Below are 282303 nucleotides of genomic sequence, written 5' to 3' on the forward strand. Positions count from 1 at the left end.
GACTTAACCCTGTTAAGCCGTGTGTATCATATTTGATACATGAATTTTTGAGACCGCTACATCATCAGTGGGACTTTTTTTTCCCCTGAAACACCTGATGTATGTAGTCAGACACATGCAGTACACAGATAATCCATCAGGGATCAGTAATTCATGCATCAGTGGGTCGTCAACAGAGAATTCCAAAATGGCCGCCATCGCTCAGTGATCACTTGTGATTTTTCAAGAATATTTTTGCCAATTTTGAAATTGTTAAGGTGAGAAATACTTTCAAATTGTTACTGAAACTTCAATAGGAACAATTAATGAACTGATGTAATGTAAAACTACTTATTATTTCATAACTTAATTTACAGTAAAACCTTGGTGAAAATGTGTGTATCAAATTTGATACATCAGGTATAACAGGTAATTTATCTGTCAATTGTCATTTTATTACATTTTATGAATTATGCATTCAACAAAGCCACATACAGTTTTCTTATTTATATAAACTAATTTACATAAATACACATTTTCCCACTATTCTGAATACATCAATCGGGCCATATGTACTATAACAGGTTCATGCCAGCCGCTCACGAGAAAAATGCGTGCAACAGCACGCACTTACTCACACTTTCCCATTTATTCTTTATATTTATACCACAAATGTCAACCTGATGGTGTCAGTAGAAGGAAATCCTGAAAAATCAGAGCTGCATTTTCTACAATGCCTGCTCTCTCTTGCACAATGGCCTCTGGTACCAAAATCTAATCTCTTTCTGACATATTCTGCACATTATATCTCTTTACATGTGCAAAATGATACCAGAATCAATACTTTGTAAACTTAAACATAATCCAAGCAACCAATATAGAGACAGTCCAAAAAAAAAGCAGCATCTTGGTGACATTAAAGAAAAAGTCAGACCAACCAACCAGCAAGTCTGATAAATCCAGTATGAAAATATTGTCGTATAAACAAAGTTGTTGGACTTAGCCAAAATAATAGTTTTTAAGTTAACAACAGCTGATAATAGCTGACACACAAACACAGTGTTGCACGTTGAGTGTTACTTCCTCTGAACTTCAAACAGAACAACAGTCACACGAGGTAGAAAAAAAGAATAATGACAAAGCACGGGAACTTCTAGTCAAAGGAACAACTCGCCTGCTGAATAATTCTTGGCAGGGCAAACAATGACAGAAAATGTGAATAACAGTTCACCCTCGAATCTGGAGCCCATTATTAACATCAAAATCTGCACCATTAGCATGGTCAGTGGTCATCAAATACGACCATTACTGTCTGGTGGCAAGCCCTGTAATTTAAGCGACCATGTGCAAATGCTGTTGGCCCTCTTTTTTGAGTTAAAAAAACATGTCAGAGTTTTACACTTCTGTTTTTAAAACAATGTGTCTCTGCAGGGCAAGTTGCATTAAAACAAAGTCCATCAATGCGGAAGGGAAGCGCAATAATCTTGAAATTCATCGTACAAAACTAAACTTTTCGCGGAATGAGGTTCCTACTAGCGTATTTAACAAAATGGAAGCATGTCCTTTAATGTTCAACTACATGGTTTTAGGCTGTGGGGGTTTGGGGTTGTCGTCATTTGCGTAAAAAATGTGGCCACCCTTAATTTTTTGTCTTTCTTGTTGTTGTCGTTGTCCGTTTGCTCCTTCTGAGAACTCTTCGTTGTCGCTGTTTAAGAAATAGAAGTGAAACGAAGAATTCTAAGACGTGCCAACGCCGTGAACAACAAACTTTACAACAACTCATGAAATGCCATCGCAACTTTACGCATCAAAACAACGATTATAGGGATTCTAATGCGCCTTTTGGTGTTGAATTTCCAGTCGTTGCCTGCAAGTTACCAACATAAGGCAATAAAAAAACGCGGTGCAGCTACCTGGTAAAGCCTTGTTCTTGAGGGCTGTTTCACTGGGATTTTGAAGTTGCCGCTGAATGGTGAAGGATATGATAGGCTGGGAGGCTGAGGCTAGCGAAGAAAGGAGTTGCTCTCAGTCAGCAGAGCAGTACCGCTGGAGAGCTCTCGCGTCGACCGCAGGCTCCAGCTAGAAAGAACGTGTAACACCTATCGTTTGATTTTTTAATTTTATTTATTGCTTTCTTATCGTATCTTCACCTCAAACAAGATGTGACTTGATGTCATAACCTCAGCTGTATTCATGTGTTTGAAAGGAGCCGGGAGTGAGTGCGCAGAGACGAGAAGCCGAGCTGTTCGGGCGAATGGAACTTATTGTTGTGCATTTGTTTTGACTATGTTATCCCCAAGTGAGTTTGGGTCCAGTCCGTCTCTGTTCGTCGTCGACCCTTGATTTGTGGGATTTATATCCGACTACTTTAAGGGGAAACACTGAAGGAGGATTCTGCAAAGCCAGCAGGCTTTTCCTACAGAGCCAGGGATTTAAATCGTCATTTGGTGGAGCTCCGGGAGAGGCTAGAGTCAAAGAAAGAAATTCATGTGGCCATTCTCTCTACAGCCAAACATTTTTGGAATTGCATAATGAGCAAGGAAAGACCTAAGAGGAATATCATTCAAAAGAAATATGTAAGTAAACCCGCGTTTGCCTGGAAATGCTCACAATTGCAGCCGCTTTATTCAAGTTTGCCTGGCTCGCCTCGATGAAAATGCATAAACTTTCGTCGTAGACTGTGAAGGTTACCATCAGACAGCTCGTACACAATTTGGCTCGATTATTCTTTACAAATGTAATGGCTTTAAGTTGCCTCGGCGTGTTAACAGCGATGTTGTGTGTGTTTTTTATTATTTAAAGGGACAGCTATATTTATTCAGTGTCTGTGTTGCAACCTTTCTTCGATATCAGACATGTTTTAGGCTATATGAACATCTGAGGCTTTGGGGGATCATTTGACTCGTTTAAACGCGTGTTGTGGGGGGGACACGGTGTGTCTTGACTGTGATGCAAGGCCATAAAAGGTTTGAAATTAAAAGATTCGGCAAAGGCTTCTCAGAAAGGGCTTTTGTTCGCTCTCCTTGCTATTCAGAGCCGTGAAGACAAGCCTGTCGGCCATAGCTCGGCTTTTCGGCTTCCATTTCGTCCCATGCTGAGCATTTCATCTCAGCTTTAAACTGAGCTGTCGGGAGAACAGATAAAATAAAAACCAGTCGCACGCTGAAAAGCATGCAAAGAGTTCGCGTTTAAGGCGGTTTGTGTCCGCTGGCGATAGGTAATTTCGCTGTAGGTCTGGCAAACCGACATGTTTCGCGGACTGTTGTGGCTCTTTAATTTTCTCCATAAAGAGTGAAGCAGAGCAGGAGGAAAGGGGGTCATGCGATTCCGCATATTCGTTTAATTCCCCCCACTTTGAACGGTGTGGGGACACTATGGGGTTCGTTGATACCCGCTTGCCTTTGCTGTTAACCCCCCTGGACCTGCTCAGTCCGTTAGGCTTGAAGTAATTTCGCAGGTCTCGGTGTGACCTCTGTGAAGGAGCAGATATTGCAGCAGCTCACTGAGGGACAACTCCATTTTTGCAGTACCGGGGGAGCTTAGCTCTGCGACGTTTGGGTATCGTCCTCGGCAACCGAATTCCCATTAAACGGCACATTGCTTGGTCCGGGTGTCTGAGCACCGTGTTCCCACACGACCCTGTCTTTTAAGGAGGCTGTGTTCAGTCGCATTGCAGGGGCTTATGTATGAAGCGACCATTTTCTTTCTGCAAGTAACACTGGCGAATTTATGAGGAAGGGGCTGTGAAACTGCACAGTTCAGCCTAGTCTTGGATTTACCTGCTATCTCGGTTCAGGGCGATCAAATAACAGTCTTCCCGACCGAGACAAAGACTTTTAAGCTCGCAAAGTGTAATTGGCTCAACATATCGCTTGATTTTTGGCGACGTATCGCTTTTCTCGGCTGCACGCCGGCCGGGCCTCCGTGGTCGGAGATTTAAAGTTTGGTGCGTTTCCCTGATGTGCAACATCGCTGCTATAAATTATCGTCACGCGCTGCATGGGTACATTGTTACGGTGAAATGCACGAGGTGTCTCGTGTGCATATGCTCCGAAACTGAAGTCCGCAGAGCTTAGCCCCCCCACCCCCCTCATATCACCAAAACACCATGTGGAGTGACTCTTAAAAAAACAACAACTGTGTTTCCTCCTCTCGGACAGTTTGGTTCCAGAATACATCAAAACCAAAACGGTTCGTCACATTAAATTTCCATAAGGCAAAAAAAAAAAAAAATGTTGAGTGACACAGCAACAGGTTTGTGAACAATAAGGCGAAATGTTCACGGGTTTGTTGTTCACAAGCGTCTCAAGAGTTCAGCAGAAGGCTTTTCTGTTTCTCTCAACAAGCATGAAACGTTTTAGGGGCCGAATAGCCCCGTGGACGCTACATAAAGTCCTGAAATGCGTTTATCTCAGGAATGTTTCCAGCCGGTCTTCACGGTTTCTGCCTCATAACTGTGCTAGTAAAAGAGTGAACAAATAAACCAGATATGGCTCCAGTAACTTCGAATTTTACCACTTTTGGAGTGGCCTCAACGGTTTAGTTCAATATGTGGACTTTGGATTTTAAAGGGTGGGGGCCAAAAAAAAAAAAAAAAATTCCATCTCTTCTAAAGGATCTCACTTCAACACAACTGCATGACCTCTTATGGCCAACAGATGTTTTTGTTACTTTTCCACACATGCTGATGTATCTGCCTTTTATTTATTGGAAGGCAGCGCGAATGTGAGTCATCTCTAAGGACGCAGATGTTTCAAAGGGTCGAGAAAGTAGCAGCTGAGTCTGCTTCTTTTTGTCATAGCAGTACTTTATGTTGCTCAGAGTGACCATTCTGTGATCACGATCAAGTGGTTTCAGTAACTGGTGTTATTAACCCACGCTTTGGGCATTGTGTTGTTTGTTCGTCTGTTGTTTGAAAGATGAGTTTTTAAAGATATTGCGTAGTTTTGACACCCCCCACGCCCCTTTTGAGGAAAGGCATCATGTGCCGTTAATAGAAAGAATGACGTGCTCGTTAAGAATCGAGCTGGAATATGTTGAACTACATTTGTCATCCGTTCTAAAACTGGCTGCGCTCGTTTTATTTCGTCTCTTCGTGGATCTCTTGTAGAACTGGAACAGGAGACTGGGCATAAAGGCAGAAGGAAATGGTGTAGTTGTGTGCCCGACTGCAGGAAGCATGTTACAGTCTCGTGCATGTGTGCCACATCTGTCGAGTTTTTTTTTTTCTTCTTCTTCTTTTTTTGGCAGCTGCAACTGATGCATGATATCCAGACTAGACCGAAAGAGGCTCCAAATGTGCATTTCAACAAGGAACTGGAAGTGTCCAGATCCTTGTCCCTCTCCAGGCTTGGAGACAGGCTGACCCCCTCCTCCTCTCCTCCCCTCCCCTCCCCCACCCCCCTCTACCTCCCCTAATTAGCGTAAGACAATTATACATGCTTGGCTTAACCATTTCCCCTGAAACATAAGTGTGAGTTGTTATCCCCCCCACCCCACCCTCACCTTTTGCAACCAACAAACACTCACTGTCAGCAAATGATATTTAAAATTTAACGGTCATAAAATACTTTGAAACCATACTATGGGTCTCTGATTAAAACAAACAGGGCTCGGTAATTATCATTTACCACCCAGATAACCAGCATCAATATGTACTGAACCAGAAAGCCAAATTGCCTCGTCAGTCTTCTTCTCCAGAGGTGCGTAGCTGCTGATGTCTGGTTCAGTGTCACAAGAGCAAGAAAATAAGCTCCAAGACGAGAGTGCGGTGTCTGCTGGTTTGTTTTTCCTGCTTTTTTTTATTTTTTAAGTTGTTGCCCTTTAAAGGCAGTGGTCGGGGGGTAAAGACTTGTAATGATGGAGGTATCAAGCACTAATGTGTGGCAGTGTTGTCCTGTCTAACTAAACATGACACACACTCTGTGTGTGTGTGTGTGTGAGACTGGATGTAAGCGAGAGTAGCAGTAGAGCACAGCAGAGTGCAGTCAGGGCCATTTTGTGCAGAGTCGGCTCTTCCTGTAGGCCCCAGCTGGGGCTAGGCCTCTGATTCAAAGGTTGTGTGTGTGTGTGTGTGTGTGAGAGAGCATGCTTGTGTGCGCTCATGGTGTCTGTGTGTGTGGGACAAGCACAGCTGCTGCAGGGGCCTTTACAAATGTAAAGAGGCTGTCAGTGTTTGTTTCATCAGGCACACAACTGATGAGGGCCAAGTTGAAAATCCATTGCGCTGTGAGTGTGTGCGTTGAGCGTGCACAAAAAGAGGAAACAAAAATAGAGAGCAGGGGCAGAACGGGGAGTGCAAAGGCGCAGACTCCCCCTCCTCTCCTCCTTTTCCTCTCTTTATCCCCCTCTCTCCGTGTCTTTCTGTCTCGCTCTGTCGTTTTGGGGCTGTCCAAATGAAATGTGGGCCTCATGTTGGACCATGAAGAGAGGGTCACAGGGTTGTTTTTTCACCGTGCTCGAGCCTCAGTGCGCTTCATTTAACCTTATGTTTCAATGCAAATTCTCCTTTCATAAGCTCCCCTCTCCTCACGTGTGCAACATGGCAGGGTTCACTTTGCAACCCCATTGTCGCCATGGCTACCAGGGCAAACCTAAGCACGGTGGCAAAAGCGGCGTTTTACTGCCTGTTTATTTTACTACGCTCACTATGGTTACGTTCCACGTGGCACTATCGCAGGAGTCCTGTCCGTACTTGCTTGTTCGGTTTCCCAATGAAAGTCCGCGCATAGTGCAAACAATGAATATGAAAGCCAACATGTAGATTTACAGCTATTTAAACAATAAAAATAAGTGAGGCAATCCAGGAGTTTGTGTGTCGCTCGCAGTTTAAGCTTGAAGCAGAGAGGAAGAAGCCTTCCCACGCTGCAGGCCCTGCCTCGCGTCCCTTTGGCCCCATCTTCCCTCTCGCAGGACGTGCTGACTCGGCCGGCACTGCCAGAAAAATGTGAAGGAGTGAAGCTGGCAAGCCTGTGCTCTTTTAATCCCGTCTTGCTTATGCATTTATTAAGTTTGTACTGAAATGGGGAGAAGGCCGTTTTCTGTGTTTTTATTTTATTTATTTTTTTAAAATAAAGTCTGTTTTGCCAAGAGAGAGTTTACTGCATCGTTACAGGCGCTCTGTGAGCTGCCGGCTTCAATTTGGACTACCGAAGGATGTTCAAGGGCCAAATGCATCACAGCTCATTTCTTCGCTCCGACATAAATAAGCTCCCTTTACCCTTTTACTCGCTGTCTTCTTCTTCTTCTTCTTCTTCTTCTTCTTCTCTCCATCGGTTTTCAACAACATTATGTCACCCGCACTGTACAAACTCCTGTTATGCAACACGACCTTTTCGCTTATCAGCTGTTGGCACCGAGCACAATCTCTGGCTCTTTCCTGGCAACAGCGCACGCACACACCCATACACACACACACACACACACACACAGGCAAAGGTCTTTAGGTGTGCACCTGCAGTCAGCAGGTGAGATGAACTGATTTTTAAGGCTTATCTTGAGCTATATCGTGCATATATTGGCAGCGTAGGCCATTTGCGGGAGTAATGACATAAAACTGGGTGTGACTTTCTTTGTTACACCGTGTTTGTCTATCCTGAGCACTGTGTGTGTGTGTGTAAGCCTGTGTAGGTGTGTTTGATTGTACATGCTTCGTTAGTTAATGTAAGGTGTGTTTGGATTCAGTGCGGATGGGGGTATATGTGTGTGTGTGTATCATGAACACCACTTGTGTTCCCTCTCTGCCGGTCTTCATTCGAGTGATTTATATCTCTCTGCCCCCGCAGGTTTGGATGGAGATGGGGGAGTGAGACAGCTGGTCAGGGCCTGAGAGGCTGCTTGCATGCATGCGTGTGTCTGTGAACACACATGCTCACTCATGCGTGTGTGTGTGTGTGTGTGTGTGTGTGTGTGTGTGAATGAATGAGTGAGTGGTTGCCACAGCTTATCCGTTCAGGATCCCCATGAAGCTGAATCAACATTTTAGCTTTGTCTTTGCTTTGGCCTTGTGGGCTTTAAAGAGGCACGTAAAGGACATTCGGCAGTAGTGGAACAAAAATAGGACGGTTTTAATCATCTGTCTTTCTCCAGTTATTGTCCTATTTAATTTATTTTCTTGTTTAAGTTGACACACCGTGCAATCTTCAGGTGCTTTTTGTTTGTAGTTCAACATTCAGATTAGCCCTGGGGTTTGATTTAAGCGCTGTAAAGCTTAAAGAGGAGGTATTAGGTTGTTTTCCAGCCTTTTTTTTTTTGAATCACCAAGCAATTGTAGCTTAGGCTGGCATTACCTTTTAATAACCATTATGTGCATCTCTCAGACAACCTCTTGACCCGTGTCTGCTCACCTTCTTCCTGCGTTTTTTATCTCGGCTACATCAGTTTAATAAACACTCCTCACATTTTCATCCTGTGGTCAATCCCATCTGATCCCCTATTGTGACTCGGTCGTCTTTAAACATCCAGTGAATTAAGCCTCGAGGGATGAAGCAACAGAGCAGAGGCTCAGTCAGTATTGATCCTCTGTTACTCCCTCTCTTTTCTGCCTAAACTGTCACAGTTTCCCTGTCAAACACATACCAGCACAAGGGTGTATACAACATCATAAAGTGTCGCGGCTGTGGTGCTAAGATTAGGACATCCTGAGACGGGCTTTTTGCTAAGCGCTGACATATAGTATTTACTGGGAAAATAGCTGGTTATACAGAATCAAGAGATTTCAGTCCGGGAATCCTATTCATCTTTACCATTCAGTGTACATTCATAACAGTTCTTGTTTTGCGTTACGGTTTCGCAGGCTTTCTACCAAGCGCAGTAATCTATGAATCATTCTGATTGTGATGGAGCAGTTCGTCTCTTTCTGCCAACAAGTCACTGGCCACTCTATTCAGGGCCTTTGCCTTGGCTGGTGATTTGCTCTCATTTAATCTCTCATGAGGACATTTTCCAGTGATTTATTTATTTTTTATTCTAATTAACTTTTTTACTTTTGTATATATTTATTTATTTTCAAATATATATTTATGCATTTAGCAGACGGTTTTATCCAAAGCGACTCACAAATGAGGCTATAACATTACAGCAAACATCAAAGCTAACAATAAGCTCCGTGGAAGGAAAACTAGTCAGACTCTGTCGGAGGTGACAGTGTGGAGATGGAGTGCAGGCAGAGAGGGAGGAACAGAAAGATAAAGTGCAGTAGAGGGGGTAGGGAAGTACAGGGCAAGTGCAAGGATAGGGCGCCCATGTTCTGGTAGCGCTCGGTAGGTCATTCCTCCATCGTGGAAAGAGTCTGGATTGTCTTAAGCGCGGTGAAGGCTCTGCGAGACGACAATCCTGTGATGACCGGAGTGACCGAGTTGTGTCATAAGCCTTTGCAAGAGTTTTCGAGTAGATGGGAGCCGTTCCATTAAGGACTTTGTAGGCTAACATCAGTGAGCTGAGTTTGATGCGGGCAGCTGTGGAGTTGGATGAACTGAGGGGTGACGCGTGCGCTTTTTGGCTGATCGAAAACCAAACGCGCCGTCGCGCAACTGCGATTGGACGATTATTACACTTTAGGCTAACCATTCGTGACTAGTTATGGGATGGTGAACTTGTCCCTGTTACAGTGCTCTCGTGTACATCTTTCTTCACCAAGCATTTGACCCCTCACCAGGGAGACCTGCATTAAGAACCCCCCCTAAACAGCGGGAGGGATGAAACACTATGGCTGAGTTACCGCTGATGCTACCTCGTGCAGGGCTTGCAGAATGATTAAGAAAAGTAGGTATGAGAAGGGGTAAAGATGTTTTATGCAAAGCTTTTAATCTTTACTGATAGGAGTATAATGAGTGGCTACAGAAACGTGTGAACCTGGTCCCCAACAATTATACCTTCCAAACCTTATTTAGAGAAGTGGACAATGACATGTTTTCATGCTGAAACATCTTTGTGGGGGAGGGGTTCTGACGCAGCAGAGCTGTGAGAAAAAGAGAGGAAGTAGTGGAAATAGTAGGTGGTTTGGAACTGTAAGAGGCAGAATAAACTACTTATTTGATCTGCAGTTGCAAGTCCAACGGAGACGTTTCCTTTTCATCCATTTAACACCCCCAGCTTCTCGGTTTTCTTCAGAAATCCCACTCGGTCTACATCTTCCATTCATTTTCTTTTTCATTTGGTCCCCCAAAGGAAACGGTTTGACAAATCGCCTCTAAGATTTTGATTAGATTCTTTTTTTTTTATTCTTCATTAAATATCTACTTTTTACTATAAGCGCTTCTTTTTCTCATGGTTATGAATAGATTATCTTTTGCTGTGATGGGTTTCTTGAAACAGGTTTAATGCCTGTAAATAGAAAGTATTGTGAAAAATATATCAATTGATAGTAAGTAAAACAATATAGATTTTTCCTTCCTTTTTAAGTATTGATCCCCCTTTTTTTTTTAAAGCAGTAGCTCCTTCTTTAGCTTTTCCACTGGGAGAAGCAGAGTGGGAGTCAAAGGTATTGTTCCCCCTATTTTAACCTCTGCTCAATAGATGAGTGCTTTTACAATTCTCTTGGCTATGTGATTTCCTCCAGGCCTCACAGCAGGGAGCTATAGTGCAAGCTACACTGAGGGAAGGGCGCCAGTGCCTGGGCTGAATGTCTGGCTGGCCTCCCCCTGGCCCTGGATCAAACATCAGAAGGCCTTTGGGGGAGAGGGGGACGACAGCCAGGCCTGGAATTCACAACCTGTGATCGCTGAGGAGAACAAACCCAGGAGGATGGCAATAATCAAATTAAGCACCATCTCAAATGGAATCTAGAGTGATGGCCGTAAACGCACGGCCTACTTATCTGTTCCAGTGGCTGTCTATGCAAAATGTAGCTCCTGGAAAAAACGTGCATGGATACCTCCAAGACTGACACAAGGCTTTGCTGTTTTTGGCTTTAATTGTTTTAGAATGTGGATGAGAAATGTGCAAACCACAGGTTGTCTTGAAGCTTGGCTGTCATAGACGCGTGCTCACTTTCACAGGTTGAGATGAGGAATTTAGAAACAGACTCTGGATAAACTACCGTAGATAAAACTAGCAGAAAGTTACCATGGTGATAAAAGGAACCCCCCCCCCCCAACAGCTTAACATTCTTCTATATATTTCTTTGTACACATGTGCATGTGGGAAGTGCATGCATTATCAGGGGGACTTAACCCTCCCCCCCACCCCCCACTCAGGTTTCTATAGAAACAGATGTGCTGACAAGGTTTCTGAGCAAGTCAGACATCTCTTCTTTTTCGTTGCACAGCTTGCGCACGAGGGTGTGGAACAAGATGAATGGCTAAGCTAGATTGTTTTTAGAGCATCTGGTTCCTGGCTGCATTCTGGGGAAGTTACTAGAGCTTTCTTACAATCATGCGAGTCAGAGAAATCACGTGTGCAACCATGAAACTGAGAAAATATAGCCAAGAAGGGACATTTAAAGACACAAAAAAATTGGTATGCAGCATGTGAAAGTTTTTTTTTCTTTGTTGTTTTTCTTCCTTTTTTTTCCCAAGCATGTATAAAAGAAAAGTAAATGGAAATTCCTTCAGGGGCTGTACATGTGACATAAGAGGTTAAACACATGCTAACATCCTGGTAACTATTTAGGAAACAGTTTCAGAGAACAGAATATTCTTCCTTAGTTTGTCATCTTGCCATCCCAGGTGTTTTGATGAATTCTGATAACTTCGCACGACTCGTTATAAGAAACTAGGGTAACTTTCAAAGTTCACGGCGATCTGTTTCCTGACAGTAAATAGCTTATTTTATCATTGTTGACAATGTTTTTCATTATGACCAAGCAGCCCCATCACTCGGTTGCTGAAATCAAGAGTGGAATTTCATATTACTCATAACACTAAGCCACATATGACAGTTCCTGTGATGGTCCATGACTGGAAAAATGATATTTATTTTGCTTTATTGAGTCATGTCATCTGAATACGCCAAATGTATTACGATGTATATGAGTCTGTGAATCATAATTGCACAGTGTAGCTGTACAAATCTGAGTGATGTCTTTCCTGTTGGTACATCTGCAGTCATGTAGATGCATTTGAAAGGCCGTGCTGTAAATTCTGAGTTTTACTTTTTTTTTTTTTTTTTTTTTTTCTCCTGAGCTTTCTGTGGGACCAGCACCTTAAGACTTAAGACTTCTTTCTGATGTTTTGAGTAGAGGAAGATCGATGTGTCTACACTGCATTCCAGCATAAATCTGAGGAAATAAGTTTTAAAATCTAGCCCCATAAATCCTAAACCGTTTGTCTTTCAACTTGATTTCATGCTTCTTTGATATATCAAACCTACAGTGCAGCCTTTGTAAGTGACCTATTTTTGTTGTGAGCATTTACACCTTTGGGGAACGTGTGTCACAATTCTGTACAGTTAAACCACCAAAGTGCTTATTGGCGGCACCATTTACGATGCTGCAGGGTTGATTTGCTTCATGTACTTGTGTACATTAGTGTCTAAAAACAAAATGAACCATGATTCTGTGGGTGTTATTTTTAGAGCTGATTAATGTTTTTGTGCAACACACAAAAGAGCCAAGATTGTGTCTTTATATTCACTGGCAGCTATTTGAAACTGCACATAGCTACACAAGGCTGAATATTGACACATACAACAAGTCTTGCACAAAATTCTATAAGTTTTGTTTCACATTTTTTTTAGCAAAGCACCATGTTGGCCCAGTCGTGGCTGTTGTAATGTAAAGCTATGGGGGAAGTTGCATTCCCTGGAGTCGCCTACGTTAATCCAACTCCAAAATGGAAGATTGTCCTCATGAATGAAATGGAAAAAAGGAAAAAGTTGAACGTGCAGCAGTTGGAGCTGTGTCTAAAAGTGAATCTCTTGCACGAACACACTGTGTGAGTGAGGGACTCGGTATCTCCTTCGCTAAACTGACCTTTTTCGTATTTGTTTCTTAGGTTGAGTCAGATGAATATATCTAGTAATGAAGTTACGCAATTCATTTGACTGTCTGCTTGCCAAGTGACTCAAAATTTCACTGACAACTGTGAAGTATTAGGTGCACCGTCACCTTTAATGGCATAACTTCTGAGTTGAGTGTTGTAGCTTGACTTTGGCTTTTCTCTGCCTGGCCTAAATGAATTAATTTGACCTCGATTCTCTTTTAAGATCAACTACCAGTGACGGTGGCTGCTATAATGGTGTGGGCGCCTTTCTCTTCTGGAACTTATTGGCTTCTCTGACGCCATCTAATTGCCCCTGATGCATCACCTTTTGATTCTTTGTCCTCCACTGTACGAACACCATTATTCACCTTTTCCAACCGTCTTTTGCTTTCCAAAGTAGCTCTCCCTGCACCGCTTTTTCCTCCACAGACATACATACATCTTTTCTCTATTTATGTACGCCCCCTCTTTCTTTGGACACAGAATTTGCCTCTGTGTGCAGTGTTAGTGGAGCGAGTGGCGAGAGTTTTGTCCCAAGCTGCGAGGTGAAAATCATTTCTCAATAATCTCGTTCTTTTTTTCTTTTTTTTTTTTCCCCTTCGTGCTAATGATTGTCCCGAGCCTACATTGCAAGTTCCAAAGCAGAGGTACTCCCTTACCTAAGCCCTGGCTTTGTTTCATAACGTTCTCTGACTACAGTGTAATCTGCAGTCATACAGCAACACACACATGCACACAAACAGAGGCTTTAAAAGGGCTTAAGACGTTGGACACAGTGGAATGCAAAGAAAATGGGCTTTGGTTGTAGTGCTTTGTGGTACTATGATGTCTAGGTGAGTTGAAAATGAGCAGAGGCATTTTTGTACAGAGTGCTCTTCTATGTGAATGTTAAACTTTTGTTCCATATTAGATACCTTTGTCAAATTTCTCTGTGACCTTTCTTTTTGGAAACTTGAAGCTGCTGCTTTTGTTTTGTGCCTTCTTATCATGCCGGTTTTGTATGTAATACTTTTCCCTGGAGAGTAAATGGGGAATGTATGTACTGTCTGTCAACATTTGTGTTTGGTGCAGAGAAAGTCTTGTTTCAGCTGCTTGTGGTCATGCAGTCACTGCTTTCTATGTCAGTGGAGGACTTTGGTGGCTTTCATTACCCGTCAACCCAACTGATTATCTTCCGTCCTCGGCGATCTGCGTTCGGCTCAACCTGCTTCCAGTTTACTTTCCAGCTGTCTTCCATTCAGATTAGTGCTGTACATGCTGTTGAGATGATTTGTTGTTTTTTTGGGGGTCTAAACTAAACTGGTGCGGAAAAGGCCCACACAGTCTGATTGACAGGCCATGTTCTGCACTGGTTCAGCTCGTCGTAGCTGTTTGGACATGCAGGGAAGTTATCTTTGTCTTGCTTCCTCCATCTGTCAACTCGTAGAGCCAACGTATATATTTCAGGACCTGGTGCTTGCTCATTGCCTCACTCAGCAGCACAGTTGGAGACAAACAGCCAAACATGCTTGCGGCCTCTGATGATCTCCATGAAATCACCCTCCCACTCACCCTCCCTCTGTCTGTCTCGCTCCCACTCCCCTTTAATTTTACTCGGCCGCAATATCCTACCTAGACCTTGATTGTTGTTTTCTGAGAGCTGGAATGGTGTTGTTGTAACATAATCATTTAGTCTCCCTCCCGTGGTTCTGGCAGGCTGCACGCTGAAATCTATCCACTGCTCATTTTTATGGGGAGCGAATTTGCTGGAGCTACTGTGACTGCTGCTGGCTCGCCTTAACACTGCATTTACCGGAGTAGATGGATATCTCCCCTGCAAACGTCTGAGAGATGACACATGTTGTACACACATTTAATATACCCCAGAGGTCATGCTGGTGGATTTGATTAGCATGATTGAAATATGATGGTTGTGATATCCAGTGACTTGGCCTATATTGAATTTTTAATCTCTGTGTCGACACCAGCTCGCACGACGTATCCTCATCCCGATCAGTGTGGTCGGGGGACTGCAGCTTCTCTGGAGCTCCTGGCATTGAACTGGTGACTATCTGGATTTTTAAGCCCAACACGGAATCATCACAGTAGAAGACGCAATGATAACTGACTTCTTTTTGTCACTGTGATCAGACTCATTGACCCTTGAATGGCTGTGTGGAGGATTCAGCTAAGCCATTTAACCTCTTGACATGCTGTCTTGTTTGGAGCTAGTTGCCAGGATAGTATCACGAGAGCCTCCACCCTCCTGTTGGCTTTCCCAAACTCTTTTTGCTTTGTTCTGCCTTTTGTTACCTTCTGTATGCCACCCTAATTCACCAGATCTTCCCCACAAGCTGTACAACTATGTTGTCGACTTGTCTCCTTACTTCCTTTTCACGTGTCAGAGACGGGGGGGCATGCAGGGCAGGTGGGGTGAGGCAGAGATACACATAGGTTCAGCTCACTTTTTCAGATCCAAAGTAAGCTGTCGACATGAGGTCTATAGTTCCTAGTTGCACATGTGCTTGCAAGCGGATTTGCTTTCCCTGCAGCCTTGTTGTTACAAAGTTGTTCTTATCTATCTTTTTTTGTTTTGGAAGTAATCCTATTCGCAGCCACATTTATGTCTATACACTCTTTCTCCGCTTTACCAATAAATGTGTGCATGTGTGCCACGCAGTTCATCACTCGCTCCTCTAGTTAGTGAAAGGCTTGCCATAAAAATGATCTCTGCTCCTGCACAGTAAACACAAATAATAATCTCAAGGGAGAATTGAATAAGTCCAACTCCTGTAAATGCGTCCGGGGCTTGACAGCGAGTTTGCATATAATTTCCATAAACTAGGTTGGTGATGTATGAATAACTTGTAAGATGGATTGACGTATGAAGGTGGCTGTCATTCATTGGCTGACTTTATTGTGATCGTGCTTAAAACCAACCCATCATGACATTACTAAATGGCTAAATGAATGATTGAGTGACTGACTGATAACCAGCCTGAGGTTCTTTCTTTTTCCTCATATATCCTCGTAGTTGAGCCTCTTTTTCTGTTGTGAAAAGAAAAGGGAATAACAGTTTTCTGCCCGGACTTCCCTCTTCCCTTGTGGCAGAAATGCTTTTCACTCCAATGATGTGAATGTATATCCATTCACAGACCGCATGTCATTTTCCTTCCATTTCTCTTTGTGACTCTTCTGTCCCTTCTCCCTTTCCTTAGGTATCCCTCTTACTGGTAGGTGTTATCAATGCAGCTATTGTCAGGGCTCAAAGAGCAGGGGGTCTCAAGAGACCCTCAGACAATGGGCACATGCTTCCCCCTCTGTGAGCTGCCTGTGTCGTGTGTGTGTGTGTGTGTCTAGTGGTTGGAAGTCTGTGATTAAGCCTTTGTGTGTCTGGGAAGCACCTCTCCTGCCTCTCTTGTATTCACCTGTTCCAGCTGCAGGTGTTCTGGCACAGTTACAGTCAACTAGCTATGACGGCACGACTGTGACCGTCCAAAAAAAGTACACCACAGCTGCCCGGTAATGTTACAGCTCAGTGATTTGGCTAAAAAGTGCTTCTCAAATTCTGCCTGGAAACTACCTTAAACGATCTTCTTATTTAGCCTCTAATTGAGAAGGCCAACCCAAATATGTCAGTTTCGGTGCAAGGAACCCTGCGCATTACGATGGTGCAATTTGAAACTCTCCAATTTGAGAGCTGCACGCGATTTGCCAAACGATATGCCAGTGCAACTTTTACTGGTTGTTTTTCCGAGAAGAACTTTGAACAATAACTTTCTGTCAAAGTTGGCCAGAGTCTGGACTTAGTCTGGATTTATTTGCAGTAATCCAAGAGGTGACTTTCTGGGCTGATTAGCTGTTTCCATTCTGCCCTTAAAAAACGGTGAAATGACTTGGCAGTTTGTTTGAGTAAAAATCATGTTGTATTTCCTCAGTCTCACACAGATTTAATGGGGCCTTGGTTTTGTTGGATTGTTTAAAGGTAACGTTAAGAGTTGCTGTTGGCATGTTTTACCCTTTTTTTTAGATGGTTACATTTAAACAGGCAGTAGGTGGTGCTGAATTGATTTGTTCAACCGATTGATGTACACTTAATCATTGATGGCTTCTCTCGCACCAGGGACCGTAAGCAGGGAGGAGATAACAATGAAGCTGCAGTGTGAACAAAAAGGGCTGTATAAGAAGGCTATGAACAATGTACCGTAGTCTTGCTTTGTGCTCCGATATCATTCAAACATTGCGGTGCTTTAAGAATTGCAGCTTTTTCGGTGGAGAAACATTTGATTATTTAAAAGAATTTCTTAAAGTAAGGCAGATGACGCAGCTTTCCAAGGTCTTTTCGGTGAAGAATGTATGAATGAAGGTGCTGTGGTAGGTCCACGGCTGTGGAAAAGGATCCTCTGCTATAAGAGGGTCATAGGGCACAATTAGAAATATGTTTATACAAAAATGCTGAAAATGATCAGTCATTCTGAAGTTGAAATGTGTTAATAAGGCTTGATATTTCAAGCCATCTTTCTATCTCTGACTCATACTCTCATTCTGTTCTTATCATACGCACAAACAGACAAGATGGCTGCTTGAGTATGTAGCCGGTGTTAACACCTCCAGTCCTCACAAGGGGAACTATTCTTCTCCGTTTTTGCTGTTTCCTCACTACAAGAAAAAGTCTGTGTGGTGTGGTGTGGGGGGCTTGGAAGCTTGGTCCTGAACATCTTCATCGTGCGAGCAGCAGTCTTCATTGCTGGCTCTCTGGCAGAGTTTATGTTGAGCGAGTGTTTGCCTCTGAGTCAGAAAAAAAAAGAAGTAGGTCATCGAAGAGACCCTGTTCAACTGGAGCTGAGCTGCTAATGCGTGTGTGTGCAAGTGCATACGTGTGTGTACATGTACGTCTTGTGTGTGGGCATGTGTGGCACAGTGTGTAATTTGTTTCCTTCCGGCAGGAGCCAGCCTGACCTCCCCCTGCTTCACCGGCGTCGGGGCAACTGTGTATTTTTTTTTTTTTGTGTGTGTAGATGACGGCCGAAGCTCCGGCAGAGCTCTGTCCAGTGTTGCTGCAAGCAGCAGAGTCAGCAGTCATATGCAGACTGACAGCTGAGACAGGGGAAGGGAAGGGGAAGGGAGGGGGAGACCGGGCAGGGAAAGCACTTTTTGAGATGGCGCAAGTGTGCAGGAAGAACCGCAGAGCCGAAACAGAAGGCCTCTGGCACGGGAGACCAGAGAGAAACCGAGGAAGAGGAAAAACTGAATACTACAGAAAGCGAAACAGGACGAGTGAATTCTCCCCGTCTCTGGTACTCACTCATTTCACAGCTCGCTGCTGTTGTTGGGGGATGGCAGAGCTGCTCCACCCCTTCCCCCCCCACGAGCCAATCTACTATCATATTCCTCCCCATCCTGCTTTCTGATTGGTCAGTTTTTTGAGCCAGAGGAATGAAATGGAATTGATGGGTAATCTGGGACTGGAGCAGAAGGAAGAGTGGCAGGGGTAAGGTTAGATCAGCCCAGTCACTGGGTTACTGTTACCAGGCAAGACTGAGCAATGTGATACGGCTGCATTAATTACATGAATTACATTACTTTTTTTTTTTATTTTTTAATTAATCATTAAAGAATCAAGTCTTCCTTTTGAATGCTTAAAAGATATACTAATGGCTATGTTCACACTTGATGCAACATGTCAATATGCCACACTTAGTAGTTATTTCATATACATTATTGTTGCTTCTTTTTCCAGCCATGATGCTCAGGTTAGAGGTTGACTGGACCTTTGCACACTCTTACCTTTTTTTGATATGGAAGCTTTAAGTGGGCGGGATAGTTAGGGTAATAGATTTAATGAAGAAAGTTTATCATACTGCAAAACACAGGAGTTCACTGGCTGCTGAGAGAGAAAGAGTTGAGTAACACGAGGGTCTTAGCAGAGAGTTGAAGCCGTGGCTGTGCAATTTCCCCCACTCCTGGGTATTATTGTTCTGAATGGCCAGTGGGAAACTAGAGCTGGAGATTCCTCTGTAATGACCTCTGAGCTATGTCCTTGGGTATGTTGTACACGCTGCAAGAGCCGCATTTTAAATAAATATGTTATAAAAGCAGAGGAAAAAGAAGAAAAGAATATGTATAAGCAAATTCTTATGCAAATGTTTGAAAACTGATATTCTTCTTGCTTTCCATAAGACTTGGATCTTTTCTATGTCAAAGTGTTGAATCGCATAACACTTTGCATTTGGGGTATTTAAGTGATGAGACTGCTCTTTAGTTTTCTTCTTTTAGTATGTACCTGTGATCACAACCTTTCTTTCGTTGGGCCTCCTAAGATGCCCTAAGCTCCACACGAATATAGACGAGGGGAGAGATTAGCACATGTTCAAATCAATGGCCTGCCAAATACAATAAAAACTGTTGCTTGCCACCAGTCCCATCAATAAATCATTGATCATCCTTTAGAGGAACTGTGGGTCAGGAAAACTATGGAAATAAGCCAGCAAAATATTTTTGCTTCCTCTCGCATACTAAAATGTTTGTTTTTATCGACCAAACTATCAAAAAGTGACAGAGCAATGTGTTTCCCTTTCTTAAAAACTTCAGCGTGGGAGTATTTGGGGAAAAATCTGATCAACACTTGTTCAGAAGAAGAGAAACGCATGTATTCCATTCATTGTGACTGTTTTCTTCACCGTGGTGTTTCACATTGTACACATTTCTCATCATATCTGTATTCTATCTATGCCTGCCCCGTCAGTCAGCCTCAAAAATACGTACATATTTTGTAGAAATCCCCATGTTTTGGGTAACTTGGAACAGATCAGAGGAAGCATGCCTCAGTCTTTCTTGTTTTCTTTCTGAAATGACACAGCCGCCACAAACCACAGACTTTCGCTCCCCGAAGAGGAGAAAGTGTGTGGCATGATTTAGCACAGCCCCGTAAGACCCATCACCGTCTCGCCATTTTTAGCCAAAATCTGAAGGAATTAAAGGGTGAGTCAACGGTCCAGCAACTCTGAATAAGCCCAGAGGATAAACAGGCCCCTAGTTAATTATTCAAACCAGCGTGAGAGATGCCTGGCACGCAAAGATGCACAGGGTTTCCCCAGAGAGAATGTAGGGGCCTCCGTCTCGGCCTCCTGCAGTTCGAACATGCAAACTAGTTGGGCACTGTGGTTAAAAACACATTCTTTAAGTGTAAGTTACACATTTTGAATGTATGTTTGTGATTTTCTGGCTTTAAGTGTGCGTTTGTTCTGACAATTTCAAGGATAAACCCCCGTGGCAAATGTTTAAATGAAAACCTGCAGTCGGATGCACTGGCATGAAGCATGACTTTCAGATGATACTTTAATCTTTGTCATCTTTACACTTTCCCCTGCATCACCACTTCAACCTCCCACCCCCCACCCCCCGCAGCTGTATTGACAGGAAGACTACCTGATTTCAAATGAGTTTCATTATGACACAGCTGGCAAGTAAAAGCCTCCATCACCAATAAACTTACAAAAACTCAGAGGGGAAAACTCATTACATCACTTCTGGTTTTCCAAAGAGCAGTCACATCCACAATCTCTTTTACGTGTCTGGAAACAGATCCCACGTGGGTAATATATGTATTTCTTCCTCCCCGAAACAAAACTAAGTGCGTGTGATTCTTGGCCCCGTGGATTGCTTTAATGCAAATGGTACATGGCCATTTTCAAGTAATAGTTGGAAACCGAACCTGACATTTCTCTTGCTATGGTGTACGGTCTTTGATCCCACTGATGCATGGCTAACAAAAGAGAAATGCCACCACGCTGAATCTATATTGCAAGCCACATCATTACTTCATGTAGATGGTAATTTCAGAGAGCTTGTGTTTGTGTATGCGTGACAGAGTGAGTGACTGCATGCGTAGGTGTATGCGAGCAGGGGAGCAACATTTGTTTGAAGCGACAGGCCATATTTGCTCTCACTGTACAGGCTTATAGGAGCTATTCACTTTGCCGGGAAAGTGGCAGGTGTGACCTGGGAGGCAAGTGGAGGTGTGGAAACTAGACGGGGTGTAGTTTTTACGGACGTAAATGCCCTGACACGCACTCCTCCATTGTGATGAGCAAAGCTGAGATGATGCAAAGCCACACGCTCACTCATACTCCTCCGTTGTGACGTGGTGCACTGTGAAAACACCAGGCTTAAGAGGCGTTTAGAAAAGCAGGCAAGCGTGTACGTAGGCACCAACGTGTATGTTAAATGCAGCTAAAGCATCCCTCACGGTTATAGCATCTTAGTTTTAGTCATTTCTGAAAAATGAGCGATGAGATTTCTCAATTTTAACAAGACTGATCCTGATCTGTACCAAACGTAAGGGGCTTTTCGTTCGCCTGCACCACAGATAAAGAAATGGCAACAATCGCTCGGTCTCGGTGGAGGAATGACGAATTCTCATTGACTATTCATACAAAGATGGTCTGGTTGTCAGATTTAGATTGATTTTTTTTGTTAGCTTACTTTGGATGAGCGCATTCAAAGACACTCGGGGCCGCACAAACTTGAAAAGAGGAGAAGTTTGAATTGTCGGGGAGGGAAATAATTTCTCTTAAATGTCTCTTTAATCGGTTGCTTCATTTCAAACTCGGAGCTTGAGTGAGACCGCTCTGGTTGACAAAGCTGTGCACAAAAAAAAAAAGTGTATGCTTCATTTTGTTAGCCTATACAGCAGTATGGTTCAAATGCAGGCCTAGTAGCTCATGTGGGTGGCTGGCTGTCTCACAAAGGCTTCAGTGTCTGGGCTTCTCTTCCCACTGAATCCTGCACACACACAGTATTCCTGGATCTTTCTGAGAGGATACCATTCTCCCTCAAACTGTTGACACATTAGTGGGAAAGAGGACCCCAGATAGTGAGTGATTACAAACTAGGGGGAGACCTTTACAATCGTCAAAATTCTTGAGTCTGCCGTTTAGTGGTTTTATGGTCGAAAAGAAAAAAGACAGGCCTCCCGAGATTCACATCATGCTGCAGAAATGCAAGCGGACTGACTGTGTGGGAAAACAATCTTGGGAAATGGAAGAAAGAGGAGGGGGGGAAAAAAGATCCTTTTCATGTTGTTCCTTTTCAAGTTGTTTGCATGGCTATCAGTAACACGCCATCAAGGCTAACTTGAGTCAATCAGTTTCCTCGCCACACAAAGCCTCCTCCATCCCCGCTCATATGGAGATGGAGAAGGCAAGCAAAAAGCAGGACTTTGGTGGTCAAGCTGCCGACTGATCAAAAAAGAGAGGGGAGAGGCAGGCACTGGGACACGGAAGGAAGGAGGGAGGGCAGAATAGGTTTGGGGGGGGAAGGAGCAGACCGAGGCAGAGAGGGAGCAGGTGTAGAGAGAGAGCGAATAGGAGACGAGGGGAGGGAAGATGAGGGAGATCAATGGCTGTCCTCTAAATAGCGGATGTTTGGGGCGGCAGCTCTTTGGCCGGCCTTCCGCTGCATGCAGACACTGGCAGTTAACCTGTCTCCAGTGCACGGCAGCATTTGTCTGTGCAGGCTCTGACACACACGGAGACATTCCCCCGTGGCCTTTCCTGTACTCATTCTGCTTCATCTCCCAGTGGGTCTGGTTAGAGACTGCGTTTGCTCCAGACTCCCAGACTGCCCCCGTGGTCAATAAATCCCAAGGGCTTCCTGGGAGTTGTGGTTTTAGAGGAGCGGAGTCACGGTAGGGTAGGGTTCACACTCAGCCTGGCAACATTACACCAATGCTCAGTTTTTACAAGACTGTTTCCAAAGTGTGAAAGGGCGTCTGTTAATGTGCTTTTTAATTATTTTCCTTTTCGTCTTCTCCGTCCTGACTGTCAGATTGCTCAGGTCAACCCGAAAGCTTAGCCTCAGGAATCCCAGGAATGTCGGTAAAGACTCACTGCGTAGTGCCGTGTCATCGTCTCCACAACACATTTCTCTTCTATTGATTGAGATTTCCTCCCACTACCCCATGTGGATGTGAAATGAAAGGGATGCGATAGATTAAGATTGATTCTTAGGTGACCGTGAACATTGTTCTTTGGTGTCACCCTCGGATCAATTTCTTTCAGGGACTCTTTGTGCTTGTGTGTGCGCATGGGTGGCTCGGCTTTTAGGACGGGACAAATCATTTTGAGCTTGTTCTTTTTGCTCAGCAGAGATAAGGACGCTCACAAGAATGATTCGGATTGTTTTTTATGTGGCTGTTGCCCTTTTGAGGGGGAAATTTATGGTCGGCGATATAAAGTGGGGGCCATGTAAAACAACAATGGAGTTGTAGATCTTTTAAAGTCATCGTTTGAATCCCTGAATGTGCTCTACCTTTGTGAAATATGAATGTCAGCCCTCAACTTTTTTTTTTTTGCCCAAGTGGGTAATAAGCAATGTTCATGAGGAAAAGGGGTTGTTGCCAGGTTAAAGTGAGATTTATTTATTTATTCTTATTATTTTTTATGTAAGGGTAGAGCAGGAGGTATTTGGCATGGAAACAATAAGATTTCTCAAGATGCTGTCATACAGCTCAGTTGAGGGGGAAGATTTATGAGCAAATATGGTTTTTGCCCTATTCCAAAATTGCAGCAGCGAGGAGAGCTTTGAGTAGCTGGCAGAAGCACACATGACCAATGGAAACCTGTCAACTCTTTTTTTTATTTTATTATTATTATTATTATTATTATTATTTTTCTTTTTTCAGCGCTTGATGACAACATACCCACACAGTCAGCATGAGCACAACCTTTTTTCCCTCAGCCCACTTGAAGCCGGCTCTTTTCTGTTTTTGCTGATTCCTACATACTGTTCTCTCACTGCTGTGCACAAACGTTTCCTCACGAGAAACCTCTGGGTTTCATTAAATAATGACGCTGACATGAAAGAGTGATTCAAGGGATTCTGACTCAGACCTGGATTCACCTCCACCAACCCCCCCCTCTCCCTCTTTTTCCTTTACCCTGGCCTTGCATCGCCATAACTCATTCATTGTGTGTGATTTCTCTCTTTGTAACCGTAATGGGTCACCACACCATGTCGCTGACATAGAATCGAGTCAGCTAAACGATGAAGTTGTTAGGCTTTGTTGTGGTTGTTGTTGCCGGGTTATTTTCCTGAGGCAAACACACGTAAAGACTTGAAGGTATTTCCCAGACAGTGGCCACGGGTTGGTGACGTAATGGTAACTGCCATGACTTGGCCTCTCATCGGGTTCTTTAGAGATAAACACGAAACCCAGGCTTTGGTTGAAATGTGTTTTCTGTTTTCATTATTATTAGCTCTGCGGTTTGACATAGTGGTTTAACCTACCCTCTCAAGTATACAATTTTCCAGCTAAAGACACTTACTGTGGCCAGAGAGGCAAAAAGCCTATCACTGGGCAGATTAGAACAGGCAAATCGGGATAGAGATTAACTGAAAGGGGGAAAGGCAGCCCAAGATTTCAGTTGATATTAAGCAGCTTGACGCAGCTCGGTCTGTGGTGAATATCAAATTCTCATTTGTGGTTCCAAGCACTTGTGTCTGTTGTAGCTTGTTTGAGTCACTGCAACATTTTTTTTTACCACCAACTATTAATCACTTGACAAAAACTGATTTTAAGACGGTGATACAAGAAGATAGTGAGGAGGGGATTGATCCAAGTTGACTTTTTAAACCTTTTAACCAGTCACCTCGGTTACCTATTGACACAAAGCTGAACCCTCTCCCCACTTCTTTTCCCCTCCCGTCAATTTTTCTCTCAGCCTTGTGAAAGCACAGACTGGTCTTACTCACCAGTGACGCTGCACACATCACATAGGTCTCTCTGACTGGGTTTCCGAGTTTCATTAAGAGCCCTTTTGGCTGGAGTCATTTAGGAGACCCAGTAAAGTGGCCTATAAATCGAGGGGCTTTAATGTGGTTGGGACACCATATTGTTCACCCGACCGTGCTCTTCTAGTTGTTTAGGTTTTGTGTTTGAGCTTGCTTTGATCTTGCTGAGGAAACCCTTCCCCCACCCTCTGCACGTGGTCCATTATTAAGCAAAGGACTTCAGAGTTGAGGAAGCAGACTGGGTGTGCATGTACAACACACTCGGCCTGTCTAAGGAGTGCAATGTTGGATGATGTCTTCTAAAACGGCAAAGCTGTTTCCCTAAGCGATTTATAGGTGAATACACATGCTTTTGCAATAGACCGTCGTGGAAAGTAAAAAGATTTAGGCCCCGATTCCGTTGTAGGGGAGTGGATGGAGACGGATGGCCTGAGCTGGAGCCAGAGTGTCTTGTCTGTGTTTTTAAAGTGGGGACACTGCATGGGGGAGTGCTGGAATGCAGCGTACACTATGATGCGGAAATTCTGATGCTCTTATATGGATTTATAGTATGCAGCAGAGCTTTGAGTGCAGTTAGGGAGGATTATATCAAAGCTCCCTGTTGGTTATGTTAGAATGTAAAACGATTGTAGTTGCAGCGGGATGTTTCTCTGAAAAGGTGGTAAATCGGGTAGTTATTTAAACAGGTGAGATTGGTGGTGGAAAGGATCTGATAACAATGACTCTAGTGCCATACTTTCAGGTGCTTATCCTTCTAAAAATCTAGGAACTGAAGACAGATGTGTTATTCTGAACTCTTTCTTCTTTCCTCACATTAATCATCTCACCTCACCTTCAAACTGAGCAGGAAAGGCCATTTTGAGGGCCAGATGATAACGGCCTTTTGCTCCTCAAAAGAAAAGACATTCCACCCCACATGTGCGTACACAAAATGGAGGGATAGGGCCAAGATATGCTATTGGATTAGGGCCGTGATCCGCTGTCCCGTGTGTCGAAACATTTAATGATACAAGTGCAAATTGCAAGAAGAAGATCAGAAGATACATTGGTCTCGTAGCTTTCTGCTTGACCTTCTGCCGCCGTGCTCTGTGTTTGGGTGCATGTCTCCGTATCTGTCTAACAAGTTGTGTACTTGTTGTGATGAAGCTACATTTGCTTGGCTGCACATCAAGATCACTTTCCCTCACTCGGGCTCGGTTTCTCTCTCTGTGTGACTGCTCGTCATCTCATCAGCCTGAATCACACAGGTCTCCAGCACAGATGCCTTGGCCGCCGTTGCTTGTGTGGAAGCGCGTTTGCGTAAATAAGCGAGCGAGTGTGTATGTGTGCGTGCCGGCTGCTAGCCCTCAGCCGGACTGTCAGTCACTTTGTGACTTCACTCCCACGCAGCTCCATCTCTTCTTCTTTCTCACCATTCCTCTCCTTTTTCCACCTGTCCTTTTCCCCATCTTTCAAATCAACTAGGTGTAATGATGACCTCAATCTCGCCTTCGAGAGGAAGACTGAACTTATCTGCTTAATCCATGACGGTTGTTGTTTACTCCGAAGGAAGGGAATTGGGTATTTGGAGGAGTGCCGCATGTGAGAATCTTTCCCACATCGTTCTCAGGCCCAGCCTCATGATGTAATGTCTGCCAGAGTGACAGAAATCTGACTAAAGCTGTGAGATCGAGTATCAGTATCTTACTTTTTTTTTTTTTCCTCATTGCAGCTGGAGGGAGTATTTTGGGGAAGTTGCTGTAGGTATTTATATCTCTCTGAAGACACTTAAAGAATGCTGCTTAGCCTGCCGACTCATTTACCATCCTCTTGTCAAACTTGTGCATACACTGTGCAATGGCGGATGTTGAGCCCCAGAGGAGATAGCGCCTCAGCCACTGCCACACAGTACAAATAGACAGGCAGGACCTTGTACGCAGACAGCAGCAGTCCCCCCCCCCCTTCCTCTCTCCATCTGTAATGCACTATCGACCTCCTCTACTTTGCAGACCTTGGGCTCTCTAGTGGCCTCAACGTGCTAAGTACACACACATATACACACGAGCACCGTGACCACACTGACCTTTTAGCTCACAGAACGAGACTTGATTTCCAATACGGCTTTGTCTTACAGCACTCTGCTTCATCCTTCCTTCCTCCCTCCATCCTTCCTCCAGTCAGTGTTAATGTGATTAAGCTTGTGTGCCTGCTTCCAGCATGCTGTTTTCTTTGTCCTTCTTTTTCTCTTACACTTTTTCTCCCTCGTCCGCCCGCCTCCCTCTATTTGCTGTTGCAGCTGAGGTAATGCCACACAGGGGCTCCTTCCTGTGGACCCTCTGCTGTGTGATAACTCACTTACTCGTGTGATCAGTCTCCCTCTGCGTGGTTTCATGGTAGCCCGTTCAGACTATTCTCAATCTAATATTGCTCACTTCTTTTCACCCCTTCTTTCCCCTCAACACTCCTCCCTTCACTGCTAACGCAATGTCATTTCCTGTCTAAATTGGGTAAACGTAGCAGGGCCAAAAGAATCACAACATGTTAAATGAAGCATAGAGGCCACTTTACCTGCAAGAAGGTTTGAGTTCTTTATCTCAGTGTTACGTTTAGGTGAGCATGAGGCTGGGCTGTGGCATTACAAGCTTTTATTCCCTTTTGCTTACTTGCCACCAGAACGAGTCCGAGGTAAAAATTGCTGTCAAATCCGCACAAGATTATGAGAGTGCCTTTGAAACTCTGCGCACACTATTTGGCCACGTAGTTGACATAATCTTTTAAAATCCATGAGCAGGAGACTGCTTCTGAGAAGGTTAATTTTCCGAATCTGCTGAATATTTATTTTTTCTCCCACCTCACAGGAAAGGCCACCAGCAGTGCTCGAGACTCAATTTATCAAGAATCCAAGGCTGAAATTTTCAAAAGCCAGAGAAGTTCATTGAAATCGCAACAGCTTGCTGCTTTGGCTTCAGCGTTCATTCACCCCCTCCACCGTTCTCAAATCTCATTAAGCAGCAGAGGCCCCCCAGAGATGGTGGCACTAGTGCTTCTAGTTCCCCAAGATTTGTATTTTGTCCTGATGTGCCGAGTAGTAAAAGAGGGCAGTAAAGGGAAGGTGGGGCTGATTGAGATATGGATAAAAATGGCAACCGAGGGGAAAGAGATGAGCTCATTCAGGAGTCGTTTGTAGCGGTGCCTCCTGGATGTTTCTTTCTCTTCTCCTTTTCCTTTCCTGCCTCACTCTGGCAGCAGTCTCCTGGCCGGCAGACTTGGAGTGTGTTCATCTGTGTATGTGCGAAACTGTACATATATTTGGATTCGTTAATTCTAAATACAGAACATGGTGGGCAGCTGTGATGGCAGGAGGGTGGCAAATTTCCTGATTTATTTGAATATTTCGACGTCTTCTGCAGGAAGTATGCAGTATGCGCCTTTTGTTTTCTGCTATGAGCTGGACAGAGGCTAAGCGAAGTGGACTCGGTCAGGAGAGGGCATGTTTCGGGGTTGGAGAGGGCGTAGAGAAACAAGCAGACTCTATAAGGGCCAACAAACTGTTTGGCCCTAGAGCTTGGGGCTATTCCCCAGCCAGCCCTGCCTGCCTACAGCAATATTTACAGCATTTTTTTTGGCAGGTGAGAGTAATTGAACAAGCATTTGTTGTTTGGCAAACGGCTCTCTAGCTGCCTTGTCTGGGCTTAGAGAGAGCGCCTCGTGTTGTAATGTTTAACACGTTGCTAATTGGGCCACATTCTGACAGCAATTGTAGTCTTATTCTAAGTCGTATATCATTTCCAAACTTCTTACTCCTCATGGCAATGGGACATTTATATCACCATTAAATCCATTTTATATTCGGACTCTTTATTTTTGATTGTTGGTGGCACCCAAAATGAACCTCCGTGTTTCGCAAAGTTTTCCTGAAGTGATGCTGCTTCGACTGGGCTTTGTCAGATGGAAAAGTTTCCAGAGGCAGAAACGAGCACTTTTCACATTTTCCTGAAATGATGCGCAGATAGACATATGATGACAAAATGCAGCTGAGCACATTTCTTAGCTGTAATGATTTGTTCATCATATGTTTGTGATGGCTTTATACCAGGTTCAGTAAAGCTAGGCGAGACAAGGTGTGAATGACGGGCTGCCATTATTTTCAATGTCATTTTAGTTATTTTATTCTCACATAAGAGCCCAAGCTACCGTCATACTGAAACATTTCAATAAACATTAAATTTTTTCCCTTTAATTTCCATCAATCTGCTTCTTCCTGTCTTTCATCTTGCCTTAATGTGAGTTGACGATTCCTTCAACAAAAGTAGAAAAACATTTTGTTTTTTTTTTTAAATGACAGCATCTCGAACCCCGCCTCTCGCCCAGTGACTGCTGGGATAGGCTCCAGCCCCCCCGCGACCCGACCGACGGATTAAGCGGGTATAGAAAATGGATGGATGGGCAGACAGCATATTGATTTGATTCCCTATTTCTGATGTCTTTAACATACCTTTTTCTGCTTTTTTTTTTTTCAATCTGCACAAAAGCAGAATTCAAGTTGATTACAAGTGGCGTGTGATTCCGCCCTCGTATTCCCTTCGCCTCCGTCCTGCTCTCCTTTCTTTCTCACTCCTTTCCTCCCCTTCTCCACTCCAGTGTTGTAAACGCCACAGAAGAAATAAAACCACTGAAGGTTTCTTGCTGAGCTCCAACAGGAAAATGATTGTGAGCGCTTGCTAGCAGAACATCAGCTTAAATTAAATGGCACATTTTACGAGAGTCCTGTAAATCACGCAACTCAGTTCAAGACATTTAAAAACACAAGCTTTGCTTTAAATGGTACGTTGGGTACAATTAAAGGTACTTAAAGCAATGGCACCTTATTTCTTGGAAAGGTGCTGGATGGCAAATAGAAAAGCACGATTAGTGCCAGGAGTGAAGTATTTTTTTGGTTCAGAATGTTATTTAAAGGGGCCCGGCCTCACCTAATGTAAGTGTGTTTCATGGTGAGCGGGCTGTTATATCAAGTGCTGCATTTGTTAGAGAAAGAGAAATGACGACAGGGTGTCGCTGTGCTGTTAGGCCAAGAAGCCGTACGAGTAGACCGAGCCAAGAGCAACAGCTGACCCACACTGCTCACAAAGAGCGCCACACACTCACTTTTGCCACAGAGAGCACAGTTTTCTACTGACATATACTTTCAAGCTGCGCATTTACATCAGCTGCAACTGTCTGTTCTTCTACAAACACACTTTGTGCTGTTCTGTTCTTCGCATGAGCGTGTCTCGGGAAGCTTTGGCATGGTAGCTAAAAAGCCTCATGTTGTTCGCACATCTCATCTGCTGATTTCATGTGACAGGTGCATTCCTCTGGGCAGGCGAGAGCTTTTTATTAAAACGCATGAATCAGTTGCTGGGGAGCCATGGTGAAGGGGAAACGGATGCATGTTCACTCTCTTTTTTTCCCCAACCAGGAAAAGAGCCTGTGTCAATAATGAGCAGAACAGCAATGGCTTGCATCAGGACAGGGTGTGCCATGCGTGACTGGGTGTCAGTTACCAGCCTGTCCTCTGATAAGGGAGGCAGTTATGTTGATAGTGTGGGTCTGTGTCAGTCTGACGAGATGAACAGGTGAAACTGGAATGACCCATTTCTACAGGAGGCTGTTATCTTTTCTGAAGTCTGGGTGGGTTGCTAACATCTGATCAGCTTTCTTTATCAGAGGCATAAAGCATCTCAGCTGTGTCGGCATTAAGGTGTTGAAAGGACGCATGCCTTTAAAAAATTTTCCCACAAATTGACACGTTCTCCTGAGGTCTTGATGAAAGGACGGTGACATGCTGTGGTCAAAATGCTACAGGAATACAGTACCACAGCTCTCCTCTCAGCCTTGTCTCTAAACCGCTGTTCATAGCAGCCTGTTTTATGGGGTGTAGGGGGCCAACCGAAGGCTTCACTAGATGGGTTTCCATTTACCAACAAAACAAGTCTGAAGTGGCCTTTTGAAAAGAAACAAAATATAAATGTGAATTAGATTCTAATGTCTGTTCTGAAGCAAATGACAGTCGCAGTATAGGCTTCAATGCTAGTTGCTGTAACTTAGTAGAAGAAGAAGTTGTCCTTAAAGGAGACAAACTGTCCCTATTGTGCATTAAGTCTTCAGAACAGGTAAAAACTACCTCAAGAGAGCATAAACTTTTGCTTTTTCTTCTTTACAACTAAATGTGAATACATTTGGCAACAAAAACTTTAACATATTTTTTTTTCATCTAATGTCATGAATGCTGTTATCCTGCCGTTTGGCTTATACAAAACAAAATGGGATCTCGCTATTTCTAACTTCTGACTGGGGAAAACGACAACAAAAAGATTGATTTTCCTACTTGAGCTTGAGAATGTTTGACCAAGTACTGTTGGGAATTTTTTTTGTTCTGGAGTTTAGTGAACTACATAACCGCTGCTGGGAATTTGCTGTTATTATCATATCATAAAGCAAGAACATATCAGTTTCAACTTCCCATTTCAGAGGCACAGCAAGAAAAAAAACAACTTATTAGACTGGCTGATTTTTTTTTTTTTTTTTTTTTTCTCTGAGTTGGGCCTGTGTCATTACATTAGATTTTTCAGACCCTAACTTTTTAGTTAGTTGTCACTCAAGCATGTGCTCTCCAGCACAGAAAATGTGTTGTTTTTTTCCCTCCTCGTACCCTTTAAAGAACAGCTGCATATTAAGAGCTATAATTGCCATATGACAAAATGGAAGAGAAATATGTTGGCAATGAAAGATCCCAGTTGGGTGCCGTTTATCGTTTTCACCTGTTCTATCGCTTTTCTGACGGAGCGGTCATGTCTGGCCTCGGTTGTAACCAACCGCCTTTCTGCTGTGTCCGTATCTGGACACAGTAGGTCACAGTCGGACACAAACCAAAATGTCAGTCTTCAGTACCTCCTCACAGGGAAACGCATGCACTCGATGAAGTGTCACAGGCTCTGGACTGAAGAGGGGGAAAAAAGCATTTACAAAGCACGAAACGCAGATCATCACACAGCCCTGCACCATTCTGAGAAATGGAGGTCACAGCATGCGCGCACATACATTTAGCCTTTTCTACGACCCCCACCCCACCCCCCTCCCTCCGCCATTCCTGCCGAGTCTGTTCCAGGTTAATAAAATAAACATACATCCGCCAGTGGTGGTGGCAGGCATGTCAGGCTCCCTTAGCTGTCATCGGTGGTGTGTTATTTGATGCATGTGTGTGAGTCTATTTCCAACATGGACTGTCACTTTCAGCTGAGGCTTGTCTGTCACAGCCCTGCTGTGTTAGCACCCCTCCTCAGGCACATCGGAGCACATATGGGGCTGGACATTAGCCTAGCACACTGTGTACCAGTGCAGTTAAGGGCTGTTCATCTTAGCAGCAATATAGTGTAATTCTACCCCAGCCGGTAAGTGGGACAACTTCCACTGGGGAAAACGATGTGTCCCTGTCATTCGATAGCTGTAATTGGTTGTAATCTTCTCTATGATTTTTAATTAGTCACGTATGGGCTTGATTGATAAAGTTGCTTGCATTTATTGTGTGTGTGTGTGTGTGTGTGTGTGTGTTAATTTTATTAGATTTTTTTTTTCAGATAGACCTTTGGGTTAAGTTGTGAACTTGTGATGGGCATTCTTTTGGATGTTGGATGCACCATTTTACTCTGTTATGCCCAATTTATGATGAATCCGTCATGTTTTTCTGTGCCTAGTTCCTCAATTTCTTTAGAGATTAACTACTGCTTGAGAGTAGCTTTGTGTGTGTGTGTGTGTGTGTGGGCCCTTGTCCTCTAAAGGCTTTGTGGCGTAGGCCAAGCACAACACAGCTGCCCACCCATCCAATCTGTCTCTCTCTCTCTCTCCCCCACATTTGCTCACACACACACACACACAAATTCTCCCACCGACACACACTATAGCGCTCGCCGTCTCCCTCTTTGAAGTTTGTCCCAGTCCAGTAGAGTGGTAGAGGGTCAGGATGGAGAGGAGGATTAACGAGGCCCCTGGTATAGACGGATGAAAGGATGGTGGGATGAATGGTCTTTATGAAGTGTTAGATGAGAGGAGGGAAGGCCAGGTGATGACGGCCAGCAGACTTTGGGTCTAAATCAGACACGGTCTTACAGAGCCCAGATCTGAGGTTTAGATTAAAGACGGGATCAGCCGGGGCAGCACTGATATCAGCACAGGGCTTGATACGCCTCTCTGTTGTAGTATTTACAGTAGTGTTAAATGTTGTTTCATCTCGGGCTACTTTATGAATGCAACACATTTCTTTGTGAGGCAGAATGTACATTTGAACATATTTCCAACAGAAGGAGTGGACTATGTTTTAAACCTAGTTTGTTGGGACAAGAGAATGTTGCCTTTTTTTTTTTTTTTTTAATTTTCCCCTGACTTCCACAAAGACTCTCGTCATCTGTTTTGTTTTATTCAGCTTCCTCTGGTTGCGTTTTTTTCCCCCCCCCACCACAGTCTAACCTGCTGCTGTGACTATACGTGAGCACACATGCCACCATGTTAAACCTCTGCACCTCGCCGTGGCTGCACTGTGCGGCATTAAACAGACAGTGATTGATCTACAGTATGATTGTTAACTTTGCCTTGCTGTCAGTGATGGATGAAGATTTGTGCGCATTTGAAAAGCCGTCGTGAAATATGGTGACGAGCGGGGGGGGGGGAGGGGTTGTTTTAAAAGGAGAAAATGCAGCAGGCCTGTGGGACAGCCTTTCATCATTCCTTCACCTCGTGTGAAATTAAATGTCCCCTGTAGTGCAGCAGTGACTCGCCAATCACCATTTTATCACCGCTCTGTCGGACTGTAAACAATTAAATTCTTTGTGGTGCAAATACTTTTTTTGTGTGTGTGGAAGCAGATAAGAGAGAAGAATGTGGGGCACTTAGAATGTCGTGTGTTCAGTTGCTTTTATATGCATTTGTCATTCAGTGATCCTCAAAGATGCTCCCCCTTAATTCCATTAGACGTCATGCACACAATAGGCTGTAGGCTTGTCAACCTTTTTACGTAACACAGTTTTATTGCGAGTATTGCTGCAGCATTCGAGGCGTCGCTATACATTCGGCTGCAAATGTGTGACGCATCTCTTTGAAGTCCCGGAGCTTTCGCTATCCAGGGGGCTCTTTGTCCTACACGGATGCCAGCTGACTGAATTCCCTCATCGTTACGAAGTACTGCATAGGAAACTTCCGAACACATTTCTAACACCCTCCTCAGTTACCGTCAAACCCAAGAGACCAAAAAGGACCCAGGGTGAATCAATGAAAAGGGAAACTGGAGACACAATGCTTACCTGTTCTCCCTTCCTCTCTTTCTCCTATCAGCTCCCATGAGACATCCCTTCGTTTCCCCCCCTTTTTTTTTCTCTCTCTTTTTGCTGGCAGAAACTTTCCAGCTCTTAGATTTGCTTTCACACGGGCAGATGGCTCAAAACGAGAGTCATTCCGGCTCAGACTTAGAACAAAACCAGACCCTAAATCCCCCATCTTCTCTATGCTAATAGATTTCTCTCTTCTTTTTTTTCTTTGCCTTCAAATTTTACTCACTGCGACAGACGCCTTGTTTGTCTGCCAGTTTTTGTAAACTGTAGATACCAGGCTTCCCCTTTTTCACATCTTGTTTCTGCATTTCAGAAATGTTTGTTTTCACTTGCCAAAAGGGAAGAAAAAAAACCCCATCTCTCTGAATCCAAGCTTATTTCGAGACAAAAGGAGGTGTTTCTCTCGGTCCTCTTTTTGATTTTATGCTGCACATTGCACATCTATAATGATTGAGAAGTTTGCTGTGCCCTTGAAGCTGCGAGCTAAAGTTGTAACACGCGCTGTGCACCAGCTCAGATTTCAAACCTAAAGCAATTAATAGTCAAAGAGGGTGTATCTAAAGCTTTAAAGATTAGAGACACTGATATGACTTTAGTTATTTCAGGTTTACAGCCATTTGAGATCAAGCAGATGAAAGATGCTTCATACGAGCGCATATCAAGGAATCCAGAGCTGCTATTTCACCTTTCAGTTTTAAATTAGAACCATGTGACCACAACCTCTTCGTGAGGAGGATTCTCTCCCCATCAGCAAATGAAAGGAACCCCTTTCTTTTCTCTATCCTGCTCGTCCACAGCACTTTGTCATGTAAAGAGGCCCTTATCTGGCTCTGCTTGGGGGTAAAGGAGCTGGGGAGAAATAGCTGGCTGGATCCCTGGGGGCCAACAGAAATTGACGCATGGTAAGTAAGTGACTGTGACTGGCAGGTCCTTTGAGAAGAGTGGCTCAAGCCCGCCCACCGATGTGTCCGTCAGGAGGTCAACTTTGACCCCTTCCGGCCACCTGCTCGCCCCCAACCCTTGACCTTTTCAGCTGGACTTCTTTGGCAAAATGCCCAAGACGTGAAGTCAATGTGGAGCTTAAACCACAAGATCTTACATAGATTAGAGAATATTGTTGAGAGTAAACTTGTGTGAGGGTTATTTTTCTCTTCATCTTTTCTTTTCATACATATTGCATTTTGGCCAATAGCTTGTAAATTTCAAAGAAATCACCTTTCTCTAAGTACTTACGTCATCCAATGATTTATTTTGCTGATTTATTTATTTTTTTTCTTTTAGATGTTATTGTTAAATTGAAATATTTTTTATTTTCACCAAAAACTTGTTTTTGATTTCCAAATTGCTGCCACCCGCTTTCCGCTCTGCTCCCTGAGCATTGCACTCGCTTGTCCTTGTCTCATAAAAGGCTGGCCAACAATGACAATTTAATGGAGAAAACGAGGACTGAGAAGTGAGGCGATTTCACAAGGCCTGATTTAATTTCCCTCATTCAAGCTAAATTGGGCCACGGTGTTACGGGTAAATAAACCGAACGTATCTGGACAGCAATAAAGTGAGTCAAACAACGAGACGGTGTGCGAATAAGAGGTTGCACTGATTTTTTTCCACTCATGTGAAGGATTATAGATTTATCCCAGAAGGCATGCCATGCATTTAGCTTTTGGGCTAACTAAGCCTTTAAAATGGAGCGATAAATAACGATTTTAAGTGTTTGTGTACTTGTGTGTGTGTGTTCGTGTGATGGATTTTGTTCAACCTTGTACATGAATATCTTTTGGACTTTGTATTGAAGAGTCTTCGCAGTGTCTCAATTTAGGTGCTCCGACACACCGACTGAACATCACCGCTTTTTGGAGATTTTGCACACTGCTCACACAGCTGCCTTCTCTATTCAGCTTATAACTGGGAACACAGAAGTCGCTCTTTGTTGCCAAATCCTAAGAAGGAAAAAAAAAAAAAACCCTCACTGGTATGTAGCTGGGATTGCAGAGGCCACAAAGCAGCCATTTTGTTGAGGAAAGCACTTGGTCATGTGTCTGTTTGCATGGTGAAGTGTTTGCATGCGTGTTTCCAGTAGGAACCCTCTGCAGTCTGTCATGTTTAACACATGTTTACTGTGACTCCAGTTGTTCTCAATTACTGCCAGCATCTGTGGGTTTGGGACTGTAGTGGAGGACTGTTTAGTGTTTGTGTGTGTGTACACTTTCTGAAGATGAATGACAAGCGCACGGTGGGAAGTTTAAGACAAGTTTTGAACTAATGAGTGAACGTCGCAGCCCTTCACATTTCCTGCTGCTCAACTTTTGGCTCTTCAGTACTGAAACACCACAGTGATACACAGAGGCAGCGGAGCAAGAAGTGTTAACTTTCGACCTTTCTGCACGACCCATTTCTGTGCAACACTGCTGATGTTCGTTCCCCTTCGTGCAGCGCAGACCTGGAGCCAGAGTTCTACGTTTTGTGTTTCAGAGTAACTTGTCACCCAAAGGATGTTTGTAACTTGCTCACATTCCGCTCGTTCCTTTATTTTATAGAATGATGAAACGGGAGACTACAGCGCGTTTGTTTCTGAAGTATTTCCGACCTTGTCGAACCGTTCATGTGTTCGTGTGCCCTCGTTTGCGTGGGAACTTGGATTCAGATTGCATTTGAGGGTAAAGGCTTATGTTTCCAACCAACATGTTTCTCTCAGCTTTTTGTTTTGTTTGTTTTTTTTGAGGTGGTTTAGATCAAATTTAAGTTTGTTCTGGCTAAAAAGAATAAGCAGCGGGGTAGGTAGCCATGCCAGGCCTTTCAACAGATTCTGACACACGTGCAGACATCCGTGTTGGAAGAAGCTGCTAGAAGATGGAGCAGATATGCACCTCGGTCATTTCTGGATGTGTGTATATGTACACGGCAGTTCACAGGACGATCCAGACAAGTGCTTGTGTACTATGAGCTTTTAAGTCCTTCAGAGGCAGTCTTGTGTGTACAGTGCTGTGTTGAGATGTGCTTGTTAGGGAGATTGTCAGCCAGAGAGAGACTTGACCTTACATGGTTGTATAAGCTACTCTGTTGTTGCTGTCCAACAGGCCCAGTTACACCAGTAGAAAATTGGGTCTGTTTGCATTGAACAGCAGTCCTAATGCATGTTGATTTTTATTTCTTATAGTGTTGCAGGCATATGATGTGAGGAAGTTGGATCAAGTGAAAAGTAGCTGCTTACAAAAACTTTGAGGGGGGGATGCAGCCTGAGCGCCTGACCTGCTGTGAGCTTTTAGGTTATCCTGAAAATGTTGCAGCATTGGGATCCTCTGCCCTGTCTGGCTTGTTGATGGGGGGGGCATCCACCACGGCAAGCTGCCACATGAGGTTTGCAGATGAAACTTTGCACACGTGCCCTGGGCGTGAGTGTATACAAAGTCAGACTAGCCCTTAAGTGACTTAAGCACAAGCGTGGACATGTATCAGGGCCAACCGAGTGCAACTCAGGACATGCACACTCAGAGCACTGCTTCAGTGCCAGCCTGGCGAGTTGCATCCCACCTGCCCCCCACCAGCAGTCTGCCAACAGTTGGGTTAATATTGCTACCAGCTGCAGAGGGGGTGATGCCAAACATTGCCAAGCGGCACCAGGCCCAGAGTGGCCACACAGACTTGACTTGTTGTCTGCTCTCTTTTCTCTCCTGTCCTCTATTCTCTTTAATATTTAGTAATAAAATTTCACTTTGTGTGAGCGCGTCTGCCGTGAATGCACAGCCCATTGTAGGGCTGCCATCTATTTCAGTGAACAGCAGTGGCCAGAAGAAAGGCAGTGTGCGGTGCTGAAATGTAGGCTTGTCCTTACACTCCTCTCCTGGCAGATTCTTTTGTTTTTCCTTTTTGCCCTGTAATCTTTCTTGTGTGTTGTGTAAAACCACACAATGCATCTTTATGATAGAGATGTGACGCTACTCTGTTGTCCAAGCCGCTAAGTCAGTAAACGAAGTGCTAATTGATGCCTCTGTGAAAGTGGAGGTTAATGTCTTTGCATCAGGATGCTGGAAAAAAAGGTTTCAAGGTGAACATCACTCCGAGACTTGTTAAGGAATCGGTGCGCACGCACGCTTTGATCAACACCTGCCATCTGCTCTCCTGTGAGACTTGGCAAATAAGGTGATTAAATCACAAGATATTAAATTATTATCCAAAATACAAAGCGTAAAATAAGCTTGCCTCACTGTGGAAACACAGAATAGGCCTCACCTAAGTGAACAGCAGGTGAATTGCTACAATGCAAGCTACAAAAAACGTGTATGTGTAAGATTATAAGATGTATAACTTAAATTTGAGTATGGCCCGCCTGGCCAAAGCTGCTACTACTAGAGTGCTGGACTTAATCAACTCACACCAACACATACCTCCTTCTGAGTGTTTCTAACGGTGAGATTAGACTTCTGCGTTTGTCGAATTTAAGAACGGATGCAAGTAGAATTGAAATATTCCTCGCAACATGTTGGGAGTCTCTATAGGAAGCAAGAAATGCTTGTGAAGTGGCTTCTTTTTTCTCTCACTTGCACTCATTTGGGACCATCCAGCTCGTTACTTTTTTCGTTAGCTCTGTACTTGTGTGGGCAAGTGGTAGCCTTTTTTTTTCACATGCTCAACATCTTTTCAGTGTCTTGGTTGTGTAAAGGGGGATTAATGACTTTCTAGCAAAGCAGCTTGTCTGAGCTTGTGCAGATTTAAAAAAACATTTTTTTTTATTTATTTCATTAAATGAGGCTAAAGCCTCGGGCTACGAGTTGTAGTAGTTGTTGTTATTGGTGTGTAAGTGTACCCTTGTGTGACGGTGCTTGTGTGCCTCTTCCTCGCTGATTGTTTACAGCCTAACCGTACCGGGATCCAGATGTAACTGCGCGGTCCTGACTGTGTCTGGTCCAAGGCTAGCATGGAGACTTTGTTGAAGTCTACCTCAGGTGTTTTCCCCACACAAGCCTGCTTCCATACCCATGATTTCTTCCCTAAGTATCAGACAGATGATTCACAAACTGACCAGAGGTCTGTGGTTTTCTGTATATATTCATACAAGTCTGCAGGCTGTTCCTGACAGACCAGGCACGAGGCTAATGAGGTTACTCCATTTCCTCTTCTGGCCTTCCTGTCCCCTCCTGTTTGTGTGTGGGGGAAGGCTTTAGCTCTTTGGCATGATACACATTGTGTCTTCCATATGCGTCGGAACACATTTTCTCACTACGCCACAGCATGCATTTCACTTGTTTTGTGTCTGATGATGAGATGGATTCGACTGGAATGAAAGCATGAGCCTTTTTAATTGAACCTAATGCTAAAATGTGTCAGGGCCCACAATTAAAGGCCAAACCTGGCAAGCTGTCAACCTGAGAAGTTGAAGCCTGTATGATGGTAATAAGATAATACTTGTCATGTTTTTCACGCTTTAATCAACAGGTTTTATCATCCACAACACCCCCATAAGGATTCCATTTTCTTCCCGATCTGTCACACAAGATTCAATTTTACTTATTGAGATTTGTTTTTTAGGCCCTACAGCAAATGTGTGACTGTGTTTGGAAGGAGAGAAAATGGTTAGAAAGATCTGGATGAGATGTATGTGTTATTTGACATTACCTCTATGACACAAACTCATCTTCTATTACATAGCCTTTACTCTTTTATATACCATCGCACCTTATTAATACCCTTAAGCATGAATGATTGAAATTTGACAGTAATCTTAGTAAATAAATGTCCTGTCAGGAATACCTTTAGAAGGTGAAGGAGTTTCCTAATCTCCAAAGACACACGGCACCTGCTGTCAGCTACCCTGCAGAGCACGTTTCTTCAGCTGTAGGAATTCAGATAAACTCTAAATTTCTTGGACCTCTACAAAACTGAACCGAGTCAGTTTGTTGCGTGGATGCGAGAGGGTTGGAAATGCAGTCTGTTCAGTGGGTTCAGCAGCTGCTTCTTCTAAGATCCCCTGAGAGAAGCAGGGAGATGATGAATGACACCATGTTTGAGAGTGGCGTCCATCAAATCTTACAGCCCCTGTGACCACAGCAAGTGCGTTTTTGATTGTGTGTGCAGTGTATGAAACCGAGTCAAACCTCTGGGTAGCGGCTTGTAGCCAGAGTGAAAACAGGACTGTGACAGGGCTGTAGGGTAGGTGTGTTGAATGTGGTTGTTTATGACTGAGCAGGAGACTTTTGTTATGCAACTTGTCAGATAAGAAAAGACACGCATACACGCATTTTATTGCAGCTTTATTGCAGCTTTATTGCGTATTTCAACATACAGCTCCACCGTGAGGCCTTTATTTCACTCTCCTGTAAGACCAGACGTGGCTCGGCTCTCTCAACCTGCCAAATGTACCTTCGTAGTTTGAGGAATTTTCCTCCGCTGTGCCCTAAAAACCATGGCAACAACACTGTGAAACTCAGACACCACTGAAAACCCGATGCCACACGATTACTTTAACATTTCACTTTATGAGACACTTAAAATTCCCGGGGCAACAATTCTACAATGCTTTCTTGGCTGTGTGGCACCAAATGAACAGGAAACAGTTGCTTTGAGCCCAGCATTTTGTGATAATGCTCCTCTGGTGATGTGTGGCATGTACTGAGACTTGAAGAAACAATAAACGCCCGCTATATTCTGTTAGATCATTTGTATACGCGCTCTCTGTGTTCTATCCTGAGCCGAGGTCCAGAACTAAACCAAGTAAAGGGGACAATTTTCCGTCGGGAACACCAGCTACACTGTCGGACCTTGTCATGTTTTTCTTTTTCTCTTTGCCGACACAGCATTTTAAATCTGCGTTCGGTCTGTCGGTGAAAGAGATCATTCTGATTGGCTGTCTGGCGCTTCTGGAGAATCCATGAGTTCAGTAGCCTAGTGAGGTTTCTCCTTATTTTCCTTTTCTTCCACAAAATGCCACTCCTGCAACAAAATTCTCACTAACAAAGACCTTTCACGTGAGCAAATGACAAAGGTGTGACGATAAACATACAGTTTTGTAACGGGTTGTTGAATACTATAAATGGAATACTTTCCCTTCTGTGCTGGATAGGTGCAGCCTCTCGCGTTGTCATGTAACTGTACGTCCTCGGTTGCAGTTGGACATGGCCTTTGTGGTGTGTTTGAGTGCAGTTTATTTGCCTGGGCACTTACAACGCCAGGAGGCTCAGCAGGAGGCCATTTCATCAAGGCTTGTTCACGACTACTGCTTGGTGTATTGAAGCCTTTTAAAAGCAGTTTGACCTCTGGTCGCCTTGTGACAAAGCCACAGTTTTTCCGGATGAAGCTGTTGTAACTAGCGCAGGCCTGTTTGAGGACAACATAACCTCGTCTGTTATCTGTAGATAGAAATGACAGATATCCCCTAATTCTGCAACTTCGAACAAACTTAGAGGATGTATCCATGAATGCGTGTGCAAACGCAGGCAGCTGAATTGTTGAACTCTGAGAAAGGTGGTTCTGTTGCATATGCTTGAGAAGGTTATGTTAAACTGCATTCAAATGGTGGTTTAAATTTTTACTCTACTGCAGGAAGTACCTTTTTGTCTTTGAAGCTCTCCTCTCCTGCAGGCGGAAAAGCTCTGAAGCTGTTGGGGCTATCCAAGTGCAACTGGTTTTAAAGGGAAGGCCCCGTAGCTGCATGCATTCCAATGCAGTGAGCTTGTGGTGTAATGAGGCGATTATATAGGGCCTCTTGTCCCCAGCAACCCCAAAAAACCTTGTTCTATTCGTCTTTTCTCTGAGCTCCGAGCTGAGCTGAGCATCCGGTCTACTTGAAGCCATATGAGACAAGGGGACCAGGATGTAGTTAGGACTGGAATGTAAATTTTGGGAGTCAACGTGCGTGTTGTAGAGGAAGTTGGCCTAGTTTTAGAAACTATCTCAGATGTTTGCACGTCTTGCTGATGTAAGGTCAGGGCTAGGGTGCTTAATGGAAACTGCTGCCATTATTTACACACATGCTGTGCGTTTCCAAATATCTATCACTTCCTAATTAATAATTTTCTCTACAAAAAGGAAAAGTCTGCATAGATGGTCTCATTTGCATGTTTATTTTTCACTTGCAGGACCCTCTAATATTGCGGCAGGAATAATTTGGGCCTTTTGCAGCGCTGTGAAGATTCCCATTAACACTTTGCACATGTTTTTGTGTCTCCACAAGGCCATAATTTGGATGTTATAGATATTTTTAATCTGCAATTTTGGTCATGACCTTAAAATGGATACAGTAATGTACTTGAAAATTAAGCAGTTATTATCTTGGTCATCTGCTCCTCTTGTGAACTCTGAGCAGTCATGTCTTTACAGCCAGTCATATGGGACCCATGTGTCTGTGAAACGGTACAAAAGATCAAGATGTGAGGAAGACGGCTACTAGTAGTGGGAACGGGAGTGTAATGGCTACTGGATGTAATAACCCTGGCTTTGTTAAAATAACATTTCTGCTCCATCGATCCATCCATCCCTCTATCTCTCGGTCCTTCTTCCAAGAGGAAATGTGTGTTAGAATAACAGATTTTGGTGCAGTTTTGTAGAGCAGATCGCAGCTGGCGCATGGCCCACATTCCTCTTCTGTGACGTCTGCACAGTCGGCAGCAACGCAGCACTATTTTTGGAACAGCTAGTGTGTGCACATTTATACACACACACACATACATTCTGTATGCAGCATGCACACTGGATTGATATGCAGATGTGCACATGTTTAAATCTTCTCACTGATTGAAGCTACGATGACCTGTTTTAACAGTTAAATGACGAGTAATGACTGCAAACTTATGTGAAAATAGGAATCTGCACTGCTGGTAAGTCATAGGTTTCTATCTCTGTTGTAGAATAAACCCCTATGACACCGTGGTCGATGTTGGTGTGACTTTGTCATACTTTCACACAAAGGCCAAGAGCAGAGCACGTATGGGCTTTGTGATGCTCTTAAAGGCACAGTGTGCGTTTGTTGCAGAATGCTGTAATAAGCTTTTTTTGAATAAGTATTTCAAGTAATACTGGACTGTATTGCTTAGAATGTTTGCTAATGGGAATTTTGGGCAGAGGTCTTCCATGGTATTGTTGTCAAATTAATTCACCGTCGAATAATATTCTAGTATTTAATCGTGGTCTCTTAGGATATAGCACCCATTAATCTCCACTGGGATACACGAGTGGTCGGATTTGATTTTGATGCCAGTAATGAGATTTTTATTCTTTCCAAGTTTTCAATAGACATCCTGCAGCTGTCAATCCTTTATCTTATACCACATCCACAGTATCTTTTCAGCATCTATTGTTGCACACAGCAAATGAAATTCCCTTGTTTCTTCAGCAACCAGCAGGATTATTGGGTCTGTATGTCTGTCTTCCAGAGAGGCTCATTCAAGCCAGGCTCGGGTTATGAAGCGGAACTGCCACCACTTTTCATCCAGAATGATGAGCATATGCATATGCATCTGGAGATTTAATCCTGCTCAGGCTCTGAGGTCTTATCAGGGGCGCACTCCAGACAGCTTTTTAACATTCTCCTAATTCTGCTCGTCGTGTTCGCCGCCATCGCTCTATTGCGGGCAAGAAGTGTTCAGGGTGTATAATTACAGGATCTTTTTAAGCACAATCTTCGTGTAGTCTTGAACGGGGAAAAAATTAGTGACATTGCAGGAGAGGAAGAGATGTAATGATCATAAATTGCACAGTAACTCAATAGATGCTTCGGTGGTGTCTGTGTGCGTTTGTTTCATTGTTGCAGGATGGATTACCTGTCAACTCTGCAGAGTTGGGGGTAAAGTGTTGCTGGGTGACAGTAGGTGTACTACGTTCCCGAGGCATCTCTTGATTGTTCGCACACACACACACACACAGTCGCGCACACACAGGTGCACTCAAAAGATCCCTGTGCTCATTAGTGGAATTCCACTCGCCTGGTGGGAGCTGGTTTTGGTGTAAATGTGTGTGTCGGTGCCAGGTAGCTTTGTGTGTGAAATTTGTCTGTGTATAACAATATCTGGCAATACCTCAGATGAGCAGAAACACACACACACACACACACACACACACACACACACTTACACATGCACAACAACATTTGATTTAGATGCCGAGATGTTACTCACGTTAGTATATTGCTCATTTGAATTGATGTTTTGCTTCCTCTGCCACACCCAACTCGCCCTCTGGCAGGCAGAAATTTTTCAAATGATTACTTCTGACCCTTACTTCAAGATTTGACACTCTTTTTTTTTTGTTTAAAACTCAAGAGAATAAAGAATTGGTTAGTGTGCTGTTGAGCTGTGCTGGTGGGATCCCATTTAATTGATCATCTGAGGTTATGTAGAAGTGTTTTGGGGAACAACAGCTGCTACGGTTGCCGTGACTTTTTTTTTTTCCCTGATGAGAAATCTGTGAGCGACCACAACCACCCCCCCCCCCCCCACCCCCCCTTTTTTTTTTTTTTCTCCGTCCTCTCCTTGTTACTCTGTGTACACAGTGCAGGAAATACCCCCCTCCCACCCTCTCCCTCTGCTCCAACGACTGAGGGGAAACCACAGAGAACGTGAGAGAAAAAGAAATGCAGACATAAAATTTAAAGCCAGTTTTTTGGAGAGGAGACGGTTTCTCCCCTCGGTTGAGCTGTGTGTTGTGTTTGTGTGTGTTAGCTGTCAGCTCCCTGAGAATGTTTGCAACCATGAGATCTACTGTCATTGCTGTGTGTGTCGGTGTACGTTTGGCCTTGTGCCACAATGTGAGGAAAAGAGTGCTAGTGAGCTGTCTAGGTAATTGGTGCTTACCTGGCAGGCTTTTGCACACACACACACACAAAGAATGGATTAGATGACATTAACTACAGGAGGAAATAGCATAATTGAATACTTGCGCTACCTCTCTCGCTGGTGAGTGTGTGTACATGCGTGCTCACGTGTGACAGTGTAATGAGGGACTGCACGTTCCACACAAAACATACCCTATTCACCTTTGTCAGAGGCTGCAAAGCATCAGTGCACTGAGTGCTTTGGCTGCTTCTGTGTGTGTGTGTGCATGGGTACTGTATGCAGCAGAGATGGCTGCCACCCATCAGCTCCATCATGCGCAGACACGCATATTTGAACCCCCCCACCCAACCTCTGCTGAGGTCCTATCCTCTAAGGACCTCGATCAGACACGGAAAATCTTATTTTTTATCTGATGGAGTCAAAAAAACAAAAAAAACAATATAAAAAATAATAAATAAATCTTCAGTCTTGTCAGTATTGTCAAAAAATGTCATGAGCTCGTGAATGTTTAATCTGTTCTCAGGTACTTCAAATGAAAAGCCAAATACAGGAAGATATAAGTAATTATTTGCTTGTAAGCCTTCACTAGCTTTTAATGGACCCAGTAAGAAGACAGTTTTTTTTTTACTTACTATCATACGCTACAGAGTGGGTAATGAGGCAGTGAATCTGACCTTTAACCTAAATCACGGCGAATAGTCTATCAGCTTTTTTTTTTTCTCTCGAGTAAAGTTTTGACACCAAAATCATTCAGAAATGTCACGGAGGTGTCAGACATAGACATATTTGTGCACATCCTGTTGTGATGCTGCTATTATTAGCAGCAGGTTGTCTGCACTGATCAGAGCACGGATTTATTTATTTTTTTCTTTCTTCTTAAATCCATCATAACATCTCAAGCTTACACGTTTGCGTGTGCATTTCAGCGGCACTGAAAGAAAGATGTTTGAGCAACAGTCATTTCAGTGGCATTGTAGTCTTTGGCTGCGGGAGAATGCATAATATTATGATAAGATTAGGTTTCAATGTTTCACACACACACACACACACACACACACTCAGAGATGCACAACCTCCCAATGTCACAGTTTCAGCATCGCCTCAACCTTTTTGTTTTCCATTACTGTGGCCAATATCTTTATTACAACAGCGACAACACATCTTCCAGTTCCATTTTCTTTTCAGATGGAAATCTTTAGTATACCTAACCACAGCTAACGTCTTTTTGATTCCCACCAGCTTCCTAGCTGAGCCAACTCAAGTGATTTAAGTCAAACTGAATGATGTTTTATTTTATTTTTTGATATACATCTGCCTCCTGCGTAAAGTTTGATTTAGACAAAAGTTAATGTGCTTGAAGAGTATATATTCTATCGCTTTATTTACTGTTCTTTTGTTGAGATAAAGTTTAGAGATTTTTTTTTCTCAGATTTACTGTAACAGCTCAAATCCAAACAGTGCTGTTAGAATAGTTTGCTGATAAGCTGTTAAATCTTAATATGAGCAATAGAGGGTTTTAATAAGATCCAAGCCATTTGTAATTAATTTGATATAAAAATGGCTGAGATGCTTTTAAATGTTCTGCCATAACGTTTTAATGGAAACTGATTGCAATGACAGTGACGGCCATGCCTTGGAAAAGGATGTGCTGTGTGTGTGACTCTGTGACCTCTCTGACAATAACCTCTTTTGTCTCAGTTTCGCTTGGAGAGATTAGCAGCACATGAACTCACAGCATCCCATGATGCTTTCTGCATTTGCTTCCTACATATTCAACACTATAACGCGCCACCATGGCATTGTGGGGATATGCAAGCTCTTAATGCGTTGTCATGCAAATTATTTGCCCTGCATCAAACGGCAAGCTAATGCTATGTTATGCTAATGTTGCTTCATGATATAGTGAGAGGAGGAGAACAGTATGTAAAGGGGGTTTCCCCATTCATTTAAAAAAGAAAAAAAAACTGCATGGATTTATAGAACAGATCTCTTAATGACAGCTTTCTGTTTTCCCATATTCGATTGCTGTTTTTGGAAGACAAATTCACGATGTAAATTCCACATTCAGCCGCAGCCTGGCTGTAGCTATTGTCGGCTGCTTATCTTGTTGTAAACAAATATTTTTCCAGGCTCATTATAGATTCCAAAGTAGATAAAAGGTAGAGAGAAAGTGTGCCTTTCTTGGCAGAAAACTGAACGTTTACAGGCAGTATTGTTTTGCTTTGGATGTCCCAACTGGCCAGCGAGCGTTTCCTGACCTTGACCTGAGGTCACGGTTTCACTGCAGCGCATTTGTCTGGCAACAGAAACGAAGAAAAAGTCTCAGAAATAAACAACTGTACAACTTGTGGAGAGACCCCCCCACTCCCTATACTAAATGTTTCTTTTTTTCCTGCTATAATGGTGTGACAATTCTCTCCCCACGGGGCACAAAAGCAATGACAATGTGTGTTTCTAAAAATGAAAAAGAAGATATTTACTGTGTTTGATCCCTTTTAACCATTTATACTGACTCAGTTTCTTCTTTGTCTGTTTTTCACAGGATGACAGTGATGGGATCCCGTGGTCGGAGGAGCGGGTGATGCGAAAGGTGCTTTACCTCTCTCTGAAGGAGTTTAGGACAGCACAGAAACGGCAGCTTGATGGTGACGGAACCACAAACTCCAGTGGTGAGCTTAAAAGCATGTCTCTCTCTTTTGCTGTATTGTAGTTTTATGTATTCTTTTTTAAAGCATTTTGTTCATGGTGGACACGATGAATATCTCGGGATTGCCAGACAAACGTTCAAAGAGGTTGAGAGGCATTCGGCTCATTAACAGTTTCCAGGGAGGGTTACGAACAGGCGCAAACCAAAACCTCTTGGATAGAGCTGCAGCCAGTCAAACCTGCAGGGGAAGCAGCAGGCTTGACCCATGCTTATTTGTAGGTAGTGTTTTAGGGCTTCCTCTGTTGGTTATGACTCACACGATGATTTTAGCCAGAATCTTAAGCCTCTTGTAACATTTCTCATCTGGCAGCACTGAGCTTAACCGTGTTGTTTCCAGACTAATTGGTAGGAACATCAGATAAATAAGTTTGAAGGTTTTTATTCATACAAGATTGATACGATACAAGATCCTCTTGTTTTGGTGACTTAAATTAAAGCTAATTGACCTTGTATCGGATTAGATTAAATAAATAATATGTGTTAATTAACTTTTGATACGAATTGTGAGCTTTCATTGTCTGCCATATGCAATGATATCAAAGTAAAGCCAAAGGTTGTTTTTTTTTTTTGCTTTTGGAGCTAGTTAAGTATTTTTGATTGGACATCGGATGTTGGCTCCACACAACAGGGCAGAGGAAGGTGTCGGCTGTCTTGAAAACAGGTTAAAAAAAAGCTCAATCAATCATTCTTGTTTCTTTTTGTCCACCACTTTTTGCCGACACTTGCAGGGCCTCCAAGAGAGATGTCACCGCAACGGCAGCGGCGACAATTGGTGTATTCACCAGGGTGTTGCATTCCCATCAATACTGTGCCAAGCTTGAGCTGATGAGCTTGAAATCCATGACTACTGCAGTCAATTAAAACGGGACTGAAGCCCGATCAAAACACTTTCCCTTCGAAAAAGCAGAATAAAATAGTACATATTAATCCAGCGGAATTCCCAATGAAGCTGCTTCCAGTCACATGTTTTTCTGTTTCTGTTGTCAGACAACCAAATGTGATTGAATATCATCCTGTTAAGATTAGATTTAAAGCTTTTCCAGGATTTAACTCTGGTTGGTGGTCCAGTCAATTGGCCCAGTTGAGCTGTAACTATTGCTCAGTTAAATTGTGAATGTAAATGTGTTTTTCTCCTGTTTTTTGAGGAAAAAAAAAAAAAAAGATTGTTTAAGCAGACTCCGATGAGGTTTTCCACAGCTCCTAAAACAGAACGTGTGTCTAAGTACTGTTAATCCATTTACACTCGCCCAGGGGTCAATACCCGTTGCAGCATGTGCTCATAGGAACTTCAACGAGAATTAATATTGGAAATCGCTTCCTCTGACAGAAATCCAATCCCAGTTAGAAGCTTTCTACTGTAAAAGTTGAGGCATTTTGTGGGTTTTGGTGTTTAAACTTAAAACAATACAAAAAGAGTGAGGGCACAGGCAGCTGAACAGCTTGTTTTGAGCCAAGCAGCCACCATGTCTAAGTTTGACACTGGTGCTCCCGCACAAATAAAAGCCCTCAGTCAGCCAGCAGCGGAGATTTGAACTTCACACGTGCCTCAGAAGCTATTCTCAGTTGACGATAACACAAGCCAGACACAGAAAGAAATGAACCAGGAGGAGCCATCCAGTTCAGCAGACGTGGGGGACAGGAGGGAAGTCTCTTTTGAAATCCAGCTTTTATATCCAGCGTTCTTTTCCTTCCCCATTTCTGTCAGGTTTTCTTTATTATGCTTTTTATTTTTTTTTCCACACCTTAATTTATTCACTGTATGCCAGTGCGGAGTGCCCCCTCCTCTCCTTTTGGCTGGTGCATCTCTGTGTGTCTGTCTGGCTTCTCATAGCTGCCACTCCAGCGCTCCTCGGGGCCTTTTAAGCCGCTGCGGGTAGCTGACCTTATCGCCTGAATAAAAATGACTCATTAGAAAGCGTCGGCGGCCCGTCGCACCAGGGGTAACGACAGCAGCCCACGATGACACAAAAGGGAGCCGGGCTGAATAGACGGGCCCTGCTGTTTTAGAGCACCATGGGTTACCGAGGCTTTGGACGCTGCATGAGCGGCACAGTTTCCTATCTAGCATAGACATTGTGGTGAAACTGTCAGCCATTTTGGAGGATCATGCTCAGCGTGCACTACATCCTGAATGGGCAGCCCCTGCTGTTTTAGAGGACTGTGGGTTAGAGACTCTGGGCTTATGTTGGGGCCAGACATGTGCCACACTTTTTTGTTTGGAACAGCCATTTTGGAGATTCAGGCTGTGCTTGGAATATATATGATTGTAAGTCTTATTGTAGAGGTGGAAAAGACGATGAATTAGAGATAGATTTCATATATAAAGACCTTGCTTAAAGGAAACTTGATAGGCAGTAAATTGATGAGAAGTGGTAAGACTGCATCATTGTCTAAACAAAAGCGGTAAACATTTTCTGGTTTCAGTTTCTGAGATGTAAAAATCGATAGTTTTTTTTCTGCTTGAATCTGCAATGAATATATTTGGACTGCTTGGATTTTAATCAATGTTCATATTCTAGAAGGTTTCCCTCTTTGTTGTTGACACCCCCCCCCCTCTCTATTTATTTATTTATATATATATATATATATATATATATATATATATATATATATATAGACTGAACATCTATATAAGCACTTCTCTTTAAAAAAGGGGAAAAAAAGGAAAATCTCTTCAAATAAAAACATAGTCAAGAGCGAGCCAAACCAACTCATTCTTCTACTTTGTGTTTTATGGCAGCCCAACCGCTAAATAAAACATTGGCTTTTTACATCTCTGATGATTGTTGATATGTATAACTTACAGTACAGTCTCACTCTAATCTGATCCCATAAGAAAGCATTGTCAGAACCCCTTGCCTCACACTGCAACTCTCTGGGCTCCGTTTTGCATATCTTTTACACGTGCAGGGCCGCGAACGACTGCATTTCAAGCCAAACCATGATCGTTTTCTAACTCTAACCAACTATTTTTGGAGTCCAAGCCAAACAGCAAGTGAAAAGGAAACAGTTCTCTTTACAGGGGACTCATGACAGACTCTAAGGCTAAACTATGTGGAAAAAACAAGTTTAACTTTAACTTGTCTTTATGACAAAAGTGGAAACTTGTTTCCTGATAAGGTGCCAACGCATTTGCTCCTTGTGTCAAGTATTGTTTGCGGCCAGTTCTTTCCCCGCAGAGCTTTAGAAACATTGGGATTATCATATCTGGTGTTTTGCAGACCCTTTACTGCTGTGATGCACCAGCTCTTACGTGCATACTACTACCTACTAAAGACTTGGTTAAAGTCCCAGGTTTAGTCCCTGGTCACACATAGGTTTCTAAGCATCTTTAAGGAGTCTTTAAGTACACTTGTGTCTTTTATGGAGGACTTGCAGTACCAGGCTCAAAAATGGGACAAATCTAACTTGACACACCAACATTTAAGAATCCAGTTACAAAAAACTATTGCTATTCATTTATTTGCTGGGATGAATGTAAAATCTGACGTGAGCCTCCCTGCTTCATTACGTGTCTGCCATTTTGAGAACTAGGGGTTTTGGGTTATATCTAGGTCTAAGCCACTGTAAAGCATCTTCTTCCTCCCTATAAGGCATCTGTCTGTCCATCTCTCTGTCTCCACAGACCTCCGTCCACCCCCTCCTCCTCCTCCTTCTCGGTCACTGTGTGGCAGCAGTGGCTTTGGTTTCTGTTTTAGAGGGGGTGTGGCTGCCTGTCAGTTAGCTGTATGTGTCAGACTGTCTTCCCACCCACCCACCCAGCCTTCTCCCTGTCCATAACCAGCAATCATGCCATCTCCCCAGCCTCTTTACCTTTGGCTGTTGGCAGCCGTGTATCTCCATTGCACTCCCTGCCTCTCGTGCTCCCTCCTGCATTATTTAACAAATGACATTATGCCCTTCTGCAACCCGTCTTCTCCTCATTCACCCAAGCATACTTCGCGCAGCCACATTCCTCCTCTCCTTTTCGCTTCCACATCTCCCTTCAACCGTTTGTCCTTCCGTCAGTCTCTCCCTCGATGCAGGGTTTCATTACACATCAATAGGACTCTGGTTTCTGCCTCCTCCGCAAGCTCCTGTCTCCTCTCCCCCTACTGCCGCTCAGTCTCCTCGATTGGATATCTCCAAACCCTCAATCCCCTTTTCTCCCTCCTGCTTCCTTCATCTGTCTTCATCTTTTTCTCACCATCTCCCTCTTTTCTGTTTTGTCCTTCTCGTCCTCTGCACATCCATCTTAACTATCTTCACTGTCACGCAACCGGTCCCTCCCTCTTTCTCCATTCTTCCTCCATCACCACCCTCCCTTCGTTTCCCTCTGTCCTGTTTCCCACTCTTCCTCTCTTGTTCTCTGACTGGCTGAAGCTTTATCTCTGTAGCTATGTCCCCACCTCACCATCTCCCTCTGCTGTATTCTTCTACTGACTGTCTCTCCTCCAATATTTTCCTTTTCGCCCTCTCCATTTTCCTGAGTGCTATTGATGGAGGAGTTGGCTGTTGGCCAAATACCAGTGGGGGCTGAAGAGAGGGCTCCTTGTTTGCCATTTTCTCTGTCTGTCCCCTTTCTTTTTTTTCTTGTTGGTCTGCACATCTCAGGACTTGCTATTCTTGGTGTTTTTAGACACATCATGCCCTTTCCTTCATCACTCAGTCTGCTGTCACTCTGCTGTCTGTCTGTATTTCCCATGCTGCCAGCAGCTTGCATGACCAGAGTGGCAGCTAAAACACTGTGAGGGACCTCTGTTCTCTGTCTGGTGATGGTATCACTGGACAGAGCTGGACAGAAGAAGGTATACCAGCCCAGAGAGAAAGTTTTTAAAAGGCTAGATAGTAATGGATGACTTAAAAGAATCAAAGTAGACTAAAGAGGGAGAGTTTAACTATCAAATCATGTCAGGGTAAGAGATTGCATCTGTTCTGTCCTTACATGCTCTTTCTCCATAACAACTCAGGCCCTTGCAGGATCCCATCTATGCCTTTGATCCTTTAGATTTATAGCCCTGAACTTGCACAAAGCAGATGCCATGTTTCAGAACGGCACATTGTTGAATGCTTTTGTTCCAGCTCGTGGTAAAGTGTCACGCTGTGCTGTGAGGTCCCATTTTGGGAGGAAGAGCAATATATTCTGGGCCATTTCAGATAATCTCGCCAGGCAGTAAATTTAAGTATGTTCCTCTACTTTGAAAAATGTCTGGGAATGTATACTACGAGGGGTTTTCCTAGAATGAAATTACCCATTGTGTGTTTTTATTTTGTCATGCTGTTTTAATTGCATACGAGCAGGGAGGAATACTTGGGCAAAGGGCAGGATATAGAATTTTAGAGGTTTAGTTTTCGAGAGAGAGAGAGAGAGAAAAGGGAGATTCCAGTATATTTGAATATTAACTGTACAGAATACACATAATGAGAAAAAATTACTCGCGTGTCTTTGATCCTTACAGGACACCTGATGCATAAAATCATGACTTCTTCAGCATCTAAAAGTTACTGTATTTAGTCATTCAAATTTCAGAGTTCTTTTTTGCGTTAATGTGCCTCATGACTTGCCAAGCCTGCTTAACAGGCGGTCTCCAGTAATTCTGACTTTTTACTCACATGGGAACTCGGTGATGAGCGTAGTTGTCAGCGGCTCGAGAGAAATGCTATCTTTCACTTCTTCAGAGGATTCTGTTTTCCACAATATCTCTTTGCCATCTGTGGTCTGTGTGTGAGGGGGACGGAAAGTTGTTGCAGATGCACGCATTAAGATATTATAGTGAACATTCGCTGTTCTTTTTAAGTCACTGGGCTCGAGTGCTGCGACAACATGCTTAGGTGTGGGACTGTTTAGTGGGGGAGGAAATCCGTAGAGTTCGACAATTAGTCTTTAATCGTTAGGACTGTCTTTCAGGTTGTTCTGAAAAGCAAATCAGATGCAACATCTGCTCAACATGTAAGGAACTGTTTTGTGTTGGCTGCATTCAAAGCCTGTGTTTAATTCTCTGCCGATGAAGAATGCTGCAATACTGCAATAAAGAACCTATAAGGCCCCTGATTATTATCTTTTCAATAGCATGAGTGCCCCGCTTTAGTTCTACTTATCACTGTAGCTCACACTAATAGGCTCCTCTGTGCCCTGTGACATGCCACGCTATGCCTTGTACCTCTGTTCACTACCTCCTGCTCTCTTGAGACATTGAGGTGAACGTAGCACAGCGATGGGCTTAGTTAAGCATGCCTAAATCTGATTAGATCCCACCCCCATAGGAGCAGCTATAAGGATGGCACACTGGCGTGGTGTATTCGCAGCTCCAGGAGTTTGAGCGGAGGATCCAAGGCTCTCTGCAGCACCTGCCCATTCCCAGCCTCTGCTCTCTCAAGTTTCCCAGTTCTGCCCCTCAGGTGGGCACTCATGTGCAACCAGCATATGTCAAACAACTCTTTGGAGGAATGGAGGAGATGGATAGATGGAGGGCGGGTGGGGGAAAGAAGAAGGGAGGCTGGTGAAATGGGCCTCTGCTTGTTTGTTAGCGTTCTCTGGGGACGCCATGCGTCAGTCATTTTCTGAGCACAATTAAAGTTAATGAGCTGTTCTGTTCACTCTGTGGCGCGAGTCTCGCTGGCAAAATGTTGTCCAGAAGTTGAGATGGGACCATGTGCCTGATCACTTAGATTTCTGAACCAGATTTCTTTTGGTGGTTACATATTTAAGAGCCCATGTTATGCTTTTTGGGTTTTCCCTTTCAGTCAGTTTGTGTTTGTGTAGCTTTTCATCCTTGTTAAATCTCATCAATGTTTCAGAAAAATTAAGTCTATGAGAAAGAGAGGTATTCTTCCACAGAGAGGAGTGTTCATGAACTGCATGCAAACCCTCACTGGATTTCAGGCTTTCTTTTAATCTGGGATTTAATGGCATCGTCATGAAGTTGATTTACAGCACACTATATCAGCCCAGTTGCTTATACAGCACATTTTCTCACACAAAGAATGAGGATCTGCTTTATACCACCACCACTGCTCTGCTAATTTAGGCTAATCAAGAAAAACTTGGTGTTTTGGGAGGCTTGGCTTAAAAATGTTTTTTTTCTTTGGCCAAATCGTGTGGTTTGTGAACAGTCAATAATAAAAGCAAAGTTTTGTACTTATAACTAAGAAGAGTATGGGCACTTTGAGACCTAAAATGTATTTAGCATTTGAAATGGAAATGTTTATCATTTGCGAAAGTGAAGGATTTTTTTTTTTTGATTTTCTTTTCTTTAGATAAATGTAGCTCAAATTAATTCCGCGTTGCCTTTCTCATGCCTTTGCTCGCAAGGAGGAACTTCAAAAGCCTTTTAGTGAAACTGGTTCATTGAATGTAAGCCTTTCGTGCAAACGAAGACGTTGTAAGGCAGTGATTCACCTGTGGCCTATAGACTTGGCGGCTCTTCAGTACCAACATAAAGCATTGCCAGAAATGCAATAGCCTTACTCATCACACCGGTTCCTGTTAACTCACCGACCGCAAGGATGTTTCTGATGACTGTACCTGCATTCAGGTACTGACTTGCCCTGCGTGTGTTAAGCAAACCCACCAGTGTTTATATAATGATAACGTGTGCCCCCGTGTGTGTGTGAGAAAGTGTGTGCGCTCTCATTTAGCCTAAAGTGCAGATATAAATCTATTAAATCACGTGTTTCTGGAGTGGGTAAAAATAGATTTTAATCAATATATCATCCCGCGTCCTGCATTGTCATTTGATCTTACTTCTCCCCGGACTTGTTCAACAGTAGCAACACTAACGGAATATCACTCAAATTGCCACTCATCCTAACTTGTGCCTCACTGTTGTAATTCTCTCAATTCATCATCTTTTGATACCTGTTATTAGGGGTGTGCAAAACAGGGCGAGTGACACATTTGTCATCACTCAGATGGAATTTGTTGGGTGCACTGGGAAGAACTTGTGACCGAGAGTGTGACATCCTTGAGGGAAAAGTGTTGGTGAATGAAAGTTTATGATTGCAAAGCTCTTGGTTAAACGAACCCTCGGAGCCTGTGAATCATCACCAGTCTCTGCTAACTGAATCTGACTGATTTGATAACCTGCCATGTTAAAGTTCAAGCAGGCACAAATACTTGTCAAAACAGGCAGAAAGAGCTTAAATGTGATGAACTGATATGTCGTATGTCTTATTGCTGCATTCCTCCTCTGCTCATCCAAACCTTAAACTTCCAGCTCTGTGAAACTGCACTTGAGTTTAAGAGAGCGGCGGCTTTTGAATACATGTTACTGCTCCTGTGTCTCCGTTCTGCAGCTCCTTTTATTATTATCTTTTTAATGATCCCAAATGCTTACAACTTCCCCAGTTGTTCCCCCAAAATGTTTGCCCAATGACACACAATATTGTGGAGTCAGACAGGCTTTAATGACTGACACGATCTAAGAATTACAACTACTGCCTGTGAGGAAATACAGCCTTGTGATATCTGATTAATTCAGTTGTCTCCATTAATTACCATTGACTTCCACTTCACTCTTTGACCTAATTTGAATTCTCAGTGCCCGTTGTTGCTTTTGATTTAAGAATCTGTCTGGGGCCTTGTTTTGTTTGTGTGAGTTGGTTGCTAAATATTTAATCGGGGCTCTCTCGATTGGGCTCATTGAGAATGTCAAGTCCAGCAGTAGCTGTCCATTTCTCAGACTGCCTCTGGCTTGTTTTTAAAAAAGGGAAGAAAAAAAAAAGTCTTTGTCTGTGGGCACATATCACATATGTCAGCAGAACAACAACGGCAGCATTTGGCAAGGGAAAATGTGGACGGGGAAACGAATAAGTAGCTTTTCCTTCTCTCAAAAAGTGCGATGGCATTACAATAACTGTATGTACGTTTGTAATTTCAGATTTGCTCGTATTTTCGCATTGACTGCAATCGTGTTTGCCTTCTGTCTGTTTTGACATGTTATGATTAGTATATCCTCTCTCCTTGTTCATCCACTTTACTTTTTCTCTACTCTGCACTGTCAGATAAAGCAGATCTACCATAATCGTTTCGAATAATCTTCATTCCTCTTCATTATATCTAATCAAAGACAAAACGAAGAGTTTTATTAACACTGACTCACAAAAATATTGTTTATTCCCTACAGGCTCAACATTAAGCTCCAGGAATCGTTAGAAGCTTGTCAGATATCTAGAGTTGGAGGGTTTCAGTTAAGTAGTCTGTAAACATATTGTGGCGGCCAGACTGTAACTATTTTTATGTGTTGTGTTTTCAGGTTCCCTAGCCAATGGGCAGCTGAATGGCTCGGGGTCAAAGGGCAGCCACAAAGAAGATGGGTCTTTGCGCTCTCAGGGTATCCATGGGAGCAATGAGTACGGCGAGGACGGTCCTGCAAAAAAGAGGTGTGTGTGTGTGTGTGTGTATACAGTTCCCATAGCTGTTTCTGTCTCATTGGGTCATAAAGAGCTTTACAGAGCCCTGCATCTTGTTTTAGTGCAGAGCTGTCGCCCTGTTGGTGTCTGTAAATATGAATTTGTAACAAACATTGCTGCTGCCGATACTGTGAGGATGATGGGAAATTTTGCGCACATGATATAAATTGCAGTTGTGGCTCGGTAATGATGACTTTTCTAAACTCCGAGGCCTCGTGAGTTGCCACAGGATGCCACTCACTCTCAAGTTCTCACACACAAACACACACACACGGTGTATCTTCCTCTTTCTCACAACTGCTCCGTCTTCCTGTAATTTATTCGCCCCGTCTCCCCGTAACTCCCGTATATCCCCTGTTACAACATCCCCGGCAAAATCAATTCAAATTGTTGCAGAGCAACAACATTTATTGCACTGATTTATAAACCGAACGCATGCACTCACTTTGTCATATTTTGCCTCTTTCTCCTGAGACCTGCTCCTTCCTTCTCTTTCTCCACTGGGGTTTGACAGTAAAATCCTGCTAGTTTTTTTGCCTGATATGCGAGTCAACACAGAGGTGTAAATAGTACAAACATTTATAGATGGCAGCACTCCCAATCTTTTTAATGCAAATGAAATTTCAATCACTGATAATTACCTACTTAAAAGACCGTTGCCGAGCATTTCCAAATGAATCGTTTAAGAGCTGGAGTTGTTGCAGAGTACAAAAAGCTGTCGGTTTCCAGCCGCATTATTTTATTCTCTCTTTTCTAATGGATTTGTGCGATGTCTGAATTACTCAAACTGATTTTGTCTGGGAAAAATGGTCATTTGTTTGAGAGATTGTTACAAAACAATGCTCTCTTTGACAGACAGTGTTGGAAAATGATTCGAACCATCTTTGGAAAACGATAGGCTTTTAATGTATTCGGCTCGTAGACGGTCACAAGCTGGAAATCACGACTGAGAGTAAATCAAGCTCTGCTGAGTGTACAGCAAATTCAAAATGGCCGGTGAGTCTCAAAGTTTGTGTTTCCTCTCCATCACATCCACACTCCGATAACACAGCACACGCAATGAATGATTTCCCTTCATCGTCTTATTTCAGAGCTTTTTCAAAGGGTTTTCCGTATTTTTTTTACTCTCAGGCAGACGGCTGCTGTTGGTGGCAGGTGTGCGTGAGCGTTGACGCACGCCAGCTTGGTTTGGTGTGTGGTTTTGTTCTGCCGCTGGTCCCTCGCACGCATTGACAGGGCATCCAAACATCAGTGTAAAGCTAGAGGCGGAGTCTGACAGGAAGGAGGGGGCGGGGGACTGCAGCAGATGTCCTTCTGTAATGAGCAGCCCATACAGGCTCTATTCACTGTGTGTCAAGCACCTGCCCGAGTCCTCCTAGCTGTCATTTGATACTGTAGTCTCACTCACAATCTCAGCATGGTCATTACAAGCTTCCGTGTACCTGGTTTTGAAACAGGTGTCAAAAGGAACAGGTGATATTAAAGATTTCATGGGGCCGTGACGGAAACTCGAATGAAAAATCTTCTTTTTTTCTTTGGCTTTAGAATTTATAGAAATGATATGGCTTTGACTTTTGAATAAAAGTGTTGAAAGAAAGATAGAACACGTTTTTCTTTGTTTAGTTTTTTTTCCTGCTAGTGGCCGTGAAAATCTACCAAGAGGCTGAATTGCACAATAAGAGAATTGTGGTGTGCGGTGCCTGATTGACAGCAGCAACAGAAAGGGTTGTACTGAAGTGATAGTGCGGTCTAAATGACAGTAGAGGACAAATACTCTTCTATTTACCAGATAAAGAAGTAAAGCACTGAAGGAATGACATGAAACAAAGACGTTCGCATTTTATTTTCTCTTTCCCCGATGGCCTGTAGCGCCCTGTGTGGAGTTCAGTTGCAGGCCGGCCTGCTTGGTGGATTTTATTACTTCACTGCACACAAGCACATTCAATCGGTAAGACTGAGTGGACAAAGGTTCTCCATCTGATGTTGATCAGATGGAAAGGCTAACCAGTGACTGGCAGTGCCTCGTGCTCTTTTAAAATCTGTGTGTATTGACGTGTGTGCGCTTCATGTGTGACGGATGAGTCCAGTTCCTTGGCTTCAGTGGGCTGTACGGCTCCATAACGGGACGATGCCAGGAGATTTCACACCTGGCACTGGCCACAACCGAAAAGGGGGGGAGCTGTGGTGGGACTGCATCCATTTTTGAGTGAAAAAGAAAAAAAGTTAGCGAGGACAGGGTGCAGGAATCGAGTCTAGGCGGAGAGAAAATCTCTGGGTGGGGCAGCACGGAGTCAGAAACAGAAGGGCAGGTGCGGGCGATTTTTGGCAGGAAGCGGCCCCATTTAGAAGTCTTTGAGATCAACTCTGTGTTTGTCTTCCCATGCTCCTGAGATTGGTTTAAAGACTGGCATCTCATCCCCTCAGACATGCCAGCTCATTGTAGCCTTCTCTTACCATCAAGCCCATATTCTCTTAATGGGCTCCCCCTGCCAAGCTTTGGCCCTGGACACCCACTCTCAGATCCACAAGCTAACACATGGTTTACTGACCTAGTTACAGTCCAGCTCTTCTGTTCTTCTCCCATATTTGAATTAGAAATGCCCCTCTGTTTGTTTACCTGTTACTATTTCCAAAAAACGAGCCCGTTTTTATTCAAAAGTTGTTTTTTTGGGTGGTGGGGGCTCTTAAAGAGTTCCTTCTCCAACAAGCTGTCACAGTTCTCAAACTTATTCAGCATCTCTTAAATGAAATGAGTCGTTCAGGGATACACTGTGTTATTTTTATTTTTACCAAACTGTAAAAAAAAAAAGGACTTCTCTAGTATTTCCTTTTAAGCGATAACATTTTTTTGGGTTGTATATTTATTCATAATGTAGTGTAAGGTTTGACCTTGTGAGGTAGCTGCATTCTTAAGTGATTTGCAAAGCCCCATTCAGTCGGTAAGCCAGCTTGCCAAGCAGGTTTTAGGTGAATGCTGACAACCGACAGAGGCGGCCTCCGTACCATTCAGCTTCTCGCTTCATTAATCTGATTAAAGTCTGCTTCTCATGCAATGTGATTCATGATTCATCCAGGTGTTTTTTTTAAATAGCCTGTCAGTTGTGCAGCAGATCACATTGTAAGGTCTTAAACACATCTGATGCCATCAATCGAGTTTTTGAGTCCTGGATGAAACCAGAAATGAAAGAATAAGACCGTCTCACTGCAGCTCAGCTGATTAAAAGATGTTTTCACCGCGTTGCCCCCCAGCAGCGTTGCTCTGTGTGAAAGCGATGCAAACTTTTGAGGCACTGCAAAAGCGTGGGTAGAGTGCGATTGTGTGGATCACAAGTTGAGTGCCCCTCTCAGACTTCTTAACTTTATTTCTCCGTTTTCTCGCTCTTTTTTTTTCCTCCTCTTCTTTTCTTCTTCTTTTTCCCCTCGCTCTTCACTGAACCCCACTTTTGGCTCTCTTTGAATCTGTTCTCTCTGTTGTCTGAGCCAAGACACACACTCAGCTGCTGCTGCTTGTTTTGTTTCGACTTAATGAATGCCAAGTGTGTACACACACACACACACACACACACAGACAGACAAAGGCGCACACACTTGTCTAGCATAACCAATGACTCTTGTCAGTGATGCATAATCACCGTTTCCATTTATGAGGGATGCGCGTGCAGCCGTGCACTCACACACACACACTGCGAGTGCATTTTAGAGCCATTAAGGGCCTTAATGTGTGTATTGATTTGTTTTAGATGGTATTCCGAGGAAAAAGTACATGCAGCACAACACCTTGCTGTATGACCAACAGCTAATGGAACAATGAATACCAAGTGTACAGCTGATGTAAACAAACCCAAAGATGGCTAATATATGTGTTTTACAATTATTCAGTGGCTGCTGTAACCACACCACATACACACAGATAGACATGTGAGGAAAAGTGGACGGCAAACTCGACTATTAGTCAGTTGGAATAGTACCCTTGGTGTTTCTGGCAAATGTTGGCTCCATTTATGTTTTGAAATCCTTGAAAAACCTGAAACACCAGTAAATATTGTCTCTGCTCACCACACTTGAGTTTTATTTAAAACTTTTTGTTTTTCCAGCTCTTTTTTTTTTTTTCTTACCCTGCCTGTGACTCACACCGAGTGTCACAGGCCGCTTTTCAAAATCTCCCAAAAAACTCATTGTCGTTGCCGCGCTTCCTTGCCAGCGAAATGATGGGTTAAAGAAGTTTTAATACAGCCACCACTGTGCACACTGTCACTCAGCACACACACTCGCTCACATAATCCTTGTTGAACACAAATGTGATTATACCGTCGATGAAGCCTATTAAAAGGGGTCTGTGTGGTGTTCCTGGCTGCGTTCCTTTAGTCTAAAATAATTTTCTGAGCTGTGACTACATCTGCTGTAAGCCAAAATTCGTATTATAGTAGCATGTAGAAAAGTTTATGGGTTTAAAAGAAACCAATTTCTTTTGAAACCAATTTCTGACACACCAGTTTTTTCTGATTTTTTTCTGATAGGAAACAGTCATCTTAGCTGGCAACCTTTACAACTCCTCTCTATATTTTTCGTATCCTTTTTCCTGTGTTACTACTCCCGAAACCTCACAAATCCACTCAGGCCCTCAGAAGGTCTACATGTGGGACTCGGTCAAAATTAGAGAGACTGCTAAACACGAACAGCATCTCTGATATTTATTGACCTGACAACCTGGCAGTGGTTAGCCACTCCCACGGGTGATTTAAGATGGACTGTGAGGTCAGAGGTCACAGGGCTTTGGGTTCAGCATGTGTTGTCAAGGGTTTAGGGGGTGGGGGGAGTTGGAAAATAGCCTTGTGCAGTGGACCTTGTAGAAGTTACATTCACATGTTTAATGTTCTTGACCATGAGGAAAAACGACGCAAAGCAAAAAGTACTTGTTTGACTTTTCAATCTTTCTTGGAGACATCGGGTCGAACCTCTGTTGATGCATTTTCAAAGTGGTTGTTTTAGACCCATTTATCACAAGTGCAGCACCGCTGATACATTAGCATGTTTAAAGTGACAACGAGGACAATGGGTGACTTCCAACTGACCTAATATAACATTTATATATTCACAGAGATCGGCTTAGCTTAATCTATTGTCAAGATGTCTTTTCTCTTCACATCTGCCTATCACGCTATCTCCCCTCTCATCCTTTTGCTCCCCCAAAAACGGAGGAGTGGGAGGGGGATCAAGGTTATAGTTAAATATACACACAGGACTAGCTTTATCATTTATCTGAGAAGAACGTCAGTCTTTTTCGACCTGTTTGAAGCATATAGGTTCCAACGCACAGGATGGAACACACACTCTTCTAAGTATCACTCTGATACTTTTATCTTGTTGTTGGTGCAGAACGGTAGAACAGAAAAGACAAAGCGCTGCTGTGTACATCACTGTTATGACAGAGTGTCCTACTACTATTTGTAATTTGTTTGGGGGTAAATATAGAGGATGATTTGTGAAGCATTTGTCCTCATGGTAGCCTTGACTCGCTGACTAATGATTGTTTATTTTTGTTTCGTGTGCGCATGCTCCGTATATATGTGACCGGGGTCTATGCTGTTTGCATATGTGACAGTCAAAGGGTCGACAGGTTATTTCACCGCAGTGTCATCCCTCTTCTAAATGCAGGCCGACAGAAAAAACAAACACATCGAAGAAAGGGTGCACTCACTTAAGAGTGTTTACACTGAAGTCTCATTTATTTTTAGGGTTTGCGGAAGTTGGCTTTTGCACATAAGGGTCTGCAGACTTTCATATGTCCTTGTACACTCTCAGTCCTCACAGTTGCTCCACGCAGGCTAATAAGTTAACATGTCTAAAGAGGTTAGCTGATGAAAAGACACAGGATTTTTCATTTGTTACATGCAAAACTAAAAGCTTGTTGAGAAAGTTTCATATTCGTGCCTAAATGTAGTTTTGGAGCCTCGTTTCGGTCATGCGTGCTTTACTGCCGGTATCCGCACACGCACATGATGTCATGTCTGCATTAGATTTTGATGTCTGAAAATCCTTACAAGCTTAAGAAAGTATTCGTGCACATTTGTAACTCTGCTGTTGGACTTGATCTGAACAGACTTGCAGATAAATTAGCAGTAGGCAAATGAGTTGACAGGCGCTTTTGGTTAAACTCGTACACAGTGTCAAGATTAATAGGTACATATAAACATTCATACACTTTTCACTCTTAAGCATATAAACACGCACGTTTGCAATGCTCTTATGTGGATGAAATGGATCCAGGCGCACCCTCGCACACATGCTCTCTCAGAGCCAGCTGCAGCAAGGTAGTATTTTATAAGGACCATGTGGGCCATCTGGAGCTAATTAATACAGCCCCTGAGGTACAGACTCTGGATCAGTGCTCCTCTTTTCAAACTATAACCTTTACCATGGGAGGGTGTACGGAGTCTGATTGTAGCTCAGCCTCATGCCAGTATTTATCAGACATTTGGCATGCTGTACACAAGCTCAAGAGTCATTCATTTATATGTGCTGCAATTATTAAAAAGAACTAAAATAAATCCCCAGCCGCCAGTGTTTTAATGTTGGACATAACCTGAGGATTATTTATGCTTTAAAATAATTGCTTTTCTCCCTTGTCTTGCTTTTCTGTCTGACTTGTTCTGATTGAGGGGTTTGGCTTGAACGTACCTATAGTAAAATGCAGCTGTTTCTAATTAATAGTTAGTTTTCTGCATCGCTGTGGTGACTGCGTGGATTCACGGAACTTGACAGTATTGAGGGCTTTAAAGGTGCACAAACCGACACAGGGACTTGTGGCTCATGTTCCCCTTGCCAGCCTTATCCAAATATCTGGTTACAGCGGTACAGCAAAGGTCTGAAAACCAAACCGCACAGCAACTGTGCCACATAACAGTCAGTCTTCCACTGCAGAGAGCCCATGTTGCCTCCACAAGGGACAGAGTGTACACTATGTGAGCTCAGGTCCTCGCGCACTCTCGACTTAAAAGGTGCTGTCATGTAGGGCTCCTCATTCATTCAGTGCGTCAGTCTAACTCATCAAAGCCCTGTTATCTGCTATTGGGGGGATAAAATTGAAAGTGTCCACCTGGGCATGTTTCCTTGGACAAAAAGTGATGCATCAGACCATTGTGACTAGAAAAAGACATCGTAGCATTAGTCATGCTATCAAGATTTTTAGAATCTTTTACTTTTTTCTGTCCTCAAAAACGCTGCCTTTGCTATTAGTTGCACGCTTCTGTATTTGCATTTTTTTAGGCAAGCCTCTGTTTCAAGGTGTTGTCTGTGTTCGCAGCCTGTTTTGGTGAGCGATTAGGATGGTTTTTTTTTCTTTTGGTCTGCGTTTTGTGTCCGTTTGCACATGTTCCCTTAAATCGCAGGGCGTCGAGCTCTCTTGGCCGCAGTACATCGGCTTCGAGTTTATTTTTGGAATTGGAAGCTTGCTCGATATCTGCTGTTGGTTATTTGCTTTCAGCTTGAGTTCAGTCATTAATACAAACTCCAAATACCCGTTTTTTTTTTTTTTTTCCAAAACTAAAAACCTGCACAACTTTCAGAAAGTACTTTCATTCTTTTAGCCCCCCTGCCTCCTGTTGCTCAAACTATTTGTCACTTGGAGTTGCACATAAAACACACCATTCATCAGTGTTTGATATAATCTATGTAAAGAACAGAAAGATGCTGATGTGCTGAGCAGAAGCTCAGTCTATAACCCTCGCGTGAATCTTTGTCAACAATCAGTCTTGTTTAATTGACATTTAACCTGTTTTCTTGGGAACCTGCTATTAGTCTGTTGTGCACAAAGGAGTTGATATGCAGTTTAATAAATCAGCAGGTGTCAGCTCTTTAAAAAACACATATGTGCTTAGTCATCGTGTGCTTTGGCAGACGATGAACTGGTTGAACGAGGTTGTAGTTTTATTTTTGAGACACTACTTCCCCACTTTAAAAGAGTACAGCTGTGCAGAATAAAATCCTGTTTGCCCCCCCTCCACCTGCACAGGTCAGAGATGAGGGTTAGTTACTCATTCAGTGCCACCTCAGCGGGGGGGGGGCTGCCTCTGCTTGTTGTTGTATGACCTCATGGATAAGTCCTGCCATCTTAACAGTTCCCATGGAAATTCTCATCAGTAGGGATGTTGATAAGATGGAGGCTGAAGAAGTGAGCTGAAAGCTGCACCGTTTTTGATTGACAGGGTCCACATGCATGTGTGATCTGGGACAGCTGTCCATAGCTGTGCTGCCAGAGCACGCCTTCTCACAACTTTCTCCCTCTTTTTCATCTGACTTTTTGTTAGCCGAACATCACAAATGGGCCTCTTCCTTTCCTTCCTGATTGCCTTCGCTGGGGCTGCTTGCTGAAAAGGTTGTCAAATTTTCTCACTCTGCCTCTCTCCGAGATAATCGATGCTTTGCTCTCGCGCCGACGCTGGCGTGTGTGATATTAGACATTAGAGCAGCTCTTTGAAGGCAAGGTGGGTGGGTGGCAGCAGGAAGGAATGGAAAGAGGAAGGGATGGATGATAGGTGGATTAGAAAGGGATGAATAGGGACATCCTGCTGTAATCTTTCTGCTTTTTCTTCCGCTATTGGATCTTGGTTTCCTCATTTTCCCCCTGCTGTGTCTCTCCGACTCTCCTCTCATTCTCTTTTAATCAGGGCAATCAGTCTAATTTTAGCTTGCGTATGCCTCCCTCTCCTACAGGGGCATCTTACCAATGTGTATTCTATAGCTCGACATGCGTGGGAACATGGTGGACCCTGACTTCTACGCGCTCACACACAAACCCAGCCAACGCTCCCGGGGGCACACGGAGGAGTTAATCTAGAGGCTCGTCTTACCACTCGCTCATAGCGCAGTGGCAGTACTTACAAAACAGCCATGTCGTTGCAAATTGTTCCCATGCTGATTTCTCAATATTCACCTGGACCCTTGGACTCTTCATCACTGCGTGCTGACTTTATGTTTGTCTCCCCAACTGCTGCTGCTAAAGAGATTCCGTTCACCATTGATGTTTTGGCAGAACTTTCCACATTTTTTTGTTCGGAAATGGGTTAAAGTTGTTAAATGTGTGTTCACGGGATTGTTTTCCATGACTTTTGTTTTTTTGTCCTAGTAATACTGATAATATCACTAATCCTGTTTTGACCACTAACCACTGTTTAAAAAGTGCTGTGGGGTGTCATTTATCAACTCCACAGCTTTCCTATTCTCTGCAAACCCCTGTGCTATTACATCATCAGTAAAGCAGGCCCGTTTGATTACCTTTTATGTTAGCCATGGCTTTGCCATTAGCACACCATTGAAAGGGAGAGGAGATGAGAACTGACACTGCACATGAAATGTACAGGAATAGAATTTGATCCGGTCCAAATGCTCAAGTTAAGTTCAAAGACTTACCTTGATGTGTTTTCATTGAAAGGCTGTACACCATATCTCTCCTGTTAGTTAATGGGTAACAGATAACAGTCCAGAAAAACATTAACCTCTTCTAAGCAGGCTGTGGTTGACTGTCTAGACAGGATGTAGCAAGCACTTTGCTTTCTTAGCTCATTGGTGTCTGTCCTTATTCTTTTCCACAACTGCTTGTGCTTTATTTATGTCTCTCGCTATTTCTCTATTTTAGTATGTCACATACCCGACACCTCCTTCCCAATCCCCCTTCTCTTTAAACCATTAAGTCCTGTTCATCTTAGGGTGGAGCCATGATATGACTAACTTGCCAAAGAGTTTTATTTTTTTTCCAATGGGCTCAGTCTACCCCCTGCTTTGGTCACTCAGAACACTCTGAATTTATTGATGTTTTAACATGTTTTTGGGCTTTTAAAATGCACATCTAAACATGCATATACATAAGCAGGGTAAAAGCACTCTAGAACATTAAGACATTAAAATTAGTATTTTGAGCAAAAAGATTTCTCATCAAGAATGCATTAAAGTTCATACACTGTCTTTTCGACACCTCTTACTTTAAGATGGAGTGTTAAATACTTTGAATAAAGGCCGCTAAAAAAAACCCATGCATTAGGGTCTTTACGAACAAAAAAATAATGCTTGCTCATATTTTCTCACTTGCCTGTTTTTCACAATGAAAGGCGAAATGCTTCTTAGTATCCAGTTGTCCGTACAGTGGCTGGTAATGCTGATAATAGTCCACATTGTAATTAATGTTATTAAGGTAGACAACTTTAAGATCAGGATGGATTGTGCATGAAAAAAGAGATTAGAAACCCTTTGATGTAGTTGAACTGAGACAGTCAACCAGAACTGAAAAATGTGCATGTTTGGTTAGACCTCAGCTGAAATGCTGAAGTGTCTGTTCAGACATGTTTGTGGTCGAAGTTGCCAAACTACTGTATGATCACACCGTCTCATGGTATAGTGTGTGTAATTCCCTTTGTCTATTTCCTCTCCTTCCTCCTCATTTACTCTTAAAGTTCTCGTTTTTATGCTCACGCTAAGCCACCCCACCCCCGTCTCTCGGCTGATTTCGGTTACCTTTTCTAATACTTAGAAATGTCTTTTATTGGCTCAATCACTGGAAGTCTTCATTGGGCTTTCAGTCCCTCTCAATCCTTCTGATCTCTTTTATTTAACGCCTTTTACTCCTTTACTGTTGATCATCTCTGTGGTTGTACTTTATCAGAGTCTGGTGTGAAGTGACATCTGTCCCCAATGTGCTGTTTTGTCTTTTAAATAGTTGTGTTCTTTGTTCTGTAATAACACTTGATAACGGTATCTCCTATGCACATAGCTTTTTACTAAATATAAGACAAGGCAGCTATATCATACCTTGCATTCAGTGAAATTAGTGGCTTGTTTATACCACATTTGTGAAGTTATAAAAAGAAAAATCCATACTTTGTGCACTTTCTTTAAATGTCTTAGGCCATGTTTATTGTTGTATTTCAGCTTATAAAATGCTTATCATGTTGCTTACACAGTGTTTGTTGGGAGACCAACAACAAACGTTTGTTCTCGCATTTTGCCTCCAAATGCGGGGCTTTGGCAATGTTTAAGCAATCATCTCTCGATTTCTCCCATATTGAGTCCATGTCGGGGCAGGAAATTGACACGTTTCAACTCTGCACTGCTCTCTGATTGGAGTGTAATCGGAGCTCTGCACCTCTCAGTGGATGCGCCAAATGCATTGTGGGTGATCTCCAGACATGATCCTATCTCCACTTACCTCAGACCGGTCTACAGCAAATTGACAAATAACACCAGGATATCGCATTGCTTCTATCGCTGCTCCTCAACATTTATAGCGTAGCTCGTGCTCTCGAACACACACAGACGCACGCACACAAATATATAGCGGCGCTAATCGATTGAGGCCGCTCGCTGGCTCGTGCGGCCCCTGATGGTTCAGGTCTTTTGTAGTTTGTGTGTGTGTATGTTTGCATGTTAAAGAGTGTGAAAGAGCGCCCAGATGTGTTTGTGCTCTGTTTGAAGGAGGTGGTGTGACAAGTCCACTGCTTTCTCTAAGATACACTCTTCTTTAATATTCTTCTCTTACCCTTGCCTCCACTGACGCATGCTGTGAGATAAAGAAAGAAAAGAGACGAGCAGTGAGATGTCTTGAACGCTTTGTGCGTCACGAAAGAGAGCAAGTGCATTGCAGAGGCAGGCAGGGAGGAGCAAAATGGCGGAAAGTGCGGAAAACGGGTGAAAGGGGAGAAAATGAATTATTGTGATGGCAAAATTATGATACAGATGGGAATATTAGGAAAGTTTCTGAATGTTTGTGCTTGTATTTGTTTGATAGCAGCTGCCGCTGACAGCACAGTAATTAAAGGTGAACTGCTGTGTGTATCTGTGACTATGCACATGTAGTTTTCTGTGTCAGTTAAATGCAAACATTTATAAGCACCCACTCTGTGAATGGCAGCTACCGAGTGTGATGATGGGCTCTAATACATTCGATGAACAGATGTGTGAACACAATCAATTCTTCAATCCAGGGTAATTGTGTCAGGAAACCACTCTACAGTGAAACAATAGCTGTAGGGCCAAAGTAGTAAAAAAGGCGAGTGTGCTTTATGGGGGGGGGCAGCATCCTGACTTTAATTAATTGCAAATTCCTGTCCTGTCGTATTTATTTCCATGTACCGAGAGTTCAAGTCTTTGTTTTTTGTTTTTTTTTTCCCCTTCTCAGGCCTCGACTCCAGGCTCAGAGGAAGTTTGCGCAGTCACAGCCCAACTCACCCAGCACTACGCCCGTCAAAGTGGCCGACACCGGCAGCCTGAGCAATGGCCTGGCCACCGTGCCATCCACATCCCTCTCATCGCTCTCCTCGTCATCCCTGTCCTCCTCCATTCAGGACCTGTCCAGACGCAAGCCCAAGACGGAGGACTTCCTCACCTTCCTCTGTCTCAGAGGTAAGGCACGGAACAGTGGAGCACATAGAGACGCAGTCACACGCACACTTAGAACCGGCAGCAGAGCAGGAAGGATGCTTTTCAACAAGAAAGCTGCAGATACGTTTTGTTCTAACATTTCACTGGAGGCCGGGCAACATTTTGCTGGCTCTTTGCACATGAAGATGGGCAAATAGTTTACCCAAATGCAACAAATTTTGTTAAGTCATGCTTGATCACCCCCCCGCTGTTCAACATGCACACACCTAGACACACAATTCCACACATACTGCAACAAACTGCACTGCGGCCAAGTTGCTGGAGGCTAAGATTTTTCTGCATCTCATCAGCTCGCACATCTCCCTCTCCTACTTTTCAACAACTGCCTTTCTCTTTAACACTCTGCCTAGCACCCCGTACTACAGCAGATGTTGGCGGATCGAGTACTCTGCAAACATTATTCAGCTTCATCGAGACTATGTAGCACATTCGATGTCAAATGAACTGTAAAAGCCATGGCAGAGCAATTAGCAACTGAATTTGTTTGGTGTGCTGCACTTTGTCTTCTCGCACAGATTAATAGTTTGAGAGTGTTTTAACAAGGAAAACTTGTCTGACACCAAGAGAGTATCATGCACCTGTGTCAACCCAGTTTGAAATGGCTCAAAGTAGCCCAGACCCTTCAAGACAATTAGGATAACTCAACGAGGCCTGTTCCTTTAAAGCTAATAGGCACCTCATGTTACTTTTAATCTATGCTGCGCTGGCCAGCAGGCAGAATCAGTGAGTTTCTTTCCTTCCCTTAAAATGCGTGTTTTATGTCACAGCTTCTTATTTAGCTAGATCATACTTATTATGTATAAATTATGTCTCTTTTGGACTAAGATGTTTACAGGCATTGTAAAAGTCTAGTGTCACCTGTCTCGAATATTCCTTGGGAAACTCAAAGCAGAGCAGGTGACACATTTGAGGCCTTAATTATCAAAAGGGAAGCACCATATTCTCTATTCATTTAGTTTTTTTTGACCAGTCTTTACAATCTCAATTTTATCCTTTGTTGAATGTCCCACCCACACAGTCTTTATTCATTTGGAAGACAAAATGCCTTGACTCTAGATTAATTTACTGTTAACATTATTAACCTCTACCCAATCTACAAAGTGGGCTCAAAACTTCAAAGAAAACTTATATTTGTCTCTGCTGAGACGTGATGGCTGTATGTTGTTATTCTGGGGAGAATACTCTCATTATGGAATGTAATTTCAACCTCAGGGGGGCCTCATTTGAAAAATGCATAATTGGAGGTTGCTAAAGCTGACCGAAGTCTTCGATGCAAGGGATTGATTTGCATATATAGGCCACAGTGTTGCATGGGCTAATCATGCAATGTCTCATATACTTTGAAGATGACATTATTGGTAGCCTTGCATACTACAGTTATTGATCAATTTCTGTCTCTCTTGTAAAGTTGGAGCTGGTGCTTTGCCAGCGGATCTCCAGTAAGGTTTTGCAAGGTGTGCTGTTCTTTATTGTGCTAGTAATGCTAATTTTGAAGCGAGGCTTGATTGAATGCTTTTACCACTCTGAAACTTCCTGCTTTTTATTGTATTTAAAGATCCACTTTAGCGTTGTTTTTTTTTTTTTGTGTCTGTGTGTGTGTGTGTGTGTGTGTGTGAGTGCAAGTGAGTTTTGTCTGTGCTGTGCGGATGACATTTTCCTTCTCAAGGCTTCCTCTGCTCTGTTTTTTTCTCTTTGGCCTCTCATGTGACCCATATGCAGGGATGCTTACCAAGAGAGGGGACATGGGAGAATGTCAGCAGAGCCCTTGAGGATGAGTCTGCAAGGATATGTGTGTGGGTGTGGGTGCAAATCCATGTTAACCGCTGATGTCGTCTGTCCCATTTGAGTCTCTGTGTGTGCACCCTCCCAGTTTGTGTGTGTGTGTGTGTGTGTGTCTATCTTCATATATCATTCAGGGTGTAGAAGGACTATGTATGAGAACGTCTGTGTTTGCCAGGTTAATCTTTCCAAAAGGGCTTACGTCTTTGATAGGCTTTAAATCTCTATTTCCTTTAAGGTTCTGACACTCGTATCTCATACATTAGGCCCCTCCCTGTTTGTCACTAAAATGTTTCCAACAGAATCTCATTCCATATTATGAAAATCTGAAAGAAATCGTTTTGCCATTTCGTTTCATTTTAATTCAAACATTTTTTTTTTGTCCAAGTTGGAATGGAGACTAAGTGACATTTCTACCCTGAAACTTCAACATAGGTATTTCTGGGATTTGTCTCAGGTCAAACGTTCAGCGTGTAAACACTCATCCTGCTCCCCCACCCATCCTCTGCAATGTTTGCTTATCTTATCTGGTAAACATTACACATCCACCCTAAGACTTCTACCCATCATTCATTCTGGCAGCTACATAAAAGCAGTTAAAACAAAAAGAATTGGAAAAATGAAAAAAAGGAGGCGAAAGAAGTTGTAAAAACAGGACGTCTCTGGTGCTCAGCATTGTGAAACCATAACTTACGAATCACTCCGTGTTGTATGTGTACCTTTATGTCCAAACTGAGTCTGTACTCTATAATGTCGAACTCTTTTGGCATCTTTATCGCACCAGATCATTCTAATGGTGGTAGTAAATCAGAGGAAAAGTTATTTTTAAATCCTCCCAGGGAGGGGGGGGGCAGGGGTTCCTGATTATTCTGATGCAACGTGGGAGTAATTGGACGGAATAATATCTGCTGTATGAAATGATGCACATCATGTATGTTCACCACCCACATTGTTTTGGGCTTATATTATGCATTTATCTTACGGTTCATCTTTCTCCTGCAAACACACACGACCTTGCACACGAGCTGGAGCGCTCGATCCTCTCAGTGTTCTCATCGTGGTGTTTATGTGTGGTCCGGGCCTGTTGTTGGGCTGTTTATATCCATGGAGAAAGCCATTTGGGCAGCAGCCAGACAGTCTGCCTCTGGCCCCCTTGGCCCTTGGTAAAACATAGAGGGATGGTAGTGCTGCTAACAGCAGGGTGGGGGCAGCACTGAGGAGTGGCTCAGTTCAAACTGTAGCAATGGAGTGATACTGTCTATTGCCTGGATTTCTCACTTTTGATCCCTTGTATGTGTTCCTGCCTGAGTAAAGATTATGTTCTTTATTAAATACCTTTGATATGGACAAATGCTGCATACAGACACAGTACACAGTAACTCAGGTGAGGTAAAAGATTAGAAAATAAATTGATAGCTATTTGTACACATGCCTGGAAATTTGTCTTGCGTAAGGCTGCCTCCTAGTTTGTGCTTCTTGCTCTAATTTTCCACTTGCCGATAAGCTGGTCTGTATGTACGGCAACGTAGTGTTTACTTTTTTTTTTGTCCTCGGGGCTTTCTCCTGTGCCTGCCAACCCCACAGTGGTGCCCCTCAGGTTGAGCAAGGGCAATTCCTCTTCTCTGCTTCCGTAACCTCTTAGCTCTGACCTCGTGAACAAAAGCCCCCAGATTACAAGGACGCGAGTACAGATGTGACACAAATGTAAACCATTTACACTGAAAGAGTAGGCAACACCAAAAATAGTGCTTAGAACTCTTTTTAGGACTGTTTTTGTAGTTCTGTTCGCCAGATTTCTCTGAACATGTTTTTATTAGTACATTTTAGCTCCTGGGAACAGTATATCGCTGCTGTGACAACTGAAATTCCCCCTGGGATAAGGTACTTTTCTCTCCCTCTGATGTATGAATGATGTTAGATTAACAGCGGAAGGCTGAACGTTTGTGTGCAAGTCTGACTATGATTTATTTATTTTTTGCCCACTGATGACTTTTTAGACTTTTTTAGTACAGCACTGTCTAATACTGCATCATCTCTATGAGCATCGTCACAGTTTGTGAGGTTAATATTTTGCTAATATTAAGAAATGTCGATCGTTGATGCAATCCCTAATCCTTGTTTTTTTTTCCCCTCATCTAAGAGAACAATGAATGAGTTTTTTTTGTTTTTTTTTTTAGCTCAGCCATTAGGACTTTTCCTCTCTTCTCCAGAAGAACCTACATTTGTTGTCTTTTCTTACCTTCCCTCAGAAAAGATCGCTCATACTTTCTCCACATGCATGCAGCACTTATTTGTAAGTCATCACGTCTTCATGTCCCCATGGCAGCTAAACCCTCCTGATTGACTATTTAAATTGTCCTCATTGTTTCAGTTCCAGTTAAGGAGACAAAAGAAGAGTAGCTAGAAAGGGAGGGTTTATAATTATGCCCCCTCCACCCAAGAGCCCCGTTAAAAAATGACAATCCTAATAGACTCTTTCAGACCTAATTATGATTTGTCTGGCCGGAATGAGGTGGATGAAAAGCTGGTGTAATTAGGGGATTGGGCTCAAGCCCTGCTTGAGATCTTGGACAAAGAATGAGCTGCGTTTTTCTTTTTCTTTCTTTACTCCACCTGGAACGTGTACGTCTATTTGTGTCTGTGCACTTTCTGATAACCGATACATTTTCAATATCAGTACTGGAGACGAGGGTTGGGAATTTCTGATAACGTTCTTGCTGGCATTCCCATAGATGTGATGCCAACGGTCAGTGTTGGACCACTAGATTTGTTTTGTTGGCTGAGTGTGTGTTTGTCTTTCTTCTCTCCTCCATCTCAGAGTTGGGACCACAGTTATTAGTCAGGGTTAGCCTGATTCTTGTCGCCTTCTCTTCAATTTCCATATAATATGAACCATAATCCATCCAAACTTCTGAGTGCCACTGCATCTCAGAAATCTTAAACTTTTTGTAAAGGCACAGTCATCATGCTTTCTCTGTTGTGCTCATTTTCACTGTAACATCTCTTTGCCCTACAATGTCGAACACCCTCAAACATCCCCCATCTCTGCCCCCAGGCTGCCTTGTGGTCTGTTGCCATTTGCCTATTGACCCCTTCTCAGGGCAGTAAATTAAAACCATTTAGGTAATGAAGCCAGTCATTACAAACTGATTGCATCAGTGTGTCCGTCGTTTGGTCTGTTTGTTTGGTCTGAGAGCGTTTGCTGCTTCGCCAAGATAAACGAATAAATGTGTTTTTTGCAGCGTGTTTAGTGTGTGTGTGTGTGTGTGTGTGCGTGTGTGTGGGTGCGTGTGGTAAGTAACCACGCGCCCTTTAGCCTGCTGGTGATAGGCGGCACAATTTAAAATGGTAAATACTCTATGTAAAGATGGAGTATGTGCCTCATAAAAAGAATAAAGAAAAATATTTCAATATGCTTCCAGTATTAGTTTTAGGTTTTTTAATTATTCACTTTTCCCACAAAGCAAAAATTAGAAAAAAAAAACAAAAAACTGTGAAGAAGATGAGCTGCACCTTTGGTTACTACAGGGGTGTCTAATGGTGGATTCTTACAAATCCACCATGGTTGAGGGAAAAAAAGCTTGGTGGTGGAACTTTTCACAGTTTTCAGTCACTGTCAGGTCTGCAGTTGCTCTGGTTACAACCCAACACACCCTGGACATTCCCTTGCTGAAGGGAGGGGCTTCGGAGGCAAAGCTTAAGCACAGTAGAGAAGGAGTGGAATTTGAATTTTCAAGCAAAACCCATCTTCTTCTCAAAGATACCAAGATCTGCTTTGAAGACTCTGAGTGATCATCTTTTCTTATTCTATTTTGCTGAGTTAAGCCATGCATTGTGTTGCTTTTTTTTTTTTAACTTATAATAACATAAGTAAAGCCAAGGCTTACTCAGTGTCCCTTAAATGTTCAATTTATTTTCGCATAAACACTTGGACACAAATGTCGTTGAGTTCACCCAAGCAGGGCTCTTCAGTGCCATTGTGTTTATGTGTGACACATTGTGAAGATATTGATTACACAGGCCACTTACTGAATGATAATTCAGCTCCCAATGGCTTTGGCGTAGGGCTATTTTAGCCGATTTAAAGCCTATTGTCTAACCATAGACTTTGTGAATTCCTTGTGATTTTGCTTCTAATTTCTGGATTAACACATGTTTACATAAGCTACACCCCTCTTGTTAGTCTGTCATAAAATTGAATTATATTGGTGTCCTCATCACGTTATCTCTTAATTGGCTTAACATTTATTGAATTTATAAAATCTAAGATGAGCATTTACCACTCTCCAAATACAAGTATGCTGGTAATTAAATGAATGGCTTGGCTTAGTCTTAATTTGTTATGTGCTATTTTAAGTACTCTGTATAGTTTATTACAGGCCAGTTGAAATCAGCCTATTTGTCAGAGGGTTAACATTATTTTAATTGGCTTATAATCGCACATTACTTTCCATTAATGCCCTTTAAACACCAATGCCCCTAAAAGGGTTATAAAAACCACAGCAGTTGCTCATGCTATGCAATCGATTTAGTCATAAAGGCCTCACAACTTCATAAAATCCATGGTTTCCTGCTCACAGCCAGATTTAATCAAAGCTTGGGAGAATGTTGTGTAACCAGTTTGTTTACTAGGAATCGGCAATCCCAAACACAAGATAAAATCAAAACACCTATTAGTGTGCAAACGGAAATGATTTTTATGAAATTAGCCGACTTTTCCGACTTTGCGCTCACTTTTTCAAGCGGCTCGGTGTCACACACGTGCGCTTTCTAAACGGTTGTCGGCTACACACTGCTACAGGGACAGTTAGCATTGCGTCACCTATCTCTCTCTGCTGTACACTAATAAACGATATGTTTTGCTGCCCATTTTATTTATTATGGGGCACTTATGATTGCGTCCTTGTCAATTAAGTACTCCTCCTCTCTGCTGTATTTGTGGCATTTAGTTTTGGACCGTGTGACATTTCCAGCTTGGCCCGTGTATGAACATTTGTGTGTCTGTAAAAGTGGATGTTGTACTTTGAAAGCCTGACGGAGCTTCTTTTTTTTTTTTTTTTTTTAATTCTTGCATCTGGATCACTAAGCCAGCTGTTTGCGCACTGATTTACGAGTACAACATTATGAGATTTATTAACATAGCTTTGGGCTCTGTGACCTTTTGTGAGTGTGAGAGTGTGTCTGCACTCAGCTTACTGAGGTAACGCTGTAGACTATCTGCTGCCAAACACCATATACCTCCTTTGAGTTCTCATTGGACTCGATTTCCGAGAGATGACAATGAAAGTGATTGAGTGTGACAAAAAAGGGAAGCGAGAGAACATTGGTTTTCTTCTCCGATAGGGGTAGAGATTGACAGTAATCCTGTTTTGAAGACTGAAAGCGAGAGATTTGGGATTAGCTGTGCAACAAGAGAGTTTCTTAAGTAACTCTTCTACAGAGCTAGAAATTTGAGCACATGTACATAATATATGTCTCAATAAAACTGTCAACATCGAGAGCCTCTGTGGAAAAGACTGCTTGTCATATACTTTCAGAGCTCTGGCTTCAGTTCTAGCTATCAGAAAACGTTAAGTCCTTTTCCTTTTCCCTCTGCTATGTTAACAATTACTACAAATACTGTGCCGGGGCATTTGAAGAGCACTATAGCTCAAAAACATACAGGGCAGTCGCCGGTCACAATGGTGAATGAGGACAATGATGAGGTCAGTTTAGAAATTAGAATTGCGCAAATGCTGCTTATCAATGGGAGATCATAAAATGTTAGTGGCGTAGTGTGATTCAGGCACAATGACAACAGTAGTCAAGTAAAATTCTCCTCATTGTGCCATGCATGTCCTTATGTTTGTGCATTTAACTGTGAGTGAGTGTAACAATGGTGCTGCTATGTGCAGAGCAGTTTTGCGAAGCTTCAACAGGCCACCGACTGGGATAATAATAGATGCAACATGGTCACCATTATTCTCAGACCCCGGAGCAACTTTTATTATTACATTAATATTTCAACACTTACATGCTGATGTTGATCTATTTTAACACATAGCATGTTAAATTAGAACTGTGTCTCTGTGTCTTAGGGATGAAATAAACTTTTGGTAAACATAGTTTTTCCAGTCCCCCTTTTTTTTTTTTTGTATTTTAAATTGCAACTTCTTCTTCTTTCCACTCCCTACCCTTCCTCATTCAACCTTTCTTTTATTCCTCCCCCTCTTAATCCCTCTCTCCACCTTTCCTCCATCTCTCTGTGCTCAGGTTCAGCTGCCTTGCCCAGTAATATGGCCTACTTTGGAAGCTCCCAGGAGGAGGAGGACCTGGAGGAGGAGGAAGAGGAGAAGGAGGACGAGGTGCAGAATGGAGCTGGTGTCCACTCTCATGCTGCAGGAAGCACCAGCCAAGCCTCAGCCTCCTCTTCCTGCCACTTGACACCCCGTAAGGGCAAACTCCCCACCAAGCAGCCACTCAATGGACACGGTAAGGACGGACCCAGAGCTTGGAACACAGCATGCCATGTTTTTATTATTAAAAATCTCCTCAGCTTACACACTGGACTGGATGTTTTCAGTTAGTCTTATACACCACAAGGGTCTCAGGGAGAGAAGTAAATGAATGGGAGAAAAACAAAGAAAGATGTACAAGAGCTCTGGGAGATGGTACAAATGCTGGAAAAGCAATGAAGAAAAGTAAGGGGATGGAATTGAGAAGCATGAAGAACGTGCCACTGGAATAACTGGAGTGGACTTAAGCCCAGAATCAAAGAATGCACCATAGAACGAGGCGAAAAGCAGATCTGATGCTTATGTTTACATTTGCGTGTGCATGTGAGTAATTTCCTGAGTTTGCACTCCTGCTTTCCACTGCAGAGGGGCAAGTCACATGGGATTGCAGAGCAGCCCATCAACTCTTTCCACCCCAATTAACACTTAGCTTACTAAGCCCTAACAAGGTGTTTATGCACACACTGCAACAGCTGGCCAGGACCCTAGACGCTCACATGCAACACAGTGAGAGCATATGTACAGCACCCGGTGCTTGTAGACATGTGGATGAATACATGCAGTTGCATTGACAACATTTTAGGAAATGTACATGCAAACACATTGAAACATAATGCTTCATCTTCTATCATATTACCAAAGATGTAAACCTTTTGTTAACAAATTACAAGTTTGACAGAATCCAAAATTCTGTGTGCAGAATTAATTGCAATCATCATCTTCTTGTTAAACACCCACTGTGGTCTTTTATGTAGAGCATTAGTGAACCAGTTCCAACCAGACTGATTTATTCCCTCCCTGCCAGTCCTGGGAGACATATCGAATATTTTGAATGAAACGAGGGCTAAATTTCCTAGTTCCTCCTCTGCACCCTCCCTGACTCTTACTTCTTTCTTAGTCTGTAGAATTGCCACCTGAATGGTTTTCAATGGCAACGCTTTGTTCAGCAACCCCATCTATAGAGAGTTCTATAGATTTGCTTACATTGGACTCTTCGAGAACTATATTCTGCCTTTTATATGGTTAACTGGCAGTGCCTATCCGCATCACAGCCATAGACATGTACACGTTCCCCCTGATCCTTTTAAGAACATGCGTAGCTGCAGCTTAAAACATAAAACTGTACAAGCGGCACAAACGATACGATAGTGAAACCTGTGTGAACAAATCTCGACTTGTTGTGTGCATGAGGACCGCTTATTCTCCTTTCTTATCTCATGCTCAAACACTGTTTGCAAAGAAGCTTGGCGCCTTCACTGTGATATGCTAAATAAACAGATAACGTGGAAACAAGCCGATATACTTTGTAAGGGACAATAGAGATGAGGGGGTTAAGGACACAGTTTGTGTATACACACACACACACACACACACACACACACACACACAGTCAAGAGAGGGCCATTGCTCTAGTGTTGACAGTGTTTATGCTGTGTTGGATATCAGGCACACACATGGAGAAAAAGCACGCTCGCACTGTAGTGCATATTGTGGTATTAAGATTGGTGTCAAAAGTGACACTTTAATATGCTGCTTGAGCCACTCTCCAACAGGAGGAGGGTTATATGGGCTCGTGGGCAGTTGGAAAAGAAAGGCTAAACAGAATTTGTAAAAAGACCGGGGAGGGACGCATTTTATTCTGGGAGGTAAAGGGAGACGGGAACGGTCTAACATTGTAGGCCATTCATCAGTGCACCATCTCTCCACTTCTATTTCTCTCTCGGCCGTGTGCCATGTTGACATAGCTAAATTAAACAGCTCTTATTGGTCTCAGTTTCTTGCTTAGCTCACTTTCAAAATGTCAGGATTTCTCTCATTTTTCATCGAGCCAGGGGCCCCAGAGACCTGCAGACGCTCACTTGTGGTTATGTGCGGATACACACATGCAGTATAACAAGCACAGACACACACACACACACACACACACACACCGCATCTCTTCATACACCCATGTGTGTTGAGTACTACATATGTACTGTAAATGCTCTATGTTGGCGCTTTTAAGACCTGGTAAAATTTTAAATTGAGCCTCATTAAAGCTGCAAAGAGAGCTATTGAATGTGTATGTTAATTGCCTCACTGGTGTTTGACTCGCTTAGCATCATCTCCGGGGGTCGATGCAGTCTTAGTCCATTTTGAACAGGTTCATTGACCACTAGTATAAAGACGTCTTCATACACACCTTAAATCATGCATATTTTACTGATTAGGGACTACGCATTTGCCAAAAGCATGTCACTTCAGTGTTTGTACAGGCTTTTCCACTTGGTCGCGGTGGTTTGGTCCTCAGTGCTTATAGTCCATTCGGCTTATTGACATTGGTAGATGGTAGCCTGAGAAAGCAGAACGTGGCCTGTGACTATGACATTCCCACTTTTTCCCCACTTAGCCTAATTTTTTAATTCTGTTTATTTGTTTTTGGCTTTTTGTATCCACTAAAAGTTGCTGCCAGGTTGCAGAGCAAGAATTAAAGAAGAGTAATCAAATGAAAACACTGCTTAATCTTAAGGACCGAGGCGTCATGTGTGGCCTCCTGTTTACCCTGCTTGTACCCTGTTAGATTGTTAGCTCCTCATTGAATATCATTAAATTCCTTAACTCTGTAACACACTTGTGTTGTGCTCTAGCGCCTATTCTAGCGCTAGCGCCGCAGTATATCTTAGTTCCATAAACTTAGCATTGCTGCTCGCTGTCTTCATGTCTGCATCTCCTGCTTTCACTTCACCGACGTGTCAAATTACTCAGCATCCTTTGGACCACAGCTCCTCACCAGTTAAAAGTCTGTGGCAGCTGGTTAGACCCTGATAGGCGAGGCAGTCGAAGATCACCAAAAGGAATCTTTCATTTACTGAGAGAATGTGGGCTTCTGCAGTTTTCTCTGGTCCCCTGCCGTATTTGACCAGTGTCGACATGTTCAGCCATTTGTCATTGTTCAACTGCTGGCTGTCTAGTTGGCATCAGCATGGACTACTTGGATGACTGGACAACTTTCTGGGGACACTTGGTCTGAATAGAAGAGACATGATCCATCCCGCTATGAATGGAGCAGCAGCTTTTATAGAGGCTGCCGGGGTACCTCCCATGGTGCACTGAACATTTCTCCTCTTTTTTTCTCTATGTGTGTATAAATCGGACGTCATACGTAAGGAATGGCTGGGTGACCCCCAGCCATCCCTTTACTTATGTTGCTACAGGGCTAGAGTAATGTGGGGCATCCCATAATACTCTGAGCACCTCTCCTAACTGTTCTCTTTACTCTTTATGTATTTTTGACATTATTGCAGAGATTAACTTTGTTTTTTTTCTTTTTTCTTCTCTGTAGCAGATATTGCTGGCCTACTGTTTTTGTGTTCATGTAGCTCTGTCCTGTCCCGTCATCCACAACCGGTCAAGGCACATGGCCACACCGTCCCCGAGTTTGGTTCTGCTGGAGGTTTCTTCCTGTTAAAAAGGAGTTTCATTTTCTCCACAGTTACCTGCTGCCCCGTGCATTCTGGGGACAGAGGATTTAATCGATGCGATCTATTGGTCTACATGTTGGCTAAACTACATTTGCAAACTGACATTATATAGGATACAATTATAATGAATTCAGTTGGATTCAATATTGAATTGGATTTAATTAAATTGGACTGAAATGGATTAAATTGGGTTTAATTAGATTGGATTGGTTTGAATTGGATTGGATTGAATTTGATTGGGCTAAATTTGGTTGGGCTGAATTAGATCAGAATTAAATTGGGTTGGATTCACTTAATTTAACTGAAATAGATTCAATTTAGTTGATTGGATTTAGTTGGACCGAATTGGACATTATTAGAATCAATTTGATTGAATTGGTTTGAATTGGGTTGAACTAAAGTTGACTACATTTGAGTTCATTAAGTTGTATTAGATTGGATTGGTTTGAATTGGGTTGAATTGGATTGGACTAAAATAGATTAAATTGAGTTGAATTAGATTTAATTGACTTGGGTTGATTTGAATTGGGCTGAGTTAGATCAAACTAGGTTGAATCTGATTTAATTAGTTTGAACTGGATTGAACTGAAATTGACTGAATTAGATTAAATTGAGTTGAATTGGATTGGACTAAAGTGGACATAGTTAGAATGAATAGGACTGAATTGGGTTGGATTTGGATTGACTTGTATATATTGGGACTTCAGTTGAACATAAATTGGACTGAAGTGCTGTTAGATTACCTAATTTGTTACTTGGCGCCATACAACTAAACCTGAGATTAATTGAAACTGAATTGAAAAAAAATGGTCACATAGAACTTTACTGCTGCCCTTTTCATAAAAAATGTGAATAGCTGATTTATTTATTTTTTTTATCCTCTGTTTTTATCCTCCCGTGTTAGTGTTCATTTAAAAAAGCAACACACCCTCTTATCTATTTTCACTCTTGATTCCTTCGCAGTTTTTCACGGCCACAGTAAAGCAGGGACCAGGGAGAGTCCGCGACCTAAGGCGGGGATTCACAGCAGGGAAGCTCCTGCCCCGCCGCTGCCACCCCCTCCGCCTCCTCCTCCACCCCTACTGAGAGAGCGCAGTGAGCGGGCAGAGGCAAGGGAGCACGCAAGGGAGCAGCAGGCTCTGGCCAACGGCCGAGGCTCAGCCAACGGGTTGCCATCGAGGAGAGCGGCCGAGGAGCTACGGAAGCAGGTACCGTGGAGCTGGAAGTACCCGGCATTGTGCTCAAAATGTGTTTGGCAAATTGTGGAGAATTGACCTCATATTGCAGAGAAAGAAAAAGGGGAAAAGGTTCTGTAGAATGACCGGAACGTTTCTATGGAAATGGTTTAAGGTCAGCTGTGTTATAACCAAAACAAACTGAAATGGTGTGCAACATCAGGTGTGTTCATACAGTTATGTTTGTGAATTCTTGACTCTTATTTTCATCTACCCATCTGCCTCCTTTTATTTAATCTTCCTCTCTGTGATTTCTCTTGTGCTCTTCTTTTTTTCACTCCTTTGCCTTATTTTTATTGCCGGTTTCTTCCTTTGCCGTGTGTTCTTCACACTCCCCGTTACCTCCCTCTCTTTTTGCAGCTCCTATCTTATTATATCTCCCACTTCCTCTCCTCTCTTTCTCCTCCCCCTTCATCCATTGTGTCTGGGAGAGTAATGATTGTGTTTTGGCCTGCCGTGACTGTTCTATATTTAGTAGTGCTGGCAAGGGGATGTGAAATCTTGCCTCACTCCGTGGCACTTAGCAGGTTTTAAGGAACCCCACAAAGTGAAAGGAAAAAGTCAGGAAGAGAAGGGCTTGCGATGGCTTTGGTCAGAAACCTGGCATTTTCCTCATCATTCTGGCTAACTGAAAGCAATTGTCTGCCCTGGCCCCACATTTTCTTATTATCCCTTTTGCTCACATTTCCATCTCTCCATTTCCCCCCCTACGGCTTCCTGGCTGATAAATGCCAACCTGTGGTGGTTGTTGTTGTGCTATACAGCTGCTAACGCTGACACAGACATGTGCTTCTGGTTTTTAAAGTGGCTTGGGGTGTCTAGTAAAACTCACAATGAATGTCAATGTGAGTGACTGCCTGCCAAGATGAACTTCAGCCTCACTTTCCAGCTCGTCTTTGTTCTGTTCTTCCTCTACTTTCTTTTAAACACTGTTGGCACCTGTGTGATTCTTTTGACTTGTTTTTACTCGACTTGCCCTTTCAGCCTTTCCCTCCGTCTCTTTCACACACTTTTGCTCTCTCCTCTTTCTGCTCCTGTGCCCGACAGACAGATCTTGCCCTTGACAACACAGCTCCAGTCATTTGGAAGGATTAATGCGTCTTTCCTCTTCTTCACTTTCCCTCCAATTAGCACGAACAGTACGTGTGTTAACCGTGTGTGTTTAAAGACACACGTGCGTTTATACGCATGATCAACTGTTTAGGTTCAGACATAAAAAATGTTAAGTGATCATGTAGCTATAAAACGAACTCGGGGGGTTGTGTGTGTAAAACCAAAGGGTAAAGGCATTATCATAATTCAGCTCACTGTAATTCACTTCTCCTTAATCTAATAGCAGCTTGTACCAACAAAATACATGCACTGTAAAATAACCTTTTTAGAAAACAATATGATTGTTTCTAGTTTAATTGAATAACAAAAGTGGGGGATGTCAGCAGAAGCAGCTTTACGCAGCAGCCAGGGCAGGTGGGGTATGTGAGGCTAAACCATTTAGCCGACTCTGCACCCTTTGAAGAAGACCCTCTTGTTTTTCCCCCCTTTCTCCTCAATTAACCTCCCTTATGCTCCTACATGAATGGAATTACAGTAGATGACAAGCTGCCTGGAATTAAGGGCGCATTTCAGATTAAATCATGTTTTTGGGACATGCCTTCCATTAGTGATTGAACACCCCAGCTATATGCAGAGCTCTCTCTGTTTAATTATGGAAGGGGGGGGGGTTTGTGTGTGTGTTGGTACTTAGTTTTAGTTGGTAGTTAGAACAGGCTGCGGTGGCACTTCTCTGGTTGTTTGAAAATCCACGTCCCCAAGGCAGACAGCAGAAGGGAAAAGGGATAGGTTGGATGTATGCCTTGCTGTTTAAGTGTTTGAGCAGCCGTGCCACGAATGACCAGAACAAAATAATTACTTTAAATTCAGCATAGGATTTAACTCATTGTCGATGAATGTGTCATATGCATTATATCACAATTGGGGTGTTTGTAGTAGTATGCTATCACTTGTGCATTATCCTCAAAGGTGAAATTACAATATTTTGGCAGCAGTCAATAAAAAAAATGACAAACAGACAAAATGCACTCACAACATTTGCACACATCCACACCAGAGAGTTTCTTGAGAATGTGCAAAGAGTTCCCTACTTGCTGTTCACACACATACCTCGCAGTGGGGAATTTTTTAACCGGAGGTGCGCTCACCCAGCTGTGAGGTGGGGTTGCGGGAGAGCATTTGTCGAGAGTAAACAGGATGCAGGACATGATGCAAATGTATGCCGTGGAGATCTTTGTTTTGTTTGTAGCACATCGAGAAGGGGCAGACTGCTCGATCGGTGTTTTTTTTTCTTCTCCGTGTTGACATCGATACCTCGTGTTTGAACGTATCTGCAAAATCAATGAGGAAAGCAACACCCAGGTCAGCAAAAAAGAAAATGATGCAGTAACTCTTTCCGGCTCGCACACTCGCAGTAAATCTCCCCACAAGATTATAGAGGTACATTTACACGTGATTTCACTCTGCAATCTTTGGCAGATTTTATTTAGGAGCTGGCCCGATAATCTCTGCAGTTTTTCCGAAGTGAACGTTGCAGGCGCTTGCGTTCTCACGTGGTGACCCTCTGGTCCATCTCTGTCAAATTTCAGGACTGCGGTACATGTGTGAAAACGTTTTCAGTGAGGTACATACAGTAGCCCAGAGATAATTCATTGTGGATGGATATTGCTGTGGGCAGGAATGACCCCTGTAACAGTCCTCATTGTAGCAGAACTGAAGCTGTCTCAGACTGCAGTTTCTTTCTTGTCTAAGCCATTCAGTTGTGCAGAGTCCATTATGTTAAGCAGCATGTGGACCATCTTTGGATGATTTAATGGAGATAGTCTCAGCCAGAAGAGCCAAGGTGCCAACCTTCTTCATTTCCTCTTCTTTGTCATTCAGCATGCATTTTTAAGGGTTAAATTTCCTCCTGCCTCCTTCAATCCTCCGGCTGGCCTTTTCTCCCGGTCTGTATCTGTGTCTCCCCTCCTCTTTTACCTCCTCCTCCTCCTCTCAGGGCCGACTCCTGCAGTTGTTGTGTTTTTGGGAGAAAAAAAAAATCCTTCTGCCAGGCCTCAGCTGGGCTATAGCAACACATGATGTCATCTAGACCCACCTCACTCTCCCTCCCCTTCCTTGCTCACGTGCTGCCGAAATCCTCTCCACTCTTCCTCTCCGGTGTGATGTTTTTTTCTCTCTTTACTTCATTGTCTATCTTCTCTTTATCATCCTTTTCATTTCTCTTTTAATTCTCTCTGCCCGTGGCTGATGGTATCTATCTTTCTTTTTTCTGTCTTTCTTTTTCTTTTTCTTTTTCTTTCCTCCACCCCCTCTACCCCCTCCACCATCTTCCCTCCCTCTTTCCCTTCCCCTCCCTCTTTCCTTCCCTCTTTCCCTTGCTATCCACCTTTTCCACCAGAACAAATGATCAAAGAGAGAAAACAGAGGGATACCTGTCGAGCCCCCCTGATGAGAATAGGTCCACTGAGCCCTCCGGTGGCAGGAAGTGGTTATGACACTTTGTCTCTTTGAGTAGCTTTGTTAGCACACTGTGGCTGAACAAATGCACTAAATATTTGGACCACTGCTATGTTAGTATTTAGTTACCATTTCATCATCCAGATTACTCAGAACATGGTGTTAACTTGTCAGCTTTTACTGCTATAAAAACTGAACCGGGGGGGTTACGTCTCAGATTGATAATGAGCTCCTAAATAAGCAGCAAAAATACAGCTTTTTAAGCGAACATTTTTGAGGGGGACACAAAATACAGTATCTACAATGTAAACACACCGCTCAGCACATTGCGTTGTGTATCTCTTTCACCCCTGTCCTCTCATTTTCTCACCCAATTGTAGCAGCTCCATCTCTCCTCCCTTTTCCTTGACGCGCTTTTTTTTTTTTTCCTTTTTCCATTGTGAGTAAGAGCGTGCATGTGTGCTGGGAGAAGTGATTGACAGAGGCAGGGTTAGGTTTCAGTCCCCCCTTATCTTTTAATGGCCTGGTCTTTGTGTCGGCCCCATGCCACCTGAGACGAACACAATATATGTGCATGTGCGCTCACATAGATACGCACATTAATGTGTGTGTGTGTGACATAAGAGCCCTTCAAAGGCAAACCTGTCAATGGACCGGCTGTCACCTCCCTCCTGTGGCGCCCCAGCTGTGATTGATAACTCCATCTCTCCCTTCCTCCATTCGGTCCTGCATCTGTGACTCAGTTCAAGCTTGTCGAAACAGAATGACTGTCAGGCTCTACAGACAGTTAGCAAAAACATGCAAACATGCAATTCTTTACATGTAGTTTTTTTCAGATTATCAGATTTCAATTAGGACTCTGTAATGATTCATTTATAAGTTTGTCTGTCACTACCTTGTATGCACAATATAGACATTTGGGATTAAAGCTCACATTTGAGGTAGTTTGAAAACATTCTCAAAATGAAATCCAAGAATACAGTTGGACAGAGGAAAGTCTAGAAAGTCTTCAGAGCAACTCGTTCAGATCTTGCCTTGCCAAAACAGATTTGTTAAATACATAAGATCTTTTTGCTCTGGGTCGGGCCTTGCCCCATGTGCCAGTAAAAGGGGAAAGCAACATAGATTGAAGCGGGAAGATGGAGAAATTTCTATTTTTAGAAATGCATATTGGAGGAAACGTATGTGGAAGAAAAGGGTTGAACGAAATGGAGTGATGGAGAGAGAGTGAGCGAAAATGGCCACATCCGAAAAGCCAGACTGTGTAAGACATAACTAGGGAAACTGTCAAAATAATACTCTGTGAACGTTCTCCAAGCCAGCTGTAAGGGGAAAAAAAATCTTTGAACCAAGAAAGGGGACGACTGTGTCTCGTCCAACAGATCTACCCACCAAGTCGACCAAGGAACCAGCGCCACTGCATTAAACCTCAGATCTACAGCTGGTGTCTGAAAGACGTCTTACACCCATGTTACCACACACTCGATTGCTTTCTTTCTCTGCCTTGCTTACATGCAGGCTCATTAAAACATACATTCAAGGAAACCCACAGCAAATAGAAAGTTATTTTTATAAGCCCGAGTGACCCCACTTTCTACCTCATGCCGTCCAGCCATCTGCTTGCAGAAACCATGTAACCTTCTCTGCTTTCCATTTCACGTCTGCCATCACTTTTTCCGAGCTCTTTCTCAACCGTTGTTTACTCTTGGATGTCATGCTTTTGGAGTTCACATATCTCTGTCTAAACCTCAGCCATAGTGTTGACAGCAGTTTGAACTGCAGTTTATGAAAGTGCACTGCATTTGAAAGGATAGTAATCGAGACAGTCTATTGGTTTCCTAATGAATAGCATAGGCGTCCACAAATAGCTTTGGTCTGACCAGCCAAAATTTCACCACCCAGCTAGAAACTGAGCATTTGGCCTCTTCATTTTGGAGTGTTGGCGCGCCCACGCTTCTACATGTGCTCGGTTGTTTTTGATCATTTTATCTGTGTGTGGGCACATTTTGGAAAACTTTTTCGCATTTTACCTATCAGTGCTGCAATGGTATTTTTACTGCTGATGTGATCTAACGTGCAACAAATACAGATTCAGATTCCGTTGGTCTAATTCTGTAGCTCTGTAGCTGTAGCTCAGGAGGAAGAGCAGTCGCACACCAATCGGAAGGTCGGTGGTTCGACTCTGGCTTCCCCAGGATACATGTCGAAGCGTCCTTGGGCAAGACACTGAACCCCACGTTGCTCCCCCAGTGTATCATTGGGGGTATGAATGTGTGTGAATGCTTAGAAAGCACGTAGTTATCCCCTAAGACGTGCTGTATGAATGTGTGTGAGTGGGGTGAATGCAGCATGTAGTGAAGCGCTTTGAGTGGTCAGCTAGACTAGAAAAGCGCTATACAAGTACAAGTCCATTTACCATTTACCATTTAATTCACTCTGCTTTACTCTTTCTGTTCATCTTAGGTCTCAAAAGTGAACGGTCTGACGCGGGCAGGCTCGGCACAAGCTGTCGGTGGTGCCAAAAAGAGCCGTGACTTCCGACTGCCGTCCAAAACTGTGAAGAAGTACACAGCCACCGTGTCCAAGGGCCACGTCACCTACACCAAAGCCAAACAGAAAGAAATGGGCAAGAAAACCAAACTCAGCAGCAACAAACACAGCAACGCCGCCTCGGCATCATCGTCAGCGAACAATCACAATCAGCACAGCCAGCCAGCAGCCAGCAACGGGCTGGCCAACTCAGGAAAAGCAGCGGCACCAGCCCACTACAGCAATGCAAAAACCCGCAAACAGGTGCTAATGTCCAATGGGCTGCACAATGTGGCTGCCAACGCCCGGCCAAACGGCAGGCTAAATGGGCAGCGGCACAACACCCTGGCCAGGGAGGACGGGCAGAAACAGTGTCAGCAAGGCCAGGGGGAGTGCATGGGTCGAGAGGGACTGCGCAACTCCAAACGACGTCTAGAGGTGGTGCTCAATGCAGTAGGGACAAGTGTTGTTGATCAGAAAGCCAAAACAAATGGCTCTGAGGCCAAGAAGGCCAAGCTTCAACCCACGCCTTTGGAGACGCGCAGCAGCAGCAAGAAGGTGGCCAGTGAGGAGAAAGCTACCAAGCAGAACACCACCCCTACCACTCCGATTTCTAATGGACATGAATCAGAAACATCCCCCTCTCCCAAACTATCTAAACCTGTTGCTTCACTTCCACCTTCTACACCCCCTTCTCAACAAACCCCACCTCCTTCTACACCAGCAGCCAATGTGGAGCCCGTGAACCAGCGACCGAAGCGTGCATCGGCCGGCAAGCTGATGTTGATACGACAAGCACAGCAGCAGCAAAGCAGATCACATGGTCGAAGCTCCTCCTCTTCCTCCCCTTTATTAGGCCAGAATCACTCACCAAATCCCAGTCGTGCCAGCACTACCTCAGACCCCCAACAGACCTCTGTGTCCTGTTCCTCTTCCTCCTCCACCTCTTCTCTTCTTGATTCCAACAGCCCTGGACAGCTCAAACCAGCAGCGTTGCGGGCAGCTGACCGCGACAAGGAGTGGGAGCGTGAGAAAGAGCTGACGCGCCAGAAGGAGCGAGAGCAGGGGAAGGACTGGGAGCGCCAGTGGAGCAAGCCGGAGGGCTGGGCGGCACTGGGCGAAGTCCCTCTCTTCCGGCCAGCTCCAAGGGAGTTCCAGGACCCCCTGGCGTACTTGGATGCAGTGAGGGAACAGGCCGAAGTGGCTGGCATGTGCCGTGTGGTGCCACCACCAGACTGGCGGCCGGAGTGCAAGCTGAACGAGGAGATGCGTTTTGTTACACAGGTGCAGAGGGTCCACATGCTGGGCCGACGCTGGGGTCCCAATGTGCAGAGGCTGGCTTGCATCCGTAAGCACCTTAAATCTCAGGGCATTACCATGGATGAGCCACCTGTCATTGGTAAGCAAGCCAGACACATACACTTAAATGTAATTTTGCACAAGGCGATAGTAAACAAAGCTACATCAAGAATAACGTGAATTGACTAAACAATAAGCTACAACCTTCCTCCTGCTCACTGCTACAGAGGACAGGGGCTATTGATTTCACAGGAGTGAATTAATTCCACACAAACTATTCTAAATTGTGGTTCAACTCTACTTACACATGTAAGCTTTTTTTTTTTCAAAGAGTATAGAGAAGATGCAGTGTATCGAAGGAAAGCGGCACATAATTACAAATAACAGCTGGTTACCGCTTGCAATTCCATTTTTTTACGTGGCTGATAAAGCCTGGAAAGAAAGCAGCCAGCATTAAAATATTGCAAATGTGGTTATCTTTAGATTCTTTCAGCAGATTTTAGTTTCCCATTTATAGTTGAGAGTGATATTGTGGAACAGCTCTACAAAGAAGCTAGATGGACACCAAAGATGAAATTTCACAATCATTGCCCTGTTCCCTTGAATTTCTCACAGGAGACGTCAGTATTTTATGAGAATCTGAAGGGCACAAGTTCAAACAGTGACTGTATATTTGAGTTTCTGTGTGTTCAGATGTTCCCATGCATGCAGATTTGCGGCTGTAGAAATGTGATCGTTTTACACTGGTTGGGTTTTGTGGTTGACTGTGCCGTGCCCCGTTTGTAGCATATACACACAGCTGCTTAGAGATCAGCTCGGTGTTGTCAGCACTGTTGCAGCTGTTAGCCTGAGAGAGCTGGCAGCCAGAGAGCTACAGTGGAGTGTCTGCAGCCAGCCAGAATATACCCTGCTTCCAAGTGACCTCCGGTAGTGTCACTAGAAGATCAGTTCTACATTAACAGTAATTTGTGTCTCTGTTTGGCACAATGATGGACCAAATCATTTTTTGAAAAGCCAATTGGCTGCTTCAAATAAAATGATCTGGGCTGAAGGAAATTGGATGGTTGAAGCAGATGGTCCAAGATGTCAGCATTCTGCTTTTGATTAGTCTTTTATAAACCAGAGACTATATACATGAAACAGACTATCTATCTCTCAATCTGTCTCTAATCTATCTCTCTATTCAAAGAGGATTTCAGGTGACACACTTTTGATCGAATGGAACAAAATAAAGAACGTGAAGTTCTATGAAAACTGCTACCATTTTGTATTGTGGCCACCAGCTCACCACTGTTGATTTAACTTCTCTCTGGCTGTTTGCTTCATGCAGGTGGCTGTGAAGTGGACCTGTCACGTTTTTTCCAGCTCATCAATGACATGGGCGGCATGCAGCAGGTGATGGACCTGAAGAAGTGGACCAAGCTTGCTGACCTTCTCCGCATCCCTAAGTCAGCACAGGACCGGCTGGCCAAGCTGCAGGAGGCTTACCTCCAGTACATCCTCTCCTACGACTCACTCAGTGCTGAGGAGCGCCTTCGGCTGCTGACTGAGGTGCTGCAGGAGAAAAAGAACCTGGAGTCGAGGCGAGGTCCTCTGGAGGGTCTCTCGGACTTCTCAGTTCCTAATGGACTCTCGCTGCCACGCTATGAGCCCAAAAACGGGCTAGTAGGCGGGATAGTGGGAGGTGCGACAGGGCACCACCGCACCAACGGAGTCTATCACCGACTGAAGGAGCTGGAGGCTCAGGTCAAAGCGGGCCGGCGCCGGCTCTTCGCTCAGGAAAAACAAGGCAAAGAGGACAGGCAGCATGGAGAGGAGCAGGTGGAGGAGAACAGGGGCGTGCTCAGTGACCAGCACAAATGTATTTACAAGGTGAGGATGAGGAAGGCACTTGCTGTTTATGCCGCACTCTTGAAGCATACAGACAAGAGGCGTGTTAGTCTATCTCTCATTGTTCTTTCCTGTGCTTTCACCCCTGGTGATCTAAAGTCAACAAGTGCTGTTAACGACTCTTATTGTCATTTAAAGGTCAACAGCTGGCCTGCCATCAGCACTAGCATGGCATGGAAGCATCTGTGGATGTTGCTTCTTCACTGCCTCATTTACATAGTTTGCTTTATTTAAATCTTTGCCAGCTGAAAGATAAGTCATAAGGAAGAAATGTAACTTGCCGGTTTGATTTGATCTGTCATTCAGAAGTAATGTGTGCATTGTTTTGTTCCGTCTCATTGGTGTGGGCATCGAAGTCGATGTCTAATGTTGCTTTGTTCCTGTATGAGATTTGGCAATATTGTGCCAGATCTTAAGTGAGAAAATAGGCACGTAAGCTTTTGCTGTAAACGTTTACCACCAAGGTTGTCGAAAGTAGGGAGGCCAAGGGTTCATTGACCCTCCCACTTTATAACCACATTCCTTTTGGTTGCGTACTCTAGCATTGAATGCCCGTTTCAGTCCTTCACATCCAATCTAAGACATTAGGATAGAAAAAAGCAGACGTAAAACTTAACTAAAAGATTATGTTTGCTTGTTGTTTATTTTTTTCCAAATACTTTACCTGACTCTCTTTTTGTCCTCACCATCTTCTTCACGAGAGAGGAGCAGCTGAAGTGCTGCTGCAATTTCAAATCTCTGCATTATTCGTCAGAGGTTTGGTTTCTGTATCATTAAGCAACAAGGAATATGACTAATAAATGAAAGCATGCCACTGTTTAGGAGATGTTACTTGTCATTCCAATGCATATTTATGCAGTCTGTGTTGTGTTTCTTGTTTTCCATCAATAGGACTGACAGTACAACATGAACCTCGACTGTAGCTCAGTCGGTAGTGCACTCGCCTCTCAAACACAATATTATTATTTCCTTTCCAAGTATTTGGCCTCTGATACTGTGAGATAATGTTGTTCTTGATAAGTCTGACTTATGACCTCTGAAATTAAATGCATCCTCGGCAACCACTTACTTTAACTGGGTCTGATTCAGGAAGAGTGCTGGCATGATAAAGATGTTATGGACTGTTGAGAGTCTTACTTTGTGCTATTCGTAACAGCGCTTTGGTATTGAATTAGGCAAACTTGAGTCGGAACTGGTTTTCGGTGTAAGGGCATAGGACAGGAGTGTTTATACCTGGCACGTATTCATATTTCTGTGCAGCTGTGTGCGTGTGGTAAGGGCATCTGTAGTCTTGCTTGTGTGTAGCACCCACACGGGATGTATCCCCATCACCCCTTGCTCTTGGCTGGCTGAAATGTAGGTCAGGGAAAAGACCCCCCAACCCCCCCGGAGGTTCCAGCAGACATCCTTGTTCTTTCCTACTCTTGAAATCTCTGGGCTTCTCATTCCCTCCCTCCCAAAATGCATAATTCCCTTCCCAAACCCTCTGTTGAAACCCTCACCCCAACCCCAGGGCACCGACTTGTATCCACACAGCAATGCAATTCAAGTTTTTTTTATGCTTTCCAAAATGTACAAAATTGTCCACCGTGTTACTGTGTTTTTTTGCCACAGCATTTTGATGTGGCAAAACAGCAGCTATTTCTGTCACTAACATGTCTTTGCTACTGTGTTGTCTCTCTCGCTCTCACATCCAGTCTCACACCACACAAAACTCCACCCATTACAAATCTGGATCTTATTTGATTTTCTTTCTCTGCTCCCAGTTCCATTAACGTAACTAAATCCCTCTATGTATGAGGCATATCCCTCTGAAGAACTGAGATATTGTCAACAGACTTGACCCTGTACAATCAATAGACCTTTGAGGTACAGAAGTACCGTTCCGTGTGGTGACATATGAACTGCTGTCACCACCCTGGCAGGACATGCTTGTCAAATTATGACTGACTTCTCTGCACAGCTTAGATTTTTATGCATTGTGGCCTCCAAGAGGAGGTTGGATTTCACCTTATCTATCAAGAGAACAAAGTGGACGTCAAGGGTATAATTAACGCTGATTACTCTTGAAAAAGCATGGAAAGTGCTTCTTCTGACTGGGGGGAAAAAGGAAGCATTGTCAGTGCTTACAATGCAGCCACTATATTTTATTATTCAACTGGAGGTCAAAGCCTGTTACCATTTTGAGAACCTCTGCACACCTACTTTAAGAAGGAATAAAGAGAAGAAAGACCAATTGTTAAAATTGTTGAGGAATCCACAAGGTCAGCTTTCAGCAGGGCCTGTGCATCTCTAGGCCTGGAGCGGACAGATTTACGGCCACCTTAAAAGATTCTCTGCTGCGGGAGTCTTCATGAGGGATGATCAAGTCCAGAGGAAATGCGTTTAGGACTTATGGCTGAGTTAAAAGATGGAGCCTTTCAGGAACACATACAAATGCATATACAGATGATTTGTGTGTGAACAAGCCCTAGAATACTTTGACTCTGCAAATATGTACATATAAGATCGGAAACTAGGGAATTCATTGATATCCCGCTGTACTAATTTTTTTAATTCACCTTCATCTCTCGGTTCGCATCTCTGGTAGTTTTTTTTCCATGATAGAGTGCAATTTTTCCCTCCCCAACAGGTTGTGCTGTCATTTCCGATGTCTAATTTGCCTTTTTTGCAGGGGAAATCGGTGTCCTTGACCAACTTCTTCAGGATAGCCCGGAACACCATGACCATGTGCTTTAATAAGGAACCGGGGGCTGCCGAGGTTGAGGTTAGCATGCAAACACTTTCATTAAACGCAAATTAAATTTGAACTGCAGTCTCTAAAATGGCTTCTAGTGGTCAGCTGTTAATTAAACGTGCATGTGGTCAGAGTGTGAGAAAAGACGTGTTCTCATAGATATCAGCGGGCAGCATTGACACAATTAACTAACATGACTGAAACCTGTTTCATGCATTCTTCCACTCATCCCTTTTCCTTTTTTTTTTCTCCCCCGCGCAGCAAGAGTACTGGAGGATTGTGGAGCAGAGAGACTGCCACGTGGCAGTGCATTGTGGGAAAGTGGACACCAGTACACACGGCAGTGGATTCCCCACAGGAAAGTCAGAGCCATTTGCAAAGTAAGCACCTCCTATTGAATGTCTAATGAATTTGGACAAAGTAATCCGCCAGTTTTGCTGCTAAAATTCACGTATCTCGCTAAAAATAAAGAGGTGACTCTCTTTCTTCTTTTCCTCAGACATGGATGGAACCTCACTGTCCTTCCAAATAACTCTGGATCCATACTGAGGCATCTGGGTGCTGTGCCTGGTAAGCATAAAAAGCTGTTTTACAGCGCTTAAAGGCTATGGCTTTGAACATTGTTTAAATGCTGCTGCATTTCTTGGAGTCACGAATGCTTAGTTTTTCTGACATCATTCTGTCTCTGCAGGGGTGACCATTCCCTGGCTAAACGTTGGCATGGTCTTTTCTACCTCATGCTGGTCTCGAGACCAAAATCGCCTTCCATATATTGATTACTTACACACTGGTGCTGATTGCATTTGGTAAGTATACACCGTTTGTTTTCCTCTCCATCACTAAAAGCTCTGCCCCTGTCATAGAAATGATCTCTTCAAAAACCGAGAGTAATGTGCACATTGAATATGTGTGTGTGTGTTTTCCTCTGACAGGTATTCTGTCCCTGCTGAGGAAAAGGCTAAGCTGGACAAAGTGGTCCATACACTGCTTCAAGCCAATGGCACCCCAGGACTAGAAATGCTGGAGAAGAATATCATGGTCTGCGTTTTCTCTGTTTTAATGTTAATTGTGATATCAACATTAAAGGCATCTTTGTTGGCCATCTGTCCATTTTGATACTGGAAAAAAAAACAGAACTGTAACAGTTTCTCTCCTCCTAATCTTCCAGATCTCTCCAGAGGTGCTGTGCCGCGAAGGCATCAAGGTTTACCGTACAGTCCAGCGGTGTGGCCAGTTTGTGGTCTGCTTCCCTGGTGCCTTTGTCTCTAAGGTGTGCTGTGGCTACAGCGTGTCAGAGACGGTGCACTTTGCCACGCCACACTGGATGAACCTAGGTTACCAGGCCGCAAAGGTCAGCTAATAAATCACGGTGGACGGAGCTGTAGCTGTCCATGTTAAATCGATAATAACTGAGTTGCTGTTTTTACTCCAGCTTTGTTCTCAAAGCAACTGAAGCTAAGAAATAAAGTTGGAACCCAGAGCCTAATTATTTAATAAGCCTGAATGTTGAGCTTTAAGCTGTAATTTAGCAGCAAGTCCCCTTGTGGGCATATATTTATATTTTTATAGAAATGGATATAATATTTCTGTGATCACATATAAGCCTCTGGACCACTGAACATAGTTATAGCCGTAATAGAAGAGAAGAAAATGTTCCTTATTATCACAATGGACATTATGATCATGGAAGCACATAAATCCTCAGGCATTATGATCATATTACTAGCTGTACCAACACTGCCCTCAAGGGTAATATGACATTCATTCAATGAGTTCTATATTAATGCTCTGTCTGGGCAGAGTCAAAACAAACCTTTTGACTTGTAAGAGTAGAAAGCCAGAAATATTGGTTCAGTACTGCAAGAGAGTAGCAGACCATATCATGTGGAAAAAAAAAAAAATAGAAAAGAAAATGTCTGTATACTGTGGAGGGTGTTTTTAAATCTTTTTTTAATGTATATTCCTCTCCGTTTGTGTTTGCCCAGGACCTGAAATGTCGTTGTATAGCCAAACCCTTCTCCATGGAGAAGCTACTGTATCAGATCGCCACAGCTGAGTCCAAGAGGGACAATGGCCTTCTCCTCACCACTATCTCCACCTTACTTAAAGACCTCAGGTAGGATGCGGCAGCGCACACTCGCACAGTTTAAACGGGGCACGCCAGAGCTACAAATTCAGTTAAAGTAGCGTTCAGGGTTGACAGTTGAAAAGATGCTCTTCTTTTATGGCTGTTTTAGAGTGAGTGAGCTGGTGGTGGTTAAGTTTCACCTCATAAAGAACAACAAAATGCATTAAATTATCGTTTATAAATGTGGAGTTCAGTCCGCAGCTGAAACCGTGTAATGCACTGTAGTCCTTTTATGTTTGGTAAATCTGTCATTTTGCTTCCACTTTAATTGTTGATATTATGCTCATGATAAATTTCATCCTCAGAAAAGTTTAAATGGAATAGTTTTCCCTCATCCTATCCTCCCAGGGCAATAATAAGCAACCACTCTCAGGGTTTCTGCTCCGTCTTCCCTTGAGAGATTTTCTGGCTTTTAATAAATGAGCATCTTTCTTATCTAACAGGAACCTAGAGATGCATCAACGTCAGGAACTTTACAAGGCAGGTCTGCTCTCCTCTGCTCGCTATGGCACGCATGATGGCTGCTTGGGGCCCAGCGAAGGGCGCAAGAAGCCCCGCGGAAAATGGCTGGCACTGGAGTCCTCAGAGAGACGCTGCCAAATCTGTCAACATCTCTGCTACCTGTCCATGGTGAGGGCAAAGGGCGCAACAGCTGAACACTCTGTGGTTGTTACATATAAAGTGGTTTGGTTTCAACTCTGACGGTGAAACACTACTGCATAAACTGACTGTATTAAGCAGGACTTCAATTTTTTTGTGGATTTTATGGCCAAAAAATCTGTAGAAAAAGAAATCTAATCCAAATGTTTTAGGTGTTATTTAAAATAGAGTGTAAGCTGTGGTGACTCATGTACCACTCATTGGTGATGTAATGGAGCACGAGTGAAGTTCATTTAAATGAATCAAAGTTCCTTTTGTCTTAACTAATCAGAACTAATCTGATTGTCGTTTTGTGTCTGTGCAGGTTGTGCAGGAGACTGACAATGTGGTTTTCTGTCTGGAATGTGCCCTGCGCTACGTGGAGAAGCACAAGTCTTGCAGAGGCCTTAAGATGATGTATCGCTACGATGAGGTAAGCTGCCATGCTTCAATTCTCTGTCTGTCCAGTAGAGGGCGACGTCATCTCAGCTCACGCCTCAGAGAGCACTTCTGTCAGGATGACACCGTTTTAGTGTGCCAGTGCTGTAATTCACTGTATATAATTTGAGAAAAAATACATCTTGCTCAAGCTGTTTCTTCCCCTGAAGAAAGTGTCTAATATTCAAGATTGTGGGAAATGAATGATAACATTAGTAATTTACTATTGCTTAACTTATAGAACTACTACTTCTGTTGAGTCTAAGTCTTTAGAAAAGAGTTTTAAGTGTGCTTATGGTAGATTAATAAGCGTTGAGTTTGTGTAATTTAGTTTTTAGTAACCAAAAAGCCCCCCAGTGCATTCTCCCCCTGTAATTGCACCTCCAGTAGAAAAACAAAGAATGATTCATTTAATAATTTAACACCAATTTAAAATGTACATTTTCTTCTGTCCTGTTCCCAAACAGGAGCAAATCAACAGTTTGGTAAACCAGGTGTGTGGAAGGGCCATGTTAAAGAATGGAGCTAGTGGTGGCGGCGGCGGCGGTGGTGGAGGAGTTGGAGTCATCGTAAGCGGAGGAGGGGATTCCTGTCACAGCTTAAGCGCTGCCAAAGCATCGCCAGCCAAGCGAGGTCCACGAAAACGTGCCACTGTAGAGGTGTCCCTGGCACGCCTGTCCTCCAACCACATACCCAAAGCCGCAGCTGTATCCTGAGGGGGGTGGGGGCGCCTTCGTGTCACCACTCTGTGTGCTGTACCTACGTCCTGCCCCACCCTTCAGCCTCCTCCATATTCTTCCCCGGCCCACTGTTTTTATTTTATTCTCATAAGTATGATCACTATCAATCTCTCCACCATCGCTCAATATTGCAAATTGTTCAACCCCCCCCCACTTGACCTTTCCAAATACACTCACCTCACCTTTAGTTCGACAGGCTTGTTTATATAGAGGAAACAAAAAAAAAACAGAAGCAAGATGTCTTTTTTGCACTAGTATGAAATAAGAATTTGTTGGCGTTTTTTTTTTTTTTTTTTTTTAAATTCTGGATGATATTAAAACTTCCACTCCTCCTTAAGTCAACAATTCAAGCATTTAGTGTGACATTCAGAGGAAGACTTCACAGACCCCCTTTACCCCCCCACAACTCATCCTTCCACAACTGAAATGGGTTGCATTTGTTTCATTTTCCTTGCATCACTCTTTCCTGCCCTCCTGTCATCCCTGAGACTGAATCCCACCCCTTCCCTTCACTTGACTGTGAACTTGGGATGAATGAAAAGACGGCCCCCAGTTGTTGTTTTTTTTAAAATGAGAATGACATCAAGTAGTTACCAAAAGTTTCTCTCTGTCCTCGATTTGAGGAAAAAGAGCCTCTTTTTCCAGTGCGTTCCAGTGCTTTTTCCAGTGCGTTCTTGATGCAGTTACTTCATTTTTAACATTAATTTTTCTTTTTAAATCGGGGGGGCTTGGCGACGCAAGGTAAAAACTTGAAAGACAAACTATGTTGGTTGGCTACCATTTGTTTTCAAGTTCTATTTTGAATTTTAGCTTTGTTTTCTGCTAGTTTATTTCTTTTGTGAGAAGTTTTCAGTGTATTTTATTTTTTGTCTTTGTGGATGTTTCTGTGCATTGGTGGATGTGAGGGGAGCAGATTTGCAGCTGCTTGACCCGTGAAAGGTCACCGCTCGCCTCACTTCACTTCGCTTCACTTCCTTGTAGTACGGAAGGATCCCTTCTTGACTAGCAAGTGAAAACGGTGCCTGATACATTGAAAGGAGATCAATTTTATTGGTGCTGTTGGTTATAATTACTGTATAACAACACAAAAGTTAAAATCTGGGGGTTAGCGCCAGCTGTCGGCTAACTCACGCACCCCCACCCCATAGGGCAGAAAGGCTTTCGGGCTTTTCTGGTTCTAGATGTGCAATCGTGTTAACATTCCATTCTTCCAGTCCTCTTGTTTCATCTGTACCAGTAAACATTAATTATTATATTATATTATTATTATTTTGTTGATCTGATGTGTTATCTCAAGTAGAGCCACTAGTTAAAGAGTGTAAAATGTGAAATATCAAATCCAAGTTTTGTTTCTCTTGTTCGTTTTCTTTTGTTTTTTAATCTTTTGCATTTTTTTTGTTTCCCTTTATCCAGATATATTCTGAGCAATTCTTAGAGAGAGAGGAAAAAAAATCCAACACAAACAAACAACTTTTTGTACATATATCCTGTAAATTTCTTTAAATACTTGAGCCTTTTTCTGGGGTTCAGTAAGTAAGAAAGAAAGGAAGGAAGGACTAGAGAAAAGAGAAAGTGTTCCAGAGGAGAGTGCTTGATGAAGAAAAAGCCTTACATTTCCCTTTCTTCATCCGTGTGAGTTTGACGCTTACAGGATTGCTCTGGTAAATGTGTATAAAAAAAAATTTTTTAAGTGCTGCTTATATCACTAAGAAAGAAGATATTGAGTAGCCAACGATTGCCCCCCCCCTCCCTCCCCACCTAGTTTTGTTTGTTTAGCTTTACTTTTTTAAAGAAAAGGGAAAAAAAAAATGTTGACAAAAAAAAAAATGGGTTTTTACATTTTCATTACTGAAAATTCAACAAAAATGTAGTAGCTACTCATGTTGCACTGAGCTTGCCAGTGGTGACTGTCAAGGAAAAATCCTATAATCCAGTTTGTTGGTTGTTGTCCCTTTCTGAAGACTGAACTGTTTTAGGACTATTTAATGAAACACCAAGTCGAGTGTTTTCAACATTTAAAAAAAAGAAAAAAAAAACAAACAAAAAAAAAAGAAGTGGTTGTCAAGTTTTTATGGCCTTACAATATATTTTTTTCTGATGGGATGAATTTCTTTTTTTTTTTTTTTTTTTTGTTTATTGCTTAGTTTCTCTTGTTTTCTTCCATTTTCTACAGTATAAACTACTTGCTCACAGCGGGGTCTCTGGTGACTTAATTTATTAGTGCCGTATCTTGGCATTTCCCTCCATTTGGAAAGAGTTTCATGTTGGTTATATTGACAGTTTTTTACTTTTGGAGTTTGTACTTAAGGTTTAATAAAAACTTACCGACAATTCACTGTCATTTTTTCCAACCTGCTTGTGGGTTTTTTTTGTTTTTTGTTTGCAGAGTTGATTTTATTACAGGGAAAAAAACAAAACAAAATACCATTTGAAATCACAGGGGAATTATTCAACCACACCATAACCCCCTCAACACATACACACGCACAGCCCCTCACCCTTATTGATATACCTGTTTATGTTCGTATGTTCTTTAGCAAGGCAAAGCTATGAATAATATTATGCAAAATGTGTCCTATCGTCATACTGTTCCATACAGCGGTTGCACCTTTCCCTTTTGTTGGAGCATCAGCAGCAGCTAAGCTCGCTTGCCAGAGATGTTGTAGCGGGACCAGGCAGTTGTGGTTTTCATGTTAGGTAAGCAGCGCCATACAATACTGCCACCTTGTGGTTGTAGTAACATATTAGCACCAGCTGCCAGTTAAATCAGAATAGCTCCATATTAATGATGGTCACAAACAATTACATTTCTTATAGTTCACTGTCACTGTAACTAACAGCTGGTTATTTTTCAATTTTCTTTTAAGCAAATCATTCTAAACATGAATAAATACTGTTTTTTAAAAAAAAAAAAAAACTTTGAATATTTAGGGGATTTTTTCACTCGTAGATTTTCATATTTTTGAATTTAAAAAGTCCCAGTTATCACTAATAATAATAATAATTACTAAGCCCTCTATCCCACAACTGTTACTGCATTTCAAACTAACTCAATTTATACGCACAGCAATATTCTTACGTTCACCTGGTGAAGACCTTACTCTAAAGACAACACATAAAAGATCATATTCAAAGTAAGCAATAATCGGGGTAAGCATTATGTAGACATGCATACACCTAAACCCTTTGTAGGATCTTGCTCTAACATGTAACCTCTGATAAAAATGAGATAGCCACATTCATTAATTCTTTTAAACACCATAATTGGAACATTGTCTTCTAAAGATTAAGGCTAATAGAATATTGGCATGTGCATATTGGTGACAGTAGTAGTGACAGAACATTTCCAAGCGGGTCATGACTGCAATGCAACTCAGACATCTTCATGTTATGGCATATTGTTGTTCATTTATGTTTACATTTATAACCTTTTGAGATCATAATCACCAATGATCCGTTAGTATCTTACAGAGATGTATAGGGAAGTGCTCTAACTTTAAAGAAAATAAGTTTTAATGTACACTGTAAGATTCATGAGTCATTTTTCAGACACTTGGACATGGGGGTAAAAAGCATTACGAATGTGGAATTTGTGACACACTCAGTTCACCATTTCAACTTTGAAAATCATTGTTTTAATCATCATTGTTATAAGTTCTGTTTGCTTCACAGCACCCAATGAATGTTCTAATGTTAAACATATGAGTAATGATAAATGCATAAATTAAGAAAGCTTTGTTACTGGGGTGAACTGACAGATTGCAACAGAAATGTAAAGACACTGCATTGAGAGACCATTTTCTTTAGGAAACAGAATGAGCTGTGTGCACATAACATGCCCAATAAATATAAACCGTACTGACACAGTGTGTGCAGGCTGCCCCTGTAGCTCTTCTTAACTTTAATTAAAGTGCACTGGAATGACTGTCATGCATCAACACCAGCTATTTACTAGTGCTTGGAATAAACCCACGTGTCCACTTTCAGCCTCGATAAGCCATTAATTCCTAGTGTAGCTATGGTATTACTTTCCTTAATTTATTTATTTTTTTTAGTTTAAAGAAAATCATTAAAATATAATACTGAACACAAACATGGTTAAAATATAATCTCCCCTGAAAGAGAATTTCCCACCCCTTTCCCCACCTGTAGGATGCTTGTTCCATCCATATATTCCCTAAAGTGCTCAGGCAGGCACACAAGTCAAGAGTAAGCAGTCGGGGTCTGTTAACTTAAACCTTTAATCCTGCTCAAATTTCTTCTTCCCAAATTTCTTAGAAGAAAATTAAACAGTTCAGGGGCAGAAACATTTATTCCCAACAAGTCAGAAGGACAAAGGAAAGATGGAAGGAGTTACACAGCACAAATGACAAAAAAAAAAAAGGTATGAATACACTTAAACCTTCTGGCCGTTGTTCAATACAAAGTGCACTGTCCACAACACAGATTTGGTCCTCATTTGGAAGGAGAAGTTCACCAAAATATTACTGGTCAGAGGACTGGATAAGGGTAGCTCTCCTTTCCTGTCTGTGTGTGTTTGTCAAATAATCAAAATAACTGTACCTGAACTTCTTCTGTAGTAGATATAAAGGACTGTTATACAACACACTGCCAGCTCGTGTTGGCTGCCACCTGGTGTCACTGCCATTTCTAAACTGCAGTTCATATTTCAAATACTGTAAAAATGGGTGAGAGTTGTTCAGTTTATCTGTGATGAAAATTCTGTCTTTCGTGCCTTTTGTAGACAATTTGGAAGTGCCAGTTGTTAAAAATTTGACATATCAACCAGTCAAGTCACCCAGATAAATGAAAGAAAAAAAAATCAAATCTAAATCAGTTTTGCCAGCTCAAGTTTGGATATTATCAGAGGAACTGTTTGTCAGCTGTTAACAATGAAGTCTGTGAATTTCCTGCAGAGATAGGCCAACAATAAGGTGTTCCTTTCTCTTCCATATCAACGGAAAAGCTCTACAGCTGTCTCAAAACTAATTAAGCAAATTAAGCGAAACCATCTGCAGGAAACTTGCCTGAAATTTGCCTAATGATAGAAAAAAGTTCACAAACTCGTAAGGGTGCTCCAATCGATTGAGATCAAATTATCATCATACTTAAATTAACTGAATCGGTGGTCACTGAAAAGGTGGCTGCACCATCTTAAACAAAGCCTGTTAGAGGGCAACACCAGTACTTAAAACTGGAGTTAAGTGTTACTGATCAAGTAAAGTAAATTAATCTGTTTTTTTTTTTGAGGGACACAAAAAAAAATCTTATACTCACCTGACTGTGTCAGCACCACACAGGCAGATTTAAAGCGACTCTACTTCTTAGCGAAAATAACTTAATTGGAGATGACTTTAAGTCCATGTGTTACCATAGGTTCAATAAACATTTTCCAAAGGAATGTTAATCTGTCTAAAATGTGCAATGGGCAGAACTGGAGTCTACATCTACCTCAGTCTAGTGTTTTTTTTTTAATCTTCTTTTAGTTCTTTTTTTAAATGTAAAACCTCAATCTCAGGACAGTTCTTCCAGCTAACATAATTAGCACATGACCAATTAGCATAAAGATACAGGCAGCATTACTTCAGGTGTTTCTCAACTGCTGCAGCTATATTTACATGTCACTAATAACATATGTACTGCTCCTCTTTCTATTGAATAGACAAAACTGAAACTCGCCAATATCCCGGAATCAGTGGGACACAGTACCATCAAGAGATGACAAGAAATAACATCACAGCACCGTGTTCCACTCAAACTGGTGACAGTGCTGCATTCAAAGTCATTACGGAGCAATTATTGTTTTGTATTATATGTGTCTTATCTTATTTGCTGGACCACATATGCTCGGTAATGAAGGCCTCAAGACCCTGTTGTTAGGGACTCCTGGCCTACACAACAACTGAATTAAAACCAAATGAAAAAAATTTGTAGTCCACATTGACATATTATATTTCATTGCTTCAGTATAAATCAATGTTAACTCATTTAGCTTTTTTTTAAATTCCTATTTGATAAATGTTTTAATTTTACAGCTCAAGAAAACAACATTTTTAAGCTTTAAGGTGGTACCAATAATAGGCTGCTGTGGTTTGAAAAAGTGATATGATGCACATGCTACCAAATGATGTAATCAACTGCTGTCAAAAATGTGTATATAAAGACTTCAAATACATCATGTGATCAGTACTGGTGTTGGCTGATCCTCTTCCAAGTGGTCAGCCCCAGAAATCTTTATTGGAGCACCCCTAAAAATTTATTCGATGGGAAAAAAAGTCTTAAAATGTGCTCATCCTGATAGAGCTAGTGATATCCTATTTATTTTACACTAAAACCACTGTCATGTTGTGTAAAACCTATAAGACATAACAGCTGCAGTCTGTAAGCATAGTAAAGGCTTATTAGACTGGAGCATAAAAGAAGACTGTCTCAAAGGGCCATATGATGGGTGACGGGTGTGTCCTGTTCACTTCCTTTGTCAGGAACAGTCTCAACATGCACAAGCATGGAAAAAGAACAGCAGTTATTTTCTGAAAACACTGTCAGTGTGCATGTTGAGCCATTCAATGCCGTTATGCTAAAGCAGATTCAAACTTCTATCATAGGATTCAATTAGATTTGGAAAACTTCCATCATTTGTCTGTTAAGGCAAGGATTTGTGGCAGTTAGTGCAACCTCAAAGTAATTTCTCTCAAGTTTTTCTTGAATAGGAAAAAAATATAGGAAGAAATTCCAATTGTTATATATCTGAGTTTTGATTTGGCAGCTGTGGGTGTTTTGTGTTTAAATGCAGTCCGACTGTCCAACTCAAACCTGCTACTTGCTCCCCTCACAGTCTTTGCTGTTCTGATTCTCTTTATCCACCCTGTCCACCAGTGCTGTGTCAGGGTGCACCTCTTCTTCATCCAGGGTCACCACCAGAGGGGGCCTTCTCCTTCCTCTTCCTCCTACTCCACCTCCTCCTTGCTCAGTCTCTTCTTCCTCTTCGTCCTCATCCTCCTCCCCGCCCTCTGTGTCCTGGCTGGCTGAATCAGTACAGGTGGATGACAGGGATGAAAGCTTGTGTCGGAGCTCAGCCTGGGTTGGAACCTGGAGGCTAATCTCTGAGGTGAAGGATTCAACATCTGGACCTGAGGTACAGTAGACAGACTGGAGTGGAACAGCTGGACAAGGACAGAAAATAAGTAAATACTGCAGAGGTACCGCTTCCAGGTTGTGTTTGTGTGTTGGTGAGTAACCGTACCCCTTTCTTTTAAAAGAATCCTTACATTTCTATTATTCATGATCATTCAATATTTATTTGTTATCTAAAGGAAATGGCAGCGAACTGAATAACCAAGCTCAGTCATCCACAACCTGATAATGCAGATTTACTTGCATCAGATGAAGAAGAAGTTTAGTATGCTGCATTGTTAACTGTGACACTCAACATTTCCCAAGCATACACCCTGTTTCATTAAAGTGCTCGTCCGTTTTCTGACAGGAATATCTGCCTCCGTGAATTGGACAAATGTTATGTTTATTTTGTGTTTGCATGGCACACTACCTGCGACAGGCGAGGCTACACTGTTATCTTCTCCCCCAGAGTGTAGAAACACATCTAAAGCTTCGTGGTCCGACATGTCCATTAGATCCATCTGCTCCAGCATATCCACGTTCACCTCCATGGAAGACATGCTGCCTATTGGCTCTGGAAACAACACGAGATAGTGAGATATCGCCTAACCATTGCAGCATGCAGAATCTGGCAGCAAGGGGTTGAGTCCAGGAAGAGAGACGCTTTTTTTTTTGCTCTCCAAATACAAAGCAGAAGGCAAATGGGCACATTCAAGCTGGATGGCATAATAAATGGGTAAGCGTGTGTATGATTCATACAAAAAAACTTTTTGGTTGCCTCGTAAACAAGTCCAAAGCAGTGGCATCACAATTAATGGATTGGCAGGAATTAGTATTCATGGGAAGCTAAATATGAAGAAAACAAGCAAAGCAGTAACTTTAAGAGAACGATGATTAAAAACAGGGTAAACACCAGAGGCAACAAAATCAGCCTTCAGCACCTGCACATGTGTGGTCTGTAAACCATACAGACATTTCTCAGACCCCCTTCAAGTGATTCACATTTTGGCGCAACTCATCTTATATTGGATTCAGGTTTTTTTTTTTCCTAAAATACTTCTAGAAGTAAACACTCAGACATCACATTTACAGGTGTTCAGCCCCTTCACTCATACTCTGTACCTTTGAAAGTAATGGCCGTCTCAAGACTTCTTGGGCATGGGCTGGGTCTCACTTAGGGTATTTCACTCAGGATTCTTCTATATTTTTCTGCATACATTTTTCACTATCCCAGAATCCCAGCTCCTGTCGCAGAATAGCATCCTCACAGAATGATGTCGACATCACCATAGTTACTGAGGGAATGGTATTACTGAGGTGATAGTCAGTGCATGGTTTGGAATTGGTGCTAACTAGTTCATCCTTTGTTTCATCTATAAAAGGATATCGCCTCTCGTGGTCAGTCACACAAATGGCTTTTGGTAAACGTCCAACATGCAGTCACGTGGCGTTTTCCAGAGAAATGGCTTCAGTATGGCCACAATATCAAACAATATCAAGGTTTGACTGGTGTAGTGCTGCATTTATGATTCAGAAAGCTTCTCCCATCTCTACAAAGGAGCTCTGGATCTTATGGGATATTATAATATAACTGCGTTAGAAGGGAAAATGTCATCATCTGCTAACATACTCCTGGATTCACCGCCTTGCAGGTGTGCAAGTCCCCCCCCAATTGCTATAATGATGTTCTGCATGCGTCACAGACAGCCAGTCAGAGCACTGAGGAGAGGGGAGTTGGGGTTTGCGAGGAGGGGGGGGGGGATGCAGAGTTGTGAATACATGATGAAGAAGCAACATGATTGGTTGTTATAAAGCAGTGATAGAAGATGCCATTTGCAACCGTACCTCAAGGAAATGGGGAGAGCAGAAGAGGGCAGCATAGGGAGGAAGAGCGGAATAAAGAGTCAAGAAAGAGAGACAGAAGGGGAGTGTTATTTCCCACGGAGGCTGCTCTAGTCTCCCTGCCTTTTCAATTGTAACACAAACACAAAGACATCATGCACAAACACAGTAGAGTGTCACAAGGGTATTTTTCAGCCTTGTACAAAATCCACTCGAGCGTATTTTCCTCCTTTACAGTCTGTCTCAGTGGAGACAACTGTGGTTCTTCCTGTGACACCTTTAGAGGAATTCAGTTCTAATTCTCTCGAATGGATCCTCAGTAAGCAGCCTCCTGTCACATGCATTTCCATATCATTCTTGTCATCTACACAATCACCACTACACATCATCAGTGACCACATAAATCATGCCATGGAGGATGCTGATAAAGTTTTCAGCTCAACATGGAACTATTTTTAGTACTTGAACATGAATAAACAAATATACACCAACACTGTGGTTATGTGGTGAAAGTCATTATGCTGAGAACATCATTTCCACATGACTGCCTCTGACATGCTCCTCCTTTAGCCTCACTGTGACCTTGCCTAAAAGGTTCCCCTGCTGGGAGGAGCTGTTTTTGCCTGTAGTGAAATTGTAGAATAAATGTGTGTGAGAGAAAAAAAAAAAACGGTGTAAGACCCTTGAGACTAGCATTTGGTGGCTCAGGCACTTGTGAAATCTGCAGCGCTTTCTTTTTCCGATGCCCTTTAGGTTTATTCTCAGTATCCTCCTCCTGTTTCTCAAGTTCTATCATTCTTCTTCAGTGGCGCCGCCTTGTTGTGAAGATTTACAGCCACTTCACAAACTTATTTTGAAATGTGTTGTAGAAAAGTCTACCATGAATAAAGAGAGTCTGCACATTATTCTAACTAATCATCAGGTGATAAAGAGCTTTGAATGTGTCACTTACTGTGTTTCCGCTCTGGTGCCTGTTTTTGTTTCTTAGCTTTATACATTAAAAACAAAAAAAATGTGGTCACCTCATTAATAAAGAATGTTTTGACTGACTGACAGTAAAAACATAAGCCCCCCACTTTCTCTCCCTCTCCAATCCTTAAGTCACTTTTCTCTTACTCCACCCCTCTCTCCTTCCTTACTGCTTCACAATCTTCTCTCATAAGCCAGTTCCAGAGGATTAGGGGAGGAGGGTATGGGAGTAAAAGAAGAAAAATCCCATTCTGAATCCTGGTATAGTCAGTAACATGTTTTAGTGGGGGGTATTTCAGCTTATTCTTTAGGTATTTTAGCACTTTTAGCTGCAACATATGGGGTAAACCACAGCTAGATTCTATTAAAATCCTACTGGAAGAGTGCATTTATATGGCATGATTGCATTTTTCAAAGCAATGGCTTTGTGTTAAGCAACAGCCGCTTGAAGTGAGGGGCCTCACTAGAGAAAGAAATTGAAGCTCAGTCTTATGATATGCAGCTGAAGTGTGAAGGTTTCAGCTGATAGTATCAAGAAAATAATTCAGTTGAATGCTGGCTGGCTTTGCATTCGCCCCTGAATAAGTTACACTTATTCAGCCACTAGCTTAACCTCAACTTCTCAACAATCTCCTTTTCCCTGTGTCGGCACTTAAATAGCTTAAAGCTGCTTGAACTGTAAAAGCACATAACTATGATATCTGTGAAGAACAGGATCCTCACCTCTCCTCTCAGCAATCTGCAGGTAGCCACTGGACAGGTACTGTTCCATATCCTGCTGAAAGGCCTCCTCAAAGAACTTCTGTCTCTCTTTAAGCTTCACCTGGGGTGGTGGGACCCCTCCTTGTTCAGCCCCAGGGACTCTCTGTGCATGCTCCGCATCCAGCTCCACTAGAAACACAAAAAAAGAAAGTTTTCAAAGTGAGAAAAGGTAACTTCTCAACGTTAACTTTATCCTGGATAAACGCAGTGAAACCACAGCAGGAGACGAGAAAAGGTCTGTCACATAACCATAACCTGGTATTTTATACAGCAAAACTGAATCTGAAGTTAGCCCGCAGCAGAATTTATCTAAAAACATAAACTCTAAACTTGAACAATGGGGAAAATCAAGAACATTTTCTTTAACTCTCTGTGACGATCTACCTTCGATCCACCTTTGAGTGAAGCCAAAGTTTAATGCATCACACTGATTTCTGTCTGGCAGAAGGAAGGAGAAAGTTATACTTTTCCCTGACAAGCTGAGGACAGTCTTTACTGAAGCAGAATAATTGCAAGCTAGGTGCTATGAAGCATATTCCCCAATTTATCCTGCTCTCTGAACTCAATACTCCATCTTCTGGGGGCTGCATGGGAGAGACCACACTCACTGAAGTCTCACACAAGTAACCTTCAGTGCTGCTAAACCAAGACTCCTCTCCTGATGTCTGTATCCTCAGAGGCACTGTGGCATCAAAAGGAAGGTTCAAGATGATAATCTTATCATTATTCAAGAAGAACAACTGACTGCTATGTTAGCTTAATCAAGTCTGACTTATATTAGCCATCAGATGTAAAGGGTCAGTCATTCTGAATTGCTAAGTGGTGAAGGGCAAGACTTTGTTACAGACATTTTGCTTGTACAGCACACTCATCCCTGTCCTGGTCTCTGCTTGCATGCATGTACTTTTTCAGACTAGCATAGGGATAGGGTAAAGGTTAGGCACATTCAGGGGTAGGTAGTAGTATGTCTTCAAGAAATAAATGTAAGTTAAAGTAATGTCCTTTGACATGATGGAAACATGACTATGGGTGTGTGTAAGTGTGTGTTGGTACTACAGTAGCCTGGAGTCTCAGACTCGCTGTCTCTTTGGTTTTCTCGCCTCTCTTCAAATACAAGCATTATATAAGCCCACCCACTAACTACTGTGGCAAAAGCCATGTCAATGTATATAAAATGACTGATCATATCTTTGTTTTTGGCTTAATATGGACAAAAGCACTCAATTTAGAGGAGTGATGGGTTAAAGAGTTGCAGTGCTCTCAAATGAAAGCTGTTTGACATATATCTGACATTTTTATTACATTTAATTTGTGATTTACTGTAAACATTTAAAAGGTTTAACAATGATCCAATCTCTTCTCTCTCCACTGTAGCATTGGGGATTGGACACCCTCACACAGGCAAGACTCCTGATAAAATGTAGGCTGTGGCAGCAGATGGACACACACACACACACACAAAAGAATAATGAGATCCCACCAGAGCTTACACAAGCCAACAACCCTTGGAGACTTAGAAAAGAATAGTACTCTTTCTCTCCGTCATTCCTCACCCAGTGTCCAATTTATCTCATTTATCTGATGTCTCATCTTTGTCTCTCATCTTTTCCTCAGACTCCGTCCTTTTCTTTGCTACTTGCTGGTGTGAAAATGTGTTTCTGTGTGTGTGTATGTCTTGTAGAGACTGCTCTATTAGATTAGATGCCTTGGGGAAGCTTTGTTGAGACTGTCAAGCATTGTGTAGGGTAGTAGTAGCAGGGAGAAGGAGTAATGGAGAAAGAGGGCAATGTGGTTAGTTATAATTAGGGCTTGTGGACAGGCATTATTAACAATATAGCTGGATCCTGTTCTTTATCTCTTTGCGTCTAATCTAATTCCCAATCCATTATTAGCCTGTACTGACTATTTATTTCCATCATCTTTGTACCTGCTGACTGAATGGATCCATCCATTTATCTGTCTGCCAGTCTAACCCAGATATTCCTTTATTCTTTAAAGAAAACCTGGTTGTTTCAGATGCAGACAAATACAAATAAATACTGTTATACCAAAAAATTATTTAGCAAAAACTAAATAAAAATAATTTTCCTTCAATAAAAGTTGAAGGAAAAGTTTTTCCAAAATGTCATGAATAAACACATAAATTAAGTGTTGTCCAAAAATTCATGTGCTTTTTTTCAAAAATTTGCACAACAGAAACCTGAATAGTTCAAAGCTCTTCATGATTTCCTGACATGTTAAAGTTACAAGGTTTTACAGCCATGAGGCAGAAAAAAAGCAAACTACCTTTTTTTCAATAAATCACACGATAAATTAAACATACCAGTTTGTAAAAGTATTCAGAATAACATTTATATGTGATATTTATAACCTCCACACTCATTCCTCTAGTGGGTGGATGTCCTTTTAAGCTTAGGTCGTCTACCAGAGGCCTCGGAGGTTGAGGCTTTTGCATGTACCATCGACGACCAGTTGGGGATTCTACATCTACATCTACATCTATCCCAGCTAGTCCAGGAGCATGCAGGAATCCAATCCCCTTGTTGCTACCGCAAAACTGAGACATTTGAACAGGGGGGGATTTATTGGAAACCACAACTGTTGTTTCTTTCAATTAACAGACAGTATTAGCACTATTATATTTTGTGTCACAAGTTTTCTACATTTTTAGATTTAAATGTACAAATTAAGTATTATCTTGTTCACTGCATAAATAAATAGTAAAATATACACTTAAATGTGTATTCAAGACCCTAATGGTTTAGCCTGTGGTGCTTTACCTTTTACATAGATGGTGATGGCAGTATTCCACTTCAAAACTTGGGCAGAGATCAGTTTATGTTTAAGAAATGGCTTTTTTTTTTATAACTTTCCTCTTAAGCTCAGTTTTTCTTCCCAGTCTCTTTTCTTCCTCCTTCTTTTCATCATTATTATATACCAGACAACCATATCCTCCTACGCATTGTGCTGTAGCTGCAGGGGTTATTTTTAGCTCTCACTCATTTAGCCCAAAGGATTAGTTTGTGCTGATTAATCTAAAAGAGCTCAAATCATTAAGTTCAACAAGTCCTACCCTTACAAGCTGTGCTGCATTGTTTTATGTGGTTTTAAGAACATACCTTCAGATTCACTTTAATGCACATTAAGAGTTGTATCATCTTCAAAATGCTCACAAAGCAACACAACAACAGTCTGTTACACACTCATATGACACGATTCATACATACACAATGGCGACTGTGTGCTCCAAAAGAATACACATCTGGTGATGAGTCATAATAGCTAAACCAACCTCATTATGTTTGTCACAGCAGATCCTGTCAGAAGAAATCATTTTGATTTAAGAGAGAGGATTTTTAAATAGCACTAAAGTAGAAAAGATAATAATGGGTATAATCTAAAACCTTCTTAATCTTCTTTTGAAATGAACACGAGGAGGAATTTCCTTCTTGAGAAAGAAACTAAATCACTACATGAATAAATTAAATAATGATACTTTATGATTGACTGAGAAAATTTGCTGTACTACCTGAGTTTGTGCTCGTATTAAATGGTGCGTCTCTTCCTGCCATCACCATGCTCCCACCCAGAAGAAGTAGACAACAGCAATATAAGGTTAGTCTGCTTTTTTTCTCACCTCTCTAGCGTGCCACCAAAAACTCAAAGATATCACAATGACATCGACGTTCTTCCTCTTCTTCCTCAGAAAGGATATTATTTTGCTGACTGATTACAAAGACGTGAATCTATTTATACATCTGTTTTTCAGCAGTATAGAAACATCTGGTCTGAGCTCTACAAATACAGGAAGCTGATCTCACAGGAAAGGGGGGTGTATATGTACGTGTGACTACATGTATGGGCGTATCTCGATATGGCCGCATAGGCCATCTTGTGCACCTGTTTTTATGTACTTACTTTACTGACAATAAACAGGTTGAAAACCCATTTACAATTGAATGAATTTTGCCTTTCACTCAGTCTTAAACATGTCTCTATTCAATTTGCTTTCAGTTTACAAGGGTGTGATATTTTCATGTTGAACCTATGAGTGTTATTTTATACAACTGGTAAAGGTGTTTTCTATACAGACTACATACCTCTTTAACTTTGCCTTTTATTTGCAGTTGTGGTGTGGAAAGTCACCAAGTTGGAAACACTGCATTAAGGACAATACATGTTGTAAGGAGTCAGCTAAAGCTTTAGATTTGACTAAATTAAGCAGTTTTCTCCATCTTCTTCATCTCTTTTGTCAAGTCATCAGCAGCCAGTTCAAGCTAGTGCTGAGCCACTCATCTACACTTTGTAGTGCACTACACATATCAAGAGATAGTGCTACCATAAGCTGTGCCAGTGGAGTGTGGGTGGACAAATAGATGGATGTATAAATCGATGAAAGTGTCAGTGGACTTGCTGGGCTGTATGCCTTTAATTCTAGCCAAAAGACTTGGGCCTGGAACCACCTGCCTGTGAACCTGTGTGATGCCTCTGAAGCTTGTATATTTAGATATGTGGGAGAGAAAGACGTAACACTGTACTAAGTTAGAGAGAGAAGGGGTTGATAGTGAGATGCAGAATGTATGTAGAGTTTAAGCCTTTAGAAAAAGACATGAGAGGAGAACAAGCCAGAGGGTGTTTGTGACATCAGTGCTGTGGTTGCGACAAATTCTGACACTGTGGCATCAAACTTTGAACATCTCACAAGTGAATTAGCTTTGAGTACAACATATGACACAAAAACAATTTATTTAAACAACTTATTTCTAATTAGTCAAAGAGTTTATGGCATTTTTTTCAAGTATGGATGAAACTATGCTACCCATTCTTATGAGCTCAAAAGATCTCAGACAATTCCTTCACAGCCTCATTAGAGCCATTTCATACACTTTACATCACACTGACTCTTAACAGATCAAACATTCAATATCTGATATAACCCCCCCTCCCCTCGTACCATCTGTCACTTTAAATTAGCTCTCTGGTCTCAGATGGATTTGTTTCCATTTACTTATGGGGGCCCAATATTTCATTCTGAGACAGCAACGCTCAGCCTGAAGACCAAAAGACACGACTGACAGTACAGACAGACAGCCACTGCTACTTCTTAAGCCCTGCTCACTCAGCCGTGGTATTTATAGATTCTGTCCGCCTCGCTGTATCTCTCAAGTGCTCAGGTTTCTGCCAAAGGCAGCCCCCATGCCGTAAATAACACACACAATCAAGTCACTCTCTTTTCTGTGCACTCTCACACCCATTCAAATGACTTGCAAGCTATTGGTCAAATATAGATGATAAAGAAAACTGTATTCCAGAAGGACTGAATGAACTCCTTTGTGTGCAATAGAAAAACACTCAGGCATGCAACGCAGACCAGGCACATTATATGCACGGGGATCACTCTCTGTTGTAGCTGAGGCCTGACCCTACTGTGTTATTATGTACTATCCTAACTGGTCAATGATAGTTGAAGTTATTCTGTTGGATTGGTCACACATGCTGTGTGCAGATATGCTACATGTAACCCTTACTATGACTTATTCAATCTTCAAAACATAGCCCTTTTATTCCTCCTACTATCCAGACAGAAGCTTCAGTTTCTACAGGTGTATGTCTCACTGTCAGTAACACCAGGCAGCTGTTACTCTGTTCTAGCACGGCAGCTTCATGAGGTTTCTGTCCAGTCTTTAACACATCACCAGCTGAGTTCATGCACTCACTCTTCCATTAATCCCTGTGAAGATGGGAGAATGTGTCGTCTTTTGCACTGTTGATTTAAAATCAAAACACTGTGTCATCTCCTTTCCAATAAAAAAAATCTGAATGTAACTGCCAACTACAGCCTCTAGTTTTTACAGCCATAAAAAAAAAATACATTCAAACTGCAACTACAAATATTTCAATTTTTCTGTTACATGAAACTTAAAAAAAAACAAGCTGCCATCAGCTGCTGGCTTTATTTTGTTAGAATGTTCTTGGGTTAGGGTTAGGCTGTCTAAACTTCCTATGAGTTTTAGATGAAACCATAACAAATCTAATAACCATAGCTGTACAACCAATAATTACTCTCAAGCTAGACCAGAACATGATTACATGCATATATGTGCAAATTATTATTTTTGTCAGAAGCAGCAGCACTGAGAATACAGCAGAGGGCTGTGTAGGCTACCACATGCCTACATGTAGTGTGGGAGTTTACCACATAGTTTTCATGCATTTTGTGGTCTCACAACAGCCAAGGGCAAATGGTTTCCTGGTGGTTTGTTGGTCTTATTCTCTCAACTACTCATCACCAGGAAACACCTTCAGATCCAGTATGTTAAAAATGTAAATGCTGCTGACTACATAAATACTTAATTGGATGTGCTTTATACAAATTGAATCAGAGTGAGTGCTGTGTTAATTCTTGTGTCAAATTAAAGTATATCTGCAATTCATAAAAGAAAATGAGTTCAGCAGTTTTCGGATTTGCAGCACATCTGCCTTGTACCAATGTTTGTTAAATTATGAGTAAAGGTTTTGTCTCCAGTTTTTTCTTGCCACACAAACCAAGTCTATCACTTTTTTCCACTTTGTGACACTGTAGTGCTATACAGACACAGTTGCTGCTTTATTTAACAAATATTACAGCAGGCAAGCATGCAGAAACTCATTTTCACTGTTTTGTAATCTAACGAGTGTTTGCTATGATTGCAACTACTGTCAATGATGGACATCTATTGATGGTCTCACTGAGAGGAAATTAATACAATAAAACACTACAGAGACATGTTGTGTTGAAGTGTTTTCTGTTATTTCTGCACGAACTGAATATTAACAGACTAATGAGAAATTTGCCTCTCTGGAATCATTGGTTGTAATAGAAATTGTGAGTGTTGACATTTAACTGCACTTGGCACACTTTTTAAGCTTGAAGCTGCATTTGGAGGATATTATGGTCCTGACTGTTTTTCCTTTCTGCCAACAACTTAAATATTTGCATTTATTTGTCCAAATGAATGATGACGGCATGCCTTAAGGTTCTTTTCTTGGTCTGTCAGTACCGTTATCTTCACTGAATTAGAGTGAAAGCTCATTAAACCAGTTCTAACTACACATGTAACTAGGCAACTGCACACAAATATGTAACACAAAGCTCTGTAGGAGGGCCTCTTGAATCCCGCTTAGTCACTGACTGTAAGAATACCTACAGAAAGTCCCAAATCATGAATTACTAACTGTTGAAGGATACCATACAACTCGAAGGACCCTACACAAAAAGTCTTAGTTCATTACACAACACTGAGTGATTTGATTAATTTCTCTTGACTTATTTGCCATAAGAACACATCCAACTAATGTGGCAAAACACCAAGCTGCCATCATCATTTATGTGGTTTACTGTCTGTCAATTACTCTCACACAGGCACACACAGTAAATGTGTGTGTCAAACCAACCCCCCCCCCACCCTCCAAAAAAATAAATAGTTAAATAAAAAGATGATGGATCGAGAGACATAAATTGCTTAGACAGGCTGAGATGTGTGCAGATACCCACAAAAACATTCACACACTTTAATAGACAGAGTGAGCAGGTCATGACGTGGCCTTGCAGCAAATCATATTTGTCAGCTACTGTTGCAGTCCAAACATTTACAGCACAAGGCTGCACACTGGACTTAGGAATGTACCAATTGCATGCGAACTGGTGAAGGTCAAATCTGTATATATGATCCTAACAGTACACAGCGGTGGGGAAAAGGTTCTTTCATTCTAAATTACACATGCGATTGTATAAAAGTCTCCGGTTAAAGATTTCATAGAACAAACATTCCTCAGATAATCAAAAATTCTAAGAACTGAATCTCAACTAGATAAAAATGAAGAGATACCATTTCAAAACACAACAACCAGTTACATAACATGTGCTGCTTTGTACATATTGCCCTGTCTCCGATCTTCACAAGTATGATCTAACTGACAAACCATCCTTAAATGTTGAAAAAAAAAAAAAAAAAGGGTACATATTTCAATGAGGCTGGGAAGTTAAAGAAATTGTGGTGGGCTTTTGAATTATTTGACACATAAACTTCATGGTAATAGCGTGATTTTAAATTCACCTGTTGCCACACTGTGAGCAGCTGCGAGCAACCTAGTTTTTTCTAAAAATACATCTACCTGTTTGTTATGTTTTATGAATCTGAGATGAATTTGTGGTATATTTGGATTTAAGCAGATTTAAGCATTTGGATATAAGCAAATATACCTCTATAGACTTAATGTGAATATTTTATTTTAGCATTTTTCCTCCCTCCTCCAGCTGACATTTACAAAACATTTCCATTGCTGCAAGGAATCTGGCCTTTTCAAATGTGTATATTCAGTACTAATTATGTATGTTAGTGTACAGTCATGCAGCCGACAGGCAGTATTATTACACCAGCAGGGACCAGATGGTAGGGTCAGCAGGGAGGAAGAGAATATCCACTCAATGCATATGAATACTGGAGAATTGCACAGGGCTTGAATTTAGGTTGGAGAAAAGTTTGGATAAACTGTATCACTGTGTTAAACAAAAAAATAAATAAATCAGATATGAAATTATCAAGAGGCTGATAGTGGAAAGTTTTTATTCTAAAGGTAGAGGTTAACATTTTAATGATCTGAGCTCCCAAACCAAAGTCTGTCTGAAATATCAATAGGGACTGCAAGCAGAGACAGTAAAGGGACGGCTGCAGCATCTGCAAGACATTCCAAAGCGCTTCCTTTGTGTTTGAAGTTGGACATCTCGAACCAAAAGTCTTATAACGGCTACTTTACCCCTGAAAAAGGAGGTCTTGGCATCAACGTACATCCTAAAATGGCCTCAGAGTTCTCAATATATGCTTAAGACCATTTTAAATCAGATCACATACTTTCACACGAATGGGTCCAGCTGCTTATATTTGCCGTATAAAATCATTTAGGTGGTATATGTAATACAAATATTTCTAATCACTGAAAAATAATGGTATGATTGAATATAGATGTGTTGTCAGCTTCAAATATGATGAAAAACATAATTAACTATATCACTCTCTTGTTCTCCCAGGTACAGTAATCCAGTTGTTTTCACTAAGTAGACTCCTGGGGACAGTGGTAGGACATTTGGCATAAAGTCGCACATGCCATCACAGTCCTTTCAAATGTCACAGCATAATGTCCCCAAAGAAGTCCAGTAATAAATTATTGAATAAACTGTATCTGCTAAGATGGCAAATATCTAGGGTATAACCCCCCCCCTCCTTTGGCCCAGTGGCAGCTGGGATAGGCTTCAGGCCTCCCGCGATCCTGAATTGGACTAAGTGGGTATAGAAAATGGATGGACAGATGAATATCTGCGTGAAGGTGAGTGACTAAAGACTAAAGAGGTCTGCATCCTTTCATGAGTCTTCCAGCTCTTTACAAGTGTGTCAAACCTGTTCAATTTAGTTGTTTTCCATCCAATGATGGCAAACAACACTGGTGACTGCATCTGGCTGCACTTGGTGATTACTACAAGGACGCTTCATATGCTACACTTACATACTGAAAACCCAGTGTAACTTATGTGTGAGGCATGCTAAAAAAATAAAATACACCAACATGTGTAAATTGAATTCTTAAGCGAATCAAGATTTTTCAGTTCCAGTCTTGCTTAATTTGCCATTCAAATGCAGCTACACATATCCTTATATGCAGAGATTAAATATGTCTTAATGAGTGATAAAGAATTACATTTCACACATTCTTCTCTGTGTTGAGAGATAAATATGGGAGAAAGGGACTTCTGACTCACCACATAAATCAGTCAATGGAGGATCCGGATACAAATTATTACCATCTTAAAGACTTTACCTATATGCACATACAGCAATGTCATTAAATAATGTTCAAGGCAGCTAACAAGAAATGATCCTGCCTCTCAGGAGGCAATTAAAAAGGCTTACATCACAGAAACCAATGGATTCTTAGCGGAGCTGGTGAAAAGAGAAAGAAAACTGAGGATAAGGAACATATTCAAACAGGTTAATTGCTTGCCTGAAAGGAAGCTTTACTTACACTATTAACATTGATTTCTATCTTTTAATGAAGGGCAGCAATGTAATGACTGAATAGAAACCTGGATGTTCTGTTCCTCACAACAAGGACAGACATTCAAAATAAGACCAAAGGCGTTGAAATGCACAACAAAACATTGTGTGAACAAATACCCTCTGGCACTGAGTACCACTTCGGACAATGTGGGCAGGCAGTAGCTAGAATAGAGCAGTTGCTCTCAAGCTGGGTTAACATTCGATAGCTTCAAGTTTTATAGCTTATTTTTAGATAAACACAATGAGAATAAGAGAATAAGAGAATAAGAATTGAGTATTTTGAGTTGTAGATGGACAACATACATTTAGATTTTGAAGCATTATATAAGACTCTCTGTACTGCTAAATAAAGCTTTATTGTACATCAGCAAAACAGCACCTAGCAGCTCAAGAGAGACCAATTTACCTTTACCATTCCATTTTTTATAGCAAGAAGAGAAAAATGACAAAACAAAAAGGAAACAGAGATACGGGATGACATGCAACTGAGGCTGACAGCCAGACTTCCAGTACAGTATCCTCACTGCTACAATACAAAAAGCAGACTTGACAAGTAATCAGTCAGTACACGAAAAATATTACCAAAGGTCTGCTGCACATATTAAACAGTTCCTAGCACATCACTGTAAGTATTACCCAAGATAAAAACACATTATGTCGTGAATTTGCTGCAACACCAGTGTTACAACAAGCAAAGGAAAAGCACTGGTACTATGCAAAGTAGCATAAGCTTGGCAAAGACAACACCAAAGAGCACAAGACCAGTGAAGGGGATGCACATTGTGGGATGATATGCACATAGAAATGTCAAAAATCTCCTTGGAAAGACATGTGCCAGGTCTCAAGTGGATACCACTGCATGCTGTTTTTTAACCTTGACAAAGTACAATGTTACCTGTCTACAGCTAAAACAACTTGACAGGAAGATCATAGGCATTGCAGACTTTTCAGTCTCCTTGTGCACGTACACGGTATTATCCCAAAACGTGTTTTACACATAACACAGCTTCCACTTTTTGTGCAAGAGGCCTACACACATGTTCCCTGTGATTAATTTTTCATCAGTACACTTGTCAGAGTTAGTGCCAGAATGGGTACACAATGGCGGGTCTCTTCATTCAGAGAAGCTGATAAATGATAAATTAGCTGAGTAAGAAGCTCAAGCAGATGTTCTGACATATGTGCAACATGGTTGTTTTATCATTTGAAATTAATCTAATGAGGAAGGTTGTTTAGCAACTGTAGGAATTGATGCAATTTGTTACTGTGTGGCGTATTTGCTTGTGGTCCGAGTGACATGACAGAAGCAAACAACCTGACATGAGCCTGTAGAAACAACAAATCCAACATTTAAGGTTGGATGTGGATTAAACACGTGTATTCCGCTTTTACTGTAATTATACAGTACATCTAAAGCTTAAATAATTTGTTATTTTGGCTGCGCACTCAAGCTGCTTCTGTTAATTTTCTGAATTCAAAAGCATGCTCACTCAAAACGGAGTCAAACATTTCAAAGACAGTGTTTCACATTTCATTTCAATTGCACCCTAAAGAAAACCGTTGTAATCACTTTGTCAATTAAATTCTACCTTTAAAGAAGTAGTAGTAGTAAATGTATTATTTTAGCTTTCCATCCAGTGGTAGAATATTTATCTGTGTTTTCCCTGCTTGCAGAGAATAAACATTGATTTAGTCCCTTATGAACTCGTGCCATCCCAAACCTTTGCTTTTAGCTAGGTCACATCCAACTTGCACAACTTAACAACAATGGAGAACGGAGTGTTGTGGGGGTTTGTACACATAGGCTTCAAGAGGCAGCCAAGTGGGATAATGTAACTATTGTACGACTTTATACAAATGGGATTCCGTTTCATCACTCAGAGCTGCTCTACTTTTGCTCTGCGATGACAAAATAAACCAGAGACAGTGACTGAGATAATATGTGCATGTGTTGGGGAGTTTGTGTGAACTTGATTCTATTTATATTTACTAAATATAAATAAGGACTTGTGCATTTTCAACACAGTTAGCACAAATTTACTGACTCCTGACAGCTGTGATGGTCAGCCACATGTGGTAATATCCAAACCTCACCAACAGTGCAGTTCCACTTTAATTTACTTTTCAGTCACTATTCCAAACATTTAGTCACACTATTTAACTTGTTATTTTCTCACCTTGTGGTGGTGTTATGGAGTGCACACAGATCCATTTGCTGCATGGTCATAGGGGTGTTTGGGGTTTATTTTGTGTTTCTTCTGTTTGTTTAGAATGTAGCAGCCATTTTGTTTCCCCTTTGTGTTCTATATGGTTTAGCTGAACCAGTATTTAAGTTCCCTTCACGTGTCTGTGTAGGGAGGTCAGTTTGTTGTGTTATGTTCAATCAGTTCTTTGAGTTTCTTTAGTTCGGAGTCTGTTTAAATATAGTTCTATTAGGTTGACCTCTAAACAGGAATATAAAATTCCTGTTTAGTTGGACTTTTTATTTGCCAACACTTTTCATATTTTTGGGGGTAAATAAAAACACAGTTTTGAACAAAAAGCTCCTGTGTCTTTGTTGCCTTACTGCATGGTCCCTGACACAACACAGCTTACTTTGTTAATCTGATGTTACAAATCTTTTCCACGTGGATAGAAAAACTGAGGTTGGAAGTTTTCACACCACTGTCAATATGGATGGACCATCCACAGAGTCACCATTGTCCAAAATTAAACTCAACATGTTGCTGAAGTAAATTCATGAGGATGTAGGTGACAAGAACTGATGACATTTATGTTGTACTAAGATTCAATATTGTGCTTTACCCTACTTGAACTGCAGAAAACATTTACAGGCAAACTGTTCAATATTGAATTCAGTGGTATTTTGCTGTAGCTTCAACATACTACTCTGTTACAAACATTAATAAGTCACAGCAATTATATGAAACTGAAGACACTCGGCAGGGAGCCTGCTTATTTCTCATTCGAACTGAAGTCTGCAACAAAACATTTAGAAGGTATTTTTCCTCATATCACCTACTATCAGCAACATGTTTACCGAATTTCCCACAGAGGCTGCTTTTCACTCAAACACTCGTTCTCGCTTTTCAGCTGCTCCTTTCTTTCTTTCACACCCTCAGTTATCTGCAGCCCCGGTGTTGCCACCTGTTAGCCCCAGCATGAGCAGTACTGTAAAAGCATAATCTTGGCCGGGGGAAACAGGATTTCAATGAAGATTCACACAACATTACACACAAGCTCACACACAAAACACCCTTGAGCATGGTTAAATCCAAACTCTTTTTTGTTTGTTTTACCATTTCCTTTCATTTTGCTCAAGGCCTAATGTAATATTCACTAATGTGTGTCCTGGACTGCTCATGATCATACGGTTCACTTCTATTGCCTGAAAATGTATAATATCTTTGTTTTTGTAGCTTCAAATTTTAAAAAATCTTATGCAAGATATTTTAGACTAAATTTCTGAAGCCAGTATTCAAAGGAAAACTGATGTTATCAAGAATTATAAATGACTCATTTACATTCAGTTAAAAAAAATGGCACTTTAAAAGTTTTCATAATTTATGTAATAGCCATTGTAATGTTTAATACAATGTTTGAGATAATTAACAGTCAGTGTGAGGTAGTGCGTTGAAATTTCTCTGCATGTTCTGATTTCTCGCCTTGGGATGAAACACCTGATCAGTGCCCTAGTTATGCTGTACTATCAATCCATCTGTTGTTTTGTTGCATCTGACCTTCGACTGAACCTTACAGTTACTTGATAAACAGCATGAAAGCCTTTCCTTCCCCACAAAAACCCATCCTTATTTATGTGTTATACTCACACACACACACACGCACGCACACACACCTATACATTCTCATAAAAAATTAATAACTTATAGATAATACCAGGAAATTACAAGGAACAGACTTGCACTCATATCTGCGTCCACTCTGAATTTGCACGGCACGCAGATGTAGAATCATCCAGATGTGCACATGGCCAACCATTTTCAACCATTTACAAATACAAAGTCAAAGAAGATACAAAGTCAAAGAATTCGCACGGAAAATTTAATAGGAGGATCGTCTTCATTATTGTTCTCAGACAGTTCTCAAATTAGTAACAAACTCTTATCAAAAGACTATTTCACTTTTTCCAGACAGGTTGTAGTTCTTGAATAAAGTGGCTTTTGAATGTACTTTGTAGCTGAATTTTTCTCAAGCTTTCTGTAGTTAATATTCACTTTTTCTTCCTAATGCATTTGAAAGTTTATAACTCTTTTTTAGTTTGAGTTAAAGCTCTTATTTGGCCCATTTTATCCAAGATAAAGAGTGTGAATACATACCATCTGGTAATGATTCCAAACAATAAGCACTCAAGTTTATATGGTTTGGAGCTGGAAAATGTACAACCATTATTCCAAAAACATCCGGATGCTTTGTAAGAGGTGAACAAAAACATTTGCAAATCTCATCTCACAAACCAATATTTTATTCAATAGAACATAAAAAAAAAAAAAAAATTGGAGAGACATTTTACCACATAATACAAAATTCTACCTCACCTTGAAATTGAGGGCAGCAGCATGTTTTGACAAAGTTGATACGTTTTCTTTGCTCTGTTGTTAAGAAAATATAGGCTTATGGAATTTGCAAATTGTGTATTCTGTCTGTTTACATTTAACAGTGTCCCACCTGTTTTGGAACTGGAGTTGAACAGAGATATTAAGACTAGAATACTTAAATCACACTGATGCATTTGCGCAAATAGCTTATAAAACATTATCGTTTAACAATAGGAAGGTGATGCACACGAGTAGACAAAGTATGAAGAGATAAAACAAACACAGAAAAGGTGTGTAGTTGTAAAAACGTTCAACCCACTTGAAAAGAACTTCACAACATTCTGCCAGTCTGCACCTTCAAACACTGCCATTCAGCTTTGGGCCTAATTAGAGCATCTGTAGCTGTCTTACCACGCCATCACTTCTCCCCGTTTTCTTTCTTTCCATTTCCTTACGGAGTGGGAGGAAAGGAGAAAAGCATGCGATACCCCACCTGCTGAGGTATATCATACAGTGATGGAAAATTCAATTTCCAAACCATCTGTGACCAGATTTGAGACAAAAACACTGATTACATCAGATTGAATATTGATGATAAAATTGATTTTAGGATTTGATAGCTGCTGTGTGAGTATGCTTGGTGGTCTTTGTTCATTCATCTGTGTGTTTGTATGCACATGTATACAAGAAACTACTAGAATATTTTGCATATCATTGTGTAGAGTGTGATCCAGGGCAGCCTGTCATCTTCCTCCCTTAACATCATCTCAGCGCACATCTGCGAGGGAGTTTGAAATCATCTGACAGCTTCAGAACAGATTCTGTCGTCTCATTCTTACTTCACTACAAAACTAACTCTTAAAAACAAAACTGCCATAACAGTGAGCGTAAAATTATGCATCAGTCAGTGCTTTCCTTTAATTACACTCATTATGCTGCATGTCGATCTGTACAAGATCACTTTCATTACTATGGAGACAATAATAGGTAGAAGACCAAATTAAAGTGTATTCGTCATCTTTGATTAGCATCTAAATAAATTGAGTGTGGAGAGATCCTGGTGAGCTAATTTTTGACAGTCCCATAGATATACTATGATACAACCAAACATGTAAATGGTTCTCAATGGGGTGCCAGATTTCCTGGCTGATAATAGAGATAAATGATTGCAAAGGATGCTTTGGTTCTCTTTGGGAATATTTTGCATCCCTCTTAGCTTCACATCTACATAACTTTTGCATCTCCTTAAAAATGGTGTCAGAATTTAGGTTTTTCCTTTCTTTTTGTGCATTTATCATATTATATCTCTGTGGTCATTTCTATCTCTGTAGTAAGTTTGCACCTTTATATTTAAACATGCTTTGTAGTCACTTTTGCATATTGTAGTGATTGCATTATTTGTGTAACAATTTTGTGTCTCTTTTTAAGATGCACTGACTCAATTCCAGTTTCTCACTTGGCCCGTCTGTTCCATTTTGTGGTTATAAGGTTTCATTTTCCTTTCAGAAATCACTGAGTTGTAGTCATCAGGCCCTTTAACAGGGCTTTGGAGGTCATTTGGATGGCTGGATGACCACTACCCCTTGAGCTCCAAAAGATATTTCCTATCCTACCAACTAACAAGACTGCACATTTGAAGTCATTCATAAAAGAATGCAATACCCTTTCTACCAATAAAAGAGGCTAAAGATTTTAGCCTTTTTCCAGTGTATGATCTCTGAGAAACCTCAGTACCACTATAACAACCAGCACCAATTAGGAGACTTTTGGATGATGTGAAGGCCTGCCTCACTGTTCACCTTTTAATTTTATTTTTTTCATCTTCGCTGGCTCAGCCTTCTAAAATACGTTTTTGACTCTATGCTCTTTCTATTATTCACAAGTTATTGTAATTGTCTTTCTCTCCAATTACTTAACTGTTCTCTACCTGTTCCCCATTTCGCCCGACTGTCTTGCATCATTTTCTTCTTGTTTTGTCATTTATCATATTTCATCTCTCCCTTTTATTGTTTATTGCTTCTTCCACTCAGCTTTATCTTCTCTCTCCCCATACTTCCCCCTTTGAATGTATATCATCAGACATTGGTCTCAAATTGTCTCCTCTTTGGAAGTCTTTCTAACATGCTGAATTATACCAGAGTCGAGTACAGTAAACAGTATAAGTGTGAGAGGAGACACACTGCTCATGGTTTCCAACACCTGTTATTCCAGGTGGACATGGTTTGGAAAGAATAAAGATGGAAACAAGAGAGTGAGTAAGGAAGGAAGGAAACAAGACTGAAAACATATTTAAGTTAGAGAAAACTTTGTTAATATGGTGTCCATCTTAGAACACTGTTTGGCCCTAAACAATTGTCAAACCTGACTCTGAAAAACAAGAGGGTAAGAAATGCAAAAATAGACTACAGTGTGCAATAAAAACCTAATCATTTGCTTACCTTCAATAACATTCAGTGGAATCATGCCATACTAAAGAAGGAAATAGGGTTTCATATTTTCTTCTTTCTATTCACGTCATCAAGCAAACAAAAGCGGAGAAGGCCAAGGCTAAATATGAAAAACAAAAAATGAAGCAATCAAGGAAAAATCTGTTGTTGACAAGCAAAATCCACCCAGTAACCCCATATATTTGATCTTAAAATCTCTTTAGAGGGAGTGTGACCTCCTTGAAATGAACTGACAAAACATGTTTACAGCAATCTTTGTATGTCAGTTAGCAAGCTACCTGCATGAACATGAAGAGAGGGACTATAAAAAAAACAACTGTGTCAACACATGATTCAGATAGCATCTGTGTGTCCTTTAAAGTGTTTAAACCTCTCAGCAAAGGAATATACTAGGCTGAACATGAGAGAGTTCTGCACCTTCCTTTTTTATACGTGCCAGTTCACAAGAATGTATAGTTAATTACCATTTCATTTTTTTTTCTGAGCAGACCTGAATATATACAGACTTTCTAAAAGTAAAAAAAGACTAACAATACATTAAAGTAAGCATAATAAAAAAACTTGTTTTTTCTTTTTTTATTATTATTGTTATTAAAAACATCACAATTTGAAAAGAATCAGTGTTTTTCCTCTCTTCCAACACTAAAAGTTGAATTTGCCCTATGGCTTTAGCTCTTTAAGACGGTGCAAGAACCAGTTATTCCACCACAGTTCAATAGTCCAGACCCCTCTTATTAAAGCAGCACAAAAGACTAATTATATCTGCAGTGCTTTGATTTACATGCAATTAAAGTTTCATGTGAACTTAGATAAAGCAGACAGGGGAGCAGAGTAGGAGGAGGAGGAGGACAGGAGAGAAGTGGGTTGAAGACGAGAACAGATTAAAGAACAGATGAGACACCAGCAGAGAACGAAGCAGATTTATGCAGCAAAAAAAAGAATGAAAGGTGGTGAGAAGAGCAGAGGAGACGGGGAGAAGACCAGAGAGGAGATTTGAGGCAAGCTGTCATTTGGCAGGGGAAATGATGACACAGCACATCCATCTCTGTGGCAGGTGCCTGCTGTTGCTCCTTTACAGAGGATAGGGGAGGAGAGATCTGCACGAGCGCCACAATGTGAAAATACTACACTGAGTCAGGCTGGTCAGAAAGATTCAAAATGTTTAAAATCTTTAAAAAATAGCCACAACTGTCCATCGTTAATAGCATAAAACATAGTGTAATTCATTCTGTGGTGTATTTATATGGAGTTATATCAAATCATTAAATTTATTTGGAATTTTCTGTGCATATTCCTTTGATATTTCTTGTCAATAGTGTTTTATAAAGCTTGGGATTTGATACGCTAATATATGAATTGTTTCCCTACTTGATTAATTCGTGACTAAACCTCATTCAATTCAGAATTGATTTCAAATTCTCCTTTCTTGCTGTTTTTTAGCTGACTGTATTGATTTGTTTTCTCTGATGCAGAATTTTGTTATGTAACACTACGCTCTGTATATCAGTAATTGTAGCTTGGAGCCACTTGATATTTCCATTTGAAGATATCGCTCAGTAAGAAGATAATGTGATGAATGCCTCTTGACAAGTAACAAACGGCATAAGTACAATGCTAGGTAAACAAGAATAGATAAAAAAAAAATGTGAGGGTGAAATAGGAGAAAATAATAAGCTGCAGCAATACTGAGTCAAATAACTCAACACATAGATGTGCAATGATAAGAAATAAAGCCCAGAGTAAAAAACACACAAAATCTATCTACTGAGGGTGGGTGGGATCACTACTTTCTGTGTGATCATTAACACATCACCCGGACATGAAAAAGGTTTCCGGGTGAGTTAAATGCAAGGTTGGGTTGTAAATAACACCCTGAAAATAACAGAGGGGAGAAAGGGAATGAAAGCAAGAAGGGGGGCATGGTGCAATAATAATGAAAGCAATAAAAGTAGACCCATTTCCCAGCTGTGATCTTTGCCTCTGTCACAGCAGTCAGTGTGTCTGTACATGTGCCTGAGAGTGTGCGTGGATGTATTTTAGAGATTTTCTGTGTATATTCACCCACTGAGTCCAAATGAGTCACATTATTTTATCAATCACCCACTTACAGTACAGCAAACCTCTGTTTTTTTGCATTCATGTGTGTAAGTGCTTGTCTTACTATCTTAGTGAAGATTAGTGGCAGTAAAAGACCACTGGAGAGAAGTTTTTTTTTGGGAAGTGAGGACATTTTGGTGACCATGAATTTTCAATCCATTCAAATAGCTTTTAAGGTTAAAGCTAAAATTGGGTTGATTTTTTTTAGTTGGACCTTTAGTTGTGATGCTTACTGTTAGGTTCCATAACATCTCTGCGTTGCTGCTTTGCAAACAAATCCTTTAGCTTTGCCTGCTACAGTCATAGTTATGGTATACTGCTCCTTAGCGGACTGAAACTAAAGCCCTGAATGCATGGGTAGTTTGACAAATGAATGTTAATCAAATAAATCATAAATAAATCAAATAAATCATTTACTTTTAATAGTGAATATTTTTCTTTTTTAATAAGAAAGTTTTTTCAGCTACGTCTGATTATGTGGCAATCTCCCCTCTGTTCAACTAGTAATGGGACACGCCATAAAGGCTGCGGTTACAGGCTTATCTGCAATGTTTAAATGATGTATTATCACCTTAAACATCACCCAAAGTTGTAAAGAAAAGTTCTTTCATGCAGAGGAGGCTGGTTTTATATACTCTTCAACACTCTTCTCTACACCCTTTTCACTCACATGTCACAGTAAGTGAGATGTAGGAACTCGTTTTATGGTCAAATTTTCCAGGCAGTGAGTGCTCATGGGGCGCTAGAACTGTTCTGAGCATGGCACTTATAAACAAGACCCAGTATAACATTGACTTTGCATTGAGACTGAAGCTAAAAGCTCAAAGTCTGGGCTGTTCCAACACTAAAAGGGCATAAGTCTGAAGTGCAAGTGGTGAGAGAAAACTCAAATGCTGCTGTTGTGCTGCCACAGTAAAGGAATAAATTCATTTTAATACAAACACAAGTTAAGATAAAACTTTATTAATCCCATGATGGGGACATTCTGGTTACACCGAGTGAAATGGTGCTTTGCGTTAACAAATTCATATGCAAGAAAATTGAGAGCATCAATTTGTTGCTTCTGCAACTGCTCAGAAACACGGAGCAAAGTGCACAATTGAACGTACTGAGCACATTTACCAAAAAGAGATGTCCTGCTGTAATCTTCGTTCTGATGAGCAGTTCACTTTTACGTTCTGGATCTGATTCTGGCTTAAACACCTACACCATTGCATCTCGTGTGTTGTAATGCTTGAAAACATATTGTGTCTCTTTATGTGTTTTATACCCTCCTAGTCGGCAACTGAAACAGTGCATTTATGAGTCACCACCCTTCCCTTTCTTCACCTCTACGCAAACCTCCATGAATCCGACCAATCAGAAGACACTAGCCAGGGCCTCTCATTCTCTCAAGAGGAAGCCTCCCCCATGACAGAGCTCTCCCTCAATCTAAAATAATTACAAATTATTTGGAGTTTTTAAATGTGTAAAGTTAATCTAGAGGTACCAAAGATTAAGAATTAAATGAGCAGCAATGACCATGTCATGTCCACTTTAAAAGATTTTAGACAATGTATGAGATCCCTGCCACATGATCAAACACTAGCTGCAAAAATCTCCGGTTTTCAACGAGACCCGATTGTGGTTGTTACAAAATAATTGTCTTTGAGTCAGCTGTTTGGCTGGCACATTGAGGTGAAGACAATTGTAGTAAAATCACCTGCCAGTGCTGTCCAAAAAGGTGCACACCAAACTATTTAGCAGACAACATGACATCAAACTCTTTTGGATTTTCAAGATAAGTACTTTAGAAAATAATGAGCGTATTTTCCACTTATACACATTGTTCAATTTGTTAAAATACTTATGTTCATGTAAGGCAAGTGTTAAAAATAACCAATTGCTCCTTCCTTTTCATCCACACTTCTCATCTTTCACTCTTTGTCCTCTTTGTAATCAAAGCAGTTGTCATTGTTCCCATTCTGACTCAACCTAACTTTCAACCAATCAGCATTTGACCGGTACGTAACATCATCCAAAGGCTATGTGTGATGAGCTTCTTGAGGATGACGAATTACCCCAAATTCTTCCCTTGGCATTGGGCAAGAGTGACGCAGATGAAACATACATGCCGCTAGGAATTGTTATTTGTAGCAATGGGGATGCAACATGCCCTCAAAAGATAGATATACAAATGTGCGTGTGTCATAATGTTGCTTGAGACTCCAAAAAAAGTATTTTTTGTAATATAATCCATATATAGATATATAGATATATATATATATAAAACTAAAACTAAATATATACTAAAACGATCTAAAAAGCAATCTAATAAAACCAAACATAAACTGTGCGGTCTCCAGGATAAAGGTTAAATACTCCTCAGTTTGACAGCAGTGAATGTCACCAGTATACCATCTTCTTCTTTCTTCTGTCTGAAAGGATACAGCTGGCTTGGTTGTCAATTGATGCAAAGCACCTTCCCAATAGATGTACAGCTGGAGGCACTCCAGGGAATGTGTAAACACACATATGCGTGCACCCACATACACACAGGCCCTCATTACACATCAGTCTGAACACTATCATGTGAACATATTTCACACATTTACACCACTTTAGTTTTTCTACTATACATATAATCTACCTAAATCAATACACTAAAATTGTTGTCTGTCTGCAGTTACACACTCTCAAACCCACAACCGAGTCCATGGTCCTGTTCAAAAAGAAGCACATTTTTTATTTTATTAGTATATATTTATTACACTAGCTTAAACTACATGTCCTGCTTTTGTCTTGGCCAGGTCTCCCTTGAAAATAAGATCCTCTATTTGAACAGATAAAAAAGATGGTCAAATTAAAGCAAAACCTAAGCCATACACACGTTCAATTTAAAGTGATCACCATATAAATTTACAAAAGATAAGAAAAAGTCACTTACAAGAGTTCCTTTGGCTATCGTCTCTTGTACTAGGTGAGGTGGACATCCCAGCAGGATGTTTTTTCTGTCCTCACAAGATAACCGAAATGAGGGACGGAAGGGCAGACAGCAAAAGGGCAGAACACCAAAAAGTCCACCGATCACGACAGCACTTGTCCACCATGCATCCTCACACTGCCTCTCAGTCTGCGCACATGCTCCTCAGTACAAAAGGTGCTTCACGAATCTTCACAAGCACATCCTCGTGCGGATCAACTCGCACACTTATATACTCTCCAATACTGAGCCTTCTCAAGAAGCTTGCAGCCACAAAACACACGTGCACGTATGGATCGGCACTGCAGCAGTGTCTGTTCCAGTGTGGAGACTGCTGAGGCTGAAAGGGGAGAGAGAGGAGCAAAGACGATTGGAGCATACCACTGGCTGCTGCTGAGAGAGGGAGGAGGGAGGCTGGAGCAGAGAGGAGAAGGTGGGAGGAGGTGGGAGAGGGTGTGTACACGAGGAGGAAAAGAAATAAGGAGTTTGGCTGCACATATTTCTGTAAGTCCTGAACACATTTGGATCTGACCTTTAAAACATACTGATGTCTCTTTACCACGCCTGCATACTTTACATACCATCTTTGTTGTTATGACTCAGTGGCTGGAGAAGCAAGCAAATTTCAAAAATAGGGATGAGTGGCTAATAAAGTGGATACAATGTAGAGATATTACAAAACACTTTAGAATCTCTTTCACAAGGTTAGGTTTCACTTTTTTTTGCTTTTGTCTCATACACACATGCACGCACGCACTCATACATAAAAACAACCTTGCACATCAATAACCACATCATAAGAAAAACACACTTGTGCACACACCCACTGCCTAAGGGGGGCATGATAATCCTCCTCATTAGCATGACGCTGTGAAGAGCACCACAAATCCACCTAGCTGTGTCTCCTCTCATGTGCTCCTCCCCCTCTGTCAAGTGCAATTGATGGGAACCACTAAGGAGATATATTTTGCAAGTATGTCTGCTCTAATGTGCCAGTACCACTAATCATATCATAATAGACTGACAAACTTCTTTTTTCTTTTAATCAAAATCGAATAAGAGCGCTTCTTTGTCGTATCATAATGGCAAAAATAATAAGTTAGTGCAGTGTAAAATTGTTATCTCAAAATGGGCTAAAATAATGCACTTCTAAGGATGAATGGGGTTTAAAGGTCAAAAAGGTGCAGCGAGTCATTTTGAAAAATTGAAGCCTGTGATCAAACATACACACACACATCCTAAATCCATCCTTGCCATCATCTTCAGGACCTGTCATAGCCCTTAATACAAAGGAGGCAGTCGTACAGAAAAAATAAGATACAAACACCAGCAGCCTCCACCGGTAGCTGTGGAAGCTCCTGCAGCTGCAGGAAACTTAACAGAAATGTCATAATTAGCTAAGGGTGATTACAACTGTGCCACAGAATGAGCTGAAGGAAGGGTGAAAAGTGCACCGGCTGGACTTGATGATAGGCCCCTGCAGTGTAATACCATACAATGGTGAGAGCTATTATTAAAGAGATACTTGGAGATCTCATTTAGAACTTGACAGTTAATTTAGAAATAACAGCACTAATCAGCAATACTACACAACTATGGGTTGCTTAGCAACTACTTTGTTTTAGCTACTGTTTAAGAAGTCCTTCTACAGTGAGTTGGTGTTACTTTGACTTACCAGCAAAACCTTTAGAATAGCAAAACTCCATGATTTTACTGTGTTTTTACATTGTCACAAACTCCGGTTGGGAAGTCATGGTTAACACTGCAGTGCTTTAACTACAAGAGATAGAAATAAGTTGAAATAGGCTTAACTTAACATCTCAAGGTTTTACCAGTCTCTAGAACCAGTTAGCTCTCACCAGAACATGGTCCACTTTCATTGTCTGAATTCAGCTACTCATGCGATAGAGGCTCCAGCACCCTTTTACCATTTTATTTTACAAATCCTGAGAGTAGCCCACATCCAAGTGATTTCACTTAAGCAATCTCAAGCACTGATCAGCCGTAATACCTTGGTATGACTATGAAAATGTTCCTTAGTGCCTTACTATGATATTTCAGCAAGGGAGTGGGTGGAAAATGCGCCAGTCATCAACAATGGGATGGGACCTCAGAGCACTATTCCTGCTCAAGACTCATTGAAGGCAATCTCATTAGAATAAGTGCAAGGTGAAAAATCAAACAGCAATAACAGAGGAATTTACGAATTAATATACTTTGTAGTCTAGTGATCATTTTAAATATGTCTCACAATTATGAAGGGGAACAGATGCTAATTTAGGAGCAGAAACCATAAACTTTGACGTTTGGTTTTGGGATTATCTGAAATTTGCCAGCATCATTTTGTAGCATCTTCTGAAATATTAAACTGGTACACTGAGGAAGTTACTTGTGAACTTTGAGTAGTTGTGCCGATGCTTTACAAAAATACACAAGATCTAAAAATGACCACGCAAATCAAATAGGTCAAAGGTACAAAAATTCTTCAAATAAAACTTCTCACCTGAACGTGTAAAAAGTCTGCAGTTACAGTGTTTGATGTATTGTGAAAATGAGAGGGAGAATATGATCTTTACTGCATCCTAAACTTCCATATTTTACTTAACCGTGCATGCGTTAAAAAGTCTAATTAAATTAATTGCAGTGGAACTTATGTATCATAGTGTTAATGCACCAGACAAACATGTTAATATTCATGTCTTTTTTTCCAACTGCCTACACATCTAAAGCATCTGAAATGCCTCTTTCCGCCTGCACACTATTGCTGCGATTTAATTTTGCAGTAGACATAAGCCGCCTAAATTACTTAAATATACATTAATTTAAAAGCCTAATTTTACCATTTAGTGAGACACATTTAGAGGATAGTGAGCAGCACTGTTTGGCAGATGATGACATTTTGCATCTTTCTAGTTACAGTTATTTGGCCTCAATACAAAATAAAAACAAAATGAGGATGATGTCTTCAACATGCACTGAAAAGCATGTATGCAAGAAGATGAAAACACTGTCTGTGTATCAGCACTTTATATCAGGACATAAACAGAAGTCTTCAGCATTTCACAACCCCCCCCCCCCTCATGTCTTTTTGCACAGTCAGTCTTTTTAAACATATATTCCATTTGAATCGTAGCCAACCATGACTAAAGCTTACAATAACAGAGGCTTCAGTGACAAAAACCAAGCATACCAAAATGACAGATGAGAATGAGAGCAAAGGCACAAAAAAATACAGTTGCCTAGGAAACAGACTTTCTGCATCCAGTTTTATGTAATCTATGCAGAGACATGCCAAATTCTCCAGGCTACCCATAAACTTTTCAACTCTTTTGTGGGAGCCTGATAAAACTTGGGAGAGGAGCACTGCTGAACTATTTTGCCTTGTTGCTGAATAGTTTCTTTAGGAGCTGACCTAACCTACTGTTGTTACAAGAAAAAAATAGAGGAAATTTTAAATTACTAATGTTTTGTAGGCAGCGACTGGGAGGTGATTTCAAGCAGTCTTCAAGTATCAAACAATTGCTAATTTTGATGCTAATATCATATTCACAAAGGATCTTACATTATTTTGACCAGTTCTCCCGAATGGTGTTGAATTTTAAGTTCCTAAGCAAACGCAATGTACTGAAGAACAAAGAAGTTGTAAAAAAAGATTTGAGTTTGACCTTGATGCAAGGCTGTGATGTTAGTTGGTGAATGGACTTGTTATTTCAATGACCCTGAAAAACATTTTTCCATCAACATAACAGACCATCAGAAGAGTAAGTAGCAATAGGCGGCTGAAATATTTCAAGTCAACCAGTTCCATATGAGAGTAAATATGCTATCCACAGTGTAGTACATGCTAAGCAGTTACATAGAAGAACTTGAAATCAAAGCATATTATACTACCATCATTTTTGTTGGTACCATGAAGTTAATTGATGCTGCATTCACAAAATGTAATTTAATAAGGAAATTATCTAAATTGTGACTATTTCCTTGTTGTGTCATTTATTTTTATTATTTTTAGCTTTGAAATTATTGCTGCTCACAGGTCATAGAGAAAGAGAAAGCTAAGCTTCAGAGCAGCTTACCTGACATTTTAGAGATCAAGTGACTCCATTTATGAATCCCCAAATGTAAGTGGCCTTTATTTTAGTTTATGGATACAAGGGGGACTTTAAGTGTCTCCACTGGGAGGAGATATGTGTCAAGACACGTCTTTTCTACACAGAGGAACAGCTCATAGTGGTTCACCTACTCACCCCTCCAGGTGCTTCCTTTTTGAAGCTTTTGTGGTATTACTGAACAGGAAGAAACCCCGGGGCATAGCTGGCAGGATTACACCTCCCATCTGGCCTGTGAACAACAGGGGGACATCCCTGTGGGAAAGGACAACTGGGCTCAGTTTTATTGCAACTATGACCCCAACATGATATAATGACTGGAAATGGGATGCAAAACCATATTTCTTGTTGATGGTACCCACTAATTATTCGATGACAGGGACTAATATACTGACAGATGTAATAATGTAGAAAATCACAATGAACAAACGAATAAACAAGACTTACTCTGTGGTGGGGACAGCTTTTGAGCAATTGGAGCAGATTGTGCAAAGAAGAGTGCTGCACAAGTTGCTAAGCATAGCGGACAACACTACACAACGAAATGATTGATCACAAAATGATCAAACAACAGAAAAAAAATTATAGAAAACAGAGTGTGTTCAGTCAGATGTTTTTTCAGCTCTGATGCAACCAAGAAATAGTACAGAAGGTTGTCCATGCCCACAGCTATAACTGTTTAAAATGATGAATGACTAATGACTATTATTTGCTTATTTTGTACGACAACAATAGAATTTCCCTTTCAGGGTAAATACAGTATTTTTATATTTAAATGTCAGTATTTCTATGAGACTTATCAGGCAGGCTGGAGTAATCTAGCAGATCCATTTTCTTCTTCATGCTGTTGCTACATATTTGCATAAAAGCTGTCATGTAAAAATGTATATTCAGGGAGGAAGAAATCAATTGACTAATCATTTTCACAGGCCAGTTACAGATTATTTGCCTTTCCTAATTTGCGGTTAAGGATTGCTAAAATAACCTCCAGGTGTCTATCACAACAATCATTTTCACTCTACTCCTATGAACTCTACCCTCCTTTATTTTCAGGCAGATCATTCATAAGTGCTTTCTGAAGCTCTTTGTTTGGGTCAGCTGGAACCAACCAACCACCCCTCATTATTTAAAGAACCATAATTTGAAGGGAAATGCATCAGACAGTTTATGCCAGCAGCTGTAGGTCCCTTTATACCATCCAATTGTGCTGAAAAGTACATTTTCTGAATATTAACGTCAACTATTACCAGCAGAATGACAGAAAGGTGCATTATGTCTTTGTAGTTTAAGGATATATAGCTGACACAGATAAGATGGTATGGAGACACATTCTGATTGAATATAAATAAGATAAAACCCACTGGTATATTATATAGGCAACATCTTCTCTTTTTTTTCTTTTTTTAATTAATTTCCTGTGATAAATTATTTTACTATTACACTCTGGCTTAATATCCTACCTACAGTTACACGTATAGTCATATGAATAAATAAGTACACCACATGGTAATTGATTACTTTTTCCAGTATATTTAAGCAAGAAAATAACTTCCCATTCTCTTTGAAACCATGTCTGAATATTCAAATGGAATGAATAGACTCTAGATATAATAGGAGGTCTGAATAACTCTAAGTCCACCCATAGCTCACTCTGCAAATCTATAATTTCTCAGGGACAAAGTCCAGCCCTTTTTGGGAATAAGATGTTCTGGAAAGGCAAATCAAAGACAAATTTGGTATTTTGTAGAATCTCATACTAGCTGCGACTTAATCAGTTTTAACAGCACTTGACAGAAATCAACATCAACACCAATGCAGCAGTTGAAACTCTCCCATGGAAAGGCCAAAGGAAAGTCCAGGCTCATAGTCTTCCCACTATGAGCCTGGACAGAGCAGTAATATAAAGATGCTGACAAGATGTTATAGAGGTTGCTAGCTTTATGCAGCATGCCCTGAAAAAAACATCACAGTTGGTCACCATCTCATATGCAACTCTTCTACATATCCTTTTTTTCCTTTTCTTCTTCTCATTTCTCTCACCAGTGTGTCTGAAACAAGTTTTATGCTGGAGTATTTCTTAAATGTTTTCACTGCAATGTGACGAAGGCCAACTCGTATAAAAGTGGAATGTGGTTGCCAGGCAACTTGACACCTCAGGCAGTTTTATTTAATTCCCCTGTTGGATCACACTTTCTTTACCATCATCACAAAACAAGACCAGTTATAAGGCAGTTCATAGTACCAGAGTATTGTTTGTGAAGTCAAACAAAAAGCCATTGATAGGACAGATGTCTGTTGGAAGACTGGTAAGCACTTTAGGGAACTGATCCTGGGAAATATAAGTGGGGAACAGATAATGGAAGAAAGTTTAAGGTGAGAGAGAGAAAAGTTAAAGAAAAGAACATCCTCTGGTTTTAAAGGGGATAGATGAGAATTTACATTCACATGACCAGGGGTTAAATTGGGCCAGGGTGGTGCCATGATCAGCCATGACACATCCACTCCAGTGTTATCAGGAGTCAGTCTTCTGAAATACATCATGAAACCTTCAGGCTGTACAGCTGTTTTCACAGCCAATAACATCCCTTCTAAGACTAGAAACCATACAAATATCAGAGATGTTCTGCATTAAAAGTGTCACAAATTCACTGTCTGAATATAAAAATTACTGTGAGTAAAATCACATCAGGAAATTTCCTATAAGCATAAAGGAACGACACACACACAAAAAACATTTGCATTATCATTAATATTTTCTGGTTAATCTTAACTAAGGTAAAGTGATATAAGTCCTGTACATAGTGAATGTAAAATGTGTGATTTATTCATGTACAGTAGAAGGCAATGGGTTATATTTTCAGATGCAAACATTTTAGGTTGTGTCAAGTTTTCTAGCATTTCTCAGGATGCCGAGTTTCCCCTTTCTTATGTGGTGTGGCATGAGTGTAAAATGACACGTTGCACATCATGCCTAACAGTTTATTCAGTCAGCCACAGCTCAGTCAAACAGAGGTGAGCAGCTGGTAGACTGAGCACACAAGCAGAAAGTCATAGAGCACACTTCTTGTTCAGTCCAAGGCTTGCGTTAAACTCCACAGTCATGCTTTTAATATGCCATGATATGCTGGTAAACTATGTAGGTCCTTGCAAATTGTAAACACACTACTTTTTCATATTATGCGACCCCAGTGTCTCACTAAAAGTACATTCTTATTTTGAGAAATGGCCTGCAGGATGAAAATGTTGGAAAAGAAATGCAGCACACGCTGTGAGCACGTCCACACACAAATGTTCAGTCTTCAGCTGACTCATATCCACACTTTTCAAAGTTGTCACAGCCACAGTGAGTCTGCTTGAATTCTACCCATGAGGCCATCTGTTCTTGCATTTGCCAATTTGAGGAGACAAACTCAGGACTCACTAAGGATGGAATACGGCTCCCATGTTAATCAGCAGCCTTTCTCATTTCCATTAAAAATGATCCACTGGGAAACAGGGAGGTGGTTTGTTGTTCACAATCTTGTTCAAGAAAGCAACACTTTATGCTCATCATAACAGTGGGAAAGACTGATGATTTTGATGTGAGTGGGTGCTAATAGTGTTTTGGACAGTAAAGCAAAAAAAGGAACAATGTCATATCTAAAGATTCTCCAAGCATGCACAGCCCTCTATCATTAGCAGTGCAGCTCTTTGGTATGTCTCTTTAACAACTTGTACTTTGATAATGAGCCCAAATTGTTCTGCAGACTGTAGAATTGAGGGAAGATGTAAAGTTGTTTGCTAGCTGGATGTCTGACACATAGCTAGATTGTTTGGTAAGGTAGTTAGATGTGAATACCTCTTGTACAGCATAGACTGCTCAGAAACAGGAGGGTAGTTTCCTGGAATTGTGTCATGAGGCTTTCCTCGAAGGTTGGGGGCTACATACATTTCTGGTTCATCATCATTTCTAGTTAGCTCAACAAAAAAATAGAATAAAAAAAGGGAAAAGAAATAAATTCTTGAACAGAAAATCGTTTAAAATCGTTTAAGAATCTATCTCCACAGTTCAATACAACGTTGTACTTTCTATATTTTCTATCATCTTCCAAGATACTGAAAGTTTTTAATCAAATCGCTGAATTTGCTTTACACAACCTTTGAAATGGACTTGCATATTTGTCTTTTCCTTTGATAAATGGATCTTAAGCTCTCTCTGCTACATTTATAATAATATCCCTCCAAAAGAAAACATAGCAATGACAGAAAATACTTAAGTTCCCTTTATTTCACATTAGCTTTGTTTGTTTTGTATGGAACTCATGCTTTGTAAAGTAGAGTCCTTTAACAAGACACCCCATCCAACTCAATCTGACCCATCTTGTCTCTTCCTCTCATGTTTTCAAAGAGCTATGACCTCCCATCTCTTAGATCCACTAACCAACAACCGCTTGAGGCAGAAGCCTGACCTGTGCTACTACCCGTGGTATCACTTTAAATTTTCTCCAATTCACGCAACGGGAGCCTCTTTGATATAGACCTAAAGCAGCCTTTGTAATCTGACTTGATTTTCCTTCTCTTTAGAAATCAGCCCGGCAGCTGAGGGTGAATGGCATCTTGGTGGGAATAATAATGCTGGATGGCATAATGCTGCCACCAGTGGGATTTATTTTTTTGTTTTTCAAATTTCCTAGGTAATATATACATTTGTTCAGATCAGAATGACACCAGCGCTGTGAATGGGCTCAGATGACCCTGACTGTATGTGCAATATACATGTAACAATACAAGAATTATGTCTTTCCTGACAAGAAATTTCCTTTAAAAGGCTAATCAAGGGCCAACAGTATCTTATATCAGCAAAATGCCCCTAGTAATCTTTAAATGATGACTTTAAAATTCCAATAAGACAATGTTGCAGAATTCATTCGGGTAATGCTGAATCCAACACAAAATGCTTTTACCTGTTTCTGAATTTACTTTAAACATACATTGAATCTATAGTTCCAGAGAATATCATCTTATATGAAATATATTAAATTAATGTGATCCTTTATCCCCGCTGATAAAACCAGAGTAGGCTAACTGAATATCAAAATTCGAATGGTCTTGTATGGCATCAGAATTTGCTCTCTAAAAAGGTTATTTGTTTCAAGAAATAAGATAAATAAAATAACTCTCACTGCTCTCTATGAGAAAAAGTCATCCAAGTCTGCTAATTTGAGGATTCCTTTAAACGTATAAAATGTGAGGATTATTTTATTCATGAAAACTTCACTTGTTCTACCTGATGCTTAAGCTGAGCAAGCCAAAGAAAACCACGTCCTTGAGCGAATATGTGTTTGCTCCTGAGTGCTTTTGCATTCTACTAATCCTAACATATGGATTTTAACTGAGTCACAGAGCATTTTTAACATTTAACTTCAGCAATATCTGTGATGGACTGGCAATCCATCCAAGGTGTACACCGCCTCTCGTCCAATGACAGCCCCCACCCCCGACCCTAAATTAGATCAAGTGGGTATAAATAACTGATGGATGGAGAGAAAAATGCACACATAGCATACACAACATTATGTATAACAATAGAGTAGATGATGTAATCTGCACAATAATCCATTGCAGAGTATTCATGATGACAATAAATTAACTATTCAAAAACATAGTTGGACAGAAATGTTCTTGATTAAGAGGAAATTACCACAAAGAATTAAGTTCTTATGAAAGTGATTATCAAGCCAAAATGAACAGAAACCATTTGCAGCTTACATAGTGAATCATGGTGAAAAACATGATAAGTTTGTCATGCTAACTAACTAAAGTCTTTTCTACACCTGAACTGCATGAATGCTTGAGAGGCTTTATGGAGATTACTTAAACTGGATGATCTCTGCGTTTAAAACGGGAGAGATTATGATAAAGTATGTATGTATTTGTGCATGTATGCGTTTGTAAATGCTTTCATATTTGGAGAGGAGAAGATGTGCAACAGATTTCAGCAGACAGACTGAGTGGAATAAAAGGGAGGGAAAACCTCTCCCTAGGGGCTCTCCCAGATTTTCTTCCTTCAGTGAACTTCTGTTGCAGCATACTCCACAGAGACTGCCCTGCCACAGTCAAAAACAGGAGTACAAGAACACAACTACAAGCAGCTATTAGGCTATGTTAATTTGATCTAAATTGGATTTTTGTCTTAACTATAAATTATGATATGGAAGGTCCAATAGGAGATAAAAGATAGAAACTTCATTTTATACATTTAAATTCCTACAAGCATAGACTATGAAACAAGGCAGAATTTTCTTGATTATTTGCAAGCTCATTTTTCTACGTGCCTTTGGCAACGGTTTTCAGATTCACTCTTATCTTAGTCAGGTCTTTAATCCAACAGATTCTGCTGACACTGTTGTCAGATTAGGTGCAGCTGAGGGAAGAGTTGGTAATTAATGAATCTAGATAAAAAATTTAAAAGAACAGTGTCTCCATCTAGTGGTGTGTATGTAGAAAGAGACGACAGACAGAAAGACTAAGCAGAAAAAGTTCAATAATCAAATCCATCCATTTTCTATACCGACAGTCCGTTAATCGGGTAGTGGGTGGGCTGGAGCCTATCCCTAATAATCAAATCAGTTTTGGTAAAGTTTTTTCAAGCTTACACAGAAATGCTTCGATCTACATTCTGGGACAGAAAAACAAACTAAATGTATGACAGTGTGAGCTGTCTTTATGTCTATGCTAGAGTCACAATTCATTTGTAAGAAAAAAGGAAAAATGAGATCAAATCCTGGATGGTATGTCAGAGGCGACATATAAATACATAAAAACACTGACGATAGCATAAATTATAACAGCATTTCTACCTTCTACAGCAAGCAATGTCTACTTAAAGGTTTCCTGTAAAAAAATACTGAAACAAGTGCGGTAACTTTTTGAATGCTCTTCAAATAAATCAAATCAACTATTTTGAACTGGTTCCCTCCACCTATTTTGAGAGTTCACACTTCTCTCCAGTAGAGGGCAGAATAGCCCAAAAAAGTACTCATCAAAGGCACCATCAGCCCAGCTCATCTTAGTCATTTGTAGTGCTATTGCACTGTTTTGTTTCACCCAGTTGATATTTAGAAGCTGATTAAAGTGGGGGAAAAAAGCAATCCACATGCTTCAGTGTTGTAAAACTAGTGTTTTTACCATTTGCATATAACACAGGCATCTATGGGAATATATAGTGTGGTGATGCAGCAATAACAAAATAAAAAAAAGCCTTTGAAATAATTAGTTTGGATATTAAATTCATAATTCTGTACTCATAAAAGTTTTACAGTACACTTGTGCCAACTTAACACCCACACATAAACTTCATAAAAGGGAAGAGCAGTAAGAGGTTTTTCTATTTAGAATTACGAGGTGGCATCAACTCTAACGTGTATTGATCTGAAGCATTTTATGCTAACAAAAATACTCCCATCATAGCAGGGCATCTGTCTTTAAGCCTAAGCTTCTCATTTTTCTTTCAGAGTAAAAATGAACAAAATAAGTTCCTCGTTTATAGAATTAAACATTTACAAATTACATGTTGCCTTAATCATTAATAATAGAATAAACTGAAACAAGGACAATATTGCTTTAGTGAGCTGACTTCTAAAACCGCTAAATAAAGCACAGAGAGAAGTGGAATCTCAAAGTGCATCTCACACACATACAGCTACGTGTCGGTTCCTCTGACCCAGAAACATCCTCCTGACTCAATGAACTCAGATCTAAAGTGAAGTTTACTTCATATGTGTCACAAGGGACTTGTGTTTAGCATTCATTCTGAGGAATGTGGGGCAGGTTTGCCTGCTCTAATAGATAACCAAGGATTGGAAATGCTCACACCCACACAGATAATGAGGATGTTAATGCAGAAGTCCAGTACATGGGACAGCTGTCTTATAGTGTATACTTTGTAAGAAGTGCCTGAAGAGGTTTTGAACCCCTGTTGCTGCTTTAACAAAGGTTGAAAGTGCTGTCTTAGATTTGCTCCCTCTTGCTTTTCTTTGCTCAGTGTGCGAGAGTTTTTTTAAACCTTTGCACCTAATATATTATCACCACATTGCGAATTAATTATTAATTATGAAGTGAGAAACTTTAATTCCAGTTGAAATCCTGGTTACTCAGTTCTTCCATGTTGCTAATTACATCTGCTTCACCTTAATACATTTTTCAAGGAAACTTTGCTTATTGATAAACAATTCAAAAACATCAGCTGGCTCAAAGAGAGATTTATGTAACTGTAAGACAAATTTAGAAAACCAACATTGCACCAAATAAATTTTTAATGAGAATGTAAATGTCAGCACAGATGGTTGAATTGGTTGCTCTGTTACTGCTGATTATGCATTTTTTTCAACAAGTTAGAGGACATTTGCCAAATATGTACAAACTTATGAAATAAAAACAATGCCTAAGATTACTATTGCTATAATAGATATGATTTATTACAGATATTACTGGCAAGAATATAATTGATGTATTCTTTTGCATTAAGGTTGAGAAACTAGTAAGTTTTTGTAAATCTGAGATGATCACATGTATCACTGTCCAATGGAAAGGCTGCATATTGAACAACAGGTTATTTAAATGGGCAAAATGATGCAGATAGTTCTATTTCAACAAATAAAAACTTTGTTCTTAATAAGACTAACATTTTCTTTGCCATGGGAAAGGGTTTCGTTAGCATTCATTCCTGCATCCAGTGACTCTGCATTTCTCCGAATTTCTGTTAACCTGCTCCAGCCTCAACTGGCATTGATGGGAAGAAAAGGTTTTTCATTACCAACTTGTCACATTCAGACACTGGGTGAAGAGCCTTTTGCATTTGTTTTCAGTGCACGGGGTATGTCTTTACTGTCAATTTCTGGTGCATAATGAGCAACTTTACAGCTTGATATTCCCAATAATCCTCCTGTGTCAGTGAAACCAAGAGTAAACTCCCTTAATAGTAAATGCCAGCAGAAAAACATCATTCTAGTGTCTGCAAACACGGGTCACATTAGAGGGTCAGGGGGATAGATGAGGATGTTAACCAAATTTCCAAGCATAGGACATGCATCAGTATGTGATGAGTTTGGAGTGAGAAACGGTTGCTTGGATGCACACACTTACTTAAAATGAAGCTGTTGTGCTCATAGAACTGAAAGACTGAGCTTTGGGCCCTTTTTCTTTAAAGAAATTTAGATTTTCTGACTAAGGTCTCACATGAAAGTTCCGAAACTGACAGAAAAAAAAAAGGTGAGGACATAAACAAATAAAACTGATTGATTTTACCCGTCAGCTAGACATCTGGGAGCTCACTCTCAGTCCTTCTAGCTTCCACAGTCCAACCAAAAATAATAAACTGATATTATTATATGAGAAAAACATATAAAAAACATATGACTGTACCAGTTTTGTGTTGTAGCTCTCAGACCACTCAGGGTAAACACTACTATTGGCCTGTGTTAGAGGATGTTCCCAAGTTTTAAAAAAATGCTTTCAAATACGTTACTTTTATTGTAAAATCGGTATTTCTGGTATGAATCTTTCTGTTCCACCGCCTCCATGGACTGAATTATCAACTATGTGCCAGTTAAGTCCAAACACTTTCAGATTCTAGCATCTGTCAGAAAATTTGACAGTGTTCATCACTGACTGTATTATATTCATCCAATTCATTTTTTCAATTGCCAGCAAAGTAGCACACCTCCCCTAGTTCAATTTGTAGACGTGCATTGGCAAACGATAGTGGCCCATTAGGGAGATGTGCTTTGGCACTTTAACACAATGAGAAAAGATTGATATGAGGCCTTGTGCTTTGTTCAAGTCCACATTGTATATCACATATTCCTTTGGGCAGCAATGCTGGCAGCTGTCACAGTCACCAGGCAGTGTTCCAGGTTGGACCTGATCCAGCGCAATACTTCAGACAGACACAATATAGTACTGTCCCATTTTCCAAACACAAGCTAACCATCTTGTTACATCAATACGTCTGCTGGGAAATGTGGAATATAAAAGGATCTGTAATTCATCATCAAATAATTTCACTATACAGAAACTAACCTAATAATAATCCTAACCAGGAATATCAGATATTTTACTCTTTTGGGAGAGAGCTGAGACAAGACACAAGGAACAAAAAGATAACCGAGGTTGTTATTTGGTCACACATATTCAATCTGCCGTCAACACTTCGTGTGGAAAGACTGGTGGCAGAAGTCGGTAGACTTGGAGCATCTGTCCAGTATTTCTGGAATTCATGTTCATACATGTCAGTCCTTTAATAACTGCTCAAAGTTAGGCTCAACAAATGTAACACTATGTAGCAGCCTCATTTCCGCCAACAGCTGTCACAGAATATTTCTTTCCACTGATTATTAAAACTAGCACGTGTTACATTGAGTCTCTTCAGGAAACAAAGTCGGAGACACAGCTGGGAAAATTCCATGTGTCTTGTGATTTTTGTGTGCCATAACTGCCAAGTCTGACAAGACACACTGTAGCAAACTAGGTCAAAGAGAGCTGTAGAACCTGCATCATGGTAAAGGGAGACTAAATCAATCGAATCTCTGTTTAAGGCTAAACCATCCTGTAATAATCATAACCAGCATTTACAACAGCAACAGTTGGATTAATCAGTTATTTTAACTGATTTGCTTGTTGTGGTGAGTCAGTTCAACTTTGGTGACTTTTGATTCACAAATTTACACAGTTAATCAATTTCAAACCATCTCAGCAATACTGACCTTGAATTGAAAAATCTATTGTTCATAATGGACACAGCAAACAGATTAAGCTGTTTTTAACCATCTAACACTAAAGCAAATGGAGAGAGATGCTGCATGGTCTACAAACAGTCGAGGACAGGGGTGATAATTCCCAACAGTGTATTTCCTTGAATTAACACAGTGCTAAATTACGCTCCACATACAAGCCTTCCAGCTCAAACTGTGTTGACAATTTCCTGGTTTAAATACGTAAAAATTAAGATGTGTAACGAAATCGAATTAATGTTCATCCCTTCAAGTAAAAAAAAAAGAAGAAAAAAAAAGGCAATTTTACAGGAGTGTCTTGGCTATGAACCACCCCATCACACATTTCTATTCCTGCTCCACTCGCCCCTGATGCTCATCCACTCATGAATATTACTCTCTCTCTGTTGCTCTCACTCTCTTTCCAAAGGCATAGATGTAGAAAGCACTGAATAAGCTTTAATGTGTATTCAGACTCAATTTGCCTGCTTTGAGCTATACTAGTCTGACCATATTTTTTATGCCTATCAGCCGAGAGCTCTCTTATCCTAAATTGATTCTGTGCACCAAAGATCTATGAACAAGGTCATATACAACAAAAGAAGGGACTGACAGAAGACTTGAGTACTTGGGGCATGGAAAAAGAGACTAGAGAGGAATGACAGATGACATGAGTGAGATACGACAGGGATGTCTTGTTTAGCTGCAGGGCAGAGCTTCACATTATACTTCTTGTGTATCACAGCACCTTCTTCCTTCCCAAAAGGCAGAACCGATACCGATGTGTGCCTCCTAATCTTGTTGCTGGAAAAAGGGATGATTCTGCTTTGGGTTAAGATCTGTGACTGAAAGCTTCAGGGTTTAATCCCAAAATGAATTCATGTGAATTGACTACTCCCTCACACTGATCCAATACCTTAACAAACATTCTTAACTAAATTGGTGAAAATGTAAATGTGACATTTGCCAATATACATTTTTGTTTAGTCTCTGCACGATGTCACATGAACATACAGTGAATATATGCTGCCTGTCCTTGAAATGGCAGTGAAGGGGGCTCGTCCCAAACTTGCACACACAGAGCTTACATTTTTGGCTTCTACCACGCTGCAGTCTCCAGACTTTTAGACATAAGTTATTTTAATTTTCATAATAACCCCCTCTTGGCTTGAGTCATCTGAGCATTAGCTAATGCATTTCTCTGGATTTCTGTTAAATCAATAAATCTCTTTTAAACAGCTACTCGAGATGATACTTGAACAAAAACTCTGAAGACAGAGAATAATGCATCATCTAAACTATTAAAACCAAATGAAACACCAACACTTTTGCTTGACAAAACCATAAACTTGTGAGCTGCATTATTAGACATCACAATGTAATCATGGGAACTTGGGGTAAAATAACAAATTTCCATAATAAATGCACATAATTTTTCACCCTAAGTAAGGTGTCTTACTTAAGCTGCCAGACGTTATATAAGACAATGATGACACGTAAGTTGTCGATGTGTCACTGATAACACTTTATCAATCCAAAGTGCACAAATGTGCACTAATGTGAGATAACCAAGTAACAAGATTCATACAATTCATTTGCAACAGGTCAAGGATCATAACTAAAAAAGAATTTTGCATCAAGTACTATCAAAAGTGAATAAAATATCAGGATAAAAAAAATAGTACATTGGAGCAGGTGCAGCACAGAATGCATCAGATCTTACTTCCTATTCTCTCCTCAGTAAGCTCTGAGGGGTAAAGAAGTAATTAAAAAAGGAAAATGATTAGTCTGACTGAAGCAAGAGGGAGGCAGAGACAGAGATAGGAAAAAGAAAACTTCAGACAATGACTTTGTGACACAGACTTTGCACACTTACACACACACACAAACTGCCAGATTTCCCCCAGAGCCTCGAGGCCTGGACCATGGCTGCCTTTAGAGATAAACCACACTACTTTCGCTTGGAGATTCACTTTCTTTTAAGTTCCATGAAAGCTGCCGCATGGGATTTTTTTTAAAGTCAGCATTCCTAAAGTGTGTCTTCCTTCACTTGCGTCTTTAAATCTATCTTTGTAGTTCACAGAGTTCATTCTAACCTCCTGTAACAGCTAATTTGCTGCTTTTCATAAAAGTTTTAGACACAGCTTTAGCTGACTCTATAGTCACGGTGTGATGCAGCACATCAGCTCTGGTGGCATACAGGTATCTTTCAGATAATAAATGTTCAACACACTTGAGTGAGGGAAAGTATCCTAGAAGCAAAAATGAGCAAGACTGCATTTGTGCTGATATTTGGATTATCTGTAGCAGTAAGTGCTGAACTGAACTTTTCACTCACAGATACAGCTGTAACTGAAACTGGAAATATCCAATGTTACAATCAACAAAAGTGGCAATGTGGTAACATTAGAAGAGTCTCCAAACATAAACCTATATAATGACTTTCATATGGCTTAATTTTTATTCTAGAACATCACAACCAATTATGCAATTGTCCTGTACAATATGTGTTTTTATATGCATATTTTTTCTAAATTTGCTTTTTTCTTTCTTTTGAATTAGACGTGTCCCGATTATATTTTGTTCCCACTTTTTCACCAAGTGTAGGATTAATATTCTTATGTGCATTTTTCCAGACATCAAAGGGAATGTGTTGCATAATTAGCCATGTACATGGTTGTAGCTACATGAACGACAAAAGTATTATAAATCATATATTCCTATGATGCATTTTTGTTAGTAAAATGTATGTAAAGTGTGACCTTGTGAACTGTTCAAAAAAAGCCTAAGAATTCTTGCTACTAATAGGGATACACATTCAAAGCAAGATAAGGCAGTTTGTCCCTGTGACTCCAGTGTTTGATCTGCTCAGTCTTCACAGACTCTGACCTCCATTCTGCCCTTAGAACCAGCTGTCTGTCAGCATGTCTTCAAAGCAGAACAGCCCAGCAACTGGCCGTGAGGAATATCTGACCAACCTAATGGATATCAACTGCTATATGATATGGCACACAGCGAAGCTACTCAATCTTAAAACTTAGAAATGTGTTCAAATTTAAAACAAAGCTAAATAAACAAGGTTGTAATCAACGATATAACCACTAACAACCAAGTTTTTGTCTTGGTTTAAAGTAGCTTTTGTTAAGATATCCATCTGGAAAAAAATATGACCACATTTATGAGAACTTTCTTTACACTTGCTGATGAATAGCACATTGCATGAAATAAACAGAAGGCAACAAACTAAGAAAATGATGCAGATGATTTCACAATAAACCACATACATTATTGATCCTGCTATGGCAAAATGTATGCAGTCGTTCAACAATGATTTACCCTGTAGACTTTGAGATGTGAATGAAGTTGAGTTTAAATCTGCTTTCCTAGTCTTTTCCGGTTTGGTGAAGGACACCTCCGTTTTGCAAAAGACATCCCATGAAATGACACAGATCATATCTGCCAGTTTATCAGGCCCCATCTGGTCTATTTCTTCCTTCTACTAGAGGACATCTACATGTTCTGTCACTGCAGCCCTCCACTGCCATTTGATGCTTGATGTTCTATTGGGAAAGACAAGGCATTATACAACTGTCCAAAAATATCCACCCAGTTTTGAAATAGCAGCTTTCTTCCTCCATTATCAGATGAAACCTACCATTTTGAGCTAATAAACATCTAAATCTTTGCAAATTGGAAATATCTGAATAATACTGAATAGTTAATTAACTCATACTACAAGATTAAATCTGGTTTATGTTGTATTTATGGTAATTATTCAAAGTGTTTACCTGAATTTACACAGTTAAAGTAGCTCTTGAATATACTGAGTTCGTGAGGCAGATGTGAACAACTCCCAGCTGATATAAGAACAATAGAGGAGGAAAAGGCATGTCAAATTATATACATGTAGATAAGATGTGTGATCTGTGCTTTAGAAAGTACAAACTGAATATCTAATTTTAAACAGGCAGATGAGCATCACAATTCAGAACTATATTGACCTTCTGATTCTTAAATTATTCCACTCTTACATAATGTATGATCAGTTGACCTTAAAGCTACAACTCCATAACAAAGATACACAAACACAAATGTGTGCAAGTGAAACTCTGCAGTGACTGTATGTGCACCTCTTATTCCATCTTGTTCACAGCTCAACATACTGCATGTATCACAATAGAAATATAAACTCAATTCACAGTTTAAATATAACTGAGCATGGCTCATGTGAGGGAAACTGAGGGGAACAAATGCAACATATCTGAGATCAAAATCACAAGAAGATTTGCTGTGGCAGCACATTTACATTTGATCAAACATGGCTTTGATAGTGTCACTGCTGTTCTGTGCAAGTCAATTAACTGTCATTTCTTATGTCTCAGTGTGTGGAACATTTCTCCAAAGGTTCAGTAGAAATGTATGTGCAATATCTCGTAGTATCACTGCTTCTCACCAGGGTTACTTGTGAAACTAGAGACTATCTCCAGGATGAAGAACATGAAAACCTTCTGTGATGAGCCCAAAAAACTGAAAAATAAAAATGCTCTTCGCAGAATCAATTATCATGTTTTGACTCATGTCACACCAACCCATTACTTCAGGGATTTTCTGACCCCTACAGTACAAAGCTGACTTTGTTTGCTCATCTCAAACCAAATCAGTTTATCTTCAAAACATTTTCTGAAAGATTAAACGATAAGAATAAAAGAGGTAAAAACTAAAATGTCAAGGGGGGGAAACAGAAAATATCATCTTTGTTTAAACAGGCATGAATGGAAAAGAAAATACACACATAAAAAAAGATTTTCTTATCCAACAATTATTTATACCTACACTTGCCAGGAAGCATGTGAAGCATAGAAGTTTTGCAATAAACTTCTAAAGTCTCCCACCACACCCCATATTTTGTGGCGCTTATTTTCTGTTGACTGCAAACTCAGGCTTGCAAGTACAGCTCTCTCTTAAACAATAAAAATTAACACACACACACACAAACTTTTCCATACTGGAGTTTCATGAAAGCTTTCTCAGATAACCTGAGTTATATCATGCTGCACCTGTATCCATACTTCTATAGTGAAGGTTTGCAACATTTCATGGGTCACTTCTGCTCAAAGTCTGGCCAACGACTTTTTAATTCTCATGGACACAGTAACCGATTACAAACACTGACAGACAACACAAGCAAAAATGAGAACAGTAAAGTTCAGGTTAGAAGACAAAGTTAGTCTTGTTTTATGTTGGTTAAAAGCATTACGTATAACAGCAAAATACATTTTAGCAGGCCATACATCATCAAACTGCACCCAGCTGCTTCAGGCTCATTAGATTTTCCAGGTGCTGTTATTAATGGGAACTACTAGCAGAAATTAAGCTCGTGCCTTTGCTTACGCATGAAAACATGTCCAATATTGCTGTGGATGAAAAAAATACTTATTTAATTTTCTTTCTTTTTTTTTTTTTTTTAAAATCAACAATGTTCTGTCGCAACCTGATCTACTAGCGTGGTGTCCCAGCAAAAAGTATATGCAGGTGACAGCAGGAGGGAATACTTAGCAGTCCCGTGATAGTGATCCATCACACAGTCATCCAGCCCTGTGCCGCAGCATAATCCCACCTTGTTTGTTTTTTTCATGCATTTGCACAAGCACACACATTTACACACCCTTTGAGTCAGCATGCAGCAGACTATAAGCCCACAAGGACAAACACTTCTCATAAGATTCCCAAACAGCCAGGGATGTGACCATCTGCAAAGGGTGTGCGTTTCCATAGCTGACTAATCTTTACCGTCATTACAAATGCTCTGCTCGAATCATCCATCACACTCTCCTTTGTCCTCCACAGACACCGACCGCACATGTAAACACACACACACACTCCACCAAGTTCCAACTCCAATTCATCATCTCGAGTCAAGTGTTCACTCTGCCAAGTGTCCTGCGTGCCCCCCTGTGCCACTGTTGGTATCATTTTACTTCAGCAAGCTCACATCTGAGGCCAAGCTCCAACTGCACCCTGAAACCACACACATGCAAAGTACAGATAAAAGCAAATACAACAATAAGCTTAGTAAGAAGAAATCAAAGGAATTAACCTCACTCTAATTAATCACACAGTTGTAAATTAACATTTATCTGACATGCTGCTAAATGTATGCAATCTGAGCCAACTATACGTAAGCATAAGATACCAGGAGTTTTATGTCAGAGAAAACAATGTGTTCATATTGTGAGACTAACTTTCAACTTTTTTCCCCTTCTCCCTTTTGTGCATCAATTGAAAAGCAGTAGTAGCAATTGTACTTCTTGTTGACAATGGCTGAGCTGTATCCATTTCACGCTGGACGATAAAGAGGAAAAGAGCCTGAGTGAAAAACCTGTCAAAACAGCAATAATTATAAATGCTGTGAGGCGACTGTACTGCCTCTTGATTGACAATCATAGCTCCCAAAGACATGCCTTCACAATATATTTCAATTTTTGAGGGAGTTCAGTAAAAGGGGACTTTTCAACTTTACTTTTTTTTTTTATTAAGTTAGGATTTCAATAGAATCCCAGATTTTTATACGACTGCTCAAAAACTTTAGTTCACACATTGACTTGGTTTACCTTTTGAGATTAAGATGGCCTTGATCATCTGCAGCAGTCTAAAAGCAGTAACTAAGCAGCCGTGGTCCTACATTGGAGTAGAGCTTAATGGCTTTTTTAAAAAGCTTTAAATCTAGTACAGTATTACTAAAAAGCTGGGGAGATAAAGTAATTATAGTCTGGCATTCTCCATAAAGTCACATTTGTCCTTTGGCAACTGCAATGTTTGTCCTCTGCTGGGATTTGCGGTCCATCATTACGTTATGTAACAGTCTTTGGGGCCCATTCTTTCCAGCAGTTTACAAACACACTTGTTCGTGTGACAAAATGAACCAGAGAGAGGAACTCGGTATTCTGCACTTTGCCCCCCCCCCTCTCTCTCTAAAAGACAGATCAGAAACTCTTCATGATCTTGAATGTGTACTGCGATGAGGCCTGGTTGTCTCTTCCTTTACATGTGCTCTACTTCTCCACTGAATCTGATGAAATTCAGCCCCGTTTTTGCATATAAATATATTTTAAAAAACAGCTTCATATCATGTGCATCATACTGGGCATAAGGTTAAATACATTTAGAAAGGCAAAAAATGCACTAAGTGTTATTTTGCCTTTGTCGAAGTTGCCATTTTGCCCTCTTGCTGCTGTTCTGCCTTATGTCTCAGAAACGCACTAAAAGAGTCCTGTTTAATTCAGCATTTAATCAGACTTTACGCAAGAGGGAACAAGTTATCTTTCAGTTCACTTCTAGACTACATCATTATCTGTAGTACATGTATTATTTGCCTAATGAGGCAGTCGCTGGTGATAATTGGTTGCCAGTTATGTGGCTTAAAGGATGAAACTCTCAGCTCACAACAAATGGGATTATTTTGCCCCATTTTTCCATTTCTTTCAAACATTGCCTTAATAGGTACTTTTATTTGAACATTACATGGGTTATATCCAACTTTACACACAAAAGAATGTAGCCTTTCACTGTACATTACTAAAATATTTAAGACATGAGCATCTCTCTATGTTTGGCTTACGGACAGCACAAACCTTTTGGCTTTTTGTGAGGACTAAAGTTGTTTGGCACTTCAAAGGGCTTCAAAAGGCACTAAAGAACACGTAAAACTCAAATTTTAGGTCTTTGAAATTGAACCTTTAACTCCAACTCATTTACCCAGGAGGTCTTTAATAGTTATTACATAATTCCTTAATTATATGAATAATTTCATAGAACAGCTTTTTATCTTGACCAAAGCAGATTAATTAAACCAATTCATAATTTTCAACTTTTTCCTCCCCCTTCTTTAGCTATGGAAAACTATGAGAAATAATAAACCCTGAAAGCCAAAAACAAAAGAGTAAATCTGCAGACTATGGTCTAAAAAAACCCAAAACAATTGTTTGCATTTGCAGGTTAATTTAAAGGTGCTGTATCTTTACAGTTGCCTACAGTAGCACGGTTAAATGCGGTACTACATTATACACAAATTTTTAAAGCATCATTTATCATTTTTCTCAAAGCATAGTCATCTGGTTAATCCATGTTCATGAATGCTTAAAATAGCTACCATCTATAGGTATGTATAGATGTAGCATGTTCTGGTTTGGAGTAACAAGCAGTGACAAATTGTATGTTATTGCTTTAAAATATGATCAGAATGACTAAAGCAATTCCTTCTCTTGTCTCATAATATTGTGATGAAACTCGAATGAGCCCCTCTGTCTCCAGCTCTACAGCTGAGGCATTGTTAAAGCACGGGGTTACTGTGGAACATCTTAAACTAAAGCATGGTCTTAGGTGACTAAGAAATAATACACACAGCTTGATTCCTTTAAGACACAAAGCTGTAGAAATGTATAATTTACTGAAGACTGCTGGCACACACCATGAGAACTGAATTTCAGTTTGGATGTAATCTGTACTGGATTTCTTTAGTATCTTTGTAAAAACATTTTTTTTCATGTTGTGATCTCAACTAAATCCCATTTTCAAAACTTGAGCATGATATGCTAATGTACTGCATTTAAATTACACAGAATATCTGGGTATTTACTACATAATTAGCAAAAAATAAATAAAACCCGCCAGCGCTAAAAAAGGCTTTTATTTAAAAAAAAGAAAAAAAACGCATGACATATTCTATTAGATCTCCTTTGCCTCCCACACATGGAACCAGCCATGTGTAAAACATTCTGTGAGAGATGCAGAAAGGCAGAAAAATAAACAGAAACACTAACTGTGCAGTGCTATGTCTCTGAAAATAGCATTTCTAATTGGTTATCTACAGTAAGTGAATTTGTATCAGTATGTTAACTCAGTGAAATCTAGGCCACTTTCTAGTCAGCAGTCACACTAAGATAAGAAGATTATGACCAACCTACTGACACTTGCAATCTAACTTGAAGGGAACATAGTATAAAGTCTATAGATAAAACTTCAACTTAATGGGTCACTCTATTACTTTATGGCTTTGCGAGAGCCAGACTCCTTCTGCCAATTCTTGAGTTCTTTCTGACAACTTCCATTCTGCCCGGTAGCGTAAATCATCCACCTCTACACCTGAATCTACCAGCTCAATCCTCAGAAACATTTCTTTCTCCAAGATGACTGAAGCCAACATCGAGTCTGGTTGTCTAGTTCTTGGTAATCTGGGGGAGGAACGAGAAATTCCTCGACGAGAAGGTGGACCACTCTTAACCCCTTTGCTGCAGATATCCTTGTCCTTGTCTGACATAGATGTACTTGAAGAGCTCCCATTAGTTGAGTCAGAGCTGACTGACGACTGCGAGTCCTCTGATTGGTCAAGGTCCATTTGGTAAGATAATTTCTTGTTACTTTGTTTACTGATGGAGAGCCATCGGAAGGAAAGGCATCTCGTCATTGTCAGCCATAAATCCTGAGGCCTGAATAATCCCGACCTTTGTGGATTTGTGTCACAAGATGCGTTTTTTTCCTCAATTTGCATACAATCTATCGCTATCTCTGACTCCACAACCTCTGTGACCGATGCTTCAGTGGAATTCTCTGGTAGCAGTTCTTCTCTTCCTTCATTTTTTGGAGGAAGCTGTTGATCCTCTTCAAAACTGAAAGAGCTGCTGAACCCCTGACTCCTCTTCATTGCACAATCTGCCTCCACATCTGAAACTGTCATTGAATCGTCATCCAATGAACATCCACACGGTGACAACTGATCACCCGAATCCTTCGACCATGGTTGTTGATTCTCTTCAGACTCAGATGAACTGCTTGCCCTCTGGCCCCTCTTCATACTTTGACAAAACAAAACAAAACAAAAAAACCCAACTTCTTTTCCTTAAATATGTCAGCTGCCCAGCACTGTTCTTCCCTTGACTTAACCCCAGTAGATTAGTAGAAATTAAAGATTGAAAATGATTAAGGCTATCACAATAACAAAAACAACAGTCGCAGTATCTCTGCTGCCATGGCACTTCCTGACATCGTGTCCGCTTTAAAAAGCACAGCTTTGACTGTGGAGTTGGGCAGTGATGACGCTGTGATGTCATGTGGCCACGTGCAGACATGAATACGCGCACACACACACAGAAATTTCTGCATAGCTGTGTGTTCATGCTCCATTCGAATAAGCAGGGACTTGCCTTAGAGGAGAGTGATGTCACATTGTATGATGTCATACCTTGCTGCAAACTAGGAGTCAGCAAATGGTTTGTGTTTGTGCAGGAACCCAGATGGCAAGAGAGAAAAAGATCTAAGTTGCCCTGTTACTCTTACATAGCTATTTAATTATTTATCCATTAAGTCACTCATTATCTAGCTTCTTATTCATCTATTTTTCATTTTGTACATCAGTAATTCCTTCTCTTTTGATAGCATGATGCATAAAATTAAACTTACCTATGAAATACCCAGATGTACAAACAATGTTTTAAAAGGACATCTGAAATGTATCATTCAATCATTATTTAATTTCCTTAATTAAAGAAAAATATTGTGCAGCAGATGCTTATCTTTTTATCTAATTACCAAATTGTTTGAATGCATGTATGTTTTGTAGGACTGTGGGATAGTTTAAAAACATAAAATAAAATAAAATAGATTAGCTGTGTCCATTTGGTATATTCTATAAAGAAACTCTTAACCCTGGGCTGAGGGAAATGGGGTTTTCTGTTGAAAAAAGGGTAACATATGCTTCATTTGATGGTAACTAGGAATTCAAGTTTTCTGATCTACAACCACAAAATCCATTTATAAAATGTCCACTAAAAGTCAGATGTTTAACTCTGCACCACAGGCGTACATGCCAAATGAAAAATCACTGTCATTATCTAATCAAATACATTGTAGTGAAGTGGCAAAACAAATCCAGAGGCAGCCGTGCTTCTCTTTCCTGTATTTTGTTCATTAAACACACAGGGTTGAAAATGACTTAGTATCAAAGTCTGACAACTCATGTTTTAAGGTACACTGAATGCAGCATTCAACTCTAGGTCAATTACCATGGTAACCGACTGTGAGCCTGACCTGCTCATTAAAGTGCATTTCTGGTTAGAAGTTACAGAGGTTTACTCTTTCACAGTTGCATTTTCTGCATAAATAAAACAAAGCCTTAAACATATGCTCATTAATGAACAATTGTCATATAGTGATTGATACGGTCGCTATCACTCCTCGCACATCATTGAAGACTAAGTGAAAATTTCTGAGTGAGGATGACAGAGGCACAGCTGAAACAAATACAACTGCTCTAAATATGAAAGCTTTGAAATTTACAGTAGACTGTATGAAGTCTTGAGGTGCTCTGACAGTTCATGTTGAAATATTTACTGACTGAGCAAGATTTTAAAATGTAAAATAAAACAGAATTGTTACAACTGGATGATGTTTAAATCATCTTTAGGGCAATCTATTGGCAAAAAAAATGATTATAACAAAAAAAAAGTTGCACTGACACATTATTATGGTTGACTAAAGGGGACAATTTTTACTCTGTCCCCAGAGAGCTGTGAACAAAGTGCAAGGGGAGGTGAAGCTTTAGAAATTAGGCGTCATTGTAGACAAATATATTTTTGAGTGACACAATGTCTTGCATAATCAGCTACAGTATTCTAAGTTTTTTCATCTCAGGGTTTATGAACACAGAGTTTGTTAAACCTGATCTCTGGGACAGATTCCGCAGGAGGTGCTCTGTGTACAGTATAGTAATGAAGTACATGAACGTACGTCTATGCATGCACACTGATGCAAGTGCAAACACATGTGGCCTTATGCATGCTATCTTCTCAGTGAGCATAGTACCATGTCAGCAGTTGATGTAATGTCCCTTGCTATCTTTTCTGACTTTCCATTTATGGCTTTGCTGGAAGCTCCAGACTCCACATCTCCACACAAAGTCATTGTACACTTACATCACCCTGGGTCAAAAGGACAGTAGCCATTACTGACTCCATGCTGGCTGGCCTTATCACACATAGAAAGACACACAAGTGTTGCAGCTGATAAAGTCTGCTTAGTCAATTTTAGTGTAGTAAGCTGCATGTCTTTGAGGTATGGGAACCGCTAAAGTTTCCCATACCAATACCACTTTTAGATGATCACCTTGCAAGGTTTGTTGCTACTGACTGCACTTCTATGTCAATTAAACCTCCAACCTCATCTACCAGGGGCCTAGAAGATTGAGGGTTCTACGCAATATCTTAGCTGTTCATAGAACTGTGCTCCTATGGACAGATATCTCTGACGTTATCATTATCGTTGACATCCAGGCTCTGCTCAGAGTGCTCCGATTACCACTGTTACTACTGCTGCCTTCAATTCCCACATCTTTTAAACTTCTTCAGTCCTTTGTGTTTTTCGAGCTTCTCGTGTTCCTCCTCCTTGATGTTGCTGTCACTTGGAAGTGCTACATCTATCACTACCGCCTCCTTCTGTAGTTTGCCGACCACCACAATGTTCGGTTGGTTAGCCATCACCTGTTTATCAGTCTGGATGTGGAAGTCCAACAGGATCTTAACTTATTTTCCGCTAGCTTTGGAGGGATCTCCTATTTTGACTTTGGGACTTCCAAACCCACACTCAGCACAGCTGTTCCTGTACACTGTTGGTTATGGTGTTCCATGTGTGTCAAACTAAAAGAAAGCAGAACAGACCTTTAAGGTTTCACAAGGTCTGAAATTCTTTAAAAAAAAATTTAAAAAAAATCAACAAAAACTGCAACAGTTACATCAGTTTGCAATGAATGTTCAACTCCTTTTTGAGAAAAAAAGAATTGGCAGTCAAGTGATAAACATGCCACAGTAAGTTTACTTTATTTGTGTGAACTAGGTCATAGTAAAGTTGCTGGTGCACATTGGATTAGTAAGATTGATCATTAACAAAAGACTGGACCAAAATCACAGATGTTGGCGAGTTTATTGTGTCATAACTGAGTGAACATAAATTTCCTGACAAAGGAAATTTGATTTCAAAGGCGAGGTTCTTACAGACAAAAGATAAGCCTTTATCACCATCTTTTTAAAGTTGATCAGCAAAAAACTTTTGCTCACACAGGAACTCTTCACACATGAAGATTATAAAGATCCAAACAATTAAGTGACTAAGTCCTTCTGGATCTCCTGTTGTGAAATCTGAGTCTCTGACGCCACATCAAGAATACAGCGGTGGAAGAGCACACAGACATGGAAAAGGCCCGCTGCTTTGACTTTGAAATGTTCCCTGGTAAATGAGCTTGGCTTAAAACCATGCCTACCTTCTTTAAGTACAAGGGTACAGTTTCCTGCAGCCTTCTGGCCCAAGCTGCCTCAATAACAACACCATGCTGCTGAATAATATATGATAAAACAGTAGATGCTGGAAATGTGACGAGGCAGAATAAGTATTGAAAAATGAATTCTCCATGAAAGGTCACTAAGAAAAAGCTTATGGAACCATATAATATCAGTCTAAGGCAAATAGCATTCATGTTGCATGTGTGCAAATCATTTCATGTGATTGGAGGTCCTGTAAAGGTCTTTGGGTGTCTGCAACTTTCACAATAATTTTCAGTATGATTTGATAACCTTCCACCCCAGCGATCATATAGCAATCATATATTTAACCTAATTATTCTTACAGTTTTTAGTTGTTTAATGGTATATCGTAACAATATAGCTTGTCTTATACAAGCAGTAATACAATGGACAAGTGAAAGACGGATAGAAAAACAAGCTGCTAAAATGAAAAATTCATAAATGCTTTGAGAAACAGAAAGCAAGCGAAGCAGAAAGTTCTTCTGGTACTACAACAGCTATTTTTGGACGGCGTCCCCATACATTATTAACAAAAAGCTACCGTAAAACCGAACACAAGCCATTAAACTCACCCTGCGATCCCCTGGAGTTGGTCGAAATCTCTAATTCATTAGATTCAGGTGTGCAAAAAGCCCCATTAGCTGCATGCAACAGGCACGCCACGTGAGGGCGCAGTCGGCTCCTCACACTTCAAGGCACGGGAGGCAAGCTCAAACTGGAGCGTGTGGATGTAATAAGACTTCCGATTGGCTGTCAGGTTGCAGCGAGAATGTTAAACTGGCTGTCATTGGATAGCACTAAGTAGGCGGTGCTGTACTCGGCGATTCATTAATATACCCTACAGCTGGTGGCTACAGATTCGCCACACGAAGTGAAAGGGGTAAGAAAGTGATGAAGGCTGAACGTAAAGCGGTTTGAAAGAGGCTCGAGAATTGTTTTATTGTTTTGAAGAGTGGCACACCAAAGATTTAGAGAATACGCAGCCAAAATGCTTTGCCACGTTACTCGTCCGGATTCAGTGGTGATGGAAGTGGAAGTTGATGCGAAGGCGAACGGAGAAGACTGTCTCAATAAGGTAAGCTGTAGTTAAAATCCACGTGTTGTATTTCGTTTATTCTGACAGCTTTTAAAACGCTGCGTTGTGGCCAAACAAGTTAGCAGGGCTCTACTTGTGTTGGGGGAAACTTCAAACGTATGAAACTTCATCTTGCTCGAGCTGTCACTTCTTTGCGTTATATTCCACAACTGAACCGGAATATAAGGAAGACCTTGGGGAACCTAGTGTCTGCTAGAGTTAATATTTTATTCACTGCTTCGCGTGAGTGTCTTTTCTTTTTTTTCGAAGCGACAACAACAAATGTACATCCACTCCAGAGACTGGGGGAAACAAAATGTTCCGCGCGCGACGGACACACGAGAGAACGGGGGAAATATGCATTTTCTTTGTGTGAAATAAACCTAACAATGGTGAGTCAAACGTGGAATACGACTATCCATTTAAATGCATTGATGGGGAAACCGCCGACGGTCACCTCTACCTGCATGGCTTATTAGTCAGAAGAAGCGGCTTACTCCAGCACAGGTTACTAGAGTTCATTCCTCGGCCGCGGAAAACAGCACTCTTCACACTGAATCTTCAGCCCGAATTAGGCGCTTCAGATAGTCCCTTCTTTTCCGTTCACAGTGGCCACAAACTTTGTTGCTTACAGGCACTCGTCCACCCGTTCCTGCTGTTTTAGTGCTTACAAAATCTATTGCGTGGCCCATTTCGTATTCATGGCACATTCCCAATTTGCTGCGACCAATAATGTGTTTTATCTCAGTCTCCGGGCTCCCTATAGATGTTCACCAAAGGTTATGTAACACCCCATGTCTGCCTGCCGCTCAGGGGGTGTGAGATGAGCCCCTCTTACCCTGGGAGAGGATCCAAATTCGCTTCCAAGAGGTTACAATTGCTTGGAAGTGAACTTGGTATTGCTTTAGAATGATAATGTTTAGGGTTTTTTTTTGTGTGTGTGTGTGTCTGGTTTGTTAAAGTATCATCAGAGGAACAGAAATGCAAAGCTGCTCAGGATGTCTTTACTCCCTGTTTTGATGATGTCCCTGAAGAGTCTTTGGGCTTCAGAGTCCTCTTGGAATTCCTGGTCTAAATTCCACTTTCATGACCTGCTTCTTTCATCCTTTTTCCCAGGTTTGCAGAAAGTTGGGCATAATTGAAGTGGACTACTTTGGGCTGCAGTTCACAGGCGGCAAAGGAGAGAACCTGTGGCTGAATCTGAGGAATCGCATCTGCCAGCAGATGGATAACGTGACGCCCTGTCGGCTGAGGCTGCGGGTCAAGTTCTTTGTTGAGCCCCATCTCATTCTACAGGAGCAGACGAGGTACGAGAGCTCGTGGGCTGCGCTGACATGGTTAAGAAGTTGCATTTAATCGGCGCTGTTTGAAAGTTCTTTCATAAGGCTGTTTGTTTATGACCTGTAAATCAGCTTTTTTTTTTTTTTCACCTGTGTCTGAAAGACTTCAAGAAAGAGAAAAATATATATCTTCTTGATTTACACTCATGACACCCTGTGATTCCCTATGAAGAGCAGGTACAGGAGGAAAAAAACCTTCTAGAAAGGGCTGCAAGACATTATCTGATCTTTGTTTCCAGTGCAGTGAAAATGCCCTTTAGTAACCCCTTCTCGCAGCTCTTCCGGGGTTACTACAGGTCACTTTGGTGAGCGGCAGGCTGGAAATGTGATCCAGCAGCTCTGGGCCTGTGTGTTGCTCTCAGCCTACCCCCAGGGACTCTCTGAGCTGTGTGGCAGCCGGGACCCCTTGTCACTGCTCCCATTCAGTTGAAAATAACTTTTTGTTTCGATTGTTCGAGGCCATTTTCGTTTCAACAAAAGCCTCCCCTATTTGACATTTTTGCACGTGTGGTTTGGAAACGGCCTTTCTTCGGCAGGTTTTGTTTCCTCAGAATATGTTGTCATAGCGAGTCGTGATGAATATGTCATCAAAGCTGCAATCGTTCAGCAGAGAGCTTTGAGATGGAGTTTGGAAATATGATGGCATCAGACAAGCATGAAATGTGTAAACATATATTGGTCCCTACTGTCTTTCTGCCTTGTCAGTGTAATTTCCACAAAACTCTGCGGTAGAACAATCCAACAGGCCCTGACAAGTCCAGACTGAGTATTCCTCTGCACCATTCTTCCAATTAAAGTTTGAACCAGAAAATGCAGCTTACTTCCTTTAGAACAAGTCCTCAAGCTTGATTTACTCACAGAAAGTACTATGGCGGATCCACCAGTTTGGTGCTCACTCCAGGTGGTGCCGCGGCTGCTTAATTTAGCAGAACTGGAACCACCGACGTGAATCAAGGGCACACATTTTGTGGAACTTGCTTGGTGTCATTTTGATATCCAGCACGCCGCCTCCGCCTGCTCACGTGCAGCGCGTCACCGGAGCGGTTAATTAAGCACATGTGTCTGCCTGGGCCAAGAAGCTCTCATATGCTGGATATTAAATGCTTACTTCTCCGTCTACGTGCCTTTTTTAAAAGAGTAAAATGGGGGAGAAAGGGCAAAGAAGGCACTGGGCTGACTGCGCTCTGACCTCCACTAGATTAGCAGGGGTTATCAGCAGATGGCTGGTGTCGGGAAAGACGGGCGGGGGGGCAGTAGGGTAATCAGGTTGTAGTAAAAGGTGCAATAAAAATGTGAGATGGCAGGTAAGGGTCTATGGGGTTGCTGCTAATAAGCACACTTGGCGCACACCACCACGCCGTCGAGTTCGGTTTAATTTCAGAGCAGACTGGATGCCATCCATCTGCACAGATGTGATCTGATGGAGGTGGCGAGGATGCAAACGCTGGCGTCAGTGTTGCAGCAAAATGTTGATGCAGTAGCGGGGAAATTCCTGACGCTGACTTTAGTGTTGAGTCATCTCTTTAAAGAGCAGGAAGTAGTCTAAAGTTTTAAAAGGTGTCATTTTGGAAAAAAAATTAAGTTGGCATTTGGAACAACTTTGGGGAGATGAGTTTATCATCTTAGTGACTGGAGCTTTGAAGCGCTGGCAGGGTCTCACCTGTGTCAGTTCTTCCGCTGTCACCTTTGACACAGTTAAGCTGCAGCTTCCTCAGAAGCTGTGACTGTTGACTGTCCCAGAGCCATAAAACCCTTCCCTGCTGCACGTTTACATACCTGCAGGCGTTTTCAACAACCCTTTTTGTGATTATTTATCACTTGTCAATAGATTTTCCTTCTATTTGTTCTCCCTTATGTCATTTCCAGCAGTTCGTGGCATCACAACTGTCAGATAGGCCGGGCGATAGGCTCCCCTGCGCCCTTCTTAAAGGCCTTTATTACGTAACCTGCTGAACCCATATAGAGCCGCTTATATAATCAGCTGTGTACTCTGCTGCCACGTAAAGCTTCACAGGTCACTTAAGTGTTCATGCTCCCTGCTGGGTGGCTTTTTGGCTGTGCTCTATTTATTCGCTTTCCTTTTGGGTTGGGCCTTTTCGTGTGCTGGAAACGGATAATTCCGCTCAGAAACAAATGAAATGCATTCTGATAAAACGGTGGTTTAGTTTTTTTTTTCCCATTTTACGATTGTAATACATCCCTTCTAAAACCATTTGGATAGGTTTTGTTGAAAGCTCACAACCAAAAGGCAGGCCATATCCATTTGAGCCGTGGGGCTTATGTTCAGCTTGCATCTGTGGCAGCTGTGTCTCCCTGCTTCTAAAATCCCTTTTTTTCTTCTTTAATCTCATTACTTTGAGATTCTGTGTCCCTCTCTTCCAGCCATGATTTATTTATTTCATTTTCTTTTTTCCCTAGCCAGCTTTGGACACTTTTTGAAAATGTATGAAATTTGCTCACAGGGAGGCTTTGTCTCTAATAGCTTCTGTTTTTTGGGCTGCACGGTGCTTTGAAGCTGCCTTTATTAAGCAACCACTGAGGAAGCTCTTCTCAAACCTTATGGTACTTTGAGATAGTTTTACACTAAGGGGTTCCTCTAATGGTTTTTCTAATCCTACACAAAACGGTTCTGAGAGATCGGCTGATTCAACTTTTGGAAATTACATTTTTATTTTAATTCATCAAAGTGACACTTAACAGGGCGATTCATGACCGAGGTGCCCTTGAGCAAGGCACCATGCTCCCAGGGCGCTGTAAATGGCTGCCCACCACTCCAGTGTCTGAGTGTGTGACCCTGTGCATGTGTTCAACAGGTGCCTACCTGGATGGGTTAAGGAGGAGAAATTTAATGGTGTAATAAATCAGCCTTTATCTGCATCATTAAACACTGCTTCTTCTACATTCTGAGAGGTCCCGACTGTCTTTAACTCTCAAATAATAAACTATTAAGTAGAACCAATACATAGATGGTGGCAAAAACAAAAAGCCAGCCACTCGTGGTAAAAAATAAAACATGTCAGATTTGAAATAAACAGTCTGTTCTGTGATGAAATGCAGTACAGGGGACATGGCAGACAAAAAATATTGAAGGACTCTACTTTATTGATTGTCTTTGGTCTCACAGGGCCGAGTTCTTCGGTCTTATATAATTCCAGGCAGTCTGGGGACTTCCGTGCCAGCAGAGATGTAGACCAACTCTAAAGTAAATGCTTTTCTCTGTGCGTGGTCTTGTGACTATCGATCCGTACGGTGTTTTCTTGCTCTGCCCTCAGCGCAGGGTTGGGTGCATTCCGTCCAACAATCTTAGATTACTTGAAGGGGAAAAATGACGCCTACTTTAGTTTGCATTAATCATCATTGATAACCAGCCGCTTTGTTCTGGTTCAGCCAGAATGGAGCCAGACTTGGCAATGCAGGAAGAAAAGGCTTTACCTGACTGCATTTTATAATCTACTCAGTTCAGCTTTGTTTTGGGGTTTGTTTTTTTGCTCCAAACAATTGCTGTATTACATCCATGGAAACAGATTTATCTCTCTGAAAAGATTGCCTCTTCGTCTGAATGTTCCTGCAAAAAAAAAAAAAAAAAAAAGCAGTTCACGGTAATTTATTCTGGTCACACACAGGATGTAATTTTTACCTCCATGCCTGCAGGTCTTGAAGTGTTCGAAAACATAAGTTCTTATCGGCATGCACCAAAATCATGTAATTGGGTTTTAATTTTTTAATTTTAAATGTTCTTCAGCAAACTATCATTAGTCTATGCTGGAGTACATTACATTAGCCTTTTGTTCACAAATAACTAGATTTATTCCATCCCTGAACTTGGGTTCCACGCTGGACTGTAATTACGGTTTTACCAGCCTATAAAGCGCACCAGCCTGTGACCCAAGGAATTTAGCAAATACAAACGGCCCTTTTGTTTTATCGCTGTGTTGCTTTCGGTCCAGCTTGTCACAGTGCAGAAGCACATATGCTATATTAATTGCCTGAAAATGCATTGCGACTTTGTGCCAAACTGCACAGTTACAAGTGTTCTTTTCAGTCCGCCCACGACTGAGAGAAGATATCAAGCAAAGTTAACTATAGGTCATTGACAGCAAGTAACCTCGCAGCACATAGCTTCTGGCAGTGTGTTATTTGACTAGCTTACAAACCGCATTGAGAATCCAGCTGATGAGTTCTGAAACTCTGCGTCTGATTGGCTGGATGTTGTGCAGTGTTTAACCTGTGGTTTTAGGTTTCAGTTTGTGGTGACGTTTTGTTCCGTTTGAGCTGTGCACGAACCGACATCAGACACTGGTTTAGGGTAGAAAACAAAGTAAAATGAGGCTTTTATAGACGGAGTGAGCAGACTGGAGCGTTTACTTAACTTAGTAATGAATCTCTTATTTGAGAAAGTATGGCTCTGTTGGGGTTTTACACGTTACATATAAAGCCTGAAGACATTTCAATGTTTAGTGTCAAAATGCTCAAACAGGATGTTTTGGGGATGTTACAGTAAACAAATCGGAGACTGGGAAGAAGAAGAAATCAGCTGGACAGTTTAAATAATTTAGTAAATCTCCCTTCTTCCCCTGTTTGCCTTCCCAGAGCATTCTTATTCAATTTTAAAGCCTGCTTTCCACACCACTGTTTAGTGTCACTACAGTGACGGCACTCGCAGGTGTATTGAGACTCCAGATGAGTAATCCCCTTAAAATTTACAGATAATCTCGTTCAAGGCGACGTGGTGTAAACGGCGTCTGCAGTAAAAGTAGGTAGGGAGATTTTTGCTGTCAACACAGACTTCCTGGCATTCAGTCTGCATGTTGGTGTGTTGGCGCGGGAACATGCAGTACAAGGCAACGCTGCGGCGGCGGCCTGCTTCTCTCAACGGCAGAAAAATGCATGTGCAGATTTGTCTGGGAAGTATCACGTGTTGATTCATGAAACAGTGAATCGGACGAACTGACGCATACAGAGGTTAGCAACAAACTGCTTCTTAAGCGCCAGTTTGATGCTGCATACCATCCTCATGTCTCAGCGAGAGTCCTGTGATTCTGACTCAAGTGTGTGTGTGTGTGTGTGTGTATTGGAGTTGCTTGACCAGTCTGCCGTTTGACTTTTTTTTTTTTGTGTGTGTGTAAATATGTTTTTGAAAGGGATCTTGGTCTCAAAGGGGTCTTGACAGCCAAGGAATTTGAATCTTGTTGGAGACACAGGTTTTATGGGCCCTTGCTTCACTGGTGCACAAAGTGTGTGATGGACGTTAACAGGTGCTATACTGTACTGTTAAACTAATGAAGTCTGATCCTGGGACAGCTGTCTGAATAGCTGTCAGCTTAATGTAGAAGTCAAGCAACTATAAGTGATGGTGCAATAGTTTTTTTTTTTTTGGAGGGAGGGGTGACTGTAGTTGATGGTAAAACAAGACTGTTTGATTGTTTTCTGTACAAAGCTTATACTTAAAGCAATGGAGTTTTTTTTTTTTTTATAAAGCTTCTGCATGTGAAGCCGCTCTGTGTTGGCGTGCCCCTCGGTCCTTATCTCGTAGCAGTAAGACGGGAACCATCATCAGTGCTCTGTAGTTGCATTGGAGCCTGTGAACCTACTGTATGACTCATGTTTCTCCTCTTTCTTTCAAACAGCAAATGCAAGTTTGGCCCGAGCTCAGCAAAGCATGTACACCTACTGTACACGCACATGGGTGCCCACGGAGCTGAGAACCGCCCCGCCCCCCCGTTCCAAAAGTTGTGTGGATCGTCTCAGAAATTCAATAATGTGAAACCTTTAAAAGCGGAGATGCGCTGTTAAACTAGCAGGATGGGACTTGAAGAAATTGAGCAGTTGTACAGTGACTGATAGTAACCTCTTGCCAATTCCCGCTTGAACTATAGTAACCTCTGCGGCTTGCCCTTTAGTAACCCATTGCCAACAACCTGTAATAAACTCCCAGTCAAGTCAGGGCTATTGTTTGCGTCAGCCAGGTAGCTAACTAGCAGCGCTTCATCACATGACGCCTGCTGGGCCTGACACAATAGAGCGCAGTGTTTGTGTGTGTGGAGGGAATGGGATGTTTAACACCATATCAAAGCACTGTTTGTTATGCCTGAGGCTAGTCGGCTATGGGGCTTCGCTGTTACAGTCTGGCTGGAACAGGACTGGTGTAGACGGACTTTGTTTGTGTGCCTCACAGCTGCTGTTGATACTTTTTGTAGGTGCTGCAAGAATGTGTGTCGGTAGAGGTGTGTCTGTGTTGTTGCATTCTGAAGAAGTTGAAATACACGTTGCGTGTGCTTTGTTACCCGTTGGTAGTCGTGTAAAATGATTGAGGAAATGGCAAGCCCAGCTCGTTCCCACGAGACTCCTAAACAAGCTTAATTTGCTGTATTAACAAAAGTGTTTATATAAACTCAATTAGAAAAGCAATGAGTGCTGCCTTCCCATTTCACTCAGCGTCTTGCTCAAACATCTTCAAGCCACAGTTTGACCTGATTTGCACAAATAAAAATGTCTCCTTTAGCATCCTGCTTCAAAGACAGCTGCAGCCCAAGGGAGAGTTCTTTTAGTTAAACTAACAAGCAGTTTCAGGCACAGTGTGCTTTTTGTCTACCACACCAGGATGTGGAAGGCAAAATAATATGCTAAGAAGTTGTTTTTATTCAGGGGGCAGCGTGGGCAACTGTGTGAACGCTTTGCTGTTCCAGAAGCAGGTGACTGGTTTATCTTCTTACGGTTACTGTGCCATGGGTCATCTGAAGGAATGCTCTGTTGGGCTACTTGAGTTCAGTGTTCTTTGTGCTGTAAGGATTGAGTCAGCCAGGGTGTTTCTTGTATTGACGTATTGTCTCCTGCTGCTGGAAGGAAAGAATTCCTCACATCTTCTGGTCAAAACAATGGAAAGACCGGCGATGGCTTATTTCTTCAGAAATTAGCCGTTTTTCTTGGCCACACCAGAGCTTTGTGTTCTCATCATGATCACCAAGCCAAAACGATAACTAACTGTTTTCGCCACCGTTAACCTAATCTCTACACGCTGTACTGCACCTCATTATGTAGAAGAGTAGCTGATATCGGTAAAAGCAAGATTAGAAATAATTTGGTTTTTCTTAATGTGGTGGAAATTCCATAAGTATTTTTTCATTGTCTCTACGAACCGATGTCTTGATATTACTAGTCTAGTTTAAAATGCTGTTGTTAAACTGCATGATTGTGAACATTCAGCAGCGCCGACAGGCATTTCCAAATGCTGAACAATATTTATGAACAAGTTTGCAAATGGATTTGTTCTCATCGCTTCCAGTGGGCCTCTGTTGGGTGTTTTTGATAGAAATGAAATTCTACATGGTGTTAAAAGTTTTAAAAGTCGCAGTTGGCACACTGGGGAAGCTCCACACACAGCTGGTGACATTAGACAGCAGGAAAACTGGAGTATGGCTGAACTCATGTGCTTCCACTGCTGCTTCAGCTTCTGTGTTGAAGCTGCGTTTTTATTTTGCTGTCCTCTTGATGTGAACTGGCTCTGGGTTTATTTAAAACACAATGGTCACAATAATTTGGTAGTGCTTTGGCAGCACTTGAACTGAACTGATAGGTCCTGTTTCTCTCCCACACCCAGCTTCCACATTTGTTTGTGAAATTGACCTTAAAGGAAGTATTATTGTGTTTGAGGAACTGATTCAAATGGTGAAAGTGAGTGAGTATAACCACTATTGCACTACTTCTGCTGCACCTACACACTCAGACTCATGCTGTCTGTGGTGAAGTTCTTATGACGACTCCCTGCACCGAAGTATGTCAGAACTTAACATCACACCATGTTTGTGATGTACCCCAAAATGGAGAGAAGGTTCTACTTTTTGTATTATTATAAAAAGGCTATTTGTTTTAGTTTAGTAAAATGTCTGTAAATGGAAGATTCTTATTTTCCTCTTTCTTTTGGCCCTATAGACACCTTTTCTTCACGCACGTCAAGGAGGACCTCCACAACGGCCACCTGCGTATGGGCTCGGAACAAGCGGAGGAGTTGAGCGCCCTCCTGGCTCAGGCAGAGTTCGGCGACTACAACCAAAACACAGCCCAGTACTGGTATTCAGAGCTGTGTGGAGAGGAGCCCAGCACTGCCACTGTTAACAGGTACGGCACCCTCCAAGCAACCCGACACTTACTTCAAGAGGAACTGGAATTAATGTCTGACAGCTCTGTTGTGAATAAATGGCTTGTTCCAGTGAGTAGGATGCTGTCCTGAAATGATCTGAGGTTGTTTGCAGAAGACGCCTCGAATTTAAACCTCTCTCGGAAATTCACACTTGCACAAACGATGAGGCCTCTTGACCTTTTCTGTGTCAGACCTCCTGAAGCTGTGCCCCCTCACTGCTTCTGAGGGAGGCAAGAGTCCACCCCGAAAGGTCAAAATGGAAAGTAAACAGTGGATGACGGCAAAAAGCCCAGGGAAGGCATTATGTTGTCGCTGGAAAGGAGTCAAAAAGCCTGTTTTTACTGGAAGAGTTGAACTCCCTCTAAAGTTAGTGTTTTTTTTAAGCTGGTGTGAAAGACCTTACATAAGTTTAGCACCACATTAATAAAAGAGTTTTGTACTTGGAAGTACATAACACAGCGACACTGTGTTTGTAAGCTGGGTGAGAGCCACTGCACAAACACACAGGTCAGCCAGCAAAGCAGCTGACTGCAGATCAGATAATGTTTGTTTGCTGAGAGAGGGGGGGGGGGGGGGGGGGGGGGGGGGACTTCCTACTGTACATCTTCTGTAAACAAAACGGGGATAACAGCGCTGTACAGCAACATTTTCAACGTTTTAGAACATGGATCCCATTGCATTCTCAAATATCCAACAGTTTTGCAAGCAAGCGTCGACACCAAATCTGATGTCTTATCATTCATATACAATTCTCTAAGTATTGGCTCTCCTGCTCACATCTGTTTGGAGTTGATCTAGACTGTAGCGTCTCCATTTTGTATCCGCAGCCTTAGTTGAAACAGGTTACGCCTCAAGCTTCATCTGCTAAACCTTCTACATTTGGCTCCTCATCCAGGTGCTACATTGAGCCAGCAGGCACTGGCTACATCTGCACTCATCCCCTGGCTATTATATAAATGTACATGCCTTTCCAGCAGTTATTTTTCATAGAGGGCTCTCTCAGCTGTGTGGTATTTCACTACCACTGTCTCCAGAATTCAGCTGGATCTATAAACTAAAGGAAGCATTCTGTGCTGCCAAAGCATTGATCTCCAACAGTCACTTGAGCTCTGTGTAATGTACGTTTCGGTGTGGTTCATTAAACTAAAGCTGCTTCCTGTCCACCCCCACCTTATTCCGCCTGCAGCATCATATCCAGACACAAAGCTTTGGACGGTTTGAGCCAGGGTTCAGTGGAGTATCAGGCCCTGCAGCTGGTCTCTTCTCTGGAGCATTACGGCGTGGAGTGGCACTGGGCTCGCGACGCAAGCGCTCAACGGTTGGCTATTGGAGTCGGCCCCGAGGGGATTACAATTTGCAAGGAGGACTTCAGCTTAGTCAACCGGTATGTTCAACTGAGATATAATGGTACATTCTCAGCTGCAGGAGGTCTTCTGGATGCACGTTTTTGTGATTGATAGAAAAGTGCAAATATTTCTGTCCTTTCTTTATTTTAGGATAAGTTATCCCATCGTCCAGATTGCCACTCAGTCGGGGAAAAGTGTCTACCTTACAGTTACCAAGGACACGAATGACAGCGTGGTGCTTTTGTTCAAGCTGATCAGTAACCGGGCAGCAAGCGGTCTGTACCGGGCCATCACAGAGACGCACGCCTTCTACAGGTGAGAGCAGAAAGCACGCAGCCTCTAATCCCAGATCACATGCAGTAAACGCTGGGGTCCAACACTGCTGCAATGCAGGAACAGGGTAGTTGAATTGGATTCAGACGCTTAACTTTGCATTCTCCCACATATTGGTCCAGATTATTAAAGATGAGCAGTGCACTGGAAACGTGTGTGTGGTGAGCCAAGATAATGCTTAACATTCATTGTACGCACTACTGCACTGTTTGTCAAATGTTCTTCAGCAGTCTCTGCTGCAGCTGCTGGTCAGTCACCTGTAAAGGTGTAGGGTGTTGTTAACTTAAGAGTAAGGAGGAGACGGGATGGAAAACCGGCTCTAAAACGTGTTCTGTAATAACTTGTTCCGCTCTGTTTAATATGCAGTCTCACTTTTAAACTTTAACTTGGTGTTGTTCTGTTTGACCTGTGGCCTAAACTTTTACAAAGTGGGACAGAGTCACTGAAAACATGACCATGGCCAGAATTTGTGTTGATGAAATGAAGATAGCTGAAAACAGCCTTTTATCAGGTGTAAAAGCCATTTTGTTTTTCCAAAGACTTTGTGTGGGCACATGTGAGCAGAGACCATTCAAATGGCTGAGCTATGAAATTGTTCTCTATCACAATGGTACAAAACAGAGCCTTGGGCTTTTGTTTTAGGCTTGAGCTCTTGCTCACATTTGTGTTCAAATTATTTATTTATTTTTATCCCCAGTCATGTCTTCATCTTGTTTGCTTAGAAGCAAGAGATGTTTATTTACAGTGACGAACCTGGCATCAGTACAGCACAAGTGGTATATTGTCAATAAGAGTATTAAATGCGGACAGGCTTGCATCATTATTGTTGCAGAAATTATGTGCATGGGGGGTTTGATCAATACTGCTTAATTTTACTGACACGAGTGATTTCCATTTCCAGGTGCGACACTGTTACCAACGCAGTGATGATGCAGTACAGCAGAGACTTTAAGGGCCACCTCGCGTCACTGTTCCTCAACGAGAACATCAACGTTGGCAAGAAATACGTGTTTGACATTAGACGTACCTCCAAGGAAGTGTACGACCACTCTCGCCGTGCGCTCTACAATGCTGGTGTTGTGGACTTGGTGTCTCGCTCTGAAAGCGGCGAGCGCTCCCCTCCGTCGCACTCCCCGGGCAGGGACAGCCAGCAGGACAAGGGGCTGGACTGCGACAGCTGCCAACAGAGCCGAGCCCTGCAGGAGCGGCTGCAGAAGCTCAGAGAGGCTCTGTTGTGCATGCTGTGCTGCGAGGAGGAGATAGATGCTGCGTTCTGCCCCTGCGGCCACATGGTGTGTTGCCAGACCTGCGCAAATCAGCTGCAGGTGAGACTGCGCTGCACACTTGGTGGAAATGTCTGAACTTTTTCTAAGACGTACTAACCACAGCTGACGGCTTAGTGGTAGTTTGGCCTGAAGAAGTAGCCTTTGTTAGTGTGATACTGTAAAGGCTTCGATCAACACGACTACATAACTTAAAACAGAATTTACATAAAATGTGTTTTATTCATTTTTGTGCTTTGTTTTGATTGGCTCTGATAGGTTCTGATTATACTTTAGTTCCAGGTTTTTATCCTTTTTAAGACTTTCAAACATCCAAAGCCTTGCTTACACTCTGTTGACCTGATTGTCTCTACAGTTAATCGGCTAAATGTTGCCCATCTTTGTAGAAGCGGATTGTGTGCGTGCGTGTGCTTGCGTGCACAGATTTCTTTTCTAATAAAGGGATTACAGCAGCCAGGCAAATCTCCTCTGCAGTACCTTCACTGGGAGACATGAGCCAGCTAATAGGCGTGCGAATGAGTCTGTAGGTCCACGTCGAATAAAGTGTGGAAACTGATTTCATATAAGCTCGTTGCCCTTTTTACTGTGAGATATTTGTCATTGTGTGGCCATCTTAACTTTGTCAGGAGGCTATCAAACATTCTCTTATTAGTCTCGCTTTCTCTGAATTTGTACCTGCCTTCACTGGCTTTGATAACTGTAATGTGTGCACAGTAGTGCATGTAGCTGTGAGGTTGTGGGAATCCTAATAGTTGAACTAGTGTTTTGCATTTGTGATTCTAGCGTGTGTGTCATCTGTATTTGTCATTTAATGAAATGAGACGTAACCGCGCTGATTTGTTACTTTAAACTCCGAAAGCCTGGCTGAGTACGCCAGCATGTATTCCTGAAGAGTAAAAAAAGCTGTGATTAAGATTCTTTTGAGTATTTACCAGCTTTTCTTTCCTCCCTCGCAGTTGTGTCCTGTGTGTCGGTCAGAGGTGGAGCACGTGCAGCACGTCTACCTGCCCACTTGCACCAGCCTCCTGAGCCTGACGCTTACCGACAATCACCAACACCGCAGCAGCATCCCTGCCCCCATCCACAGAGACATGGCCTCCTCTCCTCACACCTGCTCCACCACCGAGTATGAACACAAGCTCTACCACACATGAACCGCCACCAAACTCCACTAGCACCCTTTGAAGCTGTGCCAGCCAGACTTCGCAAAGAAGGAGCGTCTCTCATCCATATGTTTTCTGCCTGGAATTCACAAAAACAAGTACAGAAAGATCATGATCAAAGATCAACACACTCGAACTGCTCCCTCAGTTTTGTTTTTATTTCCCTTTGGACCATCAGTCTGGACCACCGTGTTTGTTTTAATATTTGTATTGATTTTTGTGTCACTGTCAAAACTTGTTTTAAACACCATTATTACCTACCACAGTATATTTTTAGTTTAGCCTCTTTAAGATTATTGCTTAAATTATTGCGTCAGTTGACCTGATCCAGAATTATGCTTTTTTTAATTTGTATTTTTGGTGGTTTACTCCATAGTTCTTTGCTCTGTATGAAGTTCCCAAAACCCCAAACCATACCATGAAGATGTTTTGGAGTATTATTATTTTTTTTTTCTTAAAGTTCCTGACATTTTAAACTTTTGATTGTAACGGAGTGGAATGCATTTTATTTGTTGCTCATTCTGTGTTTTTCATGCCAATGAGGGTATTTAGAGGCTAAGCAGTACTGCTCCTGACTATAGCGCTGCATACTAATTGGATACAAAAGGACCATCGTGGTCTTGTTCTTGTAAAAGTGAGGTCGAACGGAGGTCTTTTTTTAGCCCAAGACAACTGTATTATGCTGACACTCCCAAAACCTCTTGAACTCCAGAACTGGTCTTGATAAAACTTTGTGAAATGGTTTTTCATAGACTGCGCCACATTTTTACGTTTATCTCCATCTTAACAGAAGGAAATAAGGAGCACCAACCAGCTCTTTTTGGGGAGGCACAGAACTGCAGCTGCTTTCTCTAAAGAAAACCACAGCTGTAAAGTTTCTTCTCTGGGGTGTACAAGTGACTTCTTTGATATTTGAAAGGGTACTAGAAGATCTGTAAGTGCAATACTTGCTTGCTTTTTTGCCAAGCTTTTCAGTTTTATTTAATTTCAAAGATTATATTTAAAAGGGTGGGGGGGACATTGCCACTTTACTAAGGAAGTTTTCCACATGTCTGTAGGGAGTTTGGCCTTAATGTAGCAGCAACATGTTTATTATTACAAACTCTTCTCTGACACTTTTTTTTTCTCTGCTAAGAAAAGGAAAACTTTGTTTCTTTAATGCTGACACAGTTGAGCTCAGTCACTGCAGGGAAAGGACTTTTATTTTTCACATTGTACAAGTAGCGAATTGTTTCTGTTTTCTGAAGCAAATGCCACAATGCTCTGTAAAGTAACTCTTAAAATGAAAGCCGTTTTATATTCTCTGCTTTTAACAAATGAAAGTATTAATAAAGTTGTTTTTTTGGAAAAAAAAAAAACCCACCCATGACTACTTGAGACTGTTCCTTTTGACTGAAAGCACTCGCACCTTATGACTGAAACCCAGTGGAAACCAGGGCTCGTACGGAGTGTTCTGTACTTAGTGCTGAGTTATTAAGCTTAATAATATGTCCGTAACGTGTTTTGGGTTTTAAATTTAATTTTCTGAGGACACAAGGCTGAAGGAACAGGAGGTTCTCTACCTCAATGTTGGTACCAAAGGTCTCAAAATAAAGTGTTTATTACATGAACCGCGCTTTATTCATTAGATACAGTTTATTCTCCAGGGCTAAACCCTTTACTTGTTATTAATTACGTCGGCTCGGCTTGTAAACTGTGGCGACAGGTTTGTCTGTCTGTGTGATCCAACCAAATAAAGTTTGATGCCAGGACACTCAGAGGAGTGATCCTTTGTTATAAGAGGCAAATGTACTGATGTATGAGCAATGCATACTGCTCTTGGGTGTTTCACACTAAAAGGTCAACCTGTCACATTTGCCACAGACAGGGAGAACTGAAAGTTGCACAGTTTGTGGTACAAAAAGGCTCTGCATTGATTAGAACTGACGGACACTGCTGAACTGTAATTCTGGAGTTGAGTATAAAAGCTATTGATTAGTCTGACTTTTCACTTGTGAACCTCCCTGTTGGTCCATGACCTTCTGGATGAGGAGGCATCTCTTTCTGTCCCTTTATCTGTGTTTTTACTTTCAGGCATCGGTGCCATTAAACTTACTCCAAGGACTCTGATGACAGCTGAGAGGCAGAGATGTACTGGGAAGTGGCTCCTGGTTAGTCAGCCATGCAGAATTGCCTGAACTCCAGTATCGCTGCAGGTTAAAAGACAAAGACACTAAAGGCAGTGTCAGAACCTGGTGGAAAATACAGTTTCTAACTACACTATACTGATTTAGAGCAGTAGAAAACCTTAGAACCTCAGCTCAGATTAAAGGAACAGAACTGCAGAGGTGAACTTTATTATGTGACAGTGAGTGAATGTAAGCCATACTTGATACATTAGCTGACCATTTAGAGCAGACTTAAACTTTTCGGGAGCAGGGCTCACACACCTAAGACGTGCACATCAAGTTATGTGGTGACTTTAATTTGGCCTCGAGTGAGATTATCCACATGTTGGTCTCTTTGTTAGCACTGGGATAGATCAGCATCCTGTCCAGCGTCAACACCGCCTCTTACCCAATGGCAGCTGGGATAAGCGCCAAACCCTCCATGACTACGAACAACGTAAAACAGTTACAAGAAGCTGCTGGATATAAGTACGAATAAATGGATGAATGACGTCCAATCTGAAACGCAGTCAACATTTCTTGTATTGTAGCTGGTTTTATCGTATTTATAAAAAAAAAAAAAGGGGTGGAAAGGTACAAAAGTTTCTGACCATAACTATACTGTGACATCCCGTCAGTTTGGTGGTAAAACACAGAAAGGTGCTTGAGTTAGGATCCGATCTCTAAGTGGAAGATGAATGTAGCAAAGATTTCTGGCTATACATGTTCCAGTTTATGAAATAAGCAACGTAAACTGGGTGACATAAAATGATTTTATATATATAACAATTTGTGTGTTGATTGGCCCTCATTGTATTTCCCTTTGCATCAATCCTCAGAGGTGTCTTTCCCAGTATTTTCGCTTCAAGCCAGAACCAGACAAAAAAAATCAACTAAAGTTGAATTTGTATCTTGACATTTTGCTGATTGTTAATGTAATGCCTCGTGTTTTGACCAACCCTGAGAGCGTAACGGTTCAGATGGGAGCCAGTTCAGGACTTATAGAGAATGTAGCTTTAGGTAAAGAGTCCAGAAATGTTTAGCTCAACAAACTACATGTCGCTGTATATTTTTGAAGCACCGATGAGGGAAAGTAATGTGGGAAAACAATTCAGACAATGTAACATCAGAATTTCTTTGAAAACCCTTTTACACACTTTTCTGGAGTTTGAGCTTGTCATTTTTGCACAATTCAGCTTGTTCTGTATGTAGAACATACAGAAACCTGCTGCAAAACAGGAAACATAAGTCCTTCAGCAGCGCTTTATCTCCTGTATGCAAATTCGAGTTAATCACTTGCCACAGAAAACCATGCGTCTCCCCGATGGATGAGACTCATTCTCATCCTCATTACCTGAGACACTCAGACAGAAAGCAAATCTATTTTTTAATTTCCCATCATCTCAACTCGTGCCAAGAAAAATAACATCAAAGATACTCATATATCCTCACCCTCCCACTGCCATGTGCTTTTCCCATCTGCTTGGCCCAGTGACATCCTGCCAAGGGAAGCACAGCTCCTCCAAATGTGTCTGAGATAAGTTTCCTTTGGGCAAACAGAGGCCTCTTCTCTATGGCATCGTCAGCTGGTGAATGAATACAGGGTCAGATAGTCCCATCTGTGAGTGTTAATACGTATGTGCGCATGAATCTGTGTTCTCTCAGAAGTTGACAGCACTAAAAGTGTGCCTGAGCCAAGCAACACAATGTTCCCTATGCAAAAAATTTGAATCATTTGCATGCCCACTTGTAGGTTAAGTGTGGTGAGAACTGAAAAGGTGCCACATTCTACATATGCATATCTTTCACTATTTTAAGAGGTGACTATGATTATTCAATAGACAAGTCAGAATAAAGCTGTTTGCATTGCGGTACTGCTGATAGTGTCTGTAGCCAAAGAATTTATATTTGCTATTTTTTCATACCAAAGTATGCAGCAGACTAAATAAAAGTCAGGTAAAAAGTTTTTTTTGTCCTCGCTACTCAGTGTGTGGCGAGAAAGTTTAAAAGTTTGTCACATGATGATAAGAGAACAAACGTGTTTTGCAAAGCAAGAACGAGCGACAACTGGGGCACGTGGACATTTATGACCCTCAAATAAGACTTAAATACAAACTTAACAAGCGAGACAGTGAGGATGACCCGTTTCAAACGAGCAGTAAAACCTGCGTGTACGTGGCCTATAGAGCTACTTGTTGCACTTTCATCTCTTTGCTACATCAGCCTGAGACACCAGCTGTGACTGCGGCAGGCTGACACAGGATACACGAAGTACACTTTTGAGCCAAACTGTTCCTTCTTATCAGTTTTGCTGGCAGAAAAGGTTTTTAAGGGCTGGCCTCTTTCAGCACATCTTATCAGTACAGTATAGAATGACATGCACAAGGGGTTAAAGAGCAGTGGGGTATTAACATTGGATCTGCCTTATCTGAAACTGTAGATCTTTCCAATTTAATCAGTTCTACAGGAATTGAACAAGATTAGATGTCTGCGTATTCAGCTTCAGCCATGATTGTTGTAACAGGACTAGGCTCTATAGGTGCCTTGTAATAGTTATAATCCTTGATTGAAACCAGTTTACGCTTGTTCTATACATCATTTCAGCTCTGTCATTTCATACAAAGTTAATATGGATTTCATGTCAATGGATTTCTTTATTTAAATGCTTATGCAGAGTTTCCTCTGAAAAATTGTGATCAGTGAATGACATTCCCTGCAGTTCTTGGCCACAAACCTTAAAAGGAAGCGAGAGTGTGGGGGACAAAACACAAAAAAAATAAGAGTTACATTTCACACTTTGAAGAGTGACAGCTTCCTGCACTGGCTGAATACAAATAAGCTAAACTTAGTAACAATATGACTCTACTGTGAAGGCCGTGGAGAAATATTGTACTTTCATTTAGCTGCATTTATATGCGCTATGTAGCTATTTTCAAAGTCTGGATCACAAAATAAAATGCAAACATAAATCTTTAGTAGGAGATTGCAGAAAGATGAACTCATCTGTACTAGCTGCAACATGTAGTGACATTTCCCATGAATGCATCGGTATCAGTTTGTAATCCAATTACATCGAGGCAAGGCAAAGCAAGGCAAGTTTGTTTGTAGAGCCCAACTCGTACACAAGGCAATTCAAAGTGCTTTACAGCTACATAAAATCTCAAAAGGCAAATAAAAACGTTCCATAAAACATAAAAACAGTCATTAATTAATTAAATTAAAAGCGAAGAGTGCAGACAAAATACTTTCAGTTGTCACATGCACGGCTAAATAGAACTGTGCTAAATCTGCACCAATCAATGCAGATCATTTATTTGTAATAGAGCAGAACTACATTGTGTAAATAGGTGATTTTACGTCAGTAAAAGCTCCAAGCACATCTTCCACCTCAGCACATGTTTTTCACAAAGAAACATCTTGTTCCCAGGAAACACTTGAACAAGGGACTTGAAACCCAGTGTTCGTTCAGCAACTGTTTTCTTTGACTATACTGACATCCAGTGGTCTGATATTGAACTGCTGGGAGGGTTTCTTCTTGGATCTGCTGATATGCAAAAGTACACAAAGCCAAAGGAAACATCTCCTGTTGCATTTACTGTTGGTAAAATTCCATTTCAAATAACCTAAAAGAAATGACTTATAATCTCAGTAACCTCAGGGTCACTGGAAATGATTCAGGAATGTGGTTTGCACAACAACTGCTCTGCTCATAGGTAGTCACCGATCTTTAACATCTCCACAGGAAGCAGCATCTATGATTTCCCAAAAAGAATAGCAAATTGTGTTTTCCACTTCACATTCGTCCAACTTAAATGGCCTCAGGCCACGAGAGGACATGTTTGTGGATCTTGTTTATATCTTTGGATTGTAACATTTTTACTTACAATTGTAGATGCAGAGACAGATTGTGTTCACTGACAATCGGGTTTTCAGAAGTCTTAAGTCTTCCGCAGAGTGTATTTAAAGCAATGCTGCCTGAGGGCCACATGCATTCTCTTTGTTTTCAGTCTTGCTCCTTTTATACAGAGATTTCCTCAGATTATTTGATTCTTTTGTTGACACAGAGAACCCAGACTGTAGATTATGAAACTATATTCCCACAGTCTCTCAGAGTGATGAACTTGACTTTCAAAACATCAAATTTCTTAGCGTGAACATTTGATGTGTTCATATCACTTAGGCCTCAGCATCATTGCTCTAGATCACAACAAAAACCAGATCAGATCCACAGTGTTTTGTGCTTGGATCAGTGCTTTTCACATTATATACTGTTATAGGACAGCACAGCATCAAATCTTAAAGACATCGTGACTCAATATTTTTCGAAAAAGAACACTTCACTCTCAGACTGCAGGTTTACTTGTGGTTCCAAGAGTTTCTAAAAGTCAAAAATAGAGGCAGAGGCTATCAGAACCCTCTCTTCTGGAATCAACACCTTTAAGAGGCTTTGGGCTTTAAACCTTCCTTTTTGATTAAGCTAAGTTAGGGCTGGCTCAGGTGACCCTCAGGTGACCCTTGGCCTTCCCTGTTGTTATGCTGTAATTACATAAGTTCAGGCTGCTGGGGGACCTCCCATGAGGCACTAAGAATCCTCTCCTCGTTCTACTCTCTTCACTCTTCACTCTCACTGTGTGCACTTGTCTTTTCTTTTCCATAAACTTTGTGACCATGCTGAACTTGTTTACTTTCTCTTTAAAGTGCCTTGAGAAGACTTTTACCATGAATTGACAATGCATAAATGAACTGAAATGAACTGGAATATTGAATTTATTAAATCAACAGAAGCTTCAACAACTGAAAGGATGCACAAAAGATAAAAAAAAAATTAATTTAATAATAAATATAGGCTAAATATAGGTTAGCATGAATAATTAAAAACAACAAGTCTTCCTCTAGTTTTAGGACTAATTAATGACTTTTCCATTTTAATTTTGTCATCCTTATGTATTGTGACGGTTTGTCTTCCTGAGTTTGCAAAATACCCCCTTTTTTTTTTATCTTGGTGCTTTTTTTCCTCCATCCTTCTTTCACCATCTTGTACTCCAGCAGCAGAGGAAGCAATGCCCCAACTGGACAGCAGGTGCGCTCTTTAGCACTGCAGCACACAACCCACTGCAGTGCTACTATGTTTGTGTGTAAGAGTGTGCGTGTGTGTGTTTGTATGCGTCAGCGGATGGGACAGCTGGGCCAGCTCAGCTACCGCTGCTCCTGCCACTCTGCTGGAGGAGATAGGGGAGAGAGCCGAGGCCGGAGGAGAGGCGGGAGACAGAAAGGAGTGGGAGGGAGAAAGTCCAGGCCCAAATAAAGCCATGGGGGCCAGAACTGGGCTGGGTCCCCCCACTTTGCTATAAATACGCTGGCCGCCTGCAGGTTCGGGTTTGGTGGTTGGGGTTTGGGACCGGCAATCACCTCTGCTGCTACACTCTTCCTCAGGGGAGTCTCCTCTGCATACTCATCATCCTCATCCTGGTCGTCAGTGTTTTGGGTATCCAAGATGCCTCGAGTGGACGCAGACCTCAAGCTGGACTTTAAGGATGTCCTTTTCAGACCCAAGAGGAGCAGCCTAAAGAGTCGCTCAGAGGTTGGTTCTGTTAATTACTTGCAGTGGATTATGTTATTCAGCAGCTACAGCTCAATGAGCCATCAGACGAGGATCAGCCTCAGAAGGAGCGCATTTACTTTACTTAAAGGCCTTTAACTCTTATCATCATGATCAAAGTCGAATAATACAAATACTTGCCTTTAGGCCATGCAGCAATGACATCATTTAACCCCATAATCTAGAAAGGATGTGTCAATGAAGCTGAGCTGTGGACACTCAGTGTAATTCTATATTCGGGCCTCTATTCATTGGCTTGTTTTCTGTAAGTTATCAGGTGTACACTGCCTTTGTTGTTTGGTGAGCATGGGCCATGTAACAGTGGAGTGACCTTCTTAAAGGTGAACGAAAACAAAGCTAGCCTGCCAGACAGGATCTACAAACATCAACTAACTACAAATAAACAAAGCGAACATATGAATGGGGTCAGGGGCACAGAAGAAGATTTTGATAAGTCTTGATTTGATTCGATTATTGTCTTGAAAGCTTGTTTGACAGATTATCATTTATCTGCCCATCAATTCAAAAGTCAGGGGCAAAACATCCCCTTCCTGGTTGTTTATATTTCTAACTTCCTCAGCTTAACCATGCGTAACTACGTCTGGGACTGGTACTGGACTCACTATCATGATACCAGTCCGGTGGCACTAGATCTGAAGTGGAAAGTGGAAGTGGGCGGGAGTTGGCATCTGAGAGGTCGCAAGCAACATGAGGCACAGGAGACTTCTCAGAAACACTGTTAAAAATAGGTCTGTGTGTGTTACAGGCAAGCAGAGCACATTCCGTATGCAACATAGATACAAGTGTACTGTAACATAACATGTTTATGCCGACAGGTGACATGCTAAAGTAGAAAAAGAACTATTGGCGTCTTAAGTGTGGGGAACCAGTGGCTTTTACAGGGGGCATTTGACCTGCATCATCTGGGTCTGGGTCATCACCAAAACAAGTTGTTCCAAAAAAAAATCACCTTTATCTTATGATTAAACTTTTCTATCCTGATAGGAGTGGTTCTGACAACACCCCCATACACAGGGCACGAGGGAATGATGTACATGGCCAGCATCAAACACCATTGTCAGTAAAAACACTGAATGAGTAAATATCTTTCAGAAGAATAGTGTCCCAACTCTTCAGTAGACTTCCAGATATAACCCACAAGTAGAGTTGGATAAAGTACGGTATATAAATCATGATGATTTACTTTATATAATAAAATTAATTGACTCTCGGCCACATTGCTGGTGTCAACTCGAACAACTGCAGCAGACAAGTAAAAATGCCAGCAGAAATATTAACTGTATTCATATTTACTGTCTTTCAAAAATGGAAATACCGCACTGGTTGGCTCTCTCTCTTTCATAAACAAATTATTTATGCACTCATCTATCATCGCTTTATTTCTCGTAGCTAGGATGAGTGATAGGCCAATTTCATCTGGCTCTGAAAACTATTTCAGTGTGACGGTCATAGGCTACTTTATACTGTTAGACCGTTTCTATGGCTGGAGTAGTTTTACATATAAATGTATTGGCTCCACTCAACAAAGGTATTCAGTACTAAGCAAAGGGAGTCACGTAAGTTCACTTTTCATTGTCATGTTTTAAAATTCATTTGCCAGTCTCAAATCATTTCTGCTAATGCTTTCTGTAGCTGTCAAAAGTAGAAAAAACAAGCTGCAACTGTACTAGACTGATCTAGTCTGCTGGCAGAAGCTAACGTTCGCTACCAAAAGTTACATTAGTGCTGGAAAGAGGCAGCAAAAACTGAAGGCATTAAATTGAACAAGGGTGTGATTTCTTGTTAAAGCATTCAACATGATTAGGATTCATGAGTATACACAAAAGCTTTCTTGTTAAGTGAGCAGCTCGTATGTTACAATGAGCTCAGTTTGTTTCATGTAGCATATCACATTACAGACAGCAGCTCTAGAAGCTAACCATCAGATCTAAATGATTCAGTGCATTCCCAGTAAGACCACAGAGACTTAGAACATGAGCCACGTGAGCTGCAGGGAGAATCTGCAGCGTCCTTCAGTCAACTTCAAAGAACAATAAATCTCTTGTTCTCCACCAGGTGGATCTTCAGAGGACCTTTACATTCCGCAACTCCAAACAGACTTACACTGGCATCCCAATCATTGCTGCCAACATGGACACCACAGGAACGTTTGAGATGGCGAAAGTTCTCAGTAAAGTGAGTGGGGGGGGGGAATTCCACAGTCGTGTTTTCCATCACAAAGACATAGTTTCTGGTGGCTAAGTTGGAAAAGCATAAACAACAACTGGGGACAGTAAATTGTGGCGAGTTAAAAAAAGAACATGTCCCAAAAAATTTGATGGAAAAAAAATCAGAATGTGGGTATACATGTATTCACAGCCTGTTTCCATTTTTAGCACACCCTCTTCACAGCCATTCATAAACACTACTCTATTGAGGACTGGAAAAACTTTGCTGCTAGCCACTCAGAATGCTTAGAGGTAAGATCACCACTGTTTGCTTTTTTCTCAGGTCGTCTGTTCCTTCTAAGCAATAAGAGCACAAATACACACATTTTCATTCCCTGAAAGAAGCTGTCCCTTTTCCCCACAGCACATAGCTGCTAGCTCAGGGAGCGGCAGTGCAGATCTGGAGAAGCTGTGTGCCATCATGGAGGCTGTCCCTGCCCTAAAGTACATCTGCCTAGATGTGGCCAACGGCTACTCTGAGTACTTTGTGGAGTTTGTTAAGAGAGTGAGAGAAAAATTTCCCAAACACACAATCATGGTAAGATAGACACTTTACCCCACCTTGACCTGTAGTTTGGTTGCAGGTGAATAATGGCACATATTGATGTCTTAGCCTGTTAATTTGAATCTACTTTGCCTGTGCTGCAGGCTGGAAACGTGGTAACAGGGGAGATGGTTGAGGAGCTCATCCTCTCTGGTGCTGACATAATCAAAGTGGGCATTGGGCCAGGTGGGTGGGTCCGACTGTCTGAGTGTGTCTGAAGAGTCTAAATCAACACAGATCTGCCTGGGTGCTGAAAGACTAGCACATATGAACCAATAAGACAAACAGAAAAATTCTGAAATAATGACATAATATGGCATAAACTTCTCTGACTCTGTGTTGCAGGTTCCGTGTGCACGACAAGGATCAAGACAGGCGTGGGTTACCCTCAACTTAGTGCTGTTATCGAGTGTGCAGACTCTGCTCACGGGCTCAAAGGACACATCATTTCTGTAAGGTCACACCCTAGGACAAATGTAACCTCAAAAGAAGCGAAGGACAGAGAGCTGTTGTTATAATGTGACGTCTATGCATGGCGACATTACATGTTGGAGTTCCTCTGAATGGGTTACATACAAGGATTTGATTAAGCACGACATAATTGCATGAATTACATATGCTTAGAATTTTGTGCTCGGATGCATCTACTGACACATAGGAGGGAGAACTGTTGTGTGCAATAAAATAACAGTAATAAAGGCTTGCAGCCAGCAGAGGGCAGCCTCAGTCTTCTCGGTATGATGAAATTAATGTTCTGTGTCAGCCAATAACCTTTATGTATTTTATGCTACATACATTCACTGTTTAGGATGGCGGCTGCAGTTGCCCAGGAGATGTAGCGAAGGCCTTTGGTAAGGAATCAGCCCACCGCTTTTGTCTCCTCACACTGCTGGGGTGTTTTACACAAATAACCTCTTCTGCTGTTGTTCCCTTTGCTCCTCAGGCGCCGGGGCTGACTTTGTAATGATGGGTGGGATGCTTGCGGGTCACGACCAGTGTACCGGACAAGTCATTGAGAAGAATGGCAAGATGTATAAACTCTTCTATGGTATGAGTTCTGACACAGCCATGAAGAAATATGTGGGCGGAGTAGCTGAGTACAGGTGAGTCGTCCCCGAAATGTATGACATTCATTGAACAATACTCGATTTGGAAATTCCTGTTTGTGCCGTGACTGTCATTTTACACAAATTGAGTCCATATAGTCCAGACCAGAATCTTCTTAAAATGTAAACTTGCATCTCACTGAAAACCTTTGGAGGAATCTGAAAGATCCTATTGGAAAAATCACTTATGCATCTTTCACAGCTCTGACAAATAGCTCTGGGAAAGTGGCAGACAGGAGACAGCAAAGAGCTTATAAATGGCCGCAAAAGACATTTAAAATCGGAAATGTTTTGTTTTTTCTGGTACACCACATGGCGCCTCTGATGATGAACAGAAATGGGAGACAAAGACTTGTACATTTGTAGTGTTTGAAAGACACACAATTTACTCATTTCTTTTCTTGGCTTGCAGGGCATCTGAGGGGCGGACAGTGGAGGTTCCCTACAGGGGAGATGTAGAAAACACCATCCTTGACGTCTTGGGGGGGCTCCGCTCCACATGTACCTACGTGGGGGCCGCTAAACTGAAAGAGCTGAGCCGGAGAACCACTTTTATCCGTGTCACACAACAGTCGAGCCAAATGTTCACTTAGGAGAGAATATCCTCCCAGACACAAATGCAAACACACCTGTTGGCTGCATATTATGTAGCGTGCATGTCTATGCAGAGTCCACATGTGAAACACTAGGACCCTGTTGTATAAGTACACTTCACCTCATTTCTCTCAGGATATCAGACATCAGAAAGCTTTGAAACCCTGCAGGTTGTTTTAAGTTTGAGTCGTCAAATCTGCTCAACCTAATAGCAAGTGCGTTTACATGCTAACAGACACCATCATTTAGCGTTGTATCTAGACATAAAATGTGAATTTAGATGGGAATGTGCAAATGTAATGCTTTACTTATAACCTGCTTAATAAGTGCTTCCCAGTTTTGGGAAATGGGATAAAAGAGCCAGACTGCAGAGTATGAGTGTGTTCTACAAATAAGATCTTTCAGTCTTTTAGTTTCTGTGTATAGTACAATATAGTTGTTAACATTCACAACATATCAAGAATTAACGGGAACTTGAGCTGAGGGAATTACATCTTGTAAACATACTCGTAAAAAGGAGGGTAGGGATTATTTGGAATTATTTTTGCAAAATCCGTATGCATGATTCAGAGACTCCACCCTTTGATTGTCTTTGGAGAAATCCTGTGGCCAGAAACTGCATGCTGAACCTTCTGCTCATCCCCTCATTGGTTTTCATCGTTTTGTGAAGCTTCTCCAACGTCTGCAGTCACATTCCTTAAGACATAAACCTATGAGTGTTTGCATCTGTGTGAATTTATGTCATGGGAGGGGGGGTCTATGATGAGGATGAAAAGCTCTTGAGTAAAAACATTTGTCTTATTTTAGAAAAGAGCCGGTTTAATACAGTCACATTTGAGTCACCTTCACTGCTTCCACTGTGCCTGGCATTTTAAATGAAGCGTGTACAAGATTTGTGCCTTTTATTGGATTGATCAGTGGCTCTTGTACTTAATGAAAAGATCTTGCTGGAGAATGTCCTGTAAATTAAAACTAACAATTAAAAAGATACACACTGCACACTAAACACCACAGGTTCATCGTGGATTGTAGTAAAATTGGAACATGAATAAATAACTACGAATACGGACAATAAACTGTAAATCTATTTACTTTTGCCTGTTTGAGTTTTTCCATCAAAAACAAGATATGAACTTCTCCCACATGATTAAGAAGGCTAACGTGGGCAGTAATGACACGTTTGACAGCAAGATGACCTGCCGGAAAGAGGAGAAGAAATATCAACAGTGAATGAAGGATCTAGTTTCCAAAACAATTGGGATAATGTGTCGTATGTAAATAAAACCAGCCTATATTTGACAGAAAATAGTCCTATAGAAAACTTATGACCAAGTTCCAGAAATGCTGTCACCTTTTGTATTGTCAGCACATGTTTCAAAAGTAAGCATCTGGGAGGGTGGAGGGGGGGCAACTTGAAGATCTGTGAAGACACCATTGACACTGAACGATATATACAGGTTTTGGAGCAAAATATGCTGCCAACCACTGTTTTTTTTTTTTTAGAGAAAGCTTTGCTTCCTGCAGCAAGACATTGACAAAAAAACATTCAGCACAGATTACAACGGTTTGTCTTTTCAGTAGAAGATTCTGGAGGATAAACTGTCCTGTCTATCTGTCTATAGTCCAGACACTCCCTGAAAACGTGTGTTAGAAAAATACCGTAAAGGTTATACCATAAGAAAAGAAGTACTGTGTGCAGGAAGGTTATATTTTTAGGTGTTGGAAGATTAAGGGGCACTGTGTGATGGGAGAGGCCTCCTCCCATCTTTTCAGTTTAACCTTGGATGCTCAAGAAAGCCTCCTCGCAGGCTTGTTCTATCTTCTGTGAACAAAGACATCTTTGACGCTATGATATTTACTACACTGCACTCATCTAACATAGATAGTGACAGGAGGGAACAACAGGAATGTCTCATGACCTTGTGTGGCTAATGATTTTGTAGTGGAAAGCATATATGGTAGAAGCTTCATTTTAGAGTGCACACAACCCTGTCAGCTTTGTGATATGTTGCGCAGACTTGTCTCCTTGCTGCTAGATTAAGCCTCTTTTTTTTTTTGACTGACTCCAGAGACGCTGAGCCTCATTGGGAGAATCTTCTTAACAATATGCCACATTAAAAAGAGTAAAAAAAATATGATATGGGAGGGCCTGAACTGCTGGACCACTGAAATTCTATACTAATCAAGAATGGAAAATGATTCGATAGAGTATATTAAAAATGTCTCGGCTATATTCGATTGGTAAGTTTCTCTATTTTCATGTAGTTTTTAAATTAGATGAAAAATCATGACTTTGCAATTTTGCTGTCTTCTTAGTTTCTCGACTCTTCCAGAATCTAATGAAGAAATTAGTTTATGAGCTACACTGTTTCTAGTGTTAGCTGACCATTTCGAGTGACTTCACTGAGTGAACAAAGAGAGATTACTCCGCAGGAAACATTTATATTTACATGAACATTCTGGAGTCTTTGTGACTCCTCTGTTGATTCTTAAGTAAAAAAAGAAAAAAGTGATTGCTTTTGTTTAATATCAACCCCAGTGACACCTGTGAATCGTTAACCATTCAGATTAAGCTACAGAGAAGTAGCATTTGTGTTGTTTATGAATACTCAGGATTCTTATTCACCGTTTTCCGTATATTTGGAGTGCTGAAATGAAAATAACGACACAGTATGCCCATTTACTCCAGATATGTCAAGGTTTCATTTTCTTTTTCAAAGAGGTGCATTTGTACAGATGTCAAATACATACACCAACTGGGTTTCTCCATGGCTATAGAGGAAAAGGGTAGTGAGACACAGGGACTTGGTGAGTACAATATAGTACAAACAAGTTGGCTGGGATCTGCTGTGGCCCACTGCAGGTCAGACTGTCCATGCAGGTCTGTGCCGATGTCCGCTTCTCTGCCACCACCTCATATACCAGTGAAGTTTCAGTTCAGTACTTGGTGTAGCAGGTTAAGCAGAGAAACATCTAGACAGACTGGTTGCAAGCTGTGAGTTCAAAACAGAGGGGAGGAATCAGCTGAGCTGTCTTTGACAAGATGAGCCCCAACCCATCCGTGGCAGTGGGCAGGGGTCAGAGTACAGGAAGCAAACAGCCTGTCCCCTGCTGAAGTGTTTGTCGCCTTGCACAGGGAGGCAGATCAGAGACGTTCAGTACGCTGAAGAGTAATCCAAGCCATCTCCAGCATAATACACATATCATAATAATAATTTATAGTTAACTGTCAATAAAGACATTTGTTAATCATCAAATCAAGTCATATATCAAATTATACGTAGTAAATTTACATATTGTATGACCCATATTAAACAGCCCGCTATATAAATTGATTGGGGTGAAACTAAACCGTTACATGGGCCTCTAACATGTTATTTGTTTGTTTTTTTTTTCATTTTTTTTTTTTTTCTTTCTGCCTGAGTTGGTTATCCAGCGCTATGGACATTGACGAGACATCATACAAAAAAAAAGAGAAAAGAAAAGAGAAAAACACAATTAATGAAAAAAAAAAGTGGAATCCTGATCGAATTCTATTCACTTTTAAAACACAACAAAGTGCCGAGAAAACATCCTTTTTGCAAAAGAAAAAAAAATGAAAGTACAAACATCAAGAAACAAGAGCACACATGCCTTTTTTTCTGATCCAAAAGTCAAAGCTCACACACCAACATTCATTTTATTTGTCAAGTTGTGCAAGAAGCCAATTTAAAAAAAAAGATGACATAAGCAGTGTTCCTCCGGTGAGGAAGCTTGTCATAGAAACTCAACAATGACACATTCTCTACATAGTTTCAAGTCCCCTGACATTATACTGAGTGCTACAAGGAGACCAAAAACGGAAAAAAACTCCTGCACCAAAAATTATGCAAACAAAGCAAAGGTTTGCACGCACTGTTTTCACACCACATGACCAAACCAAGCTGTCAAACGCTTCTGCCAAATTAGAACTCAAAATTAGAGCACAATGAAACCAGAATAATGGCCCAGCGTGGTTGGCGAGGGGTGGAAAAGACTCAAACAAACCTTCACACAACAAAAGAAGGGATGCTTTCCATGAGGAAGGGTTTTTCCTAGTAGAAAAGAACCAAGGAATCACCTAACACCTCGGCCCGTTGGACCCAAGAACGCGCCGGGCGCCAAGTGAGATGGAGCACAGACAGATAAACACAAGGTTACGGCAAGGCGATGTGCAAAAACTTGAGTCATCTCTCTTTTTCATCAGTGTTCACCCCCTTTTTTTTTTTTTTTTAACTCTCATTCTCTCTGTCTGTTCTGAATGAATGTTGCCCCTAGGACAGGCGTCGGCCTGAGACAGAGGGGTTAGACCGAGCCTGTCCTAGGATTAGAAAGTGCTGAAACATTATCAAGTCTTTTACATCTACTTACATGTGCATCTCTGTTGGTTGGTTGTTTTTTTTTTTTTGTCGTTGTTTTTTTTTCTATTTAGCTTTTTTACAAAAAGTGGTCCCCACTAGCAATGAGGTTTCTTTTTCCTGTGGGTCTCACCGCCGACCGTTAAAGGTCAGGGTTTATGATCTCACAGACAATTAGAGGAGAAAACACTCCGCTACACACACACACACACACGCACACGTGTCACTTAGCTAAACACACTCATACGTGTTTGAACACATACTACACACGACACATGGTGCAGACACACTCAAAAACTGACAAAGGCCGCATGGACAGAGGGGAAAGAGTTATGGGGAAACAGCTGTTGGTTCTGTTTCTCCTCAAAACCGTCCCGACTCTTGCTGTACAGATGTGACACACATCAACAGAACAAAATACAAAAGCCTTTAACAAAGGGTGAGACACTGGAGTCGGACTATGCTACATACACTTGGCACAGTGGAGGGGGAACAAAATGTAAGTATTGCACATTGTGGTACATTTCGGGGGATAAAAGGGGTAAACTTGGGATCATCATAACAAAATCAAAACGACAATAAACCCTCAAAAAATGTTGAAACCTTACTGTTCCCTCTCCTGCATTCAGATTATGTCTAAATTTTAAAGTAAATGACCGGTATAAGCTAACTGAGAAGAAAAGACCAGATGTTAAACGATGACTAAATAGAGGAACAGGCAGTCCAGGCCAGTCCTGCTATATCCAGGCCAGGCCACACTGAAAGGTAGCTAGCAGTTGTTAAGGGTTAATTGATTGCTTCACCTCTGGAGGAGGTGCTTGTGAGGCTGGCTGGCTATGATTGGGTACCTGAAACAAAGTTAACGAGGTCACTATGGAGTTGTAGCAACGAGGCTGAGCTGGGCGGAGTCAGAACGCCTGCTGGTTGCTTCAGGTTCACGCGACACAAGCTCACCTTCAGTTTATCAGCAGTGTTTATGACTGACCAGCAGGGACAGAGGAGGTTTTGGGGGTTATCTTCTGTTACTGCATATATGAGAGACTTCCCTGAAAATTAGCAACTGGTCTTGCAACAGCAATTTGTAAAAACTAAAATGTACTTCACGGTGAGGGGGGAAGTGTTAGCTCAAGCAAGTTGCATTCAGGTGTATCAGCTTCGAAAAATATTTCTCTGGAAAAGACAAAATTGTATTTTTCTCTATGGGCAGAGAGGAGTTATTTTGGTTGTAATGCTGGAGGGTTATTATTATCATTATTAAATGTTTATTGCAGTTTGTGTTTCACTCATTTACAAGGAGATTGCCTGAATATGGTTGTACTATTGCTTTCTAATGCAACCAAAGCGACAACAGCATAACTTGGCTTTGGCATAATTTTTTTGTTTTACCTGATCAACAGTAAACGTTTGAATGGTTTGAGTGGCTGACAGGTTTGTTTTTGATGTTGTAGTTCTACTTTTTCACTTGTTCGTTAGGAGGGGTAGACAACAAAAAAAAAAGACATTTACAAAACACAGCCACACACATGTATGGATTGCAAAACCATTACTACGTCTCATGAACATGTTGTTTCATGAGGAAAAGTGGGAAATGAAAAAGCACTACTGTGGCGGATCTGACAACCCTGCTTCATTAGAAAAATAAAGCATTTTCAGATCTCATTTGGGGTCTTTTTTTCACTCCCTCTCAGCATCCATTTCCACCCATTCCTCATCCATCTGAGCACATATCCATCCTGCCATCACCCTTGTAAACTACCACCACGTGAAACATCGTTGCCTCTCATATTTGTTGTGTTTTATTATCAGCGGGATGAAAATGAAAATGTGACAGTTCCATGTCTTAGAGGCAAGCAACAAAATCCATAAAACAACAGCTAAATATGGAGGGCCGAGCAGAAATAGATTAATACTCAACAGATATGCCTGCCAGAAGCCATCGTCTACTGACAAAAACTTCTGGGCCAGCAACCTCTGCATGTTGATGTAGAGGTCACATGTCACATTCTAATCTTAGACACAGCACATAAGGAACATTCATACCTTAAATGGCACCTTCTCTGATGAAATACAGGACAGATTTAAAAACTGAACAGCTCATTTCTTTTTTCTTTTTTTTTTAAATGTCTAATTAAACTTGCAAAGAATCAGAATTAATTTCCTACTTGACATGACACCTTCAGCTAGGAAAAAGAACAAGAATTTCACAAAAAGCCTTTTGAGGATGTTCAACCTCTGACCCAGCTGCTTTAAAAATTCAAACATCCATCCCACCAGGCAAGCACATCCGATGAGGTAACTGCTACATCTTAGCGATAAAGACTTCCGACTGTCTAAACATAGGCCGTGTTCAAAACTGAACCCTGGCCCTCCACCCTGGACACTTGGGCCTCAACAGCACAGAGTCTCCTTGAGCAACACAAGAAACTGTTCATCCTTGCTTAAATTCAGTAGGCAGGCACATCGAAATTCTTCTCTGTAGCTATGCTTGTTTGAATAACTTAATGTAATTTGACCTAAACTGATGTTTTGATCTGAATGTGGTAACTTACTGCTGAGGAATACGAATCCTGGTCTCCTCCAGTGTGTTATATGGTCAAGGGCTTGTTTCAGGACAGGGCAGTCAAAGATCGCGTCTCCACCTAAATCCCTCCTCCTGATGTGCAAATCGCAAGATTCTCTTAAGTAAAGACTCCAAGTAGAAACCATATATATATCAAATGAGTTAATCTTTGTCCTATACACAATACAGACTCTTTAACTTCCATCCATACACAAACACACCACAGAGCACTTTGAGTACAAGTGTGCTGGTAGCAGTGTTCACTAATCCAAAGTCAGTCCCGTAGTGTCTTTGCAGTAGGGACACAACATGCAAGCAACGTTTTTGCATGTGCAGTCATCTAAATGTGGATCAACACATACATTACACATCAAGGTCAATGAGTTTAGAGATAGTCCGTACTGTTTTGTGTCTACGTTAAGCATGTGTGTGGGTGTATGGACAGACGGGAACCTGCATCACACACATACATACATACATCACAAACAAATGATGACCTTCACAATTAAGTGGCGCAAGTTTCTAAGATCTCAGTTGAGTACAGAACACCTCAGGGATGTTTCAAAGCCTTCTTTCCATGTTCATCCTCATGCCAGAGCTCAATCTGTCAAAACACATTCCAATACGTATCCCTATCTTTTTGCAAAGCAACCTGACGGCCTTGCATGCTTCTATAATTCTTTTTTTTTTGCCCCCCTAGCCCTCTACCAACTGAAATTCTCTAATACCTGTCACATTCATCCTTTGACTTGTAATTCCATGGCACATCTGCTCCCACGTTACCAAATGACCCTTTTCACTTTTCTAAAAGCTTCTTTCTTTCCAAAGTGCTGCTGCAACTTTCCACCACCGTCCAAATAAAAAAAAAATAATCTAAAAGCATACAGTACTGTGTAAATAAAGAGACAACAAAAGTCTATTGGCTGTATGGTGAGTGTGACAGGTGTGTTAAGTGCTTTGAAACATCCTGACCCTCTCAGAGCTGACATGCAGGATTCTCTCCGTTCCTCCCACGCAGCTTTTCTGGTTAAAAAAATATAAAGTAATTCATCAAATACAAAGATTGAATGCAGTATTCCTTTTAACACTTTCCTAAAGTGAAGCTCACCACCTCGGTGTGTTTCGCTCTTGTATGCATTAGGTTACAGTTTCTCACATCTATGCATCAACATTAACCCACCTGGGCTCAACTGAGGACAAAAATGACCCCTGATTTAGGTTTTTGACAATCATTTAAAGCAACCACATGATGAGAAAGGTGACGAGGGTGAGAAAAAGAAAAAAAAAAAAAGAAAATGCTACAGATGAAAGTAAAGACTCCCCTGCCAACAAACTGAGCAGAGTGAGTGTTGTTCCCTCTCTATTGTGTGGCACACTGGCATTAACTGACGACTTCTGGTTCAGCTCTTTATGACAGAGGACATAACCTAATATCTTTATGGTAAAAATGTGGAGAAGAGAAGATTTTATCAAATCATACTCCAATTCAACAAGTACATTTTTCATGATTTATCCACAAATCCTTCATGCTCAGGATCGGCGGACGTTATGCCACTAGCTTGGTAAGTGGTGGTGCGAGAGCGGTGTTTTTGTCCAGGCAACCTCACTAGAAGCGCACAGGTATGATAGTGACACGCTGTGCAATGTGTGAGTGAACGAAGAGAGCCATCAAGCATTGTGCCCGTGTGCCACAGAGCCACCAATAAACATTTAGCACACTTCACAAATCCCTCACCATAAGTCATGTCATGAAAAATCATCAAAACTGCACCGATTGTTCATGTGATATTAAATCCATCTATTAAAAAAAATGCGTTATAAACTATATGGACTTAATGTAAGGTGATACATTGTAGGGTAAGGTTACCTCTACAGTACAGTATTCAAGACAGAAACAAAAAAAAAAAAAAAAACAGAAAATAAAACCAAGACAAATAAAACATTAACATAGGCATTATTTTTTTTTCTGTAGAATCCTTTTATGTATATATTTAAAATCCCAAGGGTTATTAACAGTCCTGCTAGCCTTTACTTGCCAATATTTGACCTTCCCTCAATGCTGACTTTCACCTCATGGGGGATGAAGGAAGGTTTAGGCAGGGTCAGAGGTGGCTCCTCCTCAGATTTTTCTACTTGTCGACCCTCAGGGGCAGACCACCTCCTCTTCCTGCCTCCTGGCTTACTCAAGCCTGCTTCTCTGCTGCTGGCAACCTGACCTTTAGAAAGGGATCCTCTTTCCCCAAACATGAGATCCCCATTTTCCACACTGGAGCTTCCTCCACTCCCATTCCCACTTTCACCACTCCCCCTCTGGCTGATGCCGTTCTCCTTCTCCCTGTGCCTGGAGTTTCCTCCACTGCAGCTCTGGGATGCGTCTGTAACAGCTCTCGGGGGTTTGAGGTGCCCATGGTTAGGGGATGGGGCAGAGGGATGGGTGGCTAGCTCCAGGGGTTGAGTCTTCTTCAGAGATCCATTCCTCAGGTTCTTGAGAGTGAGTGAAATACAAACATCACCCACAGAAAGCTTGGAACAAGGCAGCTCTAGAAGCTGGGTGGTCCGGTCAGGGCAGCATGAAGACCAGCCTTGGCCAAAGACAAAGAAGGGGTACTCCAACAAGACTTCCACACTCACCTGGAGAGGAGAGAAATGAGGAAGCACAAATAAATTCAAACATGTTATGTTTGCTCGATATGCAAAATTGTGTTTTAAAGGTGCACTTTAAGAGTTAATCCACTGAGCAAATGAAAATTGGTGGGCACTATCCAAGATGTATGAGAAATAATGGAGTCATTATGTGGTTTGAACCAAAACAGACACTAAAGGTCACTAAAGGTGCTCAGACCTCTATTTTTATTTTCATTTTGTTTTCTCTAAGCTGTCCCCAAACATCATCAATGGGCTGTCAGTGTTTGCATTTGAAGGTTAAAGATGAGCTTTTTAGTCAATTTAATCATTCAGAAATGGTTAAAAAAAATCAATAAAAAACTAACTATACATAATGGGAAGAAACAGCAACCATTGCATTATGTCAACAATTTCAATGACTGCTGGAATGCCTACTCAAGTTAGCATGTTAACAGGTTAGCTCCAGCCTGTGGCTTGTGTAATACAGCTGTGTACCTCAAGATGGCACAGTGAGCTAATGTAGCATCAAGTTTACGAGTCAGTGGTAAGATAAAATAAGGTTGCCTAAAGAGCAATACACTGCATAAAAAATGGCTGCAGCTTTCAATCTCAAAAGCTAAGCTAATATAAAAATATCTTAAACCTGTATTACACCTAATGGGCAGAGGGGGCGTCTCGTGTGGTTATTTTAGTATTGTAAAAATTATATTGATGAGTTTATGGTCTTGATAGCTAACATCCCTTCTTTTTTTCCTAAAGCCAAGTACCCGTGTTGTCATATAGGGTACAGCAGGGAATGCATTGGGAGCCCTCGGTCCAAGGTTGCCACAAGCTGAGATTAATGGGCTTATCCACCATATTTTCATAAAGGTTGGCTGACAGATAATTTTCAAGCTGTAGCATTGTCTACCATTGTTCTTCTACTCGGTCATAAGTACCACTTGAATCAGTAATAAAAGACAAACCTTAAAAGGTGTTTTAAAAGGATTAAAGACCCTTGTAAGCTGGAAGTTTAGACAGCAGCTATGACAAAATGCCCAAACTCCCAGGCACATCATGTATGCGTCAAACATGTTTAAAACAGTTTAAAAGTGATTTTGTTGCATCCTGCCAACCAAATGGTTTATGACACCAACCATGCGAATGCAATCATAGCCAGAATAAAAAAACTTGACGCTTTTGCTGTCATCTCTCTAGTGTTTCCAGTCCTGTTCTTGTTATGATGATAAAGAGATGGGTAAGAAATCATAGTGCAGGAACGATCTGAAACGGGTACAAATGCTTAGCTGAAAGCACTTTACTTTGAGCTATCAAATTTAGAATCACCAGTGAACCAAATGGGCATGTTTTGGACTGTGGGAGGAAGCTGGAGTGCCGAAAGAAAACCCACGTTGGCACAAGATACAATCTCCTACCAGGCCCCTGCCAAGATTTGAACTGGGACCTTGTTGCTGCAAGGCAACTTTGCAACCGACACTTTATCTGATCGATTTATTAATATTATGAGACTATTAAAGGTGCAATTACTTACCCCCAGTTGAGGGAGATGACTTTGTGCCTTCACCATTAAACAGTGTAGGACCATTTCTGCACCTTACAAATGAATAAATGTATCTTTGGGTCCAAAATTTAATCCCTCATTTCATTGAGTGTCGAGAGTGTGACAAATACCTGGCTGTTCTGACTTGGTAGATATGCATCTGCATACAGCTGGCAGAGATACACAAACACATAATTGAAGGCTGAACATATTCATGCAGATGTATGACTTTGTTCAGATTCTCAACTTGCAGCACTGACTGAGGACTGCTATCATTTGAAGAGAATAAAGAGATAACAGAAGCAGAAGGGGCTCTGAGATGTGATCAGGAAAGTGAGAGAAAAAAATAAACATGAATCCTCCTTCCCTGACCAAACTGAAGGAAGGTGTAAAATATCGTAGAGAGAATGAGAAGGGAAGTGGAGGAAGTTAAAAAGATGGAGATGAAAAGGCGAGTGAGGAAGTGAGAGAGAGAACTATGCCAAGAATGACACAGACTGAAGTTGTATCGAGCAAAACGAACGTAAGGCAATATTTTCCCTCCTTCACTGCATGGTTTTTGATTTCTCAGAGTAACTTTTCTGAGCGTGGACTTAAAGTTTCTACCACCTTTGAGGAAAGAAAAAAAAACTAAACATAGAAAGGGATCCCAAGAGAGAAAGCTAAGCCTCTGAAAGATGGTCAGCTTTTGTGGATATCAAAGAGCAGCTGAGGGCAGGAGAGAGAAGTGCAGTGTGGGCGGATCATTGCATCGACAGATGAAATAGATTAACAGCCTTCAATGTATACCCAGAAAGACAGTGAAAAGAATGCTTGTGTGTATGTGAGTGTATGAAAGTGTGTCTGGAGATAATGAAGAGATATATTTAAGCATGACATAAGAGACTGAAGCGATTACTGACAGTTATAGATGCAAGAGGAAGAGACGAGAAATAAAGAACAAGAAGCACTTATTCCTCTCTGAAACGGTGTCTACAGATATATATAATGCACTCAGTCAGATTCTGCATTTAAATGACATTTTACAGTCACTTTCCTCATCAATCATCAAAAAAACTAAGAAAGTTACACAAGACAAATGAACCTGTTTTGCGTAAGCCTCTGATCTTTAGAGGCTGTTCTCTTCACTATGAAGTGTGTTTGACATCATATCAGGATTTACTGAACTCTATGGGGCTTTCAGGAAAAAGTCTGTGGATGCCAACAGGTGTGGCAAAGGATCAGTTCAAAGTGAGAAAAATGGCATAGATTTCAAATGACTGACCGTTCATCAGAGCAAACTCAACCTAAAAAGATTGCTGTTTGTGTAAAAAGGGGTCCAAAAGAGCCCAAAAATCTCAGCACAGGATTTAGACAATCCCTGCTGCTGTTCAAAGTGTGTAACTCAGACAGAGATTTCACAGATTTGACATGCATGGAGAGCATGCCATTCTTTGCTATCCAAAAACATTACAACAGAATACCAATGTTTGCAATAAACATGTAGGCCAATTGTATTAATGTGCTCTCAAAAGAGAAATAATTCAAAACAGCATACATTGGGTGGTAAATATGCTAGTCTACGAGTTTCTGGCACATCTTCATCTATTTCTGATGTACATAGAGATGGAAAAGATCAAACTCCAGTAACACCAATGTGTGTCAGTTTGTGGCCAACAAATGACAACGACGGAAGTCGTACAGTTCTACAAGCCTTGGGTAAAACTGTTGTTTACCAATAACAGCTATTTACAAGAAGGACCTCATGCTGAATGAGAAGCAAGGCAGTGGAGGTGTCATGGCTTGAGGTAATTTCACTGCATCATGAACTGTGCAGCCCATAGTCATCGATTCCACTATGAATTCTACATCATGTAGAAAAAGAGTGCTCGAGGATAACTTAAAGCCAAAAGCTAAAGCAGAACTGAGAGTCGACCTCTCGGAAGGACAATAATCAATACTAATAATTGGATAAAGAAAGAAGACATGGAGGCTTATAGATTGGCAAAATCAAAGCCCAGAACTGAATCTCATTGTTGGACAGTTGAAACGAGAAAATGCTCAAACATCTTGCGACGGAAAGGATTTTGCTTTGAAAACCTTCACAAACGGTGTCAGAGATCGGTTGGCAATTATGAAGAACGAATATAGAAGAATATTAGATGTAAATTATTAAATACCTCATTTTCCTTGTAGTGGTCTAGTTGTAGGCATTACTTCAATGTTTTTTACAAAACTTGATCAATTCAATAGAAAGTGTCGATCTATTTCATGACGTGAATAAGTAATAATAGAAGGCTATAAAACCACTGGCAAGACTTTGCTGTCATCTTTGATATGCGCATGCGTGCACACAACTAAATGCACACAACTTTCTATTAAAATAACATCAATGAAGCTTAAATACATCCCTTAAAGGCAGGTGCGGCCAATTCCAGATATGCATTAACTCACATTCTTGCCAATTGTTCAGTCGGAAGGTGCACAACGCTAAAAGCTGATCAGCTTAGTGTAAAGAGGGGGAAACAGCTAACCTGGCACCCTCCAATAGTAAAGAATTTCTGACACTTTCAGACACAATATGTTATGTCTTTTCTCTTTCTTTTTGTTCTTTATTTCTCGTTTCTTTTTTAACCAAGGAAATCATTATTTTTAGGGGTTATTTCAAGGGTAAGTCCCTAAATAACATTTCTGGGAAATCAAAGGAAACGAAAAGAAAATCCTACTGCGAAGCTAGTCCAATCAGAGGGTGCAGTAGTTATTACAGGATGTGATGGAGATGTTCTTATGCATCTCTTAGCGTGGGCACAAACGAGCATGTTGACATACTTTAGAATGAAAAATCTATTTCTCTGTAATGAAAAGTTTTTACTCAAGGCTTCGGTTTTTTCCTCACCTGTGTACGATGCTCACCAACAGAGAACTGAACGACAGCATAGTTGGGTGAGGTGTGGATTCCTTCAATGCGCTCCACTGTGGATGAGTCGATCTTCAGCTCACTGCTGATCTCCGCACTCTGGATGAAGTCCTCTGTCTTTAGGTCCTCCACGCGTTTCAGCTCGCCATCTGCCAGCTGGATGATGGAACCCTTGATGAAATATGGGGGGAGTGAGGGGGGCGCCACTGCACTGGAGGTGGACACAGGAGCAGAGGGCGCAACAAGCCCTGGCGGCGCGGGGACAATGGGGAGGTGAAGCTGAGCTTGGACCACTGCACCCGAAGCAGCCTCCTGGAATGAGCCGCTTTGGGTTTCCAAGGTTTCTCCTTTGGGGGCAGTGGCAGCAATATATGTATGTGGGAGTGTTGTTGGAAAAGGTGCAGCTTGGCTAGATGATGTAATGTGGGAGGTTACAGGTTCCAACGCAGGGACTCCACCTCCACTAACAGGGATGATGACTGGTTGGGTGCCTGGAATGAGTAAGTGTTGCTGTAGGCTGGTGTGGTAGCTACTCCCACTGCCCCCTGCAATGTATCCAATAATAGGTGGCTGTGGATAGATACTTGTTGAAGAGAGTCCCATTGACAGTGGCTCTGTAACGTTGTGGGTGGTCTGGATAACAGTCTGGGGTGAAAGTGTGCCGACAGCAGCCTTCAAACTGTCTACACTCAGTGGAGGTGGAAATGTGAATGAGCAGGTGGTGTCGGACGAGGAGGGTGCACGATTGACAGGCTTTCCCACGATGATGCCACCTTTCTCTAGGTTTGCGGGGGCAGAAGCTGTCAGCTTCTCGGGGCTGGCTCTGGGTGGTACCAGCTGGTGGTCCCCATGGCTGTTGGGCATTAACATGACAGAAGTTCTCAGCCCAAAGGGCTCATGAGTAGAGTAGTCTGATGGCAGAATTAGCTGGCGGGCCTCATAGGAAGATAAAGAGGATGTAGCTTCCCGGGATTTGCTCCCTGTCTTGGAGAGGCCAGACTCCATGGATGGTCCGAACCGCCGACCCCTTTCCAGTTCCCCATTGTGGAGCTCTTTGGGTCTGGGGCCAGCTTCCTCCTTCCTGATGGCTCCATCCGTATACTTCACCACAACCTGGGACATGCCATGTCCCAGTGTTTGGTGGGGATACATGGACTGGGACGAAAGATGAGTGCCTCCTTGGTGATGAGGCGACGGCACAGTCCGTGGAGATGTTGACATGTGAACATGATGAAGCATGGGATCTGTGGAAGGGGGAGGCATGGATGTACGTCCTGTAGATGCTCGATGCTGGTCATGTTTGGAGACCTGCGTATGAGCAGATGCTGTTTCTGTGTATGAGGGCCTCTGTGAAGCCAAAGAGGAGGAAGAGGAGAGGGGTGGAGGTGGAGGAGGAGGAGGGAGCAGTTGAGGGGAGATGTATCCCGTGTATGGAGTAGTGTAGGTAGAGGCTATAAACTGCAAATTGGGAGGCAGCTGGGTGTAATGGACAGTTCCTCCGACTGTAGACTGTGATAGAGGGGATGTGTACACTGTAGGATAAGATGATACTAGCCTCAGTGAGGAAGAGGAGGAGGAAGAGTCTGATAAGGAGGTGGAGGATTTATGCTGGGGCCCGTCAGACTGACTGGAGCTCCGGTGTGCACCCATACCGCTCTCATTCCCGCCAGCTACAAGCCAGGTCATGTTCTCGGTGCGCTGGCTGTCACTGGCAGGTGGCAGAATAGGTGAGCGGATTTCAGATGGCAACGTGCATGATGGGATCTCCCTCTTCTTTGGGGGCAGACATTCATTACTGCGTTCGTGGTTGGACTTCATGCTGATTTCACTTCACACCTCTCAACTGTACTTACGTTATTTTTCCTGACGTTTTGGTCTTTAACTTTTCTTATCTGTTTTGTCCTCACACTCTCTGACAACCTTTTTTTTTTACTTTTCCTTTTTCCTTCTCTCACTTTTAATGCTCTATCCTTTGTTCAACATTAGTTAGCATTAACTTTAAAGTAACCTTCCAAATCTCGTCTCCTCTTCCCTCTTAACCTGAAGCAGCTGATTGTCAGGACTTTCCTTGATAACAGAGAAAATCTGGGCTCTAACAGGCAGGTGAGGAAGGATTAAAGATGGAGATGAAGATATGGAGGGGATGTTAGAGGGGAGAAGTGGGGCGGGTTGATCCGTCCAGGAATCTTTAGCAGCTTAGGAGTGAGCCCAGTGTGATAGGGGAGAGCGTCACAACGTTACACCTGCTGCTGCCGCAGAGGATGATGGGGGGCCGAGTGCGTTGCACTTCATGCGGAATCATTTCCCTCCAACGGAAAGCCTGCTCACACGCAGCACAAGCCTGTGGAGGACAGATGGGCAAACTGTTAGAAGAGGTGGGAAGCTCAAACAGATAAATAGTTTATACAAAGCGAGGCAGTTCATTTTTGTTTGTGTGCAGTTTATTCAGCCCAGACAGAACAATGTCTAAGACATTATTACATCAGTTTATTTTCATTCTTCATTTTTAAAAGCTTACACACTGTAACTCATGATGAATAACCCAGTTCAAATCAGCACTGCTCTGATATATGGATCAGTGCTTATGCTGAGCTGCTGTTTGTGCCTCTGAACAAAACAAAAACTTTAACTGCAAAATATCATGTTCTTTGACTAAGGGTGCATTCAGTTCAAGGACTCACATTTTGTTATACAAGTCAATTTTGGGTAATGGCAGTTTATATAAAAACACTGCACACACAAGGAAATTTAATTCCAGGACGAAAGTAATGTATATAAGCTAAAAATAGCATTACGAGCATTTCCGACAGATCAATAATACTCAGATTACAAGCCTGTGCCGTATACAAGTATGTGTGCAGAACCTCAGTGTGCATGTAGGTGTGTGCGCGTGCCATCTGCTAACCACGACCCCCTGCCGCTAAAGATGGACAGCCCGGTGTGAATCTCATAAATAATGTGCAAGCATTTCAAGAACATACACCCATAAATACTCACACATGCACACACAACCAGGCACATGCCTCTCGCTTACTGAAACGGTGACACCTGGTCGTATTTAATTATGCTGACACGTGCTCTTTTCTTGAAACAGAGTACAACTTCGCAAACAAGCACACACTTAGACTCTCACAAACTAGTGCACTGAAGAACAGAAGCTCCACTGCACACTTGTGCAACAGAAACACACTTGACAGTGTGTCAGTTGTGGCACACACACTTGTAATAAACTTGTGCTACATGCACACAGCTGCATAGCATAGCAAATGTTTTCCTTTTCTAGTCCCCAACTATGCACTGTCACAGTTTTATGCTAATGTGACATTTGCGCAGTTATCAACTTAACAAAATTAAGTAAATAATCTAAATGATAGTGATAAAAATGACGATGAATTTATTTAATCTATTAAATGAAAACATAAATACCTTTCACTTCAAATAGCCAGGCGTTAAGCTTACATTTGGAATCGGTTGTCTCCTCACTCCTCTACATTCAGAAGCACAGCAGTTATTTGCATTGTTGCACTGCCTAATGCAGCATGTGCCTTTCTAAAAAGTATCCAATCCCAATCATTACTATACGTAGACAAGAAAGGCAGTATCAATATCAATATTCTCATAACAGGTTACCATTGTAAGTTCATTCTCCCATACCAAGAAGGCATGAAGGCTTTGTCCAGTATTACAGCTTGGAATGTGAAAAACATACCTTTCAGGCATGAACTCAGTCAACACAGAGTAGAATTAAATAAAAGTAGGTCAAAGCTGTATTTATGTAACAGGTCTGGCATGTTATTTATATATACACACACACGTATTGGTTGGTTGGTTGGTGACCAGATGAAATTCCATCAGGCTTCAAGGGCTACTTTGCTAACTTCTGCTAAAAAAAAAACCCACAACAACTGTGTGTGTATATACTTAAGTAGTGTGTGTTCTTTAGCATGAGGGACATCTTGCATCTCAAGCAGGTTCCTCTGATTTAAGAGGTGCCGCAGTGCTCCTAAAACACGACCGCAGAGGCAGGCATAAGAGCAAACACACATGTCAATTCCCATGCACGAGTACAACAGTTTCTGCATGTGTTGGATTTTTTTTTTCCTTTTTTAATAGTCGTGAGCACACACACACACTCAAATACACACCATCTGTTTAGTCAAGCAGGCATGACTCGGAGGTGTGTTGAGAGGTACTGTTGATAGGTGAGCTTTTAGTGCTGAGATGCACTTTTGTTTGGCTCTCCTTGCTCTTCTCTGTCACTTCACCTAACCTCACCTCTGTTCCACTCCACTCTCCTGCCCCAGCCTGCCCATCTCTACCACTACATAAATATATTCTCGTCTATGTTTCCTCCGTGTAATGTTCTTAATCTTCTGTTTTTCAGAATATTTACTTCTTTCCTCTTGGCATTAATTCAATAAAAAAAAATCTAACAACCATGTCTAGAAACCATGAGCTTGTATAACTCAGGAATCGGGTGTCATATATGTGACAAATTGTCTTTAATTGTTCCAAGGTGTTAAAGGAGGCTCCCAACAGGTAGAGAGTGTTGTATTGGGGATTAACCTGAAACTACAGGTGTGGCTGGTCTGTGTGCAACAGCGAGTCTTCTGATAATCCATAACTATTTGTATTCATTCGCCTGGAAAAAATTTCAACTTGAAAATTTGATACGGCATCTTTTCACTGGATGTTGCATCCACTTGTTGCTCTCACTGTAATGACAGAATTAGTCCGTGAGCAGGTATAGAGTATCAATCCTAAACGCATCAGTCTGCAGCTGGTCCACAGAAAATATGCCTGACAATCAAGCCAAGAGGATGCACTTCATCCTCAGATTTAAAAAAATAAGACGACCGTCTTGTGCTCTTGTTTAAATTAAAACTCAGGTGGAAGGAATGTTATGCGTCTCAGACAAGAGACATTTCAGCTGTCACATCAAACACCGACTGCACTGGTACATCAAACCGCATACTTGTTCTTACTGCCATCTGAGCGCTTTTATCTTCTCATCACAACTTTTCTGACAATTCACTATGCCAAGGGAAAATAATTGTTAAAAACTCCAGGTGGAATATCTTATAAAAGTGCACAATAACTATATATATTGTACAGTTATATTCACAGTGTGTAACAAGTGGGCAATGACAGAGCAGCCCCTGAAAAAAAAAACATCTGGATGAGAACACCGACCTGTACAATCTGGGAAAGTATATGTTATTGTCTTTTGACGACGTGAATGAAATGAGAGTTAACAAATTCAATCTCAACAATTGAACTGATTAAAACAGTCCAGACTTATTGACACGGATTTTGATCAAATTAAAAAACATTGAAAAGATAAGAATTTAAAGCTTAATCTTGGACCAATGGGAACTAAATGGAAATACACAGCGGCACTACTAGGAAGTAAGAGTATTCTGTTTTTATACTGATTCAGAGTTCATTTTGGAGGCAGCAGTTTATAGTTCTGTGTTATTTTGACCAGCTGAAACCCATTTAATGTTTCCGTCAGTGAAGTTTTATGGCTCCACATACTTCTGTGCATCATCTAAAATGATCAAAAAAATCTAATCGTAATCTGTTTAACTCTATTACAAGAGAAAAAATATATATACCGGACAGCTGTATTAGACAACATTAATCTATTTTGTATCTAATAAAGTACCAGCTTGTGTACATGCATGCACTGATTTACTATTGTATAAGCAACCATTTAAAAAATCATAAAATAAAAAAGAATGAATAAAATAAAAAATAAATAGCATGGCCCGAACAAGTGGAAACAAAGCCAAGATAAAAACCCTCTTAATTACCATCTGATTTAACTATGGCTGACTGATAAGAGCTGTACTGCACATCTTTCATAATTATCAATGCCGCTTTGTTGAACATGGTCTGCATGACATGCATGTATCTCACATTTCTATCCATCTCTTTAGGTGCAATCCAGGCTCCTAATGCACTCTCTTCCTCCCACTCGTTATCGAATTTGTTTAGTATTATTGCTCATTTAGTTGTTTACATGCTAGTGTGGCTTAGGGAGCAAAAGTTATGGCGTCTGTTGAGGAAATTCACCTTTTTGCATTTTATATACTTTATATCGCTACAGTGGAGAGAGATAAGAGATTTAAAGGAGCAAGCACAAATGAGCAACCACATATATCGAAACTCTCCTAAAATAATGGCCTTAGTCATTTGTGTTTTCTGAAAAACTTAAAAAAAATTACATAGGCCATCATTTTAAGAGGGTGTCGCTATAATAGAAGAAATGACTACAAAAACACTGAAGTCACTTCATAGAAAATCAAGTCGAATGTTGGCTATTAAAAAGAAGAATCTGGACATTTGTGCCTGTGTTTGTGCGAAGAGAGAACTAGCCCTCCGTTGCAGACTCCGACAGAGAGGTTCTGGCAACATTTTGACACTGAATCAGCAGCGGCCAATGGGAAACCTCCACCTCTCAGCTGGCTGACTTAGTTGTGTAACTTTATCACTCAAGGCAATGATATTCGCATATATATGGCTGCACACACTACTGCTGTGGTCCAGCCAAGAAGAGATGCATGCTCACTTTAAACTCCTTTGTACCACTAAAGGTAAAAAAAAAAAAAAAAAAAAGTTCTAGCTTCACAAAACAAAACAGCACGAGTACACCATAAATCAAAGAGGGAAGAGACCTAGAGTGTCAACTAAGGTATTTGAGGAAGTTATGAACAGACGCACAAAGGTAAAAATGAAAGGAGAGCAGAGGTATGAAGGCAAAAAAAAAAAAAAAAGCTTAAGATGCAGGGGAGGCAGAGAAAGAGGCAGGCTCAGCTGACCTACATTACAAAAAGAGAGAGTATTGCTTTGCTGAAACTGACACTTGAACACACATTCACTGAAAAGCTAAGTCACCTGCATCTCGCTGAGCTTGCAGCGTGTGTGAGGTTGTGAGTTAGTGTGTGGATATCATATGACCTGTAACCCAAGCTGTATGCCCTCCATGTGCCTTAGACCCTTTACACACACAAACACTGACAAACGCACAGATCCACATTATCAAATCCAGCTCTGCGACACTTGATGCACACTGTAGACAAAAAATTTTTTTTAAAAACTGTGGACATGGGTGTGGTGATAAGAATCTAGAACTGTTCACTCATTCACTGTGGTGCCATCATTCTGAGGCGTGTACCTTATCTTTGTCACACATAGCCATGTTTCCATAATTTCAAAGAATGCTACATTAACTTAGCCTCAAACTAACTCTTTAAGGTTTAAGGAGGCAATAATGGAGTCCTTTTTGGTTATGGCGCCAGCACTGCACTTTGAAAGCCACTAATAACTTGGGTTGTTTCATATAAAAGTCATAAAATGTTGACATTCAAAGACATAAACGCTGCATTGTCTGTTATGGAGTGTCTCTAAGCATTTGATACCCTCTTCTGACTGAATGGCCAAAACACAAAAGTACATTCTTTTCATTGTATTCATTCTTAAAAATAATTTTGTCTGCACTAAAAGTGTCCACCGCACTTCGAGCCTGTGCAAAAGCTGAGGGCACAATAAATATTTAGGTTCGGATTCATCACACACTGTTCTCTCTGACGTGAACGGGGTTGTGATAGGACCACATTTCTCTTCAACAACCCAAAATATAGTCAGAAAAAAAGAAATGCTCTGTGAAAGAAAATATAGCCCCAACAGAGCCTGATCTTAGAGTTATGGTATCAGTCAGGGTTTATGTGAAGAGACAAGCTCTCAAAGGCGTTTGAAGTAATCTGTGTGCCAAGAACTTTACAGATATATGTGTAAATGTATGTTGGGTGGTACAGACATCTATTATCTACTCCTTTTTTGTGACATCTTTATGTAAACTAATTATTCTTCGAGTATGCTTTGTTTATTTCTTACTAAAACATAATGTGATTCTGTATATGATGACACATCCTACTGAGCTATGAGCTATGAAAAAAAGTTGGAGAGATCTTAGAAATGGTAACAGCAAAAAAGTTGAACCCGTGGGGAAATGGGTTCAAATAGTCAGGTTAGCTTTATAAGCAATTCCTCGATTATCATGAAAAATGCTTGGACAGTCAAGGACCTCCATAGCTCTTCATCTTCAATTGTGTATGTAAGGGTTGAAAATGTTGATTAAGCATTGTTTGCCCTCCAGTTTCCCTGTTATTTGATCGTCACCAGGCAGGTGGGTGTTAGCCATATCTGAACAAGGTAAAAGTGTGAGGCTCAAACTGAGTTTCCTGGTGTTTAACTGTCTTGCATCTTCTGCTGTTCTGTGTTCCATGTACAAGATGTGGAACTTCACTGTGAACTTGCTCTCAAATGCCTTCATCCTGCATTTTGTGTCTGCTTTTGGGACTTGTAAAGCTTAACCTTCATCGGTAAGACGATGGTATTGCTTATCATCGATAATTATCCAGACGTTGATCAGTGTTAACAGGGCTGAAATTGCAATGCTGATTTCACAGCCATTTCAAATCTTTTACCACCTACAGTTTTTGTGTCAACTCCTAAGTTCTGAAGCCATCAAATCTCCTATCAAACATTCTGTATCTAGTAAGTCTGTTTCTCTCTGTCTAGCATTGAAGGCATTGGCAAAGGGAAAATAAAACAGCGATGACGTAGAAAAATCTGTGAAAAGTCATCAGCATAGTTTCAATTAAACATGCACATCAACGAAACATCAGCAGAATGCAGTTCATTCACTGAAACGTGTTTTCTCTGTACACTATGTACAAATATCTCTTTGTAGTCTGCTCATCGATACACTAAACCCTATCCATATCCAATTCTACTTAAAGCAAGAAAATCCACTGAACTTTGCATTTTAGTTCAGGATTTTTACTTTGTGAGTTTTTGGGTCAACACAGGAGTGGCAAAATGTGTTAGTTGCCATGGCACCGGTGGTTTATTTCCATATACCAGGGATGAAATGATTGATCAGACAATTTTCTGCATCACTGGCTATAAAAAATTTGTTGGTGTGCAAATGTAACCGCATACAGCACAAACCATTTTATTTTTCTTCTGGCCAGTAACCACACCCTTCCCAAAGCTCTGGGAAATACGATTTTTGTTAAGTCATCAATGCACCGTCTTCATTTACTGATGTTGTTAACAACTTAAAAAGGTACACTGCTAACTCAAGGTTAGAATAAAAAAAAAACAATCATTTGTCAGGTCATTCAGAGCATTTTTATTTACTAGAATGAATAAAAAGAGGAGGCTTAAGATCTGTAGAGGATATATCATAATTCTTCCCATGTCAGATTTCAAACTAAAACCTCTATCTAGAAATCTGGTGCTCTTTACTTTTGGGTTTCCCAATGACAGGCAGAAAAGGCACGGAACACAGTGTGGTTCTGAAGAAAATGTAAACTGATTCATTTGCTGCCTGGCTTTGCAGTGTTAACAGGAAATTGAAGTGATGCCTTAACAAGTTGGTAGTTGTTATAAATGAAGCCTGGACTTGACTAGTGGTTCTATATGTAGTCTCAATCAATTATTTCATCTTGGTTCCCAATTCTGGTAGAGTACCCATTCTAAAGTGAGAGTGAAAAAACTGAATTTTTTTAACTGTGATTGCCCAGCAGGGCAACTAAAATGGGGTATGACCTCCCAACAGTTGCTATGAAAAAGTTCCAAGAGTTTCAAACCTTTGTTAGACATTTTGGCAACCCAGAGCTAAACTGTTGTCTCTGATTTTGCCAAAAGATTTCCAGCAGCTCTCATGATTTCAGCAGAATAGCATATGTCGCGTTGCATTCCAATTTGAAAATATGCTTATTCATCATTACATTTTGCAATATAATACTAAGTCATAAACAGCAACTTCGTTTTGTTTTTACAACCAACATGCAAGCATTTTGGGCCAACGCCTAAAAAAATACATTCTGGCATTAGGAAACTGGTGAGCACGGCCTACATATGTGTATTTGAGTTTGCATGTGCATGATTGCCCAGTCATAATCATAATCATAATCAAACGGATAAGTTCAACGTGATGCGTTATCTCACTGCTAAATATAGTTCCACTGGTAAGTACAGAGTTGCTGCAGGCTTTTACTTCTCTGTCTCTGTCAACTTCTGCATTTCTTTAGCTGTGCCTCTTTCTGTCAATGTCTTTTTTTCGTCAGTGTAGGTGTGTGTTTGCATGTCTGTGTTTGCATATGGGCATGAATATAACAAGCATCCTGATAGACTGAGAACCTAAACAAGGCTGACACTGTAGTCGTGTCATTCTGTATTCATGTTAATTGCACACAAACAATTAAAAAATCTGCACACGTACAGGAGTTTAGTCAGATGATGAGAGCAATGGAAGATCAGCCATCAACAAATGAGTTAGTGGAGCTGAGGAGGAGAAGACGAAGGAGAGGCTGAGAAAAATAGCATTACGAGAGAGAGAAAGTGAGACGGAGTGGTTCAGAGTTACACAAACAAGGAGAGACAGAGATGGAGTGAAACAAATGACTGTGAGAGAAAAAGAGAAAGTATCGTTCAGAAAACAAACACTTGAGCAGTGTTGCATGACTTGCACTTTCTCACCCCTAAACAACCCTGAAGTTGGTTGGGTGGCTGGAGCAGATGGGGGAAATAGGGGTGATACACAGTATGGGAAAGCTAACAGAAGAAGAAGAATGACAAGAATGTGTTAGGAGAAGAGGAGAAGAAGGGAGCTAGAAGAAATATTTCAGGACGACAGCCAAAGAAGAAAGACAAGCAACAACGACTGTAGGAAAACTAGGGCAGACGCAGTATGCACTTACAAATGACATACTGTGATAGAACAACACAAGCGTTCAGGACACACATAGACACATGCCGACTCTCGCTTGCTCTTACACACACTTCATTGAGAGCAAGCACAAAACTGTGTGAAGTCTACTTACCAGGGTAGCAGGAGTAGCCCACTTCTGCAGCATGCTTTCTCTCCCTCTCTCATTCCTTTGCTCTCTACTGCTCAGCCGTGTCCCTTGCAAAGCAACCCAAGTCTTTCTCTGTCTCCCCCTCAAGCGGAAAAATCCTCAGCAGACTCGGTGCACTTGTGCTACAAACTGCCCTCGGCTTTTCTCACTCCCCCAAACACACACAGCAGATACGCACACACAGCCAGAAGCCCTCTCCTAAATCTAGACAGTGAGACAGGAAGCTCCTTCACTACCACTGACATGCAGCACACAGGTGATCATCCACATCACACACACAAAACTGGTAGCACACACTCGTACACACCCACAGGGAGGGAGTCCCGCATGCAGAGCTCCAACGTGTATTATGCAAGGGGCTGAATGTGAGCCAGAGCTCTTACACAGTCTGTCCTACACACACACACACACACACGCACACACACAGAGGCCCCTCCCACCGTTTTCTCGTCCAACTTCATCAGGTATTCATTCAAAAAACACACACACGCCAGCTGGCTGCACGCCCAGAGAACGCTTACAAGCAGAGAAAGAGAACGCGAGAGGGGGTGGGAGGGTGTTACAGTGAGAAGGGCAGAGAGGGGGACGGTGGGGGAGATAAAGGGGGAGGGAGTGAGCAGCAGAGATTAGAGAGACAGACACAGAAACAGAGAGAGTACATGAAAGAGTAGCATGGAATCCACACATACACAAACACACAAATATGCTTGTATCTATGGCGGCAACTGCGATCTGAAGTTTTTTGGCATCTTTTGGGAATAGCAGGAAATGCTCACATCTGAGAGGTTAGAATCACAGGAGCTAAACATTTTTGTTTCCTGATAATGAGTAGTCATCTTTTTTTTCTGTAAATCAAGAGGAACAAGGCAAAAATATCACCAATATACATACATACCATAATACAATACAATACAATCTTTATACCTACCCCTGACATGAAATACAATTACAAATGGAAACACACACACATTTGAGTTGCATGGTGCAGCATTGAGAATCTGATCAATAATATAAATAAATAAGATTACCAACTTTCTTTTTCTTCTTTTACAGATAAAGTAGGTTTTATACTCTCGTTCAACAAGCCTGCACTTCCTGCTTTACACCACTAGATGGCATGACTGATTGCTAGAGTGCAGCAGTCTATTTCCGTTAGTTAGCTGACCTAGTTAGAGGACCATTTGAAAGTAAATATAGATGAAATGTGTTCTTCAATGCTAAGAGATGTAGTATGCACAGGGAAGAAACAAGCACCCACTCATGAGATATTAAAAACACACATGCACACACAAAAGCTTGAACATCTATCCTTATTGGGACAATGTAATGTAACTTCTATTCACTGTATATAACCTTAACAAAAAAAACCCAACCCCTAACCTCAGAATTTTCATTTATGCCACATTATGACTGATCCTTAATCCCCATAAGGACAACTGGTCCTGACAAGGTCAGTGATTATACCAAAAGTGGTCGTAATGAGAGAAACGCACTCGCACACAAACACACACACACAAAATTGAAAATAATTCCCAAAAGACTGAGTGGGTCCAAACATGCACTAAAATGACATCCTGTTTGTACTGGTTGGTCTTCCTGTCAGCTTGATATCAATCCAGTGTTCAACATCCGATTTTCATGGAGAGTTTAACTATTGCCTGACTGGAGGTGTTTAAACAAATCTGATGTTAATGTGGAGTGAAAGAAGACACAATATGCACCCAGAGAGGATCAGATGAGTAACATGATGGAAAAGTTGTAGTTTCTGAGTTTCTTTTTTCTTTAATACTATTTTGGAAGGTATTTCTGAAAGGAGGCAAATGAGCTGTTATGGTTTCCCAGTGATCATTTGATGATAAAGCAAAGTAGAAGTACTGTAGAAGTTTCTTATCTCGGACTTTCGTACAGTGGAAATTATAGTTTGTGATTTGCTATAATATTGACAACTGCAAAATGCACTTTCATGTTTCTAAAATAAACGGGAAATTTCTTCAGTTATTTTACTTTAACTGGAAGGTCTAGTGCAGCAGTTTGGGAAAATATTATTATTATCAAAGTGTTTAACCAGTTCTTACAACCTCGTATCTCCCCTTTATCGTATTTTACTTTGTTAAAAGCATTCTAGCATTGTGCTTTTGCACAACATAAATGAGTAGTTTAAAAGAATGGAGTGGAGAAAACAAGAAATGACTAAACTGAAGAAAAAGATAAGAGGAACTTAATCAACACATTTGAAAAGGCACAAAGAGGAAGTCAAATAAGACAGAAAGAGAAGCTTTTTTCTTTTTAGTTAGGTGACCTCAACATCACAGCAACACGTGTCTGTTGGGTTGGCAGCTCGTTGTAGAATTTCTCTGCATCTAATCATAAGCAACTCTTGTGGGTTTGTTTCCCATCTACTGTCAAGTGAAAGCAGCATAAGAAATTTCAACTTTTCACAAAGTCATTCTATGTCCTCTATGTTCAGCTGAGCCGTTTCAACACCTGAAACGTTCCCAGTCTGGTTAGCACAGGGACTCACTTCAATCACTCACAGCAACACTCCCATCAGGAAGGATGGAGTTCAGTTACAGATGTAATTCCAAGATGGAGCTATGCAACTGTTGCCATTTGTTTGTTTTAAGCAAGATTATATAAAAAAAAAAACACCATTAAGCTGAATTTCATGAAACTTGGTGGAGAGTTGCACCAAGGCCAAAGGAAATACCTGATTAATGTTGATGTTGATTGCACTAGCCTCTGCTAAAACTACCAAATAAAGCCTTGGCCTTGGCCAAAATTGCTCTTTCTGCATGCTTTTGTCTCTTTAGTGATTTATTTCCCATATTTTTCAGTCATACTTTTAAGAAGTGGCAGTCCCTTTTGAATTGATCATAAATCATTCAAAGTGAAGTTAAAGCAAGATACTTTCAATGTATTCTTCAGGAGTAATAAACAACAAACTAAGAGAATTGACTCCCTGAAAGAAGCAATCAAGAGCTAAAATAAAAAAGCTGAATAAAAGTTTCAGAAAATCTGCGATATTAAAATGCGAGTGTGTGTGTATTTCAATCCAATACTGCAATGACACTCTTACTGGTAGGTCCATCAAGATGTGGTAGATGGTGCTAATTCTCCAGCTGAAATTGCTGAAGAGAGTGCAGAAAGACTGTATGAATTAAAATTGTGCCAGTCAAACCTCAAATGGAGAATGACAAACTGTGAATAACATGATGACTGAAAGAAGATAATGGAAATAAATACGTTTGAACAACTCATGTTATATCGATTTGCTCTTAGAAGTGTTTTAGAAACTGTGTGCATTCTGAGGTCATTTGATTCGCTGTATGCCATCATTTCATCACCGAGCCCGATTGCTTTGCATTCATCCACATCAACAAGCTATATCGGGTTTTTCACCCTTCCGCAAGTTACAGATTTGTTTTTCAGACTTTTGTTGTTTCCATCCAGCTGTTTTTGTACGAAAATTGGAAACATGCATAAAAACAGCTTGATGGAAACAAATAAAGAAACCTGAAGTGCAATTTACAAAGAACCTTATTCTGTCTCTGCCTTCTGCCGAGCAAAGCACAGTCTCAGTCACTAAGGAAACTGATGACAAGCTTCTATATATACACATATATACAAATCACAGACTCCTCTGCTGTCTCCCTTGCTCTCTCACACACAAACACACACACACCAACTCTCTCAGTCACCCACGCAAACCACGCTGTGGTTATGACAACAGCAACCCTCGTCTTCCTACACTCTCTCAACCAATCCATCTCCCTCCGTCACTGTCGGCAAAAGCATCAGCTCTCTTGTTTTCCAGTGTCTCTCCATCTGTCTGTGTGTGTGTGTGTGTGTGTGTGTGTGTGCAGGAGTTTGTGAGACAGCAGGTGTACAGCCGTCTAATGGTCACATACCAAACACACCCAAATGATCACAGCCAGACAGGCTTTATGAAGGCACGTCCTTACTGCGGCTAAAGCATGTTCATGCAATGTTTACGGCCTAATATAAATAATCTTTTGCAATCATGTTCAACAGTATCCACTGAACTCCAGGCCATCTACACACCCCACAAATATCTATCACTCTTTCTCCACCCCCACCCCACATCTCTGTCTCTCGAACAAACCCTCTGCCAGACTGTGTTAACTCGCTGGCAGTGTAGTGTGCTACTTCAGCCCAAACCACATCCCATTCACAAACCTACTAATCCACACACACTATTAGATCCCTGAAAGTCACACACACAAAGAATGTGCATATGTGTGTGGGGGGGGGTGTGCGCGTGCGGGTGTGTGTGTGGGATTAGGGAGGGACTGGAATGGATGGGCAAATCACTGCTAAGCTCCTCTATTGCTGTATAATCCTACTGAGTATACACACACAAACACACACACACAATATGCAAACATGCATTCAGAGTCACATGTGCGTACAAACAAACTTAAACTAATGCCCTCTCATTCGTATTTACACACGAATGAAGCATGTATCTGACACCTAGTCACGCAAACAATGGCAGTCATCACAGACTCATGACGGTAAATGTCCAACATGCTCATACAAGAGCAAATGCAGACATAAACACTGAAATATTACTTAAACTGTTGGAATTTTCTGTAAATTCCTGTTGTAATAGGAGTTGGTTGGAGGGACAAAAGGTGACAGATGAAGAGACAAAACTGAAGAAAGGAAAGTAATCAAATCATTCCACTAACACATTCTCATTTAAAATATGAGCCTGACAGATCATTGGTAAGTCAATTTGTAAGATTATTGCCATTTCTGTAATCTCAAATATTGTACTAATCTTATCTTTGTTCAGTATCTTCACATTGGTCATATTTCTTTGGGTAATGTGAAAGGACTTGCTTACCTCTGCAGATATCCTCTGGCCTGACGACGTAGCCGTGTTTAAGATTTAACGAGGTAAAACCACAGGTTTGACCCTAGGATGGGTGTCATGTAGGTGACATCCTTAAAGGAGTACATTGTAATGGTAACTTATCCTGTAACCATAACTTTCGTGGAGCAGCTTGTTAAGGGTAAGGAAATAAGCACCTAATGACCAAGCAATTGTCTAAAAAAAAAAAATGGGAAAAGAAAACTCTGCGCTTTCTGAAGAGTTAGAAACCCTTTGGCTTTCTCTGACGAGCATCTACATAAGAGACATATCCAACAGAAATTCATTAAAGAAGAAAAAAACCATCTGCGAGTACATCTTTTTTTTTTTTACCAGTTTGAATGAAGTCTGTTGAACAAGTTGCAGTCAAACAATAAAGCTGAAACTGTCCTAAGAAAACACATTAATCCAACCCCTGTTGTGTTTGCAGGCAGATCTATTCATGCCTCAGCGATGGGGGAGTGATAATCAATATGACTCAGTGTCTGTACGTTTATTGCCAGTTTTCCTTCCTACTGCTGCTGCCTTGATCCAAGATCAAATATTTGTTTTGGAATGTAGTTTGTTCTTCTAGTGATAAATGTGCACCTCCAGAACCATATTTGGTCATCTGGTGTCATTTTCATGGGAAATCACTTAAAGCCAGAGCAGGACAACTGGGGTCAAGTTATATAGAGTCATGATCACCATTACTGTGACTTAGACCGTCGTGTTTAGGATGGCCAGATCATGAAAAGATTACCAAAGAAGGTCTGAAAAGCTACTGAGCTAGACTGTCAACTTCTTGTTTGGTTTATTATGGGGTGCAGCTTTAGGTTCCATTCAGTTTACTCTTGCCACCATCACATTATTGTTTCTAGTAAACAATACAAGCTCTGATAAACCCACTGTACACAACAGTACATGCTCTTCACCAAACACTACAAACTTCCATTCTTTTAGAAGAATGAATACAACGCTGCATTTCCTGGGGATGTGAATGAACAACTCCTCTACTTATTAACCATAACAATGGGCCGTAATCAAGGCTAAAGGCGGTCCAACGAAATATTAGAGTGTGCGACTTTTTAGTGGGATGGGCAGTGTACAATCCTATTGGAATTAAGACATTCCCCTTCATTTGTTCATATTATTGTATGACCGCAGCACACCTATACACTCCATGCTTAGGTTTTCCATGTCAGAGGACATTTCCCTAATATGGACACCCTTCCTCAGTCTAAAAAGTTAATTTTAAGCGTACTTTACAACTAATCCCTCCTCAATGTTTATAGCATCTCATATTTGTGTCCCTTTGATGTGTTTTATGTGGGTGAGACATGGTGAGATGCAAAACAGAAAATCAGACAGATGACATGAGTCAGAACATTTCTGAGCTGAATCAGGGTAAAAAAATAGTCAGTGTGAGACAGGTGTGAGATGAGTGACTCTGGAGGGCTGCAGGGAGCACAGTGCTCACACTGCTAAACAGAACAGCTGTGGTGACAAATGTTAGCACACTCCACAGCCCACTAACGCTGCTCGATTTTCTTGTTGGAAAGCACACTCTGTTTTTTTCTTGCTTGAAATGTAGTGAGAAAACTAAGACATACAGACTAATTCTTCTGATGGTGCATGTAACTATGCATATCTGGGACAGGGAAGTAGTCTGCTGTGTTCGCCGAAGGTGAACTGCCACGCTGTAATGGGAATAGACAGAAAGACTGGCACTAATTGGCATGAATGGGCATGGCAGAGGACATTGTGTGAATGAAGGAGAGGTGAGCGAATGCTCAGCATGTGTCCTTGTCTGTGAATAATATGTTCCACCATTTCAAAGGCACATGGACAAAAATATCAGACAGGCAGCAGCACCAGTTGAGCACACACTCGTCAACGCTCTCTGCTCCACACAAACACACATGCAACACCCCTAGACTCAACAGAACAACATGCCATACACACCGGAGCCATATACAACTCAGCCGCCATTTAAACAAATACATTCCACAGCCAGGCACAGCACAAAAGCAACACACGCTACAGGTGTGTGCATGCTGCCCAGCAGCATTCCTACTGCTAAGGTCAAAAGCTGCATGATGAACACAACGATACTTTGATTAAATACTACCACTTCAGAGTTACAGGCAACTAGGTGGCTGCATTTTATGTTGCAAATCTGTGATTAGCTGGATATACTGAAAAACAAAGGAAATGAGGGGGAAAAAAGACAGAAAATAGCTATTTTAATGTTTTTCTGTATCAAATCATAGACGCTAACTTCTTTACTAAGTCGATGAGTATGTCACCAGATGCCACAAGGAAACACAGTATAATATTTTGCAATTAACACTACAAAGGAAATTTCATAAAAAGGAGCTTGGAACTGTTACACACATAACAAATGGGGAAACACTTTCATGTCCACACACATATTTCCTGGTTGTAGTATTCCATGAATTCTTGACTATGAATTATGTTCCTTGTGGAATTATACCTACTTATGGGGCAATAAACACTAACTGTTAGCTGTATTACAACTAGAATGTAGACATATATGTTGTAATAGCAATCTAGCTGAGTTTCAGTTTGTGTTGTTCTTAGATCTCAACTTTCCAACCTCTCCTGACTTAAGAAATCAGTTTGCATTTGGAAGCCTCTTAAAACATTCAAGCATGCACACAAACTCTCCGTAATGAAGCTCAGCTTAACTCCAACATTCCAACCACTTAAGACCTCATGTAGAGAACATCTAAAATAAAAACAGACAGACTGACCACAGGGTTTTGTCATTGCTTGCCTCACTTTTCCAACTTTCTGTAAACATCATTATTTTGAGTAGTTACAGAAGGAGAGCAGTTTGAGTAGTACACAAGGAGAGGCCAGAGAGTTATGTATGGTTACTAAAAACTGACATATTCACGCAAAGTATTATTGTAACGGTCTCAAAAATGAGACCCTGACCCCCTTTCATTGCCAAAAATTCGTTTTGCCTTGAAGACCAACATGGTATGATGGCAGTTAAGACTTTGCAGTGGCAGAGAGAAACAGAGGGAGGGACAGATGAAGAGAGGTGAGAAGAGGAGTGAAGGTTATGAGGAGGAGAGGAAGAGCAAGAAAAAGGCAGAAGTAAATTAAGATGACAGTGATGTCACTGTGTGGTGGGAGTGCAGTGAGATGGGTAAAGAGACAAACAGGAAAGAGATATTGAGAAAAAGACTTGCGAGATCTGTCAGCAGATACAAATCATGCAGACAGCCTTCCACTCCTTAGGCAATTGATTTGAGGATATTGTACCGAATGCTGTGCATGTGTCTGTGTGAGTGAGTGACAGTGAAACTCTGGCTTTGGGCCTCCAGGCATTATCTAGTACTACAAGAAATGTCTCTCTTGACAAAGCCCATTCTCCTTTCTGCTCTCTCAGTGATTGTGTGTATGTGTGTGTATGAACACGGATGCAGATAAGACAAGAGAAATTGAGGTAGAATGAAAAAAAATCAGAAAAGAAAAAAAAAAATAGTCTGTATGTGTATATGCTTGTATTACTGATGTGGCTTCTTTTCACAACACATAAACCACTACATTTCAAGGCAAAGTCTTGGTTAATGTGAGAGATGTAGGGATTATGGTTGAGTCGACAGGGAGAGAAAAAAGAGAGTCAATGCAACGTCCTCTATGGTGACAAAATCACGTTTGTATGTCTGTGTGTGTTTCAAGAGGACAGCATAATGGAATGCTTTGGTTCAAGACCTGCCAAGAGCACTTTTCCCATACGCCTGGGAGCCAAGACCTCCCCAACCAGCCAAGAATAGTATTGACTCTCTCTCACCCACACTCACACAAACACACAAGCACTCACACTTCTTACTGTTTGCATTTGAGAGAAGAAGAAAAAAAAAATGTGTGAAGGGCAGTCTTACTTAAAGCAGCACAGTGCAAGAGACAGAAAAAGGAAAAAATAAGAAAAAGACTTATACAACAGGCAGTACAGTGCACTCCCCCAGCAGAAGTACACTTTGGCAACGTGTTTTTCATCAACATGACACAAAATGAAAAAATAATTTATTTCTAATGAAGACAGACATGAAGGGAGGTAGAGAGAGCAGCAGCAAACTGCCGTGTTGCTCAAACTTGCTCCCTCCTGTGGGGTAAATGCGCCTGCTGTCGCTGTTAATGTATGTGTGCGTGCGGGTGTGTGTACACTTAAACAAGCATGTTTACAATGAGGACCAGAGTATAATCCCTATTCCCTCTGCATAACACCAAATGTGGATGGCAGTTGTGTACCTTCACCAACCAGGGGACTTATATAAACCAGTGAGTGGGATCCATACCAAATGTGAATGTGCACACAAAATGGCGAATGCCAAAAGATAATGAGATTACTAAAACTTGCATATCTACATGACAATGTTGTCTGTATACATTGCACTCCACCTGGAAATGTGAGCTCATGGATCAGCTTCATCTCCCACCCTCCTTTCTGGTGAATCACAGCAACAACAAGGCAGAGCAACAAAAGACATTTCTCTCTAGCACAAACAACAAATCTTTGTGGTCCCAGAAAAATGGGCTCAATCTTAATTCTTCTTCATGTAGTCCCCAAGCAGCACTGGTGCACCCATCAGGTAAAATTACGTACTGTAGTTTTAGCATGTTTACAGAAACCAGGATTACTCACTTCACACCTTGCCAAAGTGATTGCACAAACCAGTGGAATCCCACATCATGTGGTATCATTTTGAAATGGGAGTTTAATATCTTGTTTTTTACCCCAAGCTTGGTTAAAATCATGGTTAGGACTCATAACGTGGGTAGGGAGGGTAAGAAACGTCACTGGCTTCACTTCCTAATTTACAAAATCACATTATGTGCATACTTGTCTTTGAATTTCCATGTTCTGTATTCTATATTTCATTTCTTTAATCTGGAAATCCTTTCCTTTCTGTTTTATTTTGTAAAGTTTGTTCCTCTTTTCTTTTTTTTGGCTTTTTATGCCTTTAATGGACACCACAGTTGAAGAGACACAGGAAGCAGGGGGCAGAGAGAGAGGGAATGACAAACAGCAAAGGGCCGTCCCATGCAGGATTTGAACCGGGCAAGCCAGCTGCAGCGAGGACTGTAGCCTCTATACATGGGGCGCCCGCACAACCCACGCCACTGACCACCCCTTCTCATCTTTTTTAACACATCTGCATTACTTTGATATTCACTGCCTTCAGCATATATACACTACCAGGGTTCCTTTGTTTAGAGCCATATTCTAGTCATACCTCCAGGTTCCTGTCTTTTGCCTGATAAAGACATAATGCCTGCAGCCATGTCTGACACCAGCACTTATTCATAAAAGCCTTTGTGAGAGCAAATTATTACAAAAATAAGATACTTAACGTCAATTTTTCCTCGTGCAAATGGCTTGTATAGAAAAAATTGCATCCCGAAAAAAGACAAAGCACTAACACCAGGTCTGATTTCAAAAGCTCTGCTTAAAAAGGGCTTGATTAAAAACTTTTGCTGTTTACATCGATTCTTATGACTCACTGGGGAAATGCATTACAGTGAGCAGAGAGACCATCCATCAAATAGAAGGCCTGTGTTCAAATCCTTGACCTCACGTATGTGCTCAGCTGAAAACGTCTGTTAGATAATCGGCAGCCGCTCCAAAGCTGCTATTCTGTAGCTGACCCTCCGATCTTACTCCCCAGTTTAAGGCGGTGGGGAGAAAATTTCTACTCTTGGGATCAATATCAGCACAAATGTGGTGTATTTATACGGCAAGTTATTCAGAGAAAATCAACCGCAATTGTAGTCTGTGGCTTTGTAGTAATTTGGAGAATTTCAGAGAAATGGCAACAGGTAATCAAACGCATACACAAAACATAAATACAAGCAGCTGGTAACCACAACACACACTCCTTCGCTTCTCAGGCTTTCATTCTGACAGGAACACCCCTCACTAACTGGTTTCTAAAGGTGTAACATATTGAAGTATATTGTTGCTTCAAGAAAAGAGTTCAGATGCAGGACAACAAACAAATTCACTGTCACTCAGCGAACTAGGATTCTCTTAATCTAAAAATGAATCTCCACCAATCACAGCTAAGGCAGTAAACAAATTCAGTTACCCTTCGTTAGCAGAGTCTGAGTGGCTTTATTTGAGCAACTGAAGGATGCCTACTTATCTCGCTGGTATCCCTTAACTTGAAGGCTTCAAAGAGTGGGTGAATGAATAAATGATGGACCATATTGTTTTGGTCAAGTCATTATACCGCATGACCAATAATGAGGGTTAGAGGAGTAAGCCACTAATTTGAACCCAGTTACGTATACTTGTGATGGGCTTCGGTTCAAAGCTTTAGAGGGGAAAAACTGAGCTTATGAGCTGCCACTTCACTCACATTAAAATGAAATGCACTTAAAATGCATCTGTGCGGTGGCCAGGTTGCTGGGTTTATCAGCAAACCAAGGCTCTTGGCTATGAAGAGAGGGCTGGAAAGTCCTTGATGCCAGAACTAATAAAATCTGACTAAACATGACAGACTTACAGCTTTTAGCTTAGGATAGCAATGTGACAGCAGTTTGTCAGTAATGATTCAGTGGCGAGCAGTGAACTGTCTTCAAGCTTATCAGACACGATGTTAATTCTAAAAACATGACATGCAGAAGGGGCCCCAACTATTAATAAAACCAGCTTACTTATCCATGTCAAAAAAATGACATCATCACTGTGGTAAAGATACAGTACGCATAATCAGGGCAAGGGCACTCTCACCTCATTCAACACAACTGCTCCAGACCCCCCTGGTTTGTCAGCAGGTGGCACAGCCCATGGAGAGGGTTCCAGACGATCCCAGAATGCAGTATGTGGACTGAGCAATTCAGCACTCCCTGGTGAATGAAAACAGCAAAGGTTGCTTTAATCTTCTCTGCAGTTTTGACTGTAATGTTATCATACACATGACACAATGCATTGATAAATACTGATCAGCCATAACATTAAAAGCACCAACATGTGGTGTACCTTTGCTCATCGTGTTACAATGCCATGTGCCGCAGGGAAAGCCTCCATCCTCAGTTTCCCAAGGATGGCACTCTAACATTTGCAACGACGCTCAACGTTTTTCCAGATCAGTCACACCCCCAACAAAGCACTCCTCCAGAGTAGAAGCTATCCCAAACAGGAAGAAATTTGCCAAGCAAAACGGGCTCAAAGAACACGTCAAAACCAGAGGTGAGCGTTAACCCAGCCTCTAAACTCCTCAGATACCAATCTGATTGGATTTAATGGAATATGTGGGAAGCAAAACCCAATGCAGAGAGACCTCAAGGCAAAACCCACAGGACTCTATGAAAAAAAGAGATCTACTCAATATAAGACAGGCGGTCATAGTGTTGTGGCAGATTGGTAACTGGACACACAACTGAGCATGCATCACAAGGTCCGTCAGTGGAGGCAACTGATACCACAACTGTGATTCACAAGAACAAAGCCGGATGCTCATATCCTCCCTCAAACAGAGCTGTGGATCCAAGCAGGCTTCAGGAAAATCTTTAACACGATGAAGCATTGTCAATACACTTTAATGTAACGCTTCTATGGCAAAAAAAGATTGATACACATCAGTACAAGTGTCCATTATCGAAAATGTGAGGGGCATCTGCTGTTTTACTTTAAAAGAAAAAAAAGAAAAAAAATCAGTAATGCAAATACAGGTCATTATTATAAATAGGACATGTCATGCTTTTAAAAAAAAAGATAGAAGAAGAGAATAACAAAACTCCAGGGCATATTTAAGGACATCTAATGTGCAACAAACTGACTTTCGCAGACACCCACACACCACCTTAACAGGCAGAACAGCTGATTGTCGACGGTGTGTACACACACTTTGGGACTAATTAGGCAGGTTGTGTTGAAATGATGGGAATGATGTTACAGGGGGATACAAGACGCATGTTCCCTGCTGTTCAGGAGCAGCTGCAGTGTGTGTGTCCATGACCATTTAAAGGATGTGTGTGGGGTGCCAAACATTCTACTGACCCATTTCTTACATGTGTCACAAAAATAAAAAGCATAGGAGGCGAGGGAGTACGCGTGTATGTCGCAGTCTAGTGATGTACGGCAGCTTATAGGAGACCGAGGTGGGAATTACAGTATGAGTGATATATTAGTTACAGTATAAGGTAGAAGGTGCAATTCCGTGCACAGTTTTTTATGTTATGCATGATTCTACAAGGGATTGAGAGGTATTTCAAACATGAAATATAGTAATGGAAGATGGGGGCAGAGAGAGAAAAGAGGAAATATCTGGTGTCAGACATGAGAAAATCAATAGGATTCAGCGGTGGGTTTAAGTGTTGTGTCAAGCTAAAGCCTGTATATGAATCAAAGTGCCTGAACAACGAAAGGAGCAGGGTTTGAGTTAACTAAAGATGTTTGTAATGTGTTGTGTAAAGAGGAGGCAGAGGATAAGGGGGGGGGGGGGGGGGGGGGGTGGATGACTGCTGAGGAAATGGATTAGCAAATAAAAACTGGCGAAGGAATCCATCAAATTGTATTAGAAAAACCAAGGGATTGCGGATTAACATTAACGGGGCAAGAGATAGAAATAGTGAAAGAAGAAACGGCAGCAAAATGAGAAAGAGCTGAATGGATTTTAGAAAAATGGAAAGAAAATGTGCAGTTGAGGCAATTCAAAGTGATGAAAAAAGTTATATAGATGGAAAGAAAAGGGTGGACAGAGAAGTAACGCAGACAGAGAGGAAGAAAGAGGCAATAGAGAGGCATTGAGACAGAGACAGAAACAGATGGCGGCAGAGAAGAGGCAGATAGAAACTCACTGGGAGAACAACCCTGGCACAGCCAGCGAGGCGCGGCAGGGAGTATAAAAAGCTGAAAAATGTCTGCAAGAAGGGAAGATGAAGACAACGAGAAAAGGGGGACAAAGTAGGACAGAAAGTGAGAAATTAAGTTGAAAAGTCACTAGACTGCGTCACATGTAAAAGGTATTCCAAGGTGTTATGAACTCCTTAAGTATGGCTTTAAAACTCACAAAACATACTTTATATTGTTAAAAGGACACTCGGCTAATGTGATGGGTCAGCCAGATTTTCACAGGTATGTGCTGACGCTCCAGTGGTTAATCCTAGAACACTTTTTTTGTGAATGATTGTGGTTTACGTGAAGGAATGTCAGTTAGCCACAGAAAACTGACAACCATAATCCCAAGGCCTAACCACTAGCATTTCTTTGTGTGCAACTAGCTGGCCTGGGAGCAAACCATAAATCCTGAAATTTGTAAGAGGAGTTAATTAATTTCTGTTTCACCTCTGGAGCGTCATCGGTTTGTGTTAGTTAGCTGAGAGTAAACTGACCAATCACAGCCACGTGAGAAAGCCATCTAGAAAGTTGGAGCCACGGAGCAAGCCTTCTTATCCAGGGTGATCGGAATAAATCACTGACTCTGAGCTTCAAGTGCAGCATCTGAGATAGAATTGAGTTTACTGTTCAAAGCTTACTGCTTAAAGCCTAATGTGCACTCTGGATATTAGAACAGGTATAACTGAACTACTATCTTGCATGACTCTTTATAAATCACTCATGTTTAGATGTAACACGGAAGGTATTCAAGTAGAGAATGTCATTTTGTCCTCAAAGGGGTGTTTTTAAGCCTTGTTTTAAGGATTGTCGACATCTTCTAAAAGACATAAATTAAGCAAGATGCAATAAAAAAAAAAAATTTTGTTTAACTGAAATATTACCAATTAACTCCATATAAGTGAATAAATTAAAAAATAAAGTTAGCTCCAATCAAAATTTAAAGAAAATTGGGAAAAGACATTTTGTACAGATTATGTACAGATTAAAATAGGTATCATAATGGGGGTAAAGAAGAGTGCTCGACTCAGGTTGAATTTGGAAGATTTTAAGCCTCTCAAACTTACAAAACATACATTTTTGTCCAATATCACAACAGAAATTGAAGTCCCAAAACTTTCTTTACAATGAAATTTATCTTCTTACAAAGTAAAATGCATCTCTATCACCACACAAACGCATCATAACACAGAGCACATTTTTTTGCATCAACTCTTTGTGTCTCTCCCTCTCACACACACACACACGCACACACACGCACACAAACAACTCAACATATTTTATCTCGATCCATCAGGTCCCATCAAGAAATCAGGCAGGCTAAATTAGTCAGGAATGGTTTGGGGTAAACCACATTAAATGAGCAACCGATTGAATATCAGAACAGAGTCGAGCGGCCAGCTCAAAGCTCCTGTCTGTGTGTGTGTGAGTGTGTGTGTCTCTCTCTGAGTGTATGGCTTATTCATGCCATAGTGTCTGTTAAAAACCATTGCGCTTTAAGTTTTTACATTGTGCTGAACCATAATTACACTGCATCACAGTCATTTAGCAGACGCTTCTGCTGAACGAACTTACTGCAGCTGACTTGCAAAAAGTGTGTTTAACTTCCAGACAAACAAAGGGAACATTTAGTGAGACAGCACAGGTGAAAATCAAAGACTCTGTGGCTCTTTATATACAGCTCAACTACAGCCAGTGATCATGTGTCCAAACTGAACTGCTGTTGCGTTCCGTCACAGAGGGTAGTGGGATCAGAACTGTGCGTGTGTGTTTGTGGCAATCTGACTCACGATCTGACTACATGCCGACGTGTTTACACCACAAATACTTTTGTCTTCTCAGCCATCACTTCATCTGTTTGAGAGATTGCATTCTTCCTATTCACTATTAACCAAGTGTATCGAAAAAGATGCCGTCCACCCGCGACCGCCGAGGCTGCTGCCAAAATCTCCAAAAATCCCTTGCTTGTTTGCGCAAGTTCTGTGTGAGAGCAGCACTTTTCGAACATTGTTGCAGACCGTGGAACCATAAGCACTGGGTTCACTGCTTAACATCAGTGAAAGCATTGCCCAGAAATACTTGAGAGGCTTCGCCACTGAAAACTGTGTTAAATTTGTAACTTGCGCACAATAAATATAAGGTTAAAGGCTATAGTTGTAGGGCTAAATGTTTGCGTTTAGAATTTGTCTGAATATTTTTGTTTATTACAGATCAATAGGCCGAGAACATTTCAAAGGCTAGGGCACTTGCTTTAGGTCTTCACTTACTTAGACCAATTACAGTTCGTTTGTCATTAGCGGAGCAGACAATCACACTGGAACAGGAGCACGTACACATAGGCAGAATACCTCTGGAGCTGACGTAGTGTCTGACAGCTGTTTGGTTGCTTGAGGCAGAAGAATGCATGAAGTCTTTGTGTGTCTGTGTGTGTGTGTGTGTGTGTGTGTGTGTGTGTAGACCAAGTGACTGACCATCACTGCTATGTAAGGGAAATGCCTTCCTCAACCGCAGCCTCATTTTCCTACACTCCAACCTTCAGAGGGCTGATTCCTCACTCGTGGTATTGCAAGATTGTTGAAGGTGCTCAGAACAGGAATGTTATCTTGGGTACACATATGTCTGGAAAGACCAGCGTCTTTCACTAATCGCCATCCTTTACAGCACTCACCATCCCACAGTGTTTGCTGTGCTGTTGGGAGTGTACGTGGCAGCTGTATCAAGTTGAGTGCCAAGAACAACATTTCCCGTTACAGTGCTGGGCTATTTTTAATATCCAATTTTATAATATACTTTTGGAAGGTAGGAAAAAGGAAAGGATGTTTATGGGCCAGGAAGCAAATACTAATCAGTCAGCAGAGAAAAGAATAATAGAAAAGCACTTTCAGGTTCACTCTCTCTCATTCTTCCCTCTTATCCCCCAGTTTATAGCATCTCCAGCTTGTCAACCTTAAACAGTGAAACTAAAAAGTGACAATAACTGACTGACAAATGAAATCAAACAGGGGAAAATTGTGCAATAAGATGGCTATGACTAGTTTACAGCTGCGGTTTAACAAAAAAGACGATGTTCTCATTCACGTATGAGAACTGAAGGGGGTATTTGCCCAGGGCGCACAACAAGCCAGGACCGCCACTGTCACAAATAATTACTAAACAGGGAGCATCAGGGAATACCTTTCTTATATCAAAGTTGATCACACAAGATAATCCCATCTTTGTACAAGAAGAGAGGAAAAGAAAGGGGATAACTCTGTGCTATTTCTGGAGAAACTAATTTCTTATTATTTTGCAGTACCGGTGCTTTACAATTAGGTCTGAATTAGGAATGATTAGTAGCTGTTAATGATCAGCTAAAAACAAATCCAGATCAGAGCAGTTTTTAACAGTGGTTGTATTAAAAGTACAGGCCCATGGCTCAAAACATAAAAAAACATGGACATGTGACTGGATAGTGTAGTGGTATCATTGCCACCTTCTGTGTGGGAGACCTGGGTTCAAATCCCCTGCATCAAAGGTACTAAGGTACTCCTTAGGCAAGGACCCCTTACCCTACCTGTAAGTCGCTTTGGATGAAAGCATCTGCCATAAACATGCTGCTGCTGCTGTCTTTGACTTATTTAATTTCACTTTTGTAGAACACAGCATTAACCATCAAGGAACACACGAGCACAGCATAGCAAGTGTTGCAAATTTGATCATTCGCAATTTATGCTAGACTGAGGGAGTAAACCTTAAAAGTGTAGTTTTATTGGTTAGGAAAATTCTCAAGCTTGAAAAGTAATAGATAAGCTACCTAAAACTTACTTGAGCTCTCTGCAATGTGACAGGTGACATTTAGTGTTTTATGACAGCGTCACACCAGTGTCACTTACTAATTACATCAAACTGATCAGACAGAATGCAGCTCTGCTCAACAGATGGCAGTCAAACGATCAAACACATATGTTGGCTTCACTGTAATTTGATCAAAGCTGCAAGTCATAATGGCAAAATAAGCAAAAAAAAGGGAAGCTTTTTAGTTCTGGGAAAGTTTGAGTCAAATAACAAAATCTGTCACAATCTGCTGAGGGTGGGATCTGGCTGAAGTCATGACTGTGCAACACTCAACTATCTGTAACAGCATAATAATATTAATAATAATATAATAATATATAATATTTACTCATGACTCTTTACCCTAATGCCTCATTAACTGACGAAAAGGTCACCTTCTGTTTTTACTTGTGCCACAAAGATGTACAATCACCGTACGCAGCTCGGCTTTGCCTTTAAACCTATACTCAAGTGTGTGAACACACAGAAGCTAACGGTGGAACAGGCATTCGTTTGCCCAAAATAAAGACAACAGGCTACCACAAATTCAAGTGAGTGTGTGTGCGTAAGTGTGTGTAAGCTTCTGCATTAAGAGGGCGTGCTGAGAGAAAAGGAAGCAAGCTTTCTGTGCCAACACTCTCTTTGGCAGTCAAACAAGGACACATATACTCACAGACACGCAAACAGTGCTGAGCATTTTTAATTGGCCCCTGGATTGCCAGTTAGTGTTTTTTGCCACTCTTTTCACCCCAATGTGCTGGCCCCCTGCCCTAGATGCTGGCAGATGCACAGCTGGACTCGGGAATGTGGGCATGTGTGTAACTGTGTGTATCCTGAAGTAATTAGTTTGGCTGATTTGTTTGTGCTTAGGTATAGCAAGGTGCCGTGTCAAGCAAATGCACCTCACATTTCATCTATGTTGTCATTTGTAGGAAGCTCAGCATCAAGGTCAGACCTCTGAAATCCTCTAAGCAACTATAAACCCTTATAAACCCTAAACCCAGTTTAAGTACTGCCTTTTCAGATGCATTAACTCTGGTTTTAAGTGTGCCAATATGGACTCCAACTGCAACATTTTAAGCAACGAAAATATCTGGATTGTTGTGCGCTGTTATTGTAAATGTAGGACCCAAAAGTTGGAGGAAAAAAAGAGGTTTACGATACATCTTGAGGTTTCTTTTGTTTTTCTAACATGGCATGAGTGTGACAAAAAGCTAAAGTGAGATGTTCTATCCAACCGCCAACTGTTAATGAGTGACTGTGTGTGACCACATGGGTGTGCTGCAGAGCACTTAAAGGAAAGAAAACAAAAACTACACTTAGACATCCTTGAGTTCATTCAAAAGCTCACAATGGACTGTCACATCACAGTCTGAGCAACAACTTGTGTGTGGGTGTCTATACGTGTATTACACGTGATGAGTAGAATTCTCGTGCATCTGGTAGAACAAGAAGCAGATGGCATCCTCTCCTGCTAAATTCTTCAGAGCAATGACAATTTAAACTAATTCCTCTTTCACTCTACATACACTCAGACACACACATCTACGAGGAAACCAAGGTCAAAACAAAGAGGATGAGATAAGTGAGTTGCGAGTGGTCTATGTGTGTGTGCACGCACGCACGCATGTGTGAGTGTGATGACATCATTACTAGAGCAGAGCACTCTATAGTTGATTGATGGAAAATAGGTTGTTCTGGTCGACTGCTGTGAGCTCATTGCCCAGCAACCAGACAACTGGACCTTGCTACCATGCGTGTCTGCGTGTGTGATCCCAGTCCTGCGGCTCATAACATAAAGCATTCAAAAGGAGGGATACGTTGGCCATTTGTTGCTAAAGTTTATGACATAACAATATAACGATTGTGGAGTAATCGGTCAAATGGAAAATATAAGCAGATACATGACACTAATGCGGGCTGTAATGTTGTGTTTATCAGGACTGCTTTCTCTTTGTGCTGGTGGAAAAAAGGACACAATCTGCAGACCTTTATTTACATTTACAGAAACCAAATTACATTTTCAGTTAGATTCAACTGAAAACTGTAACCAAATCAGACATTTAAGCAGGTCAAGACAGGCTGCTCCTCCCTGTACGAACGTTTATTTTTCTCTTTCTAGGTAGCACAGTAGCCTTGATTGACTTGTAATAAGATAGCCCATTGGGCCTCTCGCGTGTGCCCTATCGGTTACTAACCTTACACACACGCACGCACACACAAACACACCGGCCTCCTTCTCAGATGACCTCCCATTGACAAGCAAACAAGAGAGACACAATACTACCATCGTGTCCCAAAAACAACGTGGCTGGGCCTTCTCTGATGACAACCTCACAACAAAACTTATCAGGCCCCTCGGCAGACTCTTAATGAAATCTGAAAGGCCAACAGGAGCTGATGGGGATTAAATGACAGAGCAGGGGGCTAGAGAAATCATTTTAAGCACACTTATTAAAAAAAAAAAAATGCTCAAATGAATCAAATTCCCTTTATGCTAGTATAAAAGCAAATTAGCGTTGTTTCACTCTTGCTTCCATCACAGCTGGAGGCCTTCTGCATCCTCTATTAGCAAAATTGTGACAAACACACAGATTGTAGTCAGTTTCCAACAGAAATCTTGTGCCATATTAACTGTAGCTTTGAAAAAGAGGGGACAAAAAGATGTTCTGATGATGATAGAATTGTCTTCGTGATTCATTTGAGGCAGAAATAATAGAACATGTGAATGGTGGTGTAGCTCGCTGAGAAAACCCCCTCAGTGCAAAGGTTACAGGGGTTTTACTTCCACTGAGATCACATAATAAAACATGAAACATTTGTGCTGTACAGTAAGTCATCTTATAAAGTCTCTTGTTGACTGTGTGCTACTTTTACAAATGGGGCAGTGGTGCAGGATCATGGTTAGACTGACCTGCTCCGGAAGGGACAGATCAAGCAAGAGTCATGTTTCCTGTAGTGAAAGAGCGGTCACAGTCTTTTTCTTTGCATTGATATAAGCGTGTCAGCCAAAACGTAGATCAGGTCATGTGTTGAGTCATAATCTAACAATGCACGCTTTAAAGTGTGGACGGTAGCCCGACTTGTTCTCTATCTGCAGCGGAAGTGAAAATGTCTAAAGCAGTTAAACCCAGACTCAGACACACTGCAGAATAAAAACAGAGTATCTTTGAGAAAAAAGAAAAGCTGATAAGATACAGACAGAAATTAAAAAAAAATACTGTGACAGATGAGGGTGGGCAGATAACAGAAGGACTGAATTCAAGTAAGAGACACATCACAAAGAAGAAATAAAGAAACTGAGTTAAGACTGAATATGATAATAGAAAATAAAGACCTCGCCTGGGTTTTTCTCTGCCTCTCTTTCATTCTTAGATCTTCAAAGGCTAATGCAGCACTCACGAGACACTGTTAGCAATACTGGTGGGACACACACAAACAGACATGCACGCGCACACACACACGCACACACACACTGGTATAATCTAGCAGGAGACGAGCTCCGCACTACTACCCTCCTCGGAACCAAAGCATTGACACTAGAAACTCAGAGAAAGATGAAGGAAGAGAAAACGGCTGAGTCAGACAGAGAAGAACTGATGTTAGAAAAAGAAAGAAGAAGAGTTAAACTTTAAAAAAAGATGAGAACAGGGAGAACAGCTGAAGAATACATTTACAAAATGGCCATATGTATATTAAGCTAATGGTACAAAGAAGCATTAAAGCTCCAAGTTCAAGCTTTGACAGATTTCTACCTAGCATGTAACATACCATCATAACACCACAAATAAAGCTGCTTCTAAATGTATTTTACCTGGATCAATTCTTCTGAATCCGGCCACTCAACAAGAGTGAAAGAAACCAAGCAGGGCAAGTCAATTCAGTTCAACATTATATCACTCGCTGAAGGGATATTCTATCGCTGCTATGTAATTTATCGTTATAGATATGTTAGCATTATCATTATTACTGTCATAAAACATAATCAAATCAAAATAAAAATGAGTTGACGAACTTTTGGAAAGCTGGAGTGTAGCAGACAGAAAGGTGCGGTTGATTGGGGCGTTGTTTTTGTAGCACAGATAACATGCAGGTAACACAAGTGAACTCTGTCAGTGGGCACTTTGGACAGAAACTAACAGCCAAGAGTTCAGTACCTGGGGTGCAGGGATACTCCTTATCAGGAACTAAATCTGTTGTAAACAAGTACCACAATTCCTCCTCCTTTACTGTGACCACAACCGTGTGCGGTTCTTCATCCATAGAGTCTGAAAGCTGGTTAGATAGCAGCCATGTCTCAGTAATGCCAGTCATTTTAAGTAAGTAAATTCCAGATTTTCTGTCTGTGTCCTTGTCGCGGCACCGACCTTATCCAAGAAACAAACAACTGTGGTTCTTCTTTTTCTTTGCTCTGAGAGGCCATTTTTCTTACAGCTTAGAAGATGACTTTCACGCAGCAGCATGAATATGTGCGCTGTATATGGCTTTATCGCTTATCAGCATGGCTGATAAAGTCGGACTCATTATTTTGCTTTGGTTGTTAATGTGTCTGCTTGTTCTGGGGAAATAATATTCTTTCACGCCTTGTTAACTCCGTTTCTCCTCACTTCTTCCACCCGCCTGCATTTTGTCTTTGTCCTCTGTTCACAAACCTCCTAACAGCCTTGTCTCAGTCGCAGATGTATTCATTTTCTTAATTTGTTGTCATTCAGACTCTGTCGCTTTGTCTGTCACTCTGCCTGCAGACTCTACTCATCTTGTTCTTCCATATTTGACCTTCCTAATTTTGTCAATGCGTTCCGTCTCCCTCTTCCTCCCACCCTTGCATATTGTACAGTTCAGTTCAGTGGCCGCTCAGAGGCAGTTTTACTCATGCATGGTTTGTGAACACTGAATACGCTTGTCAAATGAGCACTTGAAGGATGTCTGACACAGTTATACTACCCTCAACTGGTTAACTGAAAGAGCATTAGTGGTTACACTACCTACTATGTTGGCGGTGACAGTGCAGCACACACTCATGGTTACTGAACAAATAATCTAAAGATTGATCATTGACAACATTTAACTGGGTCTCCCGGGCTCTTTGGGGAGTTTAATATGTGCTGAAGTCACAGTGTTCGCCTATGCAAGTACAAAAACTACAAATCATTTAAATCCAATTACGAGGTGCTTTTTCCAAAAACTACAAAAAAGGACAAACCGAGAAGAGCAAATGAAGAGAGACAGGTATGATGATAAGCCAACATAAATAGGTCGATCATTACTCTACTTACTGAGTCTCAATGCAAAGTTGGAGGCAGACGAGGCACTTCAATCGAAGTCATATTCCTTTAAGAGTGTGTGTTCTTTTCAGCAGTCACACACTGAGCTACATCTATTAATAACTCTGCTGTTCTTGATTACTCTGATGCATGTACATCCCAACTCTGATGTCTACACACAACTTCCCATATACATATTTGTATTTAGTAGCAGCCCTCACACTGGCGGGTTGTGCGTTTCCTGCTGCTAGTTTTGGGTGTGATCTGACATCACTCTGACAGTAAATGTATGATGTCACTTCAGATCACGAACCGCAGTTTAGAGATGTTTGCATATTCTACATTTTTTCCAGGCATGCATGTTTGCTTTTACGGTCATACTGCAATTACCTCTTATGTGGAAGTTAAAGCCTTGCCTAAGTCTTGCATCATTATTTCAAACCAGACACGAAAAGGAGGGCTTTTTCCACAGCTTGTCATCTTGTCACAGCAGAAAGAGAACAAGTTTTACTACTGACATCAGCAAGCATGCAGAATACAGCAGCAGCTATATCAAACTCAGCCATCATTCACAGCATGTCCTCAAAGAAAAAGCAACAGAGCAGGGCATGGTCAACATTTATCAATGCTATTTCTATAGTTTTCTTAAACATGATGATGATGACACTTCACGGTGGAGGCCACAAGTTTCTGTCGATTCTTTTCATCTGAGAAATATTTGTAAACCTCTGCTCATTGGTTTAAAGGGTGATCAGTGGCACTGAATCATGGGAAAAATTACTAAATATGGAGATACAAGGTTTCTCCCCACCAGTGAGGGTATTCAAATTACAGTTGAAAGTACATATTTTACACTTTAAATTCAGAGTATTCACATTCAGATTAGAAGGAAACAATTATGATTTACTGCTCTTGAATATAAAAAAGGGGCTTTTAGGGGCTTAATCACAGTTTGACAAAATTAATATTACTGAGGTTTAATTTATTTATTTTATCCCTTTGTTCTGAATATTTTACAGTCAGAGGCTTTTAATATAGCAGTTTTCAAATGTAATATTCCACTACTTTCAAGTTGCTTTCTCAAAGTGTTTGGGTTCAATGTCCATCTGTAATAAGTAGAGTCTTTGTTTTCTGTGACTTCATCAAAATATCCTAGTTTAATTAGAAGCATCGAGTAGCCGTGCTCAAATTGTTTTCAACAGTTTTTGTGACATCATCTGGTACAGGCCGATCTCAATTTCATCTGTTGGAAGTGTGTTTTGCCAGAAGTTCTCAGGCTATTTAAAGTGTTTGTCTTTTTTTTCCCAGTCCAATCTGAACTGTTGCTTGTAGAGGTGTGAGTGATTTGTACCTTGTGGCTATTACGGCGTTCATCTTGTGAAGTCCATTCTTTATAGTAGTCTCTAAATAAAAATATTACTTTCCCCTGACAAGTGTTCGTCCCTGGGCTGGATGAGGTGAAGAACTTTTTCTTTACCACAGAACAGATTTTGCAGTTATCCACCACTGTTGTCCTCCGTGGATGTCCAGGCCTTTTTATATTGCCCAGCTCACCAGCATGTTCATTTTCATTATTTCTCTGAGCCGAGGACACTACCAAATTCTTGTTTTGGGTTTGGTTTTATCCTCGAATTAAAGCTTGGACGTAGCACTTTAAGCACATTCTACAAAGGCAACTTTAAAGTATTCCAAACCATTCTCAAAATGACAAATCTACAATATACCAGGCTGACAAATGCAATAACTATGCCTTCAGTGAAAAAAAAAGTCACATTTATAAGAGGTTAAACCATTAAAACATCAACTCTAACACACAAGTAATGAAACAACCCTGATGTATTCACTTAAGAGCTAAATGTATACCACCCCCAATTAGCACCTCAATACTAACACACTCAAACACACAGATTATTTTCCCTGTCTTATGTGAATGTGTGATAATACAAATGGTGATAACAGTGTATTGCCTGCATCAATTTGAAAACCCAACTTTATGCCAGAGGACACTGCTGAATGTTTGTGTTGCAAGATCTGATGAGTGCTGCGAGAGATTACAGTGCTAATGTGGTTAATGGACCAGTTTCTATGCGTGTGTGCGTGAGACAGAGAGGCAAGAGGAGAGGATGACATCATTACTACGACAGGGCGCTGGCTGATGGAAGGTCACCGTGGCTTCATGCCATGGGCTTTCAGTTTATGGGAGCGTGAACACACTGAGTATGTGCGTGTACATTCCATCCTCTTCTTTGAGAAGGTGGGGCTATTTCATTGATTTCATGAGCATAATGTACACCAACACAATCTGCCTCCTGCTCTACATAAAAAGTCAAAATGACATTCTCATTCTCCAAATATTCCATCTTCTATGTCATTTGTTTACATGCCAGATACAGTACTGCATTGTGGAAACGCTTCAAGCCACTGTTCACATCCTGTTGCTTTCCCGTAATCTTTTAAAGTGATCTTGAGCCATAGTTCTTTCTGAAGGTTTTCTGAAGGTCTTTCAAAGTTTTTCTTGGACATTGGCTGCTTTTCTACTCATTTACAGTTGAGGTCTTGACTAAAATCTCACATTCTTAGACAACCAAGAGAGGCTGTCAAAGAATGTTCAAGCTGTGTTGAAAAATAAAGGTGGTGATGCCAAATCTTGACTTTCAGGTCAAGTAACTTATTCAATAAATAAATAACTTGACTTCACTCCACTTCTGAGTAGTCATGATGCCCTCGAACTGGCTTTGTTTGAGCTTGTGCAGCTCTCCTCTTCAGTACAAGAAAAATGAATAATCTGATTGGCCCTTTTAGTGTTTTAGTGATCACAAATCAAATTTTTTAGAACACATATTGGCCAATAATGGCCGAAGCATCCTTAAACAAAACAATGGACAGTTGATGGAACAGCACCATCCCTCTTATTTAAAAGCAAAGATGTCTGATTTCAGTAAATGTTTGCTCCTAGACTCTTCTCTGCTCATGTCTGCATGCAGTCTCATCCACTCAGATCTCAGTGGGAGGGAGGCAAGTAAAGGATGAGGATGAACGAGGATGAACAAACTTTGTAATCAAAAGAAGGGACTTTTCTCACTTCAACTCTCTGCCCTTTCCTTCTTTTTATTTTCCTCCATCTTCACTTTACTTCACCTCCCCGTATCTGAACAGCACTGCTTCCATCCTGCACCACTTTCCGGAACATCACCTGCACACACACACACACACACACACACACACACACACATTCTCTCTCTCTAAGCATGAACAGTGCGATCATAAAGCCGACACTGCTGTCATTCAGACTTAAGAGTGCTGGGCAGAAAACCCCAAGAGATAGAGCAAAGAGTCAACATGAGTTACTGATGTGTATGTGTGTGTGTTGTGGGGTAGGGGGGCTAAAGGCCAGAGCAAAGAGGGAGGGATGTCACTACAGCAATTTATTGCAGGAAATCCAATGAAGGGAGACCTAAGTGTTTGACTGGAGGGACTTTCCTATATGCTCCATTCACGCTTAGTACAACCTTAGCATATATACAGGACTGTGTGTGTGTGTGTGTGTGTGTGTGTGTGTGTGTGTGTGTGTGTATTTCGGGGATTCCACAGTTTGCTCTGTTCAGACTCTCATTACATCGTCACATGGTGCTTTGGGCTTGCTCACACAAAAACACACACAAGCTGCTGTACACACAGACACAAGCACAGAGAAATGAAAACTGTGTGTTACCGGCAGCTTATGTGAATGCGTCAGGGTGGATAATATACAGTAATGAAGTCATCTGATTGCAAGGGCACACTGGTTGACTCTCAGAGAGCTTTCATAAAGCCTCTTTAATACAACTCTCCTAATACTGGTAAAGACAGAGAGTTAGCAGCCAGGCGGGGAGGGAAACAGAGAAATGCTGAAAGTGTGTGGGATGAAAGTGGAAAGAATGGGGACTTTAAAAAAGGAGGGGGTAATGTGCCAAAGGAAGAAACAGTGACACTCAGAGGAGGAGTCTGCTGGTCAAACAAGGAAGCTTTCACCTGCTACGTCTTGGAAACTACATGTTCTTCATTCGAAGAATGGTGTTTAGTGATAACCCATATCATGAGGCCTGTGTCAATTTGAGACTGATGTTTTCTCCCTGTTTGAGTCAGAGTGGGACCCTGAGGGATCATTTCAAGCCTAATAGAGGAGCTGGGTGTGGCACATTGCTGTACGATGGGACTATCTTGAATGTGGTTGCAGCCTAAATCAAAAACAGGTACAGTTAAGGACATAGTTATGTTACATCTGCAGTTGTCAGTAAGTTATACCAAAACAACAGAGTGAAAACAGACAGAAAAAAAGGGATAAAAGATAAACACAAAGAACAAGAGAAAGAAAGAAAGAGGAAGATACAGACTGGAAGATAGAGACGAAACAAAAAATGAGGAAAAATGAAGGAAAGAAATAGGTAGTGACACCAGACACTACCTAAGACACCAGAGATACAGACAGATGGAAAGTAAACAAAGTTACGCTGAGATGAAACAGAAAAGCCTCAGACTGAGTCAAAGGGAGACAGAAACTTTGACAGACACGACAGCGAGATAAGAAATACACACACACACACATACACACACAGTTAACTGAGAAAACCAGACTAGTAAACTGAAAACTGTTATCACACCTGCATTCTGCAGTGTATCTATGATCCCATGGTAATACTCCACTGGTCAGATTCTAAGATCGGAAGTTTTTTTCTGTCTGATCTGTTCGACGGCAATCACTGCATCTGAAACATCTGCGTCAGACTATACAGTAAATGTCCAAATCTATTGAACGTGTGCTGCTATAATGAGTCAATCCATCATCCTCCATCTCCCTTCATAAATGCAAACGTTTTCTGGGTGAGCAACAAGAACTGTGCCTGTGACTGTGTGACAGGTAAACTGAACAGCTGTGTGACGTAGAGCACAGCTGTATAGCTGGCAAAGAGATAAGATCATTATCCATCTCACTGGCTGGCTGGCAGGCCAGCTGTCTTGTGGCATGATCAACCGGCTGGCTTGAAGTTAGTCGCTGAATACCAAGACAAAAACTCCACTGTGCGCGTGTGTGTGTGTGTGTGTGTGTGTGTAAATGTGGCGGGAGAGGCCTTTGTGGACGTTTATGTGTTCACTGTCTGTATGTATATAGGGAAAAACTTGATGGGTGTCTGTTGGTTCAGAGAGGGGGCTTGTTGCTCTCTGCAGTTATACAATACATATTGTATAACAACTGGCAGCGTGTGGGTGGCTCCCGCCATCTGGAGAGATGCAGCGGCGTATCGTGCCTGACGCTACACACTATACTGTATGTGTGTGTGTGTGTGTTTGTCTGCGCACGTTATTCCGTGTGTTTGTGTGCACCCTGGAGCTACAAATAGATACAGCATCATCTTCGGTAGTTAGGCTGGTGGGTTCATGTGCACAGTGCATTAAAGGAAGGCAGCTGAGTGCAGTCTTGAATATTGCGCATATAATTAATGTTTTCTGTGTAAGTCTGATTAAGATTCATACTGTTTCGTTCAGTTTCACTCGCGCTACAAACGTGTTATTGAAGAACTGCATGCATCAATATCTGTGGACACACAGAGACTGTTCATTATACCCACGTGTGTAAACGTCTTCTGGGCTTTGACAGTCGGCAAGAGACGGTGAAGACTTCATTATCGGTCTTAGCAGGAGACAGAGTCTCGCTGTTTCTGGGTTTCCACAGCGATGGATTCATCCAAACAAACAACATCTTGGAAATCTTTGTGCACAAATAAACAGTGACACACTCAGAGGAAGACATACAGTGTGTGCACGCACACGCACCAACACACACAGAGTAGAGAAGGTGCTGAGAGAATCCACTCCATCAACTACAAGTCAGTGCTCAACTGTTGCTATGGAGAGGAAAAGCATGGCTTTCTAGTCTATTTTAAGGGAACTGGTGTTACTTCTTTTTTTTTCACTGCATATATCAGAGTCAAGCAAACTGTGATAGCAAGAATTGGCACAAGACTGTATGAAAACTCGAAGATGAGTTCTAATTACCAGACTTCATGTATTGTCATCCCAACTGCGACTGATCTGTCACTTATCAGTCAACCAAAAATATAATGAGGAACATCTGAATGTTAGTCAAAGCTGTCAAATGTCCAGATTATGTGCTGATCCGGGACACAGAGACATACATTTGTGTAAACAGCAGCAGTGACTATGAATAAGCAGTCTGTTTCAAATATTAAAGCTTCTACTCACAAATAACCAACGGCATATAAGCCTCAAATGCATTTACTGTAAAATAAAAAACTAAAAATATAAAGTTAGTATGTGTAATTATGGATCAGAACATGAATTTGTGTGTTCCTGTGTTGTTTTCCCTCAAGGTGAGTGTGTAAGATCCACACAGCAAGCGACGTGTTACATTGCCTCCGTTTTTAGCTCATCTTCACACCTCGAAAGGAAACCAGCGGAGCTCACATCCTGCCTGCTGCAACAGTGATCCCAGCTTTTCTCCATCAACCATCACCTTATTCGCTGTGGATAATTGTTTCCTGATCATAAATTTTTATTCGACACTCTTATGACCTCTGTTGCTCTGAGATGCAGCTGCTTCCCGATCAAACGCAAAATGGAAGTGATTGCAGTAAATATCGTGGCCATCTCGGCTACAATCAAAAACATACAAGCAGAATGAAACAGAATTAGATTATGCTGTTTTGGAAGCCACAAACAAAGATCAAAACACATATTTTGAAGACTTTTAAACCTCCAGTATCATGTGTTAGTAATGCTAATTCTGTTTCTTCTGCTTGTCAGATAAAAACCACCCGCAGAGCTGAAAAGCAGGAATAGCATGAAACGTGGACTTAAAGAACAAAAATAACTGCCCCCAGTGTGAAGTTATCTGGACTGCAAGGAGAAAATGGAACACCTCACTACCTTTGCCTCTCACCTGCTAACACATATACACACAAGTGTTACCTCTTTTCCAAAGAGATACACAGATGCAAAAATGAATAGAAGCAACTCAAATGTAAGGACTATTCGGTGGCATTTTCCTGTTTGACGCATAAAAACATGCTCATCTCAGTCCCTTTTTCCCTCCTAATATATGTCCATATAACCAGACGTTATCTCTCTTATCAAAACAAATGTGATTACTGTGATAATGCATGAGCCCTTAATAGTTTTGTGAGAACGATAGAAATTTATGCCAGAATGTCTTATTTGTTTGTCCCAGGATTCCCCATGACTTTAGTCTTCTGGCAGCTCTACGTAGGTTCCCTTAATGACCGTGGAAAACTACTATCTGGGTTAACACCCAGGTCCTTGTAACACACACAGGAAGACCACCGCTGTTGTTATGCCATGTTTCATCCTCACTACTTCCCTTTGTTCCCTCACCCCAAACAGGAAATAGTTCCTACATAAGTCCACTGGGCTCGTGCAGTGAGGCATGTGTGTGCAAGCGCTCATACGAGAGGGTGTGTGGACAAAGTTTACATGGCTTTCCATCGGTCTCTTTTTTAAGACTTCTGTGAAGAATCACACACACATAAACACACAGGTCTGAAAAGGTTATGGGAAAGAGCCTTTGGCTGCAACTCGAGAAGGAAGGGGGTGAAAGAGAGAGAAAGGGGAACAAAGAGAAAGGCAACAAATGGAGAAAACAGGCTGGAGAACATCCATGCATACATATAAACTGAACAGACAATTTTTCTTTACATCAGCGATGCAGCAGCTTATGACTCTGCCATACTCGGTTATACTACTGACAACGAGGCTGCTGTGGATTAGATTTCAGTTAGAGAACAGTTTTTCTGTAGAGCCAGAGCCAATGGAAAAATACCAGGGAGGGGACTCATAAATAACTGGACCAATGACAGGTAATATCAATACTGAAGAGCAGAAGGGACAGAGGAAGCAGTGGTAGAGGAGACATAGAGTAAGAGAAGCAAAAACAGATACACGCAATATAAACACATACTCAAGCAATCAGGCATGATAAGCATCTTTCTTGACTTAAACCTAGACCATAGATGGTCTTTGAGGTAGTTTTTGAATCTTACAGTACATGGAATTGTCTGTATAATTTATATAATTAATTACCTTCTTGATTATCCAATTACCTTTTGAATGGCATAAATAACAGAAAATTGCCTGTCATCCTCACCCTGGACAGGTCGCCAGTCCATCACAGGGCCACACAGAGACAAACGAGACACACAACCATGCACACTCACACTCACTCTGAGGGACAATTTAGAGACACCAATTAACCTGACATGCATGTTTTTGGGCGGTGGGAGGAAGCCGGAGTACCCAGAGAGTACTCACACATACATGGAGAGAACACACAGAAAGGCCCAAGCCGGGATTCCAACCAGGAACCCTCTTGCTATGAGGTGATGGTGCTATCTACCACATCACTGTGTAGCCCATTTTCCAGAGTCAAATTTCACAGATCATTCATTTTGTGTTGAAGATCCACCAAAATCCAAAGATATCAAGAATCATATTATAGCACTGAGAAGTGGGATAATTTGATATCTATACATATATAAAATCAAGCAAAAATGTTTAAATGATAAAAGTAAAAATGCTAAGAAGGCACAGTATCTGTCAGATGATATGTACATAAGGTGAAAACATGGTCAGTGATCACATAGAAAATAGATGGAAGAAACCATTGGTAGATGCTCAAGAAAACATGTAGGTTCTCTTTGGAGTTGAGAGTTTCTCTGCTCTCTGATGACTGTATGTGTAGAAGTCTTCACAGGTCAGACACTTTTTCAAACAGCAGCGTAACAAGATCCCACAGGAGAACCCTCCAAGTGCACACAGCTAACTGAGCATCAACATGTTTCGGTGCCAACAGCAACACACCAAGACTGCCGGCTAACTCAAAGGAGTGTGGCAAGTTAGCACGGTGTGCTAACTTCACAAGGATAACAAAGAAGCAGCTGGTTTCTACCAATGTGAGCTGACAAACATTACACAGCAAAGACTCGAGTTACTCTAGGAACTATAATTCTTCCCAGTCTTGCGCTTCAATGACCGGAACAAGAGAAGCCAGGTAACATGACGTCAAGCCAAGAGGACTTCCTCCCCCCTTTATGTAGGGGAAACCCAGCAATGTAAACTCTGGTCTTACTCTCACTTCTTCAGCCAAGAAATGTGTTTTATTCAGTAGAGGAAAACCTGGAATTTACTCACTCTGTTCCACACAGCAGGGACTTAACATGAACACATGGTTTCAACACAGAACAGGGGAACTCAGTTTATTCAAACTCACAGAGGGAGGATGTGTCATGCAGTGATATCATTAAATCGCTACATCTTTCCATAGTAAGTGATTGTTGGCTGCGGTATTAATGCTTAACACGTTGTACATTTCACCCTTACAGCCTATACCACTGCCTCTTGTTTTAAAGTAATACAAGTGTTCATTACAGAGCACGTAAAACCACATGGAAGTGGGAAAAAAAGGAATACCCACACTTCTTTACATATGCTCCTTGTATGTACAACAGTGAAATATTGAAATGTCCATTCAGACAGTCTCAGCGATTTCATCACAACGTGCCCTGTGGTCTGTGGGTGGTTGCAGCTTGCTATGCCTCCCAACACAAGCACGTACTCTTACAGTTTAAACAGTGTCGTTTTTAGTCCAGTAAAGTAGATGGGGATAGGTTGCTGGGAATGCGCGCTCTTCTTTCATTCATTTTGTTTTTATCATAGATTCTATTTCATCTTTTTAATATATGCTTTGACTTTTTTCGCAGGTCTGTTTTATGTTGCACAGTGAATGTTGCCAAAATCTTCTATTCAGAACCTCATAAATGTTCAGCCATTAATGAAGCTTTTGGCATAAGTTCAGCAAAGAAGATCTGTTCCATCTCAGCTGTACTTGTCCCATCGTGAATCGGCCTTTCTCCTGCTACTCTCTTTGTCACGTCGGTTTCCAAGGCTGTCAAATTTGACTCATTTTTAAATCTGATGACACTACTCTAGTCCAATAATCTTCTAGCTCATTTTTGCTCGAACAAGTCAGGCCAATCCCAGTTATTTAAATCTCATCCTTGTTCTGTAATTCTCCTTCGTACTGGGGTTGTGCTTTTCACAACTTTTCATTGACTATATAGTGTAGTACAAAATGGTCTCAGACCATCCCACATGATGGCCTGGAATCTTTGGAATAATTTAGGAAATAGATTTTATTGCACAAGACTGACCAGAACAACACTGACAATCCCTACAATCTCCACTGCAAAGGAAGGATAAATCAACATGTTATCATACATCATTCGACTTCAAACCTCCAATCCATCCTGCTTGCCATTTCTTTCTTTTACTCTCAGGTTAAAACATCAGAAAACAAACACTTCCTTCCACGAGACATGCTCAACATAACATTCATTCCCTGTAGAGACGGGCTTCTTATCTGTGTACCATTCATCAACTCCTGTCATGGAAACAGGATAAAGACCAATCCCGTAACCACAACATCCAGCCACCATAATCAGGTATGAATTGGCATGAAGTACTGACACATGACACCAAATCTATACAAACAAAAAGCACATCTGTGGTCCAGCCAATCATCTCACAAGTATTTCTTGATCCAGAACATTTATGCGGAAGTGTGATTGTGACAGGCGGGGAGAAGAGGCAGAAGGCAGAGTCGATGTCGGCGATAAACTCTGGATGATAAATGAGGGCAGTGAGGGTGGAAAAGAAGTATTTTCCCACTGGTTCCCATGACTCATTACCAGTGGGTGGCATATAGTGTAGTAACAGTAAGCCCGACCTCCAGTTTATCCCTTTTGTGATGAGGAGAGGTATGGGTTATATACAGGGTTTGTGTGTTCATTGGCTTCTCTTCTTTTATAATGATAAACTATATCGACCTCAGTTAAAATGAGGGGAGAATTAGATGGAGACTAAGTTTAACTAAATGCATCTGGAGTTCCAAACCATTAGCTGTTACAGAGCAGGGTGGAGCTGCATGGATAAAATGCTCGAGAGGGAGTTGGGATGACAAGCGGCAGTAAATAATGACTGTCTCAGTGCACAGGAGATTTCACCCACAGTAATAGCAGGCTGTAATATGGGCCAAATCTGTCCCGAAGGACAACACTGGATTAACCAACATCACTCAAATCACACACATGCACACACACTAGACTACTGCTTCACAAATCAATCTGACCCTCCGTCCTGCTTGTTAGACAGAAGATAATAAATGACAAATAAAAAAGGAAAAGAAGGGTATGAGAAGATAAGAGTGTGTGGGAGAAAGAGGAACGCAAAGAGTGAAAAAGATCTAGAGGGAGAGAGTTGAGAGATGGCGACAGAGCAGAGAAAAGAGGACGGGCGTTTCAATAATTCACAAACTCCTGCTTCATCTAGAAAAGAATCCGTGCTCAAACTGGACCCAAGTGTCCTCCACACATGTCGGATCATCCAAGGCATCTTTGTGTACACAGTATCTATTTATGTGTGTTTTTGTGCATAAGCTTAAAAATGAACTAAATGGTGCGATTGTGTCTGTATGGGCGTCTGAGCGCAGGACTTCAGACAAACAAAGATTCATTAGTAGTGCTGGAGCTGCAAGGGAAGAGAAGGGAGAGGACTGAGAAACAGACGAGAAGACATCTGTATGTGATCATGCTTTTTTTCTTCATTCATTCAAGAGCAGTTAGATGTTTTAATTGTCATTTACCTGATCAGTCCCAAATTCATTCTGCAGTATGAAATCTCCCACAACGAGCCCGGGAATAATGCCAGCTTCACATGTGAACACCAGAAAGTGTCTGAAGAGTAAGCGCTGGTCTTTATTTGGATGAGATCAATACTAGAAATAATATGAAGTGGTTCCCGAGTAGAGCAAACAGGAGGCAAGACGTGCTGAACACAAGTACAACGGGAGTCAGAGTGTTTCATTAACAACATACTGAGAGTGATGCTACCTAAATGTGCCATGTTTTGTGCTTCTACCAATGCTTCATTTACACATACAGGCAGTAGGAAAAAGAGTATGAGGCAGCAGCTGTTGAGCACACACATTCGCTCAGTGTGAGCGTACTACCTGCTTACGCACACGGCCTGTCATTTCCCAGATTTATCACCATGGAGCTGAGATGTGATGACTGTAAGAGTCAATGAGATTCCGCGAAAAATGAAATACAATAAGGCGGCCTAAATGTAAAGTAAAACCAAGTTGTGACATCAATTTTAAATACGTCCTCATTTTGCAGGGCCAGGGCTCATTTTGTTGCAAAGTATTGGTTTTTGTCTGTAGCAACAGAAGTCAATATTTCACAACCCAGAAACACACAGGCAAGCCTCATGTGTTTGTGTACTGTAAGTGCATGTATTTAGCACACGGTTCCATTAATGTGACATCTGAATGCGACAGCTTCATGCCTAGATGAACACCCTGGTAAGAATTTTTCCATGAAAGTCCCAACAGCAGTATTACCAGGTCAGACCTACAGTAAACTTTTACACATCACCTTCAACATGCATGCAGTCTTACTAACCGACATGTAGGGGTGAGTGACTTTACAGTCTTATATGGAGGACCCACTTGAATATTTTTTGATTTTAAATGCTAAATGTTTCCTTGGGTTGAGTTGCAGCCTCTTATCTCCCACAGGGCGAAAGGCAACACAGTGGACCAATCTGACACCTTAATCAAATCACATGTCCGACAAGCTTAAATGGGAAGGAAGGTTGCGTCTGCGTCCACTGCTGCTATGTCACACAACCACGGCCGGCCCAACGGGGTGACAAATTCAAACTATCATGGAATAAACCAGCGATGTCTCATGTCTGAAAAAGCTGAAGACTGACTAACTGCTGAGGTCTAGAACAACGTCCGTACATTTGTTCAGACATTCTCAGGTTACATGAGGATGTCCAAAGTTGAACACTTCCCAATAATTTGAGTCACTTTGCTCAAAAATGCCACAAAGACAGAAGTACAAAAGTTTTTCCCTAGAAGCTATCACTGAAAATGTCAACTGCCATCTGAGTGTAACAGGCAGAACAATCTTACCATGTAATGGGGGGGGGGGGATGACATTATACTGTATATATAAATGTTTTTGAATCAGCCTGGGGATTAAACAAACTAGACAAAACAAGATGACTAAAAGAAAAAGAGTGTATGCGTGTATGTGTGTCAGTGCATACATGCAGCTACCACACATGCTCGTATTTGTAATGATTTACATGAGTGATTGTGTGTCTGCTCTGGTGACCTGCAGCAGCAGGCATCTCTGTTATGTAATCCTTGCTGTCAAACGTGTTCACGCACACCTCTGCACGCGCGAACACACACGCACTGTACGCACACAAAGACGAGTGTCTTCCAAACCGCTCAGAGGTTAGTCTTCCGTTGTGACAAGACAACTCAGCGTGGGATCACAGCACAATCAAACGGGCAAACAACTAACAATTGTTAAAGCATGTATAATTAATAGTTTAAGTCATTCATACTGCTATCCAGACCGGTTTATTTAGAGATGAAATCCTATGATCACTGACCAAAGAACTTTCAAAGGACTTAAATGTGACATCACAGCCGCTCTCTCCTTCATCTGTCTATGTTCGTATGACCTTCCACTCGCCAGTTCACATAATCTACATTGCAGTTATGTTCAGTGGCAGTCGTTGCCCAGCTCACTGATGTGTGCAGCACATTCGCCATCGAAGGCTATCACAGAATGGATAAAGTCCCATCAGAGAGCAGCGCAGCAGCATGGCCTCATTGCAGAGAGGGGCTGTGTTATACAAAAGGTTTCAGGAAAGGTCTGGGGAATTAATCTGCTGCCGATACATATAGATTAATAACAGGGAGTTTTTTTGGGTTTTTTTACATGATAAAATGCAAAAAACACACAAGGAGGTACAATACTGAACGTGCGTTTTCAGTTGAACATATGTAGCCTAAAAGAGGACTCGCCCTCATCGGAAATGATAACGGTAATAATTAATGAGACAGTCATCATGAAAGTATAATCGCTAGAACTATACTGTCACAAGACGTTCAGAAATGAACTTAAGTGGAGGCTTAAGGCAGGCAGGATTGTGAAGTAAAAAATTCAATAAAATGTTCTATAAAAAGTTGAAAAACATGGCGTAAAAGGAAAAGTCATGATTAAACATGACGCGCTTAAAACTAGGATAAAGCAGAAGGCAACAAACCCAGGACAAACACAGGCACGATGCAGGACAAGAGAGAGTGACAGAGCAGCAGCATGAGAACAGACAACATGACAGAGACACAAAGACAAGAGGCAGTAAGAAGAGTGATGAGGTGCGAGTGAACAGCGGGTAGGAGCAAGCAGCCATGCAGCACGGCAAACTCTGGCAACTGTTTTCTAACCCTTTAGTTTTTTCCATTTTCTGCAAATGAAACAATAAACAGAAAAATCAACATTTGATAAACTCACTGTAAAGGACCACAGAGACAGCATGCTACAAGCATGCTCATGTTTAACTACAGAAGACAGTTAAAAATGCTTGTTAGCCAACACTAGTTATTGGAAAGTGTAAAGAAAGTAGAAAGAAACATAACAACATGTCCCTATAAAGCCACTATGCTGTGTGCAATGAGTAACATTGCTCTTTATTTACAAATGTCTAGAAGCCAGTGTGGCAATAGAATACTCAATCAAGTTTGCTCAGGGGGCTTTTCAATCCCAAAAACCAAACCAATTTAAACGTTTTAAACGTTTAAATTGGTTTTAACGGCCAATGAAGGGGCTAAATGAATCCTAGCAAACTAAGAAACCTAAGAAAGCATTAAAAGAAATCATATTTGCCATGAGTAATACAATGCAAGTCTGACCATGTCTCAGACGCTCTTGTTGAATAATGTCTGCCGACTTTCACCCTGAACTATTCCATTAAAATTCCTTGAGCAAAGCTTATCTGTCATCGTTATAAAATTCAGGAAACCACAGGGCATCAAGTTCAATGCGCTCCACCGAGTGACGGAAAACCAGTTTAACACAATGGGCCATTAGCCCATTATCCAGGAATACTGGTGAGTGGCCCTCCAATCAGCACTTCCATGCAGACCCTGCAAACAATATGTGATGTCTTGTTGTAAGCATCAGTATGCAGAGAAAGAATAATGATGTGTTTTGTTTTAAACAGTCAATAGGAATCCCACAGGAAAACTTATGTTTTCCAGGAAATCACGAGTGATCTGTATAAGAGATAACTCAGAGCTACAGCAATACTGCTGTTTTTGTAGATCTGACAAGCACAGTAATCATCTCAGATGGTGGGAGTAACTGCGAAAGACAGTAAAAACTACTATTGAAAGAGGGGAGAAATAAGGAGAGGACAGACTGAAGAGGAGAAACAAGAGGAGAGGGTGGCAGACTTGACAACAGGAAGGGAAAGAGCAGCACAGTGAAAAGCTAAGGCCAAGAAATAAGGTTACACAGACAGCTGAGAGGGAGAAAAATTAAGGAAAAGTTGACAAAGAGGCAAAAAAAAAAAAAAAGAACAAGATAAGCGAGGCAACAAGGCTCAGAGCCAGAGTAACATACACAGAGACATGAGATATGAGAGGAAACGAACGGTGGAAGAGTGGGTGGTGAAAAAGATGGCACTTTATCATACAGACTAGTTGTAAAAGCAATAAACACTCTATAGGTCTCAGCATAAGGTCTTTGCAGGCACCACAAAGGCCATCCCCATTCATCTCACTAAAAGCTGAAGCCCCTTAACTGAGCTCAAGCAGCAAAAAGTGTTTGTCATCATGAGCTCCTGACTATCTCAGAACTCCCATGTATTCAGCACAATCCATAAAAATAGCTGAGCATACCAACTCCTTTTATGAGCTAAGGGACCACTTGCCCTTTTATCTCTTTGTGTCTTTCATCTTTTTGAATGTGTAAAAAAGAAAAATATCATTTGGAGCCGAACTGATTTGTCCCTTTATCTGAGAGCAGGCTACTTTTTATTGTGTCTTATTGAAAGTCCAAACAAAACTACATTCAACTGCACTGCGTCAGCTGTGGTCTGTCATGGCAGGTCTTTACAGACAACCCATTCTTTCAAAGCTTATCTGAATGAAGGGCAACAAGAAATTAGTGATAATACAGACGATATCTGTGCACTGAAGAATTATTTAATTTACATGACCTCTCAATCCTGCCTGCGAGTAATCATCATCCTATGATACGATCCCTTTTGCCAGCTGCCACCAATCTGTACCTCCCTCTTTCTCTCATATCATTCCTGTCAATTGTCTCCAGCTCTCATAGTGCACTTATGCTGGTGTTGTGATTGCATTAGGCCGCAGAGATAGAGGGCATGCCTGAGGCCACACTAATGTACAGAACAGAATGTACAGAGTAGAGACTGTGAGGAAAAGAAAGTAGAGGTTGGAGTGTGAGTGTGCGTAAAGGAGGGAGGGGAGGGGGCATCCATTACTCTAATCATTTTACCTCACTTGAGAAGGTTGCACTTAGAGCAGTTCTGTGAAAGAGAGAAGGAAGGAGTGAAGAGACGAGATGAGTGGAGGAAAAAACCTCTCATGACTGTTAGTAAATCTAAAGTGCAACTTCATTTCTCAACCTTTATTGCTTTCTCGCACGAGCACCCAGAGCATCCACACAATAACCAAAGATATTTCAGTGTTATATTAGTGTCCCCGAAGCGCGTGCTTATTATCCTCGAGGTAGTCTGAGACGTGCATTTCAGAAGGTAGCAATTAACAAGGCCAGTCAAGGCTCGACAGCAATCAGACATTTTAACATGATTCACGTTTCGGGTTAAAACACACAAACCATAAATCAGGCGTGCAAATTTTGCAAAATACTTCCAACAAATGGCGTTTGCTTTATCCTGCTACAAACACAATAAATCCCCTAAAAATATGCCTCACAGAAGCAATATGTGACTCAATGCAAACAATGAGGGATATCTTTCTAAACAGGGGCGGAGGACAGGGAATACCCAGAAGGAATAACATCTAATGCAATCAGATTGCTCTGGCCAATTAGTCAGGACTAGTCGAGCCAGAGATGATGTCAGCCGTCATTACTCATTGCTTAATGCTATAAAGCAGGAGGGAATTAAAGAGAAAACAAAGAAAAGAGCAACAAAAGTGGGTCTAAGTTAGGAAGCACAGAGGATTAATCACACCAAAGGCAGACTAGCAAACTTGTGAATATTAGTGCCTGCATGCATACGTTTCCTTCTTTGAACACAGTTTATCATCTTCTGAGAGCAAATTAATGATAGAGTACACACAATAATGAGTTGCACTCACCTACCCCCCAATTCCATCACACACACATACAATGTACCAGCACACGTAGGCTTCGTTAGCAACGACCCGCAGCAACATGTTTTTCCATGCCAGTAGCTTAACTCCAGTCAATACCCCACAGCTCCAAATGAATTTTCACTTAGATTCCGCATGTTGTGGTGCACACATAAACACTACATTAGGTACTCACATACACTCACACACAGGTTCAAATATTCTGATCAATCTGTGTCTATTCTGTGACGCTGACTCACATTCTTCAGACACTCAGACAAGGAAAAGGTTTCATTTCTACCTTTCACACGTATTTGTGAAATTTACTTAGAAATGACGCCCCCATCCCTGATCAATAAGAAAAGTCTTGGTTAAAAAAAATTCTTCACGCTGCTCGTTTCTTCCCTGGTTTTAAGAGCGTCCAACACCTTGAGAAAGCACATCTGTTCATTCATTCTTCAGCCCTTCATTCAGCCACCGTCTATTCTCTTCTCTTAGTAATTAAGACACCACCAGCAGGCTGGATGAACTCAAAAACTGGACGGGGTAATTAACAAATAGGTTATTGTGCAGAGTCAGCCAAAGTATGTGTGTGCCAGAGAGGATCTTTGCATGACAACTACAAGCAAAAATAGATGGGGAAAAACTATCGTTTGCATGTGTCTTCGTTTAATTTGCTCACCATACTACAAAGCAAATACCATGCATTTCTCGTTTCCTCATTGTAGCACGTTACCCTTGTAGCAAACAGCTATTTGCCTCTCTGCCCTCTTTTCTTTCTCAAACCCCCCCAGCCTTTGTGCATCCTACTTCCCTGATGTCCCTCTCCTTCCCTCTTTCATTCAGGGCAGCGGCTGTTGCAGCTCAGGTGTGTGTATATATATATATATGTCAGAGAGAGTGTGTGTGTGTGTGTGTTTTCTTTGCTCTCCAAACCTGATTCATTCCTACTATGAGAGCAGGGGCCCAGATCAAATAAAGCCAAGCAAAACTATTACAAGAAAACAGAGAAGGGAAAATCCATGCTCACACTCACACCGAGAAGGGGCGACCTCCATTTACTCTGGTTGTTTAACCCTCTCGGGACAGCATTGTGTCCCTTTCTGGAGAGAACATGAAGTAAATTAAATACTTCTGTTGTGACATTAAACCGACAATAACGAAGACCTTTATGTTGCATAAACAAACGGTATAAGTGGAACCCTGAATCTACTCATTTGGTGTTAGCCTCCAGATGTCAAGCAAGGGACAGGCTCAGTTGGGCAGTTTTTCAAGAACTGACGTCACCTGGCATTGCCGAATACCTAAAGGCGCCTGTGATGCTTTATTATAGGCAGCATCTCTGGGTTAATTACTAATTTGACATGTGTGACATCACTGTGAGCCGCTGCTGCAGGCTGGTTTGAGTCAAAGCATGAAGAGAGTGGGTCATTTCAGTTGAAAAAAAAATCCAAAAATATAAAAGATTGATTGAATCCTTATAAAGCTGTCCGGTTTCCCCTGCAAGGCATATTTAAGTTCTTTCTTTCTCTTGGCATAGAAAATATCTCTCACCGCCCAAACCCTCTCCGATGTTAAAATCAAAGCTGAGCATATTTCAGCAAACAAGCCCTAAGGAAGATCTGACTTTTAAGTTACAGCCAGCTAGCAGTGAAACAGGAGAACATAATTAGTGTATCCATATGATGCTCCCAGTCTTTTTCTCTTGTTTGCGTCGAACGAATACCATGACAACATGGCATCTAAATGATCAAAAAGTTTATTTTTTCCCCGTCAAAGATTTGTTGAAATGAATAAGTAGCTGCTAAATTACCATTGTTAGTTAAAAGTGATAGATAGAAGTGATTAATCCCGGCGTAAATGTGATGAATCAGAAAAAGTTTGTATTGATTTACAGTGATCCTTTTCTCTAAGGTTACTCAAATGATACGAGAGCCGCCGGATGCCTATGAATGAAGGGCTCAGGTTTCACCTTTAATCTGTTACTTGGTCCTTTTTTATTTATAAATCATTTTCTTTTTGGCAGCTCTGACAGGACATACATGTTACTTTGCAGCAGATTTCTCCACCGTGAAGTGTGCGTTTGTGCAAAGTATGAGCCGCTCCATCTGTGTCTACACAGGTCAACCCATTTTGGAGGAATGAAATAATGTAGTTGTTGTGGTATTTTATTTTTATCCTGAAACACTAAACCCAAAAAGTTACACCATGTGCACACTAGTAAAAGAACTTTTAAAACAATTAAATGGACTCACACAAGCGTGAAAGCACTCACCAGCGAGCCATATTAGCTACATCGGAGAAAACAATGTCGGCTGTGTAAAATAAAAGCTTTTGAACTCGCTACAAGTGATGAAGGACAACATGAGAAACGTGTCAGACATTCTAACACAGTTCTCTGAGATTTACACCACAGATTCCCATTCTGACTGACTTGACTTTCAGCTTCTGTATACTTGGCGTTCCAAAAGCCATGTGTTGATCACCAGGACCCGCCGCCTGTGTCATTGTTTAAGCTTTTAGACTGTCACCCCTCCATCTGCTCGTTTCTGAGGGTTTCAGCTCAGAGAAAGGCAACTGTCAACAGTGAGAATATAAAAGAAAGCAGCAGGGAGTGAAATGTGTAATTTCCATCTGGTAAAGCTGATGGCTGAAGAAAGGAAGAGAGTAAGAGGGATAAGAGAGCTGGGAGGAAAAAAAACAACAGAATACAGCTACATCACTTACACAATTCTTTGTTAATTTCAACTTTGTTTAATCTGCATCTTACCTCTCCTCTAAACTTTCTCTCAGTGGATTTTAGTTTTTTAAATTCCCTCTTTACTGCTTCTCTGAATTGCTACAAAGTTAATTTAATAAACTAATTAGTCTGTACTTCAAAACATATTGTAGAGTTATGAAGCAAGTCCCTCAGCACACTGAAGTAGCTCACAGCAAAAATCTAATGATGCTGCTGGTGAGTAACACTCTAATATTGCCGAAAGGTAATAAAGAGAAAAATATTTACATTAGTTTGGATTTTTTGTTTTTGTCAACAAATTAAATTCCTGAATGTCTATAGGTTTATAGGAACTGGTACAAATATCATATATTTACTATCCTTTATTTAAATACTACAGTTCCATCCAGTTAGCCCTTTTATTTATTCTACTAATTAGGAGAGAATGAAGCTTCAATATACAGAGGGAAAGACAGATAAAGGACTGATTGAGGAGAGACAAGGATTTGAAAGCAAAGACAAGGAGAAAGGAGATTTGAAAGAAGACTGGGCTGAGTGACAACACCATGGTCAAAGTGAGAAATGTGAAATGTGAAAAAAAAAAAAGAATCAAACAAAAAAAATCACATTAAATTGGGAAGAAAAGGAGGAAAGTTTAGAATGGTTAGCCAATCAAACACACTTTGTTACATTATTTTCTATAACCTTGTTGTTCTGGAGCTGTAATACTGAGAAACTGGGCTGTTATTCTCAAAAGAGGAAAAGGTCAGTCTCATTCATATGATTCATTTTAGAGAAGGACATCAGACTGTGGTTCTTATTCATTTGTTTCTATATCAGTCATTACGAACAAACCGAGAAGTAAAATATGGAGTTACAACGAGGAACAAGAGGTTTATTGTTTTTCCTGCATCTCATGCATTTATCTTGTCTCATGTGACATAAAAACATCATTAACATGAAACTGTGTATTGAATAATGATAAATAAGGAATAAAATATTTGTAACTGTATTTAAAAGGGAAAAAAAACTAAATAAATCAACAATCAGTGAAAATTACAGCAATTCAGCTCTGATGCTACCGAGTTACCATGGTTACAAAACAGCCTGGCATGAAAACATATGCTTTCTTTATACATTTAAGAGGAATCCCATGGCAGTTTGAGAACAGCTGATGGATTCAAAAGAAGTCTGGCTTCATTATATGATCTCAAATGACAGCGGATGAGCTTAGGTTCAAGCATCCAATCACACCAGCTGCATCCAGAATGACCGTGGACAAACGCACCACCTTGCTTGAAGCGAATCGAACGCTTGTACGTGCGCAAAGGGCTTTATATGTCGCCCTAAAGTCTTACCTGAGCAGAGGAGGCAGAGCTGGTTGGGCGGAGTTAGGTGGAGCCTGCTGGTCAGTTGAGAGCTGAAAACTAACTGGAACTAAACTGCAGTTTCTGATGCAAAGCCTGGGACTGTGTCTCGGATGTCTGAGCGTCTATTCACGTCTATCAGGCTGCAGGATCAGTCACCATTCCCTACAGGGAAACAAAGGGAGACAAAGAGAACATTAACATCACTTTCAAAGCGTTCTTTGCCCTCCTGCTACACATTAAATACAAAACAGGCAATATTATTTTCCTGACCGGATTTTTGATCAGACTAAATCAATACCGGCTGGGTAATAATGAGTTTCCATTACCAATTATTCACTAAATGGTTTCCAAAGGAAACGTATCACCATCATTAAATAACTTCACTGATCCGCGTGCACAGAATAACATACAAACTGACAAAATAAATTAGGTGTGAGGAAAAGGAAATTGGGAAATACATATTAACTTCTACCAATAGCTCCCTTTACGGGCTCTTAGACTGAGTGGACAGAGAAACATCAATGCTAGAACAGCCTCTTTCACCTTGATCCTCACTTGAGTTAAAGTCTGTAAAACTCTAAATCATGTGGTCCTGTAAATGACTGTGCTTGTGATTTTCTGCACTATCCCTCCTACTTCCTCTCTGTCGGGCTCTCTCCTTCTCTTAAGAACAACACCCTTGCTATTTATACATTGACATCCCGTCAGCATGGCAACCATTCTTTGTTTACCCACATGAGACACCAGTTTGAGGCCTGTGTCCTCTTTAAAAAAAAAAAAACTAAAAAAAAAAACAGCCATTTAGAGCTATTTGAGTAACTTTCATGTACTTGCCACACTTTGATTAAATACCTCTTTCTGTGGAGCCAAACAGAGCTTTTTTTGTTGGTTTTCTCATTGTGTTGCCAGCAGCTAAACTGAGAATATATGCCTGAATACATGTTGATCTATGTTGTTTTATAAATGCTCTTATGGAAACTGACAATCTAACGATATTACTAACACATTACAGGGTCTCGCAATGTCTAAAACAAAGAGTGAACTGCCACTAATCTACTCGCATACAATGAACTGCATGTCGTTCAAGAACGATAATTGTTTGTTTTTTTTCCCCATATAGACCTTGTGGAGCAAAAGAATAAAATAAATCTTCCAACTGTGCAAAGTACTTAATCCTAAAACTACTAAAGTGGCACCCCACCATAACCTGGAGCAAAATACGCTTGTATCATGTATCACCTAGGCATGAATCTAACTTGAGGCATGTTCATGTAAAGGAGTGAGGTAATCTCTCCCGGGCAAATAAAACATTATATAGCCCTTCATTTGATGCACAAGCACATAGAAATGCACTCGGAGCACCAATTCAGTGCGCTCTTATCATTTTCAGTTACCCTTGAGGCTGTTACCACGGTGACACTGACATATCCCAGTTCAGAGGACAGAGATGAGCATCAAGTTGCAGCCTGAAATGGTAAATGGACAGCAGCTAAACTGTGCTTTTAGCCATTCAAAAGGATTTACGTAGTTTTTGCTGCATCTACACACACACACACACACACACACACTAACAAACTGCCAAGGGCATTTCAGCATGTGAAGGAGCCAGAGATTCAAACTGCAAACCCTGCAAACGGTGAACTCTCCACTGTGTTAACTGAACATCAGCCGTCCAAACAACACATCGCCTTAGCAATAGACAGTCATGTCTGTTGATCGTGTGATCAGCGGGCCCTGAAGACAGAAACCAACTAAAGCATACTCTTTTGTATTAAGTTGATACAAACTTCTACAAGCATACACAAGCACGTATATCACACAAAACACCCGGTACGCACGTGTCTATGTGGTGAGTTGAGTCACGTACACACTTACAAAGCCACAAGGAAAATAATTTGTCCCAAGATAAAAAAAATAGTGACAATACAGCTTTACCAAAGGCATGCTGATGCTTACTGATAGTACATCTTTGATGTCACAGCCAAGTTGATTAACACAAAATCAGATCATCATTTTCTTCATAACTCTTGACTTGTGATGCTGCCTATCTTTACTTTTTATCTACTAAAAGCAGCCATAGTATGTGCTGCTTTAAACATGCCTGACATTTTCCACACGCTGCATTTTGATAACCAATAATATAACACTATAATAATATAACAACTAGTGTGTGCTGTAGATCCGTGCTGATCAGAGAATGACAGGACATCCTGTAATCTGGTGCTGTTTTCAATTTACTGTATTTAGGATATACGTTGAATTTTCAAATGGGGGAAGAAAAAAAATACACGAAAATCTGAATCTAAATCAGAAAGCCAGACTTTCAAAACATTTGACTCAAATGGTAGAGCTAAAGAAGAAAAAGAAAATTAAATGATAAACTCTGAAAAGAAAATCGTTTAACAAGATTGCAAAAATGATCAGACGTTCAATGCCATGTTTTTGCATTTTATGGCTTTCTATACTCAATGCTGATTGAAGGACAGACTCCAACCAGCACCAAAAACTGTTGGCTCTACCGGCACAGTGGCTTGTTTTTATTGTATCCTCCGTCTGTTTTGTAAAAGTATAGCTACAGGTTAATTAGCATCGTAAATACTTCTTACCTTGAGTCAAAGACACTACTGAACGTCACCTACAACCCTAAGTGTGAAAAGTTTGTGACACAGCCAAGAACAGGCTCCTCATTGTGTGAGGAAGATGTGGCCTAAAGCATTAACAATTACCTCTCATTGTTAACTGCATCTGTGTTAACCGCTTCAACCAAAGAGGGAAAGGAATACTTTTCGAGCAAGAAAAAAAAATACAAAACAGACATTTAATCCCGTTACATCTCTCTGTCCTCTTCTTTTTATTTGTACTGGGGGCATCGTATCCTCTTTTGACCTATCTCATAAATCAATATTTATCTCGGGTCCAGTTGAGGGGTCAAATCAATATGGAGCAGAGCTTTCACCTGGATTCACCTTGCCCATCTGTTTCACGGAAAAGGTTGGCCCAAATATTGTGAAAGTTTTACACAAAAAGACAGCTTTGTAAATACATACTTGCAACTGCAGGTTTCTACTCCAACATAGCAGCCTCGGACTAAGTTCCCTGTCTGTTGCATGAGGAACTCAATACTCACAGCCCCTGTTTGTGTGTGTGTGTGTGTGTGTGTGTGTGTGTGTGTGTGTGTGTGTGTGTGTGTGTGTGTGTGTGTGTGCACTGCCCCTTTCATTCTGCCTCTCTATTGGTCTTCTGGCTCCTGTTCTCCTGTCACACACAGTGGTAGACACACTTGCATGCACCCACATACACACACATTCAAGCACAAATGTCAAAAGCGGACAGAGAGGCAAGGGTGACACTGACGTGTGTGTGTGTGTGTGAGTGTGTGTGTGTGTGTGTGTGTGTGAATGTAGGACTATCCATGTGAGGGCCAATTTTAGCTTTAGACCCTGGAAGTAAGGACATTCTGGGAAAATAAGGCTATTAAGACCAGTCATTATTCCAAGGCTAGTGATCAAAAGACTATTCAAGACTTGGTTTAAAGGTTGTGGTCAGATGTTGGTCACATTAAGGTTGGTGTAAAGAATGAGGTCAGGTTTTAATTAAGTTTTGAGGGTAAAGGCTTAGCAAAGGATGCTAAATGCTTTAATTAAATGAGAGTCTTCTCAAACATAAACCATATGAGGACAAGTAGTCCACAGCCCGCTCTTGAAATTGATGAGAAACATCATTTCTGGGGTTACAGTTCGGAGTCAGTGGTTAGGGGTGAGATGAGTTTATGGTTACGGTTCAGGTTGTGACACGTGTTGGATACGGTTGCATTTAGGAACTGAGCTGGATCGTACACAATGAATAGGGGTTAATCAGATGAGTGGACACTTCTCAATTCTAAGATCCTTTACAAAGAAGACAGCTTGCAACCTACTCAAAATTATAGTTTAAGATCGTTGATTGGTGATTTTCGGGCCTGAGTAGAACAATACAGACATTCAGTTGCAGGACTACACTCTGGCCTGACTAGTTCATGTCTCTGTCCATGAAAACATCCACACTGCCTCCAGACAAAGAGGGAACACCACTTCACTCTCGGTACTCAGAAAACTTTATATGATGTTTCATAACAAAATTATATGCATTTTTCTGATCATTATTTCATGCGATTTGCACTTTGGTTTTCACACTTTTACTTGCTTTTTGCTCTATCCGACTGAGCTTATTGAATTTTTTTTTTTTCTTTTTTGCAAGACTAGGAAGGCACTCCATGCTAAACTAACAGCACATTTGACCTGATAGGCATGTCCTCGTTTGTGTTGCCATTGTAACATTTTTTTATCATTGCTGATAAAAATAAAAGGTTAACAAAAAAAAGAAGAAGAAGAATAAATATTTAGATAAATAAATCAATGAAATGCACTAAAAGCAACAGGCCACAAAAGGGAATTCTGCAACTGACCATAACTTGACAATTCTGAAAATTCACAGCAACAAACAAGCAGTTTTTTGGGAGTTTAAATGAGAGTTGATTACCAATGTGTGAAAAGAGAGCAGCGTTACAGGAGAGACTGCAGGTTCTGTGGTCACTACTGCATATAATGAGACATAAGAGCTGGCCAGAAATAGCCTGCTTAGTTGAACAATTTGGGGTCTTGAAAAAGTAATGTGCCAGTGCAGTATCTCCTCTGTTCAGCACCGGGTTACTTAGTCACAACATTCATACACAAACTGACAGAGAACAGGAGATACACATGTGTAATCTGTCACAGGGAAAGAAACATGAACTACCTTTTGGTTATGCAACTCACTCACTCAGTACTATCACTGCAGGTCAAAGTGCAACATTTTAAAGCTGCTTAAATGTGCTCCTCCGTACGTAATGATCAAGCTTTTTCCTGCCGATGACCACAAACACATCACCACTGCCATTCATACAAGATAGTGTTGCACTTAAGAATTCGTAATTCTCAAGCACAACCTTAGCAGAGTACGGTAGACTCGTGTAGAGAGACGGTGTAGAGAGATGGATCAAGATAAAGAACACACATGCCAGCCCACACACACACACACATAGTATTGGGACATCATCAGAAACTTGCTGTCTTGGAATAATGTTCCAAAGGTTTATGTCAAAAGTGTGTGCTCTCATTAAACTAAGGATCAGGATCAGCTTACATTAAACAATGAGCTGTTTAATGCCATGAGATGAAAATATCAACTAGATTAGTCATCATAGTTAGGTTTGCATTTTAAAAAAAGGCCTCTATGCTTAGCTTTAAGTACAGAGAAAAATCTATGAACAAGTGCATATCATATTTCAGTGCTGGTGCTATCCACACCCAGACAAGAACATTTACAAGCACTGCATCCTTTGTCCATATTTTTAAAACAACATCTTGTGCTATTTGGGTTTTCCCTTTTCTTTCAGTCCGTTTTCTTTTTTGAGAATGTTTGCAAAGCTGAAAAACCCAAAGTCCCAATGAAAAACAGAAGACGCTGCTCTTGAACTGTCTGACACCACGTTTTCTGTCTGAGGTCCATGTTTTGAGGTGTGACTTCTCCATTAAAAACACCTTGAAACAGTGCATTCTACTCAGCGTAGTTTAGTAAACCACTGGTGCAGTTTCTGCTGATTTTTCTACCGAAAAAAGCAAAGAGTACATGAATGAATTCAGACATAAAAGAATGCTAATTAGAACTGAGATGTAGCCACAAACATGAACCGTTACCAGCAGTACAACAAGGCTTGCTATTGCCAAGATTTTTATGTACATTTCAGAATAACTTAAAAAATAAGATTAATGCTGCAGTATCAGTGACTTTGGTCATCACCTTTATGAACTAAAGCTTTACCTAACAGCAGGGTTATAAATGGGGCAACTTATTAAGGCTAGTTAGCTTATGAATATCAAGGACAGACTACTCTGTTATTGATACTAGTAGCAATATAACCCTTAGCCTTACATAGAACACCACGGTGAATGAAATAAGGTAATTTGTGACTTGCACTTAACTGAATGCACAGATCATTTTGAAAAGTGGAGATTAATCAGCAAGGCACAACAACAGGAACATGCAGCAACACAGTAATGTGCAACATCATCGAATGGAAAAACAAGTTTTAATTTAGAGGATCATTAGTACTGCTATAAAGATCCAATAGGAGTGCTTTACAAAAGATCAAATCTGACAATGAAAAAAAGCTGCCATTTTCAACAGTTTTATCCTTCATTACGACACCAGGAAACACATTTGCTCATGCCTGCATAGTTGCAGCTTTTGCACATTTTAAATAAAAGAATGAGCAGCTGTCCCAACCTGTGCCAGTTTTGACCAAAAAACTAGTTTCTAGACAAAAAGTTTAACATTAGAGGAGAACTGCTTTTTTTGCTAACACATTATGTAACACATTCAAGCACATCCTCGAAGCAAAATTATGAAGCCGTAGATTTCTTTAATACTGGTCTTTGTTGTTTAATAAGATTTAATCAAATCCGAAATCCTTCCTCTCCTCCGATCATTTTTCCATCATACACTTACACCCTCTCCACTCATATAAGCATTCCCCATGGTAACATCACAACATAACAGCTTCACAAAGTCTCGTGAAAGAGACGTGAGCGAAGGTGGCTGAAATACAGAGAAGAACACACACACACACACACACACACACACACACACACACACACACAGCATGACACATCCTGCATAAAAAAAAGAGAAAAAAAACTACTACTCCTCTACAAGAGCCACATATCTGTGAACATACATGTGTGTAAATAAGTTTGAGAGATTTCACTCACGTTGAACATCACAGCACAAGCCACCTGAGGGAATTACTCAGCATTCCTCAGTGGTGCCACGTTGGCACAGGGAGCCTGAAGACACAGAAGGATCCCAACACCAAAAAAGGGGGAATATGATGGGAGAAGGGCCTGCAGGGATCGCACACAAACTTTCTCCCACTTACACTTTGGAAACATTCAGTTCCATTCAAAAGCCTTATTGTATATGCTCTACCCACAAATGTATAGCATCATCCGCCGGCTTTAATCATTTCCCAACATACACATGATTGTGAAAAGTTGCTGTCTTTGTCCAGCTTAAATTACATCTCCTTCTTTGAAACATTCTTTCACAAACACCCAAAATAAACGTCATAAGCACTATGCTCCAATCACACTGATTGATGAGAATTTAAAAAAAAAGGTCAAAAATAGAAAAAGCATAAAACAAAACATAAAAGGATAGTAAACAGTCCTAATGGGACAGGCGTGTTTTCAAGGCACAACCTGACAGGGAAGGAGACAACAGGATATAATGGCTGGATTACAGACCTTATGGACATTATTAAAGGTAGGGCATACCAGCTGTTGCTGTAAGAGCCGGTTTCATGACACCTCATCAAGTCCTTGGCACAAACTTTTAGTCCCACTCACATCCATACTCAGTCCTGTCACAGTGTGCTCAGTGACACTGATCAATGATCTTCTCTGTGTTGCTTTTGACTGTGAGAGGAGAGCTTTTCCTCTTTTATTTTTTAATTGCTTTAAAACAAAGCTCAAGATACAGTTGAGGAGAGAATTCTTTTTTCTTTTATTCAACCAGAAAAACAAACCTCCTGAGAATTCAAATCTCTTACGAGTGTCTTGTCCAAGACAAGCAGCCACTCATCAGCACTTATTACGCAACGGTACACATCTAATTTACACACCACAATACCCATTTGTTTTGTATTGTATGGATAAGCTACATAAAAACATCATAAGAGGTAACCATCAGTCATCATTCTCTGCAATCCGTGGCATCTTGTGGATAAGTAAAGTTTAAGTTACTCTTAAAGAAAGATGAGACTGAGCTGTTACAGCCATACACTACAGACCATCATGCAGAACCACACTAAATACATTCTATTTGCATTAGTTCACTTTTTGGAGTATCTATCTACAGAAACTCGGTCAAGAGCAGCTGTTGGCTGAAGTATTAACTTTCAAGAGGAAAATGCAAATCTCTAACTGTAAAGGCATGAAGACTCTGCCTTCGGTCTCTCAGGCTAACAATGGTAGTTTGTTTTTTTTTTTGCACGCTGATGACTGATTTTATGTCATTTTTGAACGGAGGGAAGAAGAGCCTTAAAGACAAGTCAATATTACAAATGAGATTTTAAAAAAAAAGGTTTTATAATTTTGCGTTGATTAAATAAATGATTCAAAGTGCACCCCAGAGGAGTGTGTACGTGTGATGTTGTGATGACTCTCCCACAGAGAAACCCTGAGGTGGTCGGGGGAAGCTGTGCGGCTGGATGAACATGAATTATTTTTGTTTTAAACCAACAACTTGATTGACATTGTCATAGTAAAGAAAAAAAAAATAATGTTTACAGTTGAATATCCTTCTCTGGGCTGAGTAAGTCAACTTTGAGAAGATAAAAAGTTATTATGGGGTTCACAGCATGACCTTAGGAAGTCACCAGCATACGTCAGGAAGCACCGTGGCTGTGGCAGCTTCCTGCTGGCAGCACAGGTGCTCGCATGCACACGCTTACCACACACACCATACAGACACACCGATGCACAAACTCTTGGCCAGAACACTGCGGATACCCCCTCCCGACCCACCTGAAAAACAGAACCACACACAGAAAGATGCACACATGGGAGGAACAGGTGCTCACACTGCCCCACCAGCTGTCCCGCAAAGTGACCAAGACAGAGAGGACAAAGCAGCAGAGAGACTACAAGATGCAGAACTGAGCACACTGACAGGTGTGTGTGTGTATGTGTGTGTCAGCGTATCAGGCCATGGCTCACTTCCCACATTCTGTGTTGCCCTTAACCCAAATAAGGTCCGGTTATCTTTGTTCAACCTTGACTGCTAGTGCCGTGTGTATTATTTATTATGCATATGAGTCTTAGTGGTTTTTTTGTATAGCCCTGAATTACCTCTGTAAAAAAAAGTCAATGCAGAATTCAGGAGATGCTCATTTACATATGGTAACTCAAAAGGCTCAGTGGAAACGACATAAAACTACGATCTCCCTTGTAGGTTTAAATGGATGGGTGGAACTCAAATTACTAGAATTGCACTGGTTGATTCCTGTGAATTTATGTTATATCATTGTCAAGCCCTGTCAGCCACATGACATATCATAAAAAAAGCTGCTCCCTCTCACTCCAACAAAGCCTGACAATAAGTTATATAACAGGTCACAGGTCCAGGACTGTATACACGGCGAGGCCACACCCTGCCCGGCTGTTAACATTCCATAGTGAGCTACACTGACAATACTCAATAGACACACAAACTACTGTCATAAAAATTAGCAGAAACTATACATAAAAACAAATGTTTTTCGAAATGAAACAAACCGGCCAGTGAGTGGTTTCAAATGAGACACTGTAACTGCAAACAAACTGCATCATGTAAGGTGCAGTCTCTGTCCTTAACTTCTCTTTCACTGTGCATACTGTTATGGCAAGGTCACACCTTCCTGTGTGCAGGGACTAAAGAGTGTTCTATCATTAAAGCAGCACTAAATACAACTTGCAGAACTTGGAGCCCCCTACAGGTTGATAATGCAACTGCAAGGCTGGTGTAACCCCCCCCCACCCCCCCAAAAAAACTGTTGAAACTGGCTTTTTGTTGAAAAACAACTTTTACACGAGCAAAGAAGAGAGGTTTTCCCAATAATGCAGCTGGCTTTTTTTATACCACATAAACGTGTGTAACAAAATAAAATGCTGTATGTTTATTTTGTGAAGCCCTCGCCAGTGAATAAAGGCTAATCTGAGATTTACTCTAGTTTGACCAACCCCAACACCTCTTCTGCCATGATGTCACATGAAAGCACAAATAAAAACACACAAAAAAGAACTAAGCTGATTAGTTTTATTGCTAGAAAGATCTGGTGTGCGACATAGTGTTGTAAAGTGATACATTTCTTACGTGGGAGATTGTAACCGCCAGTCAAAAGTTCCAAACCTAGACGTTTGCACACTTCACTAACATGTAGGTATAGCCAGCCCTGCAGCCACGTCACACACACTAAAGAAGCTGGGATTGCAACACACACACACAGAGGGAGGCTGACTTTGGTCTCTGGTTCGAACACACTCACTCCACTACATTTTTTGCAAAGCAAATTACCGTTTCTTGCTATTTTAATGTTAAAATATTTCATGTTCCACCCTGAAAATAAATCAGGATTTTTTTCCATCTTATTCACAGTTTATAATGCAAATAACAGCCTATGAGACTAAAAAAAAAATATAAACAAAAGGGAGGCCAATAGAAGCTTGTTGCCCTTTCCACATAGAGCCTCTTATTGTGTTCATGTCAAGTACAGCTTGTCAAGGCAGCTTGTTGGACTGGGCATTAGTCACTGGGATGGGCATTGCGGGGCTACGGACAACTACGAGGTCATACTGAGATTACATTGTTGGAGGGACCTCTAAATGCAATGTGCATTCACTCACACTCACGTTCTCAAACAGAGACTGTAGTTCGACGATGTTGGCCACTAATTAGAACATTTTAAGTCCAATTTAAAATGTACATTTCCAAATTCAGATTATGTATAAAGCGGGCACTTTATGTCATCTTAACAACATTAAATAACAGAAGTTGCTGCCAACAAGGTAGCTGCATAGCCAGAGGTTGGAATGAGGACGGTGACTCTTAATGTAATATTAATGTTATGACTAATCGTGTCTCCTATGTCAAAAAAAGATGCGTGCATTAGTAAGCACTTATACATCTGAAGAGACGCAGGGTAATCTAAGGTCAGGGAGTTCTAAGAGCAGTCCCTTTGATACATACTGTACCCAAGCCTTTTTCTCACGCTCTGCATAAAAGTACTGTGCACACACACACCAACTGATATGCACACAGGAGAGCCCCCGAGTGTCTATACATGATTAAAAGACTGAAAGTGGGGCAGGCACACAGTTGTTGCTCTGAGAAATTACTGCAACTCCTTTCAGCCCACCTCAAAATACACACACACTTTAAATGTATAAAGAGTCGCATGGGTAAATGCACACAACCACACTACCACAACCTACATAGCATTGGTTCAAAAAGTGAGTGATTCCACCGAATGAAGCAACAGCCAACCACTTCCTACTTCTGACCAGACAAATGATGACTTCTTTTTTTCCTTTCATTCAATCCCCCCGCCACAGACACTCACACAAACAAATCTTGTGTTCTCCCTGCTGTGCATTATACAGAATGGTGGACGCGATTATCGTATTACAGCGTTCTGAACAGTCAAAATATTAGACAGTAAGCCCACCGCCATCATCTCAGTTCACAAGCTGCACAGAGATACTCTCATTATGTCATCTTTGGGAGTTGAACCTGCTTTCATTGTATATAGTATTCAAGAATAGCTTACACAAAGCTTTTCAGTGGAGCACAAATCAAAGGATGAATCTAAAGGATTAAAAATATCCAGGAGAATTCAACAGCATCATCAAGTGAAATCAGTAGTGATATTGCTTCTCTTGCCGTTGGTGCATGATTGCAGAATGCAGCTTGCTGGTATGTTATTTGAAAACATAACAGCTTTGTATCAGTGAAACATTCTGCCGCAGTACTTGCATTGCACATCTTTGGAACTTTTTATCTGCAACATTGTGATATGACCTTTGCATTGGATTTGTGACCTCTCAACATTTCCAAGAAAACAACACAATTTTGTGAAGGCTGTAAAAAAAAAAAAAGCTTTGTGGAATCTCAGATGCCAGTTTGCTTTTGGAGTGCTCTAAACAGCAGACATACTTTCATGAAGTTTTACAGATACTGATCTGTTTCAAGAGTCAGTAATTAAACCGATTCATATTTTTTTTTGGCACAGAGCCATTCAATTACCTTTGCATCATTTCCTGGAATCCACCACAAAACTTAAGTTAATTTTCACCCACACACCTCTTAAAGGATGGACAGACACATTTAGGGCAGATTCAGCTCAATCTGAGTCATGCGCAAATGTTGAGACTGGAAATCTTCCATGAATCATAGCACCTCGGTCTGCGAGACAAGGTCGCAGTAGCTTGGGTTTCATGGATCAACATGGAGAACTTACACTGGATTTGCAAGATTTTCCAAATTATAAATTCCATGTGAGCAAAACCATATGCAAGATCTCCTGCAATTGTTTTGTCTGTTTTGCGATTCCTTTCACATTTAGAGAAAAACAGTTTCACAGCTTCAGCAGATTTGTCTTATGACACACAAAGAGGTAAAAAGGGGTCATACAAACCATACATGGTGGAGGTGAAGGATCTGTACAACGCCTCGTCAAATCTCCTCTTTTCCAGCTTGTGGACTTACAAGCAGAGAAACGTATAAACGAGTGCAAGACACAAGCTTACTACTTTTACGAGGCATTATGAAACTGTGCCTCAGTTTTAAAAGATTAGAGGTAAACAACAACAATATAAACCCCACAAATCTCTTATCCAAAGCTGTAGCAGAAAGGACTGAGTAGCGTCGCTATTGGTGGACTCTAATCATGTGCTGCTCTTGGCAAACACACTAAGAACGGGGGAAAAACCCTTACAAAAAGTTCAAATAGAAACCTGTAAATCCAGCAGCCTCTTAGCAGCCTTGTGCAAGTTTTCTGAGAATTAGATCACAGGCTGGGAGAGGGGACATGGGTTTCTCAGTTGTGATTTGGCGAAATAAAGGAACAATTTTGCAACCCAAATCTTTGAACTTGTGGATGTCTCCAGTTTCAGATTGATCATTCAGCCGAAAAATGGGTGCTTCTGTTTCAACATCCTCACCACAGAACAAACAGAAAAAAGTCGATGCAATGCCACAAATCGATCCCAGGAGAAGCTTTTGTGAAATACAGATAGTCTGTGGGTCATGCTGATAAAGCCTAGACTTGCTGCAGGTCAGCAGATAGGAAGTCAAACATAAACACTCTGGCACACATTCAAGCAGACACACATTTAAAATGCTTGTCACTGCCTGCACTTTTACAAACAAGCGTGTGCAGCAAACGAAAGTGTCACAAATTTCTGTATTTCCAGTACATTCAGTTCTAACTAACGGTAAAAGGCTGCAGGGCTTTCACCGAGGCCATGTGACACTAAGCAGTATTTCACAAGTCCTTACGCCTTTGTCTTCAGTATCCCTGACATCTGTATTCGCACCACCGTCAATATATTGACCTCACCAAGACAACCAAATATAAACACAAGCAGTCAGCACTAATAACCGAGCTGCATGACAGCATTAGCTGACACATACTTTGTAACCTCAGTGACCGATGCCACCACACACGTTAAAACGCACTGCCCACCTCTAAAACAAATGCACGCCTCATGCTCATGCACAACATATTCTATGTTGCATGGTTACTTGCATAACAAGTTTGCATTTCGTGCAATCCAGAGCAATGAATACCTGCCGTCACATGTTCGCGATACAAACAAAGAGGAGGGAGCCTGTTAGGAAACCACAGCTGTATAACAGGAAGAGGAATCTGGTGGTAATCAGTCTTTATTTCTAAATAATGCTCGCTGGCTGAAAGTGGGAGTTCTTGAATATCTCTTTAGAAAACATGATGACCAGCACTGCAAAGTTCAAACTGGTCCATCGTGGCTCTCATTCATAAAGAGTTTAATCCACTGAGAGAGTATATGCAGATGTTAGCTGTTGTCCGATGTCACAGCGGGTAGAAGTGCACTCACAGGGTTAAGGGTCGCTCCGTACAAGGGAAAATGTCATGGAGGTCAGGTTTATCCGAGCATATGTCAAAGTCTATGGCGTATGTGTGGATTCGTATAGACAGTGTGTTGAGCCCAACAAACCTGACTTTCTCTTCTCTTGCCTGATCTCATGTCCATAAAGTTAGAATCAGTTCAACAGGCCAGTCTTGCTTATCCGCATTAGGTAACTTTAGCATTCTCAAGATTAAGAAAACTAATTTTCTACAACGTTGGACAGGGAACTCAGAAATAAATAGCAGAGATGACCCAAAAGCTTTCCAGCCTTGCCACAGACATTCAATTCAATGTTCAACTGATTTTTTTCTTTTTATCATCTATGCATAAAAACCTGTAAAAAAAAAACAAATAGAGATCCAGTTTTTATTCTTTATGCATGAACATTCAAAGTAACAAGTTATTCTCAGAATAGGTCATTTAATCTCACTGCAACACAACTCTCACACTGTGTTATCTGCTCGGACACCGGGGCATTACACTGTGATAGCTTTTTGGCCTCTACACTGGAAAGATTGGGAAAAAGTCAAGCTTCTGGCAACAGTCTATTGCAAGGAATAAGTTGAAATTCACAGAATATCCCCTAAGGGTTCAGAACACAAAACAGGGTCGCCCTTGTAAAACACCTTCTAAGTTATATTGAGGTCTAGTTAACACATAAACTTGATATTTGTTACTGAGGATGGCTCAGCCTGCTTTATCTTGATATCAATTGCTTGTCAGCTGGATACAGTACAATTGGTAAATAAGTTATGTTTGCAACATGAATGATGGCTGTTGTGACAACTGTATTTTGTTCACATTGGATGTCCTGAAACAACATTAATTAAGCACATTTGAACTCATAACAAACTCATCCTTGACCCAAATGCAAACACAAATTCTCTTGCGCGCACAAGTTCTTTTGGTTAAGTAAAGCTGAATGGCATCCGTGAACTGCTTCCCTCACCCTGACCCTCTGTGCAATGGTCTCCCTTTGGGTAGTGTGTCCTGTCAGGTTGCAAGTGCACTGAGCAATCCATCAAAAGCAATCCTGTTGGAAGTAGCGTGGGGGACAAAAGAGCTAATGGCGCTTCATGTAGTATTAAAACAGAGTTGTCTGGGTTATAGCTTCAAGAACTAAAGCATCTATGCACTCAAAAATAATCTGTTAGTGGACTTTGAAGCTAACTGAAGGTGAAAGTCTGGCAGAAGGTGGAGAGTTCCACTGTCATTTCTTTTTAGCTTAGTGGTTAACACTGCTCATAATGCACAGACAGACTTAGAATGAGTTCATTCAGAGTCTCCCTACTGTTTAAAAGCCCATACTGATGCTGTGTTACGCCGCTTCTGATCAGGTAGTAAGAACAACAAATGGGGAAAAGCGACAGGATGTCTTTTTTGCACCAGTATTGTGCAAGAGGGTGTATGAAAAGAACAAGAGGAAATATCTGGGAACAGAAGGACTGTTAACAGACGTTTATCTAACAGGCTCTTTATCACATTAATCGTCTTGTAGAGCAGTGATTCCAATCCTGGGGGTAAAGATCCACTACGGGGTCGTGAGGTCTTGGTGTCTCCACTTGATTGTGGAGAGAAAAAAAAAAGTATGATAACTTAAAAAAATTATATTTTAAAAACAGGAATACCTATTTTAAACTATGGACCAGTTTATCCATTACACTGCTCATATCAGTGGAATTATTTACCCCGAAAAAGATTTAATTGAGTATATCTATGAGAGTCAAAGTGTGCACGCTCGTGTTTTTCTTAATGGACAAAGAAAAACAGCAAGCTGATTGCTCTTTGTGGTGGTTACTCAAAAAAGGTACTGTAGAGAAAATGAAGTTGACGTCACACCATGTTAAATTATGTAAGGTTTAGTTTGTGTTCGAGCCCTGCTTGCAAAGATCTTCTTTATATGCACACACTGCCTGAGTAACCAAACGTCTGACATATCTGCTTACTGCATTCAATAATGTAAAATACTTTAAAGCATAGGGTTAATCATCCATATCAAGATGAACTTTTGTTTACTTTAGGAGACTGGAGGACAGACCGCGCATATTTTATACGGTGTCTACATATCATTTAATTTTTGGGACCGTTTCATTTTAATGTTACCAACTGTTATCCTTTTATGAGTTACCCAAGCAGATCTTGAGCTTCTCAGCTTATCATTATAGGATACTTACTTATCTTGTGTTAATGATGATGATTCCAAAGCCACACAATGCATGAACTATGACTTACTGAGATCCAGCATCTGCTTAGTTAAAAACTTCCCATAAGAACAATTAAGGCTGCTGAACTCGTTTTAAAAAACAGAGTTATTTTCATCTGATGATGATGCCTTGTAATTTCCCATTAGGCTCGACTTTCTTCGCCTTACACAGGTACTTCCCATGGGTAAGCCCCTACGGATGGGTGTGTACAAAGCAGCGCTGCACCAAATGTGTGTCTGTGTTGTATGTATGTGCAAATATTTACTGTGAGTGTCTCTATTATGTGCTCCTTAAGTAAATCCTATGTGCAGGATTGATATGGCTTGCATTTTCCCAGAAAGCAACATTTTCCCAGACAACCCAACAAGTGAAATTGTAGCATAAATTAGATTTTAGATTAAGGTGAAAAAAAACAAAAAACACGACATTATAACATCACATCAATAAAAGGTACCTCTCTGACTATTATGAGAGGGGAATAGAACCTCTTAATAATGTCTCTGCGGCGCTGTGCAAAACATTTGTCAGAATTGAATTTTATAAGTATGAGCTGCTATAAATGTCCTGCACTGTGCTTTTGTTGTCACACTCGCAGCAGGAATGACAACTCGCCCGTATAATTTACAACTGCAATTAGGCAACCCTCCTCCACCGCAAATGCCAACAACAATAACTTCTAAGGGGCTTTTTTGTGCTCTAGCAATAGCATCAGCCCAGTGGAGTAACTTTGTGGAGACACCTTATCAAAAATTCAGGTGTAATGTGATGAAATGAAACAGAGAAAGCTACTCTCTCCAAAGAAGTTCAGAACTGCTAATGGACTCATAGGAATCACAAATAGGGAAGGACCATCCTTGCTCACTAGGTTTTATCTCTAGAGTAGTGTTTTAGCGCAATTCCTTGACTTTCATAGCCAAATGTGACCCTGTTCCAATGTCATGAGCTTCCTACATAGCTAGTTAAAAGGCCAGAAGTAAAAGCCGGTCAGCCGGAAAGACGCGTGTCCAGAAAACTCAACAGCGAGTTCGCCTGCAGCCAAGCATAGAGCCAAATGTGCAGCCCGATGAGGCTGATCAACGTACAGTCAAGCAAGTCATCCAGTAAGAAAGGTGAGCGAGCCAAGCCACAACGACCAAGCAGACAAGACAGACTGCCTGTCGGTGAAACCCAGTGATCCAGTCATCCATCCACTTGCTCTTTTCAAACCCCACCGCAGCTATGTAACAAAGGAAATAGTTTCAGCCTGAGAGAAACTGTCTGACATATTGCTTATGGTTTAGTTGCATAAGCATGCACTGACCTGCCATCCAATACTCTCCCATGTACCATGAGTGGGGTGAACCTTTGTTCCTATATCCCAATGTATGTTAGAACGAGGATGGAGCACAGCATGTCTTGGACAGTCTGGAATTCAAGCCGTGACACCGAGTGCCACATCACAACCGTCAGTGAAATATGATGCTTCAGTGTACATTGCACTGAGCCTGGCCATACTGCCATGTAATGTGTTTTGACATCAACCTAAGGAGTAAACGGTAGTAATGGAAAGCAAGGTTTAGCCAAGAACAACACTGGCGATGGGTGGGTTTTGGTATTCCAGGGATTGTTTCTATCACTGGCCATTTTCCTGTTATTGAATTCCTCCTGCTGAATGCATATCCTCCTGGCTCAGACTTAAGTCATTGTTGGTACCCACACACACGTACCTTGCTCCCAACAATTGAGGTGGAAACACCACTTCAAACAGGTGAAGAGTAACTTTTAACTAAAAATGCATGTTTCTTAAAGGTTCAACATAGCATTTCACTTGCAGCCACAGCTCGTGACCTCACACTAAATGGGACCAGGGTTACTGTACAGAATGAAAGCAAGTAATTACATGTCTGACGATATGAAGTGTATTCAGACAAAAACCACCTTTAAAAAAAAAAGAAAAGACTTGGTGTAACTGAATACATAACATTTCTTCTGACTGAAAGAAAGAATGCTGTTACGTCATCTGTCGGGCACACACTTTGTGAAAGTAATGGCCAAACGATAGACTTGGTTTATCAATGTGTACGATTCCTACCCAGACGATACCAATAAATGTGATGTTAATCCTCAGATAAAATAAACAGTTACATTTGCGCGCTGATGTACGAACATGACCCCAATTTCTGGCATTTTTCTTTCATTTCCTCTCCTTATCGCAACATATCTGGCTGTGTCCCAGGTTGTCAGCTTATCCCCGTCTCAAGCCTAAAGCTCAGTGGGGAAGAGAGGAGTCTGCAGGAGCTGTCAGCCTGCCACTCAGTGTCACCTACCCTCTCCTCTGTAATCCTCTACAGGGTTAGGAGAGAAGAGAAGATACAAGAAGAGACGAGTCTGTAGCGACAGACATGTCCATGAGAAAAAACTAGAGGGATGAGTAGAAATAGTATTAAGTAAAGAGACAACGAGAGCAAAGACTGAGGAGCGAAACTAGGTTGCAATCTTCTCCAATAGTGATGTGGCTTTGCCATTGAGCAAGCAACAGCTGATAGAGTTTATGCACTGGAAAAAAGGGCGATGGGAGCAAAAACCTTTATCAATGTTGTTTTGGTCAATACCGCGATCCCAATTATCTAACAGAATTACTCATTTACCAGTGCCAGTGTTCTCCTGTCTGGGAACACTAAAAAGAGCGTTCAAATAGAGTTCATGTTTTCAGTCAACAGTGAACTGAGCAAGAATCTTCCCAACTGCGGAGTCAGCACCTTTTTTGTTCTGAGAGTGAGCAGGTGCCTTAAAGTGGATGCACTGCACATTGTGCGAGGCAAACAACAGATGTTGGCAAGTCAGACAGCACAGCTGCCGACGTCACGGCCAGTGAGAATGTGGAGCAGTTTACGAATTTATCAGTACAGATACTAAATGAAAAATCTCCATTTTCTTGTGTAATTTATGCCCACCACGTCTGCAAGAAAACTCAACAGAACAGCCACCACATGTGCAGACAATTCGAACAAGCCCCTTGAAACGAAGCCTGCAGTCAGCCTTGGAAAAGCTTGGCCTGTGGCTCATGATGGCAAGAAAATATCATCAAACCATGAAGGGAAGGTAAAACCGTGAACAAAAACAGTGGCAAAGTTGTGGAAAAGGTCAAAGAAAAGGGATGCACTGGAGAAATGGGTTGGAATGACAATATCATTCTAACAGAATTATATGTTAATTTCACAAACCATGAAAGCCAGTTAAAAATCTAATTGGATAAATCACCTGGTGTCAGACCTTTTAACACAGACAAAATAACTTCAACTGAATTTCTTACAAAGAGGGAAGTGTTATCAGTTCATAAGGTTTCCTTTTACTTATCTTAGCTTTCAAAAGGAAAATGCCCCCCAAAAAAAACCTCCTTCTCAGCTAGGCTTTGCTTGGAATATGATCAAATATGAATCACGGACCAGAGATCACAGGGGGAGCATGCTGAATTCACTCTTTCATGAGGTCTAAAAAGAGGTATCGCATTTGATGTATAGCTCAGGCACAGTAATGATCTTTCTAGAGAGTTAATGAGACAGCTCAGAGGATCATACGGGTTCGATAAATTGCCGAGATGAAAACTGATGAAGAAGTTTAAATTTGTAACCTGAGTGCGTATTATACCTGCACTGTTACACAATGCCACGGTTGAGTCCATATTAGCCTTTTACAGCGACTTGCCTGGCACATTGACCGCTGTATATCATGTCGGCTACACTGGCAGCCATTACAGAGCCACAGCCAAAACATGGCTGAACTAAGTCCCAAAGCCAGCTTCCCTTTTTCACATGGTTATTGAGCCATGCAGCAGCTTATCGACCCGACAGTGTAACAAAAGTTTGAGGGTCGGCTTTAGGCCATTCTTCTCTTTTATTTCCATCCTTCTCAGACGCTGGGACTGCAGAAGATTGACGTTGATTAATTTGCATCTTCCAAATAAAGATGAACAAGTTCTCAAAGACAGCAAACTTTTTCATGCCCTCGAACGACCAAACGCACACAACATTCAACACGTGCTACAAACTGGTGCACGTACAGAGTTCAATTTCTTCACAGAAGGATGACGAACGCCAAACAAGTGCAGCTGTCAAATTCTTTTTATTCATATCGAGAAATACCTGTCATTGCATAACTGGACAATAAGCAATAGAAAAAGCACGATAACACATGGTGGAATGTTCTTTAACAGAAAATACAAAAAAGCTCTCATTGATCCCCTTTAAAGGCTGAACACTGCGTGAGTGTGTCCTTTCTCTTGTGTGCAAGCATGTGTAATCGGTGCACTCATGAATAGAGGAGGATGAAAGGAAAAGCTGAAAAGGTCTGAGCACACTGCATGGTTCAACGAGACAGCTCAATCTCTTGATCTGCCCCCATCCCCACCCACTGCTCCACACATTTTCACAACCATTTTTCCTCACACTTTTTTTTTCATCCCACATCCATCTCTCTCACTTAGCTTTTTTTTTTTTCTTTTTGTCTCTTCATTATTTTTTTTTTTTTTTTAGCTCAGCTCACTCTGTCCCATACTTCCCTGTATAGTTTTTTTTTTTTGCACCACTCCTTTTTCAGACAACACCACTGCCTTTCTCCCAGTAGCTTCTGGTATAAAAGGAGCTGACTGTAGTGACAGACGTCTGGCAGAAACGAGAGTTGACACTATTTTCATTGATAAACGATATCAAGAGAACAAACCTTTCATTTGTGTGTAACTTGTTTGAGTGGGTATTCCTGGCCACCTCATTGGTTTATTGATATTGTCCTCTCTGAAGGTGTCAGTTTCAACAGCTTGAAGACAGGGCAAGCCGTAAAAAGAATTGACAGGATGAATGTTTACAAAAAACACAAAGTGTACATCCAAGAGGTTTTGTGTGAATGCTTTCATATTTCGAGAGGAGTCAGTGAATGCAACACCTCTTTTTGCAGTGTCAAATACTTGTCAAATACTCTCCGTGAGCAAATAATAAAAGTCAGGATTGGCGTTCCAGCTAATTTCTCTACAGATACAGAGTCACAAACCTGCCATATACCGGTTTCATGCAGTGGACCATCTGAACGACCCTCCCACCCATAGCTGTCCGCACTTGAGTACGGAGCCAATTCTGTCACTTGCTCATTCAGTCGTGAAATCTCAACCCTGTCATTACCTGAAAATTCACACGCACACACATGCAGGCACACAATGATCTTCTCTTCCCTTACTCAAACTACACATTCCTGTGGCAAAGAAGACACTCGAGCAAGATCTGGCAGACGCGTGTATTCATGTGTGTTTGTCTGTGTGCTCGCATGGCTCTGACAAATGAGCCAAGCTCAGTTAAATGGCTTGTGATTAGGACACATTGGCTTCTAATTGCCTCTCATTACCATTTGAAAGTGAGTGGCGGCTGGAATCAAAGGCTATGGTGGGAGCGGAGAAGTGCATTTGTGTGAGCGTGCGTGTGCACGCGTGTGTGGGGCAGGTGGGTGGATGGATGGAGCAGCACGCCAGAATCACAGTGGCACGATCGCACAATAGAGCACTACATTTTGGTCTTGTCAGTCATGCTTGCCTGCAGCTTGAAGAAAAATACAGAACCTGATGCTCCTATGGACCTAATCAAAAACCTTTGCTGTTCCAGCCTGAGACTCACTGAAACTCAAACTGTTGCCGACTACAACTACCCCCGAGACTGCCATGTAAATCTGCAGCTTTTTTTCTAACTTCGTCCTTTGCACAGAAAAAAAAATATATATACACTCAGCACCTGGTTAATCCTCATTTCATTACCTAAAGCCATAAATGCACTACCTTGTCAAATCCATCTTCACTTCCTACGCTTTGTATTATAACATCGCCCCTTTGGTTATTGACTTCCAACTCTTAAAATTTCCTGTCATAACTTATCAAACTCCATCCTGAAAGAACAAGTGCCGATTTGAGCTATTGCTGCAGCCCAACCACAAATGAGCTGTTATAAGGGCTTTCAGAGGGTTCTCAGGACTGGGGAGTTCTCCTTCAAGGGTGCTTCTGTCTGGAGGTTTTTAGACTTCAGGCTTGATATTTACATGGCTGACTTTTCACCGTTTCTGCGCTAGTATGTTCAAGCAATCAGTACACTTATTTTATTTGGACCAGTCACTGTACAGTTCACAGCTGGTTCCCATCTTTCAGGAGAAAGCTCCTACTCTAACAAAGGATCTAAAAACAGACCCTGTAAAAGTAGTTGGATAACAGTCAGCTATGTTTTCTGCACTGCTGACATAAAAAAAATACAAAAAAAAAAAAACCACAGAAGCAGCACTTCCTCTAATAGGTATAGGAACTATGAAAAGGTTCCTGCGGTCCAAAAGAACCTAAAGTACCAAAACTACCTGAGTGCCGATGACTTCTTTCCAACTCTTCTCATTCTGACCAATGCCTTTTATCATTTACTTCCTCAGCATTGTTATACCTAAGAGCATCGTCTTTTAAAGACATGACACTCAGCATATTTTTGCAACCGTCATCACAACTCTTTGTTACACATTTGCTGTGTCACTGTTACACCAACAGCTGAGTCGAGCTACAGTTACAGCTCGGCTTTGTCATTTAACTGGACCGCCGCTCTTGTAAATAGTTTACATGCCTGGGAGCAGAAAAGGTCATTGACATAAGTTTATGCAACATCATGAAGATACTCTACTGATTCTAGCTCGCTGTGTGAGATCATCGTACATGTATGTACAACTGGATTCACTGCACAAACGTTTGTCAGCTGATGCTGTGGTTAAAAATCAGGATTTTATTAGAACAGAGTGGCAGTGTGGAAATGCTTTAAATGAGTTGACATGTAGTCTTAATGGGCTGCTTTTCAATCACAATTTCTGACACATTTAGCCATAAAAAAGGTGGAACTTTGGACCATGTTCCGAGCTGCTTGGCCAATTTAATTTAAGTGTATACTTGCAGAGGGATTCGATCCCCAACTGCGTTATCTGGGTCCAGCTTTGAGACGCTCTGTTCAGCACAAGTTTGGTCGGCCTGGCATGTTTACATACAATTTAAAAGTCTGGTTTTGGTCAGACTAACATAGTAATTAGTTGTTTTTTGTCCCAAGTATCCTGTCAATGTGCCAACTGTGAACTGGACAAGGCAAAATCTATAGGAAGAAAACGGGATGAAATAAACTCTTCTTATAGGTTGTTGAATCTTATGTTGAACAGCAACATTACATTATGTCATTATGACACCAGGATATACAGAACCTAACTCTGCTAAACAACTCTAAGCTACATGTAAAGTTGTGGTGTTGTGATGTGGTTGATAAGCCACAGAAAAATAGCTTTTGTTAATGAAAAATCACTGGGATCAAAGCTGATTCACAAGGCCCACGAATAAAACGAACCCGAATTAAATTACCATCCAGCATTTTCACGGAAAACTGAAAAAATATGCTAAACAACGTATTAAGACTTTACGATATAATTAAAGGTCATAAAAATGTGCTCAAAGGATTGAGCTCAAACAACCAAACAATTGAATGATTTACTCCCACTCTCTTACAAGTGTGTCTTCAAACTCGCAAACAGGCAGATATGCATGTTGCGAAGGTAATGACGCATCATAAAACCTAAATATAAAATGATAAGAATAACATAATAACCAATGGAGGCCAGTCCAATAGACTGTAAAGGCCTTTCACCATTTCCTAACACACAGTGAATGATGCAGGATAATAAAGGCAGCGGGAGCAAAGAAAAAAAAAAGCACATCATCTATTAGCAACAATTGTGAAATTAATTATCATGCGTGATAGGAACATTGTCCTGGCACGCACTAAGCTTTGAAAGAATTCAAATGACATTTTCAAACTTTGAAGTTCAGCCCAGGTTTTTGTCACACCGTGTACCATCAGCCTGGTTAAGTTTGGTTTCGCACTGAAATTGTGCACAAAACAACTACATGACGTTCCAAAGTTCTGTTATCACCTGAAAAAGGCAACGAGTAGCCCGTTGAACCAATGGAGCAGAATTAACAGATGACTTGTTGAAATGTTGGTGGAAAAAAATAATAAACAGCACCAAAAGTTAAATTCAGATAAAAAAATTTTTGGAGGGGTTGACTTAATTATGCCGTCAAGAAAAAAAAAAACTTTGTCTCCTCCACCCTCCATGTGCTAACACATCTCTGAAGATAGCCTGCTGAGCTACCAGCATTTGTTCCAGGAAAGAAATGTCGACGTTGAGGTGTGACAACACTTAAAAGCAGGTCCGGCTGTCCCTGGTAAATATTCGGTTATTGGCATAATAATGAGCTAACAATATCAAAATAGTGAGTACAGAGCTACATGTAACAATTCAAAATCTGGGTGCATCAGCATTTTTATGGTGTTATAACTGTCACTAAGGCTCTTTTTAAAACCCGTTATTTACTGCTTAAATGAAGTCTCCATGACATGTTTAAATGAAGTCACACGGACACAAGAAATTATTCTATTGCAATAGACGCCCTTAAACGAGCTGAACACTTAAAAAGTGTACACGTGCATCGAGGGCAGAAGTGAAGCTTTTGGCGTTCAACGACTACTTTGGTGCGTCCACTTTGTCTCATTTGTATGCCATATTAAATTCATAACGAGAGTAAAAGCACAGGCTGCCACTTGGGACGCATAGCCAACCCTGTTCCGAGGTGTAAACAGAGTAAAAATAGCTTGCTATCGCAGGCTTCCCTACAGTCCCGTTATATAATGGTCCAGCTCGGATGAATGACATCACGGGTAGTCCTGCAATCACAAACCGTATGTCCTTTACAACCAGCTGGTAATGTAAAACACTGTGTAGCGCCGTATTACATATGCAGCAATAAACGTGCGTAAACAGCTGTCGAAACACGCAGAACATGTTAACGTCGTTTCCGCAAAGAAAAAAAGTGGACATATTAAGTGGACTATGGTTAGTTGTTCTTTGTCTCTTTTCGTGTGGAGAAAGCACTTCCGCGATGGTGAAACGTAGATAAAAAAAAATGTAATGCCTGCCTTTGACATTCCTTGTCAGTAAGAAAAGAGTTCAAAAGAAGACGTGTGTGGCTTAAAGCAACGCCGTTCGGTGGCGTTTGACCATGTTTAACGCTTAGAAACAGTCTGCAAACAAAATGTTTGAACCGAGGTCGAGTGGCGCAGTTAGTGGAAGTACAGCGCCTGCCCGATATCAACTCGGCCGGCGGACGCGCTCCTTACTCGGTCACATTCCAGCCAAACCTCCGCTCCGTTTCCTACCACTTAAACAATACTTTGCATTTACGCTCCGAAATGACAAGTATACACACCCGTGCCCCGCGTGCCTCCGTGCTGTTTGGTCACTTAAAAAATAGGTCAGAGTGCGAAGTAATCATTTTCCAAGGCTTTGGAGTAAACCAGAGCTTCAGCGCCACCCTTCCCAGTTCTTCCAGCCATTTTATCTACCAAGCTCCAAAAGAGAAAAGTGACACGGCGAAAGCAGTGACAGCCTGGTGAAACCAGCTCTCAGGAAACAGTTTTGGGCGACTTACTGTGGGGTGTAACGGGCTGCTGAGTTTGTGTCTCTCCTTGTTGCCAGGGCTCCCCTGCTCTGCTCCGGCGCTGACGGTGGAAAGCGTCTCCCCTCCTAATGATGTCTGCAGCGCACAGCTAATACCTCTCTGCCCCCACCTTCAGAGAGAGACAGAGGGAGAGGTTCAAAAATGGAGCAGTTTGCGAGCTACTCATGCAAAAATATGACAGCGCTCGGAGCGGAGCGAACTGCCACAAAATCACAAGAGAAGTTCACTGACAGCACCGAGGCGTGGGAATACACAGCACATACGCCAATGTTTGATGAAATCTGTCTGGATAGGCTGGGCTGTATTCCTTATAGCAAAATGTATGTTCGACATCATATGTTTGGGGTTATTGTTAAATTTGCCTGCACGTTTAACCCTTGACTTCTCTTAAAGGTTACGAGGTCGTGGCAGGCGTTTGAGGCTCAAGGTTTCAGAGAAAATCTGCTCAGCTGAAAGCAGTGACTGACAGTCAGCTGACAGTGACAGACTGGAAATCTCAGCTGCCAACTGTTCTCACACATGGAGCCACAAAAACAAGGGGGATGTAAATGAAATGAACTTATTTCTGTACAATTCAACTGGCTCATTTTGAAAAAAATATTTTCCTGACATTGTAGTGCATGACAGTAAAGAACCATTGAACCCTTTTTTTTTTTTTTTTACATATCTTGACCTTTTTGACTTCTCCTAGATTTCCAATATGACAGCAGATGCCTTTGCTTCTTCCTCAGAGGAGAGTGCAACCTGACACTGCCCACGAGCCGCAGAGTGCACGCGGCCGCAGAGTGACGGACGATCAGGGATGTATCCCACTCCCTGCCAGTCACTCAATAAGTGGCCTATTGTCCTGCACTCCATTGTGTCCTTGTCACGTGTGTGACAAACAAAGAGACCGAGAGGTAGGCTGCCCTGTGTTCCAGCGGGCTGGCATTAAATTCATGGCCTGGATGTATAGAAATGAAGGTGAATGGGTTGTGACATTTAAGTGAAAGAGAGAGAGTCATTTCATAACCATTTACTGTGCAGGCAACGTACAACCTCACTGTCAAAAAAGTAGGGACGTTGTATAAACAATTTGCAAATTCAACAAAACAAATGTTTTATCTACAATAGAACATAGAGAACATAGCAAAGGCTGAAAGTGAGATGTTGTAGCATTTCACGAAGGAGCTCGGCTCATCTTTAATTTAATGGGAGCCACACCTCTCAGAAAGGTTAGGACAGCAGCAACGAAACTCCTGCAAAAGTAAGCGCTCCTAAAAAGAAACAACTGGAGGAATATGTCACCACTAATTAGGCTGTTTGGCAGCAGGTCAGTAACCCGACTGGGTATAAAAAAGAACGCCTTAGAGAGGCTGTAAAATAATGTTCCTCAATCTAAGATTGCAATGACATCAACTACAATACAACATATCATCAAAAGATTCAGTGAATCTTGGAGATATCTCTAAAAATTTATAGTGGATGTCTGTGATCTTCAAGCCCTCAGGCAGAACTACTATAAAACAGGCAGGATGCTGTCATGGAACTTCACTTCATTGACTCAAGAACACTTCCTGAAATCACTGTCTATTAAACACAGTTCATC

The 282303-nt window shown here is 41.3% G+C and overlaps 5 protein-coding genes across 10 annotated transcripts; 3 read left to right on the forward strand and 2 right to left on the reverse strand.

The window, feature by feature from the left end:
* Window positions 1–2003: 2003 nt before the first annotated feature.
* On the forward strand, window positions 2004–100515 carry jarid2b (jumonji and AT-rich interaction domain containing 2b). The gene is made up of 18 exons (XM_072370528.1): window positions 2004–2555; window positions 47315–47441; window positions 56713–56839; window positions 69036–69259; window positions 77330–77548; window positions 81996–82240; window positions 88238–89702; window positions 90933–91474; window positions 94167–94259; window positions 94491–94609; window positions 94729–94799; window positions 94921–95035; window positions 95162–95267; window positions 95398–95580; window positions 96215–96345; window positions 96801–96987; window positions 97322–97429; window positions 97902–100515. Exons 1-18 carry the CDS (start codon window positions 2511–2513, stop codon window positions 98148–98150), a joined length of 4356 nt encoding a protein of 1451 aa, XP_072226629.1. The 5' UTR covers window positions 2004–2510; the 3' UTR covers window positions 98151–100515.
* Window positions 100277–131349, reverse strand: dtnbp1b (dystrobrevin binding protein 1b). 2 transcript variants are annotated; one of them, XM_072370530.1, is made up of 4 exons: window positions 130981–131349; window positions 108825–108992; window positions 105721–105855; window positions 100277–105304 (listed from the first exon to the last, which is right to left on the reverse strand). In XM_072370530.1, the coding sequence occupies exons 1-4, from the start codon at window positions 131024–131026 to the stop codon at window positions 104991–104993; spliced, it is 663 nt and encodes a 220-aa protein (XP_072226631.1). In that variant the 5' UTR covers window positions 131027–131349; the 3' UTR covers window positions 100277–104990. The 2 variants fall into 2 exon arrangements, with proteins under 2 accessions (XP_072226631.1, XP_072226630.1); XM_072370529.1 differs by having other exon boundaries at window positions 105721–105864.
* Window positions 131350–160061: 28712 nt separating this feature from the next.
* mylipa (myosin regulatory light chain interacting protein a) lies at window positions 160062–175207 on the forward strand. The gene is made up of 7 exons (XM_072370610.1): window positions 160062–160294; window positions 161411–161601; window positions 169564–169749; window positions 170958–171155; window positions 171268–171432; window positions 172352–172775; window positions 173690–175207. The coding sequence occupies exons 1-7, from the start codon at window positions 160208–160210 to the stop codon at window positions 173885–173887; spliced, it is 1449 nt and encodes a 482-aa protein (XP_072226711.1). The 5' UTR covers window positions 160062–160207; the 3' UTR covers window positions 173888–175207.
* A 6248-nt stretch (window positions 175208–181455) lies between these two features.
* gmpr (guanosine monophosphate reductase) lies at window positions 181456–187202 on the forward strand. Its single transcript, XM_072370711.1, has 9 exons — window positions 181456–181624; window positions 183719–183838; window positions 184039–184122; window positions 184235–184408; window positions 184519–184600; window positions 184760–184866; window positions 185223–185265; window positions 185358–185517; window positions 185933–187202. The coding sequence occupies exons 1-9, from the start codon at window positions 181538–181540 to the stop codon at window positions 186111–186113; spliced, it is 1038 nt and encodes a 345-aa protein (XP_072226812.1). The 5' UTR covers window positions 181456–181537; the 3' UTR covers window positions 186114–187202.
* Window positions 187203–188793: 1591 nt separating this feature from the next.
* Window positions 188794–280904, reverse strand: atxn1a (ataxin 1a). Of its 5 annotated transcripts, none has more exons than XM_072370706.1 (5): window positions 280686–280904; window positions 255235–255408; window positions 222694–222809; window positions 200091–202452; window positions 188794–195681 (listed from the first exon to the last, which is right to left on the reverse strand). In XM_072370706.1, the coding sequence occupies exons 4-5, from the start codon at window positions 201927–201929 to the stop codon at window positions 195079–195081; spliced, it is 2442 nt and encodes an 813-aa protein (XP_072226807.1). In that variant the 5' UTR covers window positions 201930–202452; window positions 222694–222809; window positions 255235–255408; window positions 280686–280904; the 3' UTR covers window positions 188794–195078. The 5 variants fall into 5 exon arrangements, with proteins under 5 accessions (XP_072226807.1, XP_072226808.1, XP_072226809.1 ...); XM_072370707.1 differs by lacking the exon at window positions 280686–280904 and adding an exon at window positions 280464–280594; XM_072370708.1 differs by lacking the exon at window positions 222694–222809.
* Between the last annotated feature and the right edge of the window lie 1399 nt (window positions 280905–282303).

Source organism: Leuresthes tenuis, unplaced genomic scaffold, assembly GCF_036924035.1.
Source record: "Leuresthes tenuis unplaced genomic scaffold, fLeuTen1.0.hap1 SCAF_18, whole genome shotgun sequence".
Lineage (NCBI taxonomy): Eukaryota > Metazoa > Chordata > Actinopteri > Atheriniformes > Atherinopsidae > Leuresthes > Leuresthes tenuis.

Bases quoted from the DNA above. Each gene is read 5' to 3' on its own strand.
- jarid2b (XM_072370528.1), top strand. From the start codon at position 2,511: ATGAGCAAGGAAAGACCTAAGAGGAATATCATTCAAAAGAAATAT. The intron at 95,036-95,161 runs GTAAGTATACAC...TTCCTCTGACAG, and splicing joins ACTGGTGCTGATTGCATTTG to GTATTCTGTCCCTGCTGAGG. The intron at 97,430-97,901 runs GTAAGCTGCCAT...GTTCCCAAACAG, and splicing joins TGATGTATCGCTACGATGAG to GAGCAAATCAACAGTTTGGT.
- dtnbp1b (XM_072370529.1), bottom strand. From the start codon at position 131,026: ATGTCCACCTCACCTAGTACAAGAGACGATAGCCAAAGGAACTCTT. The intron at 108,993-130,980 runs GTAAGTGACTTT...TTGTGTTTCTAG, and splicing joins CGATAGCCAAAGGAACTCTT to TGGAGCTGGATGCGGAGCAT. The intron at 105,865-108,824 runs GTGAGGATCCTG...TGTTGTTTCCAG, and splicing joins GCAGATTGCTGAGAGGAGAG to AGCCAATAGGCAGCATGTCT.
- mylipa (XM_072370610.1), top strand. From the start codon at position 160,208: ATGCTTTGCCACGTTACTCGTCCGGATTCAGTGGTGATGGAAGTGGAA. The intron at 160,295-161,410 runs GTAAGCTGTAGT...CCTTTTTCCCAG, and splicing joins GAGAAGACTGTCTCAATAAG to GTTTGCAGAAAGTTGGGCAT. The intron at 161,602-169,563 runs GTACGAGAGCTC...TTGGCCCTATAG, and splicing joins ATTCTACAGGAGCAGACGAG to ACACCTTTTCTTCACGCACG.
- gmpr (XM_072370711.1), top strand. From the start codon at position 181,538: ATGCCTCGAGTGGACGCAGACCTCAAGCTGGACTTTAAGGATGTCCTT. The intron at 184,601-184,759 runs GTGGGTGGGTCC...TCTGTGTTGCAG, and splicing joins CAAAGTGGGCATTGGGCCAG to GTTCCGTGTGCACGACAAGG. The intron at 185,518-185,932 runs GTGAGTCGTCCC...CTTGGCTTGCAG, and splicing joins GGCGGAGTAGCTGAGTACAG to GGCATCTGAGGGGCGGACAG.
- atxn1a (XM_072370708.1), bottom strand. From the start codon at position 201,929: ATGAAGTCCAACCACGAACGCAGTAATGAATGTCTGCCCCCAAAGAAG. The intron at 195,682-200,090 runs GTGAGGAAAAAA...TCTCCTCTCCAG, and splicing joins TTGGTGAGCATCGTACACAG to GTGAGTGTGGAAGTCTTGTT.